General features: G+C 39.8%; 2 protein-coding genes across 2 annotated transcripts; one reads left to right on the top strand and one right to left on the bottom strand.

The window, feature by feature from the left end:
- Positions 1-13,788: 13,788 nt before the first annotated feature.
- LOC124545080 (translocation protein SEC63 homolog) lies at positions 13,789-196,627 on the bottom strand. Its single transcript, XM_047123887.1, has 17 exons — positions 196,413-196,627; positions 159,935-160,037; positions 152,586-152,700; positions 146,243-146,348; positions 146,031-146,161; positions 143,663-143,755; positions 101,960-102,121; positions 96,053-96,281; positions 94,022-94,167; positions 91,590-91,737; positions 76,945-77,150; positions 60,172-60,306; positions 51,313-51,435; positions 35,660-35,785; positions 28,490-28,693; positions 19,395-19,563; positions 13,789-15,270 (listed from the first exon to the last, which is right to left on the bottom strand). The coding sequence occupies exons 1-16, from the start codon at positions 196,534-196,536 to the stop codon at positions 19,420-19,422; spliced, it is 2,295 nt and encodes a 764-aa protein (XP_046979843.1). The 5' UTR covers positions 196,537-196,627; the 3' UTR covers positions 13,789-15,270; positions 19,395-19,419.
- A 146-nt stretch (positions 196,628-196,773) lies between these two features.
- LOC124545081 (akirin) lies at positions 196,774-223,144 on the top strand. Its single transcript, XM_047123889.1, has 4 exons — positions 196,774-197,275; positions 197,374-197,573; positions 217,447-217,609; positions 221,228-223,144. Exons 1-4 carry the CDS (start codon positions 197,101-197,103, stop codon positions 221,236-221,238), a joined length of 549 nt encoding a protein of 182 aa, XP_046979845.1. The 5' UTR covers positions 196,774-197,100; the 3' UTR covers positions 221,239-223,144.
- The last annotated feature ends 65,214 nt before the right edge of the window (positions 223,145-288,358 follow it).

Genomic DNA, 288,358 nt, shown 5'->3' on the forward strand with positions numbered 1-288,358 from the left:
ATGAAAGTGTAGAATGGAATTTGAAAGAGAAATCCGCCAAAGAGACAAATCACCGAAAATATTCTAAAGAACCGGAGTTGAAGTTTTCAGGTATCTAAACAGGGCAAATGAAAAAAACAATACTAGTTAACAAAATATATCTGAATCACCTCAGTTTTGTTGATGGAATCGTACTATTTGCCTTCAGTGCATATTAAGTTGAAATAAGGAATCAAAGGAATTAACAGAGCAAATTTGATTTTAGGTGAGGAAAATGTAATGAAAATGAGCTGAAAGTGGTTTGGAACATGTAACAGGCAAACTGATGGGCCAAAGAATATCAAACTAAAAAAAATAAAAAACAATGAACTGAAGTTAGGCTACTTAAAACCAAGTCAACTGTTGTTAAAAATTGAAGGTTATCCAGGGAAGAATGTGTGCGATACAATGTTAAATTTTATTGTTAGGTATACTTCCCTGTCATGTTCAAAATATTTAAACTATCTGTGAGGAAGATGTGTATGAAATTGCTTTCATTGCCAATAAAATTATAAAAGTATGATATGTTAATGAAATTAAGTCAACTACAATGTAGAAGATATTATCAGCTATAGAGCAGATGTTCTGGTTATGTAAATTGTGCTTAAAAATCTTAGAACAAAAATGTCAACTGGAAAAGGAGAGGGTTAATCATGGGCTACACCAGTCTCATAGCAGAAGCACGAGCTGATTGAGGAAGTACTGGCACAAATATTTTCATTTTGTTGTAGACTATAGACTAAAAAAATACATTCTGCCTTGTGAACGGGGAGAATAGGGGAAACAACAGGAGGCTTATTCAACAGGCTCACCAAACAAGTTGTCACAGGTTGACAGTATCACTTATTTATTACAGAATGCAACTAAACACACGATTGTGTTTTGTAGATAGAGCAGCAAACATCTCTGTTCTACTCGCAACAAAAAGTGACCCAAAGAATAAAAACAAAAAAATGAAATTAAAAAAGTGGCTGGATGTTAACTGTTTACAACAAATGGTTCTCAGATTCCAACCTACAGTTCAGCGTTACTGGATGTTGACCTAGTTTGAAAATGTACTAAGTAAGGTTATTTCTTATCAAGGCAACTGTCCACTTGTAGTGCCTCGAGAATTTTGGGGTAAATTCTAAGAGACGCTCGTATTCCCACGCGTTGTTTTAGAGATGAATGTGGTAAAGTAGAATTGTGTCTACTATGCAGGACAGACGTGTATCAGACGGATGATCGGCGTGGGCAGGTAGTTGCCGAGCCCGCCTAAGAAGTTATACGTCCAGCTCAAGGAATATGTCTAAAAACCAAGATGATGTGACTTACCAAACGAAAGCACTGGCACGTTGATAGACGCACAAACAAACACAAACATACACACAAAATTCAAGCTTTCGCAACAAACTGTTGCCTCATCAGGAAAGAGGGAAGGAGAGGGAAAGACGAAAGGATGTGGGTTTTAAGGGAGAGGGTAAGGAGTCATTCCAATCCCGGGAGCGGAAAGACTTACCTTAGGGGGAAAAAAAGGACGGGTATACACTCGCGCACACACACACACACACATATCCATCCACACATATACAGACACAAGCAGACATATTTAAATCACTTTCGTTTGGTAAGTCACATCATCTTGGTTTTTAGACATATTTTTCCCACGTGGAATGTTTCCCTCTATTAATTCAGCTCAAGGAATAAACGCGCTGTACTCAGTGTGACGTCAAACATTATTGTGTGAACATTTTGAATGTTGTTGAAAGAAGAGAAGAGACAATTACTTATTCATTGATTCTCTTACTTTCCTAAGGTCCGGACAGTTGTCTTGTTAAACTTGGGAGAGGTTTGTAGACTGTACTTATGGAAAAATAAAAGTGATAGTTTCTGACAGACCAGAAAGTGTCAAGCTTACGAAAAATGTTTTAGTTGTATGAAAACTGTTATGTGTGATGAAAATACAGTGTGATTGAGTTCAAAGTATTATCGAGTGTACGGAATTATTTTAAAAGTATAAAAAATTCCTCCAAAGTAGCATCTTATCTTCGGAGAAGAAGTTGTACAGGACATTGCAGCCGGCTATCCTGAAAAGAAGATCGGCGAAGCAACTCCAAGTAAGTTCAATAGCCAAGGGGGAGTGTGATTCTTGCACACCAGTACCACACTACCACCCTTAATCACTGGAAACTAGGAGGAATTTTTTTGAAGAAGATTGAGATGAGAAAAAGTTGAGAATTGCCATAGCAACACATAATAATGAGACGAAAAAATTAGTCTGCAAGATTCAATTAAGAATATTTGGTTGTGGGTAGGAAGCAATCCTCACACACGAAGTAACCAGCCGACACCGATGCAATAATCAGCTGACGCAGTCGCAGTAACCCACCATCATTGCTGGTTGCTGTTTGAGTTGCTGACTTTGCGCCCGCCAATGTTGACGTCACGACCAACATTTGACGCTGCCGGCACCTGTGCGGTTCACTGGTGCTGTTTCTACACCTCACCGATGCAACCTACAATCCTATGCCGGGTGAGCTCAAGATAATAACTATTTGAATGTAAACTAGGGTGGTCATTATTTACAGAGGTGATTTTTTTTAATGATCACAAGATCAAAGAAACTTAGGACTATGGAGGAGGAACAACAACCTACAGAAACTGTAGAACCAGCCATGGCGATGACAGTGACTAAGGTCATGCCAGACTGGACTGAAGTAGCACATTTAATTAAGGGACTAAGTCTGAAGAATACTAAGTTAAATACCAAATTAGATGCTCAGAATGCTTTGTTAAGTGAAAAAATAGATGGGCAAAGTGCAGCCGCCACTGCTCAAATTTCCTCTGTGAGGAACGAAATAAGAGATCAAAACGTTGCTTTAAATGAAAAACTAGAAGCACAGAGTGCTACTTTAAGTGAAAAGTTAGGAGCACAGAGTGTAACTTCAACTGCTCAAATTGACTCTTTGAGAAATGAAATAAGTACTACTTTAAGTGAAAAGTTAGAAGCACAGGGCAAAGGTTTAAATTATAAATTTGAGATGTTAAATGATAAAATGATGAATTGGGTTGTTACATTGAGTCAAGATCGAAACATTGGGTAATATATCATAAAATGTGAACTGACAGCATGCTCTGCTCTAGTCTTGATGTAAAGGTGAGTTGACAGAATGCTCCACTCTAGCCATCAAGGATGTCAAATCCGATCATAGTTAGGTTTTATTTTTGCCGAAAGTAGTCTTTGAAAGTAACCTCTTCACCAGTTTTCCATACAAACCTGTGTGCAGAGGTATTCTACATCTACATATATACTCTGCAGCCAACAAGGGGTGTGTGGCGGAGGGCACAATTCGCGCCAAAGTCATATTTCCCCCCCCTCTGTTCCACTCGCAGATCGCACGAGGGAAAAATGACTTCCTGAACACGTCAGTACGAGCTCTTATTTCCCTTATCTTTGAATGTTGATCATTATGCGATTTGAAAGTTGGTGGTAATAATATATGCTCTACATCCTCGGTGAAGATTGGATTTCGGAATTTAGCGAGCAGCCCCTTCTGTTTAGCACGTCGTCTATCTGCAAGTGTGTCCCACTTCAAACTTTCTATAAGATTTGTAACTCTCTCGCGATGGCTAAATGTACCAGTCATGAATCTTGCCACTCTCCTATGGACCTTCTCAATTTCTTGAATCAGACCCAACTGGTAAGGGTCCCATACACATGAACAATGCTCCAAGACTGGACGAATTAACATATTGTAAGCTATTTCCTTTGTTGAAGGACTGCATCGCTTCTGGATTCTACCAATAAACAGCAATCTAGGGTTCGCCTTACCCGTTACTTGTGTAATCTCATCATTCCATTTGAGATCATTTCGAATAGTCACACCCAGATACTTGACTGATGTTACCGCTTCCAAAGACTGATCATTTATTTTGTACTCATACATTAATGAGGATTTTCGCCTTGTTATATGCAGTAGGTTACACTTACTAATATTGAGAGATAACTGCCAGTTATTACACCACGCATTTATTTTCTGCAAATCCACACTGATTTGTTTACAACTTTCGTGTGATACTACTTTCCTGTAGACTATAGCATCATCAGCAAACAGTCTAAGGCTGCTGTCAATACCATCAACCAGATCGTTTATGTAAATCGTAAAAAGCAGAGGACCTATTACGCTGCCCGGGGGCACACCTGAAGTTACTCTTGCTTCTGTTGAAGTTACCCCGTTCAGGATGACATACTGCTCCCTGTCTGTTAGAAAACTTTCTATCCAACCGCATATGTCACTGGATAGACCGTAAGCATGCGCTTTTAGTAGCAAGCGACAGTGCGGAACTGAGTTAAACGCCTTTCGAAAGTCGAGAAATATGGCGTCAATCAGGGAGCCAGTATTTAGAGCCTGTTGTATATCATGCACAAAGAGGGCCAGCTGTGTCTTGCATGACCGATGTTTCCTAAAACTGTGCTGGTTTCTGCAGATGAGCCTCTCAGAGTCTAGAAAGGTCATTATGTCTGAACACAAAATATGTTCCATGATTCTCCAACAAATCATGGATGGCAACAGAAAAAAAATTATATCCGCTGGAACATTCCTCCTCGGTTATTCCAGGAGTGCCATTGCTGGTCTTCGTGACTGGTCCTGGGGTCTCGTTTGTAGTGTCGACAGCAGGCGACACAGTCTCCATGGATTGTTAGGTCATCTTTTTGCCTAGCCAACCATTGTATAGTTAGGTCTGGCTCGGGGGCCTAAACTATTGGAGGATACAATATAATATGAATATTTCTATATTTGCAATGATATGTTACTTAGTTTTTTTTACTTACAATCGAATATTTTACATCCTTTGTGAAAAATGATGTGAATGACACACACACACACACACACACACACACACACACACACACACACACCACACCACACATTTCAAACGACCCTCGCAGACAAGTATGATTGATTCTTCACCATTGCCGTTCCATAGGAGTTGCTAAGATCTTTCTTCGGGGACTTCCAAGGTGAAGGTGAGAATGTCTGTTCTGCATGAGACATTTAACGTCATACCTCTTCCGGCTTCTCACTCAAGTACCGGCAAATTGGGGATCCTGGGGAAGGGGGGTGGGAAGGGTTTCCTATCTTTGGGGCTATTTTCTTTCTACTCTTCGATCTTAGCAACCATTTCTACTTTTTCCTTTCTTACTTCTCTTTTGAGTACCAGTCTATCTTTCCCTCTGTCCATATGCATAAGCTTCTATCGCTGGAGTCCTTCTCAATTTCCATGGTTTTCTATAACCTTCAACATATTTTCCATAAGTTGACTGAAGAATCAGGCTACACGACTACCCATACACATACATACAATGAAACACAAAGACAAACAGGAAGAGTACAGTTTAAGATAATGTGGGAACCATCATGTGTTGGAGGGAGAAAAGTGTGCACCTAGTGATAGGTATGTGCGCCTGATTATGTGAGGTGACAGTTCCACATCACGTAAAGTTATGTACAGGGATATATTTATATATGTAAGAGCTAAGACTATTTATGGTGATGATGACAGTATTACACTAGTATGTGTACATAAGAGGCGGAGGAACATACTGATTGTTACGTACAGGGATATATTTATATATGTAAGAGGCTAAGAGTATTTATGGTTATGATGACAGTATTACACTAGTATGTGTACATGAGAGGAGGAGGAGGAACATACTGTGGTTCGTTATGCTACGAGGTGCATTCAAGTTTTAAGGCCTCTGTTTTTTTTCTCCAGACTGGAAAGAGATAGAAACATGCGCATTGTTTTAAAATGAGGCCGCGTTCATTGTCAATACGTCCCAGAGATGGCAGCACCGTACGGCAGATGGAATTTTACCGCCAGCAGCGAGAATGAGAACTGTTTTAAATACTTAAAATGGCGACGTTTTCCTTACTTGAACAGCGTGCAATCATTCGTTTTCTGAATTTGCGTGGTGTGAAACCAATTGAAATTCATCGACAGTTGAAGGAGACATGTGGTGATGGAGTTATGGATGTGTCGAAAGTGCGTTTGTGGGTGCGACAGTTTAATGAAGGCAGAACATCGTGTGACAACAAACCGAAACAACCTCGGGCTCGCACAAGCCGGTCTGATGACATGATCGAGAAAGTGGAGAGAATTGTTTTGGGGGATCGCCGAATGACTGTTGAACAAATCGCCTCCAGAGTTGGCATTTCTGTGGGTTCTGTGCACACAATCCTGCATGACGACCTGAAAATGCAAAAAGTGTCATCCAGGTGGGTGCCACGAATGCTGACGGACGACCACATGGCTGCCCGTGTGGCATGTTGCCAAGCAATGTTGACACGCAACGACAGCATGAATGGGACTTTCTTTTCATCAGTTATGACAATGGATGAGACGTGGATGCCATTTTTCAATCCAGAAACAAAGTGCCTGTCAGCTCAATGGAAGCACACAGATTCACCGCCACCAAAAAAATTTCGGGTAACCGCCAGTGCTGAAAAAATGATGGTGTCCACGTTCTGGGACAGCGAGGGCGTAATCCTTACCCATTGCGTTCCAAAGGGCACTACGGTAACAGGTGCATCCTACGAAAATGTTTTGAAGAACAAATTCCTTCCTGCAATGCAACAAAAACGTCCGGGAAGGGCTGTGTGTGTGCTGTTTCACCAAGACAATGCACCCGCACATCGAGCTAACGTTATGCAACAGTTTCTTCGTGAAACAACTTTGAAGTGATTCCTCATGCTCCCTACTCACCTGACTTGGCTCCTAGTGACTTTTTCCAACAATTAAAGACACTCTCTGTGGCCGCACATTCACCAGCCGTGCTGCTATTGCCTCAGCGATTTTCCAGTGGTCAAAACAAACTCCTAAAGAAGCCTTCGCCGCTGCCATGGAATCATGGCGTCAGCGTTGTGAAAATGTTTACGTCTGCAGGGCGATTACATCAAGAAGTAACGCCAGTTTCATCGATTTCGGGTGAGTAGTTAATTAGAAAAAAAATCGGAGGCCTTAGAACTTGAATGCACTTCATACATCGTATACTTAAGTGGACAGAATTGGTGTCAGTCTAACGACTATTCTGATGAACTGTAGGATAATGGGACAAGCAGAATATATGTAGGTGTGTGTGTGTATGTGTATTAAATAATATTTCCAAGTGTGATGTCTACTGGGAACACAGGACTGGAAAAGTAATGGAGGACTCTAAAGGTTTAAAGAAAGTATTGAGAAGCCAGTGTAAGGAGTGAAGTAGGATGTTAATTTCTCTAAGAGGTATTCGAATTCTAGGGTACATAAAGGTGTATGCTAGGGCAATGGACTATGAAGCATACTCAGGAAGGAGGAGGAGGGCACACTCAGCATTTATTGGATGGAAAAGGGCAGGTAGGCAGACCTAAGAAAGGTTGACCTATACTGTGCAGGCAGGGAAACAAGAAGGGGATTGACCTGTACCATAGTATATTAGGAATTTGTTTAAAGGGGTGTACTTACCAAAACGGAACGAGGAAGTGCTTTCATAGCATTAACCTGTGGGTGATGTATAGGTACTGTGCCTAAAGGGAAAGGGCAGTATCGTGACAAAAATCACACATTTTGTAGGAACTATTCTGGTAAGTTTGAATTCTCGTTTCTAATCGCATTGTATGTTTGTGTGAATTTACATGTGTTGAAAAGAACACCTTTATTTACCCAGAGTTCCTCCAGATTGTAAAAGGTATTGAATAAATCCATACTTAGAAAAAGTAGTACGCGAAGTATTAAGGGTAAATAACAGCATACGTTTGGGTAATGCGCACTTGAGTTTACGAATGGAAAGGGAACAGAAAGATTCTTGTCCTTACAAAGTTTACATTGATCAAAAAGTCCATGATTATAATGGTATTAACACGGAAAAGGAAAGAGAGCTATAAACGAAGTACCCGACGGCTAAAAAAAAGTTATATAAATTGATGGAAACGTAAAGTAGTAATATATGAATACAGTATTGATGTACATAACAAACATGTATAAAATATTGTGTGTTCGAGCTAAGGGGAGGGATAGGTAGTGCCTTGAGAATTTCGGGGTAAATTCTTCCACCGTCTTGAACACGCGTTATTTTAGAGATGAGTGTGGTAAAGTAGAACTTTGTCTACTGCACCACAATTATGTGTGTGCATGACGGCCGTGTATTGGACGGATGATCAGCGTGGCCAGGTAGTCGCCGAGCCCACCTAAGAAGTTACACGTCCAGCTCAAGGAATAAACGCACTGTACTCTGTGCGAAGTCAAACATTATTGTGTGAACACTTTGAATGTTGTTGAAAGAAGAGAAGAGACAATTACTTATTCATTCACTCTCTTACTTTCGCAAGGTCCGGACAGTTGTCTTGTTAAACTTGGAGAGATTTGTAGACTGTACTTATGGAAAAATAAAAGTGATAGTTTCTGACAGACCAGAAAGTGTCAAGCTTACAAAAAATGTTTTAGTTGTATGAAAACTGTTATGTATGATCCAAATACAGTGTGATTGAGTTCAAAGTATTTTCGAGTGTACGGAGTTATTTTAAAAGTACAAAAAATTTCTCCAAAGTAGCTTCTTATCTTCGGAGATGAAGTTGTACAGGACATTGCAGCCGGCTATCCTGAAAAGAAGATCGGCGAAGCAACTCCAAGTAAGTTCAATAGCCAAGGGGGAGTGTGATTCTTGCACACCAGTACCACACTACCACCCTTAATCACCGGAAACCTCCAGACACTCATTTACACATTTTGATTGATCTCAAGAACAAAAGTGTAACTGATAACACCACTCTGTTGAATGTAGTATATATTGAAGCAACTGAAGGAATTAATTGCTTTCATATTTCCTCTAAATTTTAAAAGGACAGATTGCTACTTGCCATATAGAGGACATGTTAAGTTGAAGACAGGTGAAATAAAGGACAACAGCTATACATTTAAATTTTCGGACAAAAGGCAACTATATCTAGCCTCAGCGGCCAGATATAGGGGACATATACGTGTCGCCAAACTCCTGTGTCATGCCAAAAGAAGTTAAACATTAAGTTAAGCATTACATCTCGATGTCAACCAACTTTCCAGTCTTTTATAAGCCTCACAGATTAGATATACACAAACTGTATATTACAAAGCAAAAAGTCCAATATGAGTTGAACCACAATATTATTCAGCTGCCTAAATCACAGTTGCCAGGCCTCCAAAAGCAAAAAATACTCTACAGTGGTGGAAATGATGTATGGTACAATATTGAAATTAGCTGGAGACATCAAATCACATCAGACACTGACCTTCCACCACTTTCACACAAAATGGAAGAAATGGACACATTGGTCGAAACCTACAGATTACAGCAAGAAGGCCACAGAAATTCCTTTCATCCACAAAGATCTCAGATGCACACAAACCATGTGAACTTGCACAATAGTTCCTTACAATTTGATTTGTCATATAGCCAAGTTTTTCACCAATAATATTAAAGATAGATGAGTCAACATTTCTATTGACTGACTCAAACAAGGCATTTTTCTTCTCGATGGCATTGCACATGAGCATCCAAAACCATTGATCAGCTGTAAGCTAACTAGGATATGAGATTATCCAAAGTGTCCCAGGAAGATACTAACCAGGACATGTGGTGAAATTCCCAACTGAATTCACAATTGACATCAAGTGATACCCACTCCGAAGGGGGTGCATTATGGTGATGTATGAAAATAAAACAGCGACTATAAATCAGATTATTGATCAGGCAATTCATAATAGTATGATCATTTGTTTTAACACAAGTTTAAGCAGTTGTAATAAAAAATAAATAAATCCATGACATGTTTTTTTGAAATAAAAAGAAATATGTAGCAAGGAACCTGTGTTTTTCTCATTACGTTTTGTACTGAAGGACTGCTAAATGTAAGGAATAATGTTCTTGGTAATAGAGTTCGTTTCTACTGCTTTACCTGCAAAGTTGAAACAAAGAAGATACATTCATGGTTTGTGTCCCACACATCCTAACGTATGAAGTGGCCAGTGCAGTTGAGTACTTTGGAGTTGACTACTTCAAAGCTAATTATGTTGAGTGAAGCAGTTTATTAGCAATGCATAGTTCTAATATTTTTAGTCACTGACTTGTTAGCAACAAGACAATACATTAAGAATGAATATCGTATTGAATATTGTTTCTGTTTAAATACTGAAGAAAACCACAAGTCATTGGAAAGAAACTTCTTGGAAGGACGGCAATTAAACAGCTAATTAAAGAGAGTAGGGTTCAAAGATTAATTTATATGAATTATGCAACACGTTTGTCCTTTGAGGCTAAAGTTAATCAACTAACAGCAAACAGTCTTAAATAAACTTCAGTTATTGCAAAGAAAATGTAACAAATATTTTAATTTAAGGATCCACTATAATTATTTTTTATAATCTTATCTTCAGGATCCCACTAAGGCCTTGCAGCATAGTCTACTACATTCTCAATCGCTCCACGTCTTGTATGGGATATGGTAAACCAAATAATTCCAGCCAATTTGAGAATCTTCTTGTGCATAAGTATGAACTTTGTCAGCACAGTTGATTTTTCTCATTTCTGTTAGGTTTTTGAGGAAGCAGTAATTTCTGAATTTGAAATAAAAATATAGAGAAATAAATGAGGCAGTTGATAAACAGAAAACAGCTACAGTTTACAGTTTTTTGTGATTACATCACACAGTTGAATATTCACTCATATTTTCAAACTTGTGACAGATGCAAGTTAAACAGTTGTCCACTAGCTGATTACTGTTAACTGTCTCATAGATGACAAGGTCAGTATAGATGGAGGACAAGCTAGGACTTTGAAAGAAAACTAATTGTGTCCTTCGAAAAGGAACAGTTTCAGCATTCACTTTAAGCAGTTAAGGGAAATCAGCAAAAACCTAAATTTGGAAGGACAGGTAGGAGTCAAACTGCCATCTTTGCGAATATGAGACAAGTGTGTTACTAGAGCACCGCCTCGCTTGGTGTTTAATGTCTGGTTAGAATTTTCCCTGAGGCAATGAAAATTTCTAAGGGCATACAACTATTTAAAGAACAAGACAGGCACATTCAATAAAATTTGTGACCTGTTTTAATTGCCCCAATGCAAATTAATGTACTAACAACTGGGCATCTATCTTAAAAAGTATGATTTTCTCTTCACTAGGCAGTTCAATTTCTGTTAGGGAAATACTGCTCCATAATTAATAAAGCACTGACTACACATGAAAACGAAATATATCTCCAGTGCTGTGTGATTTTATAGTTTTTTTTACTGTATCACTTATGATATACTGCTTGCAAAGTCTGAATAATGTGGGACAATTAACTTATCCATAGATGTAATCCATACACAATTAACTTATCCATAGACGTAATCCATACACATTATAAAAATGTATGTATGTATATATGTATGTAGATATGTCCCTCCTATGTCTCCTCCTAAATTACTGGACAGATTTCAAACTTGGAACACGTATCCCTTAGTGTGAGGCAACAATTTCTGTGGGGTTAAGAACACTCTACCTGTCATAGTTCAGGAGATGTGCAAAAAACTTCCCTACCATACACGACATTTAAGTATGTTATTTCTCTGCTACTAAACATATTTGCAATAAATTAGTAGACAGTATCCACATATGCTGCTAAGTGCACCTACAAAATTATATGTTGATACCACAAACAGTTCTGAAGATGCATAATGTGTGAAAAACTGCTGCATTGTGAATGATGTTTTTGCTACTAACTCTATTCACAACACATTTTTCAGACAGTATCAACATATGCAACTGAATGTACCTACAAAATTTTATCACTGTATGATACATAGATCAGGATACATGACATCATACACATTGAAATGCATGATAAACTACTGCATCATGCATGGCATTTTAAATTTATTACTTCTTTACTAAGAAGTCTATTTGCAGACACTGTACACATAGTGCTGAATATACCTACACAAATGTATCGTAGTATGACATTTAGTGCCAGGGATATGATGTCATAAACACTGAGATGTGTGTGGAACAATGATGCATCAGTCATGAAGTTTTAATTCATTTATTCTTTACTACTAAGACACTCCTACAGTCAAGTCAACATACGGAAGTTCTTAACACCTGACAGTGCTTTTGACACCCTTCAATTGCGTAGTGCAAATGGCTATAGGTGAAAACAATAGCTGCCTATAGAGTTTCAAAGAGATGTTGCCACAGAGACTCATACAAAATTGTGTTGTAGATACTAGAAGCAGCTGCCCCAGTATACAGAAACTGTACATTTCTAATAGAATATCGGCAAAATGAATACCTTGATAAAACTGGCTCTGTCAGCTAGTTGACTTGTATTTAAGCAACAGAACACAGCCATGCTGCTGTGCAGAAAGTAGAGGTAGGTCTGCTGCAGGGCTTAGTCCTGATTAACTATGCTGGGAAGGGGAGAAAGAAAAACACAGGAACTTCTGCTAGGATTGTCTGGTAACAGAAAGCAAATTCAGTAAAACTGAATGGTGAATGGTCAATAAAAAACTGAATTCGTTCATGGTATGAGTGGTGGTTGAATTAATCAGGGGACAGATTTGTCACTGTTAGAATAATTTCAGAAAATTTATCAATATCAGGGCTGCACTTTCAGATCAAGTAATTGGTGTCTGCAAAACAATAAAAAAATGTGTTAAGAATAGGAAAATGGTGCTAACATTTAGATATTAAAAAATCATGGTGTGTCTGTGTGTGAATAAATACCTTTCAGATATGTATCACAATAATAGTTTGAGTGTGCTGTCTTTTCTGGAACTCTGGCAGAAATCAGGAATATTTTACTGGTGAAATTATTTGTGCACTGAACACTGTCCTATATTCTCAACATGTTGAGAATTGTTTATAACAGTTATATCTGTCTGCCAGAGGAAGCTGCGAGCATTATAATTATTGGTTAAACCTTGAGCATCATCCCTTGTAGTTATCAGCCTACCTAGATTAGAAATGTACGTGCTCACTAGAAACAACTGCTGTGCCATTATACTTCACGATCGGTAATGCCTTGAGCTGACTGTCGGTTTACAATGTGGATATTTTCTGACTCACTACTGGAAGATGTTTGTAGTGAACAATGTGAATGCACTGAAGTTTCAGTTTGGCCTCTGCACTTTAGGCAGCACTAATTCACTGCATTTAAACAATTACTAGGAAATTACCATAAATATAGCTTCTGAGAAACTTTTTGTGTGTGTGTAAGTGAAGAGCTGCATTTTCAGGCAAGTAAGGTAAAATAGCCTCCCAGCTAGCCGCGTGGTCCAATGCGCTGATTCCTGAGTGGAAGGTGTGCTCGGCACGAATCTGCCTGGTAGATTAGTGTCAAGGTCCAGTGTGCTGGCCAGCCTGTGGATGGTTTTTAAGGCGGTTTTCTATCTACCTTGGCGAATGTGGGCTGGTTCCCCTTATTCCACCTCAGTTACACTATGTCGGCAATGCTGTGCAAACACTGCCTCCACGTACGCGTACACCATAATTACTCTACCTCGCAAACATTTAGGGTTACACTTGTCTGGTATGAGTATGAGATGATCCTGGCAGGCCAAACCACACAAAAACCCTGGATTCGGTGCGGGGCGGTGGTGAGGTGGGTGGATTGCTGTGGCCTGTTGTGGGGTTGTGAACCACTGAGGGCTACAGCGGGGCAAAGACTCTCCGGCGTTTCTAGGTCCCCAGTTTAACATACAATACACAAGGTAAAACAGAAATAAAATTATAAAAGTTTAGGCTCATGCCCAATGTATTATATGACGTTTATAAACACCTTTGAGAAAATACAGTCTCATATTTAACATCAATAGTTACTCAACACCCACAAATTATAACATTTTTGTTTCTACAGTACATTGTTGCGTTATCATATATACAATATTATATTGTTTTACCTTTTCTTTTATCAAATAAAAATGCTTCAACATTAATTTCATTCTTTCACTTACATAAACTGATTCACAATCAAATAAGTTAAAAATATATTATAGGTCCTCATACAAATGCAGGCCTGTTTGGGAATGGGAGCAGTACTGGATATAGCACCAACCTCATAGTTCTAGAGAAATGTATGTTCAAAAATAGGATCTTTGATTTGACCTCCAACCAATTTAGAGGCATAGTTTTTTGCTGAAATTACTCATGACCTTGTGGAGTTTCCCTGTTTAACAGCACAGACAAAAATGAAGAACAAAGATCTCAAAATTGAAATACAATTCAATGTGATTTGAGGATCTTCCTCCCCCTCACAATGAAATGAGGAGTGACTAAACACAATAAATCACAAATAGGCTCCACTGCTTTTTATTCCTTACGCAATAATAATATGATTCCTTTGAAATCATTTTTAAACTTCTGACATTGGATAAAAAACAAACATGCCACATTACTCTACATATTTTCTCTGGATAATACCATATTCGGTTTCTGAACACATGTATTGACATCTACTTAAAAAGTTGCTGTCCTCTTTTCTTTAGAGTACGAATTTCACTGATCCAATCATTACACACACTAATCACAGGCAAGCATAAAAAGCAATAAAAAAGATGAATACCCTATTATTTCAAAAATAAAAATACCTCACTACAAGATAATGTGCAAAACCTTCTCCTGTCTCTGTTCAGTCACAAAGGAACAAAAGGGACTATGGTGACATAAAAAACTAGAATGTTTATTACAAACATGGCTTTCAATGGAAGCAAAACAAGCTGCATTTAGGAATCCAAGAGATTTCATGCTAATTCTGTACGAGCAAGGAATGATTAAATGATAGTCCCAACTCCATTTTTTTGCAACAGACTCAGACACACATTACACTTCAACAGCATGAGCGCATCCACAGAGAGAGAACAAAGGAGGAGAGAGAGAGAGAGAGAGAGAGAGAGAGAGAGAGAGAGAGAGAGAGAGAGAGAGGTAACACTCAAATCTTGTTATCACTTTGAATGTTTTAAGAAGTAGTCACTGAACCATACAAGAAAATTCTGCTCTGTGGTTGGGCAATGATGTACACAAAAAATGCAAAAAGATTTGCTTTACACAAAACACACCCATGGAAATTATACAAATACAACAAATAAATTAAGTATAACAGTTCACATGTTCACATGTACTGTCTATGTGTCATGAGAGAGTAACTCCATAACTCCATATGACATGCAGCTCAAGCGTCATACTTCTTCATACTTTGCTTTCTTCAGTACATTGTACAGATCTGAAACAACAACATTTTTTCTAAATTATTAAATTTTAGTATGCTCAATACATGAGAGCACTGAATAATAACATAGGCAGATGAAAAATGACATTCAGCAATAAGTGAAATAACAGTTCCAACAATAACAGAACAAAAAATGTAAATTACATTGGGAAGCAGACAACACAGCCAAAACAAAATATTTTCTAGATCAAAATATTCCACACCCGGCAACAAACACAACAAACTGAGCAAGAAATTCTACAAATCATGAAATGATGTGTATTTATGTGTGAAATTTCAGAAAATAAACACAAACATTTCAATCATAAATGCAATCTGAATGAAACAGAATGGGGAACAATCTTATGATGAAAAATTGATGCCTTTCTTTAAAAACCAATTCTTCTTTCCTCTCTGAAGAAGGAACCTCTGGTTCAGAATACTGTGAGTGCTGTGATCTATTTTTGTATGTTACTATCAGCAGTGCTTAAGGTTATGTGCTGGGCAGCCCTTCTGATTGTTATTTTAATGAACTGTGCTAAGGAATGGAGGTGTACTCTGACTGTGTAGAGATAAACGATAACTGGAGTATTCATTGCTAAAAGAGCTTTCCTCCTCCTGTTAATCACCTACAGAGAACTTTGCAGCCACGTCAACAGTTCCTCTTGCATTGATTATTAGAATATTTGCCAAATGAGTTTGGCATTTGTCTTCCTATAATCTAAAGAAAATTTTTATGCCCCTCTCTGCTGGTGTAGTATTTTAAATTTTAATTTTTTTCAAAACTTGCTTTCAATTATTTATTTCTTTTCTGGTCCACTTTGTGATGTAATGTCCATCCCATTAGCTGAATGGTCAGCGCATTGGAAGGCCACGCACGGGGGCCCCGAGTTCAATTCCAGGCTGGGGTGGGAGATTTTCTCCCCTCAGGGACTGGGTGTTATGCTGTCATCATCATTATCATCATCATCATCATCATCATTTCATCCCCACTGTTGATGCACAAGTCACCCAATGTGGCATCGCACTCAATAAGACTTGCACTTGGCAGCTGAACTTTCCGCCTGGGAACTCCCGGCCACTGACGCCATACGATCATTTCCATTTTTTGTGATGTTATCTTTTAGTGATTGTTCTCAATAATTTTTTTCAATTAAGACTCACTTTTATCAATATCTTTTTTGTGTTGCCTCTAATACTATAGTGAGAAATATGAGAAATATCTAATTCTAAAAGTTTGACACTTTACCATCTTTTGTGTCGATCCACTATGTTACCCTATCTACTGCTTGGTGTCTTACTGGAGGAATAAACAATTTGTTTACTTTTTCTGTACTCTCAAGCGTTATTATGGCAGTTATTCAGTTAGACAAACGCATTCTATGCTGTTTACGTTTAATTACATGAGAGTTCTGTGTTTTATTTGAGATTATTCCTCCTCCTTTCAACTCATCAATCCAAACACTGGCTTTCCAACAAGGTCGATTTATCCTTAGCAATTTACCCCTTGACTGTATCTTCAAAATAGCACACATAACTCATCATATCTCAAAAAACAACCCATCTAGTTAAGTTTTCTTCTGTATTCATCAAACTTTTTTCCATTCCTCCACTCCAGCCCACTGACATTCATCATTCTACCCATCCAGGCAACTTTCAAAATTCTTTTACAGAACTAGAATGTTTTATTACTGTGTATCAAAATCCTGCATGGATACAATGAGAATCATTCAGCCAACCAGTTGCATGTCAAAAGTTTATTCAAACCTTTACCTAGGTTTCAACAGATGTAACCTGTCTTACTGAGAAGAAGTAACAACACCTACAAATCGGATGTATTACAACAATACATGGAAGTAATATTCACAGAAAAAAGAAACATCAAAAATTACATATAGTGGAAATATAAAATAAACTTAAATGTTACATATTGCATGAAAAGAGAAACAGTCATAGGGCTTAGACAACAATAAAATGATCCATATAAATAATATGGAATCTCATCAACAGTAAAAATGATCCATATAAAATCTAAGGTAGATGTGCATCATACACACAAATGGACACCTAACAGGAAAGAATAGACTGTTATAACTTCAAGTTGAACAAATATATTTCAAGGAAGACGCAATACATGAAAGTCACAGATCAAGTAAACAGAGTAAGACGTGTGTACACTTTAACAGTCAAATCATAACTGAGTCCGAGGCTAGCGTCTGCTGGCTGGCTGGCTGGCTGGCCGCTTAGGTGGCGTTGCTGCTGCATGGGTGGCAGACAGCGCCACATGTAGAGGACGCGTGTAACTGCGCAACGGCACTTTGAAAGATCGAGTCACAACATAGACAAGCCAGCAGGAAACTTATGCCCTGGTGGCGTTTACATAAGGAGCAGTGCCAACCACAAAAGACAACTGGCAAGTTAATAAAATTACATTACAATAACATTACAGACACAGTAACATAATAAAAATTATAAAAAAGCAAATAAACCTACGCAAAAAGTGAACAATCTACAAAGCACATTAAAGTAGGATAACAACAGATTGCATCCTCCAGAAACAGTAGCCAGAGACAGTGGCTGGTCGTGTATATATACATGTGTGTGTGTGTGTGTGTGTGTGTTACCTGTTTCAGAAGAAGGCCTCTTGTTTTAAAGCTTACATGTGTAGTAGTCTTTTTGTTGTGCCTGCCTGTGATTCAACATTTCCACTGTATGGTCAGTAGCAATCTATCCTTTTCATAACACTGTCATTATTCCATCCTGGATCTTCCATTGTTCTATTTATATGTCTCTCATTCATTTTCATTTAATCCATTCCTTTCATTTCTTAGCAATCTATTTTTGACCTTGATCAATAAGACGAAGAATTTTTAGTGATTTCTGCGGCTTTTGTGCCTCTGCTTTCATTATATATTGTATAACACTGAACTTAAGTTGAACTAGTATTGGTACTTTTACTTAGGTCACTGGACACTGCCTCTGAGAATTCCCATTTTGTTTCATTCTAAACATTTTCTATTCTAAACATTAAGCGTTCCACTTCTTCATATACTACATTTGGATTTCAGCTAACTGTTCAGCAATACTAAGTTATGATCTGATTTATTGTCTACACTTAGGTATGCACTGCAGTCCACTATTATTTATAAACCTTTGTATAGCTAGGGTGTAATCTAGTAAGATATCCATCCATCTCCTCCCATTTTACTGCATACATTATTCTCGAGTGGTTCATTGGTTAACTACCCTGGTTTGTCCTAGGACTTTTGTCACTTATCTCTCTTTTCACCTCTGGAAATGTTTGTCAATGTGGAAAAATGTCAAACTGTACCATGGTTAATTTGTTAATGTAATGTTAAATTTTAGGTCCCCCTATAACTGGCTGGGTCAGCCTGTTCAAAGGTCAGAGGAAGGCAACAGCTTAACACCTACAATAGGACTACACCCAGTATAGTGTTGTGTCATAGTATATAGTGAAAGTACCAACTTTCATGTTAATCGCAGCTTTATTCACCTTATCCTCTTGTGATTCTTGAGGATAGCATTTGCTGATTTCAACCACATAAAAAATACTGTAGAAATTTAGAAGCCCCTCTACTCACTCATTTGTTTCATTCTGCCTACATACATCGATAATTTTGCCTTCTGCACCTTCCCCTGTTACAGCATTCCTGTGACCTAGGACAATTAAATTTTAAGGATCCTGCACATATTTCATCTATCTTAAGTGCTTGAGTTACAAACTTAGTGTAAATCGAAAAATTAAAGGAAGTGCAATGATAAAACACTTTTTATATAACATGAGGATTGTGGTCCAGGTATGATTCCTGCTAAGGTAAGCTCACAGGCCTTGTGCCAGCACTCAAAATCATTTACTACTGAATAAATGATAAATGCATCCTATGAACCTTGAAGATTTACCATGTTTCAGATGTCTTTATGATATTTCCTTTCAGTAAATGGTAGATGGTATTATGACACTATGACAAAAGTCTGTCACATTAAGATCGTCAATCATATTTCAGATTTTCTTCTGTTTTAAAACAGATGATTAGACTGACAAGTACAGTATAAAAAGTAAAATGTACATGCATGCTCTCTCTCTCTCTCTCTCTCTCTCTCTCTCTCTCACTTCTTACCTGTACTATCTGTCCTGAAACTGTGTTAATCCTGATCATCTTCAACATCCTCATCTGTGGTGAACTCTGACACATCACTTCCTTCAGCCTCTTGTTCATCTTCCTCCTCATCTGACATTTCCCACTGAGGATGCTCTGTTGGTATTTCAGGAGCTTCTTTCACATCCAGCTGCAAAGAATTCATTATTTATATTACTACAAAATCTAGAACAATTATTATTATTATTATTATTATCATTATCATCATCATCATCATCATCATCTACATTCTCAGCAAGCCACCATACGGTATGTTGCAGAGAGTATGTTGTACCACTACTGGTCATTTCCCTTTCTGTTTGACTCTCACATAGAAAGAGGGAAACATTACTGCATATATGCCTCCATACAGGCCCTAATTTCTTTAACATTATTTTAGTGGTTCTTAAGCTAAATGTAGGTTGGCAGCACTAGTATCATTCTGCAGTAAGCTTCAAATGCTGATTCTCTAAATTTTCTCAACAGCATTCCTTGAAGAGAACATCATTTTCTCTCCACGGATTCCAATTTGAGAACCCGAAGCATCTCCATATTATTAATTTTGACATGAGCAATACCTTATATTACACCTCCTACAATGGCAGATTATAATTTTAGAAAATACAGATATGAAAAAATACTCCACAAGAATGCATTTAACAGTGTGCTACTACTTCAAACAATTTTTAAATATTTAGGGTGTCTGAATATATGGGATTCTGTTATAGATTGTCACAGTCCCTTTTGTTGCAGTTCAGTAATGGTTTTCCCATGTAAGTTACCACTTCACCGTGTCCCATACATTTTCCATTGGTGAGAGATTTGGTGATTTTGCTGGCCAAGACAATAATGCTTCTATTGATGCATCACAGCTGCAGTATGTGGATACGCGCTGTCCTGCTAAAAAAGCACATCACCTTCCTATCGAAGAAATGGCAGTGGTACGGGGTTAACAGCCGTGCAATGTAGCAGGTACTGGTTACTTTACCCTGCAGGAGCACCAAATTTGACTGCGAGTTAAAGCTGATGCCCCTCTACACCAAGCAGCCTTGCATGGGACTTGTGTGTTATGGCGAATACACTCTGGAATAGACAGCTCACCAGGTCCATGAAATACGCATGTATGTCAATCACTTGCATACTCACTGAACCCCCTCCCATCACTGAAGACAATGAAGCACCATCCCACGCTCCAGTCAATTCTTTTGCATCACCTGGCTATCCACGACTGGCAGCATCACAGTGTTAGTGGCAGATTGGACAGGGGCACATATGGCCTTAATCCTGCTGCAAGCAGAGAGTTCCAGATGGTCTCTGATGCCACAGCAGGTGCAACATGTGCGTGGATTTCGTTCTTGGATGACGTTCGGTCAGCCACCACTGCACACACAATGCGTTGATCTTGACGTGCATCTGTCCTATGCAGATGTTCAGAATCTAGTCTACTAGTGTGGGAATGTTCCACACACCACTGTTGAAAGCAGTGACACACAACTGATACATTGTGGTCAACACATGCAGCAATCTGTCGACGTGTCCGTCCAGCTTCCTATAGAACTACAATGTGACCCCATTCAAATTGCTGAAGCTATTCAACAATAATACATACTGGTCAATGGGACACAATTGTAGCCTAGAATTAATGTTGCGCTGTTTACACCTAATCTCAGCACAATTACTCCCTGCAGATTCAAACTAGAGGATGCACAGAAAGGCCTCCTGACTGCCGATGACTGCGGCAAATGAATCATTAACACTACATCCACCCAGTATGAACATTTTGTATCAAGGTGCCATTGAACACCGTCTTTGAGGCTGTCACTCCCCCCCCCCCCCCCCCCCACCCCCCGGTCCCACCCCCCCAAGCAGTGAACTTTCTGATCTGTAATATATGCCCTAGGATCTTGCAATAGCCTGGCAATCAGTATAACTGATTTATGAATTTGTGTGGTGGTCAAGCAGTGTATGGAAGCGGGTAATGCTTTTTCAAATGCAGCATTTAATATTCCTCATTTCTGCATGTTGCCTTCTCTTTCAAAACCAGACTGATAACATACACTGGAAGGAAGGCTTCAATCTGCTCATTGGTCTAAATAGGACTAGAACTTCTAGGGCGTTTCAGCAAGCTCTGATTTTGGAAACTGTTGTAGCAGACATGCATTGTCCTCTTACGGATGTGACAGTAGGTATTATATTTCCCGTATTAGTTTCTACTAGTTCTACAGGTGATTATGAGACTTGAAACAAATCTGTGATGAGACAACAGAAATTATTCATTCCATTAATGCAAACGAAAATTTAATTGCGATGGAGAACTGGAATTTAATCTGGGGGACAGAATGATAGGGAGTGTAATAGAATTTTGTACAGAGCTCAGTTTTACCATTGCTAACATTTCATTTAAGCATCATGACAAAAAGGTAGTGCATTTTGAAAATTCATGGACACACCAGAAGGGTTTTAGACAGATTATGTAATCAGGGTGTAAACGTGGGGAAAAAAAATATAAATATTCCGGCATTCCCTAGTTAAAAATACACTTTTTCCCAGGTGAAAATACACTTTCTCGTGTTAAATGACAATACACTCTGCCTCGAAGTTGTGAAAATTATCAATCCTTAGAACAGTGAAGGTTTTATACAGTGGTGTAGTACTTTGCGTCACTTTAGGAAACTAAACCCAGCAAAAAAAAAAAAAAAAAAAAAAAAAAAAAAAAAAAAAAAAAAAAAAAAAAAAAACCAACATGTTTTGGACAGATCTTTGATGCGCAACATCACATACTTTGCATATTTTTGTAATACGAAAATATAAATATGAATTCCACCAACCACAGCACATTACTTTCTTAAGCATTGAATTGAGATTGCAATGCGCTTTGTTAGCCAATCATAGCTCACATCACATTATCTTGCCAGCAAATGACAGCAGATACACAGAGGATAGAACATGTAATATAGTCAGCCAATAGCAACATCACTTAAGTAACATGAACACAAAAATAAGAAAAGTTCATGGTTTAAATTAATACCGTATTTACTCGATTCTAAGCCGCACTCAAATCTAAGCCGCACCTGAAAAATGAGACTCGAAATAAAGGAAAAAAAGATTTCCCGAATCTAAGCCGCACCTGAAATTTGAGACTCGAAATTCAAGGGGAGAGAAAAGTTTTACGCCGCACCTCCAAATTGAAACAAAGTTGGTCCATTGTAATATGAGACACAATTTAGGTCGAATGAATGACGATATAGCTACAGTAGTTTGGTTCGAGTCGTAAGCTTAGCAGTTAAGCTTTACCAAGTAGCCATTGCTATGAGTCAGGTGCTCCGTCCGTATTTATACGGGTACCCTTAATTTTTCACGTACTTCGTCTGGTTTGAATCGATTGCTTATTTTGCTTTGATCTGATAAGTGCCGTTTTATCTGTTATAGGTGTTTACGTCACTCTAAGCTGAAAATGCATTACTATACTGTGTCATGCATTGTTTGTCGCATTCTGTTAGTGCGTGTTTACGGCCTGTCGCAACTCGCGGCATGGCTTGCTTTTGTGTGTGCTACCGCCGCTTACAACTGAAAAGAGGCGAATCGTCTCATTAGCGAAGCAATGGCAAGAGACTGCTATTTGTTGTTACTTACACTGCTGCTTTCTTTGATAATGATCAACAAGAACCAAATAATAGACTGCCTATGATAGAACATGTTCTGAACGAGAGTTAGGCGAAATTTTTTCTCCATTTGAGAATCTTTGCGGCTGCTTCTTTAGTACATCAAATTCTGCACAGAAATTAGAGTCATCTTACATTTAAATATCTAGTCAGTTGCCGTGCTCCATTTCTGACTGTATCAGTATTAGGCATAAGAATAATACGAATATAAACATGACACAATAAGTATATTCTTCTGCGTTTGCTGTTGTCTCACTCTAGTTTCATAGTATATTAGGCAGACAGGATTTAAATGAGATAGTAGCAAACACGGAAGAATACACAGCAAAATGTTTATATTCGTATAATTCTTATGGTGAAAAGAATACTGCTTCTAATTCACATTTCATCATGTTGCTATTAGCAACTATCTCTTCTCACAGGTAGGAAAAAATTCAGGACGTAGAGTTGGCTATATTGACAAACATCCCAAACAGTCTTGCCAGTCGGATTTTCGTAGTACATTGAAATTCTGCTACATTCGAAGATGAACAATACGGAATTTGTATTTACTTCGTTGGATAATGTATGAAAATGCAGTGGTAGAAACTCGGGGCGGAGAAAAAAAAGCTCGTCTTCCACCTTTTTTTTTTTTTAATTTATTTACTGACGCAGAGGTTTTGGTGCCAGTATTTATCTTTGTGCCTACAAAGCATGCCTGTGTAGCGCTACATATACTCGACGGCAGAAGTTAGTTGTGACGGCACCTACCAACATTTTTCAGAACTTCCGCTTGCTATGCACTCGATTCTAAGCCGCAGGCGGTTTTTTGGATTACAAAAAACAGAAAAAAGTGCAGCTTAGATTTGAGTAAATACGGTATACATACAGCATAGTTACAAGAAAAGCTAAGCTTTCACATACAATATCGGTCTTTTTTGTATCATTTAAGATCTATCAAACACATATGCGCCAGTAAAATGTTAAAATTATATATAAAAACAAAGATGAGGTGACTTACCGAACAAAAACGCTGGCAGGTCGATAGACACACAAACAAACACAAACATACACACAAAATTCAAGCTTTCGCAACAAATTGTTGCCTCATCAGGAAAGAGGGAAGGAGAGGGGAAGACGAAAGGAAGTGGGTTTTAAAGGAGAGGGTAAGGAGTCATTCCAATCCCGGGAGCGGAAAGACTTACCTTAGGGGGAAAAAAGGACAGGTATACACTCGCACACACGCACATATCCATCCACACATACAGATACTTGTGTCTGTATGTGTGGATGGATATGTGCGTGTGTGCGAGTGTATACCTGTCCTTTTTTCCCCCTAAGGTAAGTCTTTCCGCTCCCGGGATTGGAATGACTCCTTACCCTCTCCTTTAAAACCCACTTCCTTTCGTCTTCCCCTCTCCTTCCCTCTTTCCTGATGAGGCAACAATTTGTTGCGAAAGCTTGAATTTTGTGTGTATGTTTGTGTTTGTTTGTGTGTCTATCGACCTGCCAGCGTTTTTGTTCGGTAAGTCACCTCATCTTTGTTTTTATATATAATTTTTCCCACGTGGAATGTTTCCTTCCATTATATTGATATCAGTAAAATGTTAAATGATGACATAAATGTCTGGTCTTTTTCTAAGTGGCTGGTCCTCAGATTGTTAAGTTATGAATGAGAGTCAAACACTCCGTGGTTTAAGAAACTCATAACACATTCGCACAAGTAAAATAATTCATCTTGCGAACAAAAAAATTTACTTTGAAAGTAATGCTTCTCAAACTACCACTCACAACATTTTCCCACAACATGTTCGATGTTGGTTCATTTCAAGCAGTTGCCAAAGAGCACCAGAAGTCAGTCGTTACTGCACATGCACAGCTACAATGACACTCTGCTCATACACCATTTGTTGCATTTTTGTTCGCAACTTTGTGTGCGATGGGACATCAAATGATCATATGCCACAGGGCATGTTGTTCATGGGGGACATATGGACTTATTGTACTTAGAACCATTGCTTTTATCATATCTTATCCAGAAAAGGAATGGAAAATTAGAAAGCAGTCCTTGGCACAATGATCGTTTCAAAACTAGACTCTACAGTTCAAAGTGCCCTAATATTTTCTTATGTGGTGACTTTAACATAGATTTTTTTTTTTGTACCCTGGAATACTGGTATGCAGCATTTCCGATCAAACTAACATCCAAATAGCACTGCAAAAACCTAGCAAGTAGGAATATAAATTTCTTGCACATAAACAACCCAAATGAAGAAATAATGTCAAACCTAGAGGAGGTGCAAGACAGATGTTGAAACATGTCTTGTAATCAAAAAGCATTGTGTTTCATGGAAGGCAGATAGGTAAAATTCTGTTAAAGCTTTTTAGTATGGTTTGCGGAAAGCCAAGTTTCTTAGAGTACCATTACTATATTACCTCATGTTTGGTTCTTTATTATCATGTAACATTATTATGACATAATATGTGCCATAAAATGAAAATGTGCACTTGAAATTTACAGAACAGTTGAAAGTAGCTAATAGTATGCAATGAAACACTTTGTTCAAATAAACTGACTACCTCTGTGGAAAAGATTAATAAAAACAAAGTTTCTTTAGCAAACCAATAAAAATAACTTCATTGTTCTGCAAAGCAATTAATGTTTGGTGGCCAATAATGTGGAAATAAAATAAAACCAGAGAACTGGAACTAATAACATATTTTAGTCTTCCATAGTTATATTAATGTATTTTAAAGTATTTGGTAGCTCCCAGCCCCAGAAATCGATTTTGTTTTTATTTGATGCAAGAGCTCTAAACAAAGAGAGAATAGCAAAATCAAGAAATGTGAATGCAGGTCACATGGAGACTTCTCCCACTTACAATTCTGACTGCTCTGTGCAAGCACAAATCTGGCAGCACAGGTGTGCAAAAATAATTTTTCTGGGTAACATGTTGCTGCTTGCAGCTACTGCTTATACAGCTAACAGCCACACTTCCGGCAGTGAGATGCAGGAGACGGTTCTGCTAATACGAGACTTCAGCTCTGCACACTCACATGAGCCCACTGGCAACTGCTCAAACCAACCTAATTTAAACATTTTTGAAGCCACGCTCATCGAAAGCAGTTTGCTATTAAGAACTATTACGTAGTCTTTGTCTTAAAATCTTTCACAAATTTGCTGTCGGTGGACATTTGTGTGCGCACTGTGTTTTGTTCTTGTAAACAGTGTATTTTCTTTTCAACTTTAGTTTTATATTGATGTTTCTCTCTCATTTATGTTTTATTGCTGCAACATCTTCCAATAATGGGCTACAGTAAAACTCTTTGTTAGAGTATCAGTTCTTACCAGTCAAAATTACAAAAATTTGACTCAAAACTAAAACAATGAAAAATTCCCAGAATTCTAAAAAATTCCCAGGTTTTTCCCAGTTTTCTCCCAGATGAAAAAATTCCTAGGTGTTTCCTGAATTTCCTAGTTGTCCCACAGTGTATATATCCTTGTAGTGGTATGACAGAGATTTAGAAACCATATTTTAAACTGTAAAACATTTCCCAAGTCAGATGTGGGATCTGACTATAATGTATGTTATGAAATGCATTTTAAAGCCGAAGAAACAATACAAAACAGAAAACTAAGTAGATAGAACCTGGATGGGATGACAATGCCAGAAGTAGTTGATAGTTCCAAAGGGAACATCAGGCAAAACTGACAGAAATAGGCTCAGATGATCTGAGGAGCCAGTGCACGGAGTTAGTACCAACTGCAACTGGTCACCAATTGGCAATTGTGAAAGCTGCAGAAGAACAACTAGACAAAATGACAAGGATCAATAAAAATCGTTGGGTAACATACTAGTTATTAAATTTTATTGATGAAAGGAGAAGACACAAAAATACAGAAAATGAAGCAGACAAAAGAGAATACGGATGCTTAAAAATTTAGACCGAGAGGAAATGCAAAATTACAGGACTGTAATGGCCAAAGGAGAAATGCAAATCTGTAGAAGTATGCTTGCCTATGGACGAGACAGATTCACTTAAAGGGAAACTGAAGAAACTCTTGGAGAAAACAGAAGCAAGTGTAAAAACATCAAAAGCTCAGATGGCAAACCAGTGCTACACAAAAGTGGGAAGGCTAAAAAGTGGAAAGAATCAATAGAAGGGATGTATAAACAAAAGAAATGTGAAGACAATATTATCTGGAAAGAAGAGAAAGTAAATGAAGATGAGATGAGCGAGGCAATATTGTGAGTAGAGTTTGAAAGAGCACTGAAATACGTAAGCCAAAATAACAATCAAACAATGAAAAATCCACAATGGAATGTAACAAAGCCAAAATAAGCTATCTGACACAGTGAAATAGCATTCCTTCAGAATTATTTAGATCTTCGAGACAAGCAAGACTATTCAACATGTTCTTTTATTCTGAATTTTAAATTTTAATCATACAATCACACGAACATTCCATAATGCCATGACTGTTTTTGATCGGCATTCTGACTGATTAGGGTCTTTTATTTGTTATATTTTATTAATGTTCAAAGACAGTGTGGAATTTTTTCCTGTTCAACATGGTTCGTGGATATATGAGGCATGCAAAATACCTTCAGACTTTAATACGAATGTAATAGTCCCTGTACCAAAGAACGCAGTTACTGTCAGGGATGAAAACTGCACAACCAATATTTTAATAGTCATGCTCACAAAATATTTACACGAATTATCTACATACGAATGGAATGACTGGTAGAAACTGATCTGCAGGAAAATAAATTTTGATTCTGGACAAATATTTAAGAACTCATGAAGCAATACTGATCCTTTGACTTTTCTTAGAATACAGACTGAAGAAATACAAACCATATTTAACACAAATTTAGAAAAACCTTTTTAGAATGTTGACCAGAATATATTCTCTGAAATTCTGAGGACAGCAGGAATTAAATACAGGGCAAAACTGCTATCTACAACTTATGCCAAAAACAGACTGCTGTTGTAAAGGTGGAAAAACAGATATGAAAGGAAGGTAGTTTTTCAGAAGCGAATGAGAGAAAGTTGTATATGTGCTGTGTTATTAGCCAATACATTGAGCAAGCAGTAAAGGAAACAAAAGAGAAATTTGAGAAATGGAATTAAAGATCATGTGGTAGAAATAAAATTTTTAAAGTTTGTCGATTACATTGTAATTCTGTCAGAGATGGCAAAGGACAAGCCGAATAGAAAATATTTATGAGATGAACATCAATGAAAGTAAAAGAAGGGTAATAGAAATGTATATCATGAACAAACATCTGGTTTGTTCTCCTTACTGTACCACTACTCAAGTTAACAAAAATTACAATCTAATACATATTCATTCACTGAAAATCATTTTTCAATAAGCAGTATAGTTGTAGATAAGTTTGCAAAATAGAGATTGGGTATGGAACTGACCTTTATGTCCTGCATTTGGTCAAAGCCAAGATACGAATCTGACTTCAGACAAACAGTGAACGTGTAGATGCCAGGCCATCGTGGGGCAGTGAATTTTAACTGCACTTCCTCTTCCTCCACAAGAGCTGTCACATGGTATGGAGAAGTTAGTAAAGTGTGGCTCTTGCGATCACTGATATAAACCCACCAGTATTCCTGTTTATCCTGTGTAACAATAAATATATAATGAATTCTGAATGCCTAAAATAATTTTCTTAGAAAAAATAAACAAATAAAAACAAAAAAGCTAGTGTTTCTATTTCTCCTTATGGGGTACATTTCATATAATAATCACATTTTCTACTACTCTTTATGTTTGTTCACCCCTGCAAAATAAATTACTTTCTACATTCTACATTTTACTTTCATAAAAAGGTTCTCTCTCATATAACATCGTAACACTTGTGTTCAGCTGCTACTGCCTCTCTAAAATAAAGAATATATGACATAAATATGCATATGTGTGCAGAGAATTTTTCTAGCAATTCCTGTTGGTAATTATTGTAATTAGATATAAGTACAGGGTTGCCACAACTTACCCTGATTTGAAGACAAGTTTTAGCACTTTTCCCTGACAAATTTTGAGATCTCAAGGGCAAGTAAAGACATAAGTTAACAAAGAAATGCAAGGACTTCTGTATTTTTAAACATGTGAGCAAAAATCTTATGTACTAACACCAACATCTTTTGTAATGAATTGTTTTTAGGTGGAGGAAGCAAGCCACATGGTATATTATGTTTCATTAAGACCACTGATGTTATTTTATTTCAATAAAACGAAACACGTTTGGTGACAGAAATGCGCATTTCCTTGGAGTCCCAAGATAGATTTAAAATATCTTCACTGATTTCAGAAATAACTTCAGAAAAAAGTAGGCCTCTTGAAAGGAGTTTATAAGGCAGCGAAAAGTCATGTAAACCAACATTATAGATGACCTCCAATAAAATGTTGGTTCTACTATGTTTTTTATTGTCAGTTATTACCTACTTCTATGTCTATTATTTTACAGGTATTGTGTGGTTTTTCTTCCATAAATGGATGACTACATAGCGTACAAACTGCCAGCAACTGACACAATTTTCTTCTTCTTATCGTCCATACTTTCTAACATATAAACTACTTTTGAAGTGTCAAAACTTTACTAGAAAAAATAAAATGTTTATACGAAATGTACAATGTACTTGCAGTTAAGGCAGTCGCAATCCCTGAAATCCACCACCCTTGCCTCTGACCTGCCGAGGAACACCGCATTCCTGTATCCACAGATAAACCACAAAAATCAGCTACATGACAGGACAGATCCATTAGAGATACCCACAAAAAGGCCTGCGGTTTTGGCCCATCACGGAAGTCCACTTTTGTGGCCAGCCATTCACATGTCACAGACACCATGCTGATAAAATAAGACCACAATGATCAATCCGAGCAACAGATAATTTGCGAATACTCTGAGAATCAATAGAAATGAGGATCAGTAGCAACTCACTGTGTGAAGATGATCACTGAGCTGCAGACAGGCATATAGAACAGACAATCACACTCTCTCAACCAAATTTTTAGCCACAGCCGTTGTCGGAACACACACACACACACACACACACACACACACACACACACACACAAAATAGTTCAGACTTTGACCGCTGTGTCAACAGTCTCTGAGAATCAGATCCAGACAAACCACTCCTCACGTTTCCATGCCTTGCTAGGCAAGCAGCCCTGCCTTGCTAGGCAAGCAGCAAGAAGTAGTGGCAACAATGACTGACAGCTGTGGGGAGTGGTAGAAAGGGGAGAAGTAGTAAGAATGTGGGACCAGGGAAGTGGCGCACGTACCCTGCTGCACCTAGCCAGCGACGATGCACGACATCTCAGTAAACAACCCATTTCATCTACTGAGACACATAAACAAGATTTTTCCAGTGTTTGTTTTTCAAATTTCCCAGATATTTCCTGATTTCCCTGGCATGTTCGAATTCCGTGATTTCCCAAAACTTGTGCCAACCCTGAAGTACAACACGACAGGTAGACTGAACACAACTTTACTCCATGGAAGCTTTAATAACTTGGGCAAAGTATTTAAGTAACATTCAGCAGGAACTAATTATGTACACATACAGTTGCAGTAATAAACCTGGAGAACTGATGCTGGGTGTAGCTCAGCTAACCTTAAACAGACTTAGGCCTGTGGTGGGCTCTGACAGTGATCTCTCTCCCTCCACACACACACACACACACACACACACACACACACACACAGAGAGAGAGAGAGAGAGAGAGAGAGAGAGAGAGAGAGAGAGAGACAGAGAGAGAGGTCTGAAGTGCCTCTTGGATGACATCGCACTGCTGCATTCACGTTGCCTATTGAAATTATGCGCACGTCATTGCACTCCTCTTCTCTTAGGGAGATCACAGATTCTTGAGACATTCATGTAGTCTTCCTCATTCACTAGGCTCTGGCTAATGTGGCAGGCTGCAACAGGAGCAAATGGTCTGAAGTGCTTCAGGCGCGGACACACTTTGCACCCACCTTCCCATGTCAAACCATAAGGCAAGACCAACTACACCTGAAATGTTTTCAGTCGACCATGGGCCTCGGCTCTGGTGATGTTGCTCACAGTGCTGATGGTACTGGCATCAGTGGTTGCACAGAAAATGGTGATAGAATCACTGATGATGGTGTTGGAAGCAATAGAGGAACTGCTGGTGCGGCCACAGACGACTGATGCCCCTGCATGTGCAATTGTGAACTGGAAGCAGCAGGTGATACGATGCCCAATGAGGATGGCTTCAGAGGCGATGGTGTGACGTCAGGGGGCACCTGGCTACCCACATGAAAGTGAAGCTGATCATGGTGCCTCGGGGATGTACTCCGAGCAGATGTCGCAGAGACTCCGTCCCCGGCATCTGGTGATGAAGCTAAAACCCATTTAGGGCGATGTTTCAAACCACATGCCCAGACAGCTACACTTGAGCAGAAGAGGTGCAGCAGCTGCACGAGTTGATGTCTAGGTGGAGGGCACAGGAGGTGTAGCAGCATCCTTGGCTGGTGCCCATGAAGTAGCTCTGCTGAATGGCATGAAACGGTACAGGGAGAGAAACCGACCCCAAAAGAGTTGGCAACCTACTTTTTCCAACTGAGTTTTGAACACCTGCACTATGCACTTCATCTCACCATTAGATGGTGAGTACAACAGCGGAGCGAGGATGTGATGGATATCATGGGAATTGCAAAATACCACAAACTCTTGTGGTGAAAATTTGGACAATTATCGGACACTAACATCATGGGCAAGCCTTCAACTGAAATTTTTTTTTGGGTAAGGCTGTGATGATGGCAGTTGTGGACGTGGAAACACAACACACAACATACAAAAAATGAGGCTTTGTGTCAATGACCAACAGCAAGTAACGGTTGAGAAAGGGGTCAATGAAAGCCACATGTTTACAGTCCCATGCACGCGGTGGTGTTGGAAAAGGAGGCGATGATATCTGCGGAGCTGTTTGGTGCATTGCACACTGTGAACAGCAGGTAACCAGGCAGGTAATGTCACCATCCAAGCTGGGCCAAAACACATGTCGATGAGCCAACACTTTTGTGTGATACACCCCAGTCATATGCATGCAATAAATGAAGAGCCTCTGAACGAAGCACTGGGGGGATCACAGCCTGATGAGACAAGTGATCCATGGCCATGCACAAAAGGGAATATATGTTGAAAGATGTAATAATTACAGAGCGGTCTGACGCATGAGAAGGTGGCGAATTCGGCCAACCATGTTGTATGAATGTTGTGACCTTCCGCAAAACATGATCCAAAGCTACAGACTTTGTTATCCATGTTTTAGTTGCAGGAAAACCATCAACTGTGTGTGTGGCAACATCAATGTGGAAACAAAGCCATTCCTCCTCACCAAATCCTGGATCTGGACCTGCCAGCAGCCAGAACAAAGCATTGGCATTTGTGTGTTGATTCATAGGCCAAAAATGAATCTCGTAGTTGTAATACAACAGGAAAAGACCCCAATGTGATGTGTTGCTTTATCTGGTAACAACGTAGAAGGACTGAATGAGGAAACCAACAGTTTGTGATTGGTGACCAAGTGTTAATTTGGTACTGTAGGGAAAAAACACAGAGTTTCTTCACAGCATATACAATGCCGAAAGCTTCTTTTTCCATCTGAGAGTACTTAGTCTGAGCAGGAGTCAGCATTTTCGAGGCATAAGGAATAGGCTGCTTGGTGTCATCAGAACATCTATGAGCCAGTACCACCCTCAACCAGTACTGTGAAGTGTCCATCGCAAGGATCAAATTGAGGCCTAGGTGGTAAGTCACTAAGCAGGGTGCAAAGTGTAACATGATCTTATGGGCAGAAAATGTGGTTTTAAAAATGGCGACCAGCGAAACTGAGTCCCTTCACACAGCAACACATGTAATGGCTGCATGACTGTCGCTGCCCCAGGCAAAAATTTATTGTAGTACACGACTTTGCCTAAAAAAACTTGAAGTTCTTCGAGTGACATAGGGCTTGGAAAAGACATAATAGCAGAAACATACCGATGCAGGGGTTTGAGACCCTCACGAGATACTTCAGACCCAAGATAAATGACAAAAGGTTGAAAAAACTGACATTTTTCTAAATTACACTTCAATCCGGCTGCGTGGATGGAAAAAAAAAAAAAAATTGGTAGGAAGATTTTGTGAATGTTCCTCAGTGGAGGCAGTGGAAACTACAATGTCATCCAAACAGTTTGCACAACCTGGCATAGATGCTGTGTTAAAAAAAAAAAAATAAAGGCTGAAAAATAGCGCAGCTCCAAAATCCAACTGCAAGTACTGGTTCAGCCCAAAAGCAGTATTGACAACTAACATATGACGTGACTCTGTATCTAAGGGGAAAATAGGCATCCAACAAGTCAATTTTTGAGAAATATTGACCACTTGATAACTTTGAAAAGAGTTCGGCCAGGTGCGGTATTGGGAATGTATCCACTATTGAGTGTGCATTCACAGTAACTTCAAAATCACTGCGCAGGTGTAACTGGTAAAATGGTTTCTTTGCTAAACTAAAGGGATAGGCCATTCACTTGATGCAATAAGTCGAACACTGCCAGGTTCCATGAGTTAATCTAATTCACCTTTGACTTGTTCCCAAAGTGCCACTGGAACCAGATGGGCCCAAAAAAGATGAGGATGAGCAAAAGGTTTGGTGGTAACATGCGCATGAAGTGACGAGACTACTGACTTGCAGGTCATTGGTGCGGAAAATTAGCGGAGAATAGGAATACTCGGTTTATTGTAACTTACTAACTTTCATGACACATGGAGAAGTGTAGGGGAGCCCAAGTCAATGTAATTTTGTGAGTTTAACAAGTTTACAAAACTTTACAAAAAACCATAACTTCAAAGAAAAGCTTGTTTGGCGCAACATCACTAACTGACACAATGTTTACATCCATATCCGCAGAATTTTTGTATTACAAATAAATAGAAGCAATGTGACCTTCTTTTTTTTTTTTTTGCAATTACGACAGGCGGATCAGCATTTTGGGCAGGCTATGTACTCATAGTTAACGGAACAATAAGCACAGGACGGAAGCATGGAATGCAAAGACTGTTGGCTACTAGCCTGTTTAGTTTGTTCATGCGCCTGCTGCTGGGAACGAGGCTGGCCCCCGTGATGCTGGGAATGTGTGTGGACTGCCGCGGCTATATCTTCCGCCTGCTAACTATCTGAATATTTGTGTGGAGAAGAGAGTTGGATTGCCGATACCTCACACCATAACTCAATTTGGTAACAAATGACAGTATCTCTCACCATCTGATCAGCATATGGCACTTTAGGCACATCGGATGCAAAATGACAACTACTTAACCCATGGAGTTCAGCCGCCCATGCTCGATTGGATTGATGTGGTTGCCTCCCACAGCAGTAAAACCCAACCCAGGATGAAATAACATGTGTGCACTTACTGAAGTATTTTGAAAGAAGTTCACACATTTGGTCAAATGTTAAAGAGAATGGATCCCGCAAAGGGATGAGCTGACATAGGACTTGATACATTCTTGGCAATATCGATGGAAAAAAAAAAGATACAACATAAAATAGCATCAATAATACCAAAAGCTTGAAATTTTTGTCACAGACTTTTCTTGTGTGCATCCCATTTCTCAATGTACTCACTGTACGAAGAAAATGGAGGTAGATAAACCACATGGGCTGTGGAGGGCGAAACAATAGGTGACACAGACTGAGGAGCATGCCGACTAGACAAAACAGAAGCAAATGGTTGAAGTGCTTGAGCTTGATTGTCCAGTGCCTATGATTGGTGGTGCAATGCTGCAACAAATGTGTATTGCTGTTCAGCCAATCAATGTAAAATGTCCTCTGTAACACCACCAGTCATTGTGTGAATAAAAGGAGGACCAACAAGAGTAGAACTTTGTGCAGACAACAGGGTCGCACTGATTGCCAACCATGTTGCAATTACTTACAAGCACAACATGATCAGCAGACTGAACACAACTTTATTCCATGGAATATTTAGGTAACATTCAGGAGGAACCAATTACGAACACAAAGATCTGTAGCAATACACATGAAGAATTGGGTCTGAGCATAGCTTGGTTAACCTTAAATAGACTGGGGGTCAAGGCAGGCTAGGACAGTGATATTACACACACTCTGCCGATGACACAGCACTGTAGCACGTGCAGCCTTTTGATAGTACGCGCATATGTCACTGCATCCCTCCTGCAGCAATGAATTCACATTTACAGTGTTACAACTACTATCTGAGACCTCCCACTTCCTATCACATTCCTTTTAATGCACTACAATCCTTTTTGCAGTTGCACGGCATTTGGTCTTTTGCCATTCTAGTTTTTAAGTGAAAATTTTTACATGACAAACAAACAGAACAAATAAACTAAAATTTGTTTTTGCTTTAAATTTATTATTTTTCATTCAGTCACTTTTAGGTCAAACAAACTGTAATGCGTGTCGTGTAATTAATGCTGCACATAGAAAATAAAATTACTATGCAGATGCTGTTTCTGAATACTTACATATTAAACATTTATTTATCAAATTAAAAATTATTCTGCAGCCTTAATTTCAAATGAACTCACCTCTGGGAAAAATGGGCAGTGCACACTATGAGACTGCTTACTTCTACCCTCCAAAACTTTTTCTCGTTTATGCAATCGAGCCTGGAATTTCTCCCATTCAGTGTCATCATCTTCCACAGAAGAACCCTGCAAAAAGAAGAGATTCAATATAAGAAACATTCATTTGAATGCCATAAATGAAGGTGAACAGTATTGTGATGAAAGATGAAACATCGTTTTATGTTCCTCTGTTTTGTAAGTGTTACTGAATAATAACAGTAACCTAGGTTCTGAAAAAATAGTTTAGTGGTACTCTCGGAAGGTACACCACAACAGCAGCAAAAATTGTTGAACAACGGACTAAAAGGCAAGTTTGGATTCTATTGACACATTTTAAAGACAGGGTTTGGTTGTTTACCAGGTATTTTGCTATAAAAAATAGCTTGTTTCCCATGTCTCATTACAAAGTTATTTACTTGCTTTATTATTGCAATTATTTTTGTCACTGACAATATTGTGGATCGCTCCTACACATAACTGTTCTATGTTGTGATGTACTGAGGTATACATAACAGGTTGCAGCAAGTGTTTGTCACATGTTCCAATTTCTGGTGGTGTCCTGCTGTTGTCAGATTTCAAGCCTGAAGGCAAAGAGTAAAAAGGGCATTTAAGTGTGTTGTCAGCAGTAAATATTACGAAACAAAGAAAACTTACTTTCTTTTTATTTACAAAAATATAATGTGTATTTGATGTTATTGTTGTTAATGTGAATTTGCACTGGTTGTCATATATTACAAGTGTTGTGTAGTACAGAGAAAAGCCAGACCCCACAAAAACACAATTTTATGTGGCATGCGCAAAACCTAAATTTAATGACAAAACAAAGTGGTTGCTGACAATACGCAAACAAAATTGATAAAATGTGGGAATATTTGATGCAGTAATGGCATAATTTTCTTTGAACAGAAACAATTACCGAAATTACTGGCACTTTCACCGTGATGATCCACGAGAAAGCTACCAAGCAATTACACTTACTAAAGAATAAAAATATTGACAGATAAAAAAGGGACACACGTACAGCAGTCAGAATTAGCCAGAAATCAAAAAAAGGCCGGTGAAGGCTTGTACAAAGAGTTAAGATGTAAGGTTTACAACAGTAAGATGACACACACTTGTAAAAGCATGTAGAGTATAGATACATTGCAAATACGAAATCGTGTGAAAAAAGACTGGACTTTATGCACCCAACAAAGAACATGCAGCATCACACCATATTTTCAGCTGTTGGTCTACAAGGGGCAGTTAAATTATTATTTCTTGACTCAAAAACATATACAGGGTGCTACAAAAAGGTACGGCCAAACTTTCAGGAAACATTCCTCACACACAAATAAAAAAAATATGTTGTGTGGACATGTGTCCGGAAATGCTAAATTTCCATGTTAGAGCTCATTTTAGTTTCGTCAGTATGTACTATACTTCCTCGATTCACCGCCATGATTTCATACGGGATACTCTACCTGTGCTGCTAGAACATGTGCCTTTACAAGTACGACACAACATATGGTTCATGCACAATGGAGCTCCTGCTCATTTCAGTCAAAGTGTTCATACGCTTCTCAGCAACAGATTCGGTGACCGATGGATTGGTAGAGGCGGACCAATTCCATGGCCTCCACGCTCTCCTGACTTCAACCCTCTCGACTTTCATTTATGGGGGCATTTGAAAGCTCTTGTCTACGCAACCCTGGCACCAAATGTAGTGACTCTTCGTGCTCGTATTGTGGACGGCTGTGATACAATACGCCATTCTCCAGGGCTGCATCAGCGCATCAGGGATTCCATGCGACAGATGGTGACTGCATGTATCCTCGCTAACGGAGGATATTTTGAACATTTCCTGTAACAAAGTGTTTGAAGTCACGCTGGTACGTTCTGTTGGTGTGTGTTTCCATTCCATGATTAATGTGATTTGAAGAGAAGTAATAAAATGAGCTCTAACATAGAAAGTAAGCGTTTCTGGACACATGTCCACATAACATATTTTCTTTCTTTGTGTGTGAGGAATGTTTCCTGAAAGTTTGGCCGTACCTTTTTGTAACACCCTGTATAAATTATACACAGTTATGACTATATCACTTTTTTCCAAAACATAGCCACTTCCAATGCATTTTCTGTTCCTTGATGAAGTTCATCTTCTGTGCAAGAGGCTGACATGTTGAACAGTCTGGTCTTCTCCACAGTCACACTGAATACAATTTTGCCCAGTGTTAATTCCATCTTGCCAAGCAACCTTTTATTTGCCAACTCTAGACCTCAGTCCATTGAGGGATTTCCAAGTCATCCATTCCTCATCACAGCCAGGAGGTAACATTTCAGAAATCCTTTTCCAGTCGGAGGGAAGGTAGACTGTAGCCCTCCATAATCGTAACCCAGCTTTTTAGTAGTTATCCTAAGTGCCATGTTCTATGGAAACTCCTCCTTGAATTCAATTGCTGTGGGTGCAGTTTGTGCTCTTACAGAGGGTGGGTACTTTCCTACTCCACTGTCTTCCTTTCATTATTCACAGCTATTTCTCTCTGAATAGGAGGTGGTGCTTTTACTACAAGGTGGTAAAGTCATTCGACTTGAGCGGTTTTCAAGCAACCTGTTACGATTCTGCAGGAGTCAATGAGATCTATGTCCTCTTGTTTGGCACATGCTAATTATACCAAACAAAACATGCATATTCTGTCACAGAATAGCATAGTGTCATTGCAGAAGTTCGTATTGTTTCAGATTGGCTACTCAACTGTGATCCGGCCAGTTTCTATAGAAGATTGGAAACTTTTGACTTGCGCGTTTAAAGGAAGTAAGTAAACTGTTTTTTATTTCAAAAGTGATCACCGTAACTGTTAATGCATTTATTTAATTGTGAGACAAGTTGGTCAATACCTTCAAGGAAAATCATTTCAGTTGCCTACAGAAGTACTGTAACCAGGCATGCACCCGCTGCATCCGAAGCAAATCAATGGGCATGATTTTCTTTTTTTTTTCCAGTGCTCAAAAATATGGAAAAAACATGGGAAAGGTCAGGACTGTAAGGAGAATATGTACGGATTTTGAAGCAAAACATCTGCAGTATAATTGAAACATCTTTGGCAACATGCAAGCAATCATTATCCTGCAACAGAACGATGCTCTCCGTCAACATTACTTAGAATTTGCTGCTGATAGCATGCTTCAATTTTTGCAAAGTGTCGATGTAACACTGTGAATTAGTTGTGGCACCGTGTTCCTAAAGGTCAATGAGCAGTGGGGCACTTGCAGACAAAGAAAAAGGTCATCACGACTTTTTTGGTGTGCTTGCTGTTTAGACTACATTGCAAAAGTTTTGCTAGGAAGCCCTTACACATGCTCCACAAAGTCCCAACATCTGCCCCCGTGATTTACATATTTCTGGAGTCCTGAGGAAAGCAATTCATGGCCGTCAATTTGCTTTCGGCAATAAGGTGCACCCCTGGCCACTGTCCTGGTTCTGTAAGAACCGCAAACCTTTTTTCCATGAAGGCACTGACTGTCTTGTCTCACAAGGGATAAATGTATTAACAGTTATGGGGACTACCTTAGAAATAATAAACAGTTTACTTTTCTGATCTGTCTAGTTTTAGTTGGACTTCCCCTTGTAAAAACATTTCAAGAGAAAAAAGTATAGCTACAATAATGTGATGAGGTGGGTGACAAGAAAGAAAGAAAGGAAACAATGAGATATTCTGTGAGACTTTATTGTCACAAAATGAAGCATTTTGTCAATGAGACTCAAGATGTAAGAAGATACAATTAAGAAGCAATATGAGCAATACGCCAAACAGTACATTTTGCTGCAAATATACATTTAATAAATGTGTGTGCTGGCAGTGTTGGAATCTGCATTAGTGTACACAAAAATAAATGTATTTTTGATAGATGAAGTTAAGCAGAAGTCACTAGAATGAAACTTTGCTAAGGAAAATGAAAAATTTGTTTAAAATTCAGGGAGAATGGAGGAAATTCAGCTTACAACTGAAGGTTTGTGTATATTGAGAAGAAAAGATATAGAGCCTGTGAGATGGCAGAAAGAAAGAATTTCCAGTCATGTATGAAATGTTGCGGCAAAAAGACTGAGGCAACGAAGAAGTGAGGAAATGGACTGTTCAAATTTTCGTAATTATTTTCTGGAAACACTTCCTCCCCCCCCCCCCCCCCCCCCACACACACACACACAGAGAGAGAGAGAGAGAGAGAGAGAGAAATTGTATGTTGCAGCATGACACTGCGTTTTTGTTCTAACTCCATTTGATCTTCAAGTTATTCTCTGCATACCTATAGAAATTAAGAAAATGTAGGATAATGCAATAGTAAATTTTTATTGGGTAATTCTGTGTATCTAAGTGCTTTTTTGCATTACTGACAGCTGGACTTATGGACGGAAAGCTGCGCAGAAACCAAAGCATTGGGAGCCAATATGGCCAACTTTATGGCACTTCCCATTGGAGAAGCATTTACGGTGAGGTCTCTGGTTGACATACCAGATACAGTTTCAGTTCCTGGTCTCCGAGCTTATAGAACACTGATAATTCCACTGAATTCTTATATTTATAGCTTTTCTGCAAGGATACATCTTTGCTACAAGAATAGGACCATCTACTTTCCTAAACAGAGGGAAAACACAAAATAGCGCATAAAGAGTTTTATGGACAAAGATTTATTGGCATTTGTGACTGACAAAGGAGGAGGGGGGAACAAAAATGTGGAGGAGGAGAAGACTGAATGTGCAAATAGAGGTCTGCTGAATGCAAAATGGCCAAAACTAGAAGATGTTGTACTGAAATGGATTCAAGGACACTGTCAAAATGTCACTGGAATTAATAGAAAAATGATTCAAATACACACTAGCAAGCTAGCATTACAGTGGAACTTAACAGACTTTAAGGGTGGAGTTGGTTGGTGCTCCAGGTTTATGGAGTGTCATGGACTTAGCATGTGAACTAAAATCAAAATATCTCACAAACATCCTTAAGAATAAGAAGAGAAAATATTATCTTCCCATCACCATCTTCTACATCTACCTGTGCACCTGTACTCTGCAAGCCACCTTGAGGTGCGTAGCAGAGGGTACATCCCATTGTACCAGTTATTTGGGTTTCTTCTTGCTCCATTCACATATGGAGTGTGGGAAGAATAATTGTTTGAATGCCTATGTGCATTCAGTAATTATTCTAATTTTATCCTCACGATCCCAGTGTGAGCAATATTTGAGGGTTGTAGTATATCCCTTGCTGATTCTTGAAACTTTGTTAATAGACTTTCTTGTTGTAGTTTTTTGTCTGTCTTCAAGAATCTGCCATTTCAGTAACTTGAGATCTCTGTGACACTCTCCAACAGATTAAATAAACCTATGACCATTCGTGCTGCCTTGCTCTGTATATGTTCAATATCCCCTGTTAATCCTATTTGGTATGGATGCCACAAACTTGAGCAATATTCTAGGATGGGTTGCATGATTGATTTGTGAGCAATCTCTTTTGTAGACCTACTGCACTTCCCCAGTATTATACCAATAAACCAAAGTCTACCAACTGCTTTACCCACGACTGAACCTGTGTGATCATTCCATTTCATATCCCTGCAGAGTGTTACACCCAGCTATTTGTATGAATTGGCTGATTTCAACAGTGCCTCATTGATATTAAAGTCATAGGATACTATTTTCCTCATTTTGGGAAGTGCAAAATTTTACACTTTTGAACACTTAGAGCAAGTTGCCAATCTCTGCACCATGTTGAAATCTTACCAAGATCTGACTGAATATTTATGCAGCTTCTCTCAGATGGTACTTCATTACAGATAATTGTATCATCTGTAAAAAGCCCGATTTTACTATTAATAATGTCTGTAAGGTCATTAATATACAACATGAACTCAAGGGTCCACACACATTCCCCTGGGGCACACCCAAAGTTACTTCTACATCTGATGGTGACTCTCCATCCAAGATAACATGCTGTGTCCTTTCTACCAAAAAGTCCTCAATCCAGTCACAATTTTCACTTAATACCCCATATGATTATACTTTTGACAATAAGAATAGGTGCAGTACTGAGTCAAATGCTTTTTGGAAATGAAGAAACATTGCACCTACCTGACTGCCTCGATCTCAAGCTTTAGTGTGTCATTTGAGCAAAGGGCGAGTTGGCTTTCACATGATCGACATTATTGAAATCCATGCTGGTTGGCATTGAGGAGGTCATTCTGTTCAAGATACCTCATTATGTTTGAGCCCAGAATATGTTCTAAGATTCTACTACAAATAAATGTCAAGGATATTGGACAGTAGTTTTGTGGATCACTTATACTACCCTTCTTGTATGGGTTGTGACCTGTGCCTTTTTCCAAGTAATGGGCACAGTTTTTTGTTCGAGAGATCTATTACATATTATAGTGAGAAGAGTGGCTAACTCAGCCACAAATTCAGTATAGAATCTGACAGGGATTCCATCGGACCATGGAGCATTGTTCAATTTTAACCATTTTGGCTGTTTCTCAACACTACCGACACTCATACTTATTTCAGTCATCTTATCAGTGGTATGAGGATTAAATTGGGGCAACTGTCCTGGGTTTTCCTTTGTAAAGGAACATTTGAAAACGAAATTAAGCATTTCCGTTTTTGCTTTGCTACCCTCAATTTCAGTTCCTGCCTCACATTCGCCAGGGACTGGAAACTAACTTTGGTGCCACTAACGGCCTTTACATACAACCAGAATTTCTTTGGATTTTGTGAAAAGATATTATCCAATAGCAAAAGAAAATCATAGTGGAACTAAGCCAAACAGCGAATGTGGATGAAACTTCTCTGACATTTGATGTGCTGAGTAACAGAACTGCTGCCAAGAAAGCTGCTAAAACTGTAGCTATGAAAACAAGTGGATGTAAAAAAATGCACTACACTGTTGTCCTTTCATGTTGTGCTGATGGTACTAAATTTAATCCAATCAACATTTTCAAATACAAAACAATGCCAAAATCTTCTGAAATACTGCCAGGTGGTGGGTTCACGCACATAACAAGGGCTGGATGAATGAGACTGGTATGAAATAATGGATTAACAGACTGTGTGAAAGAAGGAAAGCTGTTTCATTGAAGAAGAGTCCTCTTCTTGTGATAGATCAGTTTAGTAGTCATTTGAAAAAATTCTGTGGCAAACAAATTGTGACAGGGAAACACACAGCTTGCTGTTATTCCAAGAGGACTTACTTCACAATTACAACCTCTTGATGTCTCGATAAATAAACCATTTAAAATGTATATGATAGAGCAATGGAGCCAATGGATGGTGGATGAACCCCAACATGAATTCATGCCAAAGGGAGCTTTAAAATGACCTACAATCAAAAAAATGTGTCAATGGCTAAAGCAATTCAGATGTTGATTTTCAAGGATTTTAAAGGTCAATTCGGTTTTATAACGTAAGGATTTTATTTTTTTTATTTTTTTTTTTTTTTTTTTTTTTTTAAAATCTGGCTTCGCAGTCTAATAATAAAAATATTATTTAAAAAACTGTTTTAAAGTTAAGGTGTGTCTTATAGTCTGTAGTTTGTAAAATACGGTAAGTCTCCAACATGCTAGCACTTCATGTTGGTGTTGTCTTGACAATAGTATTTAAGATGCTAATGGCTGTATAATTACAATTATTACCCCGTTAGTGCTCAGATTTTTTAGAGAGATTTTCTGGGACATCACTTATGAGGGGCATTCAATAAGAAATGCAACACTTTTTTTCCTCAGCCAATTTGAGTTGAAAAAATCCAGAATTTGTTGTGGGACACTATGGAATATTACCATTTATTCTCATTCAGTCCCTATAGTTTCATGATGTTCTGATATATGATGCCTCTAAGCATAGAATTCAAAATGATGTTTGTAACAGAAATGTGTTCCAAGCAGAGATCTGCCATTGAGTTTCTTTTGGCGGAAAACCAGAGCATCACAGATATTCAGAGGTGTTGCAGCATGACTACAGAGACCTAGCAGTGAACAAACGCATGGTGAGTCATTGGGTTTGCCATCTGTTATCATCGCAAGAAGGACATGCAAACATGTCCAAACCCCCCATGTGATCGCTGGTAGCATACAGCTGTGACTCTCCTGTGCAAAAATGCAAACAACCTTCTCCTTCTCCTTGACAACACAAGGTCTCTCACAAACCTGCACAGCTGAGAGCAGCCCACAAGATTTCATTGGACTTTTCTTCCCACAGCCTGGATTTCGCACCTTCTAACTGTTTGGTCCAATGAAGGATGCACTCTGTGGAAAGTGGTACCTGGATGAGGAGGAGGTTATTGATGCAGCAATACGTTGGCTCTGGCATCGATCAGTAGAGTGGTACCATGTGGGCATACAGACCCTCCCAGTAAGATGACCTAAGGCCACTACACTGAATGGAGATTATATTGAAAATTAGGGCTAAGAGAGCTAGCTAAGAGAGTGGGAAATAACATGGTGCACTGGAATTCTCTATAAAAGCAAATTCATGCCAGCTGGAAAGAAAACCAACCTTCCCTTTTTTTAAAGTGTATCATTACTTACTGAACACCCCTCATACAATAGTTCGCCTAATTCATTGAGGCAAAGGAAACAGACTACTTCTATTATTAGTCACACAATGAGATACACTGCCAAATGAGGACATGGTGTCATGGAAATGTATGCAGATGTGCACGAGTTTCAAGAACTGTTTCTCTGAGAGTACTGGGCGCAAGAAATACAGAAAGAACAGAAAGTGGATTTCTGAAATAGGGAGAGGAAACCACCTCAGTGAGGCTAAATGAAAACCTTGAGGTAAGGATTATGGTTTGGGGATGTCATACAATTTCACAAGGATGCCCCAGCGATGGAAGGTAACAGAAGACCACTGTGGTGGTGTGGGGAGGATATCAGGAAGAAGTTACCCCATTCTAGGGTGAGGGCTTGACATGAGAAAGACATATGTCTGGCAGAGTACTGTACTGAGGTATTCACAACCTGGGTGGTACTGGGACAAGGGAATGCTTCTGAGTATTTTGGCAGTGGGAGCTGTATTAGTGAAGCAGTGAGAGGAAGACATTGCACGGGAGATTCATTTGAGAATAAAGTCTGTGCAGTAGTTGTTGAAAGCCTGTTGTTGGCAAAGGTGCTAAGAGATTCAGCACTAGAACAGGTGTGTTTCTTGTGGTGTATCTAACATGGAAGCTGTGACAGCTATCACAGGACAGGTATTGTTGCTTACTTGTTGGTTTTATATGGGTTGGATGTGGGCTTCAGTAAGGTGGAGTGGTCAATACAATGAAGTTTACTATTATTTGGATAAGTACCAGGTGAATTTGAGTTGGGAAAGAGAGTTAAGCTATTGCTTGAAGCGTATTCTTCATCATTAGTCCAGACTACAAAGATGTTGATAAATCTGTACCAAGCCAGAGGCCAAGTTGTTGAGTCTTGAGGAGTGCTTCTTGCATGTCGCCCACATAAATGTTGGCATAAGATGGAACAATCCTGGTTCCCTTAGTAGCCCCCCCCCCCCCACTCCAGGTTTGTTTGTAGGTCTGCCCTCAAATGCGAGGTTCAACAGGGTGACAATACATGAGGATTTAGGGAGACTTTCAGATGGCTGCTGGGAGTGAGATATTTCTCAGGCTAAGGGACTGTGTGTGTGTGTGTGATGTTTCTGTATTGATGTTTCTGTACAGCAAAGTTGGACTAATAGTGACAAGGATGGTTCCGGGAGGGAGAGAAGTGGGAACTGATTTGAGACGTTGGTGTTTTTTATGTACATTGGGCGACTATATGAAGGGCTGGAAGTAGCAGGACTGTGATACGTTCGGTGGTGGCCTTTGAAGCCAGCTCCTATGGGATGAGAAAGATACTTGTTTTTGTGTATTTTAGGAAGTAGGTAGAAGACTGGGATGCATGCTCACAAGGGGTAAGGAGTTCTATGGAGAAAGTAGTGAGTCCTGGTGAGGAACCTGGTATTAAGGGTTTTCTCCATCTCAGTCAGGACTGAAGGAATGAGGCCATTAGAAACCAGTTTGTATGTCAAGATGTCCTTGAGCTATGACCCTCTGCCACATACTCCTAATGGTTAAACACTACAGTAATGAAGAGTTTGCATGCAGGGGCAACTATGATTCCTTTAGAAGTGTAAGTAGCTAGTTTCAGTTAAAAGTCTTCCAAAATCATCAGAAAAGACCCCCTTTTTAGGGTAGGGAGAACAGAAAGAAACCAAGTTTTAAGAGAGGTTAGGATTGAGACAAACCTTTAGTTAAAATAATAATAATAATAATAATTCTACAATGTCTACAACTTTGCATGTGCCATTTCTTAAAGTTCGAGACTTTATTGTGAAAAACTTACAAAAAATTTACGATTCAAAGTATTGGCGATCGTCTAAACTAGGCATCTGGGCATCGTTTGAGGGGAACCATGAATCAATCCAATTTTGCACTTGTTCATATGACCGCAAGTGTTAGTCAGCTGGGTCGTGTGTCATAGATTGAGAAAGGTGGCAGTCAGAGGGAGGAGTATCTGGAGAATACAGCGGGTGGGGTAGAACTTCCCAGTTCAACGTTTCAAGTATGTTTTGACGGGATTTTTGACATGGGGTCGTGCACTGTCACGATGCAAAATCTTTTTTTCATGTTTATCGCTGTAGTGTGGCCATTTGTCTTTCAGTGCTTGGCTCAAACACATCAACTGCTTTCGATAATGATCTCCTGCGATTGTCCCCATGGGTTGCAATAGCATCGAAAGCTTCCTCTCTTTCACAAACATGCCGGTCTTCAACGTCAAAATTACCATTCTTGAAGCACGGAAACCATTTTTTGCGAAGTTCTGTCACTAACAGGCAGCTCATCATAGGTCTTACCCAGCTTTTCATGAGCCTCAGCCGCAGATTTCTTCATATCAAAGCAGAAAATTAAAACCTCCCGCAGATGACGAGAACTGGGCTCATAAGTTGATGTATTCAGTCGAGAATAACTTTATGATGCAATCAAAAATCGACTGATATTTTGATGGAGTTTTGTTCTCAAATGCCTAAGCTTACTTATGACACTTATGACGAACGACTTGCACCACTACTTTGCACTACTGCAATCTATTGCAAAATGGCGGAAGCAAAGTTGTAGACCTTATAGCTTATTAATCAGCATAAACAGCTAGCTGTTGGTTAAGAATTTTCAACGATCAGCAGAAATTTCAACTCTACCCAGTTTTAACTCAATGTGAAATGTCAGCTATCTTTATTGCATTAAAAGATTCGAGGACTGAGAAAGGAAACTAATAAATTAATTATCTGCAGAGATAAATTAGAGTCCTCAAACCCAGCTGACATAATTTGCCTCTCTGAACATCATGTGACCACTGGTATAGAACTTTTAAGTGTTACAAGATTTAGGTTATCATCTAACTTTTGTAGAGCAGAAATGGAGAAAGGAAGAGTTGCCACATTCATCGGTAACTGTCATAAATTTAAGAACATAGACATTCATAAATTTTGCCTAGAACAGCATATGGAAGTACGTGCAACAGAAGTAGAATTTCATAAAAAAATCCTTCATAATATTAAGTGCATATCGAGTACCTGCAGGTAACTTTAATCTGTTCATAAACCACCTTGAAGCTGCACTGTCTCATTTAAATACCAAAACATAGAAATAGCGGTTGCTAGTGACTTCAATGTAGATTTCCTTAAAGATTCTACCTATAAGAACTTATTTGAGTTAGTAACACTATCATTCAACTTAATTCCCAATCTAAAGTTCCCAGCTAGGGTAGCCAATTGCTCACAAACAGCCATTGATAATATCTTTATAGCAAAGTTCAATGAACAAAATTATATTACAAAGCCAATAGTCAATGGCCTCTCAGACCATGACATGCAGTTCCTTCTGTTAAACGTTAATACTGAACAGGATATAAAATCTGTTAAATCTTAACTCAAGAGGGTAATCAATGAGCCAAAAATTGATTTTTTTTAGGACACTCCTCAGAGACATTCACTGGAGAGAAGTTTACAATGCTCATGGCATGAATGAAAAATACACTTTTGCTAATAAAGTGCTTACCTTATTTGAACAATGTTTCCCCCCAAAACTAACCGAGGTTAGAGCAAAGCCTACAAAGAAGCCATGGCTTACTCAAGGAATGTAGGTATCTTGTAAAACAAAAAGAAAACTGTATCTGTCAATCTGAAAAAGTTCTGATGTTGATGCTATAGCACATTACAAGAAATACTTCAAAATATTAAAGACTGTAATATGAATATCAAAGCAACTATATTACAAGGAAAAGAGTGTCATATCAGATAACAAATTAAAGACAATACGGGATATAGTGAAGGAGGAGACCAGTAGAATCAGATGTGAAGTGGGGCAAATAGCATTAAGAGTAAATGATATATTGGTGACAGATGTGTATAGTGTTGCAGAACTTTTTAACAAACATTTTATAACTGTTACTGAAAAGATGGGGTTGTCAGGTTCTGTAGATGCTGCCATGGGATACTTCAGACCAGACATTTCAAGTAACTTCCATAATACGAATTTGCTCCTCACTGCTGCGGCAGAAGTAATGTCCATCATAAAATCTTTAAAATCAAAAACATCTAGTGGGTATGATGAAATATCAACAAAGTTAATTAAAGAATGTATTCTGAGTTAAGTAACACACTAAGCCATCTGTGTGACCAGTTGTTTATCAGTGGAATATTTCCTGAATGGTTGAAATATGCTGAAGTTAAGCAACTGCTCAAGAAGGGAGATAAAGAAATAGCGTCAAATTTCTGTCCAAATTCACTTTTGCCAGCATTCTCAAAAATTTTAGAAAAGGTAATGTACAATCGTCTTTATAACCATCTTATTACAAATAACATACTGTCAAAGTCGCTGTTCAGAGTTGTAAACGGTCCCGATATTCGAGAAGGCTACCTACGCTTACAGTGAAAATGTACTTAATTCTTTGTAAATCACAATATCCTTTTAAGTAAATCAGAATGTTGTGGTGTAACACTAAATGCTGCAAAATGGTTCAAATCTTATATCTCTGGCAGGAAACAAAGGGTGTCATTATGAAAGAGACATGTATTAAGCTATCAAGCATCATCCAACTGGGAACTAATTACATGTGGGGTCCCACAGGGGTCCACCTTAGGGCTCTTAATTTTCCTTGTGTATATCAATGACCTTTCATCAATAACATTACAAGATGCCAAGTTTGTTTTGTTTACTGATGATACAAACATTGCAATACATAGCAAATCAAGTGCAGTCTTAGAAAGATCGGCTAATAAAATATTTGTGGACATTAATCACTGGTTCCTAGCCAATTCTTTGTCACTAAAAATTGCAAAAATACACTACATGCAGTTCAGAACTAGTAAGAGGTACCCCATGAGTATATGCCTAACACACGATGACAAGCAGATAGAAGAAGTGGACAGTGTTAAATTCTTGGGATTACAGCTTGATACCTCCTCATTAGTTATGTGATCTACCCATCTAATCTTCAGCATTCTTCTGTAGCACCACATTTCAAAAGCTTCTATTCTCGTCTTGTCTAAACTATTTATCGTCCACATTTCACTTCCATACATGGCTACACTCCATACAAATACTTTCAGAAACGACTTCCTGACATTTAAATTTATACTCTATGTTAACAAATTTTTCTTCTTCAGAAATGCTTCCCTTGCCATTGCCAGTCTACATTTTATATCCTCTCTACTTCGACCATCATCAGTTATTTTGCTCCCCAAATAGCAAAACTCCTTTACTACTTTAAGTGTCTCATTTCCTAATCTAATTCCCTCTACATCACCCGACTTAATTCGACTACATTCCATTATCCTCGTTTTACTTTTGTTGATGTTCATCTTATACCCTCCTTTCAAGACACTGTCCATTCCGTTCAACTGCTCATCCAAGTCCTTTGATGTCTCTGACAAAATTACAATGTCATCGGCGAACCTCAAAGTTTTTATTTCTTTCCCATGGGTTTTAATACCTATTCCGAACTTTTCCTTTGTTTCCTTTATTTCTTGCTTAATATACAGATTGAATAGCATCGGGGAGAGGCTACAACCCTGTCTCACTCCCATCCCAACCACTGCTTCCTTTTCATACCCCTTGACTCTTATGACTGCCATCTGCTAAGGGACCAGTTGGTAGGACATGTTCTGAGGCATCAAGGGATCACCAGTTTAGTACTGGAGGGCAGCGTGGAGGGTAAAAATCGTAGAGGGAGACCAAGAGATGAATACACTAAGCAGATTCAGAAGGATGTAGGCTGCAGTAGGTACTGGGAGATGAAGAAGCTTTCACAGGATAGAGTAGCATGGAGAGCTGCATCAAACCAGTCTCAGGACTGAAGACCACAACTACAACAGCTTGATAATAAATTCAACTGGGAGGAGCACACCACTGAACTGCTGAAGCGTCTAAACAAATATCTATTTGCAATTGAATTCTGTCAGACATAGGAGATATAAAAATGAAAAAGCTGGCATACTATGCTTACGTTCATTCAGTAATGTCATACGGGATTATTTTTTTGGGTAATTCATCAAGCCAAGCTAAAGTTTTCCTGGCACAAAAATGTGCAATAAGAGTTATATGTGGTGTGAGCTCAGAACATTCTGCAGAAGCCTGTTCATGGAACTAGGGATACTAACTACTGCTTCCCAATATATTAATTCCTTAATGAAATTTCTTTTCAAAAATATATAACTTTTTCAAACCAACAGCTCAGTTCATGGAATCAATACTAGAAATAAGAATAATCTTCACAAGGATTTAAAGTCACTTACTTCTGTACAAAAAGGTGTGCATTATTCATGAACACACATTTTCAATAACTTGCCAGCAGCCATAAAAAGCTTAACAACCAATGAAATTCAGTTTAAGAGAAGCCTACAGGATTTATTGGTGGTCAACTCCTCCTATTCCATTGATGAATTTCTAAGTAGAATCAATTGATTTGTGTGTGTGTGTGTGTGTGTGTGTGTGTGTGTGTGTGTGTGTGTGTGTGTGTGTGTTTGTGTGTGTGTGTGTAAGAACAATTAACTTCTGCACCGTCTCTGTGCAGTAATGTGTTCATTGTAAATAAATATTGTAGTTTTATTACCTTATAAATAAAAAAAACATTTTTTTAAAACTTTAAATTCAGTGCATTAATGCAATCTTAGTAAATGAGTGTCGTAAAATGATCCTTTGATAGAGTGTTGTAAAATGATCCATTGATATAGTGTTCATAAAATAAAGGCGATCATTCCACTTAGGACCTGTGGAAAGTACATAAGCTTATTTGTTTTAATTGTAAATATTTGTCCTGTATTATTGTTTTTCTGACATGTTCTACATCCTGGAGGACCACCTCACTACAGATCAATTGGAATGAGTGTTAATCTAATTTAATTGAAGCAGTTTTCAACTGAACATATGTCAAATATACAACTAAAAGAAGTCACTGTTTCAGTTTTTTAACTCATACTTTTATGGAACTTACAAAATACAAGAAATTGAAACATTAACAATTACAATTATAAAAATAAATGTTGATTATGAACAGAGAAGTGTTGAAGTTTCTTTCTGCACTAATCAGGAGTTCTCAATTTATCATACCTTCTTGTCTCCCTGACTATGTTCATTCTCTTCATCATCAGACCGCTCCACATCATCATCTGACATATCACTTTCATCTCCTGACTCTGCAGCAACCTTCTTTGTAGGTATCTCATGAGACTGCTGCAAAAAGAACATTAACCAATTTCACAAAAAATCTTTTGGTAAACTTATATGATCTGTGAATGCTTTCAGTATGTTAAAATGACCAACCTCCATGGGCAGCTGTAGTTGCTCCAGAAAAGAATGTCAATTGGAGGAGGAAGAAACACCATACACCTCCGCCAAGTTTGATGTTGGCAAATGACAATGCTTTCAAAAATTCTAAATCATACTTGTTCTCACATAACAATGTTAACAGAAATTTCAAAGAGTCAAACATTCACCTCCAGATGCTAATTAGTGCATTATCCCCAAGTATAGTGAATTTGCAACTGTATAACATATATAAATAAAATATTGCACGGGAAGATTATTTTCAATAAAGGAAATACAAAGAAATTTATCACTACACAATGCCAAAAGTTTACCTAATGACAAAATGTCCATAAGTCTTAGTTTCCTAACAAAAACATTTTACATCCTGATCCCCCCCTCCCTCCCCTTTTTCTCTGCCTCTGACACACACATTTTTCAGCAGAGGTAGTAATTATTACCTACTCACAAACAATCTCCAGATGTGTAAAATAATACTATTGCATTTATGTCAGCCATTCCCTAAAATTTAAAACTTTTATGATGAACCAAGAAGCCAATTGTATATTCTGAATTAATTATTCTCAACACCATCCTCTGATGCTCACTATATAACACAAGGATCTTCGTCCAGTTAAGTTAAGCCTCCCTCTGACTTTGGCCAACTGGCTGAATACCCATGTTGATCAATCTCAGACAATGTCCACCTTGGGACACCATGATAATTGTCTTGGCTTGCTCACAAAAGAACTATTCACATAATGTTTTTATATATGTACAGCATGCACTCAATGCATGGTTTTTGAAGAGAGCGCCAAATTAAAAATTGATAATGAAAGATTAAAGATATGGATTGCCATAAAACTACATACTAACACTCTGAGGGCTGGGCAGCTAGGATGTCATTCAACAGGCTGACACTGTGCTGTTTCGCAGTTTTTCTAAATGTTGTGTATCAGGTTCTACTGTACAGGACCTAAGTCGGTTTATAGCGCCTACTCTATATAATACCGTGAAGAAATAGACTCACATCAGTGATGATTTCTTAAGACTGAAATGAAAATGTGTTGTTCTCACAAAAACTGAAAAATGTTTTTGTCTTTTGTTTCGTGAATGGAGATAGGATTAGAAGTTGTTGGTTCTAAAATCAAAAACTGTATAAAAACTTAGTTAAAAAAGAACTGAAAATTACTTAGTTACATTTTTCTCGACAACAAAAATTTTTAGGCATTTTGAAAAACAAAGTCCTACATCGCATTCTTCACAATAGTACCTGGTATCTTTTCTTGCCACTTTCACAGATCTTGCCTGCGCAAGCTTTATTTCTGCTCCGAGACAATTTTGTAGCCAGATCCAATTTAGGGAAATGTCTTTCCCTGAGTCTGTTTACAGGTGATCTAAATTGAGTAGAATTTGATTCAACCTTTGTTCACCAAAGCAAGTGCCAATTTAGTAATGAATTCAACAAGACGCATGATGTTTGCTAGCAGGCCTTGACTTCTGTATAAAACTTACAAATTTACACCCATGGGTGGCCAGAAGTGGACGACACCACCACCACCACCACCACCACCACCACCACCAACAACAACAAGTACTACTACTACTACTACTACTACTACTACTACTACTACTTCCCACACCAGCCTTAGTTTGACATAATACAAAATACAGTCAAGTTTCATCTTCTGTATTATTTATAGTTCTGTTATAGTGCTGACACTAGATACTATCATTTTGTGTTTTGTCATCAAAAGAAATAAGTTCCTAATGTCCTCTCATTTCACAAAACACAAACGTTCTTGTCTATCAAACAAAAGTTTATTTTTTTCAGCTGCTGAGAAAATGAATTTACAGTTAGCCCTTTTCTATTTTTTAGTACAGAACTGTAAGACATTGTTGAAAATAAATACAAAGTGTATGAAAGACAACAACCAATGACCTTTATACAGCATGTGAAATTGTGAGGTGCGGCGAGAAGGCGAATGTGAATATACAAAACATGTAACACACAATGTTGTCTGTATTCCTTTCTGGCTACTATGAGTGACCATATAAGCATTATAGAGTATGTTTATATAAAACAGATGTTAACAAAGATGAGAAATTGGCAATATAGGTCCTATTTTGCTTGTCTCCAGAGTAAAACAGTTTTATTATTTACTACTGGTTGACAAACCCGACACTGCCCAGGTTTTCATTTTGCCAACTTTCAATTAGAAATGAAAATAAAAAATGAACTGTATCTGTAGAGTAACAGTGAAAAATCTTTATTTCCAGGTATTCATGAAAATGCCTTTGAAATCATGAAAGTCACACAAAGAAGTTTACATACTGAACAAATGTATGTACGGTATCCCAGACAGTTTCTGTACACTTGGTGCAGTTGCTTTGTGTGTGTACAATGCAATTTTGTAAAGATCTCTATGCCAACGTCTCTTCATAGCTCTATAGGCTGCAATTGTTTTCACCTGTAGCCGCCTGCGCTTCGCAGTTGAAAAGTGTCACAAGCACTGCCAGGTGTCAGGGATTTCCTTAAGTTGACTTGACTGTAGGTATTAGTAAAGAATAAATGTATTAAAACTTCATGCAGGATATGACATTTTTTCACGCAACTCGGTGTTTACGATGTCATATCTTTCGAACTATGTGACACGCAATGATATATTTGTGTAGGTACAGTCAGCAGCATACGTGGATACTGTCTGCAAATTATGTTGCAAGTATAGTTGGCAGCAAAAAAGTAATAAATATAAATGTCATGCATGATGTGGAAGGTTTTCATGCATATCGGTGTTTATGACATCATATCTCCTGACCTATGTGTGTTAGCATGATGTAATTTTGTTGGGCATATTTATCAGCATATGGGAAATTAATTGCAAATAAGGTTGGTAGCACAAAAGCTCTAAATTTAAACATCATGTGTGATGTGGCAAAAGAAATATACACACACACACACACACACACACACACACACACACACAGAGAGAGAGAGAGAGAGAGAGAGAGAGAGAGAGAGAGAGAGAGAGAGAGAGAGAGATTTCGGTAAAAGAAAAATACCTAGCGAAATGAAGCCAGGAAGAAAAGCACTTTTAAATAAACCTAACCTCCTGTAACACAGCTCATCAATGGCTATGAGATAACTTATTACAAGGCACTGAGTGGAAACTCAATACCACATACACTTCTAGTTCATTTTCTGCCACATCATATGTCTCATAATTGTATATATAAAAGATCTACTCACCAAGCGGCAGCTGAACACACACACACACACACACACACACACACACACACACACACACACACAAAAAAAAAAAAAAAAAAAAAAAAAAAAAAAAAAAAAAAAAAAAAAAAAAAAAACACGCTATAATTATGCAAGCTATTGGAGCCAGTGACTCCATCTTCCAGCAGAAGGGTTGAAGGGAAAAGAAGAGGGGTGAAGGAAAAGGACTGGAGAGATCTTGGAAAAGAGGTAGACTTCGGAAAAGTCACCAAGAACTGTGGGTGAGGAGAGATTTACTGGATGGGATGAGATGGGAAGACTGATCGTTGGGGACTACAACAGATGAGATTTAAAAACCTGAGAGCTTAAAGGCAGAAGACAGGGTAATACACAAGACAGAGATTACTGCTAAAACATCATGCAGAAGTTAATAAGAGTGAAAAGCTCAGTGCATTGTATGTAAAAGAGGTGGGAGGGGGATGGCAAAAAAGGAGACAGGTCAGAAAATGAAATATGTAGAAAACTATAAAGGAGTGCAGAAAGGAGTAGTTATTGTGAAGAAATGGTGAGATGGAAGTAATTAACGTAAATTTAGGTCCAGCAGTTACCAAGAACCAAGGACATGTAGCGCTACTTCCTATCTGCAGAATTCTGAGAAACTGATGTCCAAGGGAAGAATCCAGATAACACGTGTGGTGAAAGAGGCACCGAGGTCATGACTGTCATGTTGTAGAGCATGCTCTGCAACAAGATATTGTGGGTCGCCAGTATCCACCCTCTGCCTATGCCCATTCATCCTGGCTGATAATTTAGTGATAGTCATGCCGATGTAAAAGGCCAAACAGTGTTTATATATCAGCTGGTAAATGATATGTCATTTCACAGATGGCTCTCCCTTTGATAGTATACGTTTTTCCAGTTACAGGACTGGTATTGGTGGTGGTAGGAGGGTGCACAGGGCAAGTCTCACAGCATGGTTGGTCACAGGGGTAGGAACCATAGGGTAGGGAGATGGGTGCAGAAGGAACATAGGGCCTGACAAGGACATTGCGGGGATTTGAAAGGCAACGAAAAGCTATTCTAGATGAGGTGGGCAAAATGGAGCTCATTTCAGGATACGATTTTAGGAAGGCATGACCTTCTCGAAGTAGCTGATTAATACATTCCAAACCAGGATAATACTGAGTGACAAGTGGTGTGCTCTGAAGTTGTTTTTTGGAGGGATCAGTAATACCAGGATTGGATGTGATGGCCCCTGCTGGTAAGGTAATTACATTCAGTGAAGGCTAAGGTGAGAATGGTGGTGTCCTGCCAAAAAGAGTCAGCATCCGAACAAATATGTTTCCCTCGAATGCTAAGGTTTTATGGAAGGGTACATCTGACATGGAAAGGACAGAAACTGTCAAAATGGAAGTACTTTTGTTTGTTAGTAGGTTTAATGTGGACAAAAGTGTGTATCTGGCCTTCGGTGAGCAAGAGATCAACATCAAGGAAAGTGGCATGGGATGCACAATAGGACTGTAAGAAATTTAATTGGAAGAAAGTAATCAGAGATTCCAGGAATTTTAACTGTTCAGCCTCACCATAATTTCATATGGCAAAGATGTCGGTAATGTACCTAAACCAAACTAAAGGCTGAAGACGTATGGATCCCAGGAAAGCCCCCTCCAGGCAACCCATGAAAAGGTTGGCATAGGAAGGAGCCATACCGGTTTCCATGGCCGTACCCCTAATCTGTCTGTATGTCTGCCCCTCAAAGGTGAAGTAGTTGTTTGTAATGATTAAGGTGAGCAGGAAGAATGCCATAGGTCTGGAATCAGTTGGGCGCTGACTGAGGAAATGATAAGTTCCAGACAGACCATGTATGTGGGGGATGTTGGTATCGAGGGAGGTGGTATCACTGCTGACTAGCAAGGTGTGTGGTGTGAGTCGGACAGGCACGGATTTTAGACAATCTAGGAAATGGTTGGTGTCTTAGCTTTTCACTCTTATTAACTTGTTCACAATATTTTAGGAGTAATCTCTTTTTGCGTATTAGCCTGTCTTCCACCTTTAAGCTCTCAGGTTTTCAAATCTTGTCCAGTGCAGTCCCCAAAAACCTATCTTTTATTTGTCATCCCATCCAGTAAGTCTCTCCTCACCGGCAGTTTAGGGTGGCTTTTCTGAAATCTAGCCCTTTTCCTACACCTCGCCAGTCCTTTTGCTTCACCCTCTTCCTTCCCCTTTAACCCTTCTGCTGGAAAAGGAGCCACTGGCTCCAAAAGCTTGCATAACAACAACTTTTTTTAAATGTGTGTGTTCTGCCGCCACTTGGTTAGTAGATTTTTTTAATCTATCCCATTACATTGTCTTGTCAAAAACTGATTGTTTTCATTATTGCACTACACCTTTACCTCTTACGAATGCACAGAGAGATTCTCAAAATGATGGATACAATGACTTTTACACCAGAATCATAATCATCAAATGAACTGGAACATTGAACCAGGTATGCAAGTGTATCCTGTTAATACACCAAATTTTGGTACAAACAAAAGCAAAAGATTGATCTGCAACAATTGTCATTCCGTAAACAAACTGAAATTAGAAAAATTGTTACATATCTCATAATAAGAACGTAAACAAATAATACATCAGGCAAGTTAGCTAGTTTCACGTTCCATGGATCACTAGTATAGTGAAATGGGTCGTTTTACATTCACAGTACGCTACACATTCACGTGAGAATATGGCGACCCAGTGACCATTTACAATTGTTTATTATTATTATATAGTTATTGTTATCAGTTATAACCCACCACTTTCTAACTCATTACAAAAGTAGGATTTCTTCTATGGAGTAGAACAAATTGTCAAGGAGAAACTTCATTAGAAAGTTTCTCCCCCCCCCCCCCCCTATTATTGCATAAGTGACAAAAATTTTGGTGGAAGCATTAAACACCCATTTTTTGTGTGTTAAAGACAACCTTAATGTAGAGTATTGAATGTCATTTTTCTTCTGGTACTGTAATAATGTAAATCACTGTTCCTTTCGAACTGCAGTGGATTCTTTGCAACAAACTTATGAGGGAACAAACTGACTGTGAGGTGTCAGATAAAGTGCCTGACTTCTTAAACAGATGTCTAGAAGATGATAGTGTGTGAGCACCACATAATATTCTTACAATGTGTTTTTGAGCAAAGAACATTTTCTTTCTTGAAAATGAATTATCCTTGAACATTATTCCATATGATGTTATTGAATGAAAATATGTACAATATTGCAACTTACTGATTTCTCTCATAAGGATATGCAATGATTTGAAGAGCAAATGTGGATCAACTAAGCTGTTTTAGGAGTTCAAAATGTGCCTTTTCCATTTTGAATTCTCAGAAATATGGAAATCTCAAATTTTTGAAGTTTCCACTCTACTTATTATTTTCTCATCATGTGCTATATTTATCACTGGTATAGTACCTCTGCATCACCATACATACTCTACAAAGTAAAGTACAGAATGGCAGAAGGTGCACTGTAACACTACGATGGAAAAACGACTGTTTACACGCCTCATACAAACTGTAATTTCTTGTATCTTATGTTCATGGCCCTTATACGAAATGTATATTGGCGGCATTAGAATCTTTCTGTATTCAACTTCCAATGCTGGTTCTCTAAATTTTCTCAAAAATTTTCCTTAAAAAGAATGGTTTCTTTCCTTCAGGGATTCCCATTTGAGTTCCTGAAGCATCTCCATAATATATGCAAGTTCTTCGTACCTACGGGTAACAAATTTAATAGCTTGCCTCTGAATTGCTCTAATGTCTTCCTTTAATCAAAACTGGTGTGGATCCCAAACAAACAAACAGTACTCACGAATAGGTTGCACTAGTATCCTATATGTAGTCTGTTTTTACACATGAACCACACATTCCTAAAATTCTCCCAATAAACTGAAGTTGACCCTTTGTCTTCCCTACTATAATCCTTACATGTTCATCTCATTTCATATTGCTTTCCAATGTTATGCCCAGATACTTAAACAACGTGACTGCGTCAAGCAGCACACTACTAACGCTGTATTCGAACATTACCCCCCCCCCCCCCTCTCCAGTCACCATATTTAGAACTAGCTGCCATTCACCACATCAACTACAGGTTTTGTGTAGGACATCTTGTGTCCTCCTACAGTCATGAAACGACGACATCTCCCCAATACCACAGCACCAGTGAACAGCTGCAGATTGCTGCCCACCCTGTCCGCCATATCATTTATGTATGAAAGAAAATAATAGTGGTGGTATCACACTTCCCTGGGGCACTCATGATGATACCCTTCTCTCTCACAAATACTCGCTGCCATGTACAATGTATTGGGTTCTATTACTTAAGAAGTCTTCAAAGCCACTCACATATATGGGAACCTATTCCATATGCTCATGCCTTTCTTAACAGGCTTCAGTGGGACATCTTGTCAAATGCTTTTTGGAAATCTTATGGAAACTGCCTGTTGCACTCTAAAACCCTTTGGAAATCCAGGAATGTGGCATCACACCCTGAGCACCTCTGTCTAAGGCACTCTGGATCTCAGAATTGAACAGAACGAGCCAAGTTTCACAAGAGCTCTGTTTCCAGAATCCATGTGGATTTTTAGAGAGAACATTTTCAATTTTCAGAATGATGTTCAATAATTCTACAACAGACTGACGTCAGCAGTATAGGCCTGTAATTACTCACATTTGTCTGATGACATTTTAAAAAAAAAATAGGAGTGACCTGCAAATTTTCCAATTATTAGATACCCTTCATTGCTCAAGTGACCCACGATACACTTCTGCTAAATGTGGAGCGAGTTCTTTTGCATAATCTCTGCAAAACCTCCAGGTATTTCATCTGGTCCAACTGCCTTTCACCTGTTGAGCAGTTTTTGTTGCTTTCCTATTCTGTGGTCACTTTGCATTTTGCAATGAAATAGTTTCGGAATTCCAAATACAGTATTTCAGGCTTATCTGTTTTGTCTTCAGTTTTGCTGCCATTATGATCACCATGTTGTGGGTGATCAATGTACTAATATAATAAAGAGTATAATTAACAAACAAATAAAGGCAAACTCATTTTAATTATTTTCACTGGTAAATATATAATAAAAACCAAGTAACCAAGTACAATTGATATAATGATGGAAAAATTCAATCAACCCACAACAGCCATTTAAAACATTTACCTGTTTAAAACATATTCGTTTTATAATGCATAAAGTACTTTAAAGCAAGTAACTTAGTGTGGTGCCTTCATTAGCTCAAACATTACTTGCTTCAATAATTTATTTATGTTACAACTCTTGCAACTTTTCTGAAACATTTATTTTCATATATTTAAATAATTCCTTTTTGGCCAATATCTTATGGACTATTGATAATTATCTGTAAAAACTTGAAAATATTTTTAAGGTTACCTCGGATGGAGCCTGAGGCTTTTCATCAACCTTCTTGGCAGGTGTACTTCTGGATGACGTTTTTTGGGCCCTGGAGCTCTTCTTATTCGTTTTTTTACCCTTCTTCTGCTGCTTTTGCCACACTGGTTTTTTGGCCTATCAAAATGGGCAGAAAAATACTAAATTAAAATTCCTATATTTATTTAAAAAGTGACAACTGACATAAAAGTATGTCAGATTGGGAAAGGCATTAGGTAAACAAGACTGAAGATCAAAGTAGATTTCTAATGAACAGTACAACAAGGGAGTGAGAAGAAACAATTTCTTCATTTTTGTTATACAGATAATGGAATATTTAATTTCAAGCAATGGAAAGTCCAGGACGGAATGTAACAATACTGGCAGTGTGGTTTCAGTTGCCTGAGACTGCAGTTGTGTCAGTTGCATTTGCTTGTGTGTGTCGTCTATTGTTGACAGAGGCCTTAATGGCCGAAAGCTTTATTTGCGACAGTCTTTTTGTTGTGCCTATCTGTGACTCAGCATATCTGCTATATGGTAAGTAGCAATTTTCATAATATTGTTGGAATATTTTATTTTTGTTTTATCAAATCACAGTAACACAAACACTCAGTCAGGAGATGAACTGTTGTAACTCAATAACAGACAGTGTAATTAATTGTACTTGAAATACTAATCCAATGTTGAAGTGCACTGGCAAATAAGAAATCAGTGCCTTCTAATTCACTTACAACTTTTCTTTTTCTCAGCAATTGTAGCTCAAGCTACTGCTACTCATCCTCTGAATACTTTCCAAAATTATCATAAACCTTTTATTTTAATCCTGTAGTGGTGCCACCTGACATTACCACGGAAAGTGAGTAGTAGGTGTAACATTACTATCGATCACTGTGGTGCTAGTATTCAGCTGGCACTGTTCCAGACAAATCCTCTGCTGATATCATGCCAGACTCCAGCATATAAGTCAGCTCAAAGCAATAATCTCACTCTTATTTCTCTGTGTGTTACGTTGCAAGCAGTGGGGCGCACGCTGCAAGTGCTATTATATTGGCTCTGATGGACTCTAGTTGCAGTATTGATCAGGGGTATTGTGTGTGTGTGTGTGTGTGTGTGTGTGTGTGTGTGGATCACCTCCTTACAAAAGTGGCAACAACTTGGAACCTATGATGTGTGCAAATCGGACTTTGAAAAATTTCATAATTAATCAGGTATGTGGGTTTTAAACTATGGAATATTTACAGTAACTCCAAATGCAAGCAACACAGGATTATCAGGAGCTAATGACAGCTATATTGTAGACAGCACAAGAGTTGGAGAATGTAGCAGGAACGTCTCCTACTCCATGCATATTTACAGTCTTTCTACCACTTAACAATGTGGAGAGTAGGATGCTTAATTGTGATTACTGCAATTATATTTTTTGGCTTGTCGAATTGCCAACTTGGAAAGACAAAAGGCCACATTCTTGTTAGGAAACCCCAAACTTTACCATCTAATATAAAAATTAGCGTCATTAACGAATCTGGCGGAACTTGCCTAGATCCTTTCTTCGCCTGCAAGAACACAAAGAGACATATAATTACAGGCATGTTAGAATTTGGCACTGATAAAAATCCCCAAATAATCATATCTGAACTGGGCTGCTGATTTACAGGAATTAAGTAGAATTTGCAATTTCAAATGTTTGTGCATCAACAGCAGCACTATTGCGTGGCTATAAACATTGTTTCCATTCACCACACATGCAGCATGTCTGTCCCCCATCGGCACGAACATGCCACACATGTGACAAAAAAGGACACTTGCAAGAGATATATTTCAGCAGTTGTAATGCAAATACATCCCAACCTATGGAAGTTTGCCAAGTATGTGATAAATCCATGGAAGTGCCGCCTTTTCAGGATGCAAACCAGAGAAAGTCCTTAGATGCATTCATAGGCAAGCACTTCACAAAATTATTTCTGGACACTACAGTAGCTGTGGCCTTGCTAAACCAATCTACTTATTTAAGTTTAGGGGGCACCACACTTGGAGATAGATGAGACAAACCTTTGGAGCTATCGAGCCTTGCTAGGAAAATTTACAGTTTTACTTACTTATGACAAAGCCACTCACCCAGTAATTTTTTCTAATGACCCCCCCCCCCCCCCCCCACGCCCCCCCCCCCCCCCCGTCAACAATGTGTTCAGGATAGATTCTCTTCACACTTTTGGATTTTCAATTCACGAAACAATAAAACACTGAAAATGCTACTTCCGCAAGTATTCTTACAGGCAACTGCCAGTGACGGACTTGGGTTTTAATCTCTCTGCTGACGACTTGAATAAGAGGAAGATTTTTTCCTGGCCACGACCTGCAAGGAAAAGACATCCAACACTGCACCTAAAACACAGTGCTCTTATAGCAATGTCCATGGCCATCTAGACTAAAAGCCACAGTCCGCCAGAACAGTTTGATGGCCACCAATTACTGCATCCTCTTGGACATTTTGCACCTTGTACCGGGGCATGTCATCACCAAGCCTTCTCCTTCCCAGATTGTCACTCTTGTGTGGCCCACAGGGGTGGATGCCATGCAACCTGTATCTGTGGGATGGGTTCTGCCCACCATGGGTCTATGACGTATCATGTAGCCCGGCCTCTGTTCACAAATTTCTACACCAGAACTGACATTAATTTTGCCTCTCCATGCTTGTCAGCAATTGCTGGTTTCTCCACACCTGTGGATCCTCGGTTCCACGGTGAAACATGTAACTCCCATTGAGCACTCCCATTGCCCACACTTTTCACAGTAATGGTCATGGACATTGTTCTGCCACCTTCCCACATGTCGGCACCTCTGGACCGCATACCACCTATTTTATTCTACCTCCCCCCCCCCCCCCCTCTCCGTGTTCACAGCTATGGGGTGTCATTACTCAGATGATGCAGATCCCAAGGTATTCCCTCTGAGGGATCAGACCAGGCTCTGGCATATAAACCAGAGCTAGGTCAGTCTGACTACCCTTCTCTGCATGTGTTATTTTTCGAGCTGTGGAGTGCAATCAAATGAGAAATACAGTAATGAAAAAAATCACATGACCTAACAATTTGTTACAGTTTATCTTTCTTAACTTCTAGCAGTGTACAATAATTAAGTAGGAAGACTGCTGGAATTGTATGAACAATAAATTTCGTGTGAGACGGTGGCAAAGTGCATCACGTGAAATATAATAGACGTCTCTGGTGCTATTGTATGCTTCGAGTTTTGTGTGTGTAATACAATGTTCCATGGTGGTTTTATTCAATGTATTTTACCCGGAAGTGCAAATACAGTTACTGGTACTTAATGTCTTATACTCACTGTTACTTATTCAACTGTGTTGACTCTAATATAGATTATGGGCCCGCGATGCATTTGGAATATGTATATCCATAATATAGTAGTGAGGAAGTATTGGAAAAGTTACAAGAAGTGCATGTGCGTGAAGTAAGAGTTATCCTTACAAGGCGAATGCAACTCTTTTGTATTATTCTTTGGTATTATTCTTTATGTTAAGAAAGACCAAAGTTACTGTGAAAATGAGTGCAGAACAAATTCTGCAGATTGAACAACTTAGAGGTTGCAAAAACTATGTAACATGGAAATTTGCAGTAGAAGCGTATTTACGTTTGGATGACCTATGGAGTGAAGTGGACGGGACAATGGAAACCACAGATCAGAATTATTCAAGTACAAATAGGAAAGCAAAATCAAAGTTGATATTACTGGATGACTCAGTGAATTATGTTCACATTGATAAAGCTGTGACAGCAAAGGAAGTCAGAGACAAATTACGAACAGCATTTCAGGATGTAGGTCTTACAAGGAAAATAGGACTATTATGTGAGTTAATTACCACTCAGCTGGACAAATGCAAGAGTGTAGACGAATATGTCAATAAAATAATAGCTATGTCGAACTGACTGAGAAACATTGGGTTTGAGATTGCTGACAAATGGATAGGGGCACTACTGTCGGCAGGACTGTCCAAAAGGTATGCGCCTATGATTATGGGGCTGGAAAGCTCAGCTATACCAATCATGGGCGACAGAGTTAAAGGGAAAATACTACAGGATGTCAAGAGTACTTCAAGATGTCATGTATTGGAGAAGGAAACTGCATCTGCTCTTTATTAAAAAAAACAAAAGAAGGAAATCAGTGAAGTGCTATAGATGTCAGAAGAAGGGGCATATTGCATCTCAGCGCAGAGAAAAAGTAAACCAAAGGTCAGACACACAGCAAGAGGTATGCTGCTGAAAGCTCAGAGAGAGGGACCAATAATAAAGGTAAGGCACACACTTGTTTTTATTCTTTTGGAGATGTGGGTAATTGTCAACTGGAATGGATTTTAGACTCAGATGCATCTGTGCAAATTGTTAAAGACAAATATCTTCTTTATGATATTAAAGGTAAGACTCATACAGGAATATCTACTGTTGATGGCAGCAAGCTCCAATGTCATTTGGCTGGGAAACTAGAACTACTTGTAAGTGTAAATGGTGAACCCGATATTGTTACAGCACTTGGATGTTCATTATGTAATAAATGTTGCGACTAACCTACTGTCTGTAGTGGATATTGTCAAGAACAAAAATACAGTCACTTTTGACATGCATGGAGCAAGAGTAATCAACGAAAACAGTGAAGTTATAACTACAGCAAGTAACGAAAGGGGCATTTTTAAGTTGGGTACCTTTGATAGTAAACACAGATATGTTAAGTCATTCATTACACTCAACGGAAGGTTTTTATGGCAGAGCAGACTTGGACACCTACATAGAAAGGGTATGTCTTTTATAAGGGATATGGTAAAGGGAGTACAGAATTATAATGTATTCAAGGATCCTTGTGAGACGTGCATAAAAGGAAAACAAGCAAGGCTACCTTTTAAGACTAGTAAAACTAAATCTGCAGATGTCTTACAGTTAATCCATACAGATGTATGTGGCCCGATGGAGTGTGAATCCATAGGTGGGAGTTATTATTTTCTTACATTTACTGATGGTTATTCACAATATACTTATATTTATACTCTTAGTTTCAAAGTCCAAGTGAGTGACACTTTTGAGGAATATTATAATTTCGTCGAAATGTGGACACGAAAGAAGATTAACCCTTCTAGTGCCAAATACGATCTAATCGGATCGTACGGTATGCGTGAAAAGTGCCACGTACGATCTAATCGTACTGTCGTTTTCGCGCACTTTTCTTTCAAACTAAGGCACAGATCGCGGTATATCGATGTTGTGAAGACAAATGAAGGTCGAAAGATAGTCGATGCCAATAATCAATATTTTCGAGTTCCAAACACAAGGTTGTTTTTCGTTCGTTTTGAAGGTACTATGGCGCCACCAAGCAAGAAGTCTCGTTTGAGTGCAATGTATACCACGGAAAGTAGTGAAAGTGAGGATGATTTTGCAGGTTTTTCGGACAGTGGATCAATCTACTAGTGGTGATATCTCATCATATGAGTCATCAATAGCCGAATTTGCACCCAGCAGCGATGAAGACGATGTTGAAGAATTGACTGCAGCCAGCGACACGTTTGTTGAAATTGGAACTGATGAGTTGGACAATCTTGCTCCTCACCGCTTACGTTTTCAGAATTACTGGGTCCCAAACATGTACCAATAAATGCTACCTCAACTGATTTTTTAACTTGTTTTTTACAGTGCAACTGTTTACGATAATTGCAACAGAAACAAACAGATATGCTCGGCAATTTCTTGAAACAAACCTAATCTTATCAGTGAACTCTCGTGTGAGAAAGTGGTATCCTACCTCTGTGCCAGAAATGAGGGCTTTTGTGGCAGTAATATTAAATATGGGACTCATAAAGAAACCGACAATTTTTAGTTACTGGTCCACAGACGAAAATATGGCAACTCCATGGTTTCCCCGAATGTTTTCGCGAAATAGATTTTAGTTGCTCCTAAAATTTTTCCACTTGACAGACAATACAAAATTGTACCCTCCTGGGCATCCAGCATAGAACCCCACTGCAAAGTTTGATATTATGCTAAAAATTGCCAATAATGTGTTTCGTCACCATTATACACCTCATCAACAGGTGAGTGTTGACGAAAGTCTTGGCTCTAAAACTCATTCTCAACTCATCCAGTATCTCCCTAATAAACATCACCACAGATGGAGTGAAAAGTTCTGGGTGCTATGTGATTCTGTGGTGAACTACTGCCTTGGATTTTGTGTATACCATGGAGCAAGATGTGAAGCTGAGAGAGTGGAGGTAAAAGACCACGAATTAGGCTATGTAGTTATTACAAAATTACTTATTCTTGGAAATTACATGAACAAGGGGTACCACATTTTCTGTGACAATGTTTCTACGTCTATTCCAGTAGTGGAAAAACTGTATTCCATGGGAATCTTCCTCACTGGCACAATACGGAGGAACAGAAAATTTCTCCCACCTAATCTTCTTTCCAAATTTGACATTGGGCAGGTCAAATTCTTTAGAAAGGCCTTTGTGCTTCTCTGTGGCTTCAGGGAAAAGAAGTCACAGATAAATCCAGCTCTGTTGATCAGTTCCTCCACTACTGCAAAAGTGTCAGAGAGAAGTATTCGCAAATGACGACTTTGAAGAAACCTGATGCTATATTTCAATATGATAAACATATGGGAGGGATTGATTCCTCAGATATGACGACGTACTGTTATCTGGATGAGAGGAGACTGTGAAATAATGGAAGAAAGTGGTTTTCAGCATTATTTACAGAATGTTTCTGAATACTTACATTCTTTATAAAGAAAATCTATCTTTGTCCGAGAAACCACTCACACATCTGAAATTCAACAGCAAAATCATCTGCAGGTTGTCCCAGGAGTGGTTCGAGATACAAAACTTAGCACCCACTACATCAAGTGCAAATGCAGCACCCCCCACAGTGTATGGTGTAGAAACACTACCGGGAAAGGAGGAGCGAGCCTGTGATGTGTGCTCTACAAAAGATACGAGGCGGCGATCAAGAACAATGTGTGTACTCTGTAAGAAAGGATTACATCCCAAATGTGTTGGTCAACATTTATATGTCAATAAATAATCCTAAAACTCACTTGGTATTATGTTATTTTCTGTTGGAACTAGTAACAAAATTATAGATTTTTTGCCTATTTTTCACACCAGTTTTTTCAAGTTGCATTATTTTCTAAAATATGTGACAGAAAGACACAAACAAATATTATATCGTTCAGAATACTATGTAGATTGATAATATGAACACAAATTTTAAGTTCAATTATATTACATGTGGCTGTTTCTGTACAAAAAAAAACCTCTAATACAAATATTGTTTTCTTTGTATGAGGCCTAATGGTGTACTCTGCTGATATTTCTGTAGCTGAAGGTACTACCTATAAAAGAAGAAAAAAATTAAGGTCCTATGATAAACGGTTCAGATTTTATGGTAATTTTAACAAACTTCTGTAATTCACTACAAAATCGCCTGGCACCTTTCAGCTGATACCCTGAAAATCGCATGGCACCAAAAGGGTTAAGATCAACAGGTCTGATAACTGGAGAGAATATATTAACCAGAAATTGAAGACATTTGTGGCAGAAATGGGAATCAGGCATCAAACTACCACAAGGTACAGCCCATCTCAAAATGAGGTTGCTGAGAGGGCTAATAGGACCACTGTTGAAAGAGCAAGGAGCATGATAACTGATGCTGGATTATCAAAAGATTTTTGGGCAGATGTGGTATCAACGGCCATATATATTGGAACAATAGATCACCTACAAAAGCATTAAGGAACAGAACCCCCTATCAGATATGGGTAGGAAGGCAACCTGACCTACGCAATATAAGGGTTTTTGGGTATGATGCAATGGCGCACATTCCCAAACAACTGAGAGGAAAATGGGAACCAAAAGCTAAAAAGCACTTTTTTTTTTAGGCTATTGTGAGAATTCAAAGGGCTACCGATTACTGGACCCATTGAATATAAGGATAGTTACAATCAGATATGTAGTATTCTTTGAAAATACAAAGGACTATGAAGAATCCAAGACTACTAAGTTAATTGCACCTAGTTCTGAGAGTGAAATCTTATGTGAAGAAAGTGAAGAACAAGAAGAGGGCAGTCAAAGGCAAATGGAGAATATTAATGATGACAATGAGTTTGAGGTCGAACAAAATGGAGAGAACAATGTAAGGCGTTCTTCTTGCGTACCAAAACCGAAAGAATATCCAGATTTTGAGATGTATGCAGCCCAGTCTTTTAATGATGAGTCAGCAACAGCAGAAGAAGCAATGATCGGCCTGAACTCTCAACACTGGAAAGAAGCGATGGAGAGGGAATTGGAATCTTTATCTCAGAATGAAACATTTGAATGGGTAAATACGCTGCCAGATAAGAAACCACTACAGGCAAAATGGGTATTCACTTTGCAGAGCCCCGAAAATTCATCACCAAGGTACAAAGCACAACTCGTAATAAAAGGATATTCACAAAAACAAGGGGTAGATCGCGAAGAAACTTTTTCACCTGTAGTCAAGTATACCTCACTGAGATATCTTTCAAGCCCTGGCAGCAAAACAAAATTTAAGAATTCATCATACCGATTTAAAAACAGAATATTTAAATGAGAAATTGGAGGAGGAGATATATGTCATTCCACAAAGAGAAGTTATGACAACCAGATCAGAAAGGGAAAAGATCTGGCATTTGCGAAAAAGTATTTATGGACTTATTTTGCTGGAGTCGATGTCTATATAAAACTCTAACAAATATGAATATGAAGCAATCTAAGGCAGATTCCAGTATATACTATAAAATGGGAAGAGAAGGGATAATAATAATGGCAATATGCGTGGACGACTTCTTTATCCTGACTGAAAACGAAATGAGAATTTTTAAGAAACAGCTGCAAACCAAGTTTAAAGTGCATGATTTGGAAACAGTTAAACATTATTTAGGTATGCAGATCACTAAGGATGAAGAGAGACAAGAATTGAGCACAAATCAATCATAATATACAGAAAAAAATCTTAAAGAAATTTGGCATGAGTGATTGTAAATCCATAACTACTCCAATGGAAGTAGGAATGAAGTAAAACATAAATGACACAGATGTGGAATGTGATAAGAATGTTCCATATTTAGAAGCAGTACGGAGTCTGTTATATTTGTCTCAAATGTCACGACCTGACATTGATTTTGCCACCAACGCAGTGAGCAGATATTGCAAAGACCCACAGGAAAAGCACTAAAAAGCTGTGAACAGGATATTCCCATATATAAAAGGAACTTCAAACCACAAATTAAGATACAATAGAGAAGGTAATGCAAAACTAGAAGAAGGCTATAGTGATGCAGACTGGGGAAGTGAATTGGAAGATAGACACTTCACTACTGGCTGCTGCTTTAAATTAAGGGGAGGGGGGGCTCATTTCATGGTCTTGTCAAAAGCAAAAAATTGTTGCATTGAATACCATAGAGACTGAGTATATGGCGTTATCTTACACCACACAGGAAGCATTGTGGCTAAGAACATTAATATGTGAAACAGAACCCAATTTAATAGTGGAACCCATAACGATCTTCTGTGACAATACAGGAGCCATTCGCCTAGGTAAAAATGATGTCACTAGTGCTAGGACAAAACATATTAACATAAGGCCCCATTTTATACGGGACCACACAGAGCGACAGAACACAGCTGTGGACTATCTGCGTACAGAAGACATTTTGGCTGAACATCTGACAAAAGCCTTGGATAAAAAGAAGTTTGAAAAGACTGTGGGGCTATTTGGTTTATCTTGTGAAGGCAAACCACAAAATTTATGTTCAAAAGAGGGGGGGGGGGGGGGGGGGGGGTTGGAATTGTGTAAACAACACATTTTGTGCAAGACGGAGGCAAAGTGCATAATGTGAAATACAACAGACTTCCCTGGTGCTATTGTATGCTCTGATTTTTTTGTGGGTAATATAATGTTCCTTGGTTGTTGTGTTCAATGTATTTTACCTGAAAGTGCAAATATAGTTACTGGCACTAAATGTCTTTTACTCACTACTATTTTTTCAACTGTGTCGACTCTAATGTAGACAAATATGTAAGTTTTTCACCTAAAATTGAAGCCTCTCACCATAAATACTGCTATAAAAAAGGCAGAGACATTGTACGGCAAGAGGGCCTGTTCCTACTTGCTTACACAAGATGGCATTAGGTTCTCTCATAATTGTGAAAAATGTACAGCCGCATAGTTTGTTTTAATTGAGTGCAGACAATACCAGCATGTGTTCTTGCTTTAAAAAAAAATTACAGCAGCAAACTCAAAAATATGTACACTTGCCTTTTTAGGTTTCTAACAATGATGGACAACATGTAGTAGCTAACACAATTAATTGTTAATTCCAATAAATTGGAAATAGGTGTTGATGGTCTCAGCTACACAGTGAAGTACTTTAATAAAACAGAATTGTGAACAGTAAAGAATTATTCCTAAAATCTGCTATCACTACTCCCACTGCAAGACTGTGTAATAAACTACGTCAAATTGCAGTAATGAAATGAATATTTAAGATGTAAATCTGAGTAGAATGAATATTATACCATTGGAAAATGATTTCTTTGTATCCTCCGAACAGTCCCTACAGCTTGGTTTAATGCCACACAAAAACAGAAGTTATCATGATCATAGATAGCACCACAAATGGGCATTTTTGAAGCGATTCAATCCACCACAGTCACTCTCCTGTCCTCTGCATACCTTCTTAAAGGATTTATCTTAGGGAAAGCCAGAATTTCATGTGGCTCTGTGTTGGTATTTGGAACACACGAAAACCCTGCCCTGTAGGTAAAGCACCCAGTAATCAACTTGCTGACTGGAGTAACAAAATGCTGTACTTAATATATTCTTGACCATCTCTGCACTGGTAACTGTACCTCAGCACAAGTAGAATGATGCTGTTGTTTGCTATCTGCTGTGACATTTTAGCACATAGCTATTTTTGAACTGCAACTGTATCTTTATGCTATGACAAGTCTCATCATTTTCATGAAGTTGGCTACAAAACAATAGCTGAGGTTTCACGGGGACTTTCAAGTGAACATTCCACTGGATGTGATTACAGAGTTGGCAATGTGTTCTAGAACACAACCTCATCTCAAGTACCCTCCTCCTAACCCAGTGCCACACAATCCTTGAAGGTCTCATACATTATTTCAACTATGCTATAAATGATAATTGAAACCCTCAGCTGCTGACAGGTGTTGTTGATATACCTCGATGGGGACAGCTGAAAATGTGTGCCCCGACTGGGACTCAAACCCGGGATCTCCTGCTTACATGGCAGACGCTCTATCCATCTGAGCCACCGAGGACACAGATGAATAGCGCAACAGCCCGCTTCCCGTGAGACCCACATTCCCAACTGTCCACAATCTACATATGTAATGAACCTAAGAGATATTTGCCCATCCACTCATTACTCGCGCACACTAAGGTGACGACACCTGTAAGAGTTTGGGCAACCTGTCCGCATTCGCACAGATGAAGGTCAATGGCTGGGTAGCCTTTAACTATATATACAGGGTGGTCCATTGATCGTGACCGGGCCAAATATCTCACGAAATGAGTGTCAAATGAAAAAACTACAAAGAATGAAACTTGTCTAGCTTGAAGGGGGAAACCAGATGGTGCTATGGTTGGCCCGCTAGATGGCACTGCCATAGGTCAAACGGATATCAACTGTGTTTTTTAAAATAGGAACCCCCATTTTTTATTACATATTCGTGTAGTGCGTAAAGAAATATGAATGTTTTAGTTGGACCACTTTTTTCGCTTTGTGATAGATGGCGCTGTAATAGTCACAAACATATGGCTCACAATTTTAGACGAACAGTTGGTAACAGGTAGGTTTTATAAATTAAAATACAGAATGTAGGTACTTATGAACTTTTTATTTCAGTTGTTCCAATGTGATATATGTAGCTTTGTGAACTTATCATTTCTGAGAATGCATGATGTTACAGAGTGGTTACCTGTAAATACTACATTAATGCAATAAATGCTCAAAATGATGTCCGTCAACCTCAATGCATTTGGAAATACATGTAACGACATTAGTCTCAACAGCGAGTACTTCGCCTTCCGTAATGTTCGCACATGCATTGACAATGTGCTGACGCATGTTGTCATGCGTTGTCGGTGGATCACGATAGCAAATATCCTTCAACTTTCCCCACAGAAAGAAATCCGGGGACGTCAGATCCGGTGAATGTGTGGGCCATGGTATGGTGCTTCGACGACCAATCCGTCTGTCATGAAACGTGCTATTCAATACCGCTTCAACCGCACGCGAGCTATGTGCCGGACAACCATCATGTTGGAAGTACATCGCCATTCTGTCATGCAGTGAAACATCTTGTAGTAACATCGGTAGAACAATACGTAGGAAATTGGCATACATTGCACCATTTAGATTTCCATCGATAAAATGGGGCCCAATTATCCTTCCTCCCATAATGCTGCACCGTACATTAACCCACCAAGGTCGCTAATGTTCCACTTGTCAAAGACATCGTGGATTTTCTGTTGCCCAATAGTGCATATTATGCCAGTTTACGTTACCGCTGTTGGTGAATGACGCTTCATCGCTAAATAGAACATGTGCAAAAAATCTGTCATCTTCCCGTAATTTCTCTTGTGCCCAGTGGCAGAACTGTACACTATGTTCAAAGTCATCGCCGTGCAATTCCTGGTACATAGAAATATGGTACGGTTGCAATCGATGTCAAAACCGACATTTTTGAGATTCCCAATTCTTGCACAATTTGTCTGCTACTGATGTGCGGATTAGCCGCGACAGCAACTAAAACACCTACTTGGGCATCATCATTTGTTGCAGGTCATGGTTGACATTTCACATGTGGCTGAACACTTCCTGTTTCCTTAATTAACTTAACTATCTGGCGAACGGTCCGGACACTTGGATGATGTCGTCCAGGATATCAAGCAACATACACTGCACACGCCCGTTGGGCATTTTGATCACAATAGCCATACATCAACATATCGACCTTTTCCGCAATTGGTAAACGGTCCGTTTTAACACGGGTAATGTATCACGAAGCAAATACCGTCTGCACTGGCGGAATATTACATGATACCACGTACTTATACGTTTGTGACTATTACAGCACCACCTATCACAAAGCGAAAAAAGTGGTCCAACTAAAACATTCATATTTCTTTACGTACTACACGAATATGTAATAAAAAATGGGGGTTCCTATTTTTAAAAAATGCAGTTGATATCCGTTTGACCTATGGCAGCGCCATCTAGCGGGCCAACCATAGTCCCATCTGGTTTCCCCCTTCAAGCTAGACAAGTTTCGTTCTTTGTAATTTTTTCATTTGATGCTTATTTTGTGAGATATTTGGCCCAGTCACTACCAATGGAGCACCCTGTATAAGAAGATAGTAACTGTTCTCAAAGGAACAGATACAACTGATGACCGTGCAGCTTCTCTAGAATAAAAGATAATTAATTGAAACCCTCACCTGCCGACAGGTGTTGTTGATATACCTCGATGTAGACAGCTGAAAATGTGTGCCCCGACCGGGGTAAGCAGGAGATCCTGGGTTTGAGTCCCGGTCGGGGCACACATTTTCAGCTGTCCCCATCGGGGTATATCAACAACACCTGTCGGCAGGTGAGGGTTTCAATTAACTATCCTTTATTCTAGAGAAGCTGCACTGTCATCAATGGTATCTGTTCTTTAGAGGACAGTTACTATCTTCATATATGTGTTATAAATATCTCAATGCAAGTCCCGAAATAAGATTTTCTCTCTTTCATCTCCTTCCCACATCATCCACTTGTGCTTTTTAAGTAGAGGTAACATTATGAAAAGGATAGATTGCTACTCACCATATAGCAGAGATGTTGAGTTGCAGATAGGCACAACAAAAGCACTTAACAAGTAAGCTTTTAGCCAAAAAGCCGCCTTCCGAATTAGACAACATAAACACACACATTTATGCAAACACAACACAGTACCACTGTCTCTGTCTCCGGCCTCAGCAGACAGAGACAGTGGCCATGTGTGTCCAAGTTGCATTTGCACAAATGTATATGTGTCTGTTGTCTAACGCTGTCCCCATCAGTCCCACTTCACTCCCCCGCTATCTTCACAGTGTTCCTATTCCTCCATACAGCCTCTCCTATCCAATTAATTCTTCCAAATTCTTGTACACTCTTCTTCCCTGCATCAGAGTGAGATAAGCGGTGCTACATTCCTATTCTGTGTGCTTGCTGGCCCTTCCACCCAGCTGCCAACCACTCTTCCTTCCAGAACTCCCTCCGACTCCTTTCTTCCTTCACCCATTCCTCCCGACAGAACGCCTTATCTCAATCGAACTGCAGCGCTAGCATAATATAAGCGGGCAGCACAACATAGCCATGCACATGCGTGTGTACTCTGTTAGGTCTGGAGGAGGACTGATCTGAATTCTTAGCAACATTCTCAGAAATTTACATGCCTATCAATAGGCACAGAAAAGTTTCATGAAAAATAATGTGAAATTAGACTTTTTGGCAAAATAACTGTCAAATTTTTGCGAGATATCTGAAACGATAATTTTGCCACACAAAAGTTTATAAATCTGAGGGTAGCAATTTTTACTAGAATTCGTAATTGATAGTTGTTGAATGTTAAAACCACATGTTGACTTCTAATTTCATCTAGACTGAGGTTAGTGTACAATCTTAAAATGAAAGTTCATTTACCAAGTAACGAACTTTGATGTGACGATGAAAACAGCACCAAATATGAAGGGGGGGAATCCAAATTTGGCAAAAACAGCACACAATTTGGTAAAAGTTACAGAATCTGGCAAAAAACAAGCCACATTTGTAAAAAAAAAAAATCACCAAATTTGAAAAACATAATTTGGCAAAAAAGCAACAGGAAATTTGACAAAATTACTGATCTTGACAAAAAATAATGCAGAATTTCACAAAAAAAGCAAGACTGAATTTGGCAAAAATTCCTGAATTTAGCAAAACCACCTCCAAATATGGTAGAAGAACAACACTGAATTTGATTAAAACGCAGAATCTGGCAAAATATAATACCGAATTTGTCAAGAACCACAAAATTCACCAAAGACAACTCCAAATTTGGAAGAAAAAGAGGGCCAAATGTGGCACTGAATGTAGCAAAATGTAACACCGAATCCAGCAAATCAATAACAATTATTTTGACAAAAATAGCAACAATTTTAGCAAAAATCATACAAAATTTAGCAAAAAAAAAAAAAAAAAAAAAAAAAAAAAAAAAAAAAAAAAAAAAAAAAAAAAAAAAAAAAAAAAAAAACCATTGAATCTGGGGAATAAAACATCAAATTTGGTCACAAATAGATTGATTTTTTCATGTCCCTACATATCAATGAACCAATGCCTCAACTGGAAAGCGAGATGTTACCTTTATTCCCTCTATTAGTTACATTCAATAAATGTATTCCTTCAGGAAATTAGTCATTAAGAATAGCATCAGTCTGCCTGTAGCACTGAAATTCTTGACAACTGACCCTAATTCGTATGGTAACATAAATGCTAAACAGAGACATACGTAAGTGTGCATGTGTGTGTATAGGGGTTATTAGTTAATATTGTCACAGATTTGCTTAATTAACCATTTGACTGCTGTGGACAAGATAATCATCATGCTCCACAGCTTCCCAGGTGCCGACGACATGTTTAAACTTGTCCTCTGGGTTTTCCCTAAGCACTACTGATGCATGTACGCATCCCATCCCGCCAACTCTCTCACTGCTGCAAATGAATTGCTTTCATATCTCTGTGAATAAAACAATTCCTACTATTTATCATTAGCCGAACAGTCAGCTTGTGGGAAATGCCATGCATGGGGGCCTGGGTTCCATTCCCAGCTGGGATGGGAGATTTTATACCTTCAGGGACTGGGTGTTATGCTGTCCTCATCATCATTTCATCTCCATTGTCGACACGCAAGTCACCCAATGTGGTGTCGCACTTGATAAGACTTGCACTTGGCGGCCAAACTTCCCGCCTGGGAACTCCCAGCCACTGATGCCATATGCTCATTTCCATTTCCATCATATAATATACATGCCTCTTTGCTATCATTTGCAAAAAACTTTTTTTTGATATCTTGAACTGTTCATGAAGTATTATGACTGTTATGACCATCTTATTCTTGATTTGTATGTACAGAAATGGGTGCTTTGAGTGCAACCATCTGCTGGATATAAAAACTAAGTTGATAATAAAATGAGATGATATTCTGCTCTCAATTTTAAATAAAATTTCAATAACTTGACCACATTTCATCCACAGCAATCTATGAGCTAAAATATTTATGCAAATAGTTTCTATCCCAGCAAACTCTTTAAAGTTTTGCATAATGCGTTACTTAATTTGATGCAGCACAGTAATTATTATAGATAATGAAAAGGAATTCAGTGCTTTTATCTGGCGCACAGACTGTAAGATTTGCAAACATAAAATTTTTCACCAAACAGCTCCTTAGTATCAGATTATAATGGCAGCTGTCTCTCAGCACAGGATGCAGAAGGCATGCCTGTAGCAGCCAAAGCACTACTAAAATAGCTGTAAGATGAAAATTTGCAAAATGATTTTTTACTTATCAGAGATGAGAAAGTTTTAGCAATGATTTTCACAAGTGTTGTGGTAGACAAACAGTACAAAGCGTAAAATTCCTTATAGCAGATACAGCTTACTTACCTGTTCTTCTTTCTTTGGAGGCTGCTCCTGATCTTCCTGCTCTTTTTCTTTCTCTGCTAAATCTTCCAACATCTCCTGGGGAGGAGCATGTTGTGCTGCCTTTGTATCATCCCCAAAGAGGATGCTCATGTCGTGACGTATTAGTGTTACCGTCACAGTGACAATTGCCCCTGCCGTGTAGACAGTTGGATTTTCATCATCAATCACTGCAAAATACATGAAATAAAACAATGGTAAAATTAAAATTTTGCCATGTAAAACACAGAAAAAAGCAGCTTTGTAGACAGTTAGGAAAATTAAATATTGTTTGCTTCATTGAAGAGTGTCGCTAGCAGGTTCGGAGAATTTTAGTTGTTAAGTGTCACACCTGGTGGATGGTGTGGATTTGACAGCAATTTTTATATGAAGGGCTACATTCTTTTATAAATGACGATTCCTTTTGTGTTATACACGTGGAATATTCAAACATGAATGACACAAGAACAGTGTCCTCTTAAAAGAAATAATGCATCAATGCACACTAAAACACTGCAGAATAATGCATAAATAGAAATTAATAGTAAAATGAAAACAACTTTAATTTGATGTCATAATTATCATAAAAGAAATACAGAGGGGCCCATGAAGTGTAGACACTCTCTGATAGTTAATATTTTTGGAACAAAATGACATATCATTGCAATTTTGTGGGGTAACTTTGTCCACTGTTTTCTCAACAGATCTTGGCGCATGTTTTCCAGTGGGTGACATTGCAGCAATGAATGAAGTTAAGACTGTTATCTGAGCAATGCAAGGCGGTACTGAAAGTACGAAAACATGACGCAGGTAGAAGGGCACTGGCATAATGTGTATGGAACTCCGCCACCAACACGTACAACAACTTATCGTATTTGGGACAAATTTGGAGCCAATGGTACTGTTCAGGATGTACATAATGAAAGGTCTGGCCGACCAAAAACATCAACTAGTCCAGCTTTCAGTGCTGATGTGTTGCGAAATTTCACTAGGTCATCTCAAAAATTTGATAGTAGGGTGCACGTAAACACGGGGTAAAGTGATCAAGTGTGCAACAAATTCTGAAGGCAGCAAAGTGGTAAGTGTGCACCGCAAGCTTGCTGTGTGCTATGAATGAGGGTGACCCGATTTGAAGGATGGAGTACTTTAAGTGGTCCGAAGGAATGCTATATGAGGATGAACAGTTTGCAGGGACGGTTATCTGGTTTTACGAGGCTCAATTCAAACTGAACAGTACTGTAAACTGGCACAACTGCGCATACTGGGCTCCTGAAAACCTTCATGTTCACATGAACAAGCATGTTAATCTACTGGGTGTTAATGTGTGGTGTGGTCTGTCATAATGTGGTTTGACTGGCACATTCTTCTTCGAAGGTACCTTAACTGGTGAGATGTATCTTCATATGCTGCCAATGCCGATTTTATCTGTCATTCGAAAGGTGTTTGAAAATGAAAGATTTTGCCTACAACAAGATGGCGCTACACCTCACCACCGTAGAGATGGCGGAGCCTATCTGGATGAAAATTTATTTGGAGAATGGATAGGTCGAAGAGGGGCTGTTGAATACCCACCATGGTCTCCAGGCCTTACACCTCTTGACTTCTACCTATGGAGGGACCTTGAAAAATGAAGTTTATCAACACAAGTCAGATACACTGAATGAGGTACAAGAAACTATTGAGGCATCCTGTGCAGCTATCACACACATTAGCAACACTGATAGCCATAGTTTGGTCAATAGTTCAGCAGCATCGATGTTGTTTGGCTGCTAAAGAGATAAAATAACCTTCTCCTGCACAATAATTGTAATGGTATATCAGTTTGTTCCATTAATACGGACTATCAAAGACAGTACACATTTTTCTGGAACCCTCTGTAACACCAACTGCTTACATATATTTATATGTGACCCTTAATTGTTACAAACAAAATATTTTAATATGTGTCAAAGTTCAATGTAAGCAGGGGGGGGGGGGTGGGGGGGTGAGTTGCTTGAAAACACTAACCTGACCAGGGCACACAACAAAGGAAGGAAATAAGTAAATAATAAGCAGAATATACTCGTCGTAGTTCTGGGTATATATTCATAGTTGTTGGGCAAAGTTATCCACTCTCTAACATAAGCACTGAAATTTTGCAATAAATTGTGATTTTAGTGATACGTGTCCCTACTATGTGTGGTAAGAAGAAATGAGGGAACATGGCAATCACATAATATGTAAGAAATGGTTGATTATGGATTAGGGCAGTTTTGGCTGCTTCACTACCCTGAACATAATTGTCATGATGGTATCTTTATCTTCAAAAAATACAGGCCAATGATTCCACACGATACTGTGACCTCGAGACTGTTGAGGGGGCATTGGTGCAGCTGTTGTGGAATGTCTACCACCTAAAATTCTGTTTATTCACTACTCCCATTCAAGTGAAAATGTGCTTCTTCATCCACCAACATTGCAGCATACAACACTACAGACTAACGAAACTACCTAGATCATTGTTCCGCTGTTTTGGGCACACTCATGCTTCAGAGAAGAGTGCATTGCTTCTTCAGAATGGAAAGAGATACAGGCTGGGGAAAGTTAGAAGGGAGCGGCAGATCTACATTTACATCTATACTCTGCAACCTCTGCGACATGCATGGCAGGCGGTACATCCCACTGTACCAATTATTGGGATTTCTTGCTGTTCCTTTCACATATGGAGCACAGGAAGAATGATTATTTGACTGCCTCTGTGTGTGCATCAATTATTCTAATGTTACCTTCACGATCCCTTTGTGAGTGATATGTAGGCGGTAGTAGTATATTCCTAGAGTAATTATTCAAGCTAGTTCCTGAAACCTTGTTAACAGACTTTCTCAGGATAGTTTAGTATACCTTAACACGTCTTCGAGTTCAGTTTCTTCAGTATCTACATGACACTCTCCCACAGGTTAAATAAACCTGTGACCTTTCATGCTGCCCTTCTCTGTATATGTTCAATATCCCCTATGAGTCCTATCCGGTACGGGTCTCTCCCTCTTGAGCAATATTGTAGAACTGGTTGCAAGAGTGTTTTGTAAGCAATATCTTTTGCAGACTTACTGCACTTTTCCAGTATTCTATTAATAAACTGAAATATTCCACCTGCTTTACCCACAGCTGAACTTTTGTGATCATTCCATTTCATATCCCTTCAATGTGCTATGCCAAAGTATATCTGTGAGTTGGCTGATTCCAACAGTGACTCATTGATATTATTATAGTAACAGGATATTACATTTTTTTGTTTTGTGAAGTGCAATACTTCACATTTCTGAACATTTAAAGCAAACTGCCAATTCTGCATCACACTGAAATCTTATCAAGAGCTGGCTGAATATTTATGCAGCTTATTTCAGATAGTACTTCATTATAGTTAACTGCATCAGCTGCACAAAAATCTGGTTTTACTATTAATATTGTGTGCAAGGTCATTAGTACACAACATGAACAGCAAGCGTCCCAACACACTTCCCTGGGGCAAACCCAAAGTTACTTCTACATCTGATGACGACTCTCCATCCAAAATAATATGCTGTGTCCTCCCTACCAAAAACCCCCAATCCAGTCACAAATTTAACTTGATACCCCATAAGATCATACTTTTGGCAATAAATGTAGGTGTGCTACCGAGTCAAGAGCTTTCTGGAGGTCAGGAAATAGAACTTCTACTGACTGCCTTGATCCAAAGTTTTCAATATGTCATGTGATAAAAGTGCAAGTTGAGTTTCACATGATCGATGTTTTCGAAATCCATGCTGGTTGGCATTGAGGAGGTCATTATGTTCAAGACACTTCATTATGTTTGAGCTCAGAATATGTTCTAAGATTCTACAACAAATCAGTGTCAAGGATATTGGACAGTTTTGTGGATCACTTCTACTACACTTCTCGTAGATGGATGTGACCTGTGCCTTTTTCCAAGAACTTGGCACAGCTTTTTGTTTGAGGCATTTACATCATATTACAGTTAGAAGAGAGGCTATCTCAGCCGCAAATTCAGAATGGAATCTGACAGGGATTCCATTGGGCCTTGGAGCTTTGTTCAATTTTAACAATTTCAGCTATTTCTGAACACTACTGGCACTAATATTATGTCATTTACCTTTTTAAACTGGTATGAGGATTAAATTGGGGTAATACTCCTTGGTCTTCTTTTGTAAAGGAACATGGAGTTAAGTGTTTTAGTTTTTGCTTTGCTACCCTCAATGGACACTAGCTTTGATGCCACTAACAGCCTTTACATATTACCAGAATTTGTTTTGTTTCTGTGAGAGATCACTTGACAACATTCTGCTACAACAGTCACTGAAGGCATCACACATTGCTTCCTTGACAGCCAAATGCATGTAATTCAACATATACCTCTATACCCTTTGCTTTGTTTTACACCTATTATCCAGTAACCTCCATTTCTTTGTAAGTTCCTTTACAGTGACTGTATACCATGGAGGTTCCCTCCCATTATGAACTTTTGTACTGGGTATGTATCTGTCCACAGCATGCTCAATTATTCTTTTAAACCTGAACCATAGTTCCTCTACATGCTCCTGTTCTGTGCTGAAAGTTTCAAGTTCCTCACTGAGACGTGACACTACTGACTATTTATCTGGTTTACTGAACATATACATCTTTCTATTTGTTTTAGTTGTCATTTGTACTTTGTAATCATTGTTGCCACAACTGTGTCATTTTCACTGATGCCAGTTTCAATGTGAACATCCTCAAAGAGATCAGGTCTATTTCTTGCCTTTAGATCCAATATATTTGCATCATAAATGAGGTTGCTAATATCTAGTCACGGTAGCTTTCAGAGAATGCATTTAGTAAAGCTTCAAAGTATGTCTTATCATGCCCACCACTAACAAAACCATAATTTTCCCAATTAATTGTTGGATCATTAAAGTCTCCACTGATGATTACAGTATGATTGGGGAACTTACATACAAGTGAACCAAGGTTTAAAGTTTCAGTTACATCAGGACATGAGTCTGGTGGGTATTACAAGGATCCAATAATCATTTTATGCCCATCCCTGATATTGAGTCTTCCCTAAACAATCTCACATGCAGCTTCAGTTACTGCCTAAGTGGATTTCAGTTTCTTGTCTACTGCGACAAATACACCACCTCAATTACCTCCTTGCCTATGCTTTCAGTATACACTTAAATTTTCCTCAAAAATCTCCTTGCAATCAACTTCAGTCAGGTTTCATCATTCTGTACCTAGTATTATGTAAGCTTCACTGCTCTTCACGATTTCTTCAAACTCTGGCACTTTGTTGCAATGCTTCGCCAGTTTGCCATTAGAATTTTAATACTCTCACCCGAGGGAGGCATTTCTTTCGATCTTACACAGGTACTTCTGGGTATTCTACAGCTATTGTTAGCTGGATTGGATGGAGAGTCACCTAATTAAAAAAAAACCTCTTGTGTGCGCCTCACACACAGTCAGCTATGTGAGTAGCAGCCTCTGATGTGTAGTGCACACCTGATCTATTTAGGGGACCCTAGTTCTCAACCCTATGGTGCAAGTCCGGAAAGTCGCAGTCTAGCTTGTTACAGAACTTTTGAAGTCTCTGGTTCAGTCCTTCCACTCAATACAGAGCCAAAGACCCACGATCAGTCCTGGGGAAGGCTGGTCTTCTCAACCTCCTCTGCCAGTCGTGGGAATGACCCAAGAATGACCTCGGAGGCCAGACGACAGACATCGTTTGTTCCAACGTGTGCCACAATCTGCTGTTGGTTGCATCCTGTTCCCAAAATAGCTGCTGGAATAGCTTCTTCAACATTTTAAATGAGCCCCCAGGCATACATACTGAGTGCACCTGGTGTCCTTTCATGTCCCTTGGTGCCATTTCCCTAAGGGGTACCATCATTCGCTGTACATTTGATCTGCTGACAACTAATAGACCCCTACACTTTTGCATTTGTCTCTGGCTGACACCAGACAAAACAGGTTTCTCCAAAACAGGTGGAGTCAGTCTTACTGGCTCAGTTTCAGTTTTAGTGAAGGACAGAACATCAACTTGTTGGTTAGAGGGATTTTGTACTTTCTGCAGAGGAGACAGGATTCACAGGAGAGGATAGTCCTTGAGGCATCTATGTACATTACTCTTGAGAGCTCTTCCAACACACCAATTCACAACTGCTACCAATCAAGGTAATTTCCAGAACAGTATTCATAGTGGTGCTGCATTTTGGCTTGTGCAATGTATTACAAGGCTGTGAACAAATAACTTTAAGTTCACTGAATATCTTTTCCACCATGGACCTTGCCATTGGTGGGGAGGCTTGTGTGCCTCAGTGATACAGATAGCTGTACCGTAGGTGCAACCAAAAGAGAGGGGTATCTGTTGAGAGGCAAGACAAACATGTGGTTTCTGAAGAGGGGCAGCAGCCATTTCAGTAGTTGTAGGGGCAAAAGTCTAGATGATTGACTGATCTGGCCTTGTGTAACATTAATCAAAATGGCCTTGCTGTGCTGGTACTGAGAATGGCTGAAAGCAAGGGGAAACCACACCCGTAATTTTTCCCAATAATATGCAGCTTTACTGTATCGTTAAATGATGGGTAAAATATTTCGGAGGTAAAATAGTCCCCCATTCAGATCTCCAGGCAGGAACTACTGAGGAGGACGTTGTTATCTGGAGAAAGAAAACTGGCGTTCTACGGATCGGAGTATGGAATGTCAGATCCCTTAATCGGGCAGGTAGGTTCGAAAATTTAAAAAGGGAAATGGATAGGTTAAAGTTAGATATAGTGGGAATTAGTGAAGTTCGGTGGCAGGAGGGACAAGACTTCTGGTCAGGTAAATACAGAGTTATAAATACAAAATCAGATAGGGGTAAAGCAGGAGTAGGTTTAATAATCAATACAAGTTTATATGACAACTAGCTCCATAGATGACGAAGAGATAGATGAAATGTAGGAAAAGATAAAAGAAATTATTCACATAGTGTAGGGACACGAAAATTTAATAGCCACGGGTGACTGGAATTCGACAGCAGGAAAAGGAAGAGAAGGAAACATGGTAGGTGAATACGGAATGGGGGTAAGGCCGGTATTACACTATCAAATTTCTTTGTCAAATATCTTTGCCAAAGATATTTGATGGTGTAATAGGAAACTTTGTCAAATCCAATATGTGATCAAATCTAGGGCCTCACTGTAGATTTGATCAAAGAAGTCGCTTGTATTCTGTTCACTGCAATGTGACATGTTACCACAAGGAGTGCTCTAGCATCGCTGCAGCGTTCTGTCGTCTGTAGTGTTTTTATAAACATTGCCGGTAAACACAATTGGTATGTGCCGACAACTACAAAATTAATAGAGATGTATGAAGCTGATGAGGCACTTTACAACATGAGGCAAAATGAGTACAAAAACAGATTAAGAAGATTGGAGACCTGACCTGACCTGACCCAACCCTCCCCTGTAGCAAGGAATTGGAGTGTTACAGTGAGCCTGTCTTCTGCAGATGTAGCAGTTCTTAAGTGAATATTGTGCTTTGTGATATGAGGATACGCTTCACTGGGCACATACAGAAATGTATGCTCACCCATTCTTAAGTAATTGATGTACGACTTGACATCCTCCACTATAAGCTCACGTAACACGTTTTGTTGAATGCTTTTATCGTGTCGTCGTAAAACCCACGGCTTCACCCAAGTATGTTTCCTTTTTTCCCCGCCGCTTCTCTTCCACATGTGCACACTGTGCAATTGTAGTGCATGCAACTGCTGCAGTTAATAACAAGTTGTTGTTGTCAGCCATCTTGAACTTTGACGAAAAATATGATGACAGTGTAATACCCCTTCTAGCTCTATGTCAAAAATCTTTGTCAAATATATTTGACGGAATATTTGATCACATCTTTGATCAAATCTTTGACAAAGAAATCTGATAGTGTAATACTGGCCTAAGAAACAAAAGAGGAAGCCACCTGGTAGAATTTTGCACAGTGTATAACTTGATGATAGCTAACACTTGGTTCAAGAATCATGAAAGAAGGCTGTATACATGGAAGAGGCCTGGACATACTGGAAGGTTTCAGATAGATTATATAATGGTAAGACAGAGATTTAGGAACCAAGTTTTAAATTGTAAGACATTTCCAGGGGCAGATGTGGACTCTGACCACAATCTATTGGTTATGAACAGTAGATTGAAACTGAAGAAACTGCAAAAAAGTGGGAATTTAAGGAGATGGGACCTGGATAAACTGACAGAATCAGAGGTTGTAGAGAGTTTCAGGGAGGGCATTAGGGAACAATAGACATGAATGGGGGAAAGAAATACAGTAGAAGAAGAATGGATAGCTTTCAGGGATGAAATAGTAAAGGCAGCAGAGGATCAAGTATGCAGACAGATGAGGACTAGTAGAAATCATCAGGTAACAGAGGATTTATTGAACTTAATTGATGAAAAGAGAAAATATAAAAATGCAGTAAATGAAGCAGGCAAAAAGGAATACAAACATCTCAAAAATGAGATCGACAGGAAGTGCAAAATGGCTAAGCAGGAATGGCTAGAGGTCAAATGTAAGGATGTAGAGGCTTAGCCCACTAGTTGTAAGATAGATACTGCCTACAGGAAAATTAAAGGGACCCTTGGAGAAAAGAGAACCACTTGTATGAGTATCAAGAGCTCAGATGGAAACCCAGTTCTAAGCAAAGAAGGGAAAGCAGAAAGGTGGAAAGAGTATATAGATGGTCTATACAAAGGCGGTGTACTTGAGGACAATACTATGGAAATGGAAGAGGCTGTAGGTGAAAATGAAATGGGAAATATGATACTGCGGGAAAAATTTGATAGGGCATTGAAAGACTTAAGTAGAAACAAGGTTCTGGGAGTAGACAATATTCCATTAGAACTGCTGACAGCCTTGGGAAAGCCAACCCTGACAAAACTCTACCACCTGGTGAGCAAGATGTATGAGACAGGCGAAATACCCTCACACTTCAAGAAGAATATAATAATTCCAATCCCAAAGAAAGCAGGTGTTGACAGATGTGAAAATTACCAAACTATCAGTTAAATAAGTCACAGCTGAAGGGGGGGGGGGGGGGGGGGGAGCTGCATCACACCAGTCTCTGGACTGAAGACCACAACAACGACAACTACAAATATCTTTTAAACTGTTGAGTTAAAAAGTTGCTACTTACCTATAAGAATTGAAGTAAATACACAAAATGAGATTTCTATTAACGCAACACAAAACCTATGGTAAATACTACTAGTTTCCTAAAATGTCTTGAGGTTAACTGTAGCTGTTAGAAATTAAAAAACAGAGCTAATTTACAATTATTGCAGATAATATACAGGGTTACTCCTCTTTAAGGGAAAAATAGATGTAATACAATATGTTAGTTAGAAAATCTGCTACAGTAACTAAATCAAAAAATGCCAATTTGCTGCGAACTACTTATAGATTACGCAAGGACAATGATAGCTTCCGAAAATTTTCAATAATGCCTGTTTATTTGCGCTGATGTATAATGAAGTTCAAGGGTGATTTATTGTTTGGCAGAATTGTGAACAAAAACACTGACTTCCTATGAAATAAATTACATATACAAAACACTCTTATTGGTAACTTATGAAAACATATTTTTGTAAGCATCCAAAAATTCTCAAAATAATGCACTTCTCACATAATTGTACAGTGAAATTAGAGAGAATGACTGTTCTGCATGAGGATAGGCCTACTGTTCTCAAAATTTTTAAAAGAGCACAATTAAGTTTAAGCCCACAACTGACGACAACAGTATAAGTTTACTGCGGCACTCGCAAATATTTGGAAATTCACAATATATCACAATACAAATGAGTATTGGTAAAGCAATGAAAGATTACACGGAAACAACACACAGTAAAATATGTAAATCTAGAACTTTAAATCAGCACATGATCTTATACATGCAGTCTTGCACAAATGAAAATTCCTATGTAGTTTTTTATATGTAAATAAACGTGCTTACTGCACAGACTTTTCACTTAGCTGATTCTGTGCACATTTCCACACCGGTATGTCGAAGAAGAACACTGCAATGCGAGTTTATCTTGATCAAAATCACTAAGATCACTTGGGTCCTGAGACACAAAATATTCACCTTTAGTGAGAAGGGTAGATAGATAAAAAAATCTACTCACCATGTCGCGAAAGGGGAACACAGATATAAAGATATTTAAATTTGCAAGGATTTGGATCTAGTGGCTCCTCCTTCGGGCAGAAGAGTTAAACGGAAAGGTTGAGGAGTGAAGGAAAAGGACTAGTGAGATTTAGGAAATGGTGAGAATTTGGAAAAGTCATCCACAGTCATGGATCACGGGAGACTTATCAGACGGGAAGGAAAGACAGATTTTAGGTGACTGCACCGAATGAGATTTGTAAACCTGAGAGATTAAAGGCGAAAGATAGGGTAATATGTAAGACAGATATTACTGCCAAAACATCGTGCACGAGTTAATAATCGCAGTAATCTAAGTGCCTTGGTCATGACAGAAGTGGGAGAACAGACAGGTCATAAAATAAAAGGTGCAGAAAACTCAAAGGAAAAGAGGAAATGAATAGTTGCTGTGAAGAAATGCTGCAACCAAAGAAATTAATGTAAATTAAGGCCACATGGGTGGAGAGAACAGAGGACAGGTTATAATACCAGATCCCATCTGCGCAATTCTGAGAAACTGGTGTCTGGGGAACGAATCCAGGTGACACATGTGATGGAACAGGCACCGAGGTCATTACTTTCATGTTGTAGAAAAGAAATGCTCTACAACAGGCCGCCCCGTAGTTGCTGACTACAAAGCAACAACCATACTCATATCTGCCTTAGTTGATCAGCACCCATAACCCATAATACAAAGACTTTACTCCTATAATAGAGACACTGTCCATTTCGTAGACTGTCTCATCCCACTCCCACCACATACCCTGCTTGTCACCACTGATGCCACCTCTCTCTATACTAGCTACCCCTATGTGCATGGTCTGTCTCCTGCTGAACATTTCCTCAGTCAGCATCCATCTGATTCCAAACCTGTGACATCCTTTCTGCTCAGTTTAATCAGCTTTATGCTTACTAACTACTATTTTACCTTTGAGGGGCACACATACTAACAGATCGGGAGTGCAGTCATGGGTATCAGTAAGGCTCCTTTGTATGCCAACCTTTTCGTGCCTCACCTGGGAGGAGGGGTGAGGGTAGGGGGGTGGGGGTGGGGGGACTTCCCTAAGATTCATTAGCCTTCAGCCCCTAGTTTGGTTTAGACACATTGACGACATCTTTGCCACATGGACTCATGGAAAGGTTGACGTTAAAATTCTTGGAACCTCTCAATACATTCCCCCAATTGAATTTCTCATGGTCCTATTGCAGATCCCGTGTCACTTTCCTCAACTTTGATCTGATCTTCACTGAAGGTTAGCAACAGATTTCTGTTCACATTAAACCTACTAACAAACAACAGTACTTACATTTTGACAGTTGCAATCTTTTCCATCTCAAATATTCCCTCCCATACAATGTTGGCATTTGAGGCAAGTGTATTTGTTCGGATGCAGACTCTACTGCTATACATCACCATTCTCATCTCAACCCTTACTTGATGTAAGTACCCCACCAGCCCAGTTCAAAAGCAGATTTCCTGAGCCAGCACATCCAATCCTTCCAAAACAACTTAAGAGTACACCTCTTGTCACTCAGTGTTATTCTTGTCTTGCCCATGATACCTACAATAGCTTTTCATTGCCCTCCTAATCTCTGCAGTATCCTTGTCAGACCCTATTCTTCTTCTGCATCCATTTCCTTACCCTATAGCTCCTGCCCCAGTGACTGTCTCCTTTGTGAGACTTGCCCTATTCATCCTCCTACCACCATCTATACTGATAAAACACGCACTATCTAGGGTGAGCCACCTGCAAAATGATGCATGTCATATACCAACTGTTATGTACATCGGTATGACTACCACCAAGTTATCCATTAGGATGAATGGGCATAGGCAGAGGGTGTATACTGGCAACACACAATATGTGGGTGCAGCGCATTCTCTAGAACATGACAGTTGTGACCTTGGTGCCCTTTCCTTACTTTCAATTCAAACACCATTCTTAAGACCAGCAAATTGAAACAAGTCACGGGTGCCTTGTCTCACCATCATATACTGATCACCACAAAACACTCAGCTTTACACTGTTATTAACTTATGCGCTATGTTTTGGCAGTAATCTCTGTCTAGTGCGTTATCCACCTTCCAACTTTAAGCTCTCACGATTCCAAATCTCGCCCAGTGCAGTCCCCAATAATTAGTCATTCCTTCTCATCCCATATGGTAAGTCTCCACTGACCTGGGATTCTGGATGATTTTTTCAAACTCACCCCATTCCCTAAATCTCACTAGTGCTTTTCCTTCACCCCTCTCCCCTAGCCTTCAACCCTTCTGCCAGAAGAAAGAGCCATGGACTCCAAAAGCTTGCAAATTTAAATACCTTTATTAGTTTGTTTGCCTCCCACTGCTTGATAAGTAGATTTTTTTATCTATCCAATGACATAATATTTTCAAAAATTGATTATTTTCATTGACTAGCAAGAAGTTTACTCCTGAAAAAAGTGTGGCGGAGACAGGTTAAGGAGCAGAAAGAAATTCACCCACATGTTGGCTACTTTAAATTCTGAGAACTGTGAACTACTACAATAGGCTATAGTCATAAAATCTGAGGAGACTGTCTCACTCACAAAATGAAGAAAGAATGCTTGGTGGTATAACAAATGTGATGCAGTAGTACAACTACGACAAATGCTTGACAGAAATGAAATTGCCAGAAAAATAAAGCAAATAGGGTCAACTTCCTCAACAGAAGAAAATTAGCATAAAAGAGCCATCCATGGGGTGAATTCTGCACTTGGTTATGAAGCAGTTTCTATAGACTGAGCAAGGCTTCCAGAGCGATAATACGTGTAACTTCAGTAAAACCTTCAAGTACAGTCTGATTCAAGTACAACGGCACGAGTCTATGATTCAAAGATTTCAAAGGGAAGGTAGCGTATTGTGTCAAAGGTAACTGCTAACTACTAGTTATTTTGAATGTCTCCTCAAATACAAGGTTCCAGAGACCACATTCATGTACAAAAACAATCCCAACACCCATCCAAACCTCTTTCCACAAAGGAAAAAATGAGGAAGATCATCCGAGCACTGAAGTACAAACAGCCACTGGGTGAACATCTGATAAATGCTGGCGTGTGGAAGTATGCAAGGCAAAAGGCAATCAATAAACTTGTTGCAATTATTCAAGAGATTTGGGAAAGCAAAAAAATTCCAAATGGATGGACCTCTGCCATAATTCATCCACTACATAAGAAAGATGACAGAACAGATGTGAACAACTACCATGACATATCTCTCCTGCTAACAACTCACAATATCCTTTCAAAGGCTCTACAGCATAAGATAGAACATCAAATCAGTCCACAGTTAGGGAAATATCGAAGGGTTTCAGCAAAAGACGATCATGTGCTGAACAGATTGTTAATCTGAACTTCATCGCTTCCAACTGTATTTTAGAAAAGATGATCTGAGAATGACTGAAAGAGTCCAGGGGTAGTTCAGGCTAGTCTACAAGTACACGAATCTCATTAACCCCTGTCTAGCCTTTGCAGATCATCTAATGACCTTTTCAGATTCCCAAGCTATGCCATAAAGACAGCTTAATCAATTGAGGACACAAGCAGTGAAGGCTGGACTTCAGTTCTCCTTTCAGAAGGCTCTCTTTATGACGAACATAAAATAAATGCCAAGAGAACTGGAGATCCGACTACAAAAAATTAATTGGGCAAGGAAACTTTCAATTCCTAGGTGAATGGGTAAAGCCTAACATACCAGAGACAAAAGACTCTGTGCCCACATTTAGAAACTGAAAATGGCCTACAAACTTACTAAAGGCACCTACACTAAGAAATCAATATCCTTACATGCCAAAATTACACACTGCTGCACAATTATTCGATAGGAGGCTCAGTGTGAGACAGGGATTCTTACAATGAACAGGAAAGGCCTAACGGAGAAACGTGAGGCCAAAGAAAGAGAGATGTAGAAAAAAGTCCAAGGTCCTGTCAAAGAAAACAGCTAGTACAAAACACTTCACAATCATGATCTATATAAGCATGTGGAGGAGACACATGACATGATTCAAGACAGGATTGCCTTTTATGGCCACATGACCCAAATGAGTTCAGAAAGGATATCTAGAAGGATATTAACTGTCCTTCTAGTTAAAGGAACCCAAAGGAGCATAGATCACGAAGTTGAAAAAGGTCTACGAGAACTGGATAATTCTTTTAAAGATATCCTGTCACATGACCTGCTTGAGAAAAAACTACGAGCACATAAAGGTTTCCACGAAAAGCCGAAGCTGAAGATGTAGACTGAAGAGAGAAAATAACACCTCAAACAAATGCAGGAGCACTGGGTGGCAGTTAATGACCGGGAAAAGAGAGTGTTAGATATTATGGTCTCTAATTGATTGAAATAATGAAGGAATAATAATAACAATAATAATAATAACAGGAATCAGGCAATGACTGTAATCTGTAAAATACTCACCTTCAGATCTCACTTTAAACTCAATATAAGGCATTTTCCCTGCAACCTTCATAACATCATGGTACTGTTCATCAGAAAGATTGCGTAAAATGCTCCTCCTCTCTTCATGTTTTAATTGAGCAAACTGCTGAATTGTTTTTATATATCTCTGTAAAAGTGAACAAATGTTTTATAAATTTTATAATTGCAAAGAATTCTGTACTGGATGTAGTTAGATGAATCTAGAAAATTTGTACTGATGTGATAAACTATACAAAAGAAGTTTATTTAAAAAAATAAAATAAAACATTTTAAAATCTTTTAAAATTAATTAAGGGTTTTAAAAATTTACATTAACTGTTCTTAGAATAATTAAATCACATTTATTTCTAAAGACATGTATGTGATTATGCCAGATAATTACATTATTTCTACAATTAAACAATTGCCGTTATCTCCGGCTCTACAGAAATGTCGTTTTTTCGTAACTTAATTGTTCCATTTAGGATTTCTGGGGTAGTAAATGTTGTTGGACTCTCAGACACAGGTTTGGCTAAATTTCTGTGACCTTTTAATGAATCACCAACTGATTATCTTCAGAAAATCATTTCTGATTATTAATGGAAGACCACAATAGCGAATTGTTGGGGTGAGACATTTGTGGACAGATGCAAAGCATTTCTTTTTAGCTCACATTCTTCTTTTTCTTTTAATTGATATGTAAATAATATCTTTGTCATCTCACCAAAAGAAGCTGTTACATAACATTAATGTCTGTAACATTTCAATTCTCGCCTTCCTAATATTCTGTTCACTCTGAAAGTAGGAAAAAAAAGTAGAGAAAAAAATGGAGTTTATTCCTGGAACAATTGGTACATAGGTGATAAGAAGGCTTAATGAGAAGGCCACCAAACTGAATTTTCAGGCAACACATTATCATTATTCATTTTAGTGCAGAAGAGTGGCCAGTTTCAGATTCAGAACTGTCGCAGAAGAGTTCAGTCAAGAACCATTGCATAACAGTTCAGTCACATAGAAACCAACTTTCGTGTCGAACTCAGTATCATTCACTTCATCCTATGTTTGTTGAAACAGAGATGATAACTACAAGTAAATCATTGTACAAAATGACTCAATCTCATTTTGTCAGCAGATCTGCATCAAAGAGTAGCAGTACCTTAAAAATATGCATGATTATTTGTTCTTTTTGTTCATTTTAAAAGTGTGAGCGTGCTTCTGGGTTCTCTTATTTCAACGGTGCAAGTCAGCAAGATGTTCATAAAAATTCACAGTACAGAAAATCCTGTGCCTCATTATGCAGACTTTCTTTCCAAATTTCAATGTTCTCAACTGTTACCTTAAGCCCAGTCGAACAGACCAGAAACCACGGTTTAAGAGAAAAAGGGTATTACAAAGTGTGCTTTGGGCCTCATGCTGTTTCAAATGGCAATTGTGAAGAAAATGAATAGATATACTATTGTTCAGTTCTGTGCAATCAACATACGAGGTGTGCACTTGAGATGCACATATGCGTTTTTGCTTGAACTTACCTCAGGAATGTTGTGTCTTACATGAAATAAATTATCAATAGTAACTTTGAACCTGCTTCTGTAGGGCAGGTCACCAACACAGGTCTGTGCAGCAGCAGTAGACTTGAGACATAAGCCAGTTAGAATCCTAGTGGGGGGAAATTTTCCAATCAGTATTCGGCTGACAAGAGGAGGAGAGGTAGTGGGATAAGTCACCAGCCTTTGAGTCAGTGCCGTTGGTTGAGTCCCTTCATTGAACTTCACTGAAATATCATACAGTTTTTGACAAGGCAGTCTGACAACACTCCATAGGGCTTCATGAAGTGAGGGCATCTAGCACTGTTGATGGCTGAGGGCGCCGAGCTCGGCAGTCCCCTTGTGATCTTCAACACATTTAGGCTAGATGCTGGCACTTGACTTTACTTTCTCCCTTCCCTTCATTCGTGACAATACAAATCCAACACTACACTGTACAAGTTCTCGTCACAGCCATTCCCACAACTGACACTTCACTTCATAACAGGTCGGAGAATGCAATGGTGAAGCACCTCCATTACAACCTTATCTAGAATGCCAACGCAGGATTCTTGCACCTGTTCCCCCTATGCTGATTCCTGGAGTGGGGGTTAACTTTGACTTTGAGAATATCACCCTATAAGGTAGATATACAAAAAAATTCATCCAAATTATGGAAAATGAGTCCCTTCATTGCACTTCACTGAAACATCATACAGTTTTTAACAAGGCACTCTGGCAACACTCTAGAATCTTGAGAGCATTTATATTGCCTCCTTACTATTTACAGGCATAGAACCCATTTACTCCACAGCTGGGATACACTAGGAATCATAATTATGCAAGTAACAGATTTTTCGTAACTAAATTATGCAGATACCTATTACCAGTCTTCTTACTTGTACTTACCTTTTTATTTACAAAATACTTCAAATTGTCATCTGTAACATATGGCAGCTGTAAGAGTGGACTTTTATATTCCCACATAGCCTGTACTATCATTGGACACAGTTTCATACAGTTTTCTATTGTCTCAATATTTGGCAGTCTTGGTACTGAAACATAATAAAAGGTACCCACGTGCAATATTTATGTGGCACTTTTTTCAGTTAAACTGAGAAAATGTTGTGAAATATCATGGACAATTTATAGAAAAACATAAAAATTACATTAAATAATAATGATTACATTTACAAACTAATACTAATATGTACTAGTTTTCTCCCATGATCTAACTGAGTGCTAATGGTCAGCTTTCTTAATCCCACATTTTCCCCAAAAAAAAAACATCTGCAAATGATCTCCTACCCAACTACTTGCGCACACACACGCCCCCCCCCCCCCCCAACTCTAGAGAGAATATTAAATGTATCTGAAGTATTCTGTCGTGCTTCATGATCTCCGACACTAAACACGTTAACAAAATTGTTGGGTTGCTGCACGGCTCAGGTCTTGTACCTGGTTGACGCAATGAATGATGCATGTAAGAGACATGCTGCAGTTCATACTTTTACAGTATTTGAAGTCAACTGATGGCCGGAAAGGAATACAGCACCTCCAGTAGTTGTAGGGGTATCTTACTCCCACAGTATTTATCTACAAATAAAGAGTCACGTACAAGCCAAATTTGATAGAAATTGCTCCAGATGTTTCTGAGTCGTGCTTTTTTGCTCATATGCTTGTCTGTTACAAATTTTTTTTCAGGCAGAAGTAATAGTTGTGCCAAGTTTGGCAGAAATTGCTTCAGGTGTTACAGAGGTACAGTGTTACATCACAGTGTCTCCCCCCCTTCTCCCTCTCCAACCTCTAGCTCTACGATGGGAACATACCAGGACTGTCACCAATGAGCCTTGTGACCCCGAAAACTACGGATTCTGTCACCAATGAACCTTGTGACACCAAAAACAATGGATTATATACTCATATCGGTTGCTATCTAATATTTTTTCATATCGTGGCTTCTCAGCCCCACCCCTATGAGGCAGTACAAGTATGTTATCCTCAGAGTACTTTACACAAACAATTCCACAAATAATGAGTCATGTACATACAACATTTGGTTTAAATGCCTCCAAACTAGAGTTATGCTTTTACTACATGTATGCGGCATGTTGCTATGCACAGACACAATGGACTTGCTCAATTAAGTAACACTTGAGCATGCAACAGCATGCAAACAGCCTTACGACTACTCACTGATACAACCCATGATTGTACACTGTGTATGTCTGCAGCTATTGCCTTGGTGCAATGTCACAGTGCTGCCATCTGTTGGAGAACCCTGACCATTATTCTGCCCACCACAGGATCTACATTGCATTTCGGCAAGTAACATTCACACTTGTCTTCATATCCATGATGACATGGCTCTTACTAATTTACTATATCTACTGCAAATATATGATGTTTTTTAAACCGTTACTTTCACATAACTGAAAAAAAAAATCATGTACCAATACAGCTAATCTACTTAGAAAAGTTATTTGGTTTATTTGATTTACATACAATTTTCATGCTACAGTTGAAAACGTAAGTGATGACCTAAATGGCTCTTACTAATTTATTATATCTACTGCATATATATGATGTTTTTTAAACTGTTACTTTCACGTAACTGAAAAAAATCATGTACCAATGCAGCCTACCTACTTATAAAAGTTATTTGGTTTATTTGATTTACATAGAATTTTCATGCTACAGTTGAAAACATAAGAAGGCAGCTATAAATACAGGCTGCACAGCAAAAGAAGAAGCTGAGAACACAGTACTGCTAAGCATTACAAATTACAAACAAATTCTCATTAAGATGGGCATAGGTCTACAACAATACATATCACATTACAATGTTTTCTACTGTCACTTTGAGCTATCTCTTTCTTCCACTCTGAAATCTAAATGCACAGTGCTCAAATCACCTTATAGCATTCACACAATACTTACTTCGCCTGGCGTATGCCAGAAGAATGAGCTGGGACACACAGTTGACCATTTCTTGGATAAGATACGGACATTTCTTTACAATGTACTGCCGATCCTTATCAAGAGTTTCTGGGTTGAGAGGAATTCGAGACAGATGGGCATGAATGATTGCACGTGCCTTCAAAGAGTACAGGAAGCACAGTGGTCGCTCACGATTCTTCTCACTGAGGTTTGGTATCTGCTTAATGAGCTGTTGAAGAAAAAAGGAAAAAAAAAATCAACGCAATTGGCTCCATATAAACTGTCCAAATTGATGATGGGTTACCCCTTATGTATACATATTATGAAAAGGAAAGTTGCTGAAGTTTCATAATATTGTTACATTCCATCCTGGATTTTCCACTGTTTGATCCTTATGCATAAAAGAATTTAAAGAAATAATACACTTTTGCCATACTTTAATACAGAATTACACAGCAGTCTAAGAAAAAAAAATTAAGTTTACTATGATCCTACAATGGTATAATAGTAAATCGCATACAGTAATCAGATTTCACCTCTAACAAAAATGAGAGCACACAAAGAGTTCTGTAATTACTATATTATGAACTCTGAAATCCAGCATCTGGGAACATTTCTTAATTATTTTGGACTTTCATTTATTTGCTGTGTAGAAAGTCCATTAAACTGAGAAGGGAAACCCCAATGACAAGGGAACAGCCCATTTTGTAATGTTAGAGTTTCTGTAAGCTACGTGAGTAACATCTCATAGATCCATCGGCCAGCAGATACAAGAGTCACACTTGACAGTAGAGTTTAGAGTTTCCCAAAGTTGAAGAATGGAGTCAGGTATCAACCACATTCGCTAGCTAAATGCCAGTAAGAGAACAGAAATGTCTCTGTCAATTATTATAAAGGGGAAAAAAGCAGTATTATAATGTTTTGTTTTATGACCGTCTCAGCTAGTTCCTACACAGCCGAATCACGGTTGGAGTATGACACAAGGGCTCGAAACTATTACGGTGAAAGTGATGCTGGAGTGACTGAATTGGATGACAGATTAATAAATCAATAGTTGCAGTTAGGCAGTGGCCCAATTTTATCTATTAAGTTATTAAAATAAGTTTCTTTTAAGTTATAAGCTGATCCCTCAGTAAATCTGCTTGTAAATAAAAAATAAGAAGCTTATATAAGATTTAATTAGATAAATATATTTGTGTAAATGAAAGGAGTATCAATGAGGAGTACTAGTTATATATGGCTGCCCTACAATCAAGAGCTCTAAGCTAATTTATCCTTCCTTTTCTAAAAGCGTGTTTCACTTCATTTACAACAAAGCCTTTCTTTGAAGGAAAAATGTAGAAAGTCCACAGCCTCATCAGTATGCTAGCTGAAAGCAAAATAAATCAAATCTCTAGCCACAATATCATGACACTTTATGGTGAAAATGTCTGCTGTCTACTGTGGAAACCAAACACTGAAGCTTCACAGCCTAAGATGCATGCAAATGATACTCCAAATAAAAAAAGCTCACAGCTACTATGGCAAGGACAAACCAAAGACAGTCAAAAGACCTAAGACAGTCAAAAGACCAAAATCAAAAGCGACTGCAATCTTCAAATAGTTCATCTCTTCTATTGTAGATAGATGGAAGGCCATAAGGTGTGCAAAAAACAGAAAAGCAGCCATTTTAATCACACCTGTATACAGCAAAGTATACACTTTGATAAGATTATAGAAAGCTGCCCTGTCGAATATTTTGAAATGGATTTGAATTTTTTGAATCCGGGTTGATGTCAGTTATTTGTGATACTCAAAAATTTGTGTCAGACTGATACTGGAACCTATGCTTCGCAGCTACCATGAGTGGTCATATTAAACACTCCAGTTATCTGAGCGAGCCTCCAGGACCGACCCAAACTTCCACATGTCATGAAAAAGTCCAATAGCCCATTTCGTGATTCCTGCACAGGAAGAGAGAAATATTTTATTGTCATTTTAGCCCATTGAGGCATGAGTACATCATTGATGCTTACAAAGTCTGTGTTTATAGAGTGTCTGTACCTTCACATTACAATGTCCTTCAGACATGCATCCCTGGAAGGAAAGAAAGTACATGTCTGTGTTTATAGAGTGTCTGTACCTTCACATTACAATGTCCTTCAGACATGCATCCCTGGACGGAAAGAAAGTGGTCATTCAGTGAGGAAAGAACAATACTACAAGATAACATGAGCATCTCAAACGTCACCAGTTGTGGCTAAGGAAAGAAGAAACAATCTAATATTTTGGAAAATCTGGTTCTTATTTATTTTTCGTTTAGAAATTATTTTAGTGGCCTCTGCAGACAAGGTCATAAAAACACAGAAGGTAGTGGTACCCACACAAGAGAGAGTTCTGGTAATGAAAGAAAATTTTACCACTGGCATTGAGCCAGCAGGGACAGAAGAGGTCACCAGATTTTGAGCCAATGTTCTAAATATTCCTGTGACATTTTCCATCATACTCCCTCCTTTTTATGTGTTATGTATTTTCATTGAATGCACACGTAAACACATTTTTGGCTGCAAGATATCTGCACATAATATAAACGAAAGTCAGATTGTTTAATGCCAATCCTTTCAGTGAGGTACATGTTGAAGCACATTTTATTCCTTACTAAAGAGTTTTGTGCTGTATCCCGCTACTAGTGCATGCGAGTTTGAGTGCATCGAGTGCGGCTTGCCATGTGTGCGCTCAAATCATCTGTCAACTGTATCAATGCAGGCCAGCCACGAGTGGCCGATGGTGGGAAGCGTGCACACAGCACATTTTCCACAGTGCCATCTACCGGCGGATGCTCACTGAACCTTTTGTTGTATTTCTAGTTTGTATCTTCTGGATCCCGAGAGGCTTGATGTTCAGAGGTTACGAAGAATGTCATAGTTGAGTGACTTGGTTGATTTTGTGTATTACTTGGTTACAACACTTTGCTTGGCAGAATATAGAAACTATACAATACGATGAGTATCCACTGATGGTAATGATTGAGAATAAACTCATGTACTCCCTATCTGTCAAGTTTAATGCAAATGACATTGTGTGATAAGGGTCCAACTGCTGCACTGATATTGAAATTATGTTAAAATAATGGCAACTGGGTCATTGTGCAGACCGGCTACTGTGGCAGTCCTTCACATTTAAGGGGTTATATTTCTAATCTTCCTGCAGTGTCTCTTGGGATTGTGTCACTGTTGACAATTAGTCAATTAGAGGCAAATGTTAAGCTTGGTAACAAATTTCTGTCATTCCAGAGGAGTAAGTTATGTTTTATAAATTATAGAGTGCAGCAATCTGTCGTATTATTTTTTTTCCCCACATTTTTGCATGTTATTTTGCAAATCCAGATTTTGGCTAGTGCCTGACTATTATCAGTGCACTATTTTCTAGTCTTGACACATGTCAGTTCTCTGTTGTTCAGGCATCAGTCACAGTTCTTTGAATACTACGTGCTGCATACTGTATGTAGTTTTCAAAGAACTGTGACTGACACCCGAACAACAGGGAACTGACATGCATTGAGACTAGAAAATAGTACATTGATAATGGCAAGGCACTAGCCGAAATCTGGATTTGCCAAATAAAACCTAGAGAGAGAGAGAGAGAGAGAGAGAGGACTGATTGCTGCACTCTATAATTTATACATCATATCACAGTCACTCTACGTACCCACTTTCCTAATGGAAGATAACCTCAGTAAGTTATGTGCCATCACCAGATTCCACCCTAGCCCTTCATTTAATTCCATAATCATTTATACAACACACACAAAACAATACAACAAATAATTATTAGTCATCCACACAATACATTTTTAGTGAGGCATGTCTGTATATAACAGCATCATCCACAAAAAGCCTGAAGGAACTTTCAACGAGTTCTACAGCACTCCTTCAGGGTTTGTCTGAAGTCACGATTATGTTTGAATATTTCTCTCCCTTAAGAATACATAGGTCTAGTGTGTTCCATTTGCTAGAAACTCTTCAATTCAATCCCACAACTAGTCTGATATTTGGGACACACTTGTTTTGTTCATTAGGTGGCAGAGTGCAGCTATATCGAATATCTCCCGGAAGTTAAGGAACACCATACCAACCTGGCCACAAGTATCTACTGCTCTCCAGATCTTGTAGATGAGCAGAAAGAGCTGGGTTTCATATGATAATTGTTTTTGTAATTTATGTTGATTCTTATACAGAATCTTTAGAAATGTCATAACTCAGATGACTATTTCCTTGAATCCTGTGCTGACTGCTGTATCACTGACTCAGTTTCTGGACAAATAGCTCTGGTTGGGAAGGTAAATGCAATCCCATATGGAGGAGTAAAAAATTTTTTAGAATTTTTCAACTGGCATGAGGCAAAGTTAGGTAGAGCAAAGTGGCAAGAAAACGGCAAAGATAATAGAAGACTAATTTTATCTGATGAATGGATAGTATTATGGCCATGTGAAATTACTTTCGTCTAGTCACAACTGTGGGTTGCTTGACTGCTCTGGAAGAAGGCTTATCATACTAGAAACCATAAAATAGTAATTCACTTTATCACATTAAAGAATAAAAGATTTACTTAACTTTGACAAACTTCTTCATCGTAGAAGTACTGGATAATTTACAACTGTCATGGACTAGCGAAGTATTACTCAACGCACTAATTAACAAACCATTCTCTTGGTACAATGTTCAACACTGATGAAAGTATATGTCCATTAGAAACTTTAACTGTCACTCTCCTACTCAATGATGTTGACTGCTGCAAGTAATATCTTGAACTGGGAGAGTTCTTGCTAGCTCAACACTAAACTGACCTCAGCGTGAAGGCGCTGCCATGCTGAGAGGGGATGCGTGGTCTTCAGGAGCCGTCGCTAATATCTGTGGTATCAATTTGTGCTGTCTACTTCGCTGTGGCAACACAATCCCTCTACCACACCACATATAGCATCACTTCTTACCCTTAAGACTGTTCACAGATGATGTTCTGCTGCACTGATTCATTCACCCAATGTTGTAACTGTTATATTGGAACAATGAAATACAAAAGCGTTACTGAACAACATTTACGTCATTACGTAGCTTGAATACTATGAAGCTCTCTTGCAGCCCTCGACCCTCTGCAGATGGAGAAGTCACATGGCAGTTCCACTGCACCAGGATAATTCAATAACAGTGACCGTACAAGAAAATAATTAAAATAAAACATATTCAGGATAGAATCAAGGTGGCAGATTGTTTGAAAGGTAACATGTCTTCTAGTTTTAGTCCAGCTGCAGAACAGTATTCCAATAGCACTTTTGATGTCTTGTACATTCATCTTTATGTGACAGACTTATCCCTCTACTTACAACGTCTGGCACTTTCCTCTACATTTTTTGAGCAGAATACTTAGTTAAGAGGAAGAACTGTTATTCAGTATCATCTGTAATGCCCTGCAGCTGTACATTTTTTACCTATTTCTACAACTGCAGTTTTCCCTTAAGGTCCTGTATTTATTGTTATCACCTCAAGACTGGCATTTGAAGAGCAAGTATTATTACAAACAATGTGTGTCCTTACAATCATCATTCATACATTATCCTTATAAAGAGAGGCACATTGTAAACAAATTACAAGATACTGACAATATATTTAACAACCGACCTTAATTTAATTCCATAAACATGCTCTTTAGAACATTTAAAACTTAACACACATTGCTCATACTGTATTATTACGAACAAATATGAATAAATTATAAATTAACAACATTTAAAAAGTTATAGTTTCAAATGTTAAAATGATGGTACCTTTATGCATTACATTTTAAGTCTGTAGTGTTGTTCTTTAATGTCAGAATAATTCTTGTGTAATTAAGATCCAGAAAAACATTAGCAGAAAATGCAGTTATACTTACATGAGGAACTTCTTCATTGTCTGTTGGTCTCTCAACAATCTCACTGTTGTGCTTCTTCTCAAACTCCAGTGAGGCTGCAAGGATCATAATTACCCTTTTTAGAGCCATTGAAGGTGTTTTATGAAAGAAATAGTAATACATCTGTGTAGTATTAAGCAGAACCTGCAAGCATAATTGTACGTCAGATATAAGTAATGCTGCACTTTCAAACCGTGCGGCTAAAACAAAAAATCAAATAAACATAAAAATTAATTTTGTGACACCTACAGAATCTATTCCCGGCAAAACCTTTATTTGACATTTTACTGCTATAAAAGAAGGAAAAGGTTTTATTCTCTGACCATGGCAACTATAACAACACTAAACAGGATGACAAAAACAATAATCCTGTAGTTCTATTGAACAAATATTTCCTCTTTTGGGTGAAAGAGGCTAAAATCCAAGCAGAAGCAAGCAAAGTGATGAATACACTTCCAGGTCAAAAGAGAGGAGTTCAAGGCAACAGGTTCAAATACATAACATTCAACAAATAAGAAAGCAATAATGAAACAGGACCACAATGTATGGACTAAACTGAGTAATACCATCATAGGACAAATAGCTGTTGAATAACAAACACTAATCATAATCACCGTCATCTGACGTATCTGTATCATAATGTCGTGTATGTATTACTTCTATAAATGCTAAAGTTTGTGTGTGAGTATGTTTGTTCCTCTTTCACGCTGAAATGGCTGGAGGGATTTGGAAGAAATAAAACGAGCTTAAACCATTAATTAACACACAGGCCACTCCTGAAAGTGTGTAGTAGCACAAATTTATTGATTTGAAGAATATAATGCGAAATGTGGAACAATAATTACTCTTTTTTTTAAAAAAAAAAAAAAAAGAGAGAGAGAGAGAGAGAGAGAGAGAGAGAGAGAGAGAGAGAGAGAGAGAGAGAGCCATATTTACTCTTTAATTTTTGAACTTCTTCATTTTTGTGAATTGACTTACATAACAAGAGTCAACATATGGCCGCTACCTAACATCATATTAAATAATAACTTCTTAGACGCACATACGAGAACATACAACTTCATTTCTCAGTCATAAAACATAAAAGCGTATAAGCAACAATGGAACATTTCATAGAACAAAGACAAAGAATAAACAGTATTCAAATAATTAATGTCTTTGCCACTGACTACTGCACTGTGTGTAACTGCTTGTTTATTTTGTATACCTTCCCGCGCCCACACAGCCCCCTCCTGCTAGAGTAGAACTCCAGGTAGGTTTGGAAACCTGTATTGGATCTTTTGACGTGCCCTTGTACAAATCACCAGTTGTGCAACTTGATCTTCCACCAGATTTGGTGTATTTGCTGTTCTTGAAGATGCTTGCTCCCGCTGTGACACCATATTCCACTGCGAGTCCTGTATGCCTTCCTGCTGTAGGTCTTCTGGCAGTAAGTAAGCTGGCTTCACTCGATCAACTGACACAATAACCAGTTCATTGTGAATCTGGAGCTTCATTCTGTGTGTGTTACTTTGCTGAACTTTATAACATATGGTATATGGTGGCTGCACTGTTGGCTCATAACATCACATGCGAAAGTTGCTGAAGTCTCGGTGCACAAATGATGGAATGTCGCCTTGCCAATTCGATGGCTGTGGCCGGAGGTTTGGCAGCTGTGCTTTAACCATCTTCAATAACTACAGTAGGCCAATCTCGTTCTTAAGCTCTTCAAAGAAATTGCCAGGAAGGCGCAAGGTTTCCCCGTACACAAGCTCTGCTGTGGATGCCTCTTGGACTTGTTTGAAAATAAATGCTCAGACCCAGTAACACCATTAGAAATGTTGCAGAACCACTGTCACCGTGGCACATCAATGCAGCTCCAAGTGTTCTGTACCATCGCTCCATCATTCAGTTACTTTCTGGATGATAATTTGTCGTATGATGATGTCGGACTCCACAAATGTTAGCCACTTCAAGAGATAATGAAGATTCGAACTAATGACCCTGGTCAGTTGTGACGTGCACTGGGCAACAGAATCTTCCTACCCGTGTCGCCAAGATACTTTGACTGGCTCTTCCCGCTGATATGTCTCGAATCGGTACAACGCCTGCCCCTTTGTAAATCTATCAATTGCTGTTAGTAGATAACAGTAACCTCCAGACATCGGCTGTAGGCCAGGGATGCTGAGGTGCATGTGTTAACATTGAAAATATGGTTTATCAAAGTATCCCATGGGGTTCTTCACATGACATCACACCTTACAGTGTTGACAGGCAGAGCATTGTTGTGTCCACCTTCGACAATCATTCCTAACTCCAGGTCACACAAATGTTGTGTCAGCAACTTGGACTCTTGGTCGTGTACCTGAATGAGCCAAATTACGAATACTTCTGAATGTCTTTCGCAGTAAATGTGCAGACACAAACAGTCTAGGTCGTCCTTGTGAGGTATCGCAACATATTTAAATGGCCTCACTTCCGGACATACGTCCTGCAGTCTCAACACTGTGGAGTTGCTCTGCTGAAAAACCTGAAGTTGTGCGTCTTCTCTTTGTTCCCTTGCCAATCTCGCGTAATCTACAGAATTGGTTATCGCCGCAACCCTTGAGAAATAGTCTGCTATGATATTCTCCACTTCTTTTACATGATTTCAGTCTGTGGTGAACTGTTTTATGTACTCTAACTGTCTGAACTGCCTAAGTGACAGAGCATCTGTAATGCTTGCTGAATGCAAAGGTGATTAGTTTGTGGCCTGTGAACACCATAAATGGTTTACCATCCATATAAGGCCGAAAGTGTGTTATTGTCTTATATACCGATAACAGTTTTTAGTCATACGCACTCCAGTTCCTTTGTGCTTCCATGAGTTCCTGCACGAAAAACCCTAATGGTTGCCAGTGTTGAGTAGACCCTTGATGTAACGCTGCTCCAATGGCTATCTGACATTTATCAGCTATTATAAATAGTACCACATCTCTCTCAGGATGAGGCAATGAAATCGTTTGTCTTGATCTGTTCAAAGGCTTTCTGCTTGCAGGGTGTACCATCTAGCTTCTGATGTTTAGCGGTATTAGGGCCTGTCAGCTCCTCTGCGAGCGGTGCTTTAAAAGCAGCTGCTCCCAGCAGATGTCGATGGTAAAAATTTGCAGCACCTAAGAACTTACGTAACTGTTGCAAATCCAACGGCCTAAGTATTTGTAGTGTAAGTTCCAGTTTCTCTTCCAACAGGCAGATGCTGCCTGCTAAAACTAAGTGACACATGTAGGTAATGTGGTTTTTTCACAAGTTGCACACACTTTTATTAATTATTATCCTGTATCTATATGTTGTTATCAAATGTTGCTTTTAGGTGTGCCTTGTGAAGATTTTGTGTTGCTGAAAACACTAGTATATCGTCGAAATTGAAGGTGAAGTCTTGCCCCCATAACACCTCATCAATGAAACGTTGCCACGTTTAAGCCATGTTTTTAATGCCAAATGACATACACAAAAATTAAAAGAGGCTTCAATGTCTGCAACTGGTAAATGATGGGATGCCCTTTGACAATCTATGACACTGAAATATTTTGCTCCCATTAGTACATTCGTAAAATCACAAATAGTGGGCACTGGATGTTGATTGACTATCGTGCGAGCATTCAATTCCCTGTAATCACTGCAAGAACTCCACTTTCTGCCTTTCTTCTTGTTCTTGTTTTCTTCTTCTTCTTCTTCTTCTTCTTCTTCTTCTACTTTTTTACCTAGATGTAGAGATGGATCATGCTCTATCAGATCTTCGTATCACTCACTTATCTAACATACATTCAAACTCTGCCTTTGCGTCTGTGAACCTGTCTGGTGACAATCTTCTCGGTCTAAAAGAGACTGGATGGCCTAGCATTGTGTTTATGTGATGAATTGTATTATGTGCCACTGTGGTTAGTGTTCATGCTGTTGGGTCCAAATGCTGGTCTACCTCTGTCAGTTGTACCATACGGCCTTCTCTTTCTCTGAACTTTTCTAGAAGCGTAGTAACCACTTCTTCTCATTTCTCAAGTCAAGCAAATTGAATTTCAATGGTGATACTGTTTGCATACAGAAAATCTGCCCCCCTCCCCCTGGATTGTTTCCGACACATCCACTATTACAAACATTCAGTGACAAGTATTACAAAACCTAAATTCACGTCCTTGTTGCAGTTGCTATACGTTGCTATCAGCTGTTTATCTGCTGCTGTGAGATGAACTAGCGAACTGTCCTTGACTGACACATCTCTCTCTACTGACGACGTGCTTACATCAGACTTGGTTTCTACCAGATAATAACACAAAGTCTTCATCCCTCATACACACAGCTGTCACAATACAGGCAAAAAGGAAGTGTCTGTGCTTAGAATCTCCATGATACTGACACAGCGTGTTTAACTGCATGGCAGAACATACTTGGCAGCTCACTGACCAAACTTCTTATGATACCAACATAGTTGTTCAGGTTTCGTCAGTCAACTGTCCGTAAGTGCACTGCAGGTCCCTCAGAACCAGTGGTCTTCCAAGCCTTGATTTGTCTCTGCATACCGTCTATTTGTTCCTTTAGTTTCTGAAACTCTGTGGTTGTATCCACCTACTGATCCTTGTGAATTGCCGCCACGTAATGTTTTTCCGACTTCACTGCTGCTTCTGCGACGCTCATTATACTTGCTGTCCCCACTGTTGCATAAACTCCGTTGGACAGCTGGAGGATAGTGATCATGTTGCACCCATCCTTCATAGGCACCGCCACTCTTGCTGCCATGGGAAGCTGTGATGTCCAAACGTATCTGAGCATAGCATCTGCAAATACTGCTTCCGTCACTATTTGCTGAAATTGCCGCCAAAATCCTTTTGTCTTCTACTAACGTCATTGCTCTGGCATCCAGATGTTGACTGCTATAGCAAACTTTTCTTGATCGTTTGTTACTTTATTATGAGTGAATGCCAACTCTAACATTAAAAACCAGAGTTTCAGTTTATCATGCAGGAACTGAGGTGTGCACAGCTTCATACATCTTCTACATGAATCATCATTTCTCATAATTTTGTCGACTGTAGAGCCCGTCACATGCACATCATTAATTTGTTCTGGTGAAACTTTCCATGCTGCGCTATTTCATTCCATAAGTCTTGTATCAGACTACACAGCATATTCTGTAGCTGTACTAAATGTGTCATAGGACTTCTGTCATCTGTCCTACGTGTCAGTAAATTTATGTCACCTAGCTTGTTTGCTTCTTGCTGTGCGAATTCTTCTGTATCTGTAGCCACCACTTTATGGCCACTTCATATCATCATATTAAATAATAACTTCTTATATGTATATGCAAGAACATACAACTTTATTTCTCTTTCTCGTAAAACACAAAAGCGAATAATCAACAATGGAATATTCTAACTCTGTACAACGCAAGCAAAAAATAAACAGTACTCAAGTAAGTAATGTTTTTGCCGCTTACTGCTGCACTGTGCGTAACTGTTAATTTATTTTGTCTATCTTCCTGCTCCAGCAACACAATGAATACAATGCTTATACAATCCTCCAAGGGTTTAATGCATACTTCCATGAAAGCTCATGGCTTTTTAGCTACTGAGTGTCAGATGTATCTTATAGCTTCTGAGATGCTTGAAGACTCACAATGATGGTGTCATCTAAATGCCACGTGACCAGCAGATGACATGCCTTTACATTTAGAAAGTAGTAGACTCTTAGTGAGGCTGTATTTGATTATGATATGCAAACAAGTCCAGTGGTAATAGCCACACACGAGGGCAGATGGCACCACTGCACCTACAAATATTATAAAATTTGTGCTACTCTGAACAATGAGGAATGTTCAATAAGTAATGCAAGAATTAAATTTTTTCTTGGCCAATTTTGGTTAAAAAAGTGTGGAATTTATTGTGAAACATCATGGAATATTTCCACTTCAGCTCATATAGTTACATGAAATTCTGATAGGAGATGGCACTATACTAAGCCTTCAAAATGGTGTCTGTAATGTAAATGCATCCCAAGCAGAGAGGTGTCATTGAGTTCCTTCTGATGGAAAACCAGAGCATCACAGATATTCATAGGTGATTGCAGAATGTATATGGAGACCTAGCACTGAACAAAAGCACGGCGAGTCGTTGGGCAAAGTGTCTGTCATCCTCACAACAGGGTCGCGCAAACTTGTCCAATTGCGGGCAACCACAAACAGCTGTGATTTCTGCGATGTTGGAATGTGTAGACACACTAATTCCAGGTGATCAACTGATCATAATCAAACATCTCGCTGCTCAAATGGATGTGTCTGTTCACAGGGCTGACACATTTGTCAACCGATTTGGGTACTCAAAAGTGCATTCCTGCTAGGTTCCTCACCACAGAACAGAATACAATAAAGACCAATGAAGGACTATCTATGCAGTATTGCTTATGCACTACACAGTTGATTATGACAATTTTTTGATGAACATTATCACAGGTGATAAAACATGGGTTCATAACCTTGAACTGGAAACAAAACAGCAATCAGAGGAGTGGTGCCACCACTTCTCCTCTGAAGAGAAAGTTCAAAGCAGCTACCTTAGCTGGTAAAGTCATGGTGATGGTCTTCTGGGATTCTGAAGGGGTTATTCTGTTTTGTGTTCTCCCTCATGTTCCAGTGATGAACTCTGAAATATATTATGGGGGTTGACTGAAAAGTAATGCTTCCACCTTTGTAACTCTTCAACAGTTGGCAGCATCGGTATGCGGCAGGTACTGGTTTGTTCCATAGCCTCTTCTCTACAGCTCCAGTTGGCGGGAAGCCTTAGCATTGAACGATTGTGTTGCTACAGTGTAAAGCATGGAACCCTGCGCAGATGGTCGATCAATGCGATTTAAGCAACGTGCAGTCACTGAATTCTTGATAGCACAAGGTCTCACCCCAAAGGAGATTCATCAGAGAATGAAAGCATTTTACGGTGATTGTGTTCACGTGAGTACTGTGCATTGTTGGGCTAGTAAGCTTAAAGATGTTGGGGCAAGAACATCTGACCTGCATGACAAACAAAGAGTTGGATGTCCTGTGACAGCAACTATCGAGTTTCACAAGCAAAATGTTGACAGATTCATTCAGGATGGTCGCCGTATCACTCAAAAAGAAATTGCAAGCACATTCAGCATTTCACAAGAATGTGTGGGTCACATTATTGCTTTGCTTGGCTATTGGAAGATCTGTGCACAATGGGTACCTCGGATGCTGACTCCTGAAATGAATGCGCACAGACTTAAAATTTGCCAGGAATTCCTCTCACGTTATGAGAATGAAGGCAATGCCTTTCTCCATTCAATTGTGACAGGAGACAAAATGTGGATACACCATTACGACCTGGAGTCAAAACGTCAGTCTATGTAATATCGACATGAAAACTCACCCCAGAAAAAGAAATTCAAGACGTAGCCCTCAGCTGGAAAAATCATGGCAACGGTGCTCTGGGATGCAGATGGTGTTATCCACGTTGATTTCCTTGATCGTGGAACAACAATAAATTCAGAGTGTTACATCACAATGCTGTGAACTCTGAAATGACGGTTATCAAGGGTCCGAAAGGAAAAAGGAAATGTTTTCCTGCAGGATGACAATGCCAACCCACACACTTCACGTGCCACCACAGCAGAACTTCAGAGACTGAATCTCTCCACCGTACAGTATCCTCCATACAGTCCAGATTTAGCACTGTCTGACTTCCATCTGTTCCTGATAATGAAAGACGATTTGCGGGGACAGCATTATGCTTCTAATGATGACATTGAGAGAACTGTGAGACTGGGGTTGTGGAAACAGAGTGTTGACTTTTTCCATGACGACTTCAGAAAACTTGTTCATCGTTGGCAGAAATGTATTCAACGGCCAGTGATTAGGTGGAAAAGTGAATATTGGTAATTAAAGATCACATTCTACAGATTATTTCTGCATTTGATTTATTAAAATATTCCCACACAAACCCAATTTTCGGAGGTGGAGGCATTACTTTTCATTCAACCCTCGTATGTTACTCCCAGGAAATCGAAGAAATGACTTTAGCCCAAACGTCGCTACAAAAATGCAAACAGACGTCTCCTTCTCCATGATAACGTAAGGCTTCACACACGTCTGCAGACTTGAGTGGAGCTCAAAAAACTTCATTCAACTGTTCTTCCCCATCCTCCCCCAGCTCAGATACCATACCTTCCGACTTCCATCTGTTTGGCCCAATGACAGATGCACTTCACTGGAAACAGTATGTGAATGATGGGGAATTTACTGATGCAGCACGACATTGGCTCCATCGTCAAGCATTAGTGTGATACTATGCAGGCATTCAGGCCCTTCCACTAAGGTGACATAAGGCTGTGGCATTGAGTGCCTAGCCAAAAGTGTGGGAATAATATGGTGTACTGGAATCCTGAATAAAATCAACCTGCCTTCAGGAAAATAAATAAATAAATAAATATGTGTTGCATTACTTATTGTAGCTGCTCATAGAAACTGCTTATTCTCTTTCTTCATAGTATGTTTGTTACTCCTTCACACTGAATCATGTGGATGGATTTGGTGAACTTTGGAATGCAGACAGCTCATATCCTGAATTAACACTGGCTGCCTTTTATTCCAAAAGAATCACTAGCCCCATGGGATGGTCAACATTACTACTGCCATGGTATGGGTAACATGACTAAGAAGTCATCCATAAAAGGTAACTACCAAATATTACTTCATTTGTCAAAACAATGAACATAAATCTATGACAGCAAAAATACTTCTGTAGGATAAAATCATCATTAAACTCCAAACCAACGTAAAATATACGCTTGAAAATATTACACCGCACGTAGAATGTTTGGGAATTGGATTGGATTACCAGGGTTCTTAAACAGTGACTTGGCTTTTCTGTTTGGATTTGAATGACTTCTTAACTTTTTCTTTCCCCTCCTAGGTCTCGAAAGTTCAGAAGAATTAATCTACATCTACGCTCTGGAAACCACCATGAGGTGCATGGCAGAGGGTATGTCCCATTGTGCCAGTTATTAGCGTTTCTTCCCGTTTCATTCACTTATGGTACACGGGAAGAATGATTGACTGAATGCCTCTGCAGGTGCAGTAATTATTCTAATCTTATCCTCATGATTCTTGTATGAGCAATACGTAGGGGGTTGTAGTACAAAGGCCGTTCAAAAAGTTTTGCACAGTCGTTTCTAATTCTTTTTATTTTTTGCAGGAGGAGAATGAAATTTTTCGTTAACATACTTGGAACATTTAGCTATAAGTTGGTATATAAAAGTAGTTTTTTTTTTTTTTTTTTTTTTTTTTTTTTTTTTTTTTTTTTTTTTTTTTATTTACATGTGAGCCATAATGGACTATGAAGTAGATTTCAGGTTGCAACAACGGTTGGTGATGGAGTTCCTCTTCAAGACTGGCAATGACTCTGCCCATCGATCCACAGGAAGTTGCTCCCTGTTGATGGGGAGGACACAGAGGATTACAGCAATATCCACCAGTGGTTGCAGAAGGTGATTTCTTTGTACTGGAAAATCCGCTATCCGGTAGACCATTGACGGCAGTGAGTGATGTGAATAAGGAGACCATTGATCAAACCATTCAAAATTACAGATGTGTGACGATGCGACAGCTTGCTGAAATGACTCGTTTGTCATTGAGTAGTGTGGTATCACTGGTACAGTCACCAGGGTACAGAAAAATCTATGCTCATAGGGTGCCTAAATTATTGACAAGAGAAATGAAAACATTGAGAAAGAATATGTGCAAGGGTCTCGTGAAGACATTTACTGAAGAGTGGAAACAGTGTTTTGACGGCATCATTACACAGGATGAAACACGGTTGTTTTTGTCTGAACCTGAGAGCAAAACCCAATCCATGGAGTGGCGTCATCTGGGTTCCCATCGGAAGAAGAAACTAAGACTTTCACAAAACAGCAGGCCGAAAGGTTATGGGCTCCTTCTTTTGGGATCAGTGTGGTTTCATTTTCATTGACTTTTTGGAGCCTGGCTCCACAGTTAACTGGGACCGTTACTGTTTGTCAATGGACAAGTTGCAATGTGCCATCAAGACCCACAGACCACAGCTTCAGGGTCAGCTCATCAGACTACACCACATGACAATGCCAAACCCCATACAGAAAGACCTTATTTCCTGTGTCAAGCAATGGTGTAAAAGTCAAGCCCCAGAATTTTACCAAAGTGCATTTACGTCATGGAAATAACAAGGGGGCCAGATACGTCACAGCTAATGGAGGCTACATTGGGTAGGCTCAATGTACAGCTAAATGTTCCAAGTATGTTCACAAAAAATTTCATTCTCCTCCGGCAAAAAATAAAAAAAATTAGAGATGACTGTGCAAAACTTTTTGAACACCCTTTGTATATTCCTAGAGTAATCATTTAAAGCCAGTTCTTGAAACTTTGTTAACAAACTTTCTCAGGGAAGTGATGTAAACTTTGGAGAGTCGTCCAGTTCAGTTCCTTCGGTATCTCTGTGATATTCTCCCACGGATTAAACAAACCTGATCATTCATGCTGCTCTTCTCTGTATATGTTCAATATCCCCTGTTAGTCCTACCTGGTATGGGTCCCACAGACTCGAGCAATATTGCAGAAACAGTTGCACTAGTAATTTGTACGCATTCTACTTTGTAGATTGATTGCTCTTCCCCAGAATTCTATCAATAAGTCAAATTCTACCACCTGCTCTACACACAACTGAACCTATGGGATCATTCCATTTTATATCCATACACAGTGTTACACCCAGGTATTTGTATGAGTTGGCCAATTCAACAGTGACTCATTGATATTACAGTCATAGGATACTACATTTTTTTCTTTTTGTGAAATGCACAATTTTACATTTCTGGACTGGCTGTACTGTTGTTAGTGTAGTTAGTTATTAGTGTAAGTTGTTTAGATTAGCTATCTTACGACATCATAGTTTAGCCATTACTGTTTAAATTGCTAATGAATGTTGCGAGTTTGGATTGTGGAAGTGTATTAGATTATGATATTACTGTGATTTTCGAACACTGGCTTAGTTTTTCTCTTTGGACTTCAAAGACTCATAATTTCTTTTTCGATTTAGATTATTTCTGGCATACCAAAATTTTGCTTTTTGGACACTGGACATGTCTTTTCTGGTTAGCTTTCAGTGATTCATAGTTTCTCTGATAATTTTATCGATCTATAGGATCACGACAGCTTGTTTCTCAGTTAGGTCTGTTGTTTCTTTGCTTCGTTTAATTGATATTTGTTTTGTATTACCGAGTGCATTGTCCATTTGGCTGCACTGTTTTGTTTTTGTTTGTTTTGTTTTGCTTTAGGGCACAAAAAACAACTGGTTTCACAAGCACCAAAGTCAAAACTATAGAACATGAAGACAGAGAGGAGTTAAAAAACGACTATAAGTTGGTCCCAATTGACATAATAGAAGACAGCTAAAAACAGGTACGTGGAAAAAAGGGCTAAAAAAGACACCATACAGAAACAGAGGTACAAAACTAAAAATTAAATTGCCCTTGCCGTATTGCTTTGGCGGAGAAAAAGTAAATGTGGTCAACAGTCCGCGCATCATTTGCTAAAACGGTCGATAAATCAGACGGCAAACCCAAGCGGAAATATAAACAGTTAAAAGACGGGCATTTCATCAGGAAGTGGCGAACAGTTAAAACTTGTGTGGAATGTGTACAAAGTGGTGCGGTAGTGCCACTTAGCAAATGATGATGGCTAAAAAGGTAGTGCCCAACACGCAGCCTAGTTAAAATTACTTCCTTCCTGGGAGAGGCTTAATATGCCGGAGCTTATTCCCGTGACGGGAGGACCATTGGCGATGCCAAAGGGACAGACGGCAGCACAGAAATCATCGGAGCGAATACAGGTACTTGTGGGCTAAGGTATGAGGACTGCAGCCTTGGCAGCAGTGTCGGCAGCCTCGTTTTCTAGCAGACCGACTTGACCAGGTACCCACAGAAACATCACACTGCTCCACCAAGAGTGAGCAAGTGACAGTTTTCCTGGACCTGCTGCACTAAGGACTGGGCAGTGTACAGCGCACATAGACTTTGAAGGGCGCTGAGTGAGTCTAAGCAGAGGACGCAATTGAAAAGGCTGTGTTGCCGGATGTACTCCGTGGCCTGATACAAGGCGAAGAACTCTGCTGTAAATACTGAGCAGTGTGCCAGAAGCTGATACTGAAAGACACAGCTGCCAATGACAAAGGCACACCCGACCCCATGGTCAGTCCGAGAGCCATCAGTGTGTACAAAGGTACTATCGCGAAGTTCCAGGCAAAGGTCGTGAAACTGAAGGCGATAGACCGAGGCTGGAGTAGTGTCCTTAGGAAGCAAATGAAGGCCAAGTTTAACATTGGCTGCTTCACGAAGCCAGGGTAGTGAAGCGTTCACACCCACCAGGAAAGTTGCAGGCAGTGTGAAGTTAAGCCGCCATACCAAGTGCCGAAAGCGAACTTCAGGAGGGTACAGAGAAGAGGGATGTGCCCCATACTGACGATCAAACAAATTTTCAAAGAAGGAGGCATAGGATGGGTGGCCACACATTGCAGACAAACGTCATGCATACCTGTTTAGGAGAAAGTCATGGCGGTAGGACAGTGGTAGTTCAGCAGCTTCAGCATACAGACTCTCAGCCGGGCTAGAGTAAAAGGCGCCCGTGGCCAAACGGACGCCACGATGGTGGATAGTGTTGAGATAGCGTAAGAAGGATGAGTGTGCAGACGCATAAACAAAGCACCCATAGTCGAGTTTCGAACGGACGAGGAACCGGTACAAAGGGAGAGGGGTGGTTCGATCGGCACCCAAGGAAGTACCATTGAGGACATGTAGAACATTGAGGAATTGCGTACAGTGGGCTGCCAGGTAAGACACTTGGGAGGACTAAGAGAGTTTCCTATCGAGCATGAGCCCCAGGAATTTTGTAGTTTCAACAAACGGAAGGGCAACAGGCCCAAAATGTAAAGATGGTGGGAGAAACCACTAGCATTACCAAAATTCATACAAATGGTTTTGTCAGTGGAAAAGCGAAAACCACTGTCAATGCTCCAGGAGTAAAGACAATCAAGACATCACTGAAAATGCCACTCAGCGAGACAGGTCCATGGAGAACTGCAATAGATGGCAAAATTGCCAACAAAAAGGGAGCCGGAGATGCCTGGCGGGAGACAGGCCGTTATAGGGTTAATGGTGATAGCAAAGAGGACGACACTCAGGACGGAACCTTGAGGCACACAGTTTTCCTGGATAAAGGTGTCCGACAAGGCAGAACCCACGCACCCTGGAAACTCAATCTTTTAAAAATGCCTGAAGGAAACAGGGCAGGCAGTCACGGAAGCCCCACATGTAAAGAGTACAGAGGATACCAGTTCTCCAGCAGGTGTCGTAGGCCGTCTCCAAATAAAAAAACACGACCACAATCTGGGATTTCCACAGAAAACCATTCATGATATGGGTGGACAGAGTAACGAGATGGTCAACTGCAGAACGTTGCGCTCAAAATCCACACTGTCCATTCGTCAGTAAATTGTGAGACTTAAGCCACCATACCAGCTGGGCATGAATCATACGTTCTATCACCTTGCAAATGTAGCTGGTAAGAGAGATGGGGTGGTAGCTAGAAGGAAGGTTTATGTCCTTACTGGGCTCAGGTATGGGTATGACGGTGGCTTCATGCCAGCGTCCGGGAAATGTACCCTCTGCCCAGATGCGGTTGTACGTGTTAAGCAGAAACTGCTTGCCTGCAAGAGAAAGGTGCTGCAACATCTGAATGTGGATGGCGTCTGGTCCTAGGGCAGAGGATCGGCAAAAACTGAGAGCAAAATCTAGCTCTCTCATACTAAAGGCAGCATTGTAGCATTCACAATTTGAAGAAGAAAAGGGTATCACCCGAGCCTCCTCCACTCGTTTCCGATGGAGGAAGGCAGGGTGATAGTGGGAAGAGCTCGAAACTTCTGCAAAATGGTGGCTCAAGGTGTTGGAAATTGGGGAATGTACCTTGGTTCCAGAGTGCCATCGGAGGATGGCCCACATGACAGAGGAAGGAATGGAACTGTTAAAAGAACTAGTGAATGAAATCCAGATAGCTCTTTTGCCATCCCAAACAATGTGACGACACTTTGCACGCATCTGTTTATAATGAATGCAGTTTGCCATCATAGGATGACAGTTAAAAATGCAGAGAGCATGTCTCTGTGCGCAAATTGTGTTGCAGCATGCCTCAGTCCATCAAGGGACTGGTACATGACGCGGTAAAAGGGAAGCGCAAGGAATGGAACGTTCTGCAAAGTAAGGATAATGTTTGTGAGATATTCCACCTGGTCATCACAACTGGGAAAATCTTGTTCTTCGAAGATCTCCAGGGAGGAGTAAAGCTGCCAATCAGCCTTAGTGAGCTGGCATTTGGACATGCACATGGATGGGGTAGGAGCCAGCAAATGCATAGCACAAGGGAAATGGTCGCTCGAGTAGGTGTCAGAAAGAACGGACCACTCAAGACGATGGGCAAGCTGGGCAGTGCAAAAGGATAGGACCAAATGAGAATAGGTGTGCGAGGAGTCAGAAAGGAAAGTGGGTGTTCCAGTGTTAAGGCAGAAGAGGTTAAGTTGGTTGAGATGTTCAGCCAAGAGGGCACCTCTCTGACAGGTCCTGGGAGAACCCCAAAGGGGATGATACACATTAAAGTCGCCGAGTAGCAAAATTGGGGTAGGTAGCTGCCCAATAAGCTGAAGGAAGTCTGCCCTGGTTACATCAAATGACGGAGGGACATAAATGGTCAGGTGGGGAAGGTAAGGGCTAACTGCAAACAGCTTAAAGATGGGTAGTCAGGGAGATGGGTTGGCTATGAATGTCATCCCATATGAGCAGCATCACGCCCCCATGAGATGAAATACCGACCCCAGGGAGAAGGTCGAAACAAATCATAAGGTGAAAGTTCAAAGCGGTTGTGAGGGCACAATTTCGTTTCCTGAAGGCAGAGTACAAAGGTATGCTGTGATGCTAAAAGCAGCTGTAAATCCTTTTTTGTGGGACTAAAGACCATGAATGTTCCATTGGAGGACAGTCACGATGAGGAAGAGACGTAGGGGTGTCAATTAGGCAGTTGCCGAGTGACAGCAGGTGTAGAGTAGCTACTACAGGGCACAAGAGCAGGAGGATCCTGCTCCATGGGGTCCACAGAAGAATCGGCTTGCCTGTGTGGACGGTACATGGAGTCCAACGCTGAAAAACAGTTGGCGGTGCGCACTGGCCATACAGAGGCCAGCCGCGCTGATGTACCACATGGCGACACCATCAAAGAAGATCTTCGAGTTGGCAAAGGAGAAGACTGTTTGCCTTTGGTGAACTTCTTCGAGCCCTTCTGGTTAGAGGAAGACTCGGGTGTTGTTTGGCTGGAGGGACGGAGGAAGTCTACATGGGAGTACTCCTTCTGTCCTTTCCGGCCTATCGGTTGTGTAGTTGGTGGCTTCGCCCCTTGAGGCATGAGTTTGACGGTTTGTTGCACAGCTGGACGGGGGGGATGGCAATGCTACCTTGATACTGGCCGATTTCACCTCAGAGATGAATTTGAGGTTGCATGTCAGCGTGACCATGTCCTTCATGGAGCGACAGGTAACAAGAACAGTACTATAGGTGCCAGACGGGAGAACATAGAGTTTGCGACTAGCCAGTAATTTGCAAGCGACTGAATAAGGCACTCTCTCCTTTACGCGGATCTCTTGGACAGACCACTCATCAAGATACACGGGACAATCCTGAGAGGCAGCGGTATGGCCGTCATTGCAGTTGATACAGCGGGAAGGAGGAGGTTGTAATGGTACTTGAATTACGTAACCATTACAACACCTCAACTCAACCTCTCAATACCAGCAATATTCTACTGCGTTTCTGTAAAGTAGTTAACATATTTCTGAGACAACATTCAGGTTTGATTTCATTAATGTAGAAGTACTTTGATTCATTGATATGTCTATATTGCAATGATATTATTTTTATGTGTATTCTTTCTTTTGTCACTATGATCTTTGTCGCACTTGTAACTCTTGATTTTTGGGCGCACAAGCAGTTAGTTAGAGAGTCGGACCTAGAAAAAGTCAAGTCTTGGACGTCATGTTGGAAAGACGCATATTGTAGTCAGCTTATAAAATGTGAACTTTAACAGTGAGGAAGATGTTTTCAAGTATGTTTTGTATTGTGCAGTGATGTTTTGTGTGTTACGTGATATTGCAACAAAAGCAATAAAAAAGAAGTGTAACTTAAATTCGGAGTGCTGATTACTTTTTTACATCACCATTGTGCTAACTTTCAAAGGTTTAATCTTCAAGAATGGTTTGTGAAACACATCCATAAAACTTTTGAATATAGCAGAATAAAACCTAGGTCTCTTTGCATCCGAGCTTGAAATCACCACCTAGATTTTCAACGATTGAGCCATGATTTTACAACGAGACCAGCGTGGGAATCACGAAAAGATGAGTGCCTAGTTTATTCATTATTACATGAAATGACTTTATTAACTGTGCTCTAATGACACCTGCCACATAATAACTTTGTTGTTGCCCGAAAATGCAGTATTTAGCAGCATGAGCAACACCACAATCATTATTAAATTTTGACCTTTGTTGTGGTAGGGTTGTTAGAAGTTGGACAATTGCCCTCGTGTGTGTATCCCTACCACAGGTTACACATTTGGCTGGGTGTCGACAAGCCGTTCTAGTGTGGTTGAAACAATGACACTGGTAGCAGCGCATCGGGTTTGAAATGTACCGCTGGACTGCGATAATTTCATAGCCTGCTTTGATCTTGGACAGCAACACCACTCTATCAAAGGCGAGGAAAAGAGTGCGGGTGGGCACTAAGGACGAATCTACCTTTTTCATTACATGATGGATAGCAATGACACCGTAATCAGAGAGGCAGGAATGGATTTCAGTGCTGGTCAGATCGTCTAGCAGCCTAGTGTAAATTACACCACGGGAAGAATTAAAAGTTCTATGGGCCTCGACACGAACAAGGAGCAAGGCAGCAAGCAGTTGTTGTGCTTGAGAATCAGAAGTAGTCTCCAAAAGCAAAGTGCCATTCCATAAACTAGAGCAGGATTTCACAGGGTCAGCATTGCATCGACACCTTTTTCGATAATAAACGGATTTACCGTGGCGAAGGACTGACCGTCCTCAATACGTGAGACCACGAGGAACTGTGGTGCAGTGTGAAGGGTCTTTGAATCATTAGCCTCATTCTGTTTATGTTTCGTAGACATTGATTGGGAAGATGATTGACTCATTGCAATAAAATCCCTCATGATTGCCAGCATCTCCAATGGTGCCCTTCACAAGGGGGCTCACCCGCCTTAGGTGATTATTAACACCTCAGCTCACACCTCCCAAACACCTGACAGAGAGACCAATCGGCAATTTGGAAAGGTTGCATCTCAGCCAATCACCCTTCCGTGGGCCTGGCCTGTACCAGGGGGTATGTGCAAACCTTACCTGTCGACCCGGGGCTGGGAATTACACATTACCCTGTCACCTGTTACACATCAGACACGTGGGCCGACCTTCAGGAGCACACAGGGAAGAAGAAGAAGAAGAAGAAGAAGAAGAAAAATAGGAACCTCAAATGCTGAAGCAAAGGAATGAGAGGAGAAGGGAAACAAAGAAAGGAAAAGGGAGCAAAATCAAAGGTGAGACTGTTCTTATGCCAGCAGCAGACAATGCAGAACATTCCCAATAACATCCCAGACATGTTTCTCAAGGGAGGGGCAAAAGAATAGCAAGCACATGCAGTATGGAAGGGAAAAAAATGCTCCAAAGGCTGGGGCCCCGTGGTAGCCAAGCACGAATCTGCCAAAGAGTGGCGAGCCCCCGTAGGGGGGGGGGCCTGTACTGTTGTTGGTGTAGTTAGTTATTAGGGCAAGTTGTTTACGTCAGCTATCTTACGACATCAGTTCTTCAGTTTGGCTATTATTGTTTAAATTTCTGCCGACTGCTGTGGCCAAGCGGTTCTAGGCGCTTCAGTCTGGAACCGCGCTGCTGCTAAGGTCACAGGTTTGAATCCTGCCTCAGACATGGATGTGTGTGGTGTCCTTAGGTTAGTTAGGTTTAAGTAGTTCTAAGTCTAGGGGACTGATGACCTCTGATGTTAAGTCCCATAGTGCTTACAGCCATCTGAACCATTTTTTAAAATTCCTAACGACTAGCAAACGCAATTCGAAATCTTTCACAGGGCTCATAATGAGGTTGAACTATGAGGATTGCTAGACAGTAACAGCTGTTAGTTCATGTTGAACAGTGGGGAATTGAGCAGGTGGAGTATCAAGCAAATGCTTGAGCAACTGAAAACTCAGCGCAGACTGATGTTCAACATCAGCAAAACATGTTGTGTCTTGGCAAGCAGCTGAGACACCAGAGCAGACATATGCTCCATGACAGTAGACTTCTTGGCCTCTTAGCGTACTTCTGAGACAGCCAAAAATGTGACTTTTCGGTGTCAGGAGAATGCAGCACACATGGTGTCTGTGCATGCCTCTGAAACAGTCGAAGAAGCAGATGCATGCTGACACACTATCACTCAATGACAATTTGAATGTCGGCAAATATGTGCAATGAATACCTGAAGATTTTTTTAAAATAACTGTGCAGTCGACTGTGATCCAACTTCAGATTACAAACAGGCTCATTAAAATTTGTTGTTTGAACAAGGCACGCAGATTTTGTGGGCACTGAAATGAAAGGAGGAAACAGCGGGAATGTACTGCTCTGGGGCCGAGGTAAACATCCCCACATTTCGATTCTTTAAAGGAATTATTTTCTGGCGACACTGATAAGCCACAGATGTTCCCAAACCATACAAAAAAGTATAATTCATGTTTTCACAGAACCTACTTTGGGGCAGAGAGTGTTGTTCCCAAGCCTGGGTTTTCACCAACCTTTATGGTGCAGGGGCAAGTGCACCATAAAATAGGGCCCCTTTTACCTCTGCAATTTCTGCAAGTTTGCTTTATAGGTGACCAATGGTATCAAATGATTCAGGGAGTTGGACAGGTAACTGTACTAAAAATACAACACGTTCTGTACAATCACAATGTGTTAGTGCACGACTTTAAAACAGCTCTTGAGAAGATGCCCAACAAGAGCTATAAGTTGTTGATCCACGTGAACTGCGTGCTGAGCGGGTGTCATGCACACAAGTAAACAATGTGCTGGCCACAGATGTGGACCCTCACGCCCTGAGGAACATTAAACAGTGCAAGCACAACTACTCTCTTGCAGTGATTGCTGATGCACACCACTATAGTAGCCCATTATGTTTGAGGAAGGGCGAGAAGGATATAATTTCATTATTCCTCAAACAAATTCAGTGACTGAGTGATCAAACCTGAACAAAAAAGTGACATGCATGGATTTTTTAATGTTTCATCTGATGGCCCACAAACACGAATTCAGCTTGCCGCTGCAATGTAGAGTACTTCTGTCCCAATTTCTGGTAGACCTGTACATGAAGATGGTGAAAGAGTACCTACGGTACACTGCACTATACCAAAGCAAGAGAATTATGTCCACATGCAAGATGCCATTTTGGAAGACGGCAGTGTCAATCCGAATGACTTAGGTCATATGGTCATCCTCCAATCACTATCTGTGAACAGTGTGACGTACCTCCATGAATACACCCAAGGCACGTTCAGAACTGCTCGAAACGAAGGTGGACAAACACTATATGCCACAGTCACTACAAGTCTAATCTGCAGTTCTTATGGAGTGCTGAACCCTACATCCCATGCATGAATAATGGGAAATGCACCAAGGAGTAGCCTCAGGTACTCTTAAAAAGAGACCCAAATGAACAAGAAAGGATATGTGTTGTACAGATGCAGAGTGCCAAGGGACGGGTGACATAAAGTCACAAAGTGAGGGGTATAGCGCAAGACGATGTAGTGGACAACAGCGGGTGGTTCTGTACACACCCCTCCTTTCCAAAACAACTGATGCTTGAACTCAAGAAATAAAGTACAGATGTTTAGAGCAGGTCAATATGTGTGCAGCAACGAAGCGGCATGGCAGATATCAATATGCGAGCAGCAACAAAGCGGCATGGCAGATATTGAGCTTGCTACTTCCTGAGAGGAACCCGACGACGACACATCTTATGATGCACTTGCCAATGGAGAATGTGTGTACTTCACAGAGGGCAAGTCACTTGATCAAGTAGCAAAACCGACAACTACCACCCTCACCACATTTTTCTGTCGGTCCCAGATCGATGACTTTGCCCAAACTTTGTATGGAGAACTGCCAAAATATTACACATAGAACGCATCATGGAAACAAAGCATTGTGTGCAGGGCACCCTTGTCAAAACCTGGCAATTTATAAAGGTGTCAGATTCTTTGGGTAGAATTTACACTGGGCATGTAATACCCGGAGTGTTACTGCTTTCGGTTGCTGCTGACCTTTGTCTGAGACCCCATCAGTTTTCAGTCCTCAAAACAGTTGTTGAACAGGAAAATGCCACATTCCAGGAAGCATGTGATGCAATGGGATTTGTGGTAGATTATGGATACTGGCATGCTATGATGGAGGATGCTTTATTGTGCCACTCACTGGCCAAGTTGAGAGAGCTCTTCACGATCAAGCTGAGCACCTGTCAACTCTCGAATCCCTTGACATTTTGGAACAAACATAAAACTGCATTATTGGAAGTGATTGCACGTCAGCACCAATGCGTAGCATGAGCCAGCGAAGACTTACATTTGAATGAAGTGCTGAAACTTAATGAGGACAAAGTTTTCTCAATGGTGGGAAAATGGCTGTCTGATTTTAGTTTGCCAACACCACAATGAGTGGAAGAGTTGTCCACTGATTTGCTCAAGGAGCTCGGTTACAGCACTGCAGCCTTGGGAGCTCAAGTTGCCCAAGTGAGCCTCAGCTAATGTCAGAGCAAAGGCACATTTTTAACAAAATTTTGAGTTGTATAAGGAATGGAGAAAGGGGTCTTTATTTTGTGGCCGCATCTGGGGCTACTGGCGAGATATTGCTGTTAACTGCACTAGTGCAGGAATGTCGCACTAGCTGTTGTGTCCTCTGGTAGGACAGCCACGGCTTTGCTCAGTGGAGGAAGAACTGCCCACTCGACGAGCGAGGAAACACCCAGGTGCAATATTAGCATGAGCAGTGGTTGCACCACTCTGTTGCAGCAGTGCGAATTTATCGTGTGGGACAAGCAACCAAATGCTGTCTGGCCCAACACATTCACCAGTGGTAGGCCAAGATGGATCTTGGCCACTGTTCAGCACCCTTCCATGCCGTGGTGGAGATTGAGTGTGCCTATGGGACCAGGTACTGACAGCATGTTAACCAGCTTCATCACAGAAGACACGCTGACCCACCAAGTAATGTTCTATCTCCAATATGTGTTCCAGAGCCTCCTTCCCAAGCGCAGCCGGTGACCCGGCGCCATCCTGGGAGAAGGCCCATCCATGGATCCCAGAGCACCAAGTGCTCATGCCGATGGACATCAATCCACAGCTGGGCTCTTCCCACATGGGCTCGGAGGATATAGATGTCGTTGAGGACTCCCGAGACTTACCTCGTCCTAGACATTTCCGTCCTGGATGCAGGGAGAGGGAAATGTTGTGGTGTGCCCTCAGTAAAGTGCTAACAGCTGACTGCATCAAGCCACTACCAGCAGTCGACATTTGGACCATAACAAGACATCATCCAGTGGGACGCCAGAGGGCAATACTAGCGGCTGTAACTACCCAGCAATTGACACGAGTACAAGTGAACATCGCATGCCAGTTGGGCTATATTATGCATCCACCAACAAGGGAACCAGCCAAAAAGAAAGTTGTAGTCATCCACACGGCCAGGATTTAGGATCACGCTCTGGCTGCAACTGGTAGTTCATTTACGTACTTACGACATATTCATCTCCGAAGCTGCCACCGCTGCTGCTGTCATGTCCAATACTTGCCACCGGCTGCTTTTGAAGACATGTTTCTGGGGATGGGTTCTGCTCAGCATGAAACTTTCTGAGTTGGAGAAGTTTTCAGGGGGGACTAATGAACTTGGACAAATTTTCTTAACCCTTAACAGACTTTAACTCAGAACCAAGGCATGACATATTATGTGCCAGGATTGTGACTTTGCCTGTTATTTTGTTCTAAATGCTCTTGAGTTTCCTTCTAGAAACTGACTAAATTTGTTCTTTCTGACATGGACACTTCAAGAAGAAGTTAACCTTTTTCGAATATTCAAATGAATATAGTTTCCTCTTTTGATTCAAGCTGACAGTGCTTCCTGTTCTCAATTTTGGGAGACTTTTCAGTCGCTATCACAGAAACCGAAGAAGACGTATTACCATTTTTTGCCTGATTACCAGGTTACAAATCAAAATATGTTGCAATATTACGTAAATTAAGCCAGTTAACAAAGAACTTTGACTAGTAGCAGTATCTGAAAAACCTGTTCACAAAAATAAAATCTTGTTACTACAAATAACAATTACTGCTATAAAATACTGTAGCAAACTAATGTTGGTATTGACCAGAAACAGGATAATATCAAACAACTTTAACTAAAGTCTTACAGATCCCGCTCAAGAAATTGCATTTTGAAGACCGCAAGAAGCAAACACAGTAACTATAAACACTATTAAGAGAGTCTGGGAAATAACTACAAAGAATTAAAACCAGAGTGTTTTATAGAACTTTCAGGAAATAATTACAGTACTGGGAATGATATCCTGCATCATATAGACATGCTGGATGAAATATAGCTCTTGCACAGCAATCATCACAATAATCAGTGGAACATGACACATAGTACCCACTGCAATGGAATTTCATTATGAAGGGAGAATTCCTTGATTCTGCCCAGTTTTTGGCAAACTGAAGGGTGATATGGGAGAGTACCAATTCATGGTGAACAGAGGCAAAGTACTGTTGAGGACAAGGCATAATAAAATTGATGAGTGGATTAGGTGGTAATTAACTTGAAGAATGCAAGTCTTTTGCTAATAATACTTTCCAATTTCATTTTATTGAAACCCACATAATGAATATGATGCAGTTGTTTTTATCACAGTAAGTAACTAAGAATGTAACTTCCCCTCGGGATTTCTGATAAAACTACAGCTGTTTCCACAGCATCAAAGCTTCAAACCACACTGTTTTAAAATTATGTCCATATTTAACACCAATACAATTAAATATTAATAAAAATTAATTATATTCTCAAATTTGATTCCTTGTGTAATATTACTGTGAACAGTCAGGCAGCAGCAGCTGGCTGAAACACAAGCAGCAACAGGGAAGTAAGTGATTTTGTGACATTTTACAAGTTCCTATCCAGGGGCAAATTGTAAAATTTAATCTGTATGCTTTGGTAGTTTAGTTTCAGTGTGTTGGTTTAATATTTAATGGAGACAGTTCTCAAGTTCTTATTTGTGTCATAAAGTAAAATCAATTTTGTGAAATGTCACAAGTTCCTAATCAGGAGTGAATTATTTAGCCCCGCCTGAATGCTTTGGTAGTTCAGTCTTAGAATCTCTGTGTGTTTATCTGATTTATTAGACACAGTTCTTGTGTTTTCCTCTGTGTCTATTGTAGAGTTCCATAGCGTGTGTCAATTGTCCTTTGTTTGCCAGTGTAGTGTAGTTTTCCACAGTCTTTAGTACTGATAGGGACTCAGATTGCTGTTTGCGGATAGAATTCGAGTTGATGACATTTCGTTCTCAGCTTCAGGCTGTTATTCAGTTGCACAGCTTGAAGCTGCAGAGTATGGTCATCACTGGGTTGGTGGGCCAGCTGTGTGGGTCTAATGAATGCCCAGCATGTCTGAGTCCGCCAATCGATCCACACGGGTGGCCAGTCCAGTTGCTGTTCGCACTTAGGTTGACCCCCCCACCCATGGTCGAGTGGGAGGTCGCCTTGGGATATGGCAGGCGGTGAAAAACTTCGCAGGGGGCCGCATGTAAGACCTCCCAGTTATCCTGAGAAACAGGTTCCAGGTGCTGTCTGTGGCTGACGCTGTCCCTCAGCTGGGTGCAATTGCTTGTCCTGTTTCAGAGGAAGCCTCTCAGTCTGTACGATCCAGGCAATTACATAGAGTGGGATTATTGGTAACTGGGAGCTCCAATGTTAGTTGCGTAATGGAACACCTTATGGACATGGTAGCCAAGATGGGGAAGAAGGCCAATGTGCACTCTGTGGATGGAGTCATTCCAGATGTGGGACAGGTCCTTCCAAATGCCATAAAGAGCACAGGATGCAGCCAACTGCAGGTGGTGGCTCACGAAGGTACCAATGATGCATGTCACTTTGGATCGGAAGAGACTTGCTCTAGTTTCAAGTGGCTAACAGAAGTGATAAATGTGCCAGTCTTTCTTGCTAGATGAAAGCAGAGCTCACCATTTGCAGCATAGTCAACAGGACCGACTGCGGACCTCTGCTACAGAGCCGAGTTGGGGGGTCTGAATCAGAGGCTCATACTGTTCTGTGATCGTGTAGGCTGCAGATTCCTCAAATTGCGCTACAGGGTGGTTGGGTTTCGGGTTCCGGTGAACAGATTAGTAGTCCATTACACGCAAGGGGTGGCTACAAGGATAGCAGGGGCTGTGTGGTGTGAACTGGGCAGTTTCTTAGGTTAGAGAGTGTTGGGGAAACACAAAAACAACTTCAGTCTCAAAGGCTGCAAGACAAACACAGGAAGAACGTAGATCCAGGAACCATCGGTATAACAGTTGTAGCTGTGTTGGGAAAGTAGCAGAGCTCCAAACTCAAGCAGAAAACACTGATGCTCAAATCATCATAGGCACTGAAAGCTGGCTAAAGCCTGTGATAAGTTTAGCAGAAATTTTTATGAAGAACCTAATTGTGTTCAGAAAGGATTGGCTAAACACAGTTGGTGGTGGAGTGTTTGTTGTAGAAATAATTTATCTTGTAGCAAAACTGAAACAGATAGTTCCTGTGAGTTGGTATGGGCAGATGTCCTTCCTGGTATCCAGAATAAAATAATAACTGGATCCTTTTACCGGCCTCCCAACTTACACAATACAATTGCTGAAGAGTTCAAAGAAAACTAGAATTTAATTACAAACATATATCATCCTAATAAAAGTATCATTGGTGGTGACTAATTTACCCTCAATATGTTCGTGTAAATACATGTTTAAATCTGAAGGTACGCATAAAATCTGAAATTGCACTAAATGCAATCTCTGAAAACTATTTCAAGCAGTTAGTTCATGAGCTCATACAAATAGAAAACAGTTGTGAAAATACACTTGATATCTTAGTAACAAATAATCCTGAGCTAATGACAAGCATCAAAAGGAATACAGGGATTAGTGAACACAGCTTTGTCATAGTGAGACTGAATGTTGTAAATCACAAATCCTCTAAAAATAAATGAAAAGTATACCTATTCAAGAAAGCAGGTAAAAATTCACTTGATGCCTTGCTGAGAAAGAATCTCCACTCCTTCCAAATTAACGATGTAAGTGTAGACCAGATGTGGCTTGAATTCAAAGAAATAATATAAACAGCAATTGGGTCATTAATACCATATGAATTAAGAAACAATGAAGCTGATCCCCTTAGTACACAAAACGGGTCAGGAAACTGTTGCAGATGCAACAAAAAAGGCATGCCAAATTCAAATGAACGCAAAATTTCTAAGATCGGCAATCTTTTACAGGATCTCTAAATTTAACATACACTTCAATGCGAGAGGCTTATAATAGTTTCCACAACGAAATTTTGTCTCAAAACCTGACAAAAAATCCAAAGAGATTCTGGTAGTATGTAGTACTAGCAGCTAGACACAGTCACTGCCTTCTCTGTGCAACAGCAATGGAAAAACTACTGACAACAGTGCTGCCAAAGCAGAGTTACTAAACACAGTTGTCTGAGATTCCTTCACTAAAAAAGATGACGTAACTATTCTAGAATTCAAATCAAGAACAGCTGCCAACATGAGTAACTTAGAAGCAGATATCTTCAGAGTAGTGAGAACTTATATCACTTAATAAAAGCAAGTATTCCGGTCCAGACTGTACACCAATCAGGTTCCTTTCCGAGTATGCTGATGCAATAGTTCCATATTTAACAATCATGTACAACCACTCGCTAGATGAAAGATTTGTACCCACAGACTGGAAAGTTGCATGTCACACTAATATTCAAGAAAAGTAGTGGGAGTAATCTGCTCAATTCTGTTTTTTTGGTCATCAGTCTTCTGAGAGGTTTAATATGGCCCACTACAAATTCCTCTTCTGTGCCAACCTCGTCGTCTCAGAGTAGCATCTGCAACCTACATCCTCAATTATTTGCTGGATGTATTCCAATCTCTGTCTTCCTTTACAGTTTTTACCCTCTACAGCTCCCTCTAGAACCATTGAAGTCATTCCCTGATGTCTTAACAGGTGTCCTATCATCCTGTCTCTTTTCCTTATCAGTGTTTTGCACATATCCCTCTCCTCTGCACAAAACCTCCTCATTCCTTACCTGTCCACCTAATTTTCAATGTTCTGTAGCACCACATCTCAAATGCTTTGATTCTCTTCTGTTCTGGTTTTCCCACAGTCCATGTTTCACTACCATACAATGCTGTGCTCCAAATGTACACTCTCAGAAATTTCTTCCTCAAATTAAGGTCAATGTTTGATACTAGTAGACTTCTCTTGGCCAGGAATTCCCTTTACCCAATGCTACAGATGTCCCCCTTACTCCGTCCATCATTGGTTATTTAACTGCCTAGGCAGCAGAATTCCTTAACTTCATATACTTCATGACCATCAATCCTGATGTTAAGTTTCACACTGTTCTGATTTCTGTACGTCTCGTTACTTTTGCCTTTCTTCGATTTATCCTCAATCCATAATGTGCAGTCATTAAACAGTTAATTCCATTCAGTAGATCATGTAATTCGTTTTCACTTTCACTCAGGATAAAATGGTCATCAACAAATCGTATCATTGATATCCTTTCACCTTGAATTTTAATTCCACTGCTGAACTTTCTTTTATTTCCATCTGTAACAACTGCTACGGCTTCTGACATCAAATGTAACAGTTGTGTTACTAAATGTGACACTTCCGTCACTCAATGTAACTGGGTTTTCTCTTTTGATGCTGTCAATTGTCAGGATGAGCATTCTAAAGCATTCTGTCAGGGTGAAAATATTAAATAAATTAACTTTTCTCTCTTACAACATGTGGGCAGGGTGGGTTCTCCCTTGGCTCGGGTATGAGGTCGAATGAAACATCATTTTACATAGATAACTTTTATTGAAAGTTTCGTACAACTGTATCTTACTGGGACGTTCTGGTTCGGAGAGCGGCAGCCGTGTCGTTTGCGTAGCCTCCTGCTGCGACAGCGGCGGCGGCGGCGGCGGCGGCGGCGTCTGATTACGCGTAGCGGTGTGTATCTCGTGTCGCCGTCTCGCCCAGCTGACTGGAGACGCGCAGCGCGAGGTGGCCCGTTTAATTATTGCGAGCGACGTCATGCATCGGATGGTGATACCTTGAATGTGTGCGTCGACCAGCGGAGCGGCGCGGCGGTGGAAGGCCAGTGTCCCGAACTCGAACCACGGACTCCCGCTTGCCAGTCTTCGGCTGTCAGGTCTTCATCCCAGCTCACAGGTAACTACTGATGTGAGGCCGTCTCCTTCCCGTCCTCACGAGTCACCCGGGTATGTAAAAACCAGACTTCCAATACCTTTTAACTTCTGTCTTCTGGCGCCGCGGCTGCTGCTTGCTATTCCATTACAGCGGCGGACTTGGTGCGACTGTGCATGATGTAGTCTCTTCTTGCATGACGGTCTTCAGCACCGAAACTGACTGAAAACTACTGCTACTCTTCTTTTCTTCCTTCGTCTCTCGTCTTCGTCTCCGTCTGTCTTCATCTGTCTTCATCTGTCTTCAACTGTCGTCCTCTGTCTTCATCCGTCTTCCTCTGTCTTCAACTGTCTTCAACTGTCTTCCTCTGTCTTCCTCTGTCTTCAACTGTCTTCCTCTCTCGGGCCCACCGCGTCTCGCGTATTTATTCACTTCAGTTCACTGGAGGTGAACGACTTCACGGCCATTGCCTCTTCTGTCACGTTGAAAAGCTTCTCGAAGAATCTTCTTGACCTCGGTCATTGGCTCTTGGAATGTAGGCGAGGGCCTTTGCTCATGCGACAACTTAGAAACACGTGAGCCGGTCGGGCGATGCCCTGACGGCTGAATCGACAGCGCCCGCTTATGTGGAACTCGCTGACTCCACGGTCATTGTTTCTTCTGTTCTGCCCGCTGAATGCCAGTATGTAACTCTCTAAACTAAACCAAGTTTTCCATTTATATTCTACTTTCTTAGTTCACTTTGATTTCACTAATTTATTTACTTAAGTAACACTCAACACGTGAGCCGGTCGGGCGATGCCCTGACGGCTGAATCGACAGCGCCCGCTTATGTGGAACTCGCTGACTCCACGGTCATTGTTTCTTCTGTTCTGCCCGCTGAATGCCAGTATGTAACTCTCTAAACTAAACCAAGTTTTCCATTTATATTCTACTTTCTTAGTTCACTTTGATTTCACTAATTTATTTACTTAAGTAACACTCAACACACGTGTTTCTAAGTTGTCGCATGAGCAAAGGCCCTCGCCTACATTCCAAGAGCCAATGACCGAGGTCAAGAAGATTCTTCGAGAAGCTTTTCAACGTGACAGAAGAGGCAATGGCCGTGAAGTCGTTCACCTCCAGTGAACTGAAGTGAATAAATACGCGAGACGCGGTGGGCCCGAGAGAGGAAGACAGTTGAAGACAGAGGAAGACAGAGGAAGACAGTTGAAGACAGTTGAAGACAGAGGAAGACGGATGAAGACAGAGGACGACAGTTGAAGACAGATGAAGACAGATGAAGACAGATGAAGACAGATGAAGACAGATGAAGACAGACGGAGACGAAGACGAGAGACGAAGGAAGAAAAGAAGAGTAGCAGTAGTTTTCAGTCAGTTTCGGTGCTGAAGACCGTCATGCAAGAAGAGACTACATCATGCACAGTCGCACCAAGTCCGCCGCTGTAATGGAATAGCAAGCAGCAGCCGCGGCGCCAGAAGACAGAAGTTAAAAGGTATTGGAAGTCTGGTTTTTACATACCCGGGTGACTCGTGAGGACGGGAAGGAGACGGCCTCACCTCAGTAGTTACCTGTGAGCTGGGATGAAGACCTGACAGCCGAAGACTGGCAAGCGGGAGTCCGTGGTTCGAGTTTGGGACACTGGCCTTCCCCCGCCGCGCCGCTCCGCTGGTCGACGCACAACACACGCGGCCGCTTAGAGAAGAGAAACACGGGGACGCCACATTCAAGGTATCACCATCCGATGCACGACGTCGCTCGCAATAATTAAACGGGCCACCTCGCGCTGCGCGTCTCCGGTCAGCTGGGCGAGACGGCGACACGAGATACACACCGCTACGCGTAATCAGAAGCCGCCGCCGCCGCCGCCGCCGCTGCCGCAGCAGAACGCTACGCAAACGACACGGCTGCCGCTCTCCGAACCAGAACGTCCCAGTAAGATACAGTTGTACGAAACTTTCAATAAAAGTTATCTTATGTAAAAATGATGTTTCATTCGACCTCATACCCGAGCCAAGGGAGAACCCACCCTGCCCACATGTTGTAAGAGAGAAAAGTTAATTTATTTAATATTTTCACCCTGACAGAATGCTTTAGAATGCTCATCCTGACAATTGACAGCATCAAAAGAGAAAACCCAGTAACATTTAGTGACAGAAGTGTCACATTTAGTAACACAATTGTTACATTTAATGTCATAAGCCGTTTAAGTCGTTACAATTGGTGTCAGAGAAAAAACCCTTGGCTCAATATGAGGTGTGAATGACAGTCACTAAAGGTCCACAGTTAGTTTTTTTTAATGTGTGAAGGGATAGAGGTTTGCATAGCAGTCGTAATATTTTCTTTATTTAGAAGTGTATTTTCTCTCATGATTTTAAGAGTTTGTCGAAAATATTTAAACATCTTTTGAATTCAGTGTGGTAATATTGTGTAACTAATAGTTTGTAAAATGATGACACGAAATCGTACAAAGTCAGAGTCAGCACCACAAGCGGTTTCTACTGATGAAGCTATTCAGATCTTAGTTAATCAGATAGAACAGCTTAAAAGTGATAATAATGCATTATTTAAACAGTTGAGTGAGGTTAGCCAAACCAGTTCAATCCCTCCCACCCTAGATTCCTCAGCAGCAGCCTTAGTAACTCCTTTTTCAGGTAAACCTGGCGAGGACATAACAGCCTTTTTTGATGATTTAGTAGCAGCTGCAAAGTTAGGATCATGGTCAGATGAACAGCTCTTACAAATGACAAAGTTAAGATTGACAGGAGAGGCTAAAGCACACGTCTTATACCATGAAGAATTACGGAATGCTCCAACATTTGAGGAATTGAAGAAAGGATTACTTAAACGTTTTCAAAAACAGAACAGCTGTAGATTTTATAGGGAACAGTTAAACACTATCACTCAGAAGCAAAACGAGTCGTTAGAAAGCTTTGTAGATAGGATTAGAAAAGTTAATATTAACACCTATCAGTTGACAACTAGTGATGAAGCAAATAAAGTTATTTTACAAGAGGCAGAAGATAGAGCTCTGGATACATTTTTACGTGGGTTACCTCCTGAAACGTCCCGTCGTGTCAGGGCAGAGTTTCCTAAAAATTTAGCAGAAGCTGTATCTGTGGCGACAGCTTTTGAAGAAATTGACATTGCCACCAGACACAAGGAGAAGCGAAATATATTTTCAGCAGGAGTACGATGTTTTAGGTGCGATCGACAGGGACATATAGCAAAAATCTGCAGACAACCTCAATGCACTAATTGTCAAAGAATAGGTCACACATTCAAGGAATGCAGGTCTAAGAAAGTTTTTGGAAATAGAAATCAGTTAAACTGAAACGGGAATGTCGGACCCGCCGCCAGGCGTTCCCAATAAAATTTCATGCCATTAAGGCGAATGTGAAGGCGGAATGCTGGTTATCTGCTACCATACAGGATAAAGAGGCAAGGATACTGGTGGATACAGGCGCAAACGTATCAATAGTAAGTAATGAATGTATTGGAGAAAAGAAATATGACCCTCCAAGGTATAGATTGAGTGGAGTAGGAGGAGGTACAGTTAAGTCATTAGGATGTACATCATTGATTTTCTATATTCACGGTGTACAATTTCAGGAAGATGTAGAAGTGGTAACAAAGGTAACTGACGGGTACGACGCGATCCTAGGGTTGGATTTCCTGAATAAACATCACGCTAAAATCGACCTCAGACAGCAAACTGTAGAACTTAGTGGAATAGTGTTTCAGCTAGGTGACACCGCTGCAAAGGGCCCTCTGCCGCAAGATTTCCCTAACCGGAAGGCGAAATCAACTATACTGCGTGCAACGTCCTTGAAGGTTGATTCGCGGGATCAGATACCATCTGGCTCAGGAAAACTTCTCTGGATGACCGTTGACCACGAAGTACCTACAGATACAGTGTGTCTAATAGAGCCTTTAGAGGAAAATGAGGAATTAGATGTATCACATTGTTTTGTACGTAGGAGTGTTGTACGGGTTCAAGACGTTGAGGGAGAAAGAAAAGTACCGGTACATATTGACAATTTCGGAGTGGAGGACAAAGAGTTGCATAAGGGAATATTAGTAGCCACAGTCAGTACTTTTGAAGAAGAAGATTTCATTTGGTCAGATATTAATGATGGTCAGAAACCAGACGCCTATAAAACCGCATTACGCCAGAAGATTGAGCATTTGAAAGGAAAGGATAGAGACACGATAGAAGCAGTTTTACTTGAGTTCCAAGATTTATTTAATGCAGAAGGTCCATTGCCAGCAACAGACATCACACAGCATAGGATCCCAACAGGAAATAGCCCCCCAGTTTATAGGAAGCCTTATAGAGTTGCGCATCACTTACAGCCAGTACTGGATGAATTTTTGGAACAGCATCTAAAAGATGGAATTATAGAATATTCTGATTCGCCTTATAATTCTAATATTGTAATTATTCCAAAGAAGTCTCCCGACGGTACGAAACGATATAGATTTTGTTGTGACTACAGACACCTTAACAAACAAACTATCTCAGATGTTTATCCTCTTCCAAACATTACAGATATCATTGACAGTTTGGGTAACAGTAAATACTTTTCAACAATCGATCTACGTAGTGGATATCATCAATTGGAAGTTGCTCCTGAAGATAGGCATAAAACAGCATTTTCTACCCCTGGAGGCCACTGGCAATTTAAAAGAATGCCTTTCGGTTTGAAAAATGCACCAGCAACTTTTCAAAGACTACTCGATGGAGTATTGCGAGGACTCAAAACTCAGCAATGTTGTGTATATCTAGACGATATTATTGTATTCTCCAGAGACATTAATGAACATGCTGTGCGTCTGCGTAATGTTTTTCAGAGACTTAGAAAAGCTAAATTAACATTAAATATGGAAAAATGTAGTTTTGCATTGACAGAGGTTACATACCTAGGGCATGTCATTAGTGAAAAAGGAATTAAAACAGATCCTCGATTAATTTCGGCAGTTAAGGACTTCCCAACACCACAACGCGTTAAGGAAGTACAAAGTTTAATTGGTCTCGCATCGTATTACCGAAAATATGTTCAAAATTTTGCTGAAATTGCCCGACCCTTAACCCAATTATTGAAAAAGGGTGCAAAATTTCATTGGTCTGAAGATTGTGAATCAGCATTTCAAACCCTTAAAGATAAGTTAACACACAGTCCTGTATTAGCCTACCCAGATTATAATAAAGAATTTATTTTGTCCTGTGACGCAAGTGGTCATTCAGTAGGAGTTGTTTTGAGTCAGAATATTAATGGCGCGGAACACCCCATAGCCTATGCTTCGAGACAACTAACAACGGCAGAAAGAAATTATTCCACAACGGAGAAAGAATTGTTAAGTGTTATTTATGGTATCAAATACTTTAAATGCTACTTGTATGGTAGGAAATTCAAGGTTATTACAGACCACGCAGCTTTAAAATGGTTGCTTGGATTAAAGGATCCATCTAGTCGTCTCACGCGTTGGGCCCTATGTCTTTCCGAAATGGATTTCGAAGTTATCCATAAACCAGGCAAAAAACACACAAATGCAGATTGCCTAAGTCGGAAAATAGCACTTTTGGAAGCAACAGGCCGAGATACTAAGGACTGGAGAAAGGCACAAGATGAGGATACAGAATGTAAAAAATACGCAACTCAAAAACAATTTTGCTTTGAAGATGGTGTATTATGCCGTAAAACAAAACTTGGACCGCGAATTGTTGTTCCCCAACACCTTAGACAAGAAATAATGGCAGAGGCCCACGATCATATCCTTGCAGGACACGGAGGACAGCGGACAACCGAAAGACGAGTAGCAGAACGATTTTGGTGGCAAACCAGAAAGCAGGATGTTGCGCAGTACGTTCGTAATTGCATTGCGTGCGCACAACGAGCTGAACTTTCTCGTTCAAAAATACCCTTACAGAGGCTCCCCGAGGCTTCATGTCCATTTCAAATCTGCGGAATAGATCTCTACGGGCCATTTCATAAAACACCTGCTGGTAATAAGTATGTTCTTACAATTATCGATCACTTTTCACGCTATCTAGCTATGGTGAGTCTCCCAGATCAGCAAGCAAATACAGTTGCCCAAGCTTTAGTTAACAACTGGATACTTAAATTTGGCGTACCTGAAGCTATTATCACAGATCAGGGATCTAATTTTATGTCTGAACTAATGAAACAGCTCTGCCACTTATTAAAAATACGCAAATTACGCACAACTCCGTTACACCCTCAGTGCAACGGGCGCACAGAAAGAGTTCATCGGACAATTGGCAAGATGCTTAGTTATTATATTAACGAGCAACATTCTAATTGGGATACGTATTTACCAATAATTGTGTCGGTATACAACGCCAAAACGCATGAAGCAACTGGCATGTCACCTTATGAAGTGGTCTATGGGAAAAAAATGCCGTCCCCTTTTGATGTAATCAGGCAGAAAAACGGAAAAGTCGGAGAAACAGTAAGAAATTTCAGTCGAATGATGAAGGATGTATGGAAAAAGGTTCAAAAATCTAATACAAAGGCTTTGGAACGACAGGAAAGATTAGGTAATACCCAAGCTAAATATCCAAATTACAAAATCGGTCAGTGGGTTATGGTTTCAACTCCTTACATAGCGAAAGGAAAAACGAAGAAATTTGTAACAAACTACAGAGGTCCTTACCAAATTATTGAGATCACGTCACCAGTCAACGTTAAATTGCAACTGCCCACCCGAACTACCATTGTCCATGCAAGTCGTTTAAAACCTTTTAAGGGCGCTCCAGATGTAATTCCTTCAACAATAGTGTCTGCTTTTCCGAAGGGTGGAGGAAGTTCCCGTAAAGGAAAAAGAGTGGCCACGCCAGCACAACATACAGACATGGCACCATACAATCTTCGTTCAAGGGTGCGAATGTCCTAGTTGAATATTAGTAGACTGTGGACAGTATACAAATGTAAATAATAAATTATAATGGTTTATTTTTTAAGAAAGAAAAGTTGAATGTAGAAACATGTAGATCTTGTAGTTAACAATTTATTCCTTCTGTTCTTTGTTTTTGTTTTTACTAGGTTGGTAGGTTCATAACCATGTTGTTTGCTTTTTTCAGAAAACGCCATGCAATCATTTCCTACACAAAACCTGTTCTAACTCAATCACTCCGTTGACAGTTTCCTTCTGAAGTCATAAACTCACAGCAAAGCAAAATTGATACTAATATTATGATGCAACATGTCTTACAATTAAAAGGTGAATACAAAACTAAAATTATAATGCTAGAAACGAGTATATCTGGAACCTTTGTGTTGGTGTTTCTGCTTTGTACAGTTTCCTTTTATTTAAGACGAAAAAAGTAAGCCAAATAATAATATACCACTTCATCAAATCCCTGTTAATTGGATACCACACTCTTAACTGGTGTACTTCAGCAGTTACTTTTGAGCATTAGTGTATTAATTTTGTTTATTGTACTTCATTCTTTATTAAACAGTCTCTTGTTAAAATTCACAATACTGTAGAATAGATATTCCTGCATTAGTATAGGGTAGATTAAACAGCTGTTGCTATGTAATTTTCTAAGTGCAAAATCTATTTTTTGTTTATTCATTGTCATCAAGATTTGTTACACTTATTACAACCATTTATGTAAGAACTATGTGATTCATGACCGTACAGTGCTTTTGTAAAGTGATAAGGTATTTTCCACATACTTAATGTGAAGCGTGTGTAATCTTCTAACTCGAGAGTTTTCAGTGCTTGTGCTTTTCCCGTGTGAAGAGTGGAGGAATGTTGAGTGGTAAATTCGAGGGCGAATTTCTCCGAAGGGTGGAGGAATGTTGAGTGTTACTTAAGTAAATAAATTAGTGAAATCAAAGTGAACTAAGAAAGTAGAATATAAATGGAAAACTTGGTTTAGTTTAGAGAGTTACATACTGGCATTCAGCGGGCAGAACAGAAGAAACAATGACCGTGGAGTCAGCAAGTTCCACATAAGCGGGCGCTGTCGATTCAGCCGTCAGGGCATCGCCCGACCGGCTCACGTGTTTCTAAGTTGTCGCATGAGCAAAGGCCCTCGCCTACATTCCAAGAGCCAATGACCGAGGTCAAGAAGATTCTTCGAGAAGCTTTTCAACGTGACAGAAGAGGCAATGGCCGTGAAGTCGTTCACCTCCAGTGAACTGAAGTGAATAAATACGCGAGACGCGGTGGGCCCGAGAGAGGAAGACAGTTGAAGACAGAGGAAGACAGTTGAAGACAGTTGAAGACAGAGGAAGACGGATGAAGACAGAGGACGACAGTTGAAGACAGATGAAGACAGATGAAGACAGATGAAGACAGACGGAGACGAAGACGAGAGACGAAGGAAGAAAAGAAGAGTAGCAGTAGTTTTCAGTCAGTTTCGGTGCTGAAGACCGTCATGCAAGAAGAGACTACATCATGCACAGTCGCACCAAGTCCGCCGCTGTAATGGAATAGCAAGCAGCAGCCGCGGTGCCAGAAGACAGAAGTTAAAAGGTATTGGAAGTCTGGTTTTTACATACCCGGGTGACTCGTGAGGACGGGAAGGAGACGGCCTCACCTCAGTAGTTACCTGTGAGCTGGGATGAAGACCTGACAGCCGAAGACTGGCAAGCGGGAGTCCGTGGTTCGAGTTCGGGACACTGGCCTTCCCCCGCCGCGCCGCTCCGCTGGTCGACGCACAACACACGCGGCCGCTTAGAGAAGAGAAACACGGGGACGCCACATTCAAGGTATCACCATCCGATGCACGACGTCGCTCGCAATAATTAAACGGGCCACCTCGCGCTGCGCGTCTCCGGTCAGCTGGGCGAGACGGCGACACGAGATACACACCGCTACGCGTAATCAGAAGCCGCCGCCGCCGCCGCCGCCGCTGCCGCAGCAGAACGCTACGCAAACGACACGGCTGCCGCTCTCCGAACCAGAACGTCCCAGTAAGATACAGTTGTACGAAACTTTCAATAAAAGTTATCTTATGTAAAAATGATGTTTCATTCGACCTCATACCCGAGCCAAGGGAGAACCCACCCTGCCCACATGTTGTAAGAGAGAAAAGTTAATTTATTTAATATTTTCACCCTGACAGAATGCTTTAGAATGCTCATCCTGACAATTGACAGCATCAAAAGAGAAAACCCAGTAACATTTAGTGACAGAAGTGTCACATTTAGTAACACAATTGTTACATTTAATGTCATAAGCCGTTTAAGTCGTTACACATCATTGCTTCTTGGATGTACAGATTGAACAGTAGTGACGAAAGACTATATGCCTGACTTATACCCTTTTTAATTGGAGCACTTCTTATTATTCCCTCTTGGCTATTGTAAATATTGTATATTACACGTCTCTCCCTATAGCATACCCCTATTTTTGTCAGAATTTCGAACATCTTGCACCTTTATACATTGTAGTACACTTTTTTTGGGTTGACAAATCCCATGAACCTGTCTTTCTTTTTCTTCAGTGTTGCATCCTTATCAACCACATCAGAATTTGCTCTCTGCTGCCTTTACCTTTCCTAAAGCCAAACTGATCGTCACCTAATACATCCTCAATTTTCTGTTCCATTCTTCGGTATAATATTCTTGCCAGCAACTTGGATGCATGAGCTATTAAGATGATTGTATGATAATTCTCACACTTGTCAGTTCTTGCAGTCTTTGGAATTGTGTGGATTATATTTTTCTGAAAGTCAGATGGTACGTTGCTAGACTCATACATTCTATAGACCAACGTGCACAGTCATTTTGTTGCCACTTCCCCCAATGATTTTAGAAATTCTGATGGAATGTTATTTATCCCTTCCGCCTTATTCGATCTTAAATCCTCCAAAGCTCCCTTAAATTCTGATTCTAATACTGGGTTCCTGTCTCTTCTAAATCACTTCCTGTTTCTTCTTCTATCAGATCAGACGAATCTTCCTCCTCACAGAGGCCTTCAATGTAATTTTTCCACTTGTCTGCTCACTGTTCTGCATTTAAGTGGGATTCCTGTTGCATTTTTAATGTTACCATCCTTGCTCTTAGTTTCACCGAGGGTTGTTTTGACTTTCCTATATACCGAATCAGTCCTTCCAACCATCATTTCTTTTTCGATTTCTTCACATTTTTCATGCAACCATTTCGTCTTAGTACTTCCTATTTATTTGATTTTGCAGCGACTTGCATTTCTGAATTCCTGAATTTCTCTGAACATTTTTGTACTTCCTTCTTTCATCGATCGACTGAAGTATTTCTTCTACTACCCATGGTTTCTTCACAGTTACATTCTTAGTACCTACGTTTTTCTTTCCAAAATCTGTGATAGCTCTTTCTAGAGATGTCCATTCCTCTTCCACTGTACCGCTTACTGAGCTATTCCTTATGGCTGTATCTATAGCCTTAGAGCACTTAAAATGTATCTCATCATTCCTTAGTATTTCCGTATACCCCTTCTTTGCGTATTGATTCTTCCTGACTAATCTCTGAAACTTCAGCCTACTCTTCAGCACTACTACATTTTGATCTGAGCCTATATCTGCTCCTGGGTATGCCTACAATCCATAACTGATTTCAGAATCTCTGTCTGACCATGATGTAATCTAATGAAATCTTCCCTTGTCACCGAACTTTTTCCTTTGTAAGTGTACCTTCTCCTCTTGTGATTCTTGAACAGAGTATTCACTATTAGTAGCCGAAATTTATTATAGAACTCAATTAGCCTTTCTTCTCTCTCATTTCTTGTCCCAAGCCCAAATTCTCCTTTAACCTTATCTTCTAATCCTTTCTCTAGAACTGCATTCCAGTCCCCCCTGACTATTAGATTTTCATCTACTTTTACATACTGTATCGCCCTTTCAATATCCTCATAAACTTTCTCTATCTCTCCATCTTCAGCTTGTGACATCAGCATGTATACCTACACCATTGTTGTCGGTGTTTGTTTGATGTCGGATTCCGATAAGAACAACCCTATCACTGAACTGCTCACAGTAACACACTCTCTGCCCTACCTTCCTATTCATAACAAATCCTACTCCCGCTATACCATTTTCTGCTGCTGTTGATATTACCCTATGCTCGTCAACCAGAAATCTTTGTCTTCTTTCCATTTCACTTCACTGACCCCTACTATATCTAGACTGAGCCTTTGCATTCCCCTTTTCAGATTTTCTAGCATCCCTTCCACATTCAAGCTTCCAACATTCCACACCCCGACTTGTAGAACGTAATCGTTTCATTTGTTATTCAATCTTTTTCTCGTGGTCACCTTCTCCTTGGCAGCCCCCTCCCAGAGATCCGAATGAGGTCTCTTTCGGAATATTTTGCAAATAGAGAGATGATGATATTCTTTCAATTACAGGCCCCGTGTCCTGTGAATAAATGTTGTGTGTCTTTAATACAGTGGTTTCCATTGCCTTCTGCATCCACATGCTGTTGATCATTATTAAGTCTTCCTCCTTTAGGGACAGTTTCCCATCCCAAGGACAAGAGAGTGCCCTCAATCTCTGTCCACTCCTCCATCCTCTTTGACGAGGCTGTTGGCAGAAGGAGGGTGACTTCTTATGCTGGCATAAGATGTCACCCTTCAGCCAGAAGTCTTCAGCTGCCAATGCTGATTATTAATCAAAATTTAAGCGGTGGCGAGTTTCAAACCGGAGGCCAAGGACGTTGTGATTACTTACCGAAGACGCTACCCCTAGAGCATGGGTTATTGCCTATTACAGGCCCACAGCATTAACATCGATATGCAACAGGACTTTGGAACATGTACTGTGTTCAAACATTATGAAGGGAATGGCCTATTGACACACAGTCAACACAGATTTCGAAAACATCATTCTTGTGAAACACAACTAGCTCTTTACTCAGACGAAATGTTGAGTGCTACTGACAAGGGATTTCAAATTGATTCCATATCTCTAGATTTCCAGAAGGCTTTTGACACTACCACACAAGTGGCTTGTAGCGTAATTGCATGTTTATGGAAAATCATCTTATTTACGTGACTCGATTTGTGATTTCTTGTCAAAGAAGTCACAGTTCATAGTAACTGACAGAACGACATTGAGTGAAACAGAAGTGGTTTCTGGCATTCTCCAAGGTAGTGTTATAAGCCCTCCGGTGTTACTTATCTATATAAATGATTCAGGAGACAATTTGAGCAGCCGCTTAGGTTGTTTGCAGATGATGATGTTGTTTATTGTCTAGTAAACTCATCAGATGATCAAAACAAATTGCAAAACAATTTAGATAAAGGTATGGTATGAAAATTGGCAGTTGACCCTAAATAATGAAAAGTGTGAGGTCATTCGCATGTATGCGAAAAGAAATCCATTAAATTTCAGTTACACGATAAAGCAGTCAAATCTGAAAGCCACAAATTCCAACTAAATACATAGGAATTACAATTACAAACAACTAAAATTGAAAGGAATGCCTAGAAAATATTTTGGAGAAAGTGAACCAAAAACTGCATTTTATTGGCAAAACACTTAGAAGATGCAACAGATCCACTAAAGAGACTGCCTACATTATGCTTGTCCGTTCTCTTTCAGTGTACTGCTGTGCGGTCTGGTATCCTTTCCAGATAGTATTAATGGAGTACATTGAGAAAGTTCAAAGAAGAGCAGCACATTTTGTATTATCACGAAATAGGAGAGTGTCAAAGACCATTAAACCAATGGTATTTTTCAATGTGGCAGAACCTCCTCACAAAATTTCGATCATCAACTTTCTCCCCCAAATTCGAAAATATTTTGTTGACACTGACCTACATAATTATGGAGAAATTATCATCATAATAAAATAAGGGAAATTAGATCTTGCTAAGAAAGACACAGGTGCTAATTTTCTCTGTGCTGTTCAAGATTGAAATAATAGAGAATTATTGAGAAGGTTGCTCGATCACCCTCTGCAAGCACTTAAATGTGATTTGCAGAGTATCCATGTAGATGTAGATGTGGCTGTAGAACTGTCACAACTCATTTATTCGGACATTATTCCAGTAACATTTACAGTTCAAAATTGTAAAAAATACCGTCTTCATAATATTGTTTTTATTATTGGAAAAAATTTAGAGAAGAGTAGAGAAATTCTGTATGAGCAATTGTAGAAACCTTTTTTTTTCCTCTCTCTCTCTCTCTCTCTCTCTCTCTCTCTTTTTTTTTATCTCCACTTATTCGATTGACAATGTTGCAGAATGTTCAACAACATTTTTACGCAGTCATTGATTTTTCCTGATATACACATTGATTTGCTTACAGTAATTTAAGCACACTTGGTGGATTGTCTTCTATTAAACAATGCAATAAAAAGCACAGCAAAAATTAAAGCTACTTTTTCATTTAATTTTCAGAAACAACAAATACCACGCACTTCCAAAAAGATTCAGTTCATTATGAATTTCAAGGTCACATACATGAGCAAGATGGGAACAAGTAATTCACTGTATTATCAATTATTCAGAATTTTTACCAATTGCAGTTAACTATTTCTTAAATTTGCTTTACAAGTCAAAACAGAAAAAAACAGAAGAAGAGAAAACAATAATATTGTTGTGAGAAAAAATAAAGTCATATATTCCAATTTACTCGATTACTCTATCTGTTACACAAAATTTATTTCCCTCGTGTGAATATTAAATGCAAAAACAGGAAACTGTAGTAACAGCATGGTTCTACCTGTAAATAAATTGTTTCAGTGATGATAAGATGAAACCATGTAGCGAGAATTCGACTGCTTTAGTATAATTAACCACTATGTTTCAACAATATTATAGAAAGGATAGACTGCTATTCACCATATAGAGGAGACATTGAGTCACAGACAGATAAAATGAAATAGACTGCTACTTGTTACTCAGTCCTTAAAGACATACAGACTGATAGCTGAATAATACTTACCAATCTTTTTCATTAACCTGTCTGTCATATAACGCCTCCTCTATGTGGTGAGTAGCACCCTGTTCTTATATTGTTGGCATCCCATACTGGGCTTTCCATTGTTTGATGTAACCACCAGTTTCAGGAGATACATTATAATTATACTGACCTGGTCTCCAGAATATCGAATGGACTTGTACCACCACATTCCCACAACAGTGGGCAGGGCAACCATGAAAACAAGAGCATATAATCCAAGAACCTACAATGAAAAACATTTCTTGAAGTAAAAACAAAATTCATAATATGAAATACTATTTACAATTGTTACAAAAGAATTGGAAAATTCATAATATCAGCTGATAGACAACAGCAATACAACAAAGCTAAATTTCATACATATTCTGAATAGTTATCATCATCCTTTAGTTAAAACTAAACTTGACTGTTTACACTACACTGCATTTTGGGAAAAAAACAGAAACAGCTATAGATACATAGTTGACATTCTAAAATGTTTCACATAGACTGAGAAACACAAAAGGAAATGAAAGCTATATGTAGATGACTTGGTGAAATGCCAAAGGCAGTGTTCCTTGAGGCCTATAGCTCTCTAACTCCTGGAATCATGGTGTGGCTCCTATTTGTCATGACAGTGGAAATGATTTGGTAATTGTTGAAGGCAGGCTGAATGCTCTCTGGGTACCAAATGGTATTGTCTAGCAGGATAGTGCAAGATCCTCACATTATTGTTCAAATATCATTAGGAATCTGTAGTCGCTTGACTTGCCTGCCGAGTTCCCTGATTTCTCACTCAGAGCACATTCGGGATGTAATGGGTAGACACATACTTTCATACCAGCCACAGACCAATAATGTTTGTGAACTCACATAGCGTGAGTTTGTGGCATGGCAAGAATTTCCGTAAGGTGACATTCAGTGGCTGTTTGCCTCCATGCCATGTGTTTACAAGAGCTTATTTGTGACAATTGGGAGCCACACATACTAATGTCGATCACAGACAGGTTCTGAATGGAGAAGTTTAATCATTTAAAACTTGTTACGTGATGAAGTTTTATAAATATCAGACTGATGCTTCATGGTATAACACTTTCAATTTTCATCATAAGAGGAAACAGGCTAAGTATTTCTTCAGATCATTTGATCCACAGTACTTGACTGTTCACATGTTGGAGTCCACTCAGACCTAGTTATTTTAATTAATATATACCCTCTACATCTACTAAACTAAGTTAACTAAACTCTTCCCGAGCATGCCATGAAGGCCCAATGGTACCAACCGGCCGCCGTGTCATCCTCCACCCACAGGCATGACTGGATGTGTATATAGAGGGGCATGTGGGCAGCACACTGCTCTCCAGGCCGTATGTCAGTTTACGAGACCAGAATCACTACTTATCAATCAAGTAGCTCCTCATTTTCCTCACAAGGGCTGAGTGCACACTGACACTCCACATCTACGAAGCACAAATTGCTATTCATTTGACACCCAAATTAAACCTTTGTCGTTATTGGTCATTTGCCTTAGTTGTTGAAGTCACACAGCTGTCAGTTCATTCACACTCCAGAATCTGGTAAATATGGCTAGAAAACTACAATATATTTCAAAAATCCAAACTATCCGAATGACTGAAGATAGAAACTTGGGGTAAATTTTTAACTTATGCACAGAACTACAACCTTTTCAATTTCAAAAGAATCACTTGATTTTATGAAGGTATATCTTCTACATGCATGCACATTAACCATTGTCGTATTTTTTTAAAATTTAAGAGCAAAGTTCTCGTTCATCTTTCACAAATATTCAATGCGCTCTCCATTGGGTGCACAACAAACACCCAGACGATAATCAAACTCCTCCCATACTTTTGCAAGTATGTCTGGCACTACAGCATCCAAATATGTTGCTATGTGACATCACAATTCACCCAAAGTTTTCTGAAAGGGATACACCATAGACAGAGATGGCAATGCTGTATATAATGAGGCAATGTTACTGGTAGTGGCTGCCAGATGTCCTTTCTGATACCAACATACCCCCTGGGACACACTCTTACATACTCAATCTGTCTGCGTCTTGAGTAAACCTATGTTCAACTATGAGAATATTTTGTTAATGTTTGTGTAGCATGCATCTAAGGCAGAAAATGGATAATAGCCCAATATTCACCTATCCTGATGTGGGAAACTGCCTAAAACCACATGCAGGCTGGCCGGCTCTCCAGCCATCATCGTTAATCCACGAGGCAGAATCAATCTGGAACAGTCCCACCTCCCCAAATCCAGTAAGTGGTCTGTTAACACACTCAGCTATCCAGGTGAGGCAAATCTCTAGTTTCGATGTCTAAGTTAAACTTCAGTCCAAGTGTCTATCTTCAATCATGCACAACATAAGAGTCCTGTAAAATTAAATGACTCTTTTGACAAACGCTGTGTTCTAATTAACAATATTTTATTTGCTTTATTAATTTTTAGAAGATAATTTAATGTTATATATACTGTGTTTATTTGCATACCCAAACAGAGTTCTCTTTCTCAACGATCCATGATGGAAGTGCTATGCCAAAGCTCATTGCACCAGGGCCATCAGGGTTCCCATACTTCTCCCAGTTACGCCGTGCCTCCTCATCAGTCAGAGCCTGATATGCTGTAATTAATTTCAATGAACTTTACTAACAAAAAGTGAGATAAATTAATCATTGCTTTACTCCCTTGACTAGATGCATACCTTTAGTCAATTTCATGAATGCTTTCTCATTTCCTGTTTCCTTATCTGGATGCAGAATAAGTGACAGTTTACGGTATTGTTTACGGATATCAGCTTGTGATGCACCCTGTGAAAAATGAAATAAACAATTGTAAAAGTGTTACAACATAAAAGACTTGCTCATCACAATTAGAGGTGAACAATTCTCATTTGCACTGACAATAAAACCATCATCCATTAGCTAAAATAAGAAATCAAAATAAAATAGAGGAGTCAAAGACAAGATCCACAATTACATATTTTGTAGATTCTGTTGTGTATCCTCTTAACAGCCACATGCAATGTAATTTAGATTATAAAATTGATTAACATTGATAGCTACCAAGCAGGAAAATGAGTTACATATAACTTCCAAAAAGTTGCACGTAGCTACAAGCTCTCAGAATCGATAGAAAACATAACATTCATTTAAAACCTGCTCTGTTTGTGATTCAAGCAATGATTCTGCTACAAACTGTGAATAATTAATGGAATGGTAATGAACACCTTTATATAATGTACAACAAAAGGCAAAGACACAGAAGATCAAACAAAAGAAGGGCAATCAAATTTCCTTTCAAGCCATTTTTTGTATAGCAAACAACTGAGAAAACAATGCGATATCACATTAATACAGTTATGTAATAGAACAAAAAGCATTGTACTCCTGGAAGGAAGATAAAACTCACATGTGTATACAAGCTACATGTGTATACAAGCTACTCTCATTGTTCTTCAAAGGGAATAACTACAGAATTTTTCTGCCAGAGTTGTCTCATTATGCATTTCACCAGGTCCCCCCAAATTTTTGTAGCTATTCACAAACCTAAAAACCCATGTCAAAATGAAAACCGTTACTTTAGTGATATAATGCCAACACAGAAGAAGAAGAAGAAGAAGAAGAAGAAGAAGAAGATGACGATGATATTGATGATGAAAACAAGGTGGTGCAAAGCACAGTTAAGTCATTTCAAATCTATAAGATTCACAGGGAGAGCTCAGCCACCTACAGAGTATTTGTAACCACAATGGCTGCTCTGAACAATAGATTCATCATGCATTTCAACCTGTAACTATGAAACAAAAACAGCAGACAGAAGAAAGAGATGGTCTCAAAACAATGATCATCTTGGCAGAGTTTTGTCCATTACTAGTGTGATTTTGGGGAGAAAAAAAAAAACATATAAATTAAATGTGTGTTGGCATTTGACATGCTTGAATGCTCTCCTGGGTTGAATGGGTCTCTGACAGCAAGGTTTTTACAATATTCTGTGCCAGCCCAGAAAGCTTACATTGATCAAACTTGTCACACTGCTATACATAAATATAACAAATACAAGCACCATACACAGTTAGGGCACATGGCAAAATCAGCAGTTGCTGGGTACTGTCTGATACAGAACACAGGAGACAGTGTAAACTACAAAAATACGACGACTCTCACTAATACTTCTTCTTTATGAAATGGTATTACAAAGAGGCTACTCGTATCTAAATGAATTATAATTTAATCAACAGAGACACGAGATGCAACCTCAGTAGGGCTATATACTACCCTGCATTGGCTACGCTGGAATATCTGAGAAAGATTAAACAATGGAAACACCAGGTATGAATATCAACAACATAGGAAAAAACAGAATGCTACTTACCATAAAGAAGACATGTCAAGTTGCAGACAGGCACGATTAAAAGACACTCACATATAGCTTTTGGCCACAGCCTTCATCATTAAGGACACACACACACACACACACACACACACACACACACACACACACAAGCCAGCACACCCCATGCACATACCACCACTGACTCCAGTATTTCAGGTCGGAATGCACCATCACTTGGGATGCAAGCACTAATCTGGAGGGGTGAGGAAGGGGTAGGGGTAGGGGTAGGGGTAGGGGTAGGGGTAGGGGTAGGGGTAGGGGTACGGGTAGGGGAAGGGGAAGTAGTGTATGGGTGGGGGTAGAGGTGAACGATATCTAGTGGCAAGTGCTGGGACTAGTCTGCCAACAGGCACAGCGTCAAGAGGTTGAGGGACAGAGATGCAGGGGAAAGAAGGAACAAAAATTGAGAGAAGCGGGGAAAGATGCGTTGCCAGAAGGCTGCAAATGTACAGGGTGGGAGACGAGAATGGGGAGATGATAGGACAGGGGGTGAAAACTGTTGGGTGACATGTTACAGTAGGTAAAGGCCAGGATAATTACGGGAGCAAGAATGTGTTGCAAGGAAAACTCTCATCTGCGCAGTTTAAAAAAGCTGGTGGTGAAGGGGAGGATCCAGATGGCTCAGGTAGTGAAGCAGCCACTGAAATCAAGTATGTTATGTTCAGTTGCATGTTGTACCACAGGGTGGTCTACTTTGCTCTTGATCACAGGTTGGCGGTGGCCGTTCATCCTGGTGAACAGTTGGCTGGTAGTCATACCAATATAAAAAGCTGTGCAATGATTACAGCAAAGCTGATAAATGACGACTGCTTTCACAGGTGACCCAGCGCCTGATGGGGTATGGCAAACCTGTGACAGGACTGGAATAGGAAGTGCTGGGTGGGTGGATTCGGCAAGTTTAACCACCTGTGGATTCCATGGGGATATGATCCTTGTGGGAAGGGGTTGGGACGGAGAGTGGCGTAGGGATGGACTAGGATGTTATGGAGGTTGGGTAGGTGACGGAACACCACTTTAGAAGGGGTGGAAAGTATCTCAGGTAGGATGTCCCTCATTTAAGGGCACAATAATAGGCAATCAAAGCCCTGATGAAGGATGTGGTTCAGTTGTTCCAGTATGAGGTGGTACTGGGTGACGAAGGGGACACTCCTTTATAGCTGGTTTTTGGTAGTGGTGGGAGGATTGGGGTTATGAGGGGAAATGACATGGGAGATCTGTTTGCGGTCTAGGTCTGGGGATAGTGCCAGTCTGTGAAGGCCTTTGTGAAACCCTCAGCATACTGAGCAAGGGATTTTGTCACTGCCGACACGCTGTCCTCACGTAACCAGGCTATATGGGAGGTATTTTTTGGTGTGAAAGGGATGACAGCTGTCAAAATGCATGTGCTGTTAGTGGTTGGTGGGTTTAATGTACACAAGGGTGAGGATGGAGCCATCAGAGAGGAGGTGGTCAACATCTAAGAAGATGGCATCTACACTGAAGAGGATCACATGAAGCAAATGGGAGAGAAATTGTTGACGTTGTGAAGGAATGAAGATAGGGTGTCTTGGCCCTGTGTCCAGATCATGAAGATATCATCAATGAACTTAAACTAGGCTAGAGGTTTGGTGTTTTGGAAGGCTAGGAAGGTCTTATTTAGATGCCCCATAATGAGGTCAGCATAGGAGTGCGTCATGTGTCTGACCATGGCTGCACCGTGGCTTTGTTTAATACCTTCCCTTCAAATGAGAAGTAGTTGTGGGTTATGATAAACTTAGTATGGTGTGTGAGGAATGATGTAGTGGGTTTGGAGTCTGAGAATGTTAGGGAAGGGTAATGTTCAATAGTGGTAAGACCATGGGCATCAGGGATGATGATGACGATGATGATGATGGTTTGTGGTTCATTCTCACATTGAAGTCATCAGCACCTGTACAAGTTCCCAATCTTTCCAGTTCCAATCTCGCCACTTTCCAAATGATGGTGAGGACAACATAAACAACCATTCCCCAGGTGCAGAAAATCCCCAATCCTTCTGGGAATCGAACCTGGGACCCCGTGATCCACAGGTAGCAACACTAGCCACTAGACCATGAGCTGCAGACTCAGCGATGTTGGTGTATAGTCTTGTGTTCCTAGATGTTGACCTTGTGTGTGACTGTCTTTTAATTGTGTTTGCGTGCAACTTGATGAGTCTTCTTTACTATAAATAGCAATCTGTCTTTTCCTACATTGTTTAACTCCTGTACACCTATGTTCTGTCACAACAGTTGCAACCTTGCTGCAGACATCCACAAACAGTCAATATAACTGTTCAAGGTCGATAAGAATATGTCTTGTATGTATATTGCACAGCTCCAATAGCATTCAATGAAATATTTAAGACCTTTACTGACATTTATTGCACTGGGAAAGACTTACACAGCACATATACATGAAGATCAGAAGTTAAAAATTTCTGTTCTTTTTCTATAACTATCCACAACTTAACAGTTTGTCGAGGGCTGTTCTTGTGCTTCTGTTACTTTTAATTATTGTCCTTTTCCTTTTTTTCTTACAAGAGCAAATTTTCTTTCTCACCAGGAAAATGCTTCTACCTTGCAACATTCTGAAAGAAGTTGATCATTTCATACAACCTTTTAACTCAACTTAATTTTCATCTCATCTTCTCCACAAAAATTTTCTCTCAGTTGTACCCAGAAGATTTCATAATTACTATTTTTGTTATCCAAATGTTATCTCTCTCACTTTTCTGTAAGCTCCCAGAATCAATAGAAAATATGACACCAATTTACAATCTGCTCTATTTGTAATTCAAGCAATGCTTCTGCTATATTTGTCATTCAAGCAATACTACTACTACTACTACTACTACTACTACTACAAGCTGCGGAGTTACACAATGGTTGGGTTGCCACAAGTTTCCTCAAGTGAAATTATCTGATATTTCCCTGATTTCCAGACAAGTTTTAGCATTCTTCACTGACAAATTTTGAGATGTCAAAAAATGTAAGGACTTCTGTATTTCTCCTCGTGTGAGCAAAAATCTTAAGTACTAACATCAACATCTTTTGCAGTGAACTGTTCTTAGATGGAGAAAGCAAGTCAAATGGTTTGTGTGTTTCATTAAGACCACTATTGTTATTTTATTTCAATAAAACAAAATACATTTGGTGACAAAAATACACTTTTCCTTGTAGTCGTACAGATTTAAAATACCTTCCCTGTTTTCAGAAATAACCTCAGAAAAAAGTAGGCCTCTTGAAAGAAGTGTATAAGGCAGGGAAGAGTTGTGTAAACCAACACTATAGGTGACTACCAGTAAAATGTTGATTCTACTATGTTCGTTATTGTCAGACATTATCCACAGTGTTCTGTCTATTATTTTACAGGTATTGCGTGACTTTTCTTTTGAGAAGTATATGAGTACACAGTGTACAAACCGCCAGCGACTGCCACAATTTTCTTCTTATTATCGTCCATACTTTCTAATATATAAACTACTTTCGAAGTGCCAAAATGATCTACAATAAATAAAATGTCTATAAAACATAGCGCTGTACAATGTACTTGTGGTGAGACAGTAGCAATTACTGCAATCCACCCACCATGGCCTCTGGCCTGCTGAGGACCACCACTGTCCTGGGTCCATGGATAAATCACAAAAATCCGCCGCATTATGCCACACACAGACAGACCTGGCCTGTGAACAAATTGGAGAGACTAGATTAGATCGGTAGGGCCTGCACGTTAGTGGCAAACGACAGGCTTCAGATCGGCAGGCCCAATCTGTTAGAGGTACCCGCAGATATGGCCTGCAGTTTTGGCCTGTCATGGAAATCCACTCATGTGGCCAGCTATTCAGTGTGTCACAGACACCACATTAATGAAATGAGATCGTGATGATAAATCCATGTAACAGATAATTTGTCCAAATACTTTGAGAATCAATACTAATGAGGATAGGTAGTAACTCACTGTAAAGATGATCAATGACCCGCAGGCAGGCACATAAATAAGACAATCACAATCTCAGAAATAAATTTTTGGCCACAGCCTTTATCAGAAAATGAGAGCACACACACACACACACACACACACACACACACACACACACTCATTCAAACAATCACTCAGACACAACTCATTGACACATGACCGCTTTCTCCGGCTGCTGTGTCAACAATCTCTTAGAATCAGATCCAAGTAACCGACACCTCATGCCTCCATTCCTCTTGTTGGCAGCTGCTAGGCTAGTGGCAAATAGTGGTGGCAGCACTGAGCTGCAAGCTGAGGGAAGTGGTAGGAATAAGGGAGTAGGGAAGTGGTGCACATACTCAGCTCCACTCCGCCCAGCCAGTGATGCTGCATGACGTCTCAATTAACAAACAGTCTACTGGGACAAAAAACAAAATTTTTCCAGTTTTATTTTTTCAAATTTCCCTGACACATTTCAAATTCCCTGATTTCCAGAACTTGTGGCAACCCTGTACACTCTCATAGATCTTGTTCTGTTCTTACCAATAATAGTTAATTCTGCTACTTCTCTTTTAAAAAGAGGCTTTGTGCATACACCAGCAAACATGAGAGTTAAATTGTAAAAAGTTCATGCTGGAATGGTACAGGAATTCATCCATACAACAATGCTAGAACATACTTGTCAGAGTACTTACCAGAGGTATTCCAAGGATCTCATATGGATCAAAATTTGCATATTCATAATCAAACTGGGAAACTTTGTATGCCAAGAGTGCTAATATCAACCATCCAGATATAATAAGAAGTTTCCTGGAATACAAATGCCATAATGAAATGTTAGGCCAAATACTTACACACACACACACACACACACACACACACACACACACACACACAGATATATATATATGGTTATAATAGAGGAAAACATTCCACGTAGGAAAAATATATTTAAAAACGAAGATGATGTGACTTACCAAATGAAAGTGCTGGCAGGTCGACAGACACACAAACAAACACAAACATACACACAAAATTCAAGCTTTCGCAACAAACTGTTGCCTCATCAGGAAAGAGGGAAGGAGAGGGGAAGACGAAAGGGTGTGGGTTTTAAGGGAGAGGGTAAGGAGTCATTCCAATCCCGGGAGTGGAAAGACTTACCTTAGGGGGAAAAAAGGACGGGTATACACTCGCACACACACACATATCCATCCACACATATACAGACACTGCTTGTGTCTGTATATGTGTGGATGGATATATGTGTGTGTGTGTGTGTGTGTGTGTGTGTGTGTGTGTGTGTGTGTGTGTGCGCGCGCGCGCGAGTGTATACCCGTCCTTTTTTCCCCCTAAGGTAAGTCTTTCCGTTCCCGGGATTGGAATGACTCCTTACCCTCTCCCTTAAAACCCACACCCTTTCGTCTTTCCCTCTCCTTCCCTCTTTCCTGATGAGGCAACAGTTTGTTGCGAAAGCTTGAATTTTGTGTGTATGTTTGTGTTTGTTTGTGCGTCTGTCGACCTGCCAGCACTTTCATTTGGTAAGTCACATCATCTTTGTTTTTAGATATATTTTTCCTACGTGGAATGTTTCCCTCTATTATAACCATATCATTAATTTGAACCCAACAATTACGTTTGTTATTGTCACTGTTGCATTTCGAAATCTTTCCTGTCATCTTATTTTCTCTTTATTTTCTCTTTCTGTTTTTACCAGTAGTCTCACTTTGTATTCACCTTCACTTTTTACTGTAATACAATTTTATCCCGCCTATATATACTCAATAATACGTAACCCGCTTCCAAACCATAACCAAAAAAATTTTTATTTTCCGCTTTCAACACTACTGCTGCTATAAAATCCACCGTTTCTAGTTCAATAACAGCTGCTTTCACGTATTAAACAACCATTTAGGCTAGTTCTAATAACTTTCACTTTATTTCCACTTTCGTTTTTTTGCACATCACTGATCATTTTTAGCTGCTCCCCACAGGTTTTAACGTCATTATTTCTTCGTCAGACAATTGTTAGCCCCATTTTCGTAATCTTTCACCATAACACCACTCCTTTTAATACATTTGCACGTTTTTTCGAAATTTTCCCGAATTTCTCCGTCCTTTAACGTGTTCCAGCGGCAACACAACCACCTAACCTTCATGCACATCGCTGTCTACCAACACAAGTTCACCACAGGATCAACTTAACCAACACTTTTTCGCCTTTCTTCATACCAGATCTCCAGTTACTTTTTAGTTCACCCTTATCTCTCCCATTATATTTTTATCTTTCATTTTCATTTCAATCTCATGTTACACTTTCCACCTTCTAATACCATGTCACCCTCACAACACCCCCACAACGACCCCATTAAAAAAGGTGTCTGTATATGTGTGGATAGATGTGTGTGTGTGTGTGAGTGTATACCCGTCCTTATTTCCCCCTAAGGTAAGTCTTTCCGCTCCCGGGATTGGAATGACTCCTTATCCTCTCCCTTAAAACCCACATCCTTTCGTCTTTCCCTCTCCTTCCTTCTTTCCTGATGAGGCAACAGTTTGTTGCGAAAACTTGAATTTTGTGTGTTTGTTTGTGTGTCTGTCGACCTGCCAGCACTTTCGTTTGGTAAGTCACATCATCTTTGTTTTTAAACATTCCACGTAGGAAAAATATATCTAAAAACAAAGATGATGTGACTTACCAAATGAAAGTGCTGGCAGGTCGACAGACACACAAACAAACACACAAAATTCAAGCTTTCGCAACAAACTGTTGCCTCATCAGGAAAGAAGGAAGGAGAGGGAAAGACGAAAGGATGTGGGTTTTATATATATATATGCTTGTGTCTGTATATGTGTGGATGGATATGTGTGTGTGTGTGTGTGTGTGTGTGTGTGTGTGTGTGTGCGCGCGCGAGTGTATACCCGTCCTTTTTTCCCCCCTAAGGTAAGTCTTTCCGCTCCCGGGATTGGAATGACTCCTTACCCTCTCCCTTAAAACCCAAATCCTTTCGTCTTTCCCTCTCCTTCCCTCTTTCCTGACGAGGCAACCGTTGGTTGCGAAAGCTAGAATTTTGTGTGTATGTTTGTGTGTCTATCGACGTGCCAGCGCTTTCGTTTGGTAAGTCACACCATCTTTGTTTTTAGATAGATTATATATAGGGAAGGAGAGGGAAAGACGAAAGGATGTGGGTTTTAAGGGAGAGAGTAAGGAGTCATTCCAATCCCGGGAGCGGAAAGACTTACTTTGGGGGAAAAAAGGACGGGTATACACTCGCACACACACACATATCCATCCGCACATACACAGACACAAGCAGACATTTGTAAAGGCAAAGAGTTTGGGCAGAGATGTCAGTCGAGGCGGAAGTAAAGAGGCAAAGATGTTGTTGAAAGACAGGTGAGGTATGAGCGGCGGCGACTTGAAATTAGCGGAGGTTGAGGCCTGGCGGGTAACGTTACCCACATCCGCTAATTTCAAGTTGCCACCGCTCATACCTCACCTGTCTTTCAACAACATCTTTGCCTCTTTACTTCCGCCTCGACTGACATCTCTGCCCAAACTCTTTGCATTTACAAACGTCTGCTTGTGTCTGTGTATGTGCGGATGGATATGTGTGTGTGTGTGTGTGTGTGTGTGTGTGTGTGTGTGTGTGTGTGTGTGTGCGCGCGCGCGTGTGCGCGAGTGTATACCCGTCCTTTTTCCCCCTAAGGTAAGTCTTTCCGCTCCCGGGATTGGAATGACTCTTTACCCTCTCCCTTAAAACCCACATCCTTTCGTCTTTCCCTCTCCCTCCCTCTTTCCTGACGAAGCAACCATTGGTTGCGAAAGCTAGAATTTTGTGTGTATGTTTGTGTGTCTATCGACCTGCCAGCGCTTTTGTTTGGTAAGTCTCATCATCTTTGTTAATATATATATAATAGAGGGAAACATTCCACGTGGGAAAAATATATCTAAAAACAAAGATGATGTCTGCTTGAGTCTGTGTACGTGCGGATGGATATGTGTGTGTGTGTGTGTGTGTGTGTGCGCGAGTGGATACCCGTCCTTTTTTCCCCCTAAGGTAAGTCTTTCTGCTCCCGGGATTGGAATGACTCCTTACCCTCTCCCTTAAAACCCACATCCATTCGTCTTTCCCTCTCCTTCCCTCTTTCCTGACGAAGCAACCGTTGGTTGTGAAAGCTAGAATTTTGTGCATATGTTTGTGTGTCTATCGGCCTGCCAGCGCTTTTGTTTGGTAAGTCTCATCATCTTTGTTTTTTTATATATATACACACACTCACTGTGCATTATCTGTTTCTCTGCTTCCAACGCAGCTGAATTCCCTCATTCATCTACTTTGTGGGACCAAGTTTTGATTTTGAGGTAATATCTGATCTCATTTCTGCTACTACTCATTACTTTCGTATGTCTTTCGTGCACTTTCAATAGGCAGTGTGCACTGCAGGAGGGGAAGCCATATGGAAAAATTGGAAACATGCTAATTAGTTCAACTTCAGACCACTTGAGGTGCTAGGAGGGTCAATAAAGCCATCTAACTGGGGCCTACACAACTTTCCAATGAAAGCAGACCAAAGGTAGATGGTTCAATCACTTCATATTTGCTACTGTAAATTATAATTGGTTATTTTTTCATAAGATTTTTACAGTTTAATTTCATAGCCTTCATCGCAAAACTGGAAGGACTCCTCCTGAAAGAAATGTGCATATTTAATAATAAGGTAAGACATTTAACTTGCAGTATTTTAATTACGTATAAATGTCATGTATTATATTCTATCACGCATTAAACTGTGTGATTTCCCTCTGTTTATTTAAATATATTTGATCTGTTACGAACAATTGTTCTAGTGAACGTAATCAAGAACCTTTGTGTTTTTCAGACTATGCAACACAAGAAATTAACTCTGAAATACTCTGGGCTGTTCATCTGGATACTACATACGTTCAACTGGGAAAGTTAACAGCAAGCATTTCTACACATTTTCCAGACAATCTCAATATTTGATTCGGAAGTGCGAAAGTGTTTCTGAGTTGTTACATGATGTGAACTGTGCCTGTGTTTCTGTTTGTGAGGACATTATTTCTTAAAAACACTGTATGAATGGCACTTAGCATAGCATAAACAGGGTGTAATTCCAAAACATCTGAAAGGTGTTCCTACTAATACCAGAAGTGGATCAGGTGGAACTGGTAAAGAGCAATCCTTTGAATGATTCACTTTGTACATTTTTTTTATTCTCTCTCAAAATGAATTCAGATTCTTATCTGAAACATCTTTTAATGCCAAAAGTGGGCCCTTTGGTACTGTAAAACACACCACCTGTAATTAAAGAATTATTGTGGTTACAGAGAAACTAAGTAAGCTGGAATGAGATTTTCACTCTGCAGCAGAGTGTGCGCTGATATGAAACTTCCTGGCAGATTAAAACTGTGTGCCCGACCGAGACTCGAACTTGGGACCTTTGCCTTTCGCGGGCAAGTGCTCTACCAACTGAGCTACCGAAGCACGACCCACGCCCGGTACTCACAGCTTTACTTCTGCCAGTACCAGTTTGGAAGGTGGGAGACGAGGTACTGGCAGAAGTAAAGCTGTGAGTACAGGGCGTGAGTCGTGCTTCGGTAGCTCAGTTGGTAGAGCACTTGCCCGCGAAAGGCAAAGGTCCCGAGTTCGAGTCTCGGTCGGGCACACAGTTTTAATCTGCCAGGAAGTTTCAACTAAGTAAGCTGTTTGACAGTTTAGGGATAAATTTTACTGCCTGCCTAAGAAATAAAAAGTGGTAAGTAATTTTTATTTTCAGTTTACTGTTTTTATCCCCATGTCCTATTGTGATACTTTTCTCTTAATCTTGATGATATTTCTGCTTTTGTGTTGAAGCATTTCCACTTCTTTTAAGATGTAGAAACATTTTTAAAAATGTCAGTGGTTAATAGTGGAAGTTTCCTGAAATATGTATACAAATACCACTAGTACTGTGATAAAGATGTGCTGAAGTCACTATCATATTGCAGAATGTTACAGCTACATTCACATTGCTAACCAAAATAATTACTTTGGAAGTTTAAAAAAGTTGTAGTAGCAAAATTAAAAGCATAAAATATGTACTATACATACTACAGGGGACGCAACTTGCCATGTTTAAATTTTCTTTCATTCTTCTCTGTATCACTTGGGACATTGCTGTCACTCCATGTTTTAAAAAGAGAGTTGTATGTCTTAGTTGTCATTAGACTGTTCATTCTGTTCAACATATCCCAAAATTCTTCCTCACATTCACTGAGGATAGCACTATCCATCAGCAAATCTTATCATTGATGTCCCTTCATCTTGAATGTTAATCCCACTTCTGAACCTTTCTTTCGTTTCCATCACCGCTTCTCTAATTTATAAGTAGAGCAGTAGGGGGAAAGACTAAATCCCTGTCTTCTGCCCTCTCTACTCTGATCAATTCTTGCTTGATCTTCCATTCTTATTTCCCCCCTCTAGGATACTACAATTTATACTCCTAATCTTCCCTTCTAGCTTACACCTATTTTTCTGAGAATTTGTAACATCTTCTGTCACCTGACATTGTGAAATGTGTTTTCAAGGTCAGCATATCCAATGAATGTGACTTGCTTTTTCTTAAATTTTGTTTACATTATCAAGTATAGTTTCAGAACTGTCTCTTTGGTGACTTTCCTTTCCTAAAGCCAAGTGATCATCATCTTACAGAGTCTCAATTTTCTTTTCCATTCTTCTGTAAATTATTTATGTCAGCAACTTGAATGCATGACCTGTTACGATAACTGTGTGATAGTTCTCGCACTTACCTACCCTTGCCATCTTTGAGATTATATAGATATTTTTCAAGAGTCTGGAAGTATGTGCATTTGTAGTGTCGAATAGTCCCTCTCCAAATATACCAAGGGTCTCAATGAGGCCACAGACCAAAATTACCACCCCAACCTTGTACAGAAACAGATCTCCCATGTCTTCTCCCTCCAGTCACCCATCACCTCCCAGAGTCCCACCGTTAAGCCACAAAGGAGCATTCCTCTCATGACTCAGTACCACCCAGGACCGGAGCTACTGAATCAAACTCTCAGACAGAGTCAAGCTGTCTGTCTATCTGCATGACTGGTCACTGCCAAACGGTGGCCAAGAGACCACTTGCTGAGCAGGCTGCCCAACACAACGTTCTTTAGTTCAATGACTGCTTCACAGCCTACACCATCTATATACTTCCTACCAATACCAGCTTCTCCGAATAGTACAGGTGGGAACTCCCACTGTGATATATTCTACTTCTTGTAAGCCCTCTAGGCTCAACCTTCGTTAGTCACTATCTTTTGCCCACCTATCTCTTTCCCTGCTCCCACTGCAGCACTATACAGCCTTCTATTCCACCAACACTCCCACAGTCTTTTTACTTCTCTCCTCCTCTGCTCCTCACCATCCCCCATCTAACCTTCCTGCTGCACCTAGCTGCCCTACTCTGTCCCTGTATGCTACCATAAGCAGCACTTTACTGTCCCCCACGCCTATCCTGCTATCCCTCTCCCTCCCCACCACACCCTCCCCCTTACCCAAAAAATAAAAGGACAGCGTGACACATACTTAACTCTTTAAACACCTTCAAAGCACTACCTTTGTTCACATTATTATACCATTAAGCATGTTTTAGACTTTTGTTGGTTAACATTAATTAAGTTGATTAAAGCCAGAGCACCTTCATCATTAAAAGAAGACATGGCATTACATTATTAACACTGCATCACTTGTATTGATTTTGAGTCCCTCATGCCGCACAACTGCTATACCTTCCATTATGTCCCTTGCTTCGGCACACTGGAGGGCACCCTGCCCACACTAAACTGGTCATTCTTGAAGTGCTTAATGTTATGCGAGTTTCTATTAAAATTTATTTTCGGTGTGCATGGCATAAAGAGAAGTTAAAGTCATGAACGAGCAGTCGAGACAAGCAGAGGTGCACAGGGGTTACCTATACAAATCAATAAAAAGAATTTATTATACAATTTGAGTACAAATAGAATAAAATTAAAACTTACGTAAGCATCTGTTTTGTGCCTTTCCATGGTTCATTTGACTGGAGTATAAGCTTTTTCTTTTTGCAGTCATCACAATGGCACTCCTTTTCATATTTGGCCGGATCTGTCAATCAAACATTATGTAAGATATAGAAACATGATCTTACAGTCTCAGAGAGTTCTTTCTAAATAACACACACAGGCACACTAGTTATGTATGATCCCACAGTTTATAGCAGTCTACGGTATATACAACATATGCTAAATACACCAAATTAGATATGTAACTTGAGCTTTCATTGTCTTCAATGACTGTCACATATATAACTGATTTCGAGGATTATGTACAATTTTGTCAGATACTCAAACTGCACGGCCCCCACTGTTATATTACATAACATTCCTTATATTTCCAGTCTCCCACCACCTCCCAAAGTCCCACTGTCCGGCGAAAGAGCAGCATTCCCCTCATAACTCAGTACCACCCAGAACTGGAGCAACTGAATTACATTCTCCACCAGGGTTTCAATTACCTCTCATCATGCCCTGAAAAGAGAAATCCCCACTATTCTTCCTACCCCACCCACAGTGATATTCTGCCGTCCACCGAGCCTACACAATAAACTCACCCATCCCTACTCAATCCCTGCTACCAACCCCTTACCTCATGGCTCATGGCCCTGTAACAGACATAGATGCAAGACTTGTCCCATACATCCTCCCACCACCACCTGCTCCAGTCCAGTCACAAACATCACCTATCCCATCAAAGGGAGGGCTACCTGTGAAACCAGTCATGTGATCTACAAACTAAGCTGCAACCACTGTGCTGCATTCTATGTGGCATGACAACCAACAAGCTGTCTGTCCGCATTAATGGGCAACAACAAACTGTGGCTAAGACACAGGTGGACCACCCTGTTGCTAAGCACGTTCCCTATTCCTTACCCCCACCCGGTCGCCACTGCCATCATGTACTGGTGCTGCTGCTTGCAGTGTGGCCTCAGTTGCTTGAGACTTCAATCGTGTGAGTGAGTTGCATTTGTGTGTGTGTGTGTGTGTGTGTGTGTGTGTGTGTGTGTGTGAGAGAGAGAGAGAGAGAGAGAGAGAGAGAGCATGTGTGATCTATTTCTGATGAAGGCCTTACTGGCAGAAAGCTTTATTTGTGACAGTCTTTTTGTTGTGCCTATCGTGACTCAGCATCCCTGCTATATGGTGAGTCGCAACCTCCTTTTTCATAATATTGTTACATTCCTGTTGTTTACTGTATATAAAAACCAGCATGACAATCCTGGGTATCAATTTTAACCCAGATGATGGTGGTGGCAATAAAAGTCACTGAAAGCTCCAGTTTCACATATGATTTGATGTGATTTTGTCTGAACTAGTTGTGTAAGGGAAGAGGGAAAAATTTCATCACAGATTGTGTTACTCTAGCAATTCAACACTTTTTTTTTTCCAAAAAAGAAGGAGAAAACCTCTCAGAGCACCTAGATATGCTAAACAGCCATTAAAAACAGTTAAAGCTTTTCCAGCCAGTATTCAACCTTAATAAAAAGTTCACATACGTACAACTTAATATTGACCTGTATGGAGCACAAGTAAACCATAACCCGCATTATAAGTATCCATGCGTAACATTCAATAATTACCTAAAATGAGGGTGTGCGGAAAAGTGGTGTTCCCCAATTTTTTATGTGAAAACTCTTAAAGGTTTTTAGATAAAACAAATGGTACTTAACATTCTACATCTTTTTTCTTCATGTCTACATATTTGCAGTCCCCTGCCACTAGAGGGCTCCAAATTTTAGAGTGTAACATGGCAGTGTGTAACATAACTATGTCAGTGTGTGAGAAACAGCATGCTGTAATCGAGTTTCGAATGTGAAGAGTTTATCCACACTTGGAGCATCCTCTATTTCAGCATCACAATGCCAGACTGTACACAAGCGCTGTGACATCTGCAACAATCTGACACCTTGGGTTCAATGTCATCGGTCACCCTCCATACAGACCCAACTAAGCCTTATCTGATTTTCACCAAATTTCATCTGTTTCCAAACCTTAAAGAACACCTTTGAGGACTTCTCTTTGTTAGTGATGAAGCAGTGCAAGCAGAAGTGAGGTTGTGGCTCCATCAATGAAGTCAAACATTCTACAGTAATATCAACAAATTGATCTCTAAATGGGAGAAATGTGTTCATCGCCAGGGAATTATGATCAAAAATAAATATGTAGATGTGAAGAACGAAGATGTAGAACGTTAATAACGTTTTTTTAATTAAAAAGCTTTAAGGGTTTTCACATAAAAAATTCAGAGGTATTACTCTGAAACATGTATACATAACTGTATACAAATTAAAATTAAAAACATTATTAGAAAGCTCACTGGCACAAGCTGCAGAGCAGTTGCCAAACAATGTGCTCCTGTGAGGGCTAGAAGTAATCTTAACAAGACTGATGTCAGGCTGAGAATTGTCACTGGCAAGCTGTAATTAACAATACTTTCCTAGCTTCGCGTCTTATTTAAAATAATACCATCACAGGCAGTGGATTGAAAAACTAAATGAGACATTTGTCAGATTAGTTTCTAGAAACTACACAAACAACTAAATCCTTTTTTTCCCCACATATCTCACTTAAATCTCTAAAGCCTGTGTGGGATATCAACAGTGTGCAGCATCCTCCTCTTTGTTATTTAGAAAAGTTCTGTGGCGTTAACTGGACACTACTTGCCAGACAAGAGCTGGAGAATCAGGCTGACCCAACCATACCACACCAGCAGAAAAAAGCTCCTACTGGAGTACAAAAAGTGTTCCTGTTTATGTAACAGACTGTTGACTGGAAAGTGGAGTACCAGCTGCCTCAGTCCATCTTACTCGGCATCTTTAAAAATTTTCTCAAAAATTTTGGTATGCAAACACATTCATACCTTTTTTTTTTTTTAACATGCAACTCACCTCAAACTCTCACAAGCTCCCCTAACGGTAGCTCACTCACACCCATTAGTCGATCGCTGTAACTTGCTCATATCCATCCACTCCCAGATGCCCTTTCCCACTCACTCATTGTCATTATCTCTTTGTGCCTCTCTGTCACTGTCTCCTGTGTCACACCCACAGTCCTCTTTGTTCTGTCCTGCTACTACTGTCTCCCTTCACTGTCACTGTCTCCCTCTTTCTCTATCTTACTGCTAACATCTCATCCTTCCTTCTCACTGCTGTTGTCTGTTCTCACTGTCACCATCTTTCTCTTCCTCCTTATCACTGTCACATACTCTTGCCTCTCATTATCACTGGCTGTTACTCACTTCCACTTTCTCTTTCTCTTACTTCCTCCCGGCACTGTCTCCTCCACTATTTTCCTAGCACTGTTCTGATACTGTCAACTGTGTTCCATTGCCACTGTATCCCCCTCCTCCTCTCACACTGCCACTGTCTCCTTCGCTCTTTCTATAACACAACCACTGTCTACAATCTTCCAGTATTTATTACTTTTCCGTCTCTTTGCCACTGCCACTACCTTCTTCTCTTTGAGCATAAAATTTTTGAGAAAATTTTGAAAGATGCTGTGGAAGGTAGGTGGTACCCAACTTTTCAGTATACTTCAAACAAGAGCAATTTGCCTTTTTTGTGCTCAAACAGAAGCACTTTTCTGCTGGTTCCTTTCCTTTCCCTGCTGCAGCTGGGCATGTGACTCATAGGAAAAGAAATGTACAGATCAGTAAAATGTGGATAGTTACTTATGAGAAATAATAACGTGAAACTAATTCTACAACTCAGATCAGATTTTACGTGCAAAATTTTTTTGCCTGTGCTTCAGTACTACAACAAGGGCTTCCCAGATGATAACACACACACTTTACACCAAATTTTTCCATACTAAATCTCTTTATAAACTAAGCTTTCACCTCACATCAGATTTTATAAGCGTATTTTAAGTTCACAAGTAGAGTAACTTTCAACCTCTGTACCTCGGAAACAGATACAGATATGAAGAAAATTTACAAGGTTGTTGAAGATAGGGATCTTAGGAATGCATTATCAAAATTACAGACATTTGCTGTGTCTCTTCAGCAGTGCGTGACCCTACTTTTCAGTCTTTTGAGCACTTCTAAGTAGAAACTGGTGTTCACAGTGGGCCTAGCAGGTTTGAGTTCATGGTGGAAAATGTCTTGCGACAAAGAAGGTATGAGTTTATGATGGAAAATGCCTCATGTTAAAGAAGACAATGAGCATAGTTTTGATCCTTGACTTGCTCATATGTGCCTTCTTGGGGTGGGGCAACACCGGGCATGCCACTCTGAATTCTGCCTTTTTGTCTCTGGGTCGTACCCAAAAATCCATTAATCACCACCGGTGGTAATAAGAGTTTAAAAATCAGGATCATTTTGACACATTTTCAAAAGTTTTAGGCACTGGAACACATGCACATCCCTTTGTTTGTCAATCAATACTTTTTGGGACCAGTTTGGTGCACACCTTTTACAAGTTCAAATATTTGGTTATACTGTGACAAATTGTTATCTTTATCATGTTTATAGTTTCTGCTATCAACGGAAGGCTCAATCACCAGTCAGAATTTAACAATCATGGATACATGTTACATTTTCATTGACTGGAGCAGTCGATGTGTGGCCCCTACAGGGTTACTCGGCGACCTCCTCTCGGTCCTCCAACACACCACTTGTACAAAATTAGGAATGTTCTGGAATTTTTTTAACAGACCTTATATGTTGTACTCTAAGATCATGTATGTGGAAGATGACATACAAGTTGGTAGTTGGAACATTCAGCTTGACCACTGATTCGTTTCCAAACTGAGACTGTACTGCTTAATGACCACACAGTTGATGTTTTCTTCTCTTCAATGATATTATTGAGGAAACCTGTCAGCCATTCAGCCGCCTCCCAATGTCTTTGTCTCCAAATTACTGCTGGAAAGTCACCCAGCCCAGTCATCTTCCCTCTGGCTTCTTGAACTTCAGGCTTGTTGATCAACATGATGGATGCCAACTGTTGTACTGGTGAACGTGGGAACTCTATATCAGAGACTGCTTCAAAGTACTGCTACCAGTGTTCTGGGGCCTTCTTTTGGTCAATAATAAATTTACCTTTTTTTATCACTGATGCCATAGAAGTTCTCTAAGTCTACTATCTGCCAAAAGCTGACGCCACTTCCTATCCTAGGTGATAAGATATCACATTTGCCAGCTGGTGTGTCCAACCCTTCCTCTGTAACTAGTTTTTGATCACGTTTTCACACAAGAAGAAAGTCAATCTGGCTGATGTTGCTGTCACTGTAGTACATCAAAAGATACAAGGCTCGCTTCTCCAATAAAGTTGCTGTGATAACCAGGTCATGAGCTTCTGCAGAATCCAGTATTCTCTTCTATCACCTGTGTCGCTGCTGCCATGAATCAATAGCCGTCTGCAATCATCTAATACATTATAGTTAAACGTTATACTTAAATAAATAAAAAGCGCTAGTTTGCTTTTGTTCTACATTACAGTGTGTTTATAAATTAATATCGGGGTTTTAACGCTTTACAATATTTATTATATTAAACTTACAGTTATAAATGGTAGGTCAAATGAAAGAGCAACTCACACAGTTTTACCAAGAACCTTATAAATGTTCAATGTGAGCACCATTTGTCGCACGGCACACATCAAGTACGGTATATAGCCGAGTTCTTCCCAAACGTTGATAAGTGTATCTTCAGTGATTGTAGCAACAGCTGCTTCAATCCAGTTTCTTAATTCAGGGAGGTCTGCTGGTTGCGGAGGCATGTACACACGATCCTTGATTAAGCCCTAAAGGAAAAGTTCACATGGTGTTACGTCGGGTGAACATGGAGGCCATGCAGAGCAAGCCCTGTTATTGGGCAGCACTTGGGTACAGTGAATGTGTGCCATGTGACAAATGGTGCTCACAATGAACATTTACAAGGTTCTTGGTAAAACTGTTTGAGCTGCTCTTTCATTTGACGTATTATTTATAACTGTAAGTTTAATGTAATAAATATTATAAAGCATTAAAACCCCGATATTCATTTATAAACATCGTATATCACTTTTATTGTGTTAACCAGATAACACAACAAAGGTAATACTGTAGAACAAAAGCAAATTAGTGTTTTTCATTTATTATAATGTTGTTCTACCAAGAACTGATGGAAGATTCAGTTAGGCCTAACATGTTGCACTTACACTTTTTAATTAATTAGTATTATATTAGAAACCTTTTCAAAACAAATGCTTAACATGAAAAATTAAAAAACTTTTTCAAAACACTGTGCCAGAAATCTAGCTGGGGATAAGATAAGGGGTTCTGCCACTGCTGCAAATCAAGTGCCAACAGCTCTTTTTACTTAACAATTGGATTGAAGACTAGATAGTGAGCAAACCCCTAATTCACATGAGTGATCACAACACTTGATGTTACAGTACTACATAAAAGAAAAATTGAAAACTTAGTTGGAAATGTGTTACAAAATTACTTACATTCCTCAACATAATTATAACACATCTATTGATTAGTTAGCAGCTGCATTAATCAAATTGAAATTTCTGACCATGAAATTAGGTTTAATAATGGGAAATGACTGTTCAGGCATTCATCTTTTATATTCTCTATATGCTGATTTTAGCTGCAATAGCTTGCAGGCGTGCTTTTGAAGAGTAAAATGCCTCCATCATGGATGGATGGATTGGTGTCACAGGATACTACATAGTAAGGTTATCAGTGGCCATTGCTTAATATTGGGAAGCTAGGGTAATTAAAATTCATAATGTGGAGTAGATATTTATAAAATTTATTGTTAAAAGTTACATAGACATTCCCTGAATGCCTGTGCAAATTTTGTCAATGTGATTATACATATTTTAAGTTCTGGAAGGAAATAAAACGTGTATGGGGCTGGTGGTTGGATGATTGTGCAGTTAATAGGATAAATCAACTGTCCTATAAGCCACTTGAATCTCTGTCTGACAAAATTGGTAAGACACTCTGCCCCATGCAAAAGTTTAATAATTTTCTTACATCATCCATTTATCACCAACAATTGTGAGAAAACCCTTTTGTAGGTAAAATGTTTCCCCCTTGTCAGTATAAAAAATATATATTTTCTCATCCGAACAATGGCACAGATGACATTTTACTCTTTAAATATGGATGGAGCAAATATCCTCTATGCATGATAATCACCTGCAACAGCAGTCAGTGAGGTAAAAGTGGACTGGACACAGACCTGAGCTCTACAGTGCTTTACTAAGCTTAATACCATTAGAAGAGGAATGCTATTGCCTGTCTCAGAACTGAGAGCCAGTTCGCCCATTCAGTTACAACATCTGCCACTGAATACTGAATCCAAACCACAGTGATTGAAAGGTGTGATGGCAGCCTCAACACCAATCTTAACTGTCCTGGGTTAATAATTCATTCAGTGACACTAAAGCTACTTATGACACCCACAATAGCTTCAGAAAGACCAAGGAAAACATGAGTATCACAACAGACAAATATCTAATGTTTGAAACGTTGATGACTATTTCATTAGTCATTTGTTTTCGATTGCGTATGTCCTTAAAACGTTTTTCTTTTGTGCAAAGTTAGAACTAAGCCATCAATATATTGGGTAAATTCTCATCGCTAAAAAGACTAAAGAAAAGAATTTAACAGAAGAGGAAAAAGCCACTAGCAATCATTATTGTAGGAAGATCAAGGCTTAGTGAATGGTCGAAGTCAAGTTTCTTAGTGACAGAGTAAAAGTTTGGCTTGTTCAAGGATAGTACAGAAAATCATCTGCAGATTGTATGAAGGAACTATCTGAGCATTCGGTTAAAGAGATTTGGGAAACTTCTACGAGTGCAGCCAGTCAAGGATTTGAACTCCACTCCAGAATATGCTTACATTTCTTAGTTATTGCATCAAAGATTTCAGTAGAATATTACAAGAATTCACTTCAGACTGGTATTACTAAACGTATATTGACTAACGAGCAGATTATGAAAACAGCTGTTCTAGGCATTTGATGTTTCATTTTAGTTCATAGTCAGTGTTCTACCTGTCCTGTGTTAAACCTTTTTCCGAAATGGAGGTACACTTCAATAGTTCTGTGTAAAACTTGCAAGCACATTTTACTGTTTATAATGTTGTCAACTCACAGATGGACATCTGTTTCCTGTTCCTTTATTGGTCGGTAATGTTTCCTGTTGCTTTGGTTGGTTGGATGGATGGTTAAAGGGACCAAATTACTAGGTCATTAGTCCCTTTTTCCTCGAACGCGTCTACATGACTGTAGATCAGAGATAGCCTACCATGCAAAACCCAGAGGAAGAAAACCCCCAAAGGTCTATGAAAGGTCAACGTAGGCAAGAAGAAAAAAAAAAAAAGGGGGGGGGGGGGGGTGCCAGAGGAAAAAAGCCAGGCCCCCTCTAGGGAGCAGCTGGAAGCCCACAAAGGCAGAGTGCAATGCAGGGGGGGGGGACATCCCCACCCCACCGCATACCAGATGTATTCCTCTCAGAAATTGCCTTGAAAAGACTAGTGACATGGACAGGGCTGCAGAAGCACAGAGAGAGAAAATATGAACTCGTTTAACAGGTCATGTGAAACAGGCAAGGAAGCGTAAAAGAACAGGTAGGGTGAGGGCCGGGGCAGCCCACCATGCCCAGGCATCCAAAGCCCACTCTGGGAAGAGGAGGCAACAGAGTGTTCTGCCAACACCTCAATGGTCTGATAAGGTTAAGTTGCCCTCCCTTAAAGAGAGTGGTAAAAGCCCCCTTCACTAATAAAACATAAAACCAAGTCAGCCGCTGCAGCATCGTCTCTTAATACCACGGGTACCGAGTCAGGGAGATTAAAAGTCCACCGCATGGCGCTAGGTTGGGACAATCCAGCAAAATGTGAAACACAGCCAAATGGGAACCACGACGACAGTGCAGTGGGTCCTTCCGATAGAGGAGATACCCCATGTCAGCCAAATATGGCTGATGCAGAGCCAGCAAAGGATGGTAGCATCCCTGCAAGAGGCCTGCATGATGGACCTCCACACATTTGTAGTCTCCTTTATCAGGCTTGTTTGCTGAAGTCAGAGTGAGCCATTCTGTATTTGATATTCCTAAAACCTGACGGTGTAATAACGATCGGAGGTCTGTTTACAGAATACCAATCCCAAGAGTTGGTTTACTTGTAGTGACTTTGGTCAGGCTATTAGTGAGAGTTCATACCCCCGGATACCAACGTGGGACGGGGTCGAGAAAGAGGTCACTAAGCATCCACACTGTCTGAGGGCACACAGGGAATCCTGTATAAAAATGACCAAGGGATGGCGAGGATAACGCTGGTCGAGAGGTTGGAAACTGCTTGAGTCGCTGCAGATGAGAAAGGTCTGACTGGTGAAGGAAGAGATATGCTCAAGAGCTTGAGAGATGGCTAGCAACTCCATAATGAAACACTACAGACATACAGCAAGGAGTGTAGTTCAGTATGTCCTGCACGATTATAAGCAAAACATACATGACCAGCAACCATTGAGCCATCAGTGTACACTACTTCAGAACCCCAGAATGTGGCAAGGATGGAGAAAAATTGATGGCCGAGGGCCTCGGGAGGGACAGAGTCTTCCAGACCTTGTGATAAGTTTGGAATAAGCTGTGGCCCAGAGATGCACCATGGAGATGTACACGAGTAGGCCTAGAGGAGAGATGGAAGAGGAAGCAACTGGAATTCCGAGAGGGGGCACCAGACGTGGATTGTAATTGTAATCTCTTATATAGCCACTGTTGCTGGAGATGGATTTTCATGTTTGGAAAGACAAGATGGCATTCAGATGCTTAGGAGAGTTGTGAATGTGGGTAGCATAACTGATAATCCCTCATTGGCGCCTGATCTACAATGGAGTGTCCACCAGTGAGCTATTCACAATGCTAGTTTGAAAGACTCCTGTCACAAGTCGAACCCCGCAGTGGTGTATTGGATCCAGTATCTACAACACTAAGGGTGATGCTGAACCATACGTCAGACTCCCATAATCAAGATGGGATCATATCATGTAAAGCTGCAGAAGGGTAGTGCGATTTGCAACCCAGCTGGTGTTACTCGGGCAGCAAAGTGTATTAAAAGCAGCCAGCACTTTTGCTTAAGCTGGTGAAGATGGGGAATCCACATCAACTGAGAATCAAAGACTAGTAGTTGGTCGCCGGGTTAAGTTCTGGTTGTGGGTGAACTTTCAACAGAAGTGCACAACATGGGTCTTGGCGGTTGAAAGCCAAAAGCTATGGGTCAGAGCCCATGCCTGCGCTTTTCATATGGTGCCTTGCAGTCAATGTTCAGTGACGCCCGTATTAGAGGAACAATTGCAGAGGCAAAAGTTGTCAACATACAAGGAGGGTGATGATGAGGATCCCACAGCTGCTGTTAGACCATTGATGGTCACTAAAAAGAGAGGGATACTCTATACAGAATCCTGCAGGAGCCCATTCTCTTAGATATGTGGGGTACTGTGGGAAGTGCAACTAGAATCTGGAACATACAGTGCGACAGGAAGCTCTGAATAAAAATCGGGAGCAGACCCTGAAGACCCTATCCATGTAAGGCAGCAAGAATGTGATGTAACAATGTGGAGTCATAAGCCTTTTACAGGTTGAAGAAGACAGCTATAAGGTGTTGACGTTGAGCAAAAGCTGTTCAGATGGCAGACGCCAGGTTAACGAGATTGTCAGTAGTGGAATGGCCTACGTGAAAACCACCCTGGGACAGAGCCAGGAGATCCTGAGACTCAAGGAGCCAACACAGCCATCGGTTCATCATGTGTTCAAGCAACTCACACATATCATTGGTGAGACATACTGGGCGATTATAGTCCACCTCCAGAGAGTGCTTACCTGGTTTCAGTACTGGGATGATGACACTTTCTCACCACTGCAATGGGAACTCGTCCTCACTCCATATGCGGTTAAAGATTGCAAGGATATGACACTGACAATCCTATGATAAGTGCTTGATCATTTGGCCGTGGACGCAGTCCGTTCATGGGGCTGTATCACGCCTAGGACACAGACAACTTCCCACCCACTGAATGGAGTGTTGTGTGTCTAGGTGGCATGTAGTATAAGATAATTGCTTTTGCTCCACCCACTGTTTTAGGACATGAAAGGCAGGTTAATAATTCTCAGACTCAGAGCCTCGAGCATAATGCAGAGCAAGATGTTCAGCAACGGCATCTGGGTAAGTGTAGACATGCAAATGTCTACAGAGAGACTTCAGATCTTTGCCAAAAGCTGTGAAGGGGAGGTACATGGTCAAATGGTCGAAACATATGGTTTTCAGCATTCTCGTTTCTGTCATTTTGTTAGATGGGGACCTGGCAGGGAGCCATTTCAAGGCTCTGAGGTGATCCATCGAGAGGTACCACTTATGGCACTGGACAGCCCGTCTATGATCTCTAATGGCCTCTGCAAAATATGATGACCACAAGGTACTGTCTTCTGTCGCGATGGGCCCATAGAATAAGGGATCACCAGATCAGTTGCCAAAAGAATAGCTGTAGTTGTATTCTGGACTGCCTCACTGATATCTCCATGTCACGCAGAGCCAAGGGTGAGAGCAGAAGCGAAAGCACCCCAGTCAACACTGCTCACATCCCATCTGGGCTGGCATCCATCGGAGTGATGTTGAGGGAGGAACAAGAAGAGCGGGAAATGGTCACTACCACTTAGGTCATTGTGGACTCTCTAAAGAATGGATGGTAAAAGACAAGGGTTGCAAATGCAAAGGGCAACGGCCAAGAAAGTTCCGTGTGCCACACTGAAGTGTGTGGGGATTCCAATATTCAAGAGGCGAAGGTCAATTTGCGCCAGTCAGTTCTCGAGATCATGGCCAGTAATTGTGGTTCCACTGAACAAAGAGTTATGGGCACTGAAATCACTCAAGATTAGAAAAGGTGGACAGACCTGTGAAGCCAATGCAAACATAATGTTCTGAGGCACTTCACCATCGCGACGGAGGTAAACATTGCAGATGGTAATATCCCGAAATGCCCTTACCTGAACAGCCACGGCCTCCAAAGGTGTATTAAGAGGCACAAGTTTGCTGTATAGCTTGTCCAGTACATATTTGCAAACTCTTCCCGACATCCTGTCACAGGTATCCATGAAGAGACAGGGTTCACTTTGTTGGAAACCAAGTCTCCTGGGCTATGCAGAAGGCATGGGAAGTGCTTAAAAGATGTCATAGCTCAGCCAGGTGGTGGAAAAAAACTGCTACAATTTCAATGGAGAATAATGTTGTTACAATATCAGTGGAGAATAATGTTGTTCGATGTGCTGTGAGGCCATGAAGGGACAAAGGAGGCAGGTTGTGCCCTAAGGTCGCCTGCTGGCACTGGTTAGGGGATTATGGTATATATTTTTTCTGGGTTCCACCGAGTTGTGCAAACCACACACTGGTGCAATCTACACCTTGGCCACAGGAGTGGAACAGCTGGATTGTAATGGTGCAAGGGCCACCGGATTGTCCTTCTTGGAAGACTTTTTCTTGTCTTTCCACTCCTTAGACGAAATTGATGATTGCAAGGGCTTCTATGAATCAGTTTCAGGTAAAGATGATGATCATGAAGCCATGTGACCAGCAGCCTGTGGCTCCCGCAGCCACTGGCTGGTGTCCAGTTGGAGACAGCGGAAACCTTGGAAAGAAGTGTCCCCCCCAAGGGACCCCTTCCTGGAAAGAGAAGCCAAAGGAAGCTGATTTGTCTCCAGCTGGGAGGTGGGAACCAATGTCTCTGCTGGGCAGGAAGTCATCGATCCCATAGTAGGTATGGGAGTAAGCAGTAAGAGGGGAGCCTCCAACCATTGGGGCATGCATGGTTGAGTGGCCCTGAGGGACCCATGTAAAAGGTGAAACGGGTGGGAGTACCGTCTCCAAAGGAGGCAACATCATCGTAGCTGTAGCATATTAGGTTGTTTTACATGTTGCATGCAAGAGCTCACACTTTTTCTTGGCCTTTTCATATGTTAGTTCTTCCGGAGTCTTCTACTCTTGTATTTTCTTCTCTCTCTAGAAAACAGTCCAACCTGGTGAGCAGCAGAATGGTGCTTTACACAGGTGACACAGATCGCAGATGGGGGGCAGGGGCACAAGGTGTGTTCGCATGCATTGCTCATCCACATCCTCTACCGATGGGGCTAGCATTGTGATGTGAAGACATGTACCAGAACACCCTTTCAAACACTTGAAGCACTGTGTGTGTGTGTGTGTGTGTGTGTGTGTGTGTGTGTGTGTGTGTGTGAAGGAAGAGGGGGGACACACAGTTTCACATGGTGTCAATTGACCACTAAACTGGTATACCATCATCATGATCTTCTCAGGCAAAGAATCACTCTCAAAGGCCAATATGAAGGCACTAGTATCAACCCCTATGTAAACAACGGACAACGTGTACACCCCGTCACTCAAAGTAGGCACGTAGTTCATTATCAGATTGCAAGAGCTGGTCATGATGGAAAATGACACCCTGAACCATAATTAGACTATAACGGGGAGTGACGGTCACCAGTACGTCACCCTGCTTGGTACAAGTGAGCAGCACTTATGACTAGGCAGGGGGTACTGCTTTGATCAGAATTTACCCACTTTTTATTTCAGAGATGGCTGCCACTATCCCAAACTTGTCTTCTAAGTTCTCCACAATTAGTAAGGGCTCTGTGACCAAGAAGGAATTCCCATCAGCCCTTGTATTAACTAAGTATTTTTTTTTGGGGGGGGGGGGGGAGGGGGTAGGGGAGTATTTTTCTGCTTGTGCCTTAGCCTTATGTTCTTCCCGTGACATAGCCAGTGAAGGGAAGGTTTTAGGGTCATATTTCCCTGTATAAAAGAGAACTTTCCTTCTGCAGAGACTGCTGGAGCCAAGAGCATTTTCCTTCCGTAGACAGCAGGGGCCATATCACCACAAGCAAGAGATATCTTCATCAACTTCATTTGCAGCTCATGGTGCCACCCACTCTGAACAGTGGCTCTTCCTATGTGTGCCACCCAGCCTCAGCAACAGCTACCTGGCCAGTAATCTGTCACTGAGTCTGGGTCCCAAGTCATGATGGGCACATACTCCTCGTTACAAGTGGTGAGTTTTCAGCTCAGGTACCAACAGTGTGATGCCTGCATGTTCAGGGGTCTACCGTTCTGCGTAGGGAAGGGTGCAAAGACGGAAAGGAATAAAGGTGGAGCATACACCACTTTGGGTGACCTTCCCTGCACAATCCACACTTCTGGAGAATTTTGAAAATTGGTGGCAGGTCGAACTCAACAATGGAGACCATATGTTTATTTAAAGGAAAGTTGTAGAAGACTCCAGAAGCGGAAACTCGAGTCCCAATCATGAACCAGGTCCAAGCAGGGTTTTCACCAACACAACCACCCAATGGAGAGGCAGAGAGGGAAAGAGATAGTGCAAGTATAAGCTTATAGCACAGAAAGGAAGTAATGCTGCATAGGCTGGGGACCCATGGTAGCCAAGCACATACTCACAAAAGAGTTGTGTGCCCCCTGGGAGGAGTTGTCTTAGGGTGAATGTGAGTTCTTTTGATTTTTGTGCATAACTATGGCATTCAGTCCTCATTTCTTTGTCGCGTGCATTTTCAGGGTGCGCAGATGCACACATCATAAAAGAGGTTGGAGTAAAAAGGTGAGGCTAGAAGAACTTTACAATGGGCCATAGGCAATCTTACCAGGAAGTGTTTGTTAGTAATGCTTGCTGTGAGTCATGTGGATAGCTAATATGGTGGAATACCCAGTTTGTGAACCCAATAACAACGATGTTTTAGTTCCAATCACGGGAGAAATAAATATTACATTTTAACATAACACCCTTTAGCATAGTATTTTTTCAAAGTGGTGCAAAGACTGGAAATTTGCTTTAAATGCCCAGAAATGTAAAATTGTGCACTTCATTAAATGAACAAAATCATACTATCCTATAACTAAAGTATCAAAATGTCACAGATGGAATTGGACAACTCATACAGAAGCCTGGGTGTAACACACTGTGGGGACATAAAATAGAATGATCACACAGGCTCATTCGTGGGTAAATCAGGTGGCAGACTTTGGTTTATCAGTAGAATACTAGGGAAATGCACTTAGTCTACAAAGAAGATTGTTTATAAACCACTCACGCAACCCGTTCTAGAATACTGTCAAGTGTGTGGAACCCTTACCAAACAGGTTGTCTAAGCCGTGAAAGAGTGTCACAAAGATGCTGAAGAAACTGAACTGGCAAGTTCTTGAAAATAGATGTAAGCTAACCTGAGAAAGCCTACTTACAAAGTTTCAAGAAGTAGCTTTAAATGACCATAGGAACACTAGAAACCCCTACATATTGTCCACATGGGGATCATGATAAGATTAAGTTAATTATAGCATGCACAGGGGCACTCAATGCACAGGGGCACTCAAACAATCATTCTTCACACAATCTATATGTGAGTGGAATGGGAAGAAACTCTAATACCTGGTACAATGGGATGTAACCTCTGCCATGCCCTTCACAGTAGTTTGCGGAGTATACATATAGGTGTAGATGTAGAGGTATCGTAGTGTGATGGAATTGAAGTGTCACAGAAAAAGACGGATACACAGGAAGCACGTAAGAAATTATTTAAAACAAATGTTATCACATTATTATGTTCTTGCAGATGTAGTCTGTATAAGCAACAAAATAATACTTTATTTTTACTGTACATAGATTTTGCTTCTTTTTATTTATGACACATATTAAAGGCCACTACTGACGCTTCGTAAACAAAAGGATGTGAAACATGTATAGCGTAAAAACAAACAACCTTTATTTAGCTGCATACATGGACCTCATCTACAAGAAAATAATAATACAGAAACAACAAAGAAAAACCAGAAAATGTAAAAATAACAACACCAAGATTTTATTGAAAACAAAGTATCAAACTAGGGCTTATACAATGTTGCTGCAGTCTTCATAAAATGCAGAAATAAATCCTTATTTTGACTGTATGTTTTGTGCCACACACATTCAACAAATAATATAAAAAATTTTTTGCTCTCTCTGGTTCCATGAAGAGATCTCCTTATGGTAGCTCAGGTGCCTTCAATGCTATATGTGTGTGCACCAGTTTTGGAACATTTAAATGTCACTTTATGAACCCTTCATTATTCAAGCATATGTACAACCTAAAGAAGTCAGAAATTACTGTCACTCCTGAAAGGATGTAATCTTTGACAATACTGAGCACTAAGTCTGAGAACAACTCGGGAAGAAGCACTCTTGGATTCCTCTTTGGATTTCTCTGAAAATACACCCTCCTCTCTCTCTCTCTCTCTCTCTCTCTCTCTCTCTCTCTCTCTCTCTCTCTGTTACCTCTGGTAAATTTTCTTCTTCTGAGCAAAGCCTCATCGATCTCCATGACAACTCTGTTGTCACCAAGTTTCTCACTTTCTTTGAAAAATATTTCAATACACACTTCTCTGCAGAAGCTTCTCCAATATATAACTGTCTCATAGGATAACTGCAGTTCATCAGTAATAAAAAAGTTTCTGCACCTCTTCACCTAGAAAAAGTTAATTGTAGAATTTTTGGAAGCCTTGACTCTCTCAAACCATGAATCTTTTAGAATGCTGCAACTAACTCCATTATAAGACTTTTTGGATATCCACTGTACCCCATTCTGTATCCTTCGTACAAGAAATATGGCTCATATCTCCAACATGCTTTGAGCACTTCCGAAAATTGGCTATAAAACCATGAGACATACACCAGTTCAACTATATTGCCTCTGGGTACCATAAGGACAAGGTCCCTAAAGAGAACTCATTCTGAGGCCACAGCTAAAAATACAATGAAGTGAAATCAAATTATGTGCTGCACTTTCTCAGGCTGAAGTCATCGGTTTTGGTATTTCTCACTGGCTACTTATAAGAACACCAAAACACAGCATCAACGTCTATGGTTACCTACTAAGGTGATTAGAGACTCACAAACACAGGCCAGAAAATAAAATATCCGTGATAAAAATAACCCTTCAGTAAATATTTTTGGGGTTGGCATGACATAACCTCCATTACACAGCTCCACACCATTTCGATGTGGTCAGGTCAGAAGAATCTGTGGAGCACTTAAGAAAGGAATTAACAGAATTTACATGACTGCCTATTTACCACTGTGAATACTTACAGGTTGAGATATGACAAACTTACACAGATGCTGGGCTATGCTACGGGTGTCTTTCACCAAACCAATTTTTTCTGCTTTCACATCTTTTGGCTTTACCAACCCACAACCAAACTGTTGCCCCAGCCCAACATAGACCTCACCCTATGCTACAAATCAGTTTGCCAGCACACCCAGTTTTTCAGTTTTCACATTCATTGGCTTCACCAAATCACAAACTGTTGCCTTACAATCTAATCTGAGCATCAGGCTATGCTGCAGATCAGTCTGTCACCACAACCAGTTTTTCTGCTTTCATATTTTTTGGCTCCATCACCTCCACAACTGCTACTTTTGGTTTCACATTCATCAGCTTCATCAACTCATAACCAAACTGTTTCCTTCACACCTAATCTAGAGATTGCTAGGATATATGTCATAATAAAAATGCCAACATGTTGCAACTGCTGAAACTGACAAAAGCCCGTCTACACTAAACACATAATTTGTCCCTCTTCGGAACAAAAATTCGCTATTGTATAGAAATTACTTCTGCTCAGGCTACCACAAAACAAAACTTTCTTTAATTTAGACAGATAATGCAATAACTGCTTGAACATAAAATAATGTCAAACTGCCTATCGACAAGAGAAACACCGAGATTTAGCAAGAGTATAAAATTAATAAAGAGTTGTCCATAAAACAGAAATAATTCATAGCTGTCTGTCAACAAGACAATGTTCCGCATTTTAGAATAAATCATTAGTAATATTTCACCTTACAAATTGCTAGATATATCAATAACAGAAACGCAGTATGCTCTAATAGCAAATCCTGAAGCAAAGGCCATCTACACAAAGCGAATAACTGATGTGGGCCCATCACCAAAAATAAAGTTACATATTATGATATTTATTTATGTCATAAACATCCCCCCCCCAATGAAACACAGACTTTGCCGTTGGTGGGGATGCTTGCAAGCCTCAGCAATACAGATAGCTGTACCATAGGTGCAACACTAACGGAGGGGTATCAGTTGAGAGGCCAGACAAACGTGTTGTTCCTGAAGAGGGGCAGCAATCTTTTCAGTAGTTGCAGGGGCAACAGTCAGGACGATTGTCTGGTCTGGCCTTGTAACATCAACCAAAACGGCCTTGCTGTTCTGGTACTGCAAATGGCTGAATGCAAGGAGAAATTACAGTCATAATTTTTTCCCAACGGCATGCTGCTTTATTGTATGATTAAATGACAATGGTGTCATCTTGGGTAAAATATTGTGGAAGTAAAATAGCCCCCATTCGGATCTCCGGGCAGGGACTACTCAGGACGGCATTGTTATCTGGAGAAACAAAACTGGCATTCTACGGATCGGAGCATGGAATGTCGGATACCTTAATCGGGCAGACAGGTTAGAAAATTTAAAAAAGGAAATGGATAGGGAATTAGTGAAGTTCGGTGGCAGGAGAAACAAGACTTCTAGTCAGGCTAAAACAGGTTATAAATACAAAACCAAATGGTAATGCAGGAGGTGGCTTAACAATCCGGAGGGGAAGGGGGGTAGAAAGCTACTAAGAACTGTATAGTGAACACAGTATCATAGCCAAGATAGACACGAAGCCCATGCCTACCACAGTAGCACAGGTTTATATGCCAACCCGCTCTGCAGATGATGATGATGAGAGTGGGGAAATGTATGATGCGATAAAAGAAATTATTCAGATAGTTAAGGGGGGCGAAAATTTAACAGTCATGGGGGAATTCAGCTGTAGGAAAAGGAAGAGAAGGAAAGTAGTATGTGAATACCGACTGGGGTTAGGCATGAAAGAGGAAGCCGCCTGGTAGAACATACGTGGAAGAGGCCTGAAGACACTGGAAGGTTTCAGATAGATTATATAATTGTAAGACAGAGATTTAGGAACCAGGTTTTAAATTGTAAGGCTTTTCAGTGGCAGATGTGGACTCTGACCACAATTTATTGGTTATGAACTGTAGATTAAAACTGAAGAAACTGCAAAAAGGCAAGACTTTAAGGACATGGGTCCTGGATAAACTGAAAGAACCGGAAGTTGTAGACAGTTTCAGAGAGAGCATTAGGGAAGGGTTGACAAGGGGAAAGAAACATAGTAGAAGACGATTGGGTAGCTTTAAGAGACGAAATGGTGAAGGCAGCAGATGATTATGCAGGTAAAAAGATGAGGACTAGTAGAAATCCTTGGGTAACGGAAGATATATTGACTTTAATTGATGAAAGGAGAAAATAAAAAAAAAGCAGTAAATGAAGCAGGCGGAAAGAAATACAAACGTCTCGAAAACGAGATTGACAGGAAGTGCAAACGGCTAAGCAGGGATGGCTAGAGGACAAATGTAAGGATGTAGAAGCGTATATCACAACGGGTAATATACATACTGCCTACAGGAAAATTAAAGAGACCTTGGGAGAAAAGAGAACCACCTGTATGAATATCAAGCTCTGATGGAAAACCAGTCCCAAGCAAAGAAGGGGAAGCAGAAAGATGGAAGGAATATATGAAGGGTCTATACAATAATAATTTTTTTAAAAAAAATCAGCAATGTATGATCAAAAGCTGCAAATTTTTAGATCAATTATTTTTTCAACACTAGTTGAGTACAAAAACAAAACTGCACTACAGTAAGCTGTTTATCTTTTGACGGCAACATTATGGAAACAGGAGAGCACATAGATGAAGATAAAATGGGAGATATGATACTGCGTGAAGAGTTTGACAGAGCACTGAAATACCTAAGTCGAAACAAGGCCCTGGGAGTAGATAACATTCCATTAGAACTACTGATAGCCTGGTAGCCTTGGGAGAGCCAGCCATGACAAAACTCTACCATCTGGTGAGCAACATGTATGAGACAGACAAAATACCTTCAGACTTCATGAAGAATATAATAATTCCATTTCCAAAGAAAGTAGGTGTTGACAGGTGTGAAAATTACTGAACTATCGGTTTAGTAAGTCATGGTTGCAAATTACTAACACAAATTCTTTACAAATGAATGGAAAAACTGGTAGAAGCTGACCTCAGGGAAGATCAGTTTGGATTCCGTAGAAATGTTGAAACACGTGAGGCAATACTGGCCCCACAACTTATCTCAGAAGATAGGTTAAGGAAAGGCAAACCTATGTTCCTAGCATTTGTAGACTTAGAACGAGCTTTTCACAATGCTGACTAGAACACTCTCTTTCAAATTCTGAAGATGGTAGGTGTAAAATACAGGGAGTGAAACCCTATTTATAATTTGTACAGAAACCAGATGGCAGTTATGAGAGTTGATGGGTACGACAGGGAAACAGTGGTTGAGAAGGTAGTGAGACAGAGTTGTAGCCTATCCTCGATGTTATTCAATCTGTATATTGAGCAAGCAGAACAGGAAACAAAAGAAAAATTTGGAGTAAAAATTAATATCCTTGGAGAAGAAACAAAAACTTTGAGGTTTGCCGATGACATTGTAATTCTGTCAGAGACAGCAAAGGACATGGAAGAGCAGTTGAGCGGGGTGGACAGTGCCGAGAAAGGAGGATATAAGATGAACATCAACAGAAGAAAAACGAGGATAATGCAATGTAGTCGAATTAAATCCGGTGATGCTGAGGGAATTAGATAAGGAAATTAGCAACTTAAAAGTAGTAAACGAGTTTTGCTATTTGGGGAGCAAAATAACTTACGTTGATTGAAGTAGAGAGGATATAAAGTGTTACTGGCTAGGGCAAGGGAATCATTTCTGAAGAAGAGAAATCTGTTAACATCGAACATTGATTTATGTGTCAGGAAGTCTTTTCTTAAAGTATTTGTATGGAGTGTAGCCAAGTATGGACATTAAATAGTTTGGACAAGAAGAGAATAGAGGGTTTCGAAATGTGGTGCTACAGAATAATGCTGAAGATTAGATGGGTAGATCACGTGACTAATGAGGAGGTACTGAATAGAACTGAGGAGAAGAGGAATTTGTAGTAAAACTTGACTACAAGAAGGGATCAGTTGGTAGGACACATTCTGAAGCATCACGTATTGGAGGGAAGTGTGGAGGGTAAAAATCATAGAGGGATATCAAGAGATGAATACACTAAGCAGATTCAGAAGGATGTAGGTTGCAGTTGTTATTCGGAGATGAAGAGGTTTGCACAGGATAGAGTAGCCTGGAGAGCTGTATCAGATCAGTTGTGGACTGAAGACCACCACCACAACAACAACAACAACACATCAGGTTAATATATGGCCAAAAATAAATGTGCAGAAATAACGCAAGTACTTCATATTTTCCGGTTACAGCTTGTTATTCGCTTTACAAATACCTGTCTCCAATCGGCTACCACCAATTATACAAGCACAGGAATTGCCAATACTTGCACTATATCATGAGCAAGAGTTGTGTGTGGATGGCTCACAGTAAAGTGTAGCCGTTGAGGTCTTACTGGGTGGAGGAGACAATAGGATGGCTTTTTACTGGTTTTTGTTGGACACTTATTCTTGATGTTAGGAGTCTAGGAAGAGTGAAGATGGTGCTAGCGAGCAGGGGGTGGGAGAGGTGAATATATGGGGTATGTTAGGTGCAGGGAAGTTAGAATAAGACAACATTATGTTATGGATCTTCATTACAGCTCACTTCACAGACATGTCTGAGGCTAAAATTACCAATGATTGATTTCTTATGCTGCCTTGATTTTCTTGTGAATTTCTTTTTTATACATGAGCCTAATGTACCTATTCACTCTTACAATCTCCAAACCTATTCAATGTTTGTTGACTAACAGTAATATTTTCTTAAAATGTTCCACTGTTTTCATACTTCCAGTCTTTTGTGATCCTTGCATTAGGTTTTGAATTTTGCAGCAGTCAACTACATGTACACCAAAACTTTAGTAAGAGTACTTGTATACACTTCTGACATTGTCAGTGTTGGGTGTAGCAGTATGAACACTGAATATTTTCTTAACTGTCAAGATCGCTAAAATCATTTCTTCATACAGATTACCAGTTTTGGCAGTTCCCCATTGCCATCTTCAGAACTGCAAAAGGTGGGACCAAAAATGCTAGATGCAGCAACTAACATGACAGCACACATAATTATAGCCAAGATCTGCAATACATAGAATAACAACGTACCTACATTTACGTCATTACACAATCCTCCTGCTTCAATATGGTAATAATAATAATATCCATATATAATGTTTGTCCATGTTGGTATTGTGACTTATACTAGAAGTCAGCAAGTCAATTTTAAATAAAAGCCAGAATCAGGTAATGGAAACTCCAGGTAGGAATATCAACTATGTAGGAAAATACAGATTGCTACTTACTGTAAAGAAGACATGTCAAGTTGCAGACAGGACTTACGTAAAGCTTTCAGCCACAGCCTTCATCAGTAAAAGAGAGACAAATACCATGCACACACACCAGCAAGAACACATGACTGCCAACTTCAGCATCTCGGGCCAGAATGCTACTATCAAGTGGGATGCAAGCAGCCATCTGGAGGGGTCAGGGAAGGCTAAGTGATAGTAGTGTACGTGTGGGAAGAGAGACAAATGCCATCTGGTGGAATGTGCAGGGACTAGACTGCCAACAGGTGCAGAGTCAGGAGGTTGCGGGCCAGGGAGGTGGGAAAAAAAGGAACAAAATGTGAGGAGCAGGGAAAGACAAGACGGATGCGTTGGCAGAGGGCCGCAAATAAACAGGGTGGGAGATGAGAATGAGGAGGAGATGATGGGACAGAGGGGATGGAAACTGTTGGCTCTGAGCACTGTGGGACTTAACATCTGAGGTCATCAGTCCCCTAGAACTTAGAACTACTTAAACCTAACTAACCTAAGAACATCACACACATCCATGCCCAAGGCAGGATTCGAACCTGCGACCGTAACGGTCGCACGGATCCAGACTGATGCGCCTAGAACTGCTCAGCCACTCTGGCCGGCTGGAAACTGTTGGGTGGGCACAGTACGTTACGATAGGCTGAGACCGGGATAATTACGGGAACGAAGAATGCCTTGTATGGATAACTCCCATCTGTGCAGTCCAGAAAAGCTGGTGGTGGAGGGATGGATTCAGATGGCTCGGGTAGTGAAGCAGCCATTGAAACCGAGACGACATCAAGACTGTGACTGATGCGTTTAGATAAATAACCACAAAATGTAAAAAGACCTGCACATAATTTTTTTCATTTTTATAAAAGAAACTGTAATGTTAGTTTTTTTTCCATATACCGTATTCCTGTCATTAGTTGGTGGTGGGTAAGTGAACCTTTCAAGCATACAACAATTCTGCCCACTTTCATGAAAAACAATGTATTATTGTCGCTGTTTTTTCCCATTTTATGAAAATTATTTAAACTGAATTTTGTTTTTATTGTATGTTACAACATTACTCATATTTTTTTTTAAAAATCAGCAATGTATGATCAAAAGCTGCAAATTTTTAGATCAATTATTTTTTCAACACTAGTTGAGTACAACAACAAAACTGCACTACAGTAAGCTGTTTTATCTTTTTAGATGATAGTGGTGCTTAAACCCATTAATTTGGCACTAAAAGGAACACAGTTGGAGGCTTGTTTCGCTTACTATGGTTATAACTCGACAAGTCCAATATGGTGGATTTTCCCCAAAGTGCATTTTTTGGGAGTTTGATCTGAACACTGTACTGAATGTTTCTGCCAATTTTCAGCCTATCCCCCCCCCCCCTTTTTTTAAATCCAACTTAATGTCTGATTTGAATGTATTTCAGGTCCCTGCACTGCTTGCATATCAGTGATGGAGCAAATATACTGTGGTTCACTTTCATTTGTATTTACACATCCCTCCCACAAGGATACCATAATATTAATTTGAGCTACCCATTCAGGAAGTGGGATGCACTGCACATGTAATTCATGCATTGCTTATGAACCATTACTCAACAATCCATGCAATTTTTTCTATGCCTCAAGCAAACACTGACAGTGACCAAGATTTAAACTTGGGACCTTCGCCTTCGAGTGCTTTACTAACTGATAACAGTTCCTAGAGCACTTACATGCAAAAGGTAAAGTTCCTGAGTTTGAGTCTTGGTCCAGCACACAGTTTTAATCTGCCAGGAAGTTTCATATCAGTGCACACTCCACTGCAGAGTGAAAAACTCATTCTGGAAACATTGACAGTGTTCCTGCATTTACATGCAATCTGTGCTCTGCAGAAATACTAATTTGGCATCAAGCCGTCTGTAATCCATATGGAAAGGATCATTTCAAAAAACACGGCTACTCAAATTGTTGTAGTCTGCCTATGCAGGCAACTCTTCACAGGAACCTTTTTCTATCTGCAGCAGGCTTACAATACTGATGATGTGGGCCCATCACCAAAAGTAAATTTACATATTATGATATTTATTTATGTCATTAAACGGCCCCCCGCATGAAACACGGACCTTGCCGTTGGTGGGGAGACTTGCGTGCCTCACACTTGGGTGCATAAAATATTTGGATAGTTCCATTTGTGGGACTTCTGGAGAATGATACTAACCTTTCTGCCGTTCTTACTGTCACAGTGTTCCTTCAGATACAGAGCAGAGGAATTTTTATCAGAGACTGATTTGTTCCACAAGGTAACACGCTGAGAGTTATCCTCTTCTGTATTGCTAATAACAACAGCTATGTCATTATTTGTGGAATTTTTCTATACTTGGCTTATTCCCCAACCCAGCAACAGCAAGATGTCAGCTGCAACTTATACTAAAGAGACTGGAGGAGTGGACTACATGAACCACAGAAACTGGTATAGGCATGCATATTCAAATACAGAGACATGTAAACAGGCAGAATATGGCATTGCAGTCAGCAATGCCTGTATAAGACAAGTGTTTGGCACAGTTCTTAGATCGGTTACTGCTACTACAATGGCAAGTTATCAAGATATAAGTGAGTTTTAACATGGTGTTATAGTTAGCACATGAGCAATGGGACACAGCATCTCCAATGTGGCAATGAAGTGAGGTTTTCCCATACGGCCATTTCACGAGTGTACCATGAATATCAGGAATCAAGTAAAACATAAAATCTTCGACATTGCTGCGGTGGGGAAGAGATCCTGCAAGAGCAGGACCAACGATGACTGAAGATAAGTGCAATCCTCCTGCAAATTAGTGCAGATTTCAGTGCTGGACCACCAACAAGTGCCAATGTGCCAAGCATTCAATGAAACATCATCGATAAGGGGCTTCCGGAACCGAAGGTCCACTCGTGTATCCTTGATGACGGTATGACACAAAGCTTTACACCTCGTCTGAGCACGTCAACACCGACATTGGACTCTTGATGACTGGATGTCTTGTTTCAAACTGTAGTGAGAAGATGGACATTTACGGGTATGGAGACAACCTTATGAATGCTTGGACCCTGCATGTCAGCAAGGGACTTTTCAAGCTGGTGGAGGCTCTGTAATGGTGTGGGATGTGTGCAGTTGGAATGATATGAGAGTGCTGATATGTCTAGATACAACTCCGGTAGGTGACACATATGTAAGCATCATGTCTGATTACCAGCATCCATTCATGTGCATTGTGCATTCCAATGGGCTTGGGCAATTCCAGTTGGGCAATGGGACACACCGCATCTCCATAATTGCTACAGAGTGGCTCCAGGAGCATTCTCCTGAGTTTAAAACAGTTCCGCTGGCCACCAAACTCCCCAGACATGAATATTATTGAGCATACCTGGAATGTTTTGTGATGTGCTGTGCAGAAGAGATCTCCACCCCCTCGTACTCTCACAGATTATGGACAGCACTGCAGGATTCATAGTGTCAACACCCTCAAGCACTATTTCAGACATTAGTCAAGTCCATACCATGTCGTGTTGCAGCACTTTTGCAAGCTCATGGGACCTATAACAATATTAGGCAGGTGTACCAGTTTCTTTGGCTCTTCAGTGTATAAAAATTTTAAGTTCTTGACATATAAAACAATGTGCTTAGATTTCATCCATTCACGGCACTATGTAGTTCACCACCATGATCATTCCATGTGTCAGAGATTTGGTGCAGCTTCTGGGCCTGGTTTTCCAGAAAAGCCCTTGGAACTACCAGACTAGACAGACACGAAAGCACAGTCTCTCAAAGTGCTGAACACTTTAATGTATCTCGTCCACAGATCAGGGGAGCTGACTGAATGTACTGACTCCACTTCTATAACAAAAGCCACGCACTTGGATCAGCAGGACCTTCAGGTTTAAGGATCTTATGTGCCCTACACAATGAGGGGATTAGGCCAGACACAAGTGTCTGAATAACCAGCTCCAGGCCTAGTATCTGCAAGAGGCTGATGAGTCCTAACCATCCAACCCATGGGAACTCCTCAGGGGCCACACTTATTGTTTCTGGTTGACCCGCAGACACTACCAGTGTTCTGCCAGCACGTGCAGCTGTCCATGGAATTGGCTTCAACAAATTATCTACAAGTGACAGTCGTTTGAAATCAATGTGAAAGCAGAGCACACAGATCTAGGTGTGGATAAAGAATCAGTTGTTTCCCACCCAGGGTTGGATTCATCATCCACCGTGGCTGCTATCCAGTCCCAGTATTATTTCACAATCAACAGACACAAGATAGTGAGACCTCCAGATTACATTTAAAAAATATTTTTCATAATAATTTAAATCAGCGTCTCAAACTACAATGCTGGGTCTAAGTTACACTGTAGTTTAACCTGACTGTGTCCTCAATGTATGGTTAGCAAATGAATTCACTTTATGCAGTGTAATGGTACAGGTAGACTTGATGGCTGTAGAACAGATGAGACGTTTTTGAGATATGAAATTTCCCTTTTTATACGATTCCACTGCAAACTATGCAATGTACATATCAAGAAGAGAGAGCAATCCCAGCACATCCTCTACGAGGTAGCATTCCGCTGGGTGGTAGGACATGTGGCAATTCAGGCATATGCAGCAGCCAAGCACACTTGTGCAGTTTTCATAGTTACTTAACATAATGCCCCTTTACAACCTTTCCTAACAAAAAAATGGATCCTGCATCACAGGCAGAAAGTGTCAGTGGAAGCGACGGATAAACTATGGTTAGTGAAATGAACAATCTAACTGTGGGACATATCCTTCCAGTCACAGAGATGGAATGAAGTGTTATTAACATGCCTCCATATTGGACAAACTTCCCTGATGCATGGATTTCTCCTCCAGTTAAAGAGCCCAACAGCCTGCAATGCACGTTACATTCCTGTGACAGTACACCACACGTTAATAAATTTGTATTTTTATTTGCTAAATCGAGGACAGTCTCCTGTAAAACATTGCACTAACCACAATGCCGCCTACTGTGAATGCTGTTCTCAAACACAGGTAGAGATAGTTGGCGTTTGTAAGCAGCTCAAAATCATCCTGACTACCATCAAGCAATTGTGGATTGATGTGCTGGGAGGACTACTGAGAGTCAAGTAGCAGAGGTACCACAGGTACCTCACGTACTATCCTCTCTGGTGGATTCTGTCTCTTCTACATGAAGTACTGTGTCTATCATTACTTGCACACTTGACTTGGGTGTAGAGTGTCCATTCGTCCCATTTTTCCAGGGACAGTCCTGTTTTTTAACAAAATGTCCCGCTGTCCCGAAAGTTTTTTTGGGGACACTCATATGTCCCATTTTTTTATGATTCCGCTTGGCTAGAGTATTTTACGCTACTGGTCATTTGACTTGCTATTAACTGCGCAATTATTTACGCTAGGAAGTGTGTGATGACTTTCAGCATACTCCAAACATGTATAAGTCCCATAGCACTCAGAGCCATTTGAACCCAAACATGTACCGAACTGTCAAAAATCGCAAGTAATTTTAAACGCACTATAGGTTACGAATAACAACGAAGATTCTTCTCTTCTAAATCAATCCACTGAATTTGTCCTTTCGGTCCAGAGATACTCTATACCACTGATACTTGCTCTCTGGCTTTCGTCACCACACTGTTAATGTTTTGCACTGTGTAATCACTGTTTCATTATGCCAAAACAAAAGTGTAATTTTAACAGCAATATAAAAAGCGAGTTTCCTTTTATCACTGGTAGTAGAGAAACTGTAGAATGTGCATTGTGCAGATCAAAATTTGCTATTGGTCATGGTGGAAGGTCTGACATTGTGAATCACATTAAGACGAAGAAACATCGCATGAGTGATCAAACAAAAAGAGCAAATAAATGTATAAGTGACTACTATGTGAACTTAAAATCAGTAACAGAAATGGATAGCCAGTTGGTAGCACAAGAAGCTACGTTTCCATACCACAGTGCAATGCACAACCATAGCTTTAAGTCAATGGACTGTACTACGGCAGTTGTTAAAAAACTTTTCAATCCTAAATTCACATGTGAACACACAAAATGTAATGCAATCATTTCAAATGTTATTGCACCGTATGAACCTCAGCAGGTTTTAAATGAACTGAAAAGTGCTTGAGTCATTTCTGTAATGATTGATACATCGAATCATCTGGATTTGAAGTTGGTTCCTCTTTTATCAGGTATTTTCACCCTGAAAATGGCATCACGGTGAAAGTGCTCGAATTGGTTAATTTAGCTGGAGAAACTTCAGATTTACTTCAGAATTATGTGCTGGAGGTTTTAAAGAAATATGATCTTGAGGGAAAGGTGATTGCAGTTTCTGCAGACAACACAAACACCAATTTTGGTGGTAAGCAGAGGAAAGGGAAAAACAATTTGTTCTATAAACTGCAACAGAACACAGTGAATAATGTAGTAGGTGTTGGCTGTCCAGCATATGTGGTGCACAAATTCTTACAAACTGGCTCAGATTGCCTACCCATCGACTGCCAATTAATTGTAAACAAAATCTACCAGCATTTCCGAATATATACAGTAAAGGTTGAATCTCTGAAGTCATTCTGTAAGTTTACTGTAACTGAATACAAAACTGTACTTGGGCACAGCAAGACAAGGTGGCTATTTCTGCTACCAGCATTGGAAAGAATTGTAGAGATATTTCCTGCTTTGAAATCAATTTCATTTCCCTTGATAAGTGTCCTTTTATCCTTAAACAATTCTTTGATAACCCTGTGTCTATTGTTCTTCTACATTTTCTTGTTAGCCTGCTAAAACTTTTCTCCACAACAATTAAATGTATTGAGAAACAAGAAATCACAATAGTGGAAGTTTATCAAGAAATAAACAAATTATTGGGCAAACTACAGTGTAGAAAATCTGAAAGATTTCTCACATCCTTTGTACATGAGACTCTAAGAAGGCTGGAAGAAGAGGGCGACATTACTGTAGAACAATTTCATATTTATGCTGACATCTTCTATGACTCTTGCATCGAGTATATTAAAGAATGGTGTTTACAATTTCTCACACCTTTTAAAGCATTTGACAGCGTTAATACTGAAAAGGAGCAGCTACAGTAGAAGGATGTTCAGAACTGTTGTGTTTTTGTTAAAAGTACTGTACCAAATTTTCCTGTTGATGAAGACGAAGTGTTCGATGAATTTTCATGTGGTGCACAGAACTACATAAAAAGTGAAGGAGACAAAGAAAGTGTTAGTGCAATGTGGTGTAAAATATTTGCTTATTTCAAAAGTAATAACATTAACATAAGAAACATTATTCATTTGGTGGAGTTTTGTCTGGCAATTCCTGGGTCAAATGCTGCTGTGGAAAGTGTGTTTTCTTTAGTGAACTCTTTGTGGTCAGATGAAAAAAAGAGAATGAAAGTTAGAACAGTGAGGGCCTTGCTCATTGTCAAAACACACTTTAATGGTGTATCGTTTACTGACTTTTATGATACAATTTCAAACGAAAATGCACTTCTTGATAAAGTACATAAAAGTGAAAAGTATGGTGATAGTGCGGCAGAATAATTGTAAAAAGTGATTTGGGATCATCTGAGTGCACATTGTAAAGGTAAACTTGTATGTGTATTAAATTTAGTCAATACAATATTTATGTCCTGTTTTTTTCTTCATTGTCCCAGGTTTCTCTCTAATTTATTTTAAATGTCCCCTTTTTCAATGAAAATGAAATGGACACCCTACTTGGGTAGCGTGGCAATGGTAAGGCAAGGTATCATGTAGAGGGGAGATGGGGACCAAGTACAGCTCAAGTCTGTTATATGTATACCCCTTACCAAAAAGCTCAAGCTGCCGTCTTCCACTGAAACTGAAGTTGATCAAGTGAGATTCACTTCAGTTGTTGGGAAACATGCTGTGTCCAGTGTCAAAGCAGAGGCAAATGCAAAAGGGCATGGATCTATTACGTATTGGCAGCTCAAACACACTGACAATAAGGGATAGCGGAAGCGTCCGATTGCACCCCTCTAATTTGACCAATATGGCAGAAACGATCATTAACAACAACTCCCATACCGCTCCTACGATGTCATCACGTAAACATGACAACAAACACGAAAATAGATCGAAAAACCACCAAACAGATATTCCTCCAAAAATATAATGAAACTAACAGGACAAGCAGGGGAAATTGAGGGTTTTGGATGGGGTCAAACTAAATATAAACACACACCACTACACCAAATGACAAAAAACACTAAAATAACAAGACCCCACAACCTTCCCAAATTCCACTACACACAAAATCCACTGGAATCAATCACTTCCCTTGACCTATATAGGTAAACAGAAACAACCGATACTACACTATAAATCTCAAAAATTTCACCACCACCACACTTAAGCCTACACACACAAAAAAAAAAAAAAAAAAAAAATTGGAATCGAACACTTCCCTCAACCTACATAGGTCAACAGCAACTAATGATACAAAACCAGCCACAGCCACATCCACACCATGCAATCAAACACTTCTCTAAAGTCATACAAGTAAACAGCAAAGCAAATCACCAATACAAACAACTCACAAACACCCCACAAACCATTAAAAAAAATAAAAAAAGTCAACTTACCACTAAAAAGCTCTGGCGCAGCCATGAAGGTCAAACACCACACCCACACACACACACACACACACACACACACACACACACAGACAGACAGGCACGTGTGCTCACGTACAAACAAAAACATTCGTACAGGCCCCCGTATCATAATTCTTAAACTCAACACTGTTGTTCACTACTAAAGGATTGTACCCCTGCTGACCCAACACATCTGAGACTATAGTGGTACCCTCTTCAATAAAATGCTCAATCAATCTCACTAATTACCTTTTTGTCCGGCCCTCCAAAACCCTAAATACACATTCTGAACCCCCTCCCCCCCCCCCTCCCCACACCCATAAACCAACCAAAGACTTACACCTCCCATTCTTTCTCTTCCCAAACTACGACTCATCAATCTCCACAACAACACCAGGCCCACCAAACTTACCCCTGTACTTAATATATTCAGAACATACCTCACGACAATAAGAATACCAATCAAGCACTGTTCTCTCATTCACACTCACCTCATGCGCACAGAAACTGTGAGAGGATTTATAAGAAACATGATACGTCATTAACACAATTTCTCGCAAGTCTAACCTAGACTTCTCGAACCAGGATCCTCGCCTAATCAAGTGCCGTAAGTTATCCTTACGACATCTCTACATACATCTGTCCCTGGTCCCAGATGCCGGAACTTTAGTAAGTCTCATTTCTTCACGACATACTGAACACTTCATGACTTCAGGCAATAGGCCAAATAGCTGAAGAAATTTTATTAGAGACAACGCACTGTCCCCCATCATCACCAAAAACCGAAAACTGTTGACCTTGTCAGTCACATCCATACAAAGCAATTTACCAAAATTCACACACAACGAACAGAAAAAAATTACAATAACGTCAACATAACAAAACCAAAATCGTTAACTCACTGAAAAATATTCCGCTAAAAGCACACTCACCACCAATACTACATACGTGCAATGCTACCACGCGAATGAACCCCATATGCCACATAACACGCTACCCATAAACACACCAGCAGAGAGAACCACTGACTGCAACAATACGCTACCAATAAACACACCACACAAGCAAACTAAACCAAAAACATTACCTAACATATAACACATAAACACACCACCATAGAACACCACCGATCACATCAAAATGACACCTACAAACACACCACTCTCACAAACAAAACTCCATGCCGTCGTAACGTCACACACCACAACAGCCTTACGTGACGGGTCAAAGCCGACGGGTGGCATCGGACGCTTCCATTGACCTGAGAATAATGGCACCAACATGTTGATGAGGCTGTTTTGGTAACTGTTACGGGAACTAGGTTTAACTAACTGCAAAATGTGGCACACAGTGCAACAAATGATGCCTGTCATCTAAGCTATGAGGTCATACATGTATCATTCCAATTACTGACAGAGGAGATTGAAAAGACCAGTATTGCTCGCAGTGTTCCAACAAACCTCATAATCTGCAACACTGTTTCTGACCTAATAGAGCCTCCTTGTTTTGAGTTGAATGAAAGACATGAAGTTAAGAGACTAGATTGCAATATTATAGAGTTGAGCCATAGGGTAAAGAACTGTAGGGCCTCCCTAAAGGGATAGGTATGCATTACACACCAAAGCCTGCTATCCAGGTGCTGTGTGAGGGGTGCACATAGGAGTTTTTTTTTTCTTTAGATCATGTGACACACTATCCAGTCCAGGTAACAAGACCCTGAAGTAGCAGTGTAAGATCCAAAGAAATGCCCCTCAACAACTGAGAGCATTAACACCCTTGTGATTAACTACAGAATCATTCACAACAAAGTGCCAAAGTTTGTAGTGTTCCCAAAAAAAGCAGTGGATATCACAGAATACCAAGATACAAAAAGCTGGTTAAAACATGAAATTCATAGCAGTAAGAGTTTTAGGGAAAATTTAACAATGAATGGATAAACTAAGAGGAAATGGAAGTGGTGTATTTGTCACAGTAGATAAGAAACTCAAATGAAACAAGATAGAAAGTGAAGCTGCATGTAAGATTGTTTGTTAGAACCAGTCACGACTGGAGGGTCTCTCCATGCCATACAGTCACTATAAAGAAACTTTTAAAGAAACAAATACTACTGCATAACATGCACAAAACAAAATGTAGTGTTATAGACAGAGAGATGCTGAATGAAATGCATTTGGCTGTCAAGCCTTCAACGAATACAATAGCAGAAGATTATCTCTAAGGAAATCCAAATAGGCCTAAGTCCTAGTCAGTATAATGGCCAATAGTGGTGTCAAAATTTTAATGTCCATAGACTTGAGGACATGACAGGAATTGCAAGGGAGGATAGCAAAGCAAAAGCAGAAAGGCTGAGCTCCATTTTCAAATGTTACTTTATAACTCACTGCAAAAATGAGTGATACTGTTATTGGTGTCAGTGATGTTGAGAAACAGCTGAAATCACTAAAACTGAAGAAAGTTTCAGGGTCTTATGGAATATCTATCAGATTCTATACCAAATTTGCGGTGAGTTAGACCCACTTTTAACTGTAGTATACTGCAGCTTCCTCTAACAATAAAACACGCAAAGTAGTTGGAAGAATGAACCTGTCTACCAGAAGGGCAGTAGAAGTGATTCACGAAATTATCGTCCAATATCCTTAAAACATAATTGACATAAAATCTTGGAATGCTTTCTGATTAGACTAATGAAAATGAACATCTTTCCCAAGCTCTATACATGAATGGAATAGGAAGAAGCCCTAGTAACAGCTGGAAGTACTCTCTGCCACACATTTTACAGCTGAATGCAGGGTATGGTGTTAGGGACAGAAATTGAAATGGGTTAAGCAAGGGGTGTATGCCAGTAAAATTATTTTCAGCAGTCCTAGAGAAAGTTTTCCAATCCTTACAACTCAAAAAAGGAAACAGGAATATATCTGAAACACCTTCATTTTACTGATGACACTGCACTCTTTATCTCTACTGCAGACAATCTCGAACCACAAATGAAGCTTTAACTTAATTGAGGAAGTTTGAAAGTGGACTTGAAAACAAATTACATCAAGATTAATATAATGTACAACCAACATAACAAAATGAAAAGAGTACTAATTAACAATGAAGTCACAGAACCAGTTCATGATTTTTTTGTATTTTGGGTAGCAGATGGTGGCTGGGTGGGAAGCGAGAAAAACAGAACAGCAAAACTGCCTATAATGCTTTTGGTAAACTACAAATATTCAAATTTGTAAAAACTAAGCTCCAACGGAAAATTTACCATATCTATGCATTACACAACACGTATGGGCAGTATATTTGAAAAGTAGAGTATGAAAGCAGGTGTGTTGTTAGTAGTGGCACTGAGATGTCGAATTTCAATATCAGGAATATTATTTGTTGAATGTTGATCTGTGGAGTAAGACGCCACATACCTGACATTCAGCTGTAATAGTTATGTGACGAACCTAGTGACGGTTGATGTATCATAAGGCATTGGTTATCTGCAAAAAATATACTATTTTGACAGATATATTAATGGTCCCCACAGTCAAAAGTGAATGAAAATGGTAAAGATTGCTCTGCAAGCACTAGTTATGGTTTCATATGGTGATGCTGTGAGGACAGTGTTGGGATTCCATCTGCTGCAGAACATAGTTTGACAAATCTAGCCTGGTAATCGATAATTTACTTCATTTAAATAAGTCTGTCAGTGTCTTTATAACCATAAGACGAGCATTAGCAAACATTCTGTTACTGATAAGTTTTCTTTTTGCAGGGAGGTGTATTCTAGGAATTAAGTATAGGTGACAGATAGGAGAAACTTGTAATTTTTTTTTTTCACATTACTGAGTAGATGTTATCTATGTAGGTAAAAGGATACAATTACATTCTTTATATTTTCTAACTGACTTGTTATTTTTCAGATATCAGAGATTCATCTTTGGTGGGTATCATGGTCTTCATTGTACCTGTATGGGTTGCACAAATTTTTCAACCAGCATGTGATTAGTTTCATATGTTTATCTATTTTTACTGAAGTCATCGTTTTGTCATTAGCTGTTTATCAACACAGGTCAAGCAGATTTATTGATGCCAATAGTTGTATTTTAGTGAAAACTGGTGTTTCTTTGACAGAAGGTATCATGGTGACGACTTAGCTGAAGATGAAAATAATTTTGTGGTGTTTGTGGGGGATTTATGCAGTATGGGATTTGTGGGTTTTTAATTTTTGGATTTGTTTGGTGTGTTAGAGGTGGGGAAATCTTTTGTTAGGTTTGACTAAGAGCAAAACCACAGATTCTCACAAGAGTAATCCATTACTTCAATATTAATTTTTTGGTGATTTTGAATATATTGTTTTATACGACATTATTACTGCTACGTGTTTGTTATCGTTGCATGAATACTCACCATACTGAATGTAGAGATGAGATGACTGTCCGCTATTTTGATGATATCACACGCCAAAGCCAATGCCTGATATCGAACATTTTGGCAATAATGGCAATGAGAAACACACTTCCAGTGAAACAATTCAGAAACTTGCTCAGTGCGCATGGAGACAAGAGGGCGTGGGTCTAAATACAAATACACCCGGCCGTCATTTTAAAACTATTATGACTATGAACTAGAAGTGGGCATGATTGTAACTGTGAATGGATGTAGCTGGCCCATACCAATAGACAAAGACGATAACCTACTGATAACTGCGTAGCCGACTTCAGAAAACATGAAGGAGCAACATGGATGCATAAAGCCAAATATGGAATGGGAGGCCTTTATCCAACAGGAAATTGCTTTGGCTGATGGTAATATATTCATGATTTTTTAAAAAAATTCCACTATCCCTCGTAGCACAGTATCTTGGACTGCTGATTCCAATGTGCATTTTGTGTATGATGGGTATACAATGTCAATCAGACTTGCACAAGCATGGAGTTACAATAGTGTCAAAATATCTGAGGGCAGATAATACATGATGCCTCATAAGCACTACAACAGCACTGTAGAGGGTGAAATTGCTGTGACGTATGTGCAAACCTTTAAAACAAATATTGGTGTTTAGTGAAGGCCGATCTCCACAAACTGCTGCACAAAATTTTCAAATAGGATTCACACGCCTTTCGAGAATAAGAGTACTTTGTATTAAAGCTATGAGCAACAAAAGGCCGTAACGTAATGTAAAATGAGCCACATTTGGAGTCACCAATTATTATCAGTCACCACTAAATCACATCCGGGGTATTTACGCAAAGAAATGACAACAGCAAATTGATTTGCGGTAGTAAGTGAATGTCAAATGATTCATGACTTCTTTGTCAATTCAGATACGAAGAACGTTTTATGTTACGCACTACTAAACAAAACATGCTTACAATAACATTACCTTCGCGTCGTTTACGTGGCCACCAATAATAAGTTCCTGGGATGAGAAGTAACGCCAAAAACGACAATAAAAAGTAGAAAAACGTTCCACCGCTTTCATCATACTGAAATTTTTGTCCACCCATTAAAAAAACTACTATAAACCGCTTTCAGTGTCACTTAAGCTCAGTTTGTTGTGGGCCTCACACGTACCAAAGACGTTAGACGTAACGGTACACCAACGTGTCCGCAATACCTGGCCGTCTCACAGCTGGCACTCTGGTTGTCATTAAATTTTTCGTGAATACTACGTCTCGATATCAAGCCGGTACTCAAATTCGCAATATAAAAAATTAAAATTATTTTTAACTTCTCATGTCTTTGGTGTTGTGCTTCGAAGAAAGAATTTTCAGCGTATCGAAAATTCAAAGAACGCAGCAGTCTTAGTGCATTATTCTGTAAAACGGTAGGGCGAGAATCTTGGGAGTTGTATACAAAAGCGATTTAAATGTTCGCCATATTGATTTAAGGTCGAGTATCGTGTTCCTGGGGAGGAAGCAACGAATAACGGCTGGACTTTCGAAAAATAAGTCTGACTAACTTTGATATTTTTATCTGCAACGTTTGCTGTTGACGTAAGGAATATCATTGTTATTGGAGTGCTGAAGGGCGTGACGTGCATTAAGTGGTAGAAGTTCCCAAGAGTAAAGATGGCCTGCGCAACTTTGAAGAGAACGCTGGATTTCGATCCAGTCCACAACCACGGAAGACCATCAAAACGTAGACGTTGTGCTCCAATGTGTGTATCACCTAATTCATCAACATCTAACCAGCCTGAACTTCATCCGTCTCCTTTTGGGGAGGTTTGCCCAAAACTCACTCCGGGTAAGGACGGCCTTGGCCTTGGTATAATAATTGAGGGTTATTAGAGAGATCATTAATTGTAGATGTAGACGTCTTATGAAAATTTTCTCGTATATTAGAGAAAATGGCTGCAAGCATTCGTGAGGAAATTCGGCGGCTTCATCGGCGAAAACAGCTTGGCTTCTATCCGGGTCATGAATGCTCAAATCAGGAATCATCATCAGATGGAGCGATGGAGTCCCCAGGTTCACCGTCTACCGCATCATTTGCAACGACATATTCCAGCAGCCGGGAGAAACCTTTATTTACGTTTAGAGAGGTTTGTGAATTTGTTCGTACCATTACTTCTGTCACATGACTATTGTGTATGTGCATATTTACCCAAAGTTTTTTTCGAAATAGAGTTCACACATTCCACAATGTGTTAGGCTTGCTGAACATATACAGAAGAATTGAACAGATACTTTTGGTATTAGAGTTTTGGAACAAAATATTGCAAGACATCTTCTGAACTCTTGTTGTTGGGAGGGGAAGGGCACTGATTTGTTTAGTTTGTGAGTATTAATTCAGGTAAAGTTACTGATCTTTTGCAAATTTTTCTCCTCGTTTTCCAGTAGATGTAGAAACCGTGTTTGCTATTCTATTGTATCTTTTTGTCTACTTTACAACACTCAAAAGGTTTTAATGGAAGTCAGTCCGACATAGAAATACATCTGATCAGCAAAGAAAATGCGCCCTTTATTTTCACGTTCAAAATAAAGCATATATCAAAATACAGGCATGTCTCCTATGTCAAATTATTGATCACTGAATGTAGTGCGTCAACAATCCTACCAATATTTTGATAACTCGTATTAATAAGTTGGTGTTTGGTCCACACCGTTTCTTTAAGAGTCTAGTGTTAGTCATCAGAGATCTCTTATGAAGTTCAACATGACAGGAAACAACGATGTCATATGAGAGAGCTTATAGCCTTTTCTAATCCAGAAAAGTTGGTATAGGCCTTACATGCTTCTACTGTTGGTAGGTGTATTTTGTTGCTGGTGTGTGCCAAACCCTTGATTTGCCTGATAATGTAACTGACAGTCGAACATGTTACACTCTCTATTTGCTCTAGGCCTATGTTGTGGAATCCTGAAAACTATATCAAGTAAGTACTCTTTGTACCTATTTGATGAATGAATTTCATACAAACAGTGCTATGTCAATCATTATTGCCTCTTTGGTTTGCCCGTTCCCCATCTTCAGCCTTAAAATGGATTTGGTTTTATGAATTTCAGCTGTTGGTAGCTCAGTTGGTAAAGCGCTTGCCCGCGAAAGGCAAAGGTCACGAGTTCAACTCTCGACAGGAAGTTTCAGTGCACATTTCGCTGCAGAGTGAAAATCTCATTCTAACTAGGCCTACTTAATATTTTGACACACAGTAATATAATTTTTTGCTTTCTAGAGCAGTACTAAGACCATTCCGTTTATGAGGCTAGTACTAGGTCTTATCACATATGTAACCGCATTGTCATGTGCCATGTTAATTGAAATTGTTTAATCTACAAAATGCCCAAATTTTAATTGTTTTTTTGTGTGTAAATTTTTGTACAATGTGTGGGTTTGTCTTAATTTCAGTTGGTGTTCGTATCAATCTTAAAGTGAAAAATGTGGTTGGTCGGGGTATGGTATGTTCTTACATATGATCTTGCTATATATGCTGCGATTGTGGTGACAGGTCCTGAGGCTACAGCTAAGTGTGTAGAGGAAAGTCGGCTAGATGATTCGGCATATTAAGAAACATTGTGGTATTACCCTACATGAAGACCTCTCAAGACTGAAAAGACAGAATGGGAGTTATTGAAATATTAAATCCTTTGCAGTACTGCAATATATATGAATTAAGCAACGCAAACAAAATTGGGTGCAGATTTGCTGTAGCTGAGAGTAACTAAGAGATTGCTTTTAATGATTGAATCAGTATGTTGAAGTGAATTCTTTTCTAATTGTGCTCATTTTTCCCTTTCATACTTCAGTCATGTTAACATGTGATAGTTAATTGCTCTCTGTGACAATACTGACATCTCACTTTCGAAAATCTACCTTTAGGCATTATCCACTTCAATGTTTCTCCTGTCAGTCACAATACTTTTTCATTACTTACAGGTATTTTTTATTGTTGTTATACTTCCTTTTGGCCATTATTAGTAATACAACATCAAATGTGAACAATAGCTGAAAGTTACAATATTATTGTTAAGAACTGCTTACAAAAAATCACGTGGAAGAAAACACGCGATTCCATCATTAAGGCAGGTATTCTCACTAGGCCTCTTTGTTGGGGAGGTCTTATTTTCCTGCGGTGGTGTGTTAGTTTCTTGTTCTATGGATCATTTGCACCATAAATTGTGATGATTTGGAATGAATCGTTTTACATTTGTGTCACAAGCTTGTAAATGTGGCTGTTTGCCGAACACACACACAATTTTTTTAACTATTCAGATGTGTGTGAGTAATTTGCACCCACCAACTTTTACACATGACAGTAATAGAAATCGTACAGGATAGACATTGTCTAGGAGAAACTTTTTCAGTTTGTTTTCAAATTTTGCTTTGCTGCCTGACATCTTATAGCGTATGGTAAGTGACCAAAACTTTTAATTGGAGCATTGTGCGCACCCTCTTGAGCTTAAGATAATTTTAATGTAGAGTAATAAACATCATTTTTCTCTGTAATTATAGGTTTGTTCAAGTAGCTGCCAGAGGTACAGGGGATGAACAAAATACAAACACTGTGCTATATAGTACATCTGCTCACAAGTTTGCACCAGTGCATATATGTAAATAATGTGATGCAGCTCGCAGAGAACAGCTGATTTGGAAAGTCTTGGAAGTTATCTTTCAGTGTTTCTTATGTGTTGTTCTGCAGCAGTTTAAGTAAACAGTTGGTGAAATGTGATATTACATTAAAAACAGGCGACTCATTGGTGCACGATTAGTGGGAGCATCTGTAGTGAAAACAGTTAGACTCTTTAGCATTTCACAAGCAAAAGACTCCACAATAATGACACAATATACAGAACATGGTAAAATGTCATTGGTGAAGAGTAATAGTAGGTGGAAAGCTGAAGTTAACTGACAGAGACCGGTGAGCATTAAAAAATATTGTGGCCACACAGCATAAAACTACCACAGCAAAAGTGACTGCAGAACTCAACACCCACTTGAGTAATACTATGTCGACAAAAACAGGACAGCAGGGTTTCACAGGATTAATGTTACTGAAAGGGCTGCAATTGTGAAACCATTAATAATGGAAACAAACTCAAAGTTGCCAAAGAAGTGATGCCATAACCGTCAAATCTGAACAGTTAAGACTGGAAGGACGTCATATGGCCAATGAATCGTTGTTTTCTACAAAGAGCTGGCTTTGTGTGGAAAACTTCAAAGGAAGCCTACAGTCTAGCGTGCCTTCTTCCTGCAGTCAAGTAAGGGGATATCCTGTTATGATTTGGGTGACTATACTGTGGTACGTATCTTGTTCTGTTCGTTACCCTCGCTGGCCGGATTACTATGAATGAATATTTTGACATCTCGACAACGAAGTGCTTATTGTGACTAGCATATTACTGCCAAACATTGCCATATTCAGAGATGATGATGTCCCCAGATACACAGCCGAAAAGGCCCAGGTGTGGTCTGTGGAGCAGCAGAATATTTGATAATATCTTCCCTGGCCAACACAATTGCCAGACCTTAACATCATTGAACCATTATGGGGAGTTTGAGAGCAGAGAGGGAGGAGCAGATGTCGATTTCTAAAATTGTTGAAGAAAATGGTGGATGTTTTGGTACAAGAATGGGAGGACACGCTGTTCAGAACTATTCACACATACTCTAAGAATCTATTCTCTATTGCAACTATTTCAAAGCCATTGATGGTCCATCTCCTTATTAATAGACAAATATTGTGCGTATGTCAGATGTTCATACCATTTTGCCCATCCTCGGTATTGTCAAGCACCAGAAAATGGGTGTTACTGCGGGTATACAGGAACAGTGACACAGGACCCCCCATGCTCAGTGTTTGCTTTGCTCAAATGCTCCTCATCGCACTTCTGCTTGGAATTATGCATGTACTTGAACAACACATGACACTGTGTGTAGTTCTGTGGCATTTTCTTAAGAGCAGGCATATGGAGTTACTGCATTTGAGCATTTACATTATACTATCCAGATCAGGAATGCAGTTTAAGAAAGTATCTCTTAGCATGAGGTACCTACTTCAGGTAGTTCAAAAATGGAACCCTACTATACAGTTGACTTATTGGACTGTGTGTGTGTGTGTGTGTGTGTGTGTGTGTTTTTTTTATTTTGCAGGGCCTAATGTTGGATGTTGTATTTAAAGCAGTATTCATTTTAGCAGCTTTGTGCTGCTACTTGTACAACTACTTCAGAACACTGCTCAAAGGTTAAACATGAGACAGCAGTAGCTTATATATTACATGTTGAAGCAGAAAACTTCTGTACCTCCATCATACAAGATGTGTGAATCTGACATTAATGTTTCCATGCTGTGGTATTTCATTGTTGTGAATGTTAATTAATTACTGAGTTACCTAATAATCCAAATTTCCGTCAATGTATAAATCTCGTGGAAAATACTGCCTACTAATTGTACTGGTATGGAGCACAGTAGCCTTAAAAGTTGTTGAATAATCTTGTCATGATCCATCACAAACTGGAAGTTCACACTTCATGGAGCACTATAGTAGGGACAACATAAGATGATCCTCGACAGCTCGCAGCACTGTTGACAGCTGTCATCTCCGAAGCACAAGCGGCTGCAAGTGAAAACAGTGGCTGTGTATAGAACTGTGACAACAGTGTGGTGTTGCCATAGAGGCACATACAAATTTTTTGTTATGTTATTAGTTGAGGTAAGTTCACAATGCTGCCAAGCCCAGCCTGCTGCAACTGTTGGGTCAAATTAACACCATCTAAGCTAGAACACATTTTTCAACTGTTATTGTTATCTTCCTTGTGTGTGACTATTCAGATACATACAGATAAACCTAAACTGATCACAGAACCTTGGTACCAATGTAGAAAAGTCACCAGTGCATCTTCAGATAGGCCTACTTGAGAGAAACCAGTAAGAATATGAGTGCAGATTACAATGGATTTCTGCTGGGAATGAACTATTACACAATTGTTAGAATTCATTACTTATTATGGGCATCAAATTAGAGGAATGTAGTTGAGATGTGGTAGTTATTTGATAAAACATTTGTTTTATTTCAAGAAATATTATTTGTGAAAGCATTTGCTTTGTTTCGATGGTACTTACTGAATTACAAGGTTTCACGTGAGTCGAACTATCAGAATTTACAAGCCTCAAGTTCTTGCGTAACAGCTAATTGTCCAGGGATATGGGATTAGTCATAGTAATACAATGACAATAAATCAAAACACACATACAAATAAATCAAGATATACATACACACAGAATAAATTATACATAGTTTAACAATATCATGAAAAGGATAGTTGCTACTCACCACATAGTGGAGATGCTGAGTTGCAGATAGGCTCAAAAGACAGTCAGAAAAAGAGCTTTTGGCCAACAAGGCCTTTGTTGGAGATAGGATATACTCACGCAAATGCAACTCACACTCGCACATGACCCTAGTCTCTGGCTGCTGAGGCCACACTGTGATCAGCTGCATAATGGGAGATGCAGCTGCTTGGTGGGGGTTGAGGAGGGGGCTGGGGCAGGGAGGGGGAAGGATAACAGGGTAGGAGTGGTGGGTGTGGGAGCATACAGGGGCGAGATGGAGGAAAGGGTACGGCAGCTAGGTGCAGTCGGGAGGTTAGATGGAGGTCAGGGGGGGTTAGGTAGGTTAACAGAAAAAAGGCTGAGAGTTCGTTGTTCAGATAGAAGACTATGTATTGCTGGATTAGGAACAGGGAAGGGACTAGAGTGCAAGGACAAAGACTAACAAAAGTTGAGGCTAGGAGGGTTGTGGGAATGTAGGATGTATTGCAAGCAGAGTTCCCATCAGTGTGGTTCAGAAGAGCTCGTTTTGGTAAGGGTGCAGACGGCACAGTCTGTGAAACAGTCATTGAAATGAAGAACATTGTGTGGGGTGGCATGCTCAGCAAAGTGTGGTCCAGCTGTTTCTGGCAACAGTTTGCCTGTGGCCATTCATGTTGACAGACAGCACGTAGATAACATGTCTTGTTTCACAGGTAGCCCTGCCTTTGATGGGATGGGTGATGCTTGTGACTGGGCTGGAATAGGTAGTGGAGAGAGGATGTATGGGGCAGATATTGCCTCTGTCTATTACAGGGATATGAGCCATGAGGCAAGGGGTTGGAAGCAGGAGTTATGAAGAGATGGACAAGGATATTGTGTAGGGTTGGTGGGTGGCGGAATATCACTGGTTGTGGGGGGGGGGGGGGGGGTTAAGCATGGGAAGGATAGTGATAGGACATTGTTTCAGGGCCTGGAAAGAGGTAGTCAGAACCCCTGGTTGAGAATGAGATTGTTGCTCCAGTCCTGGGTGGTACTGACTCACAAGGGGAATGCTCCTCTGTGTCTGGATAGTGGGACTTTGGGAGGTGTTGGGTGGCTGGAGAGAGTGAAAGGAAGGCATGGGAGATAAGTCTGCAAAGGCCTCCCCTGTATTTCTAGAGGGATTGCTTGTCACTACAGATGCAGTGACCACAAGTAGCTAGGCCGTATGGAAGGTATTTCTAGGTATGCAATGGGTGGCAGCTTTTGAAACGGAGATACTGCTGGTGTTTGGTAGGTTTGATTTGTAGGGAGGTACTAATGTAGCCATCTTTGAGGTGGAGGCCAACATCAAGGAAGGTGGCTTGTTGGATTGAGTAGGACCATGTGAAGTGAATGGGGAGAAGGTGTTGAGATTCTGGAGGAATGGGTATATAGGATGTCCTTAGTCTTGATTATGAAGATGTCATCTGTGAATCCGAACCAGGTGAGGGATTTGGGATTCTGAATGTTTAGGAAGGATTCCTCTAGATAACCCATGAATGGGGCGACATTGGACAGTGCCATGTGAGTGTCCTATGCTGTACTCTGATTTTGTTTGTTGGTAATCCCTTCAAAGGAGAAGTAATTGTGGATGAGGATATAGTTGGTCATGGCGATTAGGAAGGAGGTTGTAGGTTTGGAACTCATTGGGCGTTGGGAAAGGTAGGTTCAATAATTGTAAGCCCATGGGCATTAAGATGTTAGTATGAACGGAGGTGACATCAATAATCACAATCAGGGCACCGTGTGGTAAAGGAACAGGAACTGTGGAGAGTTGGTAGTAGAAATGGTTGGTATTATATAGCAACGTAGGTTGCGTAATAGGCTGATGGTGGTGATCCATGAGAGCAGAGATTCTCTCAGTGGGGCCACAGTTACCGGCCACAATGGGGCTTCCAGGGTGGTTGGATTTATCGACTTTAGGAAGCATGTAGAAGGTAGGAGGGAGGGAGCGGGTAGAGAGAGAGAGAGAGAGAGAGAGAGAGAGAGAGAGAGAGAAGTGGTCCTGGGATGGGTCTAAGGATTTGAGGGGAGATTGGAGATCGGAGATCCTGCTGCATTTCTGGATTTGTCATCGTGGCAGGGTTTGTAGGAGGATGAATCTGACAGCTGATGTAGTCTTTCCACCAGGTTTTAGATTAGATTATTAGATTAGATTTAGATTTACTTTCATTCCAATTGATCCGTAGTGAGGAGGTCCTCCAGGATGTGGAACATGTCAGAAAAACAACAAAACACGACAAATATTTACAACTAAAACAAGTAAGCTAATGTAGCATTCCACAGGTCCCAAGTGGAATGATCGACATTTTTTAATGAACACTAAGAGTCATTTTACAAATACTAATGCACTGAATTTAAAATAAAAGTTTTTTATTTATTTATATGGTAATAAACATGTAATACAACTACTGTAATACTTATTTACAATGAACACATTTTTGCACTGAAATGGTGCAGAAGTTAGATTATACTTACACACACACACAAATTTTCAATGAACACATTACTGCACTGAAATTGTGCAGAAGTTATGTTGTACTTATATACAAATCAGTTGGTTTTACTAAGAAATTCATCAATGGAATAGGAGGAGTTGACCACCAATAAATCCTTTAGGCTTCTCTTAAACTGAATTTCATTGGTTGTTAAGCTTTTTATGGCTTCTGGCAAGTTATTGAAAATGTGTGTTCATGAATAATGCACACCTTTTTGTACAGAAGTAAGTGACTTTAAATCCTTGTGAAGATTATTCTTATTTCTAGTATTGATACCATGAATTGAGCTGTTGGTTTGAAAAAGTGATATATTTTTAATGACAAATTTCATTAACGAATAAATATATTGGGAAGCAGTAGTTAGTATCCCTAGTTCCCTAAACAGGCTTCTGCAGGATGTTCTTGAGTTCACACCACATATAACTCGTACTGCACGTTTTTGTGCCCGGAAAACTTTAGCTTGGCTTGATGAATTACCCCAAAAAATAATCCCATATGACATTATGGAATGAAAGTAAGCACAGTATGCCAGCTTTTTCATTTTTATATCCCCTATGTCTGACAAAATTCGCATTGCAAACAGAGATTTGTTAAGACGCTTCAGCAGTTCTGTGGTGTGCTCCTCCCAGTTCAGTTTATTATCAAGCTGTAATCCCAAGAATTTAACACTGTCCACTTCTTCTATCTTCTTGTCATCATATGTTAGACATATACTCTTGGGACACCCCTTACAGGTTCTGAACTGCATGTAGTGTGTTTTTTCAAAGTTTAGTGACAAAGAATTGGCTAGGAACCAGTGATTAATGTCCACAAATATTTTATTGGCTGATCTTTCTAAGACTACACTTGATTTGCTATTTATTGCAATGTTTGTATCATTGGCAAACAAAACAAACTTGGCATCTGGTAATGTTACTGATGAAAGGTCATTGATATACACAAGAAAAGGTAACGGCCCCAAAATGGAACCTTGCGGGACCCCACATGTAATTAGTTCCCACTTGGATGATGCCTGATAGCTTGATACATGTCTCTTTCCTAATAACACCCTTTGTTTCCTGCCAGAGATATAAGATTTGAACCATTTTGCAGCATTTCCCGTCACACTATAATATTCTAGTTTACTTAAAAGGATATTGTGATTTACACAGTCAAATGCCTTTGACAGATCACAAAATATACCAGTTGCCTGCAATGTTTTGTCTAATGAATTAAGCACATTTTCACAGTAAGTGTAGATAGCCTTCTCAATATCAGAACCTTTTAGAAATCCAAACTGTGACTTTGACAGTATGTTATTTGAGATAAGATGGTTATAAAGACGACTGTACATTACTTTTTCTAAAATTTTTGAGAATGCTGGCAACAGGGAAATTGGACGGAAATTTGATGCTATTTCTTTATCTCCCTTCTTAAACAGTGGCTTAACTTCAGCATATTTCAGCCACTCAGGAAATATTCCACTGATAAACGATTGGTTACACAGATAGCTTAATATGTTACTTAGCTCAGAATCACATTCTTTAATTAACTTTGTTGATATTTCATCATACCCACTAGATGTTTTTGATTTTAAAGATTTTATGATGGACATTATTTCTGTTGGCGTAGTGAGGGTCAAATTCATATTATGGAAGTTACTTGAAATGTCTGGTCTAAGGTAATCCATAGCAGCATCTACCGAACCTGACAACCTCTTTTCGGTAACGGTTATAAAATGTTTGTTAAAAAGTTCTGCAACACTATACACATCTGTCACCAATGTATCATTTACTCTTAATGCTATTTGTTCCTCTTCATGTCTGGTTCTACCGGTCTCCTCCTTCACTATATCCCATATTGTCTTTATTTTGTTATCTGATATGACTATCTTTTCCTTGTAATATATTTGCTTTGACATCCGTGTTACAGTCTTTAATATTTTGCAGTATTTCTTATAATGTGCTATAGCATCAACATTGGAAATGTTTCGGATTGACAGATACAGTTTTCTTTTTGTTTTACAAGATGCCCCTATTCCTCGAGTAATCCATGGCTTCTTTGTAGACTTTGCTCTAACCTTGGTAAGTTTTGGGGGAAAGCAGTGTTAGAATAAGGTAAGCACTTTATTAGCAAAAGTGTTATATTTTTCATTCATGCCATGGGCACTGTAAATATCAGTCCAGTGAATGTCTCTGAGAAGTGTCCTAAAACAATCAATTTTTGGCTTACTGATTACCTTCTTGAGCTCAGATTTCACAGATTTTATATCCTGTTCGGTATTAACATTTAACAGAAGGAACTGCATGTCATGGTCTGAGAGGCCATTGACTATTGGTTTTGTAATATAATTTTGTTCATTGGACTTTTCTATAAAGATATTATTAATGGCTGTTTGTGAGCAAGTGGCTATCCTAGTGGGGAACTTTACAGTGGGAATTAAGTCGAATGATAGTGTTACTAACTCAAATAAGTTCTTATTGGGAGAGTCTTTGAGGAAATCTACATTGAAATCACCAGCAACCACTATTTCTTTGTTTTTGGTTGTTAAATGGGCCAGTACAGCTTCAAGGTGGGTTTACAAACAGATTAAAGTTACCTGCAGGTGCTCGATATACACTTAATATTATGAAGGATTTTTTGTGAAATTCTAATTCTGTTGCACATGCTTCCACATGCTGTTATAGGCAAAATTTATGAATGTCTATGTTCTTAAATTTGACAGTTCCTGATGAATGTGGCAACTCCTCCTTTCTCCATTTCTGATCTACAAAAGTGAGCTGCTAACCTAAACCCTGTAACACTTAAAAGTTCTATACCAGTGGTCACATGATGTTCAGAGAGGCAGATTATGTCAGCTGGGTTTGAAGACTCTAATTCATCTATGCAGATAGTTAATTCATTAATTTTATTTCTCAGTCCTAGAATATTTTCATGCAATAAAGATAGCTGACATTTCACATTGACTGAGTTAAAATTGGGTGGAGTTAAAATATCTGCTGACAGTTGAAAATTCTTAACCAATGGCTGTTTATGCTGATGTAATAAGCTGGAATTATGTTTTTTGATTTCTTTCTCAAACTGGAGGTTTGTCTCAGTTCTAATCTCTCTTAAAATTTGCTTTCTTTCTGTCCTCCCTACCCTAAAAAAGGGTCTTTTCTGAATCCTATAACCACTGGTATTTTACCACTCATGACAGTGCCGCCCCCCTTTAACTTTCCTGCTATTTCCCCAGCCAATTTACCCTTCCCCTTCCTGTTGAGGTGAAGGCCATGCCTAGTATAATCCCACCTACTGAGAGAATCAACATGAATCACACCAATGTGTGACCCCGCACCCGACATGAGCAGCCAGGTAGTCCTTGTAGTTCAAAACAGTGGTGGAGGTAAGATTGTAAGGTTGGGATCAGTTTTTAGGTGATGGATTGTGATTCTTTCTGCAAATGTGAGGTTAGTTTGCATGCTGAGGAATTTGGGGATTGATGGTGAGGCAATGTTTGAGGTTAAGCATGGGGTGATTTGGGGCAATGGGGGTGGATCACGGTTGGATGAAAGAGTGAAGTGAGTCAGGGGCAGGGTTCAACATTGAACTTTGGTCGAGTCTGAGTGGTAGGGTTGGTGGCAAAAGTGTGTTTACACTGTAGGGACCAGGAGAAAGTCTTTAACAAATCCTGCATGATTGAATATGGGAGTGTGGCAAAAGTTGAGGCCTTCGGAAAGGGCAGATAGTTCTGCAGGGCTAAGGCTTCTGGAGGAACGGTTTATGACTGTTTCAGGGCTGTGTACATTCTGGATTCTGAATGGTAGTGGGAGGAAGTTTTTCAGGGTGACGTGAATGTAGTAGTCTGCAAGGCAGGGTTTGTTGGGGGGGGGGGGGGGGGAGGTTTGGAGATTGTTGTGGAGGTAGTAGTAGTAGTAGTAGTAGTAGTAGTAGTAGTCGGAGGTGGAAGTAGGAATGAACAGGATTGAGGGTTTTTGAGGTGGCATTGTGCATGTTGCTCTAGTTTCGGAGGGCAAGGTTCAGTGTGTGATATGGGATCCAGGAATTTGAGGTTGCATAGCAGGAGAATTTTACAGATGAAGAGTGATTGATATGGTTTTGTAGGACTGTGTTGGTGAGGGTTAATGACTGGTGGGACCTGAAAAAATGATCATTCTGGGAGGAAGGGTGACAATGGGTTAATGACTGGTGGGACCTGAAAAGATGATCATTCTGGGAGGAAGGGTGACAATTGGAGATGGGTAATCTGATAGTAAGACCATTTGGGGAAATTCCATGGCCAAGCAACAATGCAGGCACAGTATGTGGGAATGGTTGTGGCTAAGGATAAGGAAACTTTTCTGTATTGAAGCAGATGGAAGGAACAAGGATCCATGGTGGAGGATCAAAACACACAAAAGTAATGTAAATAATGTAGAAATGCACAGAAAAATTTGCAAAATACATCCAAACATGTGGGAAAAATCATGGAAAGAATGAAACAGATGGAGTAGGGAGAAATAAGATGAAATCTAAGGGAGGAGAATGATAGTCAAAGGTGAAAACCAACTGAAATTGGTGTGAAGTTATAATGAGATCAAAGAAAAAAAAATAAATAGAAAGATTGCAACAAGGGTTGTTGGTGGATAAGTGGGAAGAAGGGGCAGCAGATGAGACTAGGTAGGTGAAGTCAGTATGTGTAAACTGGAATAGCAAGGAGGAGAAGTGGGGGCTAGTGGAGGGTTGATGGGATGATATACGTGTTCATGTGGCACAGAAAAGTACAGGAAATAACATGCGAGAGTTACGCAGGAAGAGTAACCATTCTGAAGGTATTAGATGAATAATGGTCTTGATCCATCCTAATTGCCATGACCAACTATATCCTCATCCACAATTAATTCTCCTTTGATGGCATTACCTACAAACAAATTCGGGGTACAGCTGTAGGACACTCCCATGGCATCGTCCAATGCCACCCTATTCATGGATCATTTGGAGGAATCCTTCCTAAACACCCAGAATCCCAAACCTCTCACCTGATTCAGATTCACTGGTGACATATTCATGATTGGGATTGAGGGTGAGGACACCCTATATACATATTCCTCCAGAGCCTCAACACCTTCTTCCCCATTCACTTCACCTGGTCCTACTCAATCCAACAAGCCACCTTCCTTGATGTTGACCTCCACCTCAAAGATGGCTACATCAGTACCTCCCTCCATATCAAACCTACAAACCACCAGCAATACGTCCACTTCAACAGCTGCCACCCATTCTGTGCCAAGAAATCCCTTCCTTACAGCGTAGCTACTTTTGGCAGTTGCATCTGTAGTGACAAGCGATCCCTCTCAAACTACAGTGAGGGTCTTACTGAGGCTTTAACAGACTGTAATTACCCTCCCAACCTTGTACAAAAACAAATCTCCCATGCCTTCTCTCCAGTCATCCATCACCTCCCAAAGTCCCAACATCCAGACACAGAGGAGTATTCCCCCTGTGACTTAGTACCACCCAGGACTGGAGCAACTGACTCACATTCCTCGCCAGGTTTTTGACTACATCTCACCTTGCCCTGAAAGGATGAATGTCCTACCCACTATTCTTCCCATCCCTCCCACAGTGGTATTCCACCGCCGACCGAACACACACTATCCTCATCCACCTCTACACAAGTCCTGCTTCCAACCCCTTTCCTTGTGGCTCGTATCCCTGTAATAGACATAAGGCAAGACTTGTCCCATACATCCTCCCTCCATCACCTACTCCAGTCTGATCATAAGGCAGGGCTACCTTTGAAACCAGTCATGTGATCTATAAGCTAAGCTACAACCACTGTGCTGTAGTCCACATGGGCATGGCAACTAAAAAGCTATTTGTCTGCATGAATGGCCACCGACAAACAGTGGCCAATAAACAGCTGGACCACGCCATTGCTGAGTGTGCAGCCCAACACAATTTTTTTTTTTTTATTTCAGTGACTGCTTCACAGCCTATGCCATTCAGATCCTTCCCATCAACACCAGCTTTTCTGAATTGCACATGTGGGAACACTCTCTGCAAAATATCCTACGTTCCTGTAACCCCCAGCCCTGGCCTCAACCTTCGTTAGTCTTTGTCTTCATACGCCAGTCCCTTCCCTGTTTCCATTATAGCACTACACAGTCCTCTATTCCAGCAATGCACCCTTGGTCTTTTTACCTCTCTCCGTTTCCGTTAACCCCACTCCCCTGCCCTCCATCTAACAGACTGCTCCTGGCTGCCCTACGCCCTCTGCACCTCATCTCTGTATGCTCCCACTTTACTGTCCTCCACCCCTACCCTGCTATCCCTCCTCCTTACGCCAGCACACGGTCACATCTCCCATCATGTGCAGCTGCTCATAGTGTGGCTTCAGCAGCCAGCAACTGTGTGTGTGTGTGTGTGTGTGTGTGTGTGTGTGTGTCTATATATATATCTGACAAATGTTGGCGGAAAGCTCTCTCTTTCAGTCTTTTTGTTGTGCCTTTCTGTGACTCGGAATCTCCTCTGTGCGGTTAGTAGCAATTATCCTTTTCATAATATTATTACATTCTATCCTGGATTTTCTATTGTTATATATAAGTTTGTTTCAATACATTACAATTAAACAGTGAGTTATGAAGTGTAAACATGACTACTGCAACAGCTTCGGAAACGAAACTCCAGAACAATAAACATGGGACACAGAGAGATTACCTTGACTAAAACTGAGACAGGTACTCACACGTGCAAATGTTGCAGTTTGAGAGCAACAGAAAAAATTTCCGGCAAGCTTCTGGCTACTTGTGAGTTGCTGCTCAAATAGCTAACAGCCACACTCAGAATAACCAAAATTTGGAGCTCTGTGCATGTGTATGAGCCCAGTGACAGCTGCTTGAATGAACCTTCTGTATATCATAAACCAGTATCTGTAAATTGCAATAGTTGAAGTCTCAAAATACAATTCATTACTGAAATAGTGAAGTCTGATGCCAGGTGAATTCAGTGAGGTAACATTTGGTATCATTGAATATTGAGTTTGGTTACTCCAAAAGGTATAACGGGATTGAAAGTGCCAATTTCAATACTTATGAAACAAATTAAAAAATATTTCCTATTTTGCATATCGATTCTTTCCACAATTTTTCATTAATAAAGTGTTGTTATTTAAGAAGAGCTTGGAATAGAATAATTACAGAATTATTGTTCAAGCTTTGGCACTTTACAGTCTAGTGATGCTCAACCGAAGTGACACAAGAAGCCACAAAATATACCATTGTATATGAGAAACACATTTGTATGTTACTATATTTCCTCCCCTTTCCATCTTCTCTTCTTCGCGTGACATTGTCTTTGAGCGCTCTCTTTCCTTTTTGCAGTGTGTGTGGAGTTGAGAGGTAATTGGCTACAGCGAAAAGCCAGTATAATAAAAATATTAAAGGATGTTGTTTTTTGTTACGATATGAATAGACCTTAGATTCAGTTATGAAAGTTTGTACAGCTATGGTTTTGAAACAGCTTTAAAATACCACATTAGAAATATTAATTACCCACTTAAAACTTTAACATACACTAACTATATGTAGGTGTCTAGTCAGGCAAACACTGAGCTAAAAATCTTTGTCTTTATTCATCCAAGGATCATCTCACAATGGTGCAGGGTTTGTCAAGGTAATACAGTGCAAATTAATAGACCAGAATACACCACACACAGCATACATATATTTATGAGGATAGAACAGGTCGTGTTATGTTGCTCTCGTGAAGATGGAAAAAAAAGGTAGTCTTGAGTAATGAAGCACCTTGTGTCTAGAAAAAGAAAATATGTGAGGGGAAACCTTTGAATTAAGTGGCAATTACTGTTCATTTTGTGAACGTATATAGCAATAAATTGGGGATGCGTTGCCTAAAGTGCTAATAATTCCAGTTTCACGTCTTGGCTGTAACTCGCATCACTATGTTAATGTTCTGTCAATTATTTGTTTTCATAAACTAGTCTGTCCTTGATTCACCAGTTGAGCTATTCGGAATTAGCCTTGCCTATTAATATTACTACCAGTTTGAAATCTATTACATTGTCAGCAATTTGCAATTCTTTCTACAGAATTCTTTGTTGTTGTTGCTAAGTGTGATTCTGATTTAGCCAGTTTCTGCTATTATCTTAACACAACTGCACATATGCAAAAAGAACATGTAGAGATTCTTAATTTTTCAACTATCTTAAAGTGAAGTGTGTGAACTTTGAGATTTAATGTGCCAAAGTCATTAGGTATTTCTCATAAAAAAACCTCTAGTGGTAACATTTGTAGCTATAAAAAAGTCTGTATTATATTTTTTTTTTAAATGGGCTAGAGTGTAATATTGTAACCCCTTTGAAATTTTGGCTGCGGTGACACTTATTTGCAGTGTAGCCAGAGGTCTGGATTAGATTGAAAAGTTATAATTCTGTTGAGAGTTGGCAAAGCTAACAAAAGTGAATGCCAAATATAGATTTGCAAACAGATTGACCAATAGTGTAGCATAATGTTTACATTCATGTCACATTTATACACCCTTTTCCTCTTAAAAAATTAAAATTGGAAAACAAATGTTCTTTAATGGCTCATCTTTGTAGGTGAGTGGTCAGTGTGGCAGACTGCCATTTGAGTGACCTGGGTTCAATTCCCGATACTGCCAGAGGTTTTTCCTCAGCCGCATGGTGCCAATTGTGGAGCTGTTTTGAGTGATAGGGGATCACGTCTGATCGTAATGTGGGTTCAGTACATGCAGTTGTGGCGGTTTGCAGTTGTGTTGAGTTTGCATTACACCTCGTCAGACCAGAAATGCAAATTGATAATTCTCGGGAAGCATGTTGTCAAACCACTCACAGTTTTTCATCCTTCAATCCGGGTCATCCTTGTTCATAGCGTGCAATGGTCTTGGAATGTATACTTTCACTTTGCAGCCTTCAGAATTCGTCGTATGCTTGATCAGCTTACCCCACTTTTACCTGCATGCTGCTTCACTGGTTTTTGAAGTGACCTAGTAAAATGTTGCAACACAGCAGTGCTGGGGGCTGGACTTTCTTTGGCCAGACCTCCCCTGAACATCCTGAACAGGACCATTGGGTGCAAATTTATCATGAACATGATAAGTTGTTGCACATGTTGCTGGCTGAGTTCCGTATATATTACGCCATTGCTGTTGTACCTTGATCATGCTTTTGTACTTACAGTACCACTTCAGTATGGCCTTTCATTGCTGAAATGACAATCTTGCTTCATTCATTACTGAACTGTCATCTGTTGGAAAACGTATGTGAAGATCTGTTGAGAAAACAATAGACTATGTTACCACACAAAATTGGCAACAATATGTCATTTTGCTCCAAAAATAGTAACTGTCAAAGAGTGTCTACATTTTTCTGGACTCCTCTGTACACTAATATAAATGGCTAATGCCTCACCTAACCCATGCAAAAAATGCTATTTTTTCTAAATGTTTGGCCGTCTGGAGCTCCTACATCTGTCACTTTTATTTTTGGCTAAACCCCGCGTATAACATATTTGGATGAAGTCAGTAATGTCAGTAGTAGTGGCTCCAGGTCATGAAAATTGGCAATGGATAGAAATGCGGTGTGCCGACTGTGTGCCACTCAATACCACTTCCAGTGACGGTACTGGCAGAGGATGACATGGTGGTCAGTCAGTACTGATGGGCCTGTCAGGTCCTCTGGGCAGAGTTTAGAGCTATGTTATAGAACATGCCTTAAATTATTTTGGCACATGTTATGAATAAATATTACCATAAACCTTGAAAAATGCAGATAGCAGTAGGCCACTTCTGGGATTCGACCGGGTGTGCAGGTCCTGTGGGTTAATGATAGCTGGTGTGCCAGTCAGCCTGGATGTGGTTTTTGGGCTGTTTCCCTCTTTTTCCATCTTGGGGGGGGGGGGAGACAAGAAATGATGGGAAGGGAATTAGGCCACCCCTTAAATTAACCATACCAAATCGATGCAAAATAGTAACTGTGCCAACCCTATGTATTTTTGGGATGAAGACACCAGAAAAGGTAGGAAAAAACTAGGAAAAGCCACTACATAAATGGTACCAAAAGTTATGTTGCTATGTGAAAGGATGCAATAGTGAGAAGCATCTTCTATATCTGTCGCACCTCTACACACTGTCACTTCCAGTAATGAATGTCAGATTTTTGGTTCCAACAATAAATCATGCCCTTTTCATTTTTAATAGTCTAGTTTCTAATAGCATTTTCAAGTGAAAAAATAACTTTGAAATTACTCTGATTTTTGAAGCTGATGGTGCATAAAATATAATGGAAAATGTGTGTAGAAAGTTACAAGTTTACAGAAAATTGTGAAAGCAGTGTAAGCTTTTTAAATACATACCGTGATTATCTTTAATAATAAGAGTAACTTATAAGTAAAATACATGGCATGGTAGTTCTTTTGGACTTAGAGCCCTCTGTCAGAAGATAAACACAGTCTTTGTTTTCTGTAGTTGTTATTTCATATTGCACATTATGAATACACAGAACTTCAGATATTGGGGATAAACATGTGAATATGAAATGCTGAAAGCATGGTCAGTTTGATTGTATGTTGACTGCGCTGAATAAATTATGCGTGATGTTTAAGATTTTGAGTTAATTGCAACAGCTGTACCTGAAGTTCATTGACACAGACAATTTTGAATTTCTCTCATTGATCCAATAAGTTTGTAAAATTTAGGCTCTGTTAGTGTTTAGGGATCTTTAGTAGTAAACAACAGTATTGTGTGCAGTAATGTAGAAATGAGAAGTTTTGAAGCTAAAGGTAATGAATAAATGTAAAGCAAAGTCACAAACTATGAGGAAATGTAGTGACTTCATGTTGTAGCTGCGTAATGCAGTATGGCAGAGGAATGTGTTAGTCCCAGAATGAAGATTTCTCTTTGCAGCAGCTATTGCAAATGTGTTTAATACAAAGTGTATTGCATAAATAGCAAATAATTGTAGGTAACCCTTTGTTTGCTGCTAACCGCCTCTTAATGCTATTAGTCCTTGTGTGACTCATTGATGCATACAGTAACTTTGTTTGTCAGTGGTAGAGGTCTTTGTCGTCTAAGAATCATGTTCGCCATCTTATGATAACAGTTCAGTTATCTGTAATCATCAACCTATTGGTCCTTTTTTCAATTCTAGTTCCAAAGTTGGTTGGACTAGCATTGTCATCAAAAGTTTGCTTTGACATTTTGTGCAGTTCAGCCTTGTTTTGGTATTTCATTCATGCCTGGTACAGTTAAACTGTACACTCAGAAAACACAACTATGAAACTACAGTCATGGATGATAAACGTAATGCCTCCAATCAGTGCTGCTTGCTACAATTTTAGGAACATTTGTCAATATGGATAGTGGAGTGCCAAAGTGGACTGACGAACTCTTTTGTTAACATGCTTAGTTAAATTTCAGTAAATTTTGATTAGCACTTTGTGTTTTGAATACTTGCAACTTCGATTAGTGCCCAATTCATCAGTTTTCATCATTGTGCACCAATCCGATAGTTGCATATGAAACATGTACATAATTCCTAATTCTGCATATGCATGGCATTCGTTTTGATGAGTTGACAGTGGTAAACAGGAAGAAAGTGAACTGTAGTGGGCTGATGAAATATTTAATACAGTACCATGTCATTGTTAATCCTACACTTTTATAAATTGCTGTTGTTCATGTGGAGAGCAAGACCCTTGTGGTATTGGAAGGACTGCCACTGTTATAGAAGTAGTAATCAAAATAAGGTAAATGTAAGATAAAATGGTTGCTGTTGCTTCAGAATTCTGGTATCCTGAATTTCCAGATCACTGTTTAATACTAACCAGGCCCAGGGTTACACAGAATCATCTTAGTGATCTAAACCCAAAATTTGTGTCCACATGTGCTTTAAGAGCAAGCAGATTCATTGAAATTACGTGCACTAGCAGTTTTATAAGCAATAAAAGGCTTTATATGTGGCTTATTTTTTGTTTTGGGAATTTATTCACATAATTCTTCTAGTGACAGTCTGTCAATTGCTGGTTAAAATTTGAGTATTACTAACACTAAGAATAGATTATTGGTGTAAAATTAGCATTACTGTATTAAAATTATAATAAAATGTACAAATTTTGTCAATGTCAGTGATACTCGTTATATATTTCAACACTTTCCAGGTTGGTTTGATTTGTGAACGCATGCTGAAGGAGCGAGAGAGCCAAATTCGTGAGGAGTACGATCGTGTTTTAAACATAAAGCTATCAGAGCAGTATGATGCCTTTGTGAAATTTACTTATGATCAGATTCAGAAACGTTTTGAGGCTGCTGCTGTACCAAGTTGTAAGTGTAGATATTTGTGATTTCTTAAATTCAATGTTAGTCTTGTACTATACAAAATTTCAATGATGATCTAATGTTTAATATCTCATGATTGAAAGTCTCTATCTCCACAGAATGGAAATAGCAACTGAAATTTTTGTTGATGTTCTTTGAACCAGTTACTTTTAATTGAAAGATGTCTGATGTGCAAAGTGTTTAATAACACAGAAAAATATCTATGTTTGATTTGAGACAGTATACTCGTCAGCTACTAAAATGGGAAATTTTGAAATATGCTGACATGATTTTCAGAGCAGTAACACATTAAAGTGAAAACAAAGCAGATGCCTGTGGGCTAGCACATATTGGAGAATCTCTTTCCATTTCGAGAGTTCAGGAGTAGTTGTGTTTGGAGAGATTTTCCAGATGATCTTAGTGTTATTAAAACAAGTGCTGTAACACTTGCTGTTATATAAAATGGACATAATTAAATGTTAGATAAACTAGTGGTCACCATTTCCTTGAAGATTTTTTTTACTGTCAGTGATAGGATTAGAATATCTACAGCTGAAAAGTTACATAGAACAGATTTTACCACATGACAGTAACGTGGAAAAGATACATATATTGACAGTCGATTGGATGTCAGCATCTTGCTGGGTTTGAAGATTTAAGGCGGTATTTCATAACATACGGATGTCATTAGATTGTGCATAATGTGGATGTTGGTCAACTAACAAGAAAACATATCGAACTTGATCTCACATTTTAAGGAGGAAAAAAAAAGCACTCTTGTGAGATATCAGACCCAGCAGTCGATCCTGCAAAAATATGGGCCATAATTATAACTTTCTGAAACTTACAGCTTTCAAATTTTTGCATTTACCAGTTGTTGCATTCACTCTGCCACACTGCAGCCACATTATGCCGGAGTGCAAAGTACTATACAGTGAAGTGAGAAAAGTTTGTTAATTACTGTTTCGACACTCGCAGAATGATTTGTTCACTGTGTGAAAATGCATGGTTTCTAAACTGTAACTGTTGCCAGAGAACACTTGCAGTTCACTAATGCCGGATAAATGCATTTGGCAAATGCACTGTTTTTCCAAATGTTTGGACATGACTAAACTGTAGATCTAAAATAATTAAACTCATTAATAATTCTTCAGTTGCTTAGGCTTTTTCACTTTGATTTTGAAGCATATACATAGCTGTAGAATTTCAGTACAAGAATATTACCGAAATAATATTGAACATATATGTGCATGAGGTTGACATATTTCATAGTCTTATTACTTACTATTTCCCATATAGAATAATGTGTTATTGGACAGAATTTAAAAACACATTGGGCTGATGTTTCCGTATCAATATTGTACAAATAAATTTAAAAGCTGTAGTTTCAGATGGTCAGAATGGCAGACTGTCAGAATTATGGTCCATATTTTCACACAGGGTTGACTGGTGGAGCCAATAACTTTTTTTCTGTGCTAAAATTGCTATTGGGTGTTAGTATTTAGGTTGCAACTGTTATTTTGTAATTTAGAAGTAGGAAATAGACTAGTGTATAATATCATAGTTTGGCAATGGAAAGAATGCTCCCACGGAAATTGAAGTGAAGAGAGCTGAAGCAAATTTAGTTATTGTTTGAGTGCCTCAGTACTCCACTAGCCATGATCAATTAAGGGGGTGGGGGTGGGAGATGTAGCATGTGCCTTTGCCCTCATATATACATCAGAAGAATTGGCTCACTGTATGAGGGTGGGAGCTTTTTTCCACCACCTATCCTCCAAATTGATAGCAAATTGCCAGATCTGAAAATCACATTTGTTGCCAGAAAGAATTCAGACCAAATGCAGAAGTACGCTGTGCTGTTTGTGCGTGACAATCTCGTAATTTGATATTTTTAACTGGCTGTTTCTCTATTATTTTCTGTAATATTTCTTCTCTTTGCCACATTATTAAAAAATCAGATTTCATTCTGAACACCAGAATTTTCTGCTAGTCACCTGTTTGTAAACATTTGCTTTAAATTGTGATAATGCATAGTGTCAGGCACTGACTTTGATTCATAGCAGTTTTTATGCACTTTTCTTTGCATATGTTCATTGCAGAGAAGCTTCAGAATGTGCGTGATGGATGAATATTGTCTTGTATATATAATGTGTGTTTGATATTTTACTAACAAATAGAACTGACCATGCGAGTTTTGTACCAAAAAATATGCAGGTTGGTGAGACCAAAAAGTTGTAAAATCTGTATAACCTGTATAGTTTGCATGCATATAAACACAGACGAGACTTGTTGGGAATATTTTCCAATTAGATGCTTTATGGTGGTTTCTAGTATAGAGTGTTTCAGAATGAATATACAGGTTTTAAAGATTTGTAGCATTTATTATGTTCAACTTACAGCTATAAAATAATACATCAAATGAAAGAGCAGCTCGAACACTTTTTTTACAAGTATTTATTTGGCTTATGACATTACAAATGAACAGCGAATAACAATTATGTTTTTTACAAGTGTAAAATGTGAACACGATTTGTCACACAGTCATTAAGAGTTCTTCCCAAACCTGGAACAGTGTGTCTGGAGTAATTGTTGCAACAACGCTGTTTCTAAAGTAGGGTAGATCCACTGGTAGTGGAGGCACATACACATTGTCTTTCATGTACATCAAAGCTAAAAATTGCATGGCATGAGGTCATGTGTAAACGTGGAGGTCATGGAAAACAAGCTGTCATGTGGCCCCTTGCGACTAATTCAGTGGTCCGGTACGTCGTCGTTTACCCAGTCGCTTACAGAGTTATGCCAGTAAGGCAGTGCACCATCTTGCTGCCAATAAAGTTATGCGGTACAGCTTCTTCCAATTGAGGAAACAGCCATAGTTCTAACGCTCAAGATATAAACACCCGTTACAGCTGCTTCACTGAAAAACAATGGCCCATTAACTTTCCACTGGGATATGGCAGATAAAACATTCAATTTAGGGGAGTCTTGTTGCTACCGTACCATTACATGGCAAGTAAACCATAGTCTGTCAGATTTAGCTCTTGTAATAACTGCAAATGAAATGGATGTAGTTTTAAGCATGTCCTTAAAAGTCTTCACACACACATCACTGGAACTGCTAATTCACGAATAGACTTCCGAAGTAATTTCTTGAGGCTACACGTGAAAGACCCTCACTTGTTCAACACGTTCTTCAGTCATTCTTGGTTGTTCCATACTCTTCACTCTGAGCACGGGTACACAGACAAATCTGTTTGAGTTGCTGTTTCATTTGATGTATTATTTATAATCAGAAGCTGAATTCAGTAAATGTTTTAAAGCATTAAAACCCATACAGTCATTTTGAAACCCTCCGTATATTAAGGATCTGCAAGTTATTACTATGAAGGTAAATAAAACATCCTTTGCAAGAGAGCTACAGAGGTGCAAAATAGTAGAAAACTTTCCAATCACGTTATTCATGTTTTTCAATATTAAGTACTTTCTTAAAATTTAACTTTGTATATTTTATAAATGTGCAGTAATTATTTTCAATTATTTTCAACTATGTCATTTCATGTTTGTTTGTAATGTAGTATTATAAAATTAGAACATAGTATATACCTATTTATTTTGTGATTTCAGATTTGTCTTAAACAACTGTTGCTGCCATGAATGATGCAGCAGCTCAAATTCTTTCAGAACCACGTTTTCCTTGTAGTCTTAAATGCTGTGCCTAATAATTATATAAATTGCTGAGTAAAAATGCAATGAACAGACTTCATAAGAAGACGAAATTGGTAGAAAGGAAATCTGTGCATAGCAGTGGGGAATTATGTATGTTGCTAGGCATTTCCCTTTATGTTGACTGCATATTGTCAATAATAAATATTTTGTACATGTCCCGGTTGCCACAGTTAACTTGAACCCTAGTTGTGCCATGTAATGAGCAACTGTTTAGAGTTGTTTTGCAGTATAACTGAGATCTTAAAGTGAAAGGCAGTTGAAAATAATAAGTTCACTTAAAGTACTAGAAGTAAAGATATTTCTATGGAGGCATGCTGAATGTTAGCGATAAAGTCGCTTTGCTGAGAATTGTGGAAACCTGATTGGTGACAAATGAAGTCGATGCAGTAATAGTGAACTGGCTTGAATGTGTAGAAGAAATTCATTGTCACATCATGCACATATTAATATATCAGCTTATATTCCCAGAAGGCTCTGTTACGGAAAGGATAATTGCACTTCTGTGTAGTGTGGAAAGGAGTGGCATGACATGCAGAGGAGGAATTGATGACACCGAACTGTAGGACTGTGCACTTCATATCGTACTGTGGAACAGCTGTAAAGTGGAAAATTTGTCTTCAAAATTAGTTAATCCTTGTTTATTGTTGTATTGTATAACAAACATTTTGAGAATATTAAAGTGTGACTGTCACCTCATTCACTAAATGCTGTTTCATTGATATTGTGCTTAAATTGATAATTTAGTTAATGTAGATTGTAATGCTGAGTGTAACATATTAGGCGTACATAGGAATATTGTCAATCAGTGACTGATTCTGCAGCCAGTGAAAGGTAAGTATACCTGTGTGTGTGTGTGTGTGTGTGTGTGTGTGTGTGTGTGTGTGTGTGTGTGTGTGTTTGTTTTTGCACATAGTGCTTTAGGAACAATGAGATGTGAACATGAAAACACCTTCTGTCATTGTGCACAATTTAAAAAAGTGGAATACCATGCATGAATAAGGTGAACTACTGTTTTTGTTGCTCTATTCCTGATGTTAAATCTGTTAAGCTTCACATCTGTCCAGATTTATGGTGTTTGTGTGTAAAAGAAGATAAAAAATGATTACAAGTGATCCTTTTTACTACAAAAGAACTGAATTTCATGTAATTTATCCAGTATTTTTTATGTTTGAATTGGGAAATGTCAACTGGTTTGTGTTATTACTAACATCAGATCACGATTTAAGTTTTATAATACACTGTACTTGTGACTTGACAGGTCCAAAAGAAAAGTGTGCCCATTGTGATTATCTTCTTTTGTGTATAGTCCCTGATGTTGACATTGATATTGAACAATATAATGTGGGCTGTATTTGAGTGTATTCCATATCACAACATTTGGTGTAATTTATAAGTATATATAACATATTGTTGGTTTTAAGTTGTGGGTTTGAAACCACATTACTACTGTCCCTACATCTGTTCCTCCAGAGTAGGTTTTACTTGTCTACAAATTAAGTATTTGTGCATATTTGTAAGTATTCATAACAGTTGCCTGATTTGTGAGATGTCTTGTAAATTGTAAGCTTTTGTAATTTATAGGCAAGCCCTGTTTTAGTGAAAGTTGTAGTTTTCGTGGCATCAATGTTGTTTGTATTATTGTTAATTTTGCGACTGCTATAGGAAATGTAGATATGTTTTGTATAATTATTCTATGTTACTTTGTTTTCATTGTGGTGCATATAAAAATAACAAAAATGCACAATCATTTGGTCTGAAAGCAAGTGGAAATGAACTGCTGCGTATCAAATGTAAAATAAAGACACTGAAATGGCATAGTTGTTTTTCATTTTAATCTATAACTGTCTAGTTTTAAACCTCATACATTATATTTTGAATCATTGTTCTTTCAATTTGGGCCTTGTTGAGGTTGTGTGTGAGGACAGCAAAAGCTGATGCAAGTGATTCATCCAAGCAGTGTTAGCAAGAATGTTAAGCTTTAAATCTTTGAACCCTCTGATCATAGTAAACCATTTCTTATAATGGTCATACATTGAATTCTCCCATATTAGAATTATCAGTACATACCTTCGCCCACATCATATCTCCGTATGGCTCTCTCTCACTCACTTTGAATGGGATTGGTCAGCAGTCTGTCACAGGTTTAGGTTAAATGTTCTAAAATTTTTAAATAGTGCATAATTTTTGGTAGTACATTCATTCATTCGTTCGTTCATTCATTCATTCTGGTTAAGCTTTTAACATTTTGCTACCGACTTGGATATTTAAAACTGTGGGTGACATCAATTTTCTTTCAGTTTAATTCTATGCAGTTTGAGAGGTTTTGTTAAATATTGTACCAAATGGAATGCATTTTAAAGTCATGTTCTCAATAGTTAGACTATCTTTCTCAGTACAAGAACTATGTGCTGAATGATATAGTGGAACGGGGGTAAAACTGGAGTCATGACATTAGAATTAACCACCCTTAATTAATGTTGTTCTTTTAACATGTTTACCGATGTGTGGCCACCAGTTGCTACAGCATAGCCTCAAACTGTGTACCTGACCTGGCTGGGAAACATCCATCACTAAGCTTATGGCAGTCAGTGTGTTAGAATAGCTTTTGAGACATGAATATGTAGGAGAAGTCAAAGTACTGATCAGTTGTGAATTTTTTCTTAAACTAAAAGTGGCATGGTTTGATATGTTTCTGAAGCTATTTTATGTGTGTCTTGATTAATAGTGCCTGCCTCTTAATGCTTTTGTCAACTGGACACTAAACTGGTGATGGGTGTGTTTGACATCAAAGTCAACTTTGTTGCTATACATTTGTCTGTGGCTGCAAGATACAGTTAAAGATTTAGTGCAGAGTTATAAGTGGTAAAAATATTGTCAAGTGACAAATTGTAAGAGTACAAATAGATGGGATATGCAACTTCTTTTGTTGAGAAGTTTGTATTATCGGTGGTAAATACTTGTTCTTAGAGTAAGTTTTACAGTCTCATTGCACTAATAGCCTCATTTGTGATTCAGTTCATATTCTTGTTGGGGAAGGCATCAAACACTGATGTGATGTAACCAAGAAACGGGCTTATCTTTCCAAAACTCACATGTAACATGTTGCCAAATTTAATTGAAGCAAATACTGGCACTCTTTATTTGAGGATGAGAGAGCAAGTTTCTTTCGCCAACCTGAGCTTGTGCCCTGCTGACCAAATTGTGAGTGTGACATCAAGCCATAATGTTCCTTTCAAATATTCCATCATTGCTTGGTCTACAGCTGAACCTAGGCCCAGTCTCTTATGTAGTAATGTTTTTGGCCTACTGGCAAGTGAGGAACATGATCCTTTTGTATGCCATAAAAGAGCAAGAAACAACCTACTGTAGCAGTTTTGACCATAAAAGTGCGGTACATGGTTCTGGCAGCAGGAAAGAGGAGGATGGTATGGCTACAATGATTTTGTATACCAAGTACACCTTTATAGAAAAGTACACCTTTATAGAAAATACTGGATTGATAAGTAATAATTGTGAAGTGTATCTCGAGGAACAAAAGATTGCTGGCATTATGTAGGAAACTAGCAGCCAAACTGTGCATCTTGGAGTGTTACATATATTGAGATTCTGTTTCCTTCTCATGTGCAGCTGCGCAGCCTGAGGTGCCTTGGTGCGGTTTAGGCGACTCCCCCCGCCCCTATCAGAGGTTTGAGTCCTCCGTGGGGCATGGGTGTGCGTGTGTGTGTGTGTCGTCCTTAGTGTACGTTAGTTTAAGTCGGATTAAGTTGTGTGTAAGCCTAGGGACCAAGGACCTCAGTAGTTTGGTCCCATAGGAACTTAACCACAAATTTCCAAAAATTATCTTTTCATGTGCAGTCCAATTTGGGTATTAGTACAGCTGTTTCTTCATTCATTGGAATCTAATCCAATACCCCATCACCACAATGACATTAATTGCTATTTCCGGACACATCTGTTGGAATTCCTAAAAGCCAAATATCCAGCGTCACATGAGCTGAAATAATTTGTAAGGGTGTCAGTGAAACAGTGTTGGTTTTTAACTCAATAACTTAATAATTGTTGATAAAATGGAAGCAGCCAGGTAGTTGTTCAGTACTTCATAGATATCGTCAGAATTGTTCATCAATAATAAATGAATTATTTTCGGACACCTGTTGATGCATTGTGTACCTACACACAATTTGCATCCAGGTCAACAGTAACTTAAAGTATCTGCATGGTTTTGCACTAATGAGTTCAATTGCCACATCATCATAAAATTTCAATTCAACAACCAGATCTGAAATCTATCATTACTGTGTTGGACAATTTACTTTCAAAAACTTGCAATTTAAAGCGTTGATTCCTGGAATGTACCCATGTACTTCATAACAAATGGGATGATTGTAAATGTTACATGAATAGTAATCTATGATTAAAAATGCTTTATGAAGGCTAAAATCAGATTAGTCACTAATACAATTGAGTACGTTTTTGATGATAACACAGACTTGGTGATTTTACTATCAGTCCCTGAAATGTTTTCAGTCTATAGTACCCGGAATATCTTGTAATCTCTTCCCGCTTTAATTTCTACAGTTGGAGGCATCCTTTTGCTTCACCTGGCATGCCTTTTTCTGAATTTTTTATTTATTTATCATATGGAAATACACATGCAGTTCACAGCGATATTGACACAATACAAAAGAAATATTTATACATAACAAAAGGAATGTACAAGAGTTACGGTCATTAATTATATCACAAACTGATATCCAGAAGAGAGTATCCAATCCAGTACTGTTGGCGAGGCGTTGATTATGCCATTCCAGCCTCAACTAAAACATCTATTAGAACATTCCTCTACAATTTGTTCAACAGACTGTTCTGCTCCCCACACATCGGGGGGGGGGGGGGGGGGGGGGGGTCTGATAATAGCTGTACAATCAAATAGTTGCAGATGCACTTTTTTCCAGATGTTGGACTAGTATTTATTAGGATGGCTGCTTGTGCAGTCTGAAATGCATAAGTACTAGCAGGTAGTGAGGGTTGGGATGTTCCAGTTTTAATACAAGTTTTAGTACAACATTAAGAACATCATTGGTCAAATTTTTGTAGTACCTTTCCCACTCTCTCTTCATCACACACTCATTCATCCCACACAGGCCATATTGCTGATTTAAAAAAAAAAAAAGCAGTGTTAAAACAAATATCATATATAGGTATGAAGAATTGACATGAATTAAATAAAAACTGATTCCTTTTTATGGGACAGAAAGTGATGCTTTGACGAGTACTATACCATAGGTGATGTTGCTTCTTCTTGCAAGTGCACAGATGCTAATTCCAAGTACAGGTAGGTAGAAGGTATGAATCACCCCAGATTGGACAAGAATTATTACGTGATATGAGTATCAATACATCTGCGAGCACATGGGACGTGAGGGTGAGTGTTTGTCTGGTAAATGATGGATAAGTGGGCACTGGAACAAGGAAGAGGCAGGTCATGTTATGGTGGCCATGAGGTTTGGAGGGATATTGGAACTTTGAGCTAAGAAGGGCAAGGGCTGAGTAAATGCCAGAGCAGAATTTTATATTAGCAAGAGGGAGCCTGTTGAAGTTTGGGGTAGGGTGTGGAGGTGAAAGGAGGGGCAGCAGCCCAAGGTAGGAGAGGTTTGTGGAGGCAGTGGATTTTGATCTTCAAGTATAGGATATACAAAGGTATTTAGGAGGCAATTTAATCAGCTAATAATGTGTATAGGAAAGATAAGTTGATATGGAAAGCACAATGTTCTAGGAAAGAGCTTTCCACACTGGATACCCTGACAATGCAGGTATCAAGTAGTAGCATCAAGGATGTTGCGAGACTGGTAAATTCAGAATCTAAAACAAAAAAACTTATGATGAAGTGCTGCAAAATATCCTCTTTGTTCAGTGTAACCACTGATCAGATCATGTATTAAATGAATGACATGTATGTTGAATTCCACTATTTTGTGCATGTAACTTCCAATTAGATATGGCGCTAGATGTTTTTCTGCTGCTGTACATTGGCACACACTATCAGTCCATGTCTTAACAATCTGTTTGTGCGGCAATAATGTGAGATTGTACATTTTCTGTCTTTGTTTCTTTTGTGACATTCGTGATGTAATTTACAGAAGTCCTTAAAAATGGATGAATTTATTGTCAGAAAGATATCTTTGCCAGTTTGTGAAACATCAGAACAGAGCAACAGTCGAGCAATGTTCCTTATCTCAAATGCTCTGCTTGTTCCACACCATCATGCTGTAGCAAGAACATGAAAGTGAGGCTAAGGCCGTATGATGAATTCTTAAAAATGAGGTTCATATGGTGTGGAGATGAATGGTATCCTATACCAGTTGCGTGTGATATGTGAAGAAAAGCACTCCAGTGCAAGCAAGGTAATGAATAAATTGCCGTGCCTTATTTCAACTAAGTGCAGACATTTACAAGAAAAAGCTTTTACTATTTCAAAGAAATTCTAAGAGAAGACACAGAGTTCTTTGTTTACCAAAAAATGTAAGCCATGTGATAAATCTCAAGAAGCTAGTTATCTTGTAGCTGAGATTAATGCAAACTCATGTTACTTCTTGTAGTTGCAGTGCCAAAGCCAAAACAATGTTTGGCCCTGAGTATGAACATGTTAAACAAATTCCATTAGCTGATAAGACAGTCGGAAGACATATCCAGGATATGTCTAGAAACACTGAACATTCAGTTAAAACTCTAAGTCACTGAAACAAATTTAATGTTTGCAATTCAGGTGGATGAATCTACAAATGTAAGGGGCCTAGCTCAGCTTGTTTATTTTATTCATTTCATTGACATAGTAGAACAATGTCTCTGCTGCTAGGAAATTCCCTTAACTACCAAAAGCAAAGACATTTTTTCAGTAATAAGTGCTACATGGGGACATTGAATTTGTCGTGGAAGAATTCTATCAGCATATGCACAGATGGCACCCCATCAGTTACAGGTTCCGTAAAAGGATTCTTCACACCAGCCAAACAACGAAGTGAAAACTTTGTTATTACACACTGCTTTTTACATATGGAAGTGCCCCCAAGCAAAAACCATTCAAAAGGGTTTGAAATCTGTTTTGGACAAGACTGTTAAAACGATAAATGACATCAAAGGCAGGCCTTTTCACTCAAATCTGTGGTGAGCTAGAAATACGCAATTATAATCACTTCCTCCATACACAAGTCTATTGGCTGTCCAGAGGGAGAATACTTAGTCATGTGTATGAAGTTATGGATGCAGTGCTGCAGTTATTTGAGCAAGAAAACAAAACTGAGTTTGTTTATGCATTAAAAGGTGAATTGTGTAGCCCAGTGCTAGCTTTCATTTCTGATTTATTTGAAATACTCAATAAGACAAGTACTAATCTACAAGAAAAGGATTTAATTCTTCTTACCACCACAGATAAAATTGCATCCTTAAAAGATGAAGCTGAGATATGCTTGAGAAAAATGAAAAAACACAATTTTGAAATATTTCCATGGACATCTAAATGTATAGTCAGCAACAAATACAGTCATTGACTCATGACCATATATTTGACACTGATTTGTTGTAGAATGTTAGAACATATTCCGAGCTAAAACATAATGAGGTTTCTCGAATGGAATGACCTCCTCGGTGCCAACTAACATTCTGAAAACATTGATCATGTGAAACCCAACTTGCACATTTTTCACGGTTCATACTGGAAGCATTGGATCAAGGCAACCAGGTAGTTGCACTATTTCTTGATTTCCAAGATTTGACTCAGTGCCACACCTACGCTTATTGTCAAAAGTTGAATCATATGGGTTATAATGTGAAATTTGTGACTAGACTGAATGCTTTTTGGTAGGGAGAACACATCAAGTTATTTTGGATAGTGTGTCATCTTCAGATGTAGAAGTAATTTCGAGTGTGCCTCAGGGAAGTGTGTTGGGATCCTTGCTGTTCATGTCACGCTTTTTGCAGGTGACGCGGTTAAATATAAGGAAGTACAGTCTCAAAGAAGCTGCATAAATATTCAGTCATATCTCGATAAGATTTAAAAATGGTGCAAAGATTGGCAAATTGCTTTAAACGTTCAGAAATGTAAAAGTGTGCACTTTACAAAATGAAAAAAAACTTGGTATCCCATAATATCAGTGAGTTACAGATGAAATTGGCCAACTCGTACAAATACCTGGATGTAACACTTCGTAGGAATATGAGAAGGAATGATCACATAGGCTCATTGATGGGTAAAACAGGTGGTAGACTTCGGTTTATTGGTAGAATACTGGTGAAGTGCAATCAGTATACAAAGGAGATTGCGTATGAATCACTCGTATGACCAATTTGAGAGTACTGCTCAAGTGCGTGGGACCCATACAAAATAGGGCTAAAAGAGGATACTGAACGTATACAGAGGAAGGCAGCACAAATGGTTATAGAGTTGTTTGACCTGTGGGAGAGTGTTACAGTGATGCTGAAGAAAATGAACTGGCAGAGTCTTGAAAATAGACACAAACTTTCCCAAGAAATCTAACAAAGTTTCAAGAACCGGCTATAAGTTATGACTCTGGGAATACACTACAACCCCCTAAGTATCACTCTCATAGGGATCATGAGGAAAAATTACAGCATGCAGGAGGCATTCAGCCAATCATTCTTCCAGCACTCCATATGTGAATGAAATGAAAAGAAACCTTAATAAATGGGACAATGAGACGTACCTTCTGCCATGAACTCTGTGGTGGTTTGCAGAGTATGGACGTAGAAGTAGGTGTGCAACTGAGAGAGAGAGAGAGAGAGAGAGAGATTTGATGGATATTTCCCTAGACATAAACCAGTATGATGGATAAGAAATCCTTTCACACTTTCTAGCACTTGTGACCTTCGACGTGTTGAAGAGGAGAAACTGGCAGACAAGAGAAACTGCACGTTAAAACTTGTGTACAAGCAATTTCTGAATTTCTATGCATTAACTCACCTGAGTAAATGAGCACTCATCATTTTTCTGCAGTATTGTACAACACATTCAGGTGAACGTGCTTTTTCTGTTATGACTAATATAAAAACAGTTAAATGTGAAAATTTAAGAAAGTTAGATGAGGCATTATGTGTGAATTTGCCCTAAATATAAAGTAGTATTAAACAGATTTGTTAAGCTTGTCAAGCCCACCTGAGTCACTGAATTCATAATAGTACTGAAAAGTTTTGAACCCGTAAACAGTAATTTAACCTGCAAACATTTGTTTTGAGCTGTGAACAGTTGTACCTCTAATCTTGTCCTGATGATCCCTATGCGAGCAATACTGAGGAGGGTGTACTATATTCCTAGAATCATCATTTAAAGGCAGTATTTGAAACTTTGTTAGTAGATTTCTCACAATAGTTGTTTGTACTGTACTTATAATTATAAAAATTAATATTTCTTTAAAATATGATGTTCTACAATTGAATAGTGAAAGGGTGTCTCATGGAAGTGTATACATTAGAAGGGTTTCACCATGGGGAAAACTTGGAAAGCATTTTCCTAGGACTGGCAAAGACTGGTAATATTTTACGGGTCTGCAATGCAGTCTATGTTGGCAGAAATAAGAATCAGTAGAATAAGGTTTTTGTAGAAGTGGAAGATGATGCAAGGGTGTAATTCCCATGAACAAACTGTTAATAGTTTTAGTAATTTTAGTCTGTAGTAGGGGTTTTGATGGATAGTTACCAAACAAGGAACACCAAGTTGCTTTGGGGTTAAGAGTTAGGTCAAGATATTCTAGTGTATCAATAAGGCCTCATTTAAACCAAGGCTACCATAAGGGAATGTCCATCAACCAACTAGCGTTCTCTATGGGGTAAACTTTAAGCAAGTGTGAGCAAGTAGCATTGGGTCATATTTGGTTCACATTCGCAAGTGCTCCTAGTGGTCTCTATGGGGTAAACATTAAGCAAGTGTGAGCAAATAGCATTGGGTCATATTTGGTTCATATTCGCAAGTGCTCATTCTTGTGTTCCAGTATTTGTCAGTCTTTCAGAGAACCATTAAGGGATGTTGTGTGCTTTCTTCTTCAGTGCTCACAATACAAAAGCACTCATCTGCTGTTTTGAGTGATAAAAGTGGACACCAATTCTGGATACATTTATCCTTTGATTGTAATAAATAAATTTCTGTTACTATTTGAGTTGAGTAATTTCCACATTTTTCAAATAATTATAAACTTTTATTACACATACAAATATGATTACAAATGTTGAGCAGCGACTAAGCTCACACTGAAACTAAAATTTTGCATCAATTCCTATTGGACACATTTGTTATCGTTAACTGGTTTCTCCATGGTTTTTCATAGCAAAGGGTACACTGAGGTCCTCCTTGACACTCTATACAGCATTGGCAGCTCCATGCGAGCACCCATTGTGATGTAGGGTTTTTTGCTTACAAACTCCAGCCACCACACACCACCTGTAGTGTACCTCAAACAAATAATAAAAACAGAAAACAAATATGTTAACATAGCATATGCATAAATAACAACTTTCTGTGCTAGTCTTTTCTCATTTAATTATTATTAAAATTATAATAAAATTACCATAAAGTTTCATAAAGAAAACTGCAAACTTAATTCAGCCACATTCTGTACTCTCGCACATGCCACCTATATAAATGAGTAAACATGTTTCTATTTTCCTATCCATGTAATTGGTCAAATGTTTGAGTGGAGAGAAAATAAAGCCTCCTATAAATTATGCAGTGGGTGTTTGACCGAATTTTCATAGGCAAATGAAGAGTGAAAAATGGACAAATGGCATATGAAATTGATCAGCATGAGGTATAGGTTTGCAAAAAAACAAATGTATTTTTCACAGCCAAAAGAACAGTCAGAAATGGACAAATGGGATATCGTATTGTCCAACATGAGGTCTAGTTTTTCAATAAAGGGTTTAATTGCTTGAAAGTAAATGAGGTAATTAAGAAAAATTCAATCAGAGATTTGAGAGAACATTTTGATCCAAATTTTCATACCCAAACCAAGGGTTAATTGAAATCCAAGCTTTCTGAAAACCTTTATCCTGCTATCAGTGTCTCAATGAAGAAAGTTTGTCAACTTGCTGTAAAAATGGTGTTATGGGAAATATTCCATTAATGTACATCACACTACTTCTAACAATTTCAAGATGATACCCTAGTCTCTAATGCAGCTAGCCAGCATCAGAGCGAGTCTTGGGTGACATATCGAAGGTGCTAATTGAGGTGACTTTTTTCACATTTATTCTTATTATATACAACATGATGACCAGTTCCAGTTTTCATGTGAAATGGTTGTTTAAAGGTATGCATTTTTGAAATCCCCTCACACAGTATCACAGTAACAGATTTACAATTTTGTATTGAAAAATGAACATTCTCAGTTTGGTACCAAATTACACAGTTAGTGGACATAATAAGTTGCACAACAGCTGGTAATGATAAACATACATTGATATAGTTGTTACTGAGCAATTGACGCATTATTAGCTGGTAGAGACCATGAAACACTGCATGATCGATGTTTAGCTGTGAACTTAACTTTTTATGAAGAGCTTTTATTAAGAGACAATGTACGAGATTACATGACATTTACACAAATACATTAATCATAGTGACAGGGAGATATGACCTTGGTGGTAGCGGAATGCAGGATGAAGATTTTGGGGTGAAGTTGGCCCTATAAAGACTTACGTATAGATATATTGTGATTTTGGAAAAATGTAATGGTTTGAAAAACTGCTATATTAGATTTTACAAATTTGGCTGAGCCATGTGTTTCCACAATAATTTTGTTAACATACAGTAATAGATAGGTCAGTTAATGAAATAAAAAAGATAACAGAACTATTTAGTGTATCTATGCTGTGAATTCCCTAATTACAAGTATGGCAACCATATTTACACTTATAATAATTTATGGACATTCTTAATTAATTGATAAAGGGTGTCATTCAGTTCAGAAAATTTAAGGCAACAAAAGTATAACAGTGAAAGCTGGAATCTAACAAGCACAATGGTTAAATTGGCAACAGAAATTTTCGATGGCTGCAAACTTTGATTGCAATTTCTCTAAGTTAATTAGTTTTAGGAAAATTTAACCATGTTGTTGTAAAGTCTGGATTCTTAGCTTTCTACTAGTGAAGTTCAGTATGTCTAATATGACTGATTAGTTCACTCAAAATCTATCCCTACATCATTATGATAAGTTCAATTATCAGCAACTTTTAATTCACACAACTTTCAGTAAAACTATGTATATTATTGCAATCAGTAGATCAAACATTATGATAGGAATAATAAATTTGTATGAAACATAGTGCAGATACTGCTCATACCTAATGCATGTAAGTAACTTCAAAATGAAGAGAGAAATTAACCAGTTATTGCTAGAAGTGCAGTCACAGCAGTTGGAGTAGTCAGACCGGGCCTTCAACCTGAGACCTTTGCTTTTCCTGAGCAAGTGCTCTACTAACTGATCGGACCAAGCACAAATCATAATTTACCCTCACAGCTCTGTTTCCACCAGAACTTCATCTTCTATCTTCCAAACTTCACAGAAGTTTTCCAGCATACTGTGTGGGACTAGCACTCCTGGAAGAATAGATATATGTTTGGAGGTAGGGGGTGAGGTAATGGTGGAAGTAAAACTGTGAGGGCGGGTCATGGGTTGTGCTTAGATAGCTCAGTCAGCAGAGCATTTACGCAGGAAAGCCGAAGGCCTCAGATTCAAGTCCTGCTCTGGCACACAGTCTTAAACTGCCAGAAAATTTCAAATCAGTTCACACTCTGCTGCAGAAAATTCATTTTGGAAACAGTCCTCCAGGCTGTCGCTAAGCTATGCTCCAGGCTGTCACTGAGCTATGTCTCTGCAATATTCTTTCTTACAGGAGTGCTGGTCCAGCATTATATTCAGGAGAACTTCTGTGAAGTTTGAAAGGTATGAGGTGAGGCACTAGCAGAAGTAAAGCTGTGAAGGTGGGTTATGAATCATGCTTGGGGTGCTCAGTCAGTGGAGCACCTGTCCATGAAAGGCAAAGGTCCTAGGTTTGAGTCCTGGGCTGTCACACAGTTTTAATCTGCTAGGAAGTTTAAAATGCATGCATATTCTGCTGCAAAGTGAAAAGTCATACTGGAAACAATTTAATTGCTTGAAAATAATCTGGGTGATTAAAATTCTAAGTTAAACATAGACATTTAAATTGACAACTGACACCTCATTTGCTTGCTTTTGATCTATGTACCCTTAATAATAATAAAATACCAGTACTGGTTGGTATTTAAATATATTATTCTTCATGCTTTCTGAGCAAAACATGAAAATAAAAAAAATAATTATAAAAAAAGTGTCAATGTTTTGTAAAATGATTTGGCTAAAGTAAGAAATAAAATAGATTAGAGCAACATTCGATGTGCCCCTGAGTGATGCTTGCAATCACGTACATCATATTAAGTGCCTATTGAGAATTTAAAGATCAATTTTTAACTCATAATCAGAGAAATTTAAAGAGTTCTAAAGTACAACCAGGTGGATCATGTAGACCATGCAATCTTCAGTCTGTGATCTTGATATAATTCTCTCAGCTGTGTCTCAAGGTGTAAAAAAATTCCAATTTTTCATTCTCAAATTATTCAAATACCAGGAAAGGGAATGTATGTGGCACAAGAACTAATGCCTTCCTTACAAGTGCTGTTGATATTATTGTTCTTGCGCACTCACTGTTCCTGATACAAAAATTAATTTAAAAAATCTATTAAATTGGAACTGTAAATCAGATAGCAATTCCAATCAAACTGCAGAGTCTCCTCAGTGCTCTTTCTATGTAATTAACATGTGAGTATTCCAACTGACTGTTTATGACATTAAATACATTATAAGATAAAAAAAGGACAAATCATGAGGAAATTATCCAAATTGTGTGGAAATCAGTAGATGTGATGTACTTGTTTAGACAAGCAAATGATTACAATTTCAGAAAAATTGGATCATTTATTCAAGAGGAATAGCTTCACAAATTGAGCAAGTCAATAACGTCTTTGTCCACGTCTGGCCCTTACGCAAGCAATTATTTAGCTTGGTACTGATAGAGTTGTTGGATGTACTCCTGAGGAATATTGTGCCAAATTCTGTCCAATTGGTGGATTAAATCGTCAAAATCACAAGCTGGTTGGAAGGCCTTGCTCATAATGCTACAAATATTCTCAATTAAGGAGGGGTTCAGTGATGTTGCTGCCCCTGGTAGGGTTTGGCAAGCACGAAGACAAGCAGTAGAAGCTCTTGCTGTGTGTGGGTGGCCATTATTTTGCTGAAATGTAAGCCCAGGATGGCTTGATACGAAGGGCAACAAAACGATGCTTGAATAGTGTTGATGCACCACTATGCTGTAAGGGTGCTGCTGATAATCTTAACACACCACTTAGCACAGCATCTCTCAGGAGGACAGCCAGCAACACCACCAATCAATGCCGAGCCAAATAACTGCTTGCATAAGGACCAGAGGTGAACCAACACTTCACTGACTTGCTCGATTTATGAAGCTCAAACTCATGAATAAATCATCCAATTTTTCTGAAGTTTTAATCATATGTACATCACATCTTCTGACTTCTGTCCAGTTTGGATAATTCCTTTACGATGCATAATTTTTTTTTGTCTTAGAGTGTACTTGCTTTTGTCAAGCAAAGTCAAGCACATTTTTGTTGCGGTATTTGAATTTCTGTACATGTTTCTAAGAATGAATGAGAAACATATCAAATGTTTCTGTAATTATTTAGTTCTTACTTTTAGACAAATCATTTCACAAAAAATTTGACCATTTAAATTATTTTTTTTTTTTTTTATCATGAGAAGAATCATTCTGTTCAGTTATGATGTGCAACAAATACTTGAGTAGTAATCATGTTTATTTTTTCATCTCCTTAATTAAATATTAAACTGCTCAAAAAATTTTTATCATTCTTGATTTAATCTCGAAAGTAGTGATTTACGACTTATATCAGGTAAGCAGATACTTATTTTTTGTATCATTACCCTTTATTATTGTTGTTATTATTATTATCCTCATTTTTCTTTCAAAGTGAAAAGACAGTATTAATTTTAATATCATTTTTTTCTGCTAATGCTGAAGTTTACCATATGCGACCAAACAGGCCCATCACTTCTGGCTGATTACAGTCTTCCACTTATTATAACAAGGGTCTCCTAACTTTCCAGTGACCATCCCACCATCTTCCACTTATTACAACAAAGGTTCTAATGACCTCCCAGTGACAGTACCATAGGATATTTAGGTAATTTACTTCTTTTACACAAAAATATTTGCTCGATATTGGTGCACCCAATATACAAACATCAAAAAATGTTTTGCATCACCCTGGTTCCCAGAATTCCTGAAGACAGATGTTGACTGTGGATATTGTATCATAGACACAGTCCCTTTGACTGTTCAGAGATGTCGCTAAACCTGCCCGAAGATGTAAAAAACCTTGCATGAGCAGCACCTTTTGGACAGAAGGGGTCCAACAGCCGATCTTTTCCAGTCATTCCACCAGAAAGGAGGTACACGGCTCGTGTTGTCTGTAGTTCAGCCATGCCTAGATGGTCGATACTGCAGATTGATTGAGTCCGTGTTGTTACTTTGTGAAAGGAAGGGCTCTCTACAAGGGAAGCGGCCAGGCGTGTCTCAGAGTGAACCAAAACTATGTTGTTCAGGCATGGAGGAGATACAGAGACACAGGAACTGTCGATGATATGCTTCCCTTGGCCGCCCAAGGGTTACTACTGCAGAGGATGACTGCTACCAACAGATTGCGGCTCAGACTAACGCTGACAGCAACACCACCATGTTGAATAATGCTTTTTGTGCAACCACAGCACGCCGTGTTACAATTCAAACTGTGTGCAATAGGCTGCATGTGCGCAACTTCACTCTTGATGTCCATGGTGAGGTCCATCTTTGCAACCATGACACCATGCAGCATGGTACTGATGGGTCCGACAACATGCTGAATTGACTGCTCAGGATTGGCAATAAGTTTTCTTCATCGATAAGTGTCACACATGCCTTGAACCAGACAATTCGTCGGAGACGTGTTTGGAGGCAATTCGGTCAGGCAAAAACCTTAGACACACTGTCCAGTGAGTGCAGCAAGGTGGAGGTTCCCTGCTGTTTTGGGATGGCATTATGTGGGGCTGATGTACGCTGCTGGTGGTCGTGGAAGGTGCTGTAACAGTTGTACCATACGTGAACCCATACTCCGACCAATAGTGAAACCATATCAGCAGCATATTGGCGAGGCATTCGCCTTCATGGAAGACAATTTGTACCCCCATCATACACATATTGTGAATGACTTCCTTCAGGATAATGACATCGCTCGACTAGAGTGGCCAGCATATTCTCCAGACATGAATCGTATCGAACATGCCTGGGATTAATTGAAAAGGGCTGTTCATGGATGAGGTGACCCGCCCCCCTATCTGAGGGATCTTCATCGTATCGCCATTAAGGAGTGGGACAATCTGGACCAACAGCGCCCTGATGAACTGGTGGATAGTATGCCACGACGAATACAGGCACGCATCAATGCAAGAGGACGTGCTACTGGGTATTAGAGGTACTGGTGTGTACAACAATCTGGACCACCACCTCTGAAGATCTCACTGTATGGTAGTACAACATGCAATGTGTGGTTTTCATGAGCAATAAAAAGGGCAGAAATGATGTTTATGTTGATCTCTATTCCAATTTTCTGTACAGTTGCGGGAACCCTCGGACCTGAGGTGAAGCAAAACTTTTTTTGATGTGTGTATTTTAAAGTAAGCGTTAATATGATTTCTTATTTAGATAAAATTTATGTAATGTCTGGTGTGATACCAATTAAACAAGCTATATTGACTGGTCACTGTCTGGATATATGAACCAGACTAGAAACTGGATTGAATAACTCTAGTGACACATTCAACCTACTCTTCAAATCATTGAGCATGGCAGCAATGAAAATAAGCTTGACTACTTATACTACAGTTAAGATGACCACTCTTAGAAAATTATACAGTCCAGCCATATTATCATTCAGATAATTCAAACAGTATAAATTCCATTTGTGCAAAAGCTTTACCATTTTAATGTTACCACTTTGTTAAAAACAGTACAATCCCATATCAAATGTCACCGTTTAATAAATCACACTTACAAAATTCCACTATAAAAATAAATAAAATTATATACCCATAATCTTAATTTAGAAATTTCTCAGGGGATTGACACAATCATTAATTTAGAGCGTGTCTCCCATAGCAGAAAACTCCGGGAGGATGTCATCTTTCCTCCAGCTTCTCCAGCAGTAGCATTACCATTTCTGTTGGACTCCCTTTTATAAGCTAAATTCCGACTACAAAATTAGAAAAAATGCCTCTCTGCACAGAGGACAATGGATACTAAGACCATAGTAATTATTACCATAAACTGGTACTTATCTGTAAAAAGGAAAGAAAATGTAGTTCCTTGCATAGAGGACAAAGGGTACTAAGACCACGGTTATTATTTTCCATGAACCTCAACTTCTTCGCACTACTTTGGTATACGTAACTATAGATGCCCATTCCTTAAAAAGGGTAAACGAAAATTATTCAAAGACCACAATATTAAATAATGCTGCAATTTTTGATGAGTCATCACACAACATAATCTATCATAATACACTGGAAGTGATGTGGCTCTTAGCAATGGTGTGAAGGACTGTCAGGCCACAACCTCTATATTAATACTGATACATACACTAAAGGGGGAAAAAAAAAAAAAAAAAAAAAAAAAAAAAAAAAAAAAAGGTAAACCTGCCTAATATCATGTAGGGTCCCTGCAATCAAGCAGAAGTGCCGCAACACAATGGGGCATGGACTCAACTAATGTCTGAAGTAATGCTGGAGGGAATTGACACCATTAATCCTGCAGGGCTGTTCATAAATTGGTAAGAGTACGATGAGCTAAGATCTCTTCTGAACAGCATGTTGCAAGGCACCCCAGAATTGCTCAATGATGTTCATCTCTGGGGAGTTTGGTGGCCAGTGGAACTGTTTAAACTCAGAAGAGTGTTCCTGGGGCCACTCTGAAGCAATTCTGGATGTGTGGGGTGTCACATTGTCCCGCTGGAATTGCCCAAGTCCATCGCAATGCACAATGGACATGAATGGATGCATGTGATCAGACAGAATGCTTACGTACATGTCACCTTCACAGCTGTATCTAGACATATCAGGGCTCCCCTATAACTCCAACTGCACATGCCCCACATCATTATAGAGCCTCCACCAGCTTGAACAGTCCCCTGCTGACATGCAGGGTCTACGAATTCATGAGGTTGTCTCCATACCCGTACATGTACATCCACTCGATACAATCTGAAACGTGACTCATCTGATCAGGCAACATGTTTCCAATCACCAACAGTCCAATGTTGGTGTTGATGGGCCCAGGCGAGGCATAAAGATTTGTATCATGCAGTCACCAAGGGTACACGAGTGGGCCTTTGGCTCCGAAAGCCCATATCAATGATGTTTCGTTGAATGGTTCACACACTGACACTTGTTGATGGCCCACATTGAAATCTGCAGCAATTTGCGGAAGGGTTGCACTTCTGTCACTCTGAATCATTCTCTTCATTCATTGTTGGTCCCATTTTTTGGAGGATCTTTTTCTGGCCACAACAATGTCAGAGATTTGATGTTTTACCAGATTCCTGATATTCACAGTACACTCGTGAAATGGTCATATGGGAAAAATCCCCACTTCATCACTATCTCGGAGATGCTGTATCCCATCGCTTGTGTGCTGACTTTAACACCACATTCAGACTCACTTAAATCTTGATAACCGGTCATTGTAGCAGCAGTAACCGATCTAACAACTGCACCAAACACTTCTTCTCTTAGGCGTTGTTGTCTGCAGCAGCCTATTCTACCTGTTTACATATCTCTGTCTTTGAATATGCATGCCTATACCAGTTTCTTTGGTGCTTCAGTGTGTAATATTGTATACATATCTTCATTTTCTGCTAGACAGCTTTCCTGCTTTTCACACTATAATTTCATATTCCATTTCATCTTCTAACAGCCCATTACAGTTTATATAGATAAAACAAATGTAGTTACCTGTGAGATGTCCTCAAAAATATTCTCTTAAATCATTACAGCACTGAATGTTTGCTACCCCCCCACCCCTCCACCCCCACCCCCCTCCCCTCCAGTGCCAAACCATTGTTTGATGATCATGAAGATATTACAGTACCCAAAATTTTGAAACTGTGGTCGATCTTTTCTTCCACTCTTTTTCTCTCCATTCTTAAACATTCGTTAATATTTGTGTCATATATTAGTCACATATTAGTTGTTGGTATTTCTATGTCATGTTTTGTTATATTTGTTGTTGGTATTTCTGTGTTACATTCTCTAATATTTGTTGTTGGTATTTTTGTGTATACTACAAAAATGATGTAGTAATGAGGCAGTGAACCAGAGATGTTCACAGCCACAAGTTTCTAAAAAATCTTGTGTTATTTGATATAAACTGTTGTATGTACCTAAAGAAATTACTTTCACTTTCTAACATGCGCTGTATGTTCCCAGTATTTTCTTCACTATACTAAACAAGTTCTTAAAATGGTGCTTTTCAGTTTTCATTTGCAACACACACTGTTTGCGACCAAAATATAGATCAGCTGAGTGTTAGCTTATTTCATGTCTGACATGTTCAAAGTTTAAGTAATTATTTATATATGACTACTGTGTAGCAGAGCTTTTGTCTCCGTTGTTATGTAATGATGTTCCTATCTCAGCTTGCACATTAATAACAGAATATAAGAATGTACCCCATATCAGATCTCTATTTTGATCACTTCTCTCACTACCAGAACATCTCTACTAGCTTCTAATTTTCCCAACGGTGGTTCCATTTCATTCCTTATCCTGTAAGTGCTTTGTCATTTTTATTCATGACTTGTTCTAAATTACCTTTTGTTTCTATTAATTAATTTTCTAATATTTACACTTTATTCACCAAAATATCCTATACTGATTTAATGATATGTAAGTGCTCAACTTCATTTTCTAACTTTTCTTTCACCAGCTGTAGAAGATCATCTAAATATTGTACATATTTCAAAATTCAATATCAGTTTCTCTTTTGTAGTATGTACACTCTTTCATTTAATTAAGGATGCAAATCTAGCAGTGTACTGTCCATTTGAGAAAATCTTTCATTCATTTTGGAAAAATATGTTCTCTATTTGAGATATGTTTTCATTCATTTCTCTTGACAGATGTGTCAGTGCCTTCATTTCTGTTGCCAGGTATGTCAACAGCTGCATAATTGCTTCTGTTAACTCTTTTCCCTTAGTGAGTGCCATGGTAATCAATGTCTTCACAAATAATAATTAAAAAATGTGCAAATAGTATTGACAATAATTAGGAAGGTACTAATAGCAAAGGATGTATATTTCTTTGATCTAAATCTTTCGTAAACCAATTAAATTGAAAATCATTTAACAAGTTAACTGTATAAATTGGAGTTTACCTAAAAAGATCACTGTGTAAATAAAAATAAAATATCTACTGCACTATAAATGGTATGTTATTTAAACTGATCTCATTGAGTTTTAATGAAGAAAATCCCATGTAAAGGTCATGTAGGTCATGTCTGTAGAGACTGTGTGCTTGATCATCAGTGGAAGCCCAATCTGTGGTTCCCTTTGATGTGTGGCACTGCTGACTGTGAACACTTTGTGCCAATCACTGCTAGACAGCTGTAGCACACTCGCTGCACTCTCTGTCATTGCTGTCTTGAGCTGCTCTTCCCAGAAAATGAGCCACAGGCATCTCCCACAGAAAGTGCACACAAAGTGCTCTGATTTTCAGTTTTTTATTCTTCAAACCTCAAATTTAATTTCCAGAAAATTTTCTTTGTATTTAACATTGATGGCTAAATATTGTGGAACAATTGTTTTTACTGTTTGCCCTCATTGTTGAATGTCTTGACAACTTTTTGTTTATTGCTGTCGCTGTGAAAAATTCACTGTTATATATTCTATGATTGTAATAATAATTATTTTAATATTGTGTAAAGTTCAAATAATGAAGTATTTGAGTACTTATTGGTGTATTAAATAAGCATTAGCCTGACTCCATATCAATGTTTATTCTTCATCAGTGCAAACACTATATATGCCTGATTCACTCCGCTGTATCGTGGTACTGCAATATCACATTTAAATAATCTGTCCAGTTCACTGTAGAAGAGAAACTTTTAGCTCAGTTTCAGTTTTATAATGAATTCAAAAATGATCACAAACCCCCCCACCTCCCCTGAAAGAAAAAAAAGGAAGAAGAAGCATAACCAACCTTGTGGAGTTTCCTCTTGACTACTTTACCAGTGTCACATGGTATTTGCATGATGCCTGCTGAGTGTGGCTAATTTTTTTGCCCTGAGTTCTTACATAGTGGAAGGAATCACCCGTGATTTCCCAAGTGCTACCAGTCAAGGACGCCCACCATACCCAGGGGCCAAGGGAGGTGCTACAACCCCCCTCCCCCCATAGTTCTCCGGCAAAGGAAAAAATATAATGTAGTCAAGCAGTTTTCATTCAAGAAAATGTTTTAAAAGTTGGTTCTATGCAAGTTTTTAACAGGGTCAGAACTGTATCTTTTTTGTGAGTATTGGGAGTCACCATTCAACTTCCAAAATACTGAAAGTACTACATTCTCCCAAATATTGCAGCCTCGCCCCCCACTTCCCCACCCCCCCCTATCATTTGGACACCCTTGCAGTCAGCCATCCAGATAGCACAATGACTGTGCACAGGAAGTTAAAAAGAATGGGGAATGAAGGTCGAGTAGCTGCTCATAAGCCATACATTTCTGTAGTCAATGCTAAGCGATGCTTATGTGATGTAAAGAGTGATGCCACTCAACAGTAGATGACTGAAAATGAGTGATTTGCTGTGATGAATCATGCAATGCTCTGTAGAAATTCATTGGAAGGGTCTGGGTTTGGCAAATGCCTGGAGAATGTTAGCTGCTATGGCATGTAGTGGCAACAGTGAAATATGGAGGAGGTGGTGTTACAGTATGGGGGTGTTTCTCATGGAAATTGTGCTTAAGAAAATACTAAATGTGGAAGAATAGGAACACAATTTACAAAATTATTTACTGTGTACAGTAGAGGAACAGTTTGGAGACAATGTTGTAAAGCAATTGTCGGTGCCAAAAAAACAATAACGCAATGTCCATAATGTTGGCAGGCTATGCTAATTTTCTTGTCCTCTCTTCCATTCTCTCCAGTAAAAACACTTGTTCATGGTGTAATGAAACTGGTCAGTGTTCTTATCTCTCTCTCCTATCATAGAGTACAACAATACTAACATTACATTTATAACTCAATCCAACAGAAATAATTTTTACTGTCTGTCTAATAACCTCATTTTCTCATAAATACAACTGCTATGTAATAACAACACAAGATTTAATGCCAAATTAATTTAAAACTGTAATTATAATTTGAAGCTACTGTCATTATTCACATGTATGTTATTTATTCTGAAAATATTTAACAAGAAATAGTAAACTGTATAAGACTCTTTGGATGTAGTTGATTTGAGCATAACAAGCAGTGAAAGTTGAGTAATGGTACAAGTAGTTAGAAGATGTCTGTTTTGAAGTGAGATCTTCTAAAGATCCTGTCAAGAAATTGTGATGTTAAAGACTGGAAACCAAACTCTGAAATTAAACTGAAACATGACATGAAGAAAAATAATTAAGGTTAAAAGTTCATTATGCAGAAGATCTTTATTTGTCAAGAACTGAACCCATCATGCATAATAGACAAACACAATGGTTACTAAGTAAGCTATAATTTTAACAAACCAAACAATGGAAAATCTGGGATGGAATGTAACAGTGCTACACGGCCATCTTTCCACCATCACACACAATATTTTTACTTCTCTCCTCTTCAACTATCCCCCACCCCCTCCCCACCTCTTCCCTGCCCTCCTTGTAACCTGCAGCACTTCACTGTCTGCCACCCCTACCATCTATCCCTTCCCCTCCCCGTTCCAACCTCCTCCTTCCCCGCGCCCAGTCACCACTCCCATCACGTTGATTTTGATTTGATTTGATTTTAACAGGGAAGTTAAAACAGTTTAGGTCTAACCCACCACTGCCCATGCCAAAACTGAGATTATTGTGCAGTATCATTCCTTGTATATCTAGTAAAGTTGACCAATGCCCTTAAATAGTGCAAGGAGTTCCTTTACCAATTTTTTATTAGACACAATTTCTTCAGGTCTAGTTGTCCCGAAGATTCTGTATCTTTTGCTCTCTAGTGCCATGCATTCGAAGATTAGGTGTGAGGCAGTTTCTTCACCCTCATCACAGATCCTACATTTAGGGTCCTCTTCGATTATACCCACTGTGTGTAGGTGTTTTTTGAAATTCCCATGGCCTGTCATCAGTCCAGTCATGAGTTTGATCTCTTTCCTGTTCAATCCCAGGATTACAGAGCTTCTTTTAAAACATGGCTTGAGTATCATTACCTTACCATGTTTCTATTTATGGACCTTGGTCCAATATTCTACGTGCTGTTTCCTAAGCCAGTTCTGTAGTTCTAGTTTGATCATAGCCTTGGTGATCATCAGGACAGGTTCCGGTCCAATAAATGGAGTCATTGCCCCTATCCTAGCCAATCTGTCAGCTTGTGCATTGCCACAGATCCCTGGGTGGCCAGGGACCCAAACTAGGTTTACCCTATTGCTTCCCCCTAGCTCCACCAGAGTCCTGTGGCATTCTTCAACAATCTTAGATCTTCTTGCAGGAGCTGCCAATGATTTCAGGGCTGCCTGGCTGTCTGAATAGATGTAGATGCTATGGACATTGTAGCACCTATGCATATTCTCCTCCACTCTAGCCCTGATTGCAGTAATTTCAGCTTGGAATACAGAGACCAGTTTTCCTAGAGAGATGATGCCCTCCAGTCTTGGCTGAACCCCGTACACCCCTGCACCAACTCCTTTGTCTGACGTCAACCCAACGGTGAACTAAACGATGTCCCCCATATGGTATTGAACTGCTTTTTCCCACTGTTCCCTGCTTCGAATTATTATATTGTAAGGCCTGTTGAAGCACTTAGGAGTTGTTATATAGTCACAGGCATTTCCCCAGCCACTCCTATATTTTCCCCACTCACTATGTTAGTGTGTGATTCTGGATACCTGAATGAGACCCAATTTTTGCCAGTTTTAAGTCTGTATGCCCCAGCTGCTGTGTCCATCTTGACCAAAAGGTGTAGTAGAGGCATGTTCATCATGGCTTCCATTCCAGCAATTGGTGTACTGCTAATTCCACCTGTTATGGCTCAGCAGGCCAGTCTCTGCACCTTAGCAAGCTCCTTAGCTGCAAACCGCTGTTCTACCTTCTTCCACCACACTACGGCCCTGTAGGAAATCCTAGGTCTAACCACTGCAGTGTGTATCCAGTGCATACCCCTGAGGCTTAGGCCCCAATTTTTGCCTTGAGTCCATGTTAGTTTCCTGTCTAAGGTTACCCCTAGATATTTCACTATCACCTTTACAGGTAGAGTTTCATCAAAGAGCTTTAGATTCCAACTTGAGTGTTGGGCATGTCTCTTCGTGAACGACACCACATCAGTCTTCTTACGATTAACCTTCAGATCCTGTTTGATGCACCAATTTTGCACAATGTCCAATCCTCCTTGTGCCATATTTCTAACTGTGTCAGTAAATTTGCCAAGTTTACTATGACAAGGTCATCTGCATATCCCTGGCAAAAGCGTTGTCTGGAATTTAGTTCCCCAATAAGTTTGTTCACCACTAGATTCCACAATAGAGGGCACAGAACTCCTCCTTGTGGGCAGCCACTAGTGGTGTTAATTACTATCTTTTCATTCATCATGGTAGCCCCTACCTTCCTTCCACTAAGCATGGCCCTGGTCCATCTACATATAGTGGTCCCAAGGTCATGCTCCTCTGCTGCCCTTACCATGGAATCAAAGGTCGTGTTACTGAAGGCCCCCTCGGTATCCAGGAAGATGCAGAAAGCTATTTCTTGGAAGTGAAGTGCCTTCTCCACCCTCCCAACAAGTTGGTGGAGAGCTGTCTCACATGATTTACCTGGTTGATATGCATGTTAGTTTGAATGTATAGGGGCCCTAATTAGCCTCCCCTCGCCAATGTATACATTAACCAGTTTTTCCAGTGTTTTGAGAATGAAAGAGGACAGACTGATTGGTCTCATATCCTTGCCCTTGGTATGATCAATTCTCCCTGGCTTTGGAATGAAGACAACCTTCACTGCCCTCCAAGCATTGGGAATGATTCCTACTGCTAGGCTAACCCCGAATAACCTGCATAGGACTCCTATGAGCATCTCTTGTGCCAGTTGCAGGAAAGCTGGAAAAATTCCATCAGGGGCAGGTGACTTGAACGGTTGTAATGTTCCCACTGCCCATTGGATTTTATTTAAGTCCACACAGTCCTTGGCCAATTCCCAGACCTCTCTTCGAGTGTCTGAGAACCATTGTCTCATCGGGATCACATTCTGGTCTGTGTTGTCCAGCAGAGCATATTGCGGAACGTGAGTTTTGCAGAGCAATTCCAGTGTCCCATGTGCTGTCTTTGTATATTTCCCATCCTCCTTCCTCAATGGACCTCCTGGACCAGTTGGTACTCTAGTGATAATTCTGTGAAGTCTAACTTGAGCAGCCATTGCTCTCCACTTCCTCACAGAATGCCTTCCAGGATGCCTTCTTTGCTTGCCTGATTGCAAGGTTGTAATTGACAAGGGCCTTTACGTCTCACAATGTTAAGCAGTCTCTGTACGTGTTTTCTTTGCATTTCCAAGTTATTATTCCACCAAGGCACACTCCTATTTATGCACTTCTTGGTGATTGTGCAGTTGTCCTGATATGAGGTCACTATGGCAGAGGTATCAGCCTCTGCTACTTCCTCAAACTCTACTGGATTTGTTATTGAGATTTTAATTTCCAATAAGCCTAAGACAAGGTCCCTCCTATATGTCTCCCAGTCTGTTTTCCTGGCATTCCTATACGTCATGGTCTGTCTGATTCCCATTTCAACCTTGAATTTAATGTACATGTGATCTGATGAGGATGGCTCTAACACCACATGCCATTGCTTGACATAGCTGCCCATCGTCATGGAACCAAAGGTTATGTCAATTACTTCTTCCCTTCTGTTATTCCTTAATGTAGGTTCATTTCCCCTATTTGGGGCCTCCAAGTTGTTAGCTAAAAGATATTCAAGAAGGTACTCACCTCTACTGTAGGTGTCCTTGCTGCCCCATACTAAATTGAAATTGTGGGCATTGGTGTCACAACCCACCAGCAGTTTGTCACCTTGCTAATGGCAAGCCTGTGCCAGTCTCCTCACCTCCAAAGGAGGAAGAGAGCTGTCTTCGTAAGGGAGGTATACTGAGGCCAAAATAATTTCCTCTGTGATACCTTCCTCACATTGCTGCATTTCCTGGAGCAGAAATCTATCATTGGCATGAAAGAAATTCCATTTCTTACATAGATGCATGTTCTGGAGTTTCTCGGATTTCTAGCATAAATCAGCTTACCTCCAGTGCCACCGAGTCCTAATACACCCCCTTTATATAAACAGGGTTCTTGTATCAGGGCCACGTCCACTTCCTGCCTCCGCAGGCAGCGGCTTAGGGCAGTAGAGGCATTTCCAGTCTCCGTCTTGCTGCCATCTTTGAGGTCTTTGAGAACCCTGATGGTGACCTGCGAGAACCCTAAAAACAATTTCAGGTCCTGCTCTCACATTGCCTTCAAGGACTTCTCTCTGACCTCCACCACCAGGGTTCATCCATCTGGTACAGCCTTCTGGTTGATCACTCTCCAGTCTTCTGTTGAGACTTTTGGGTTCTAGGCCCCTATTTTCTTGAACAGAGTCTTAGGAGAGACTTCCTTAAGGGTCTTTGGTACCCTTATTGACACCTTTGCGGTCTTAAGGAGCTCCGCTGGCATTTTGACCAGCAGCTTCACATCTTCCCATGGGAATATCATGGGTACCTTGTCCTTAAGCCATTCCAACATGTGCACCCCATCACAGACAAAAATGAGTGCATCACGATCTAGACAGATCCTCCTGAAGTTGGATCCTGGGCCAGTGACACCCCCAATCTTTTCAAAGAGACCATCTGTACCAATTTCTCCTGCTGTGAGGTGATGGCCACCAGTGGATGGTCTTCCTGGATAAGTGCCATCCTAAAAACTGAGACTTCAGTACTATAGGTCTGTTTTCCTATTTCTTGCCTCTCTCCTTTCTTGACTTGCTTATCCAGGGAGGAGGGAGTCAGATTCCTCCCTTATCCTCTTGCTACCTGCCTTTGACATTGTGGGGGTATGCATATCCCCTTCAACCTGAGACAGTTTTTTCCTGGAGATCTTAGGTTCAATTCCCTTTAATTCCGTCCAATTGTCTTTAGGAAGCCATTTTTTCCCTTCCTTTTTCCTCTGTTCTCTGAGTAGTTTCCTCCTCTGGGCCCAAACTAGGCTTTGATCTTAATCTGGTCTAACTTCTCAGTTACAGTTCTCACTTCTGGCTTAGGTCTAAACCCTGATTCAGTAGTGGGAATGCCTTCCATCAGTCCTGACCCTGATTCTTGGGTGTCAGAGGTCTCAATTTGCCCCTCAGTATGTTTTTCTTTATTTTCTCTAATCGTGTCCATATTGATTCCACGAGATTTTGGGATCTACACAGTCCACTCCACGAATACCTCGCACCTCTCCGGGGGCACCACCTAGACGAAGCACTGTCTGCGCGGGTGGAGAGGCTTGCGTATCCGCGGGAAGCTGAGGGCTATGCCGAAAGTAGAGGACCTACTGCCGGAAAGGCCTCAGCCGATGAATCAGACTAAGTGTGTCCCACAACGTCCCTTCTTCCCTATCCACTCCTAGTCCTACCCTATTCCCTGACCTAACCCAAGCTGTGATGCGATCCATGCCGAGGGGTGCATGGCACATGGGAAGATGTGTCGCAAATGGAGCCTCAGGGATACCGGGCAACCTCCCTGAGTAATTAGCCTTACACCACGTGGGGTATTTTTGTGTGTGAACCTTCTAGATCCCCAAATCTCGTGGGACTGACATGGACACGATTACAGAAAAAGAAAAAGAAACTGAGGGGCAAATTGAGACCTGAGATACCCAAACATTGGGGACTGAACCGATGGAAGGCACTTCCACTGCTGAATCAGGGTTTAGACCTGAGCCAGAAGTGGGAACTGTAAAAGCTAGACCAAATTAAGATCAAAGGCTTGTCTGGGGCCAAAAGGTGGAAGCTACTCAGGGAACAGAGGGAAAAGGAAGGAAAAGGATGGCTTCCTAAACACAAATGGAGGAAAGTAAAGGGACTAGAACCAAAGACCCCCAGGAAATAACTGTCTCAGGTTGAAGGGGACACGCAGACCCCCACAATGTTAAAGACAGGTAGTAAGTGGATAAGGGAGGAATCGAACACTCCCTCCTCCCTGGATAAGCAAGTCCAGAAAAAACTGAGGCAATAAATAGGGAAACAGACCTATAGTTCTGCAGTCTCAGTTTTTAGGATGGCAGTTATCCAGGACGGTTATACTCTGGGGGCCATTACCTCACAGCAGGAGGAACTAGTACAGATGGCCCTCTTTGAAAAGATTGGGGGCGGGACACTAGCCCAGGTCCCAACTTCAGGAGGGTCTATCTAGACCGTGGTGCACTCATTTTTGTCTGTGAGGGGGTGGACACAGTAGAATGGCTTAAGGAAAAGGTGCCCATGATATCCCCATGGGAAGATGCGAAGCTGCTGGTCAAGATGGCAGCGGAGCTTCTTAAGACTGCAAAGGTGTCAATATGGGTACCAAAGATGCTTAATGAAGTCTCTCCCAAGACTCTGTTTGGGAAAATAGGGGACCAGAACCCAAAAGTCCAGACAGAAGACTGGAGAGTGATTAACCAGAAGGTTGCTCCGGAAGGACGAACCCTGGTGGTGGAGGTTGGTGATGCGGGAGCAGGACCTGAAACTGTTTTAGGGTTCTTGCAGGTCACCGTCAGGGTTCTCAAGGACCTCAAAGATGGCAGTAAGATGGAGCCTGGAGGTGCTGCAGATTAATCTGCAGCACAGTAAAGGGACCTCTGCTGCCCTGAGCCGCTGCCTGGAGAGACAGGAAGTGGACGTGGCCCTGATTCAAGAAACCTATTTATAAAAAGGGGGTGTATCGGGCCTCGGAGGCACTGGAGGTAAGCTGATCTATGCTAGAAATCTAAGAAACTCCAGAACGTGCATCTTAGAAACGGCATTTCTTTCATGCCAATGATGGATTTCTGCTCTAGGGACTTAGTGACCATCAAAATGCAGCAATGTGAGGAAGGTATCATGAGGGGAATTGTCTTGGCCTCAGCATACCTTCCTTACGAAGACAGTTCTCCCCCTCCTTTGGAGATGAGGCTGGTAGAGACTAGCCATCGGCAAGGTGACCAACTGCTGGTGGGTTGCGACGCCAATACCCACAACTTAGTGTGGGGCAGCAAGGACACCTACAGTAGAGGTGAGTACCTTCTTGAATTCCTCTTAGCTAACAACTTAGAGGTCCTGAATAGGGGCAATGAACCTACATTCAGGAATAGCAGAAGGGAAGAAGTAATTGACATAACATTTGGTTCCACGACGATGGGTAGCTATGTCAATCAATGGCATGTGGTGTTGGAGCCATCGTCATCGGACCACATGTACATTAAATTTAAGGTTGAAATGGGAATCAGACAGACCATGACTTATAGAAATCCCAGGAAAACAGACTGGGAGACATATAGGAGGGACCTTGGCTTAGGGTTATCGGAAATTAAAACCACAATAAGGAAGCCAGTAGAATTTGAGGAAGTAGCAGAGGCTGTTACCTCTGCCATAGTGACTTCATATCAGGATAACTGCACAATCACCAGGAAGTGCACAAATAGGAGTGTTCCTTGGCGGAATAACAAATTGGAAACGCAAAGAAAACAGGTACGGAGACTATTTAATATTGAGAGACACAAAGGACAATGGGCTAAATATCGTGAGGCCCTTGTCAGTTACAACCTTGCAATAAGACAAGCAATGGAGGCATCCTGGAAGGCATTCTGTGAGGAAGGGGAAGGCACGGCTGCACAAGCCAGACTTCACAGGATTCTCACTAGAGTACCAACTAACCCAGGAGGTACATTGAGGAAGGAGGATGGGGAATATACAAAGACAGCACATGAGACGCTGGAATTGCTCCTCGAAACTCACTTTCCTCAATATGCTCTGCCGGCTAACACCGACCAGTATGTGACACCAGAGAGACAACGGTTCTCAGACTCTCAAAGAGAGGACTGGGGATTAGCGAAGGAGTGTGTGCACTTCAACAAAATCCAGTGGGCAATGGGAACATTCCAGCAGTTCAAGTCACCTGGCGCAGATGGTATTTTTCCAGCTCTCCTGCAACAGGCAGGAGGAAACCTTATAAGAATCATATGCAGGCTATTTAGGGTTAGCTTAGCAGTAGGAATCATTCCCAATGTTTGGAGGGCAGTGAAGGTTGTCTTCATTCCAAAGCCAGGGAGAATTGATCATACCAAGGCCAAGGATATGAGACCAATCAGCCTGTCCTCCTTCATTCTCAAAATGCTGGAAAATCTGGTTAATGTATACGTTGGGGAGAGGAGGCTATGTAGAGTCTCTCTACAACTGAAACAACATGCATACCAACCAGGTAAATAATGTGAAACAGCTCTCCACCAACTCTTCGGGAAGGTGGAAAAAGCACTTCACTTCCAAGAAATAGCCCCCTGCATCTTCTCGGATATCAAGAGGGCCTTTAGCAACTCAACCTTCGATTCCATGGTAAGGGCAGCAGAGCTGCATGATCTGGGGACCACTATATGTAGGTGGACCAGAGCCATGCTTAGTGGAAGGAAGGTAGAGGCTACCGTGATGAATGAAAAGATGGTAATTAAGACCACTACAGGCTGCCCACAAGGAGGAGTTTTGTCCCCTCTATTGTGGAATCTAGAAGTGAACGAACTCATTTTAGGACCTATATTCCAGACAATGCTTCTGCCAAGCATACGCAGATGACCTTGTCATAGTAATACTTGGCAAATTCACTGACACAGTTAGGAATATGGCACAAGGAGGGTTGGACATTGTGCAAAATTGGTGCATAATCAGGATCTGAGAGTTAATCCTAAGAAGACTGTTGTGGTGCCTTAATGAAACCCTACCTGTGAAGGGGACAGTGAAATACCTAGGCGTAACCTTGGATGAGAAGCCAACTTGGACCCCTCATATTAAGAGTATCTGCTCCAAGGCAAAAAGCACTTTAGTGAGTACTAGGAGGGCTTGTGGCAAAAACTGGGGCTTAAGCCCCAGGGGTATGTGCTGGATATATGCCACAGTGGTTAGACCTAGCATTTCCTATGGGCCCGTAGTGTGGTGGAAGAAGGTAGAACAGCGGGTTGCTGCTAAAGAGCTTGCTAAGGTGCAGAGATTGGCCTGCTTAGCCAAAACGGGCAGAATTAGCAGCACACCAACCGCTGGAATGGATGCCATGCTGGACATGCCTCCACTTCACCTTTGAGTTAAGATGGAGGCAGCAGCTGGGGCATACAGACTTAAAATTGGCCAAAACTGCTTCGACAAGCCTTACAATATAATAATTGGAAGTAGGGAGCAGTGGGAGAAAACAGTTTGACGCCGTACGGGGGACATCGTTTGGTTCACTATTTCAACAGGTAACTTCAAAAGCAAGCTTCTCTAAATATGGAAAGAACAATCTACATTTACACACTGCAAAACACTGTGAGATGCATGGCAGACGGTACGCCCCATTGTACCAGTTAACAATTATGTAAAAATTGTTTAAACCGTGTTGGATCTCTATACATAAGTGCGTAAAATTTCGATGAGATTGAACAAAAAATGACAGAGATATACATGGAATTACATAGACATCAGTGCAAGGCTGATGCCATCTCCCATTAAGAATTTATATTTCAAATGAAAACAGGAATTTTGCGTGCAATGTATACCGTATTTACTCGAATCCAAGCCGCACTTTTTTTCCGGTTTTTTTAATCCAAAAAACCGCCTGCGGCTTAGAATCGAGTGCAATGCAAGCGGAAGTTCTGAAAAATGTTGGTAGGTCCCACCGCAACTAACTTCTGCTGTCAAATATATGTAGCGCTACACAGGCATGCTTTGTAGGCACAAAGATAAATACTGGTGCCAAAACCTCTGCGTCAGTAAATAAATTTAAAAGAAAAGGTAGAAGACGAGCTTTTTTTTCTCCGCCCCGAGTTTCGACCACTGCATTTTCATACATTATCCAACGAAGTAAATATAAATTCCGTATTGTTCATCTTAGAATTTAGCAGAATTTCAATGTACTACGAAAATCCGACTGGCAAGATTGTTTGGGATGTTTGTCAATATGGCCAACTCTACGTTCTGAATTTTTTCCTACCAGTGAGAAGAGATGGTTGCTAATAGGAACCTGATGAAATGTGAATCACATGCAGTATTCTCTTCACCATAAGAATAATACGAATATAAACATTTTGCCATGTATTCTTGTGTGTTTGTTGCTATCTCATTTAAATCCTGTCTGCCTAATAAACTACGAAACTAGAGTGAGACAACAGCAAATGCGGAAGAATATACGTATCGTGTTATGTTTATATTCGTATTATTCTTATGCATAATAGTGATACAGTCAGAAATGAAGCACAGCAACTAACTAGATTTTTAAATCTAAGATGACTCTAATTTCTATGCAGAATCTGATGTGCTAAAGAAGCAGCCGCAAAGATTTTCAAACGGTGAAAAATTTTCGCCTAACTCTCGTTCAGAACATGTTCTATCATACGCAGTCTATTATTTGGTTCTTGTTGATCATTATCAAAGAAAGCAGCAGTGTAAGTAACAACAAATAGCAGTCTCTTGCCATTGTTTCGCTAATGAGACGATTCCTATCTCTTTTTTAAAAAAAATTGTAAGCAGCGGTAGCGCGCACAAAAGCTAGCCATGCCGCGAGCGGCGACAGGCCATAAACACGCACTATCAGAATGCGACAAACAATGCATGACACAGTATAGTAATGCATTTTCAGCTTAGAGTGACGTAAACCCCTATAACAAAGAAGACAGCACTTATTAGATCAAAGGAAAATAAGCAATCGATTCAAACCAGACGAAGCACATGAAAAAGGAAGGGTACCCGTATAAATACGGACGGAGCGCCTGGCGCATAGCAATGGCTACCTGGTAAAGCTTAACTGCTATTTTACGACTCGAACCAAACTACTGTAGCTGTATCGTCATTCATTCGACCTAAATTGTGTCTCATATTACAATGGGCCAACTTTGTTTTGATTTGGAGGTGCGGCCTAAAACTTTTCTCTCCCCTTGAATTTTGAGTCTCAAATTTCAGGTGCGGCTTAGATTCGAGAATTTTTTTTTTCTTTTATTTCGAGTCTCATTTTTCAGGTGCGGCTTAGATTCGAGTAAATACGGTAATTAGAAACAAGAGAACGTGCATTACACATAAAAAATGTTCTTGAATTTTACAATTATGAGATAAAAAAAAAAAAAAAAAAAAAAAAAAAAAAAAAAAAAAAAAAAAAAAAAAAGGATGACCGAGGCGAGATTTGAACCAGCAATCCATGAACTGCACCTGACACTCGTGATTCTACTATACATACAATGTGTATTTCTATCTCAAGTGGATTAAATATAGTCCATTGGAAAACTTCAAAGCAAATTTTTTCTGTAAATTTATGAAAAACATCAAGAACAACCTATTTCTTGGCACTTTGTAACCACTTTCCATACCCACATTTCACTATGGAGCAGGAAGCAGCCTTAGCCATTTTCATACTGTGTATTAACAGTGTGACAATTGGAGCACAGTAGTACAGAAACTGTGGCTGTACACGATTTTTGAAATAAAAACTACGCAGCTAAAGCATGATTAAGAAAAATGTTGATTGCTGTTACTATATTAAAATATTTAAAGTTTCATTTAATGTAACTTAATAATAATCTCTCTAATACATAAGTAGGACCTACTTTCAAGAGCATAACAACACCAGTCCACTCATGCACCCATCAGCACATTCTCTGATGCAACACACCATTTTGCACACATCCACATGGACCTCAGCTGCCACTGCCTCTTTTCCATGGCAAGAGTTGCTTATTGACTATGTGAGACTGGTTCACTCGTTGGCTCGAGGGAACACTCATAGTGCTAATCACCAGACTGTCACTACTGCCTTCATCAACATCTGGTTGGCATGCTTCAGCTGCCCCACTCATATCACAATTGAACATAGCTGTCAGTTCAACTGCGCACAGTTCACACACATCGCCCGACTGTGTGGCACGCAATTGCACAGAACTACCAGCTACCACTGAGCATCCAATGTTATGGTCAAGTGACTCTGTTGAACACAGAAAGCCTCTCTAACTTGCCACAACATAGTCTGTATGGAAATATTGTGGCTGGTACTCCTTGGCCTCCCAGTAATACTGAGAGAATAGGTCAGTGCCTCACCGGCCAACCTTTTCTCCAGACAACCTCTCACCATCCCTGGTGATTTTGTGAAGAAAGTAATACTGTTTCATGATGCTTCAACCCCACCATTGGCAGAAAGCTTTGCACCCACACAGCCCACCTCAACCACACACACCAACACGGCATGGCACCAGTAAAGTAATCGGGCACAGCAATCTGTGGCACTTTACACACATCATGCTACACACCGGCATGGTACAGCCACCATTCCGGCTGTCCTACTCGGACTGCACCATATCATCACCCACAGGGAGAGAACGCTCAACACAGAGCACAACGGCAACTGACCAAGGTGTCAATCAACTGAGTTGAGTTATATTATATCTTAACCACCCCTTCGGTAGAGAAATTTGTTTCTGTTTGATGGCTTGCGGTCTCAGAATACAGTGAGAAATCTGCACAGCAACTTTTAGTGTTACTTTATTCTCATCTGGTATATTTTCAAACTCAGTAGCGCCATTTGAGACCTTATATCTATTTTATACACAGTACAGTATGGCTATGGTCTGTGCTTCTTGTGAGAAGATACAAGGAGAGTTGGGTGCTGTCCGTAAACAGCTGGAAGCTGCATTGGCTACTGTTGACAAGCTTCTAGCTAATGCTCAAAGTTTAGGTGATGTTTTAGCACGAGACCTGTGACATGTTTGGTGCCACTGGGATCCGCTGCTGACCCGGACAGTGCTGTGGCTTCTGATATGCAACATCTGACCAGTCCATCCTCACTTCAGAGTGGGTGGCAGACAGTGCTGGGTTCACATGTCACCGGGCAGAAGGCAAAAGAGGGAGCAGGCCATGCAGCTGGCTCCCTACATCTTAGCAACAGGTACGAGGTGCTACCCAATACTGATGATAACTCTGAGACAGCACAGGATGCCTCTCCTGTTGGGAGAATGGTCGATTTTCCTGCCCAGTCTGGACAAGTACAGAGGGCGGTACTGCCACAGCACTGTCCGGGTCACCAGGGGATCCCAATGGCACCAAATGTGTCGCGGGTCTCGTCACTGGTGCTCCAGCGTCACCTAAACTTTGAGCATTAGCTAGAAGCTTGTCGACAGTAGCCAACGCAGCTTCCAGCTGTTTGCATAAAAGTTACTGCATGATATAAATATTCAAACTAGAATGCAGGGATCTAAGCTGTGTGCTGTCTACTAGCACAAAATTAAAACTTAGTTGCATGATGGAGTTTCTAGTGATGGAACACTAGGTCTGATGTTGCATATCAGAAGTCGCAGTGATATCCGGGTCACCAGGAGATTCCAATGGCACCAAAGGTAACGCAGGTCTTGTCACTGGCACTCTGACGTCACCGCAACTTTGAGCATTAGCTCGAAGGTTGTTGATGGTAGCCGCCACAACTTCCAGCTGTTTATGGACAGCAGCCAACTCTCCTTGTATCTGCTCACAACGAGAACAGTCCCAAGCCATATCGTACTGTGTATGAATAGATATAAGGTCTCAAAGGGTGCTACCATTGACTCATCAACAGCCAGTGAAGTAGAAGGGTGATAAACTTTCAAGCACTTTTTTTATGCTGATATAAGTGATCTGATTTTATACAACTTGTCATAACTTGAACCAGTTTTTGCTGGCTGAAACAAATTATCATTGCAGTGAAGGTTCTCTATTATTTTCTTATAGAGAGTAAGTGGCATAACATTGGATATTGCATTTACATTCAGATATAGTTACTGGCTGCTTCAGGTAACTGATGAATACCCATTATCATTACCATGCCCAGAAAAGCTTTTAGTTCCTGATCTGTGAGCTCTTTCCACTGTGCACTATTCTTCTGTTTGGTATACAGATTTGTTTGAAAGCAGATCTTCTGCATCAAAGAATCATCAAATAATTTTTCAAAATACACAAATTCATTGTTTGCCAAAGTGAAGTTTGTTGTTGGTTTTGGTTAAAGCACTGAAGATAAATTTAGTCATCTGAAATGTCTTAAATTTTCATCCAAGTCAGAATCTACAGACTCACCATTTTCATCATTTTGTTCATAATTCACTTCAGTTTACTTGCAACACTGATGTTTTCATCTATCAACAAATCAGGATGTAATATATTATTTGCACCAATCTGTTCTATAAAACTGTCTGTGCGTGTTTCTAGTGAGGTGCTTGGAGTAGACAAATGATCACAAAATGAAATATCTTCATAAATGTCATTGTTATCAGCATCAGTTTATGGGTCTTCTGGGTTATCTGGCAGTGAAAATAAAAAAAACCCAGATTTCGTTGACTCTCAGCTTCTGTAATTAAAATTATAGGTAATTGTTGTGAACCACATGCTGTGCTTTTCTAGCACAAAGATTTACAGAAAAAAGTGTATGGCTTTGAAATATGTGTACTACAATATCACAACATAAAGGCACTACAGGGTCACACAATGGTCACTGGACCACATGCATCTTACTTATTGTAAATACACTAAAAAAAAGCTTTAGAAGTAAAATGAGTTTTAAAAAGTGTAATTATTGTTCGTAAACATATAAGAAACATAAAATGGCAAAAATACATACTTCAGACATTTTTAGTAGCAAGAAAACAACAAAACCATTTTGAGACACAAGAAACAGTGGTTATGGCTTGAAAAATCATGCGACAGCCCATTTTAAGAGTCATAGCCTTCTATACAATGAGAATTCATGCATCTTAATTTTTTTCTGAGTTCAGAAGGGCTGCCAGCAGATGGCGGCACTATGCAGAAGTATGCAACTCATCTCCCAGTGTTTTAAATTATGTCTTAAATTAGTGTGACGTATGTGCCCCAACAATGATGAAAGGGTTAAGTCTCGTTCATATTGGGACAAATGGATGTGAATGACCATCTACAGACAACTTGCCAGTGTTTACAACCATTCATTTGTACACATTATCATGAACCTCTCCTCTGTTACCATTAAAAATCCGTTGATCTTGTGCACATTTTTAGCAATTCAATCACTAAGTACATACACACACACACACACACACACACACACACACACACACACACACACACACGCGCACGCGTGCGAGACTGCAGTCTCAGGCAACTGATACCACACTGCAAGTAGCAGCATCAGTACATGATGGGAGTCATCTCCAGGGGACACCACTTTGACGAAGCACTGTCTGTGCAGGTGGAGAGGCTTGTGTATCCATGTGAAGCTTAGGGCTATGCCAAAGGTAGAGGACCTACTGCCAGAAAGGCCTCAGCTGATGGATCAGACTAAGAGTGTCCCACAATGTCCCATCTTCCCTATCCACTCCTAGTCCTACGCAATTTCCTTTCTCAACCCAAGGTGTGATGTGATCTGTGCCGGGGAGTACATGGCACATGGGAAGATGTGTCGCAAACGGAGCCTCAGGGATACCAGGTGACCTCCCTGAGTAGGTAGCCTTATGCCAAGTGGGGTATTGATTTGATTTGATTTGATTTTTAACAGGAGAGCTAAAACAACTTAGGTCTAACCCACCACTGCCTGCACTGAAACTAGGTTTATTGTGTGGTATCGCTCCCAGTATATCTAGTAAAGACAACCAGTGCCCTTAAATAGTGCAAGGAGTCCCTCTACCAGTTTTTTGTTAGACACAATTTCTTCAGGTGCAGTTGTCCCGAAGATTCTGTATCTTTTACTTTCCAATGCCATGCATTCAAAGATTAGGTGTGATGCAGTTTCTTCACCCTCATCACAGATCCTACATTTAGGGTCCTCTTCCATTATACCCATTGTGTGTAGGTGTTTTTTGAAGTTCCCATAACCAGTCATCAGTACAGTCATGACTTTGATCTCTTTCCTGTTCAATCCCAGGATTACAGAGCTTCTTTTAAAACATGGCTTGGGCATCATTACCTTACCATGTTTTTGTTTATGGACCTTGGTCCAACATCCTACGTGCTGTTTCCTAAGCCAGTTCCGTAGTTCTAATTTGATCATAGCCTTGGTGATTGTCAAGACAGGTTCGTCCAATAAATGGAGTTGTTGCCCCCATCCTAACCAATCTATCGGTTTGTTCATTGCTACAGATCCCTGAGTGGCCAGGGACCCACACTAGGTTTACCCTATTGCTTTCCCCTAGCTCCACCAAAGCCCTGTGGCAATCTGCAACAATCTTAGATCTTGTTGCAGGAGCTGCCAATGATTTCAGAGCTGCCTGGCTGTCTGAATAGATGTAGATGCTACGATCATTGTAGCACCTATGCATATTCTCCTCTACTCATGCCCTGATTGCAGTAATTTCGATTTGGAATACAGAGGCCAGTTTCCCTAGAGAGATGCTACTCTCCAGTCTTGGCTGAACCCCGTACAACCCAGCCCCAACGCCTTGATCTGCTTATAACAAATGAAGTGTTATCTTCATACACGACAACACTTCCACCAACTATTTTTAGCACATCATTTACATATAAAATAAAAGTAGCAGGCCCAACACTGATCCTCAAGGCATTCCATATCAAAAAAATTCAAAATTTGAGTAGACATTTGTAATAGTATTGTTTACATTTTGTTTTATTTCCCTGCAATGTTCTATATTTTCCATGAATGATTTTATATCGGCTGCTATCCCTCTTATAAACAGCACTTAAGCTTTTCTAATAATATGCCACAGCATACACAATGAAAAGCTTTTTAAAAGATCAAGAAACATACCACAAACTTTCTTGTGTTCATCTGACACCTTAGTTCCAAACACAATAAATTCAGCTATTGGTGTATTTACCCTTCCTATACCCATGCTGTACATCATTCAAAGTGTTGCATTTTTCTATAAAAGTTACTGTTCTGTCTATAGTTACACATTTTATTATTTTAGATAAAACAAGTGTAATAGTTACTGGTTGGTAATTTCCAGGATCTTCCTTGCTGCGTCCTTTGAAAATAGGGATACTTTATTTTTTTAAAAAAAAGCATGCTGGAAATGTCCCTTCCTTCATGGCTAAGTTTATGAGAAAAGCCAGCTAGGCTTTATTTATTTATTTATATCCCATAAATCCCAATACTGCGAGGCATTTGCATGGATGTAAGACGTGTCAGAATTATTACAAATAATACAAAAGGAATACATAAAAGTACCTCTTGCAAGAGGATATCTGATATAAGACAAAATACACATTAATAGGTATAGAAAAAATTACATTAAAAAAATATGGTAGATCTTAATAGCTAAATGAAAGACACAGTAATGTTAACAGTGACTGTGAGTATGGTAATGCACAATAGCACATCAAATTAGTAAATGAGAAAATCAATTACAGTTAACTCTACTGAAATATTCTTCTACCGAATAGAAGGAATTATCTAACAAATACTGTTTGAGCTGTTGTTTAAATTTGGGAAGCTCATGGATAAGTAATTTCAGTGATGGTGGGAGAGCACTGAACACCTTGCAGCTCATGTAATGGACTCCTTTTTGTACAATAGTAAGGTTTTTTGATTCATAATGGAGGTCCATCTTCCTCCTGGTATTGTGGGTATGGTATGACTCATTGGTTTTGTACGATTGTCCATTTTTACCAATGAAACATAACAGGGAGGAGATATATTGTCATGCAGTTGTCAGTATCCCTAATTTTCTGAAAAGGTTCCTACAAGAATGTCTAGGCTGGACTCCGCTCATTATCCTTATAACTCTCTTTTGGGCAATGAATATTTTTTTGGATAGTGGCTGATTACCCCAGAAAACTATGCCATACAGCAATAATGCATGGAAATGACTAAAATAAGCAGTTTTTGTGGTGTCTCGGTCACATACAGTGGAAATAATATGAACAGCGAATGTTGCTGAGCTGAGTTTTTTGTGGAGGTGCAAAATATGTTCAGACCATTTTAGACTGTTGTCAATGTGTACACCAAGAAACTTGGTTGACTCAACTTGTAGTAACTCACTACCATTCAATGTAATACTTAATTGATCCTCAACTTTTTTCCTTACTTGGAAATGCACAAACTGGGTCTTATTAACATTTAGTGATAACTCATTATTTACAAACCAGTTACATACATCACTAAAGACAATATTGGACGATTCCTCAAGATTGAGGTTGGTAGTCTTCTTGATGAGGATAGAAGTGTCATCAGCAAAAAGAGTAAAGTGAGTTTTAAAGCTAGTATGCAAGGGAAGGTCATTGATAAAGATGAGGAAGAGAAGGGGGCCAAGTACAGAGCCCTGACGAACACCATAGCCAATAGAGCCCCAGCTAGATGACACAGAGCACCCCTCAGAGTCACTCAACATGACCTTCTGCTTTCTTCCAGCTAGGTAGGATTTAATCCATGAGCCAACTGAGCCACTTATACCATAATATTCAGCCTTTGCTAAGAGGATTTCATGATTAACACTATCAAAGGCCTTAAAAAGGTCACAGAAGATACCAACAGGAGATAATTTATTCCACTGGGGCAGCATTTAATTACTCTAGTCCTCAAGTATTTCTTGGTTTTAATCAGCGTATTATTTTTACTAATTCATTTTGAGAGAAGGAACAATTTTTTGTCTCATGAGCAGTACGTTGTGTGCATTTTCTGTCAGGAGAGTTTTGCTTCATTAATTTACCCTCTACCTCAACATAATGTTGATTTAAAATGTTACTGACTTTTCAAGGGGCCCTAATTTCCTTCCCATTTTTCTTTATATTTACATTCCCACTATTTTTTATGTCTACACTTTCCCTCTCTTTCTTTATGTGTGACTGTATGGGCTTTGTGATACTATTAAAAGGTGTAATTTTGTTTGTGTAATAACTGCATTTGGTTTCTTTTATCAGTTTCTTATATGATATCTTCTTATCCTTGTAGGTATCACAGTTTGCTTGCGTTGGATTTATCTGAGATTATTCATACATAGTTTTTAGCTCTTCCTTTTTATATCTGTTGTGACCCAATTTTCATTGTACTTAACTTTTTTATACCTACATACTAGTGGACATGGAAGATCTGTGCAATAGCATAATGTTTTGGGGTATGATTCCGATCCCTCATTTACATTTGCTGTTTGGTGTATATCACTCCCGTCTTCAGACTGCACTAATCTTTGTAGCCTTCATATGTTTACTTGCTTTTTTTTGGTCGCAACTCTTTAACAAAAATTACCTTATCTCATACCTATATTAATACCCAATGGTGATCATCAGTGGCTGTGTTTATGACATGCACTTTTTGTGTGTACTGTGGTATATTGGTAATTGCATGATCTATTAATGTTTCTGTATCTTTAGTGCACCTTTATTTACAACTATATTTAGATCGTAAGTGTTGATTAAACCACTGAAACTCCTTGTGTAACAGCTTTCGTTCAGTGTGTTAATATTTAGATCCCCTGCTACTATTATGTATGTGAATTGCCTAACAGCCTAGCCTTTTTAGAAAACCATTTACCTGTCTGTTTGGTGATTTGCATATCCCTAATATCAAACACTTTTCCCCTTCGAATGTTGTCTGTGTTGCTGCTGCTTCAAATAGCATTTCTGTACTGTGGTCCACTGTCCATGGTAGGCAGTCTGTCATTTCATTGTGTACATACGCTGTAACTCCTCCACCTTAATGTTGACATCTGCAGAAGTAACCCCTTTCATCATAGTCTGTATGTTGTAAATACCAATTTCATTTTCTTTTAGCCCATGTTCTGTCATAATAAATATACGTCATAGTTCTGCTGCTACTAGTACTTCTATCTCACTAATTTACTTGATACATACTATACATATTGGTGTAGAAATCTTACAGTAGAAACATTTATGTTGGTTTTTAAATTTATTACTTTACCTTTCTTCTCAATTGTTGGTACATTCGAGCTACATCTCTTAACACTATTCTGATGTAAAGAACTTAATGTATCTGTATTTACAGCTTTGATGGCACTGGCTGGAGCATGACAGGTCACGGAAAATCTTCACTGCAGCTACTCACATGCCTGCTTCTGGTAGATGAACAAGTGGCAGCACTATCCTTCCTCTTGGCTGCTGATGTGGCTGTATCTAAAGTTTTGGCCAGGCCACTGTTGTCACGATCTGTTGAAGTGATTGCTGCTGTTGGCTCAGTAGTGGGATCTACATGCGAAGCCCGGGTGCAAAAAGCCACTAAATGCATTTTTTGTCACTTTTGAGTTGAGCACAGTACTGTATAGCTTTTTTTTCAGTGTGGATATGACGAAATAGGTTTCAGGCTGCAAAACTTGTTATAAACCATTGAAATTGGCTGTAGAAAATTGTGTTTGGTTGCAAAAGCCACTAACTGCAGGTTGTCTTCTGGTGCAAAGCCCACTAAATGTCCATCATTTGCAAAACCTGCCAAGTTCATTAGGAATGGTGGTTGTCTTGCCACGTCCAGGTGCAAGGAATGCCGACAGGTGTCAGACTTACCAATCTAGACATTCAAAGCTACCTTTCCGTTTGTTACAATTTGAAGGGATATTTTTCTTATTCAGAGTTAGGTTGGTTGCACTGTAGAAAATGTGTATGCAACAATGAAGCCCTTGCTACCATGTGATGTTGAAATATATGCTGGTAAGCACAGTTCAGCTGATCAGTAGGATGTTTGTTGATAAATTTGCATTAGTGCTTTGAAGAAAATAAGTGATTTTGTAGATGGTCTAAATGCAGAAGATGGTACAAATGAAGTGAGAATAATTGAAAAAGTAGGAGTTCTGTAAAAAGTTGAATACAGAGTTGTAGTTGCAAATGACAAGAATGCGGCCGAGGGCAACAGTCCCTCCCAGAAAACGAAGATGCATCCTGATCAGTGGTAAAGAAATGTTTCCAAAACAGAAAGATAGGAACATGAAAAATATTTTTAAAGCTGTGTTATGCAATGAATAGTGTGTTGACATTAATTGTTATGAAAGGATTAGTGAAAGTTACTGGTAACTGGCATTTCCAGATTCAAAAAGCCAAAAAAAACTATGTTCACAAAAAGCAAAAACAAGAGGATTTGTCTAGTTCATAGAGAGCTGTTCTACAACTCTGAAGTTGGAGATGGGAAGAACATCCTGAAGAGGGGAAAAAATTTCAGCAAGGGAAATGGCCAAACACCAATCACAGCGAGTATAGAACTTTCAGAAGCCGAACTCGGAGACATCAAAAAGGTTTTGGAGCTCTGCTTTGGTGGAGACTGGGTGACCAATGACAAACTCACACTCTTCACTGAGATGTTAGATGAGCAGGAAGGCACTCCCTAGAGTCACTCCTGCCACTGCCAACCATCTGAAGATGCCAGAAGCGATTTTGAGTTGATGGACAGTGTTGAGGTCAATGTCATTTAAAAGCATTTTTCAGCCAGTTTCATTTTCCAGAATTTTTTGTCACTGTTTTAATAAAGATACAACTTTTTCTTCAATTTTATTATTTCCTAAAACTTTTTTGATGTTTTGCAAAGATGCAATTTGGAGCTTATTTTATTTTCTACAATATCTTGTGATGTCAAAAACGTGATGGTGTATTTTTTTAAAACAAGCCTAATGTTAAACTTTCATATCTGTTCTCTTTTTGACATTAAGAAACTAAGTTTTTCCTGGTAAAATAATGTCACCTTCATATTTTTATATGCCATCTTTGTAGAATTTTCATACTTCTCTTTCAAATAAAACATATCCTGTTTACATTCGCAATGATTAAATTCCACCTTTCTGTCATTTCTAACGTATCACCAAATAGTGGGTTTTGCAAACGAAAGTTTGTTTTGTAATTGGATCAATACATATGCAAAACCTGCTAACTGTGTAAATCGAGTGCAGAAACTGCTAAGTCAATATTTCAGTTAAGATTTTAATGTATAGAACATAATCACAGATTTCAGCTATTAATACAGTGTAATTAATTATTTTTTTACTTATTTTTAGAAAAGAAATGAAGCCTGTAACTTTAATAGTTTGGATGCAATGAGTTTTTCACAATTATATCAGTTTCGCTTCTCAAGCAGCTAGCAGATTTCGCATCTGCACTACTTGTATATGGTTCACACCACCCTAGTTCACTGACTCTCTTCTGGGACTTATTTTTCATTGCTTCACTTATCGACTTTCCTAACATACACTTCCTTTACTGTTCAAGTGAAGTCCATGTCAGATAAAACATGCTCTATGAAGTGAATTGAATTCTATTAGTTTGACATTACTGGACAACTTACATGTGTTGTTTAGTTGTTCATTTATTCTATGAATTTCAGTGTTCATAGGTGAGCATTCTGGCAGGTCATGTCTGTGGCTGAAATTTCCGAGTGTGATATTTGCATTAGTGAGAAGTAACAGAAGTCTCAAGAGCTGTTTAAATGTGGTTAAGGCTCTATTTTTGTAAATGTTACTTGCTCCAGCACAAGTCATTACTCTGTCCTGTTCAGTGTAGTCATTTTTCATGATATTTCTCATCACCTTTTTGAAATTGGCACCTGGTTAATCATACCTCTTACTGCCAATGAATTACTAATGATGTTAAGTTCCTGAGAAAGTCCTTTTGCATGATTGTCTCCATATACGAGGCAGAATCCAAAATTTTCGGGACTGGTGCTGCCGTCTGGAAAGTAGGAGTAGTAGATCTTTGCATCACTAGGTGGCAAGAGCTGCACATCTGATGAGTCAGTGTGCAGAGTGGCATTCAGCTGGGAGGACGTGTTGCATGTCCACAGTGATTTCCGTAATACTCTGTGTTTGGTGTGTGGCGATTTTACGATGGATCCACGAACAGAACAGCGCTTGTGTATCGAATTCTGCGCGAATCTCGGGAAAAGTGCTACAGAGACCTTTGCAATGATTCAACTGGATTTACAGTTATGACCGAGAGACAAAGCAACAATCGTGCCAGTGGAAGAGCCCGGGCTCTTCAAGACCCAATAAAGTGAGACAGGTGCAGAGCCAAGTGAAGAGCATGATCATCGTTTTCTTTGATACCTAGGGAATTGTGCACAAAGAATTCATCCCACCCAACCAAACAGCAAATTCCACACACTACTGCGACATTTTGTGATGGCTCCATGAAAATGTGCAGCAACGACGGCCCAAACTTTGGCGTCAAGGGAACTGGCTGCTGCATCACGACAAAGTGCTCTGTCACACGTCCTTGCTCACCAGGACCTTTTTGGCAAAAAACAAGATGGTGGTTGTACCCCACCCACCGTACTTGCCAGATTTGGCACCTTGCGACTTCATGCTATTCCCAAAACTGATAATCAAGTTGAAAGGCCATCGATTCGACACTCTAGAGAGGGTTCAAGAAGCATCTCTGGCAGTGAGAAACACCCTCAAAGAACAGGACTTCCAGAAAACGTTTGACCAGTGGCAGAAGCGCTGGAACCGGTATGTATGTGCGGACGGGAACTACTTCAAGGGTGATAGTGACCATTAGTCCACAGGTAAGGTTTTCAACAGATGGCAGCACCAATCCCGAAAATTTTGGATAACACCTCATACATTGATTTTTGTTTCTTTCTTTTTCGCAGTGCATATTTCATTTTCATTTACACTTATTATCTGCATCTTCATCTATATCCAAACTCTGCAAACCACCGTGAGGTGCATGGCAGAGGGTACGTCCCATTGTACCAGTTATCAGGGTTTCGTCTCGTTCCATTCACATATACAGTGTGGGAAGAGTAATTGTTAGAATGCCTCTTTGAATGCAGTAATTGTTCTAATCTTATCCTCATGATCACTGTGTGAGTAATATGTAGGGCACTATAGTATATCCCTAGAATACTCATTCAAAGCTGGTTCTTGCAACTTTGTTGATAGACTTTATCAAGATAGTTTATGTCTGTCTTCAAGAGTCTGCCAGTTCAGTTCCTTCAGTATCTCTAAGACACTCTCCCATGGATTAAACAAACCTGTGACAATTCATATATATTTGTATATGTTCTGTGTTTGCTTGGGTCATTTTTCATTGAGATATTTGCGGTATCAATAATGGTATCGCTTGTTTCATGTGTTTTCAATCTGCTGTTAACTTCTGGCAAAGGAAAAACATTTTTATCCTTTTTCATTTTGCTGCATTTTTCTTCAAGTCCAAGAGCAGTGAATTTATTTGTGACATTTAATATGTTTGCACTTTTAGTTTTTGCTCTATTTCTAGGTTGGTGCCTTGTCACTTTTTGCATTTGAATTAATTGCTCAGATGACAGCGATTTTTAAGAGGCAGTTGCTTCTCTAAATTTGCACAATTTTTGCTCAGAGCATCGTAATGAAAGCGGACAGAAGGTACACCTGCCTTTGAGAAAGATGTGCTGTTACTCTATGAAAACTGGTGGTCTGAGGCAAGGATGAGAGCAATTGCTGCTGAGTCTTGTGTCCACCATAATTAGTATGGAACATATTGCGTGAGCAGCTGGTTCATCCTTTTTGTCCTACCAAATGTAGGCCATGGGACCAGGAGATTATCCGCCTCATTTTGAGTTTGTATTCTGGTTTCTGCAACAGGTTAATGGAGGTCCTCAATTTCCTGAAATTGTTCTGTTTATGAAGTGGTTCACTTTACTCAGAAGGCATGTGCAACTGTCATAACTGACATGTATGGGTGGATAAAAACTTACGTACAACAGTTACGCAATGCCATGAGAGACTATTTGCGGTAAACATGTGAAATGGTATCATGGGCAACTACTTGCATGGGCCCTACAAGTTGCCTCTCAACTCAAGTGGCCAGCGTACAGATTGTTCTTGCAAAAGCATGTGTCAACATTATTGGAGGAGGACGTGGTTCAAGCATGAAAGGACCTCGATGCACTCTGCACATCCAGTACATGCAGCATGTACATCACATGGTTGAATGTACATATATATGTATGTTTACATGTACATTTACAAAGTTTTGACTGTGATGGATTGGCAGGGGAGGACCTGTACAACTCAGAGGAAAAATTAGTGTCAAGGATTATTCCAACATAAAAACGCACCACACGTTGTCTGTCAAACATGGGACATCCTACTGCATCAATACCAGTGCTGTATTGAAGGTAATGGTGCTCATTTTGAACATTTATTGCAAAGTTGTTCAGAACAATAAAAGGTAAACATGTTTAATATTATTTTAATCTCAGTCACATCCCAGATGTCCTAGATGTTTCTTACTTGCACGATATGCATTTCTGCCATCTGGTTGTTAGACAAAATGTATTTATTAATGTTCCCATCATCATATGTGCAATTTTGGAAATTAAATTTTTCAACACCTTGTATAATTGCCATATACAAAATTGTTCTTTGTCTTAATGTTCAGACCACTGTATTAAACTCATCTAACCAACACCATTGCAAGCCACAGTTTCAATAAATCCTATGCACCAGAAATGAAAAATTGCCCATATTATAGTCATCTAGCAAGGCCTATCATGTTTGGTGTGGCGGTTTAGTCATAGAGGGTGTTCTTGGAAGCCATAAGATCATGGGATTGAATCCAGGTTGAACCACAGAATATTTCAGTCTGCCTAAACCTGTCATCTCTCATTGTGTGAAATTTCACCAGGAAAGACATGTGGTCCAGATTCCATGTTGGACTAAGGTCCCCTTTCCCCCAATATGTTTACTGATGTAAGAAGGAACATGCATGTTGACACAGTGACATCCAATTGAAATTTAAACTAGGCTGTTGAACGTAAAGAATTATTATTATTATTATTATTATTGGTTTTGCCTACTGAGGACAAATAAACAAACATGTGCCTTCTTTCTTTTCTCCTTTTCCATTCTTTCCCTACATTGTGTTCTTCTTTTTTGTCATTTTCTTCTTTTTCCCTGGAAGTCCTTGCAACTTTTTACTGTTACTCTAAACTTCTCTCTTTCTCCTATTTCTTCTTCCATTATTTCCATTTCCCTCGGGTCTGCATTAACTTCTTGATTCACATCATTGATGGTTTTGGGTTTTATATTTCTGCGACATCATAAAAAGTAGCTTTAATTGTTGAAAGTCCACAGCATGTGGTCTCGCGGTAGCATTCTTGCTTCCCGAGCACGGGGTCCCGCGTCGATTCCTGGCCTGGTCAGGGATTTTCACCTGCCTCGAGATGACTGAGTGTAGTTGTGTCGTCTTCATCATCAGCATTCATCCCCATTACGGTCAGAGGAAGGCAATGGCAAACCACCTCCATTAGAAGCTTACCTAGTACGGCGGTGCAGGTCTCCCGCATTGTCCCCTACACTCTATCAAGGAGTATGAGACTTCATCACCATCATTGATGAAAACATTCTCATAATGTAAATGAGCTTGTCCTTTTCATTGTCTCATATATAACAGTGTCATTGGTCTGCAAATATTTGCCTAGCGAAAGTTTGTAAGTGTCTTCAATTTAACAATGATGTTCTCTTAATAAAGAATATAATCCTGGATGCATTGTACTACTGTCAGGAATTTGAAGTAATAGTGATAACAAAGCACAAGGGCAAAAACAACAAGCAGAGTGATTTATATGTTCAGCAAACTATATAAATAGGGAGAAGTGTCACATCTTAATAAGGAACTTAAAAAATTTGGCTCAGGAGAGGAGCATGTAGAAGAATTGTGGCTTAGGTTTAGAAGAATAGTAGACCATGCACTTGATAGATATGTGACTAGTAGAACACTTCATGATGGCACGGAACTCTGTGGTATACAGTCACTGCAAAGAAACTGTGTAATATGTGTACTCTGAGGTGACAAAAGTCATGGAATACCTCATATGACCATACTGGGCATCCATTTGCCTAGCATTGTGAAGCAGCTCAAGATGACATGGACTCAATAAGATGTTGGAGGTCCCCTGCAGAAAATCGAGACATGCTGCTTCTATAGTCACCTGTAATTGCGAATGTGTTGTCGGTGCTGGATTTTGTGTATGAACTGACCACTTAATTATATCCCATAAATGTTTAATGGGATTCATGTCAGGTGATCTTGGTGGCCAAATCATTTGATCGAATTGTCCGGAACATTCTTCAAACCAATTGCGAACAATTGTGGGCTGGTGACAAGGCATTTTTATCTGTAATAATTCTGTGATTGTCTGGGAACATGAAGTCCATGAATGGCTGCAAACAGTCTCCAAGTAGTTCCACATAAACATTTCCAGTTAATGATCAGTTTATCTGACAAGAGGACGCATTCCAAGTGAACACAACCCACACCATTGTGGAGCCACCCCCAGCTTGCACAGTGCCTTATTGACAACTTGGTCAATGGCTTTGTGGGGTATGCACCACAGTCAGACCCTACCATCAGCTCTTACCATCCAAAATATGGACTCATCTGACCAGGCCACAGTTTTCCCGTCATCCATGGTCCAGCCAATATGACCACTAGCCCAAGAGAGGTGCTGCAGGTGATGATGTGCTGTTAGCAAAGGCACTTGAATCGGTCATCTGCTACCATGGTCAATTAATGCCAAATTTCACCACACTGCCCTAATGGATACATTCATCATACATACCACACTGATTTCTGTGATTATTTCACACAGTTTTGCTAGTCTGTTAGCACTGACAACTCGACACAACTGGTGTTGCTCTCATGCATTAGTGAAGACTTTCGCCTGCTGAGTTGTCCGTGGTGGGAAATAAGGCCCAAATTTTGGTATTCTCGGCTCACTCTTGACACTGTGGATCTCAGAATATTGAATTCCCTTACAGTTTCCATGCATATAGCTCCAACTACCATTCCGCATTCAAAGTCCAACCTTTTCACATGAACCATCTGAGTACAAATGACTGCTCTGCCAATACACTATCCCTTTATGCCTTGTATATTGATACTACTGCCATTTGTATACGTGCATATTGCTATCCTATGATTTTTGTCACCTCAATGTATAACAAAGCAGAGGACTGTACTGTACAGTGTGTGGTCAGACACAGTCTGACAGTCTGAAAAGCGTGTTGCTGAGCAGGTAGTGCTGAGAAATAATTGTTGAGGAAAAAATTTGTTATTTGGCACCATTTCCAAGTTAATTGGCACTGACCTAGAAGCTGTCAGAAAGCACAAGCTATATATGTCTACAAGAAAGGTAGCAGAAGTGATCTACAAAGTTACCGACCAATATCCTTAACATCCACCTGTAAATTCTTAGAATTAGAGCTAAAATATTATGCGGTGTCTCAAGCTGAATGACCTCTTCCATGTCGACCAGCTGTTGTTATTGTGATCTTCAGTCCAAAGACTGGTCTGAAGCAGCTCTCCATGCTACCATATCCGGTGCAAGCCTGTTCATATATGAATAACTACTGCAGCTGACATCCTTGTGAATCTGCTTACTGTATTCATCTCTTGGTCTCCCTCTACAATTTTGAACCCCCAACTTCCCTACAGTACTAAATTGGTGATCTCTTGATGTAGCAGAATCCTTCTATTAGACAAGTTGTGCCACAAATTTCTTGTCTCCCCACTTCTATTCAGTACCTCGTCATTAGTTACATGATCTGCCCATCTAATTTTCAGCATTCTTCTATAGCACCATATTTCAAAAGTCTCTGTTCTTGTCTTGTCTAAACTGTTTATGATCCATTTTTCCTTTCCATATGTGGCTACATTCTAGACAAATACCTTCAGAAAAGACTTCCTAACACTTAAATGTATACTCCATGTTAACAAATTTCTCTTCTCCAGAAATGCTTTTCTTACTATTGCCAGCCTACCTTCCATATCCTTTCTACTTCAATCATCATCGTTATTTTGCTTCCTAAATAGCAAAACTCATCTATTACTTTTAGTGTCTCATTTCCTAATCTAATTCCCTTAGCATCACCTGATTTAATTTGACTACATTCCATTCTCCTTGTTTCCCTTTTGTTGATGTTCATCTTATATATTGTCCTGTTAAGACAATGGCCACTCCATTAAGTGGCTATTCCAAGTCCTTTGCTGTCTCTGACAGAATTATAGTGTCTTGAGCAAATCTCCAAACTTTCTATTTCTTCTCCCTGAACTTTAATTCCTTCTCCAAATTTTTCTGTGGTTTACTCATTGCACAGATTGAATAACATAGGGGATATGCTACAACCCTGTTCACTTACTTCTCAATCACTGATTCCTTTTCATGCCCCCCCCCCCCCCCTCCTCCCCGATGCTTATAACAGTTATCTTGTTTCTATACAAACTATAAAAATCCTTTTGTACCCATAGTTTACCTCCAATGCCTTCAGAATTTAAAAGATAATATTCCAGTCAACACTGCCAAAAGCTTTCTCTAAACCCTAGTTTACACAACGACACTAAGTTGCAGGCAACTGCACTACTGGCCACTGCGCATGCATGCCATGAGTTTGTGTATCTCATTGGTGAAACTACACACGTTCGGTGTGTTCCAACTTTGGCGACACTAGTTGCATGGGTTTTGAGGATATGTGTTTGTAGAGTATAGACAAACTGAAATATGAAGTGGGGAATGGAGAATAATGTTCACTTTTTGGATCTCTATGCTTTGAATAAGTGTTTGTGGGATTTCAGTGATGCTGATTACAAAAATAAGCAACATATTGCTGCCACTGAGACCGTCATGTGCAATCATAACATAGATGGTTTGACAATATCTGAGCTGCAGGGCAAAATGTATTGAGTTAGGAGCACATATACAACTGAATTAATAAAAATACAAGCAAGTGTAATTCTAGCTATGAATGCTCTTGTCTACAAGACTAAAATCCCATCGTTCGAGTTGGCCAACTCTTTGTTAAGGAATATTGTTGACAGATGGGAAGACTACACAAATTCAAGAAGCTGCACTCTTCATTCAATATTCATCTATTTAAAACATCGCTGCAGTACTCCCCATTCACATGTTAGATTTTTGAAATATTGTTACTGTACAGATCTATCTTCAAGAGAGTAGTTTGCATACCATTCTTTTCTTAATGCAGCCTGCTTCAAATAATTATTGTTGTTAATGTTAATAATTATTACGGTTAATGTCAATAATTATTGGTGTTAGTGAAATAGCATCATCACCAACTAAAACTGTATCTTATAGCATGCCGAGTGCTCTTGAATGTAATGCACGCAGTATATGTAATTTCAGTTCTGGCGACAGTGCTTCATGCATTACAGCACCTTTATTCCTTATCGCATAATTAACTCTATGTAGAAGAAATGTGAACAGTTCTGGTGACATTCTAAGAAAATTAAAAGAACTTCTTGGATCTTCCATTTTAAATTATTTTAGCAAGGATGCTGAGCAACTGAGCTGACGTCTTTTCTTCATCCAGTCACGAATCGAAACACGTTTGCTTAAGTCTACAATTACTATAAACGTAGATTTGCATTTTCCTTTACCTCTCTTCTACAATAAGTTGTGTCCCAAATGTTCCTACGCTTCTCTGAAATCCAAAATGATCTTCCCCAAGATTGGCTACTACCAGTTTTTCCATTACTGTTTCCAAAAACACTGATCATGTGAAAACCCAACTTGAAATTTTGTCACGTCATCCTGAAAGCCACTGATCAAGGGAATCAGATAGATGCAGTACTACTTGATTTCTGAAAAGTATTGACTCAGTACCATACATCTAAGTTTTCTTACGCATGAACGTAGTAAGGGAATGGGAGACAGAAAATTGTTCTAAGTCCCTGCAACCTGGTGTTGCTCATGCACATGGAAGTGTCAACATAGCCAGCTGTTAGGTGTAAAAATTTCAACGCAGTTAGTCAGCCACCAACAGTGTGACATCAACACTTCAGTCTCAAAGTGTGAGTGAACTTAGCTAAATAGTATAAGACAAGTGTCGAACAACTTGCCCCCATTACTCTTGTAATATTATGTAAGAAGCACTAGACAGGATGCAACAACATCTGTCAGGGGTTTAAAAGCAGTTATGATACTGAAACAAATTGATTAAGTCAATACAGCAAAACTGAAGACCGCTGATGCCTCATAATGACTGAGACTGATTCAGTTAGGCCTATTACAAATGATGTTATATAAACAAAGCCGCTCTTTGATGCCATAAATACTCCACCGTCCTAGCCTAGAAGTGAGTTTATCATTAGGATTAATGGTGTTCATGTCATTTAAACTTGATTCTCTGATTATTATTGTCATGTTTCACATGGGGAGATGCTTGATAAGAAATAATAAGACACAGGTAAACAAGAACAAGGGTCATTTACAACCACAGTAGGAGAACCTTTCTCAACAAAAAATAATACAGCTTCTCAGATGCTAACAGCATACACATGGAAAACACAGTGAATAAACATAGAGGGACATGAAGACTATATCACTGATAATTCCTAATGTCAGAGGTTGAGCGTTCGGCATAGATGATCAACAGGTACATCTTGGGATATTGCTGGAAAGTCATAGGTCCTGCTGCGGTGGCTTCTGACTGGGCTCTGACTAACGGGCTACTAAGAGCCAGTGCATGAATTGGCCCAGAGCTCTGGTGGAGGGAACTGCCAATGCGTTGGCTTGTGCCACCCTATATAACTGGGGTGTAGAGGAATTCACGCCAATCCAGTTCCACACACAACACGGCAGAGAAAATAAGTCCCTGTTATGGAGGACCTCTGGTGGCTCTTATTCTGTCATCTGTCATCCTTGTTGTGATTGGCGCAGTCTGGGGAGGCAATGCCTTGTCCATGTGCCAGACCATGAGGCTTCAGTGTCTGAGGGGTTGCTGATCCCTTTGGGTGAACTGCTGATACATGGAAATTATATTGTAAGACTTTGTGTAAGATTGTTTCCAATATTGGTTATACTCTGGCTGCCTAATGTGATGAATGTAAATCTGTAGCCAAAGATGACCATGAACAAGCACCCAGTACAGAAGCCACCACTGATGGTTAGTCCTTGAGTTTACAAAGACTGTTCCAGTTCAGGACACCAACTGCTCTGGAATTTCAATATCATTTTTATCAGATGGCCTACCAAGCTGGCAGGCCAGGATCAGCCTTTAACACATCATGGCACCTGACATGTTTCATTTGATGAGACAAAATGGGCAGTGACCTGAGAGGAACAGAGTACTCTTAGGACAGCATGTGAACCAAAAACACACACGCTGTGGTGACAGACTCATCCATAGCAGACCATCCTATGGGAAGTGCCTCCCAAACCATTGGGTGAGCAACCTGCCTGCCACACTACTGTGCTCGGGGCTGATGCAGCGATCTTTGGCAGCCCTTACTCTGACTCTGGATTTAGCAGATTCCAGACAGGCTTACAGCTCCTCATAGCTGATTAGTTCTTGTCTCGTCATAGGGAATGGCGGACAGAAAGAAAGACTGCTTCACAGTACCTTAAAGTTAGTGAGCAGCCAAGTGTGCTTCATACTGTGGCAAATGTTCTGACCTGTCTTCCTTTTCTTCCTAAAATTGTCAAAATGGAGGCAGCAACAAAGAATGTGATGCTGTGGCAGTGCTGTGGGTCATGGAAGCTGATTCCATATCTTAGTTGTTGCCATCTGCATTTGGATGAACCCCTTCAGCAGTTCTGTAAGCTGGTTCATTGACTGTGTCTGTAACTGAAGAAACTGATTTAGATCGAGTGGTGGTGCCACAGGCATTTGCGTTTGTGGCACAGTGGTGGTGCTGTAGTAATTTGCATTGGGGTGTCACTAATTGTGAGGCAGGCAAATGAGGGATTTGGAATGATGGGTTTGACATGGTATATAAACACATAAGAAATCCTAAAACTAATTTATGAACTGCGGCAGCACAGGAAATAAATAGAAAAAGCAAAGAGCACCAATCTATAACAGAATATTTCCACAAGTACGAAAAGTTAAGAAACAAGAAAGCAACGAATAGCAAAGTGACATAGGAAATGATGCAGCACAGTGAGTTTGGGATCCTTGTCACCAGATGTGTACGGGTCATTTGGAGAAAACAGCTCACACACGTCATATTAGGTTTAGGTGCTCTGAGTGGGCCAGAGGAGCTGTGAGAGTGCAAACAAATTAGTGACACACAAATATATACTTCATTGTGCTGTGATACTTAAATAAAGTTGTACAGCAACTCATTGCTGACTAGGCCAAGCTTGTGGTTGGCAGCAAACTTCAAAGTGCTGCCTGTGGTGTCAGTCAGAAATTGTCTCAGAGTGGTAGCTAAGGTTGCATAACACATGCAACTCATCCTAGAGACAGGTAGTGTGAATCATCTCAGGTTTGTTTGGCCCATGGGAGAGTGTCAAGGCAATGCCGATGAAACTGAACTGGCGGACACTTGAAGATATACACAAACTACGCTGGGTAAGGCTACTTATAATTTTGAAGTACTATCTTTAATTGATGGATCTAGGAATGTACTACAATTCTCTACAATTACTCTCTTAGTGATCACGAGAATGGGATTATATTAATTATAGTGTGCTACAGCCATACCACTATAAGCTGTGCTGCATCATCATCATCATCATCATCATCTTGGACAGTTTTCAGCCACTGGCTGGGTCTGTCGGGAACACAAGCCTCTCCATCGTGTTCTGTCTTTCCACCATTCCCCCTCTTCCACCTTCGTCCAGTTCTCTCCTCTTCTCGTCACACATTCCTTCACTCCCTTCACCCATCTATCTCTTGGTCTTCCCCTGGGCCTCTTCCCCTCCAGTTGCAGATCGAACATCCTCTTTGGAATTCTTCCCTCATCCATTCTCTTCATGTGTCCATACCACTGCAGTCTTGATTTTTCTATCCTGTCCTGTACTGGTTCCTCCTTTAGTCTTTCCCTCACATACACATTTCGGAATCTGTCTCGTCTTGTTACACTCAACCTGCTCCTCTGGAACTTCATTTCACTAGCTTGTATTCTACTTCTGTCGCTTTTGTGCATTACCCATGTCTCACTTCCGTATGCCAATGTGGGGACAAAGTAGGTTCGGTATATAATTCCCTTGGATTTCTGTGGCACCTTCTTGCTCCAAATAAGCCCCCTAATGCATTTGAAGAACTGCCCTGCTTTTCTGCACCTTTCATTTATTTCCATTGCGTTTCCCCCCTTACTTTCAATCATGCTTCCCAGGTACTTGAAGTTCTCTACCACTTGTAGTTTTTCCCCTCCACAAGTTATATCCACATTTGGCCTATTCTTCTTCCTTGTTGTGACAATTATTTCACTTTTCTTTGCAGAGAAATGCATTCCATATTGTGCTGCCGTTGCCTCCCATACATCTAACTGCTCTTGCACCTCCTTCTCACAATTTCCCCATAACATCAGGTCATCGGCAAAAAGCACTGCTTTCATTTTATGATCTCCAATTGCATCTGATACTTGCTGTAGGATTTCATCCATAACAATAATAAACAATAAAGGCGAAAGTGCACTTCCCTGTCACAGCCCATTTTCCAGCTTGAACCATGCAGTACGTTCCCTCCCCACTTTCACACAACTCTCACTTCCCTCATACATTTTTCTGACTTTTCGTGTTATCTCTTCATCTATCCCTTTTGCGTTCAGCACATCCCAGAGCTTGTCCCTATAGATACTGTCATACGCCTTCTCAATATCTAAAAAGGCCATGATTAAGTCCTTCCCGTACTCATAGTGCCTTTCCTGCAGTTGCCTTACCGCAAATATGAGGTCCGTTGTTGATCTTCCCGGTCTGAAACCATACTGCTCCTCTTGCAGTCTTCTTTCAATACTGCTTCTTATTCTCTTCTCCAGGATCTTTTCATAGGTTTTTCCACAGTGCCATAGCAGGGTGATTCCTCTGTAGTTCTCCCATCTCCTTTTATCCCCTTTCTTGAAGATCAGGACTATAATTCCTTTCTTCCAATCCTCAGGAATTCTGTTCTCCTTCCACACCACCCTCAGCACTCTATATAGCCACTGGGTTCCTACTTCTCCTGCTGCTCGTATCATATCCACTGTTACTTCGTCCCAACCTGGTGCCTTGCCCCCTTTCATCCTCTTTATGGCTTCTTCCACTTCATTCCAAGTTAGATCATCAATTTCCCCACTATTATAATCGTCTGCTGCCTTAGGCTCTCCATCGCTGTTACGAGGGTCAGTCAAAAAGTAATGCCTCCTATTTTTTTTTCTACGTTTAATTGTCAGGAAATTTAAATGCAATTACATAGGTTGAAAACCACAACATTGAGGATCATTTTGTCATTTTTCAATGTAATCTCCGCCCATCTCTACAGTTTTGGTCCATCTTTGAACAAGGGCGTGTATCCCAGCACGGTAAAAATCACAGCTCTGCTTCCTAAGCCATTGACGCACGGATGTTTTGACGGCCTCCTCATCTTCAAAATGAATCCCACGATGAGCTTCTTTTAGTGGCCCGAACAGATGGAAGTCTGATGGTGCCAGGTCAGGGCTGTATGGGGGATGAGGCAAAACTTCCCATCCAATTTTGACAATCTCGTCAGAGGTGTGACAACTGGTGTGTGGTCTTGCATTGTCATGCAAAAGAAGAACATCTGCCATTGATTTTGTTGGGCGAACTCGCTGAAGACGTGCTTTAAGTTTGTTGAGGGTTGTGACGTATTGAACAGAATTTATTGTGCATCCCTGCTCCAAAAAATCAACCAGAATCACACCCTCTGTATCCCAGAAAACTGTTGCCATAACTTTCCCTGCCGATTGCACAGTTTTGAATTTTTTCTTCCTCGGCGAGCTTGTGTGACGCCACTCCATTGACTGCCTCTTTGATTCGGGTTCAAAAAAATGCACCCATGTTTCGTCCCCGGTCACAATTTTTTTCAGAAACTCATCTCCCTCCAAACGGAAGCGCTGCAAGTGTTGGGAGGCTATTGTTTTCCTTGCCTCTTTATTCTGATCGGTTAACATTCTTGGAACCCACCGTGCACAAACTTTTGAGTACCCCAATTGTTTAATAATCGTGATCACACTGCCTTTACTAAGAGAAATAATGCGACACACTTCATCTGCAGTCACCCGACGGTCACCACGAATGATGTCATCAACTTGCTGAATGTTGTGTGGAGTCACTGCACTCACCGGCCTGCCGCTCCGCTTTTCGTCAGTCAACGGTGTTTGCCCTTCAGCTTCCTTACAACGACGAACCCATCGTCTAACAGTGCTGACATCCACTGTCACAACACCATACACCTTCTTCAGTCTTTCATGAATGCGTATGGGCGTTTCACCTTCTGCATTCAAGAATTCAATCACACAACGCTGTCTCAAACGAACATCGATGTCGGCCATCTTACAAACTTCTGCTGTGCTGCCACCTGTTGACACAGAAAGTTACTACTGCAGTGGATTTCAGAAGAAGGTTTGAGGAATGGCGGCAAATTCAAATTTTTCACTTAACTTAATTTCTTTAAGTAGAAAAAAAATGGGAGGCATTACTTTTTGACCGACCCTCGTAGTTACCTGCTTGGCGGCATTCAACAGATCTTCAAAGTACTCCTTCCAAATCTTTTTGAGCTCATGCATTTCCTCCACAACTCTTCCATTATTATCCATGATCCTCAGGCACTCGCTTCTGTTGTTCCTCTTATTTCTTACCATGGTGTAAAGTACTTTTTTGTTTCCTTCACTGTCCTCTTCTAACATTCTTGTCCATTTTTCCATCCACTTCTTCTTCTCCGCCCTTACTATGGTCTGTGCCGCTTTCTTGCTTTCCTTATATTTTACCCTAGCTTCCTCTGTTCAGGTCTGGAACCATTCTCTGAAGGCTTTGTTCTTTCGAAGTACTGCCTCTTTACATAAGTTGTTCCACCATGGGGTTTCCTTACTTCTCCTCTTTGTGCTAGTTCTTCCGCACACAGTCTCAGCTGCCTCAACTAGAGCCCTCTTAAAATCTCCCCATTCTTCTTCCACTGTTCTCTGACCTTCCTTTGGCAGCTTTTTCCTGATCAGTGTCTGGTACTGGGTCCTCCATTCATCCTCTTTCAGCATCCATGTCTTCAACCTTTTCTCCTGTATGTCTGTTGCCCTCCTATCTTTTTTCTCTCTCAGGGTGGCTACCAACAGCCGATGGTCACTGTCTAAGGCCTCAGATGGAATGACCTTAACATCTGTGAGGCTGCTCATCATCTGCCTATCCACTAGTACATAGTCTACTGCTGAAGTTTGGGACCAGTCTCCACTGTACCAAGTTATTTTGTGGCTACTTCTCTTCTTGTACCAGGAATTTGCGATCGCCAGCCCATTCCTCTTGCAGAATTCCAGCAACAATTTTCCTTCTCTATTTCGGTTCCCCCAGCCCTCTGGTCCCATTATCTCCTCGAATCCTTTCCTGTCTGTGCCAACATGTGCATTGAGGTCCCCTATTATAATCTGATTACCTCCATTTAGCTGCTTTTGCATGTCATCTTCAAATTCCTCCTTCTCCTTTTTTGTACACCCCACCTGTGGGGCATATGCTTGGATGATTTCAATGCTTTTTCCTTTCACTTGTACTCTGGCTTTTATCATTCGATCATTGATACCTTCCACCTCCTCCTGCAGACCCTCTCTGACCACTATTGCCACTCCATTTCTTCCCCTCTCATTCCCTATCCAGTACAGTTTACATCCTTTACTTAGTGGTTTTTCACCAACTCCTCTCCACCTAGTCTCAGCAAGTCCCAAGATGTCCAATTTCCTCCTTTCCATCATTTCTACAATTTCTTCTAACTTCCCAGTTAGAGTCCTTACGTTTAAGGTGCCCAGTCGTAAACCATCTCGTAATCCTTTTCCATTGCTTGGTCGGTTTCCTTTAAATCCGTTCTGTGATCCGAGGCATGTTCCCTTTTTGAAAGCAGTTGATTTATCCACTACTGGCTTGCTAGGCCTATCGCAGCTTCACGTTTCAGGGTTCCCATAGGGCCTTCCCAGCTACCGTAGCGGTCCTGGGGCACACGAAGTCCCTGCTGTACATCGCCCTATAGGCAGTCCCCTACTTTGTGCCGTTGCCCATCTCCCACGACTTGGACGAGGGGTTGGACTTATGGGAGACAGCTGTGCTGCAGATAAATGTAAAATCAGTCATTTCTGTATTGCTCGAGGTTATGTAAATGATCAACACATTTTTTTCAGTTTATCACCATGATTCAATAAAGTTATGATCCCTTTTTATAAAAAAAATAATCACAATAATTGTATCAAGTTTAGTTCTTAACATGACCATTAGTATACATACTCATGGCTGACACAACCACACATTATACAGTATCAGATTTTTACAATGCAAATGTTACAAAAGTGTTCCTACAATGGTCAGTTAATTAAACTTATAATTAAAAGTTATAGCTTTTACAATAACTTAATGACATCGATACAGTTTACTGATTGCCTGGAAATGTAAATCACAGATACAATATTCAAAGTTTCTTTGTCATTAAAATTTTTGAAATCAGTACAGTTAACAACAATTTTTAATCAAACTATATAATACATACATCAAGCTGAAATGTCCTAACATGTTAACAAAATCATATATGAAAGTACTATGTTTTACATAAGTTGTTTTGATAATGTATAGTTGAACATTCTTTTTAATAGAAACATTTTCATGTTGATTTTACCCAATTCTAGCACAAAAATAATATTTTTTTGCAAGTTTTATAAGATTTTATACTTCTTTACAACACTGGATAATGAACAATAAAGTATTGACAGTAGCTATAAAAAATCACACTGTTTGTGTTCTTGGATCAGCTACTACATTAAGAATATATATCAAGTAGTAAACGAAAAATGTCTTTGTCCATTACACTACACGTCTCATCCCCAGTAACTTAGTATAAACCCTGTCTCACATGGAGTGTGATCAAGGGCACTGACTTTCCAAAATTTCTGTGTGTGCATATCAGTGGGGGAATGTAACAAATGTTTTCTGAGGAGTCTCAATATTTTTTGAAATGATTACCATTCATTTGTAATCTTTTATGAATGTTGCCTGTGTCATAAAAATCTGTGCTGTGACGAAGTAAAATATACCGGTTCTATACCTAAGCATACACTGAGACTGTCACCTCAGTCAGTAACACAGCTGACTTAAACAGAAATGAGATCACATAAGTGATAAGGGCCCATCTGCAAAAATAAATCTCCTGACCTGCCTAACATAAAATGTATACCCTGTCATTAACTAACATAGCTTTCATTACAGCAGGTAGAAGTAGAAATTTTATGGAGTGTGTTGTAAAATCCCATACACAAAGAGTTCATTTGTTTACCATAATCAAAGTATTAAACAAAAATTATTAATATCGACAAATGTTATTACAATTTAAATACATTGCATATATTGACAGTCAATACTAATAAGCACAGGCCTATAGTTCTATCTGTTGTTTGATTGATTTGTACTTATAAAACCTCACTGTAATCACCTTGACCTCTGGTGAAACTGGACCGTGCAGTGTACTACAAAACGGTAGTGCTTCGACAGTGTGTGTAGATCAGTGTTGTGTACGTCGTGAAAACGTAACCGTCGACGACGCCACATTTATAGACAAGAAAGGAAACCCACAAGTGAATAAAGATGCCTCAACAGTGGACAAAGTTCAGTGCTTGATAAACAGTGATAATTCAAATAACAAAAACAGTGCATCTAAAATTGTAGTAGACGGCAACACGTGTACACAAAACACGCGTGGTTGCGTAAGAAAAAGTTCCGATCGCGTACGTAAACAAACACAACGGAAAGATAACGTAAAAATATTTGGAGACAGTCATGCTCGCAATATTTCGACATGCATGTTGAACTCTGCTCAAGATGGTTCGTGTATATCAGCAATTGTTAAACCAGGTGCAAAATTCGTGAATGTGGTAGTAGACATACACACAGAATGTGCTAAATTCACGGAAAAAGACCGTGTTGTGATAATCGCAGGAGCAAACGATGTTTATTGCAACGAGGCCAGCACTTTCATTAAAAAGCTACTCGTATTGCTGCAGTTATTACAGCATACAAACATAATACTAACAACTGTGCCCACGAGATATGACCTGGCAGACTGGTCTTGTGTGAACAGAGAAATTCGCCTAACGAATAGTAAACTGAAACACTTTTGCACTAAGTTTACGAATGTGACACTACTGGATACAGATAGGTATGAGAGACACTGCTTCACAAAGCATGGACTACATCTAAATCAGTTTGGCAAAAATAAACTAGTAGCAGACATTGCAAAAGCTTTTCATGAAATAATAGGCCTAAACAATAACGATCATGAAAGCTGACCAGTCATAGCCTTAACTAACGAGGGAAACTAGTGAGCTGGGCCAACTCTAGCAGGATTTGGTCCAGTAACAAAAATCTGCAACAAGTAATTAATACACAAACGAAAGTTCACTCAAACAGCAATACAATTAAAGACAAACAAAAGTTAACAGTGTTTCATCAGAACATAAGAGGCCTATACTGGAAGCTGGATCAGTTCACAGCAAATATAGAAGACACAAAAGGTATAAACAGTGTCCACATTCTGTGTCTAACAGAACACCACATCACTGCTGGTATTGAAGTGGCCCCTATTCCCAACTATGTTTTGGCAATGTATTATTGCAGGAACTATATGGACAAAGGAGGAGTAGCTGTATATGTAAAAAACAATGTCTTGTTCACGGCACTAGATGTACGAAGATTCTGCTTTGAGCTACATTTTGAAGTATGTGCTATAGAGGTGCCAGACGCTGTCTCCAGATTAACAGTTGTGGCAGTTTACAGGGCACCATCTGGAAATTTTAAAGTGTTTGTTAAACAATTAGATACTCTTTTGTTGTACTTAAGTAGAAAAAATAGGGGCATGGTAGTTGTTGGGGATTTTAACATAGATTTCTTGGTTAATTCTCCCTGCAAGGTGGAGTTTGAAAATCTCATGTGCACGTACAACCTTGTTCCCGTGGTTAGCTCGCCCACCAGAACCACAACCTCTTCCAGTACTCTCATTGATAACGTTTTTGTTGATCAGAGTAAAGTCAACCATATTAATATTGAAATGGTTATAAATGGTCTGTCTGACCATGACGGACAACGAGTTACTTTCAACAGCTTGGGAATTCCTCTGAGTAACACCTCACTTAGATGGAAAACAGTAAGGAAAATAAGTGAGGAAGCTATTCAAACGTTCAGATCATGTCTTCAGCATACTGACTGGACACCTGTTTATCTAGCAGAAACTGCTAATTCAAAATACAATTTATTCACAAATGAGATAGCAGGTATCTTTGAAAGTGTATTTCCAAAAAAGTCATACAGAGTCCAACCTGCAAGGGCTGCAAAAAAACCATGGCTCACTAAGGGCATCATAGCTTCCTGTCAGAGAAAAAGACAACTCTACATAGCATCAAAGACTTCTAACAACCCTGCTCAGCTAAAACATTATAAACTCTACTGTAAAATTCTTGCCAAAGTAATTAAAAACACTAAAAGTATGTGTATAGCATCTGAAATTACTAATTCTGAAAATAAAATTAAAACAATCTGGAATGTGATAAAGAGAGAAACAGGGACTGTAAACTACACCAAAGACAAAAATATTGTTTTAACTATTGACAACTCAGAGATAACTAATAGTGAGGAAATTGCTGAAATCTTTAACCAACATTTTTTAACTGTCCCAACACAGATAGGTTGCCATGGTTCTGTAGATAAAGCTGCCCATATAATGAAAAATAATTTTCCAGAACCTTTCAGTCAAATAAGTGTGCTTCCCAGTACTGCCAATGAAATCAAAAAAATCATACAGTCTTTGAAAAATAAACATTCTGCTGGTATCGACGATATTTCAAGCAAGCTGTTGAAGGCTTGCTGTAGTGAAGTGACCGAAGTTTTGTCTCACATCTGCAACACATCCATGCAACTAGGAGTGTTTCCAGATAGAATGAAATACTCTGTTGTCAGGCCCCTGTACAAAGCAGGGGATGTTACAAATGTGTCAAACTATCGCCCTATCTCTCTATTAACAACATTTTCAAAAGTCCTAGAAAAAGCTCTGTACAACAGGATTGTGGCACACCTTGGTGACCTGAACATCATTAACAGTCAGTAGTTTGGTTTTCAAAAGGGAGTTTCAATAGATAACGCAATTTTCTCATTCACAAATGATGTTCTAGAGCCTATAAACAGCAAGAGGCTGCCAATTGGTGTCTTATGCGACCTATCAAAGGCGTTCGACTGTGTAGATCACCAGATACTCTTCAAGAAGGCCTGTCATTATGGAATTACAGGACCTGTAGGGAACTGGTTAAAATCGTACCTCGAAAATAGGAAGCAGAAGATTATTCTAGATGTTTCAGATAGTGTATCACAATATACAGTGGACTCTGAGTGGGGAATTGTGCAGCATGGAGTGCCACAGGGATCAGTGCTTGGGCCCTTGCTGTTCCTCATATATGTTAATGACCTGCCTTTATCCATCAATAAGAAGTGTAAATTTACAATGTTCGGTGATGATACGAGCATTGTGGTGGATAATGTGTCAGCTACTGACTTAGAATCCGAGGTCAATGATATCCTTAAAGAAGTTCTGGGTTGGTTTAGTATTAACTCCCTTTCAATAAACCTGAAAAAAAACCAATTTTATCCAGTTCCAGACAACCCACAAAAACCCAAAAGAAATAGTTATCACACAGAATGATCAGATGATAAAGCAAGTATACTTATCAAAATTCCTAGGCGTATACGTGGACAGTAGGCTGAACTGGCAACATCACGTTCTACAAACACTAAAACGGCTGACGTCGGCAACATTTGCTTTACGAATTTTGTCACACTTCAATGACATTACCATCTCAAAGTCAGCTTACTTTGGCTATTTTCATTCAGTCATGTGTTATGGCATCATCTTCTGGGGCAATACACCTGCCGCAAAGAAAATCCTCACAGCACAAAAAAGAGCAATAAGAATCATTTGTGGTGTACCCCCACGAACCCCATGTCGAAATCTTTTTAAACGACTTGAAATACTGACAGCAACATCTCAGTACATATATTCACTGATGTGCTTCATAATAAATAACCCCACTCTGTATGAAACGAATTGCCTACATCATGAACATAACACCAGAAGAAAAGAGGATTTCCACTGTGAGTTAAAGAACTTGACACTTATTCAGAAAGGGGTAAAGTACGCTGGAACGAAAATTTTCAATTCCCTACCCAACAGCATCAAAAGTATAAGGAGTAGTACATCAGTATTTAAACGTAGCTTGAGAAATTATTTACTTGAGACCTCACTTTATTCACTAGAGGAATTCTTTCAGAGAAATAAGTAAAACCCAGATTGGAAAGGTGTTTTTAAATTTTTTGACACTGTTTACTGTTAAACTAATGTAATAATGCCCTAATGTAAAAATTCCTGTTTTTCTCATTTCCATTTTTGGGTCACTTTTAAACCCAAAGTGGGGAGTTTTGATTACTGTTCAAGGTTAAAATAGATGCAATAATGCCCTAAATATGAAACTGCTATCTTCACATTTATGTTGACTAGTTTTTAAGCTAATAAGTGACTTTTGTGCACTGTTATTAATACTATAACAATGTCTTTATTCTATGTATTTTATTATGTACATTGACATGTTCCACATCTGAGTGACTTGCTCACATGTACAGATCTATGGAACAAGTATATAAATAAATAAATCACTAGCATCAATAGTAGATCACTGTGGGTACTGTGGAGGATGAGTTTACTTACTCTGTCTTGGATCACAGAATTCCACTGATAGTTCTCTGTAAGCATGTGTTTCAAAAATAAGCATTATGCTGAAGAAACAGCTACAGGAATAGTTAAAAGCAGGTAAAATTTTGTGCATTAATCTGGAATGCTACAGCTACAATTGAATTCTCTGTTATTATAAGTTTTGTTAATCAACTACTGAGGTTAATGAGGCTTTTTCTTTTTTCAGAGCTTCTTTGGTCTAGGAATTTACTGGATAAATCCTCCTCATATTCATTTTGAAGAATTGTTAGTGCATTGTGAATCTCTTCATTGGAAGCAGAATTTATAAAATTTTGAAGGAATGGTTAACATTATGCGCGTACCCACAAATTTGCCCATTTACTTGGTTGCAGTGATGTCCAGACAGCCATTGAGATGTCCCATTTCCTTGCCATAGATGTAGCCAATGATATTGCTTCTTAAAAATTGTGTCGATAGCAAGATAAATTATCAGCTGCATCTGAAAAAGAGAACATGCTCCATCAAATTCTACATCTTCCGATTGCATAATCTGAGACTAAATTGCAAAGGTTCAATTGCAGCGCTATGTGAAAAATGAATTCACTTTTCTCTAATTGGTTTTTCAAAATAACAGCTTGTTCTCTTTATTCTCTTTACTTAGATGTCTATATTGCTTTTTATGGAACCTTAAGTAGTTAACTTTGAGGTTCGCCGATGACATTGTAATTCTGTCAGAGGCAGCAAAAGACTTGAAAGAGCAGTTGAATGGAATGGACAGTGTCTTGAAAGGAGGATATAAGATGAACATCAACAAAAGCAAAACGAGGATAAAGGAATGTAGTCGAATTAAGTCGCGTAATGCTGAGGGAATTAGATTAGGAAATGAGACACTTAAAGTAGTAA

Source organism: Schistocerca americana, chromosome 8 (assembly GCF_021461395.2).
Source record: "Schistocerca americana isolate TAMUIC-IGC-003095 chromosome 8, iqSchAmer2.1, whole genome shotgun sequence".
In the NCBI taxonomy this organism is placed as follows: Eukaryota; Metazoa; Arthropoda; class Insecta; order Orthoptera; family Acrididae; genus Schistocerca; species Schistocerca americana.

Coding starts and splice junctions, on each gene's coding strand:
- LOC124545080 (XM_047123887.1), bottom strand. CDS start 196,536: ATGGGTGGACAAAAATTTCAGTATGATGAAAGCGGTGGAACGTTTTTC. Junction 96,282..101,959: donor ACAATGAAGAAGTTCCTCAT/GTAAGTATAACT, acceptor TTTCTTCAACAG/CTCATTAAGCAGATACCAAA. Junction 51,436..60,171: donor AGCCTCAGGCTCCATCCGAG/GTAACCTTAAAA, acceptor TTCTTTTTGCAG/CAGTCTCATGAGATACCTAC.
- LOC124545081 (XM_047123889.1), top strand. CDS start 197,101: ATGGCCTGCGCAACTTTGAAGAGAACGCTGGATTTCGATCCAGTCCAC. Junction 197,276..197,373: donor TTGCCCAAAACTCACTCCGG/GTAAGGACGGCC, acceptor CTCGTATATTAG/AGAAAATGGCTGCAAGCATT. Junction 197,574..217,446: donor CTTTATTTACGTTTAGAGAG/GTTTGTGAATTT, acceptor AACACTTTCCAG/GTTGGTTTGATTTGTGAACG.